The sequence below is a fragment of the Trachypithecus francoisi genome, unplaced genomic scaffold (assembly GCF_009764315.1).
Source record: "Trachypithecus francoisi isolate TF-2019V2 unplaced genomic scaffold, Tfra_2.0 Lachesis_group12, whole genome shotgun sequence".
Classification (NCBI taxonomy): domain Eukaryota; kingdom Metazoa; phylum Chordata; class Mammalia; order Primates; family Cercopithecidae; genus Trachypithecus; species Trachypithecus francoisi.
The window spans coordinates 45,957,487-46,201,279 of NW_022681457.1; the positions used below are offsets into that span (position 1 = coordinate 45,957,487).

General features: G+C 36.2%; 2 protein-coding genes and 1 pseudogene across 9 annotated transcripts; 2 read left to right on the top strand and 1 right to left on the bottom strand.

Annotated features, from left to right (window-relative positions):
* Window positions 1-71,945: 71,945 nt before the first annotated feature.
* PRKACB (protein kinase cAMP-activated catalytic subunit beta) lies at window positions 71,946-242,607 on the top strand. 8 transcript variants are annotated; one of them, XM_033225408.1, is made up of 12 exons: window positions 172,025-172,262; window positions 181,191-181,214; window positions 182,935-182,958; window positions 187,114-187,175; window positions 190,091-190,219; window positions 191,917-192,015; window positions 192,997-193,079; window positions 205,711-205,837; window positions 206,822-206,917; window positions 211,713-211,835; window positions 223,649-223,813; window positions 239,280-242,607. In XM_033225408.1, the coding sequence occupies exons 1-12, from the start codon at window positions 172,253-172,255 to the stop codon at window positions 239,403-239,405; spliced, it is 1,068 nt and encodes a 355-aa protein (XP_033081299.1). In that variant the 5' UTR covers window positions 172,025-172,252; the 3' UTR covers window positions 239,406-242,607. The 8 variants fall into 8 exon arrangements, with proteins under 8 accessions (XP_033081301.1, XP_033081298.1, XP_033081299.1 ...); XM_033225409.1 differs by lacking the exon at window positions 172,025-172,262 and adding an exon at window positions 172,502-172,853; XM_033225411.1 differs by lacking the exon at window positions 181,191-181,214 and having other exon boundaries at window positions 172,150-172,262.
* LOC117092160 (thioredoxin, mitochondrial-like) lies at window positions 77,575-80,632 on the top strand. Its single transcript, XM_033225415.1, has one exon. It carries the CDS (start codon window positions 79,650-79,652, stop codon window positions 80,226-80,228), a length of 579 nt encoding a protein of 192 aa, XP_033081306.1. The 5' UTR covers window positions 77,575-79,649; the 3' UTR covers window positions 80,229-80,632.
* Window positions 140,071-141,586, bottom strand: LOC117091323 (annotated as a pseudogene).
* Window positions 242,608-243,793: the final 1,186 nt, after the last annotated feature.

Consider the following 243,793-nt stretch of genomic DNA (forward strand, 5'->3'; position numbering starts at 1 on the left):
AGTCTCCCTTAGGCCTAACTGTGTTTTTCTATAACTCAAATTAACTTTTGTTTGAATCTCTCCTCCACCAGGCCATGAAGATTTAGTCCCAGTCAATTCAAAATCTTCCCATATTTACCCAGGATGGTGGTTCTATGGTTCTTACACGATAGATGCTGAGATGTAGAGGCAGAAGTAAACATCCAATCTGCATGATCTATTTTACTACCTACATAGAGCCAGGCTGTCTGTATTAGTTATTATTGCATGTTGCATGTTCTAACACCTATTTTCATCTTATAAAAAAGATACATAAAGAATAATGAAGCTAGCATTTACAGAGCTCTAGGTAGTCCATGCTTTGAAGATAAGTTAGGGCTTGTCTGGAAGACTAATGTCTGCCAATAATATATCTGAATAAGGGTCTGAGGAGTTTCCCGGTAAAAAAAAAAAAAAAGAGCTCATTCTAAGGGAGAAAAGGGCAGGCACACTAATCTGTTTCAATAACCATGACTTTGTGCCAGAAGGAAGGGATGATTTGAATAGAGTTGGATATCTATTGCTCACAATGTCCTCCATCCCAGCTTCCAGGTTTAAGTCCTTGGAAGATGTTAGTCCAGCAACACTAAAGAACCCGTTTTATTGGAAACTCAGTAAGACACAGAAAGCACAAAACACCTGGGAACTCCATGACAAAGATGGGTGAGTCTTTTTGTTTAAATTTTGGGTTGTTGCTGTTTATTTGTTCTAATTTCAGCTGTTCCCATTTCTGTGAGCAGTAACTTATCATTGACATTAGGAGTACCAGCAAACTAGGGGAGAAGTGGCACAGGAGGCAGCAGCAGACTCTGATTTCCTGGAATCTCAAGCAGAGGGGAGGCTCATGATCCTCCATGGTGACCGAGCATCCTGAGTTGAGCAACTCCCCACCAGCCCCATTCCTCTCCCTGAAATAACTAGAGAACATGCTAAGTGGAACTCAAGATATCTCAGAAGATACAGAAAGAACCAAGGTTAACAACTGGTAGTTACTGTGTCTCCATTTACCCCCAACAGCTGAAGTTTGAGGAAACACAATTTTATAATCAAAATCCAACCATGAAGGAAACTTGGTCCCATAAGAAATCAATAATTGGACCAAGGATTGAACTAATTCATCTAGCTCATAACCATAATGTGATTTATGGAAGGAAAGACTCAAATTATGAACAAAGCACATGAAAAAGGCAAACCCTTAAATATTTGTTCTACTGATTATGGCTTTATGATTTTTATGGTACATTGTGAGGACTACACACTCGTTAGCCCCTCAGGCAAAGAGTGATCTCTGACCTTCTGCATGGCTCCCATACTCAGCTGATATGATGTGAAGAAGGAACACGGCTCTTCTTATTCACTGCAATCTTCACTTCTTCAGTCTTTCAGGGATGTGGCTTAAGACTTTCTGTTTGTTGCTCCCAGCAATGGATACCTTCTTTTTAAAACTGTAATTTGCAAGTCTGATTATTTTAAGAATGAGACTAAAATTTCTGGTTGATAATTATAGTAAGTCAATGTGTGCTAACAACAAGACTCAGTGTATCAAATTTATCTTCATAAAAAAAATAAGCAATTAAACCTAAATCACCCACAGAAGCTACAGACTTGGTAGATTATTACAGTAAAATAGCTAAGAATGATAGTTATTTTTTACTGAGCTTTCAGTAAGCACAATACTCTGTACAAAATACTTCATTTAATTCTCATTAGAAGGTCATGTTACATCCAACTTACAGATAAGGAAAGTGAAATTTTCAATTTATCAACCTCCTCAGGTTACAAAGCAAAGTGAGATTCAAAACTCAATTTGTCTAAATCCATTTCTTTCTGATTTCTGGCTTATCTTCCTCATTAAGGAAGAGAAACCAGTATAGTTCATCACATTTGGGGACTCAAGTATCCCAGACATACAATATTTCATCCTCAGGCCAATCCTTAGGAAAATCATTCCATTTGCCAAGAGAATAATACAACAGTAAACTTGCTAGCATTTTGGTTCACTCTCAGATTCCAAGATAATTTTCTTAGAAGCACAAGGAATGAAATCCTGACTCACAATAAATAATCCCATCAAATATAATTCTGTACTACCTTTGACCTTGCTCTTTTGCCTTAAGTCACTGCCAAGACTAGTATAGATCTCATAATATTCTCTAGTGTAGAAAACAATCATTGAAATTCATCTAATTATAAAAAGAAAAAGAAGTAATTTTACAATATACAGAGCATTCGTTTTCCAAAATCTAAGCTATCTCTTTTCCTTAAAGTATCATATAATAATCCACATGATGATTTTGCATTTTCAGTGTGTGAAATAGTTACCCTAGTAGTATTCGCTACCTTCCCTTATTACTCACTGCCAAAACAAAAGATAAGCATTTTACACATTCATTATTACCTAAATATTCAAGAATAAAACCAAGAAATAAAGCACAAAATTAGTAATTTAATTAATATATGTTCTTTATTTGGTGTCTGTTTGTGTGTAATTCCAACAATAACGTTGCCTTTCATATAACAAATACCAAATAAATATTTGTTGAGTGAATGAATGAATGAATGAATGAAATCTGGATTACAACTAATTGAAATCTGTAGGCCTACTGCAAAATTATTTTGTCTTGCCTACCCAGAATCCATTCACATTACTCCAGTGATATAACAACTATCTTGGTATGTTACCTATTCTCCATTGTGTCTTCCTGAAACCAACGGATAAGCGTGAGGACTAAGCTGGTTATCAGAAATACTCCCAAGACTTTAAATCTGGAGTACCTGGGAGAGCTGGAGTTCATTCCTTTGAGTCGAGGTACCATAACAAGATAGTTAAGTAATCCTTGTTGACTAGACCCTTGAAAGTATCCTGGTCCTTGTGTAATTTTTAACCTTTTTCTGTTTATTGTTTGTTTCCTTTTTTTTTTTTTTTTTTGAGACGAGTCTCTTTCTGTCGCCCAGGCTGGCTGGAGTGCAGTGGCGCGATCTCGGCTCACTGCAAACTCCGCCTCCCGGGCTCATGCCATTCTCCTGCCTCAGCCTCCCGAGTAGCTGGGACTACAGGCGCCCGCCACTACACCCAGCTAATTTTTTGTATTTTTGGTAGAGACAGGGCTTCACCGTGTTAGCCAGGATGGTCTCAATCTCCTGACCTCGTGATCCGCCCGCCTCAGCCTCCCATAGTGCTGGGATTACAGGCATGAGCCACTGCACCCGGCCGTTTGTTTCTTTTAAGAGACAGGTTCTCACTGTATTGCCCACACTGGAATGCAGTGGCACAATCACAGTTCACTGTAACCTCAAACCCCTAGGCTCAAGTGATCCTCCCACCTCAGCTTCCCAAGTAGCTAAGACTATAGGCACATGCCACCACATCCAGCTAATTGTTTTTTAATGTGTTCACAGAGATGGGATCTTGCTACGTTGACCAGGCTGTTCTCAAACTCCTGGTCTCAAGGAATCCTCCCATCTCACCCTCTTATAATGCAGAGATTACAAGTGTGAGCCACAACCACTGGCCTGAACCTCTTTCTTTCACTTACCTGTGGGTTTGGTTAGTGCTCCAATATCAATATAAGGGTCTTTTTAGCTTAAGTTATCTAGAACTGATTTCTATTACTTAAAACTGAAGAATGAAAAATTTCAGTTTCCTTTTAAGATATTTGATACAAAGTTAGTGTGATAAGGATTATCACACTAAGTCTAAAAACAAGGAAAAATCTGATTAATCTATAAAAGCACAACCTGCCCCAAGCACTTCAGAAAACTGCAATCACTAGGCAGCTGAATTGAGTAACCTGAATTCCAAAGCAAGACAGATTCCTTCAAAAAGAGAAGAGCACATGAACCTTTAGACCTCTGGCAAAGTATGGGAAAAACTGGTGGTCATCATATAAGTGGGTAATCAAAAATGATCTAAAATAAATATAAAATAAAATTAAGCCATATATAGGACAGCATGTGAGTTTGGGATAATTGAGCATCTCAGAAACAAAGAGAGACTTCACTCGCACTTGGACTTTTTTTCACAGCCCACCGCAGGGCACTCACAAAAAGAATGTGGACCTCACTGGCTCTGGTGTGAAGGAAGTGATTGGTGACTGTTAGGGGATGGGCACAAGACCTGACTTGCTTTTGGTTCCTTGTCTTCTATGAAGCAAACACCTTAAATAACTGGGAAAGGAGCAGCAAACCTTCTTTCCTGCAACCAACGGCCCATTTCACGGGGAAAGAGTAGAAAAAAAATGCATCTCCCTCTTGGGGAGAGGCAAGAAACCATCTTAGGCCCTGTGTCTTGCACCCCTACTTATCAGAAGTCTGCTGGCAGTGGGGGAGAGGCAGGATACTCCCGCACAAAACCAATCCCAGAACAAGACAGTTTCACTGCCACTTGGAGGCCGTGCAAGAATAGTGAGAAAGTGCCACCCTGAAGGCCAGCTGCACAAGGCCTGACTAAGAATGAAACTGGAACAGGACAACAGAGAGCCCCTCCCTGGAACAGCATTATACCATTGAAGAAGGGGAAGCAAGAGTGTAGGGAGTAATTCTTTCTGCAGCACAGGTGGACAAAAATGACTGAAAGCTGAAGGAGGAGCAAAAACAATGAAAGAAACCCTTCAACACCCTGTTTTCTATCCCAAGGAGTACAAGGTAGTCGTAGCCCAACTACTTAAGGAATTTGAAGACTGTGGTGCACTGAAAGCAACAAATGAAAGACAATACCCAAATCCAACTCAACACCTAACTAGATTGACCCAACTCCACACTAATGTCCTGACAGAAGAAGAGGCATGAACATATCCAGGAGTTAATACTGTTTACCTTCCTCAGTAAGGTCGGGAGTTCAAGACCAGCCTCACCAACATGGAGAAACTGCGTCTCTACTAAAAATACAAAATTAGTCGGGTGTGGTGGCGCATGCCTGTAATCCCAGCTACTCGGGAGACTGAGGCAGGAGAATCGCTTGAACCCAGGAGGCGGAGGTCGCGGTGAGCCAGGATTGCACCATTGCACTCCAGCCTGGCCAACAAGAGCGAAACTCCATCTCAAAAATAAAACAAACAAACAAAACAACAACAACAACAACAAACCATTTATAAAACCCAAAAATTTAAGCTGCCTATAATCTCATCTCACAAGAGATGAGCTAAGGGCAAAAGCCCTTTACCTGAAGAAAAATTTCATTAATCTCCCCATTAATGACTTCAGTAAAATGATGTTAGAGGATCAATTCAATAATATCTCAACTTGCATTAATTGGAGATATATATATAGGAGGGGTAAAAATAAATTGGCTTCTTAGGATTGTCAGAAAATGAATACTAGAAAATACAGTAGAATTGGAGCAAGATCTGAATCATCTCCAAGATGAATTAAAGGAGACCCATCTGCTATCCCTAGACTAGACACACCTGATTGTAGAGTGGTCGTATAGTCCTGAGAGACTGGCAGCTGTCAGTGAGTCTTATTTGACTGGTCATCTTAAAAACCTGGAAATATAGGCTTTTAAAAATAATGAGCAATCATAATATTGTTTTACTGTACCAGGTTTTTGAGCTGATTTTTTTTTGCCAAACTGAAAATTTAATATGAGAATTATGTCATTTTCTGTTAATAGAGTATTTTTAAATGTATATACTGGTTAGTTTTTAAAATAATTTGCTTTGAGCCAAACATGCCATTATACAAAGTTTTGAATGTAACAAGTGAGATAAAAAGAGTATAAATAACAAGTTTTGCAGTATTTACGCTTGTATAGGAACTACTGCCAAATGGTGTTAAAGAAAATAAATTTGCAGTTATAATCAAACTATAAATTCCGCATACTGATGAGGGCTTTCATGTTTTTCAAAGTTTTGTATATTTTCAATACAAATTATGACTGCATCTTTTCATAAAGTAATTTATGAAGTATGACATGCTTTCATGTAATAATCATGTTCTCTAGTTTTGTATTTGATGTTTTGACATATGGGGCCTTGCTGACCCTAGAAGGGCAGCCCCTCCCAGGGATAGCTAATCCTAGATGACATGCAGCTCACCTGCCTGCACATCTCTCATGTAGGAACCAAACAATCCTCACCTACCTCCTTTGACAGCATCTTACGCCCAGTACCACTATTTACCTACCCTAGTCAACGCAGATCCAAGTACCAGACAACTAAGGACAACGCTATGCCCCAGAGACTGTGGAAATAATTTAAACTAGCCAATCCTAAACTTACTTACCAACCATGGTACTTCCCCATATAGCCCTGCGTGGTAAGACAGCTGTTCCTCCTACGTCTAGGGACCTGTGAGTGTACATTCTTCCTTCATGACCATCATTTCTGTGTCTTTGTATCTTACAATACTTGATTAAAATAAATCCTGGCTACCTGATTTCTGTGTCTATGTGCCTTACCATAACTGATTAAAGTAAATCCTGGGTACCTGATTAAAATACTGTGCATGTCACTTTGCAGTAGGAGGTTTTACTAGAACAATACCAAATTTTTTAAATGTCCAGCTCAGGAAAGGCAAAAATCCCCCAAGTCAAGTTCTTCTTGCTGTCTGTCTGGCTTCTTACTTTAATGAACAAATGATACAGTCGTCTTTGGTTTGCTGTAGGGAGCACTAATTAGGAGAATAAAGCCTTCCATTTTCACCATGTACCATAACAGAAGGCCTAAAGATATAAGGTTTAAGAACACAGATGTTTTTTCCTTTTTCTCTGAACAATTTTTTTTTTAGACGGAATCTTGCTCTGTTGCCCAGGCTGGAGTGCAGGGGTCGATCTTGGCTCACTGAAGCCTCGGCCTCCCAGATTCAAGCGATTCTCCTGCCTCAGTCTCCCGAGTAACTGGGACTACAGGCACCCGCCACCACACCCAGCTCATTTTCGTATTTTCAGTAGAGACGGGGTTTCACTGTGTTGGCCAGGATGGTTTTGATCTCCTGACCTCGTGATCCACCCGCCTCAGTCTCCCAATGTGCTGGGATTACAGGCGTGAGCCACCGCGCCCAGCCTCTGAACAATTTTTTAATTCATCTTGGAGATGATTCAGATCTTGCTCCAGTTCTACTGTATTTTCTAGTATTTCTTTTCTGACAATTCTAAGAAGCCATTTTATTTTTACTTCTCCTATATATATCTCTCAAATTAATGCAAGTTGAGACATTATTGAATTGCTCCTCTGACATCATTTTACTGAAGTCATTAATGGGGAGATTAATGATATTTTCCTTCAGGTAAAGGAGTAGAGAGAGCTTTTACCTTTAGCTCATCTCTTGTGAGATGAGATTATAGGCAGCTTAAATTTTTGGGTTTTATAAATGGTTTTTTGTTGTTGCTGTTGTTTTGTTTGTTTGTTTTATTTTTGAGATGGAGTTTCGCTCTTGTTGGCCAGGCTGGAGTGCAATGGTGCAATCCCGGCTCACCACAGTCTCCGCCTCCTGGGTTCAAGTGATTCTCCTGCCTCAGCCTCCCGAGTAGCTGGGATTACAGGCATGCACCACCACACTCAGCTAATTTTGTATTTTTAGTAGAGACGCAGTTTCCCCATGTTGGTGAGGCTGGTCTTGAACTCCCCACCTCAGGTAATCCACCTGCCTCAGTTTCTGAAAGTGCTGGAATTATAGGTGTGAACCACCACACCCAGCTAATAAGTGTTTTTTGTTTTTTGGTTTTTTTTATGGTGACAGGACATACAGGCAATTCTTTCTTTCATGTGTTTGCATTCTGGCATCACTCACAGGAGCACTTTGCCCCAAGGTTGTAAGAAAATATACTCTAAATCCCCTCAAAGGACAGAGGACCAGTCTGGTATATCCTTCCAGGTCTCTGTCCATACCTTTTCCATTTCAGAGTCACTAAAGACATGCAGTACCTTTCCATAGCTGGGGATTTTCCTGAGTGTTTTTGGGATGCCATTCTGTGAGGAGTCAGAATTATGAAACTGTGTTGTTTTTCAGGGTGGTTTTGATTGAGAGCTTTATAAAGTGATAGCTCATAATTAACATTAATCAATATTAATAATAATGTCAATGTTCATATCATTTAGAAGTTTAAAAAGAGGTTGACTGAAATTAGCCAAGGAGTGTGTGCTATTATTTACACTGGGCTCTCCTATGAAAGCAGAATAAAATTTATCACATTCATTTTTATTTTATTAAGTTGGTGCAAAAGTAATTGCAATTTTTGCATTACTTTTAATGACAAAAACTAAGATTACTTTTGCACCCACCTAATATTTTACTATTATTTTTATAATAAATTCAAATGTATTAATACTGAAAATTTTAAATTGTATGCATTTAATTAAGTGCATTGAAATAAAATGTATTATTTTTAAGAATCCTCTACCACATGGTTGAGGTCTTCTGTGGGAAAGATGCTATCCAATGAATCTTTGGAGCATTGAGAAAATGTATATTACAATTACCTACTTCTTTTTCCAATGAAGAGATTGATTTTGTAGAAATGATAACTGTCATCAGTTTCTAACCAGCTCAGATTCGGGACTTGGAACAGTGGTGGTCTCAACAAGCTTGTCATTTTGAATATTGAGACACTAATTATGGAATGGATCATAGCTCCCCCCTCTGCTGTATGAGTATTATTATCATATGATATCATATTATGCTCTATGAACCAATACTGAAAGACAGAAATTTCAGGTGGCTGAACCAGATTAAGAGTGAGCAAGAAGAGGTTGTCGAGGAGGCACAAACATCATGAAGAAACGATGGAAGCATGGCTGCAGACACTCCAGTCTTACAAACTGGGATATCTGCCTATCGAGGTGTAGAATCAGCTGGGAGAGTAGGCTGAACTGGTTGACTTGGGGGATTAAACCCTTCTTTTCATCTACTTGTTGCTTGGCCCTTGAGGAGTTGTTTTTGTGATTCCTCTATAAGTTTATCGTCTTTCACCAGCTTATGTTTCTATCACTATCTGAAATTAAACATATTATATTAGTGTAAAGGTTATATCTTGCCTACAAAATCTGTCAATGAAGTCCACATTCCGCTGGAATGGTAACTGGGTGGCCATGGGCCCAAGTGCATTCTACTGGGCTCTTGAACATGTGCTACAGCACCCCAGGAGAGGTCACACTCCTTCCACCTTCCCCTTCCTTTCCTGTTTCCCTTCTCCATCTCCCACCTGGTGGAGGGGGCAGGGTGGCACAGAAGCAAGAGCCTAGGGAAGTTTTATGAAGCCCACACAGATAAACTACAGATTGCTTGCTAGTTTGCAAATTTAAATTTTCTGCTGCAAATCAGGACTTTACTACCAATTGTAGCATTCCCGGGGACAGCTGGGAGACTAGGATCATTGCCTGACGAGGTCCAGAGACACATAACACCACTTAGTAATAGCAATAATAATGATAGTTGGTATTATTATTGCTCTAGGCACAGTGCTATCTCATTCAGTTCTCCTAACAACCTTATGAGGTAAGTACTATTATCCTCCCCATTTTACAGATTTAAAAAACTGGTTTAGAGGGATGACCCAAAATGACCCAGTGTATGGCAGGGCTCAGATCCAAACCAAGGTCTATGTAGCCTCTATACTCTACTTCTGCACGAGGAAAATGGTCCTGTATTTCCTAAAAGTCATCCTCAAAATTTACCTCTCCCTCTTTATGCCTACACTCTAGCTTATACCAACTATCCTAAGGGTACACTGCCAGAGCCTTCTGTACTTCTCTCTCAAAACACCCATCACACATATAAATTGCTTTTTTGATATTTGCCTCCCCTCAGCTCTGAGGGAGACAGAACCATGTCTGCCTTGCTCCCCATCCTATTTCTGAGGCCTAGTGGTTAGTAGTCACTTAATAGAAGTTTTTTAAAGTATTTTAAAATTCTCATAAATTCAGAATTTCCACTTTAACATACATGAAAACATTTGATGCTTACACCTTCTGTAACAAATTCTGTATTTTAAAAGGTACACTCTTCATGACTTGAATATGAGAAAACAAGAAATTTGACTCCCTATGCATAAAATCCTTCTTATAACACATACATTTGTAGAGTCACAGAATATGACCATTAAGAAGCTATCCAGCTCAATTCTCTCGTTTTATAGATTAGGACCCAAACAATTATGTAACCAAAACAAAGTCACATAGTTAAGTATAACAGAGCTGGAATCAAAAGCCTGACTTCTAGGTTACTGAACTTTTGAAGTCCACCTGTCGTTTAATTAGTTGACAGCTTTCCATTTCTAGAAATGTAAATTCAACATTTTTGTGGTTGTGGAGGAAAAACTCTGAGCAGTAGAGGTTCAGGAAAACTAACATAGTGTGTACATTTAGAGAACTTAGAAGACTAAAAAATTACCAGAATAATATTGGCTGAGTCATTAGGTGCATCTAATATATTCAATATCAAAGGATAGTGTAGAAAGGACCAGGTGCTTGGTGGGAGTGTTAGAAATAAATCAACAAAGGAAACATGACTTTCTTTGTAAATAGACAATTTCTTTTTCTGCCAATTGTTTTGCATTTACCTTCCCTGTTGCTTTAGCAGTGTGACCATCCTTCCATTATGTTATATGCATTGAAGTCTTTCATACACAACCAGGACACATGATGTGGGAGCAGACTCCCTGGTTTGTCTGGCAACTCAATAGGAGCCCCACTGGTACTTGTACCACACAAACACTCCACTGTCTGTGTTCCAAGGGCAGAGAAAGTCACAACACTCACAGAGAGCGTGCATTTTAAAAAATGTATTTGAGAATCCCCCAGCTTCACTCACAATGTATTCCCTTAAAAAGTGAAAAGTGTCTGAATGTATGAAACTCAAACTAGACATGCATGTTATAGAATTGTAATGGTTTCTGTATCCAGATAATTCAAATTGAATTATAATCACATTTTATAATTGATCTTTAATGACATGTTTTATCATTTTTATGTCTTTTAAATTTTGTTATTTACTCTTGCAGTTATTAAAGTATGCCCCAGGCTAACAGACAAAATGGGCTCCCTGTGGCTAATTTGCTAAAAGTTAAAATAGAATCAGGTGGCCATGGCTGGGTCAAGGAGTGGTCACAAACTCTATGTTCTGGGAAACACATTGTAAAAGTGTCACAGGACCTCTTTTTCTATGATTGAGTCAAACCAGTTCTTGTCACTGCCAAGATAAACTGCCACAGGACCTCTCCTGCCCCCAGCAGTTGAAAGAAACATTTGACAGAGACTCTTGGTTTGGGGCTTGCAAACCGTTCAGTCAGGGCTTGGCTATTTCGATCATATAGAATCAAACAAGTTTGAATCCTTTATTTGTGTAAGTGAACCTGACTGAGAATCCAGACAAGAACTTTCCCTATTTAAGCCAGACCCTCCCTTTGTTCTTCAGAAAGTACACTTTCACTTGTACAGGAGGCTGTGCCTCCCCAATCTGAAGATTGTTTTTAATATATAGGAAATCAAGCTCTCCTTTTTTCCTCTGTAGATATCATAGTCTTTTGTTAACACAGTTGATCGGCATTATACCAGGCATTTTTATTTCATGTATTAGGCTGATCTGCTATAATGAAGAGACTCAAAACTTCAGTGCATTAAAAAAAAAAAAAAAAAGGAATTTGTGCTCTCTCATGTAACTGTCTGGAGTGTAAACCAAAAAGCATCTGAGACAGGTCTCAATCAATTGAAAAGGTTATTTTGTCAAGGTTAAGCATGTGTCTGGGAGATAGGTCTGTGCCTTTCTCCAAAAATGATTTTGAGGGATTCAATATTTAAGGGGAAAGGTGGGCTGGAGGGGAAAGAGGAAGGATATGGAAATCCACATATTGCAAGAGAACAGGAGCAGGTAGGGGAGTAGTCAATCATGTATGCATGCAGTGCTCAGTGAATTGGCACTTTACATAAGATGAACGTACAAGGTGAACATAAGATAGCTACCTGTGGAGACGTTTAACCTCTTATCTGTAGCTATCTGATTAGGAACAAAAAGAAAGCATGACTCAGCTTTTAGCTTAATTTTTTCCTTTTGACATAATGAATTAGAGTCTCAAGTTTTGTTTTCCTTTCACATTTCTTCCCCCTGTTCTTTTAAAAATCTTTTGGAGAAAAAATTTTAGAAGAAAATGACCCTCTGGTCTTGGGTTTTCTCTGATCTCTTGTGGCTAAAACAGTTTATTTCCAGACAGATAAGTCCCACATTGTTAGTAAAGCTCATTTTTAGCAAATAGTGAAGTCTCACATCCCACAAACAAAAAAAAAAAAAAACAGGAAAGGAAAACAGAAAGGAAACAAACAACAACAACAAAATGTCCCGGAAAACAGATATAGGTCATATTACTCTAAAGTCCGTACATCAGTAGGTAGGTATGAAAGTGGCTTACATATATGAATAGGTTACTTTTCTTTTCTTCCGAAGTTTAAGTTGTCTAGCTTATGTGTTTCAGATCAGGAAAAATAGGGGGAAAGGAAAAGAAAGAAAGAAAAAATTGATAACACTATTTTGGAGACTTGTGGCCGGAAAAATTTTAGGATTCGGTCCAAATTATACAAAATAATAAAAATTAAAAAAATTGGACAAGGTTAGAATCTAACAACAGGTTGTACTACTCCATTTTCATGCTACTGATAAAGACATACCCGAGACTGGGAAGAAAAAGAAGTTTAATTGAACTTACAGTTCCACATGGCTGGGGAGGCCTCAGAATCATGGTAGGAGGTGAAAGGCACCTCTTACATGTGGCAGCAGGAGAAAATGATGAAGATGCAAAAGCAGAAACCCCTGATAAAACCGTCAGATCTCGTGAGACTTGTTCACTACCACAAGAACAGTATGGGGGAAACCGCCCCCATCCACATTATTCAAATTATCTCCCACCAGGTGCCTCCCATAACACATGGGAATTATGGGAGTACAATTCAGGATGAAATTTGAGTGGGTACACAGAACCAAACCACATCACAGGTGTACTATGGTTCATTTTGAAACATAAATTTTCTCTCTCCAATTCCCCAATTTTATTAATGACAAAATCATAGTAGGACCAATTCATTTGTAAAATAAATTTTAGTCCTATTATACTTGGTTTATTTGCATAAAATGCAGCAAGAACAACCATTTGCCACATAGTCTCTCTCCCTGTCTTCTCAAATTGGCTTTGCTGGAAACTGTTTCATAAGGAACTTTATATGATATCTTTTTATTTATTTATTTATTTTTATTATTATACTTTAAGTTCTAGGGTACACGTGCATAACGTGCAGGTTTGTTACATATGTATACTTGTGCCATGTTGGTGTGCTGCACCCATCAACTCGTCAGCACCCATCAACTCGTCATTTACATCAGGTATAACTCCCAGTGCAATCCCTCCCCCCTCTCCCTTCCCCATGATAGGCCCCGGTGTGTGATGTTCCCCTTCCCGAGTCCAAGTGATCTCATTGTTCAGTTCCCACCTATGAGTGAGAACATGCCTCAAGCCCAGCCAAGTATTTATCTGTGTCTGCAGATACTTGTGAATTGGGTGAATTCCCTTCTTTTTGAGGTCCCAAGAAAACCTGGAGTTCCTAGGCCTGTCAGAATGTGACATTCTTTACTTAGCATGAATCAGGACCCTGTAAAGAACAAGGTGTGGGGCCAGTTTTTCTAAAGTGTTTTTTATCAGCTCTACAGGTCAGCCTCATTTTCTCAAGACAGTCCGAAAATGTCATTCCAGCCAAAGCTTGGTAAAATAACCAGTGTCTCCAATTTTGCCCTATTTTATATATATATATATATGTGTGTATATATATATTCTTATTGATTTTATGCAAATAAGTATATTGTCATAAATTCCAAGTACTCACAAAACAGTTTCTAAATTTGGGAGGAATTAAATTGAGAGAAAAAATTATATTTCAAATTTTTCTCATAAGAGTAGACTTTACTCAATTGTTAAAAGCTGTAAATAGCTTTAAAAAGAGAAAGTTTTCTTGACTATTGAAAACAAAACAAAAACAATCAGTAAATGTTTTCAACCAAAAAATTATAGAATATTATTTCAACCTTCTGTTAGTTCAGTTCATGAAATTATCTCCTGTTTAGTTCTGTGCTGGATCAATAATCCTGACAAATACATCAGCTCTCCATGAGAGTCCTGGAAGTGTCTGTCTCTATTCCAGTGATGCAATCTCTAAAATTATTGGAAACCTATATTTAAGAGTCCTCAGAATTCTGTAGCTGATTATAAACCACTCTATAAAAGGGTCAAAGTAAAATAACAATTGTGGATGACAAAAGTCTCACAACAGTCATGGCTAAAGACACAATTTACAAGGCAATTTGTTACGTCTGGGGCATACAACAATGTTACATAATAACTATAATTACTATTAATATTATCTTAAGACATATCAGAATCACAGGAATCTCACACAATTTTGGAACACATGCTAGTAATACATTTATATTAATGTATATCTCTCATTTTAGGTATCCAGTGTGAATGGAAACATATTTTCCAGTTTGACTTTTCCCTTTTGATTTTTATACAGTTCAATAGTCTGACAATAATTCAGTTGGTCATCAATCCATAATAATAATAGCAATAACAAAAATAATAGCTACCACTTATTCACTGCTTATAGTTATGTGGGCAATTAGTATTAGGGTGTTGTTAATGGAATTTCTTAAGCGTTCTGTGATTCCCAACTAAAGTATCATATCAGAGCTTATAGGCATAGCCAATCCAAAATTTTAAAATTTACTACCAACTTCTTATGCAATTTTCTTGTCTATTAACAAAACCACTGTTGACGTGTCATCATTCATTCCGAGTGGAGGTGCAAACTCTAGACTAATTCTGAGTACTTGGGCTGCTGAACCTGGAGTTGGATGAAGGCTCAAACTCAAAGATATCTAGCAAGGAACTAAAGACAGAGTAAGAGCCAGCCAATGTTGCAAACCAGAACCGGCACTGTGACAAGATGAAAGAAGAGGTTTTCAACTTTCTTACAGAAGCATTTTTCAGAACATCCATTCTGAAGAAACACTATAGCCATCCATGCTCTTTTCTTCATATGGCCTATCCATCCCAGAAATACAATACTAACAAATTGCAGTGGATAGCATACTGGCCTATCTTAGATATATCCCCAAGTCTCATAAGGACCTTAGAGAGTCTCTAAAATTTGTCCCTGATGACAGTGTGTAACTTCCCCATCAGTTCTATGATGGGAGTATTATCATCAGCTCAATTCTGCAGATATGGAAATAGAGACTCAATAAGATAAAATAACTTGTCTGGGGGCACAAATCTAGGAAGTAGCAACCAGGGCTTAAACTTAAGGCTGCATCTCTAAAACACTAAGCTATACTTGCCCAGCTGCATGAAGCCCAAAATTTGGCAATCATCTGAGTATTTGTCATTCAGCCTTCTTTTCCAGTCAGGCACCAAGTCCTGTCCCCTCTCCCTTCTTCTTCTTCTTCTTTTTTTTTTTTTTTTGAGATGAAGTCTCACTCTATCCCACAGGCTGGAGTGCAGTGGCATGATCTCAGCTCACTGTAACCTCCACCTCCTGGGTTCAAGCGATTCTCCTGCCTCAGCCTCCTGAATAGCTGGGATTACAGGTGTGTGCCACCACGCCAGCTAATTTTTTGTATTTTTAGTGGAGATGGGGTTTCACCACGTTGGTCAGGCTGGTCTTGAACACCTGACTTCGTGATCCGTCTGCCTCAGTGGATATCTTTTTATCTGTATATCCTTTTTATCTTGATAGTAGTTTTCCATTTGTTCTCACTTCTGTATTACTATTGCTCATAAGTTAATTCAAGAGCTTTTCATTTTTTTCCAAGATTACTCTAATTCTAATAATTGCCTAATGTTGCCTTAGATTTGGTCCCATTTCTATTCCATCCTCTATATTACTGTCCAAATGGTTTTGTTTTAATAACACAAATCTGATCTTGCCTCTTTGATGCTTAAAGCCTTCACTGGCTCTCCATGGCCTCTAAATTAAGTTTAGACTCTTTGTTTGATATAGAGACCCTTGAAAATTTGTTCTTGCTTAGCTCCTAGTCTCATCAATCTCACCAACCACTGTACAGCCCCCATATCAAAAAGGGTCACATCTCCCATCACCAAGCAGCTCTGGTCATGGGCTTCCAAATAATACCCTAGCTCTGTGATTAATTATCCAAAAATTTAAAGTACAAAGTCATTATCAGCTATATTTAGGTAGCCACGAATATTTGTGTTTCTGTAAGTTTTTTCACAGGCAATGATGAACTATATGGAGATGCCTTTTTTCTGTCACTCTGCAAATATTCCCTGCTATGAGTGACTGGGAGTTCTATTTTCTCTTTCTGCAGTGAAGTGAGTAGTGGTTTTTTAGATTGCCCTGACTTTTGGTAGGAAGAAGCATTTCCAAAATAAGCGCTATACAAAAAGTTTTTTCTTGCTCCTTAGAAGTCATTTATTTCACTGTGTGGAATTGTCAAATGTCAAACCATGACTGTGTGACTTGATATAATACATTAAAGGTAATCAAAATAGTTGCTGTCCCTCCCTTGTAGGGCCATCCTTTGTGCCCTATTGATGGCAGGCTTAGCTACATGACTTGTTGTGACCAGAAATAGAGTAGAAGTGGTGAAGCCAACTTTCAACAGAAGTTCTATGAGGCCTCATATGATCTCATAATTTCACAGTTGCAGCAATGGCTACATACAGGCTTTCTTTCCAGCCTGACTCCAAGAGAATGAGATGTGATCCAGAATTTTGCTCAATTTGAAACTAACATGGAATGATAGTAAGAAATAAACCTTTGTTTCTTTCTTATTAGGCCACAAAGATTTTGGAATTATTTTTAACTCCAGTATATCTAGCAAAAATAGACATGGAATTGGGGCTTTGCTATTTCCCTCCTCCATATTCCACTATTATTTATTTACACATTCTCATCTATAATCATTTAAGCATCTTTGGTTGGCTTTCATACGCACCATAATGAAGTCTTAGCACATATCTTCAAAATTCAAAGGGGGAACATTGACTCTCCGAAGTCTCAGGTTTGAGAAGGACCTTAATGTCATTTGCCCAGTTCCCTATATAGCACTTGCACATTCTACATGATTTCCATGATTAACTTCTGCTTAAACAACTCTGGTAGTGAGAAACTCACTCCTTTCTCAGGAAAAGTCATATCCTTTGAGGCAGCTTGACTTGTTAGAAAACTCATCCTTAGATTTAGCCCAGAGACGAGCAGACAAAGGGAGAGGGGAGAGAAGCATATGGCCATTGCTGGATATGGATGAGAATACTTGCATGATGCCATCAAATCACTTCAATGGCTTTTGCTAACATTACATAATTATTTCATAATCGCAGCCATTCTTAGGACTTCTCACCTTTTACTTCTCTTTCTAAAGAGGGAAATTTGTTTTTCCCTTAACTTCATATAATCAGTTCTAACTCTATGGCCATATGCTTCTCTCTCCTCTCCCTTTGTCCACTCGCCTCTGGGCTAATCATTTCTGAAGCATTTGAATACTTGTCATACGTCATGATTTAAATTCCTCATCACCATAATGGTTGCTTTCATCCAAAAGCATTTGCAGTTCGCATCGTCCCTCTTAATGTGTGTATTCAGGATCAATCAGAGTAATAGAAGTATGCTTTAATACCTGGTGGAGAGTATAGACAGCCTATCGTTTCCCTTTTTCTGGGCTCTGTATTTCTGTTAATTCAAACTAAAACCATATCAACTTCTTTGACAATTACATCACATTATGGGAGAGAGGGTTTTTTCCTAAAGTAAAATTTAAATTTTAGAAAGGGAAATAGAAACAGAAAAGAGTTGTAAATATTAATAAGACTATAATACTGGATATGGATGAGAATATTTGCATGATGCCATAAAACCACTTCAACGGCTTTTGTTAACATTAAATGATCTTTTCATAATCTCAGCCATTCTTAGTACTTCTTACCTTTTACTTCTTTTTCTAAATAACCTTTATCGACATATTCTCCTTAGAGACGTATACACCTCCTTGCATTCTAACTAAAAAACATCTACTTCCTATGGTATTTCCTAATTTCCCTACGTAATTACTTTTTTCTTTTTTGTTTTCCTATAGCACTTTTAGATACATCTATTAAACTCACTTACCACACTGCATCATAGTTATTTATTTATATATCTATAAATATCACCATTAAGGATAGTGTCAAATTTAAAATTTTATTCCCTGCACTTTAAAAAAGATATGGCTAACACTTATTGAGTTCTTACCACATGCCACTCTACTAATCACTGTACATGCACCATCTAGTTTAATGCTTATCACAACCTGTGAACTAGGTGCCACTAATGTCCTCATTTTTTCTTTTTATGAGACAGGGTCTCACCCTGTCACCCATGCTGGAGTGCAGTGACATGATCATGGCTCACTGCATCCTCAACCTCCCAGGCTTAATTGATTCTCCCACCCTAGCCTGCCAAGTTGCTGGGAGTACAGGCTCACACCACCATGCCTAGCTAATTTTTGTATTTCTTACAGAGACAGGATTTTTCCATGTTTGCCCAGGCTGATCTCAAACTCCTGGGCTCTAGCGATCTGCCCACCTTGGCCTCCCAAAGAGCTAGGATTTACAGGCATGAGACACTGCACCCGACCCCTGTCCTCATTTTGTATATGAGCAAATGGGGCTTACAGGGGTTAAATAACTTTCCCAAGCTGGCGCACACAATAAGAGGAAGAGCTGGAATTCAAACCTAGGTCTCTCAGCTTCCAGTTTGTGTACAGCAAACACTTAGTAAAGATTTATGATTTAGGTCAAAATATCGATTTCTTAAAACTCTGAAGTCATGAATATAACAAAAATAGCTTGCTCACTAGCGTTATCCACTGAAGGATAACATTCTTCAGTGTTTATTGCTCTCAAACAAGCTAAGTCCCTACCCCAAAGTCCTGTGCATCCCTTGTCAGGGTGCTGGTGGTTCCCGTCCCCTGATTTTCCACTGTTGCTGCTGCTGCTGCTGCTGCTGCCAATCTCTGCTCCACCTCTTGGGGGCCTGGATCAGCTGCTTCTGCCTCCAACACTATCATTGTCCTGTTCCCAATTTTGTTGGTTCCTCCTCTTATGGTATAGGCAAGTTGATCTATTCAAAATATTTCTTTTATTTAAGACTCAGTTCTCATATCTGTGATGTTTACCTCAAAGTGAATGCGTGAGTGAGTGAGTGTGTGTATGTATGTGTGTGTAGACAGTGCAGGGAGGATGGGGAGTGTTGGGGATGGGAAAGAAAGGAGGAGTAAGGGCACATAAATTAAAATAAGTAGGACTACCAGTTACTTCCTTATTACTCAGTTTCTGGAGGAAGGTAAAAAGGCTAGACGAGCACCCACCCCTGTTCCCCTAATATTTTGTTACAGTAACTTCGAAAAAAAAATGTGTTTTTAAAATCTATGCTAATGAATTAAATTTTTATTTTATGTCTTTCCACAGAAATATGCCATGTTCTGATAGCAGCTCACAAAATATTAAGTGGAATAAAATAGAACTTACCATTTATTGTTTATTGGGTTAATAGCTTTATATACACTGAAAGGTAGGAAAAGATGGAGAGGAATATTTTGAATGACTTAAATGGTTAGCTTGGAAAAAAGTGGCCATAGCCAAGCAAATTTATTTAGGAACTCCCCAAGGCAAAGGGATTAACCCAAGAGACAATAGAGAAACAGGCAAGGATTAGAACTGTTTCAGAATGAATGTTTGTGTCTCCCCGCAAATTAATATGTTGAAACCCCAATCCTTAGTGTTGTTGTGGGGCCGCTAAGGAAGTAAGTAAGATTAAATGAGGCCACACAGGTAGGGCCCAGATCCGATAGGATTAGTGTCCATATAAGACACACCAGAGGTCTTATGTGCTCTCTCCAGATAGATAGATGGATAGATAGATAGATAGATAGATAGATAGATAGATAGATATCCTATCTGTGTGCACATACTGGAGGAAAGACCATGTGAGGACATAGTGAGAAAGTGACAAGGGAAACCTTCATGCAGGCCAAGAAGAGAACACTTACTAGAAACCAAATTGGTAGATATCCAAGTTCAAGGTTCTGGCTTGAACTTTTATCTCGGACTTCTAGACTCCAGAAATGTGAGAAAATAAATTGCTGTTGCTTCAGCCATGCAGTCTATGGTATTTTGTTATGGCAGCCCAGCTGACTAGTACAAGGACCTAGAGAGTGTCAAGAAGTAGCAGCAAGGACCAAATATGTGCATCCTAAGGCAAGCAATCAGTAACACAAAACTACAGCATCACTGAAAAACTCCAGGGTCAGTAGAGACCACTGGGAAAAAAAACAGAAACCTAAAATTTTGGAATAAGACTCCTTATTCCAAAGGGATGGGGAATCAAAGCAATTTACATACAGGGAGTGGGGGCTTAGGGAACCAAAGCAATTTACATACTGGGAGTAGGGGCTTAGGGAGCCAAAGCAATTTACATACAGGGAGTGGCTTATAGAACCAAGCCTCTTATTCCAAAGGGATAGGGAACCAAACCAATTTACATACAGGGAGTGGGGGCTTAAGGAACCAAAGCAATTTACGTACAGGGAGTGGGGGCTTAACTTAATTGTAAACATTTATAGACTACGTTTTACATGCCAGAGACTTAATGTATAGCAGTCTGAAATGTATAGTCACAATACAGACAAGCAGTAAAGTCATCATTATTTCTATGTAAGTGAACTTAACTTGCTCATCATCTCCCCATTTATGCTCTGCAGAGAACAGAATGTCCAGTATTATAACACATAGGTTCCCTGCCATGTGAAGTGATGGCTATTACAGTGGGAAAGGCCAGATGGAAGCCACTAGAACTGTCTCTACCAGGGGAAATAGTAAACCAAAAGCAACACCATATCCCTGGAGGGATTGCAGAGATTAGTGCCATGATCAAGCACTTGAAGGATGCAGGGGTGGTGATTCCTCCCAAATATTCATTCAACTAACTTATTTGGCCTGTGCAGAAGATAACTGGAACATGGAGAATGAGAGTGAATTGTTGTAAGGCTAAACCGATGATGACTGCAGTTGCAACTGTTATATTAAGTTGGTGCAAAAGTAATTGTGGCTTTTGCCATTAAAAGTAATGGCAGTCAGGAGTGGTGGCTCACACCTGTAATCTCAGCACTTTGGGAGGCTGAGGCGGGCAGATCACCTATGGTCAGGGGTTGGAGACCAGCCTGGCCAACATGGTGAAACCCTGTCTCTACTAAAAATACAAAAATTAGCCGGGCGTGGTGGCAGGCACCTGTAATCCCAGCTACCAGGAGGCTAAGGCAGGAGAGTCACTTGAACCCGGGAGGCAGAGGTTGCAGTGAATAGAGAATGTGCACTCAGCCTGGGTGACAGAACAAGACTCTGTCTCAAAACTAAAATAAAATAAAATAAAAATTTAAAGTAATGGCAAAAACCACCATTAAAAGTAATGGCAAAAACCACAGTTACTTTTGCACCAACTGAATACCAGGTGTGGTTTTACCGCATGAATGAATTAACACATACCCTGGTACCTGGTATGCAGCTATTCATCTAGCAAATGACTTTTTCTCTATTCTTGCCATTAAGACCCACTAGAAGCAGTTTTCTTTCAGCTGGCAAGGCCAGTAACACACCTTCACTGTCCTACCTCAGCGATTTCTCAACTCTCTAGCCCTATGCATAATTTACATTGCAGGGATGTTGATTGTCCTTCCCTTCCACAAGATATCACATTGGTCCCTTATATCGATGGCATTATGTTGATTGGACTTAGTGAGCAAGAAGTAGCAACTCCTCTAGACTTACTGGTAAGATATTTATTTGCTAGCAAGTGGGGAATAATCTGACAAATATTCAGGGACCTTCTAATTGGGGGGGCTCCAGTGGTGTGGGGCATGTCAAGACATCTCTTCTAAGATAAAGAATAAGTTCTTGTATCTAGCCCCTCCTACAACCAAAAAAAGGGGTGCAATGCCTAGTGGGCCTCTTTGGATTTTAGAGACAGCATTGTGATGGTTAATACTGAGTGTCAACGTGATTGGATTGAAGGATACAAAGTATTGATCCTGTGTGCGTCTGTGAAGGTGTTCCCAAAGGAAATTAACATTTGAGTCAGTGGGCTGGGAAAGGCAGACCCACCCTTAATCTCGGTGGGCACAATCTAATCAGCTGCCAGCACAGTTAGAATATAAGCAGGCAGAAAAATGTGAAAAGGGAGACTGGCCTAGCCTCCTAGCCTACATCTTTCTCCTGTGCTGGATGCTTCCTGTCCTCAAACATTGGACTCAAAGTTCTTCAATTTTGGAACTCAGACTGGCTTTCCCTGCTCCTCAGCCTACAGACAGTTTATTGTGGGACCTTGTGATTATGTGAGTTAATACTTAATAAATTCCACTTTATAAATATGTCTGTTCCATTAGTCTGTCCCGCTAGAGAACCCTGACTAAACAAACATGTTCCTCATTTTGATGTGTTACTCTGGCCCATTTACCATGTGACCTGAAAAGCTGCTCATTTTGAGTGGATCCCAACACAGAAGATCAAAATAGGTCCAGGTCACTGTGCAAGCCTCAGGGAAACTTAGGCTATATGATCCAGCAGATCCAATGGTGCTTAAAGTATCAGATAGTGATGCAATTTAGAGCCTTCAGTAGATCACTATAGGCAAATTTCAATGCAGACCCTTAGGATTTTGCAAAAAGTCCTGCCATCCTTCACAAATAACTAATTTACTTTTGAGAAACAGCTCTTGGCCTTTTACTAGGCCTTAGTAGAGATGAAATACTTAACTATGGGTCACCAAATTACTGTGCAATCTGAGTTGTCCACCACGAACTGGGTTATCATCAAGCCATAAAGTTGGGCATACACAGTAGTGCTCCATCATCAAATGGAAGTTGTATATATGTGATGAGGCCCAAGATAGCCTTGAAGACACAATTAAGTTATATGAAGAAGTGTCCTAAATGCCCACGGTCTCCACTCCTGCTACACTGCCTTCTCTCTCCCAACCTGCACTATGACCTCACAGGGAGGTCCTTATGACTACATGACACGGAAAATGTACAAACCTGGTTTAGAGATGGTTCTTCAGGATATGCAAGCACCACTCCAAAGTGGACAGTGACACTACAGCTCCTTTCTGGTACATACCTGAAGGGCAGTGGTGAAAGGAACCCTTCCTGGTGGGCAGAACATCAAGCAGTGTACCTTGTTTTCACTTTGCTTGGAAGGAGAAATGGCCAGACATGTGATTATATATTGATTCATGGACTTTTGCCAATGGTTTGGTTGAATAGGCAGAAACTTTGAAGAAACATAACTGGAAAGTTACTGACAAGAAAACTTGTAAAAGAGGTATATGGGTAGACTTCTCTGAATGGGCAAAAAACCATGAAGATGTTTGTATTAGTCTTTTCTCACGCTGCTAATAAAGACATACTTGAGACTGGGTAATTTATAAATGAAAGAGTTTTAACTTACAGATCCACATGACTGGGAAGGCCTCACAATCATGGCAGAAGACTAATGAAGAGCAAAGTCATGCCTTACACGGCAGCAGACAAGAGAGCATGTGCAGGGGAGCTCCCCTTTATAAAATCATCAGATCTTGTGAAACATATTCACTATTACGAGAACAGCATGGGAAAAACCCACCTCCATGATTCAATTACCTCCCACCAGGTCCTTCCCACGGCAGTTGGGGATTATTACAATTCAAGGTGAGATTTCCGTCAGGACACAAAGCCAAACCATATCATTTGGCCCTTCCCAAATCTCATGTCTCTTTCACATTTCAAAATACAATCATGCCTTCTCAACAGTCCTTCAGAGTCTTAACTCATTTCAATATTAACTCAAAAGTCCACAGTCCAAAGTCTCATCTAGACAAGGCAAGTCCTTTCCGCCTATGAACCTGTAAAATCCAAAGCAAGTTAGTTACTTCCCAGATACAATGGGGATACAGGCATTGGGTAAATATATCTGTCCCAAATGGGAGAAATTGGCCAAAACAAAGGGACTACCGGTCTCATGCAAGTCTATAATCCAATAGGGCAGTCATTAAACCTTGAAGTTCCAAAATTATCTCTTTTGACTCCATGTCTCACATTCAGGTTATGCTGATACAAGAAGTGGGTTCCCATGGCCTTATGCAGCTCTGCCCCTGCAGCTTTGCAAGGTACACCCCCACTTCTGACTGCTTTCACAGACTGGTATTGAGTGCCTGTGACTTTTCCTGGTGCACAGTGCAAGCTGTCAATGGATGTATCACTCTGGGGTCTGAAGGACAGTGACCCTCTTCTCACAGCTCCACTAGGCAGTACAACCCTACATTTCCCTTCTGCATTGCCCTAGCAGAGGTTCTCCACGAGGGCCCTGCCCCTGCAGCAAACTTCTGCCTGGATGGACATCCAGGTATTTCCATACATCCTCTGAAATCTAGGCAGAGGTTACCAAACTTCAATTCTTGACTTCTGTGTACCCACAGGCTCAACACCAGGTGGAAACTGCCAAGGGTTGGGGCTTGCATCCTCTGAAGCCACGGCCTGAGCTGTATCTTGCCCCCTTTTGGCCACTGCTGTAGCTAAAGCAGCTGGGACGCAGGGTACCATGTCCTGAGGCTGCATAGAAAAGGGCAGCCCTGGACTGGGCCCAAAAAACCACATTTTCTTCCTAGGCCTCTGGGCCTGTGATGGGAGGGGCTGCCATGAAGACCTCTGGCATGCCCTGGAGATATCTTCCACATTAACTTGGAAATTAACATGCAAATGTATGCAGTTGGCTTGAATTTCTCCTCAGAAAATGAGTTTTTCCTTTTCTATTGCATCGTTAGGCTGCAAATTTTTCAAACTTTTATGCTCTACTTCCACTTGAATGTTTTGCCGCTTAGAAACTTCTTCCACCAGATACCCTAAATCATGTCTCTCAAGTTCAAAGTTCCACAGATCTCTAGGAAGATCCAAACTTTTCCACATTTTTCTGTCATCTTCTGAGCCCTCCAAACTTTTCCAGCATCTGCGTGTTACCCAGTTCTAAAGTTGCTTCCACATTTTTGGATATCTTCACAGTAGCACCCCACTTTACCAGTACCAACTTACTGTATTGGTCTATTCATATGCTGCTAATAAAGACATACCCAAGACTGGGTAATGTATAAAAGAAAGAGGTTTAATGGGCTCACAGTTCCACAAGGCTGGGGAGGCCTCACAATCATGGTGGAAGGCGAATGAGGAGCAAAGTCACATCTTACATGGCAGCAGGAAAGAGAGCATTTGCAGGGGAACTCCCCTTTATAAAACCACGAGATCTTGTGAAACTTACTTACTATCACAAGAACAGCACAGGAAAAACTTGCTCCCATGATTCAATTACTTCCTATTGGGTTCATCCCATGATGAATGGGGATTACTACAATTCAAGGTGGGATTTCGGTGGGGACTAAAAGCCAAATCATATCAATATTTGTTCCATGTGAATGCTAATCTAAGTGTTACTCAGCAGTGGAGAAGACGACATGTCAGCCTCTTTCTCCAGCCACTACGGTCATTGCCCAAGGGACTCATGAACAAAATAGCTATTGTGGCACAGATGGAGGTCATGCATGGATTAGGCAACATGGGCTTCCACCCACAAAGACTACTTGGCTGCAGCCACTGCTAAGTGCCCAATATGCCAGCATCAGGTACCAACATTGAGTCTCTGATATGGCACAATTCTCCCATGGTAGTCAGTCAGCTACCTGGTGGCAAGTTGATTCCATTGGACTGCTTTCATCACAGAAGAGGCAGTAGTTTGTTCTTACTGAAATAGACAAGAACCCTGGATACAGATTTGCCTTTCCTGATGCAATGCTTCTCTCAAGACTACCATCCATCCATTCATTCACCTATGGACTTATAGAATGACCTATCAACCATCATGGTATTGCACACAGAATTTCTTCTCATCAAAGAACCCTCTTCACAGCAAAAGTAGTGCAATAATGGGTCCGTGCTCGTAGAATTCACTGGTCTTAACCATAATCCCCACCATCCTGAACAGCTGCTTTGATAGAACTGTAAGATGGCCTTTTGAAGACTCAGTTATAGCACCAGCTAGGTGGCAATGACTTGCAGGGATGGATCAAGGTTCTCCAGAAGGTTATATATGCTCTGAGTCAGTGTCCAATATATACTGCTGCTTCTCCTGTAGCCAGGATTTAAGGTCCAGGAATCAAGGAATGGAAATGGAAGCAGCACCACTCTCTATTACTCCTAATGACTCACTAGCAGAATTTTAGCTTTCTGTTCTTGTACTCTTATGCTCTGCTAGCCTGGTGGTCTTAGTTTCAAAGGCAGAAATGCTTTCACCAACAGACAAAACAGTGATTCCACTGAGATGGAAGGTTAAGACTGCCACCTGGATATTTTGGACTCCTCATGCCTCTGAATCAGCAAGCAAAGAAGGGATTATCTCTGCTATTTGGGATGATTGATTCTAACTACCAAGGGGAAATTGTACTGCTAATCCACAAAGAAGGTAAGGAAGAGTATGTCTGGGACACAGGAGACATCTTAGAGCATCTCTTAGTCTTATGTCCTGTGATCCATTTCAATGGAAAATTACCACAGCCAGTTCGGGCAGAACTATGAATGGTCTGGACCCTTCAGGAATGAAGATTTGGATCATTTCAGGTAAAGAACCACAACTGCCTGAGGTGCTGGCAAAGGGAATACAGAATGAGTAGTGGAAGAAGGTAGTTATATATGCCAAAACTATGACCACATCTAATTGTCATGAGTATTCCTCATTTTTGTATGAATATGCATGTGTATCTTTGTTTTCCTCTACTCTTTATTCCTTTCTTATGTAATATAGATGTATTAACTTACTATCTTAATATTTCAGCATTCTTAATTTTACATCATAGTGTTTAAGTTATGGGATACCAAGGAGAAGAGCAAACACCACTCAAGAATTTTACCTCCTCTTCTGGGGAAGGGGTCAGTACATTTTCAGTTGCACTCAGGGTAGTTGCATCATGCTAGGTGGTATTATGACCTTGTTATTGTCTTTATTTGGAGATAAAGTATGATCTAAGGAGATGTGTATTGGTGCCAAATTGACAAGTGATGAATTGCGGTGGTTAATTTTAAAGTCAACTTGACTTGGACTCAGGGTGCCCAGGTATGTGGTTAAATATTGTTTTGAGTGTGTCTGTGAGGGGATGTTTCTGGGTGAGATTAGTGTTTAAATCAATAGACTGAGTAAAGCAGATTGCCCTCCCCAATTTGGGTGGACCTCATCTAATCCATTGGAGGTCTAAATAGAACAAAAGGAGGAGTAAGGGAGAATTTGCTCTCACTGTCTGCCTGCTTGAGTTGGAACACTGGTCTTCTGCCTTTAGACTTGGACTTATACCATTAGCTCTCCTAGTTCTCGGGTCTTCAGACTAGAGCTGTAACTACAGCACTGACTTTCTGGGGTTCCTAACTTGCAAATAGCGGATCATGGGACTTGGCCTCAATAATCACATGAACCCATTATACACACACACACACACACACACACACACGCACACACACAGTTGGTTTTGTTTCTCTGGAGAACTGTGACTAATACAAAAATTGGGGATAATTCCTCATTCACTTCAGGATATGTATTGACTCATTTTCATGTTCAAACCCCCTCAGTCTCTCCAGCCCTCTCAAGGATTTTCTTCTCACTTTTCTCCCTTCAATAGTGTCTGGACACAGCAGAAAAATCCTGAATCTACCAAATTATAGTTATGTGACCCTAAAATTTCTGTGCCTCATTGTCTCTTCTTTAAAATAGAGATAATAATACTACCAACTTTATAGGTTGCTAGGAGAATTAAATGACATAAAGCATGTGAATACTTAGGTCAGGTTCTGGCATATAATAAATGCTCAATATATATTAGCCATCCTCATTATAGTAGAAGAGGGGCTTGCAAACAGTAAGTCATGAGACTTCTTAGCCTCCATAAAGGGAGGAGGCCCAGGGGGCTTCTGGCCTTTAAAAGCAATACTGGTCCTTACTGGCTTCTCCTACTGAGGAGAAGCTTGTTCTTCGGTGTCTGGGAGTAAGTGGAACTGGGTGATTACTCCAGGCATCACTTTGGCTCTCATGGGCTTGCTGATTATTTGAGGCTTAGCTGAATCCTCCATCTGGTTTCCTGTTTCAGGTGTTCTACCTGTAACTTTTATTACAGGGCTTCCTTGCCTCCTCCTATAATGACTCCTTGGTAAATACACTGACTTTTAATTATCATCTATTTTCTGTATTATTTTTCCAGAGGAGCTAATATCACCTTCTTATTCTGCCCTATTCAATATTTATATTTTATACTATCTATGCTCTAAGTCCTAAAGCCTCTGCTTTTAGTGGTCCAAACCAAATCTTTTTAGAAATTAAAACAACTTTTCTCTCAAGCCCTAGGCTTTGCAAATCAAAAACTCTTTAGTTTCATACTGTATGCCTGCTGGCTAGGATTTCCAGTACTATGTTGAATAGAAGTGGTGAGATTAGGTATTCTTGTCTTGTTCCAGTTCTCAGAGGGAGTGCTTTCAACTTTTCCCCATTCATTATTATGTTGGCTGTATGTTTATCATAGATGGCTTTTATTACATTGAGGTATGTTCCTCGTATGTTGATTTTGCTGAGTGTTTTAATCATAAAGGGATGCAGAATTTTTAAAAAATGCTTTTTCTGCATCATGTGATTTTGTTTTTAATTCTGTTTATGTGGTGTATCACATTTATTGACTTGTGGATGTTACACCATCCTTGCATCCTGGTATGAAATCCACTTGATCTTGACAGATTATCTTTTTGTTACACTGTTGGATTCAGTTAGCTAATATTTTGTTGAGGATTTTTGCATCTGTGTTCATCAGAGATATTGGTCGGTAGTCTTCTTTTTTGTTGCTGTTGTTATGTCCTTTCCTGTTTGATATTAGGGTGATACTGCTTTGTAGACTGATTTAGAGGAGGATTCCCTCTTTCTCTGTCATGTGTAATAGTGTCAATAGGATTGGTAGCAATTCTTCTTTGAATGTCTGGTAGAATTCAGCTGTGATTCCATCTGGTCCTGGATTTCTTTTGTTGGTATTATTTTTATTACCATTTTAATTTCTCTGCTTGTTGTTGGTCTGTTCAGGGTTTCTAATTCTTCCTGATTTAAGTTAGGAGGGTTGTATCTTTCCAGGAATTTATCAGTCTCCTCTGGGTTTCTGGGTCATGCATGTAAAGGTGTTCATAGTAGCCCTGAATGATCTTTTGTATTTCTGCGGTGTTAGTTGTAATATCTCCTGTTTTGTTTCTAATTGAGCTTATTTGGATCTTCTTTTCTGGTTAATCTTGCTAATGGTCTATTGATTTTATTTATCTTTTCAAAGAACTAGCATTTTGTTTCATTTATCTTTTCTATTTTTTATTTTAATTTCATTTAGTTCTGCCCTAATCTTATTTCCTTTCTTCTGCTGGGTCTGGGTTTGGTTTGTTCTTGTTTCTCTAGTTGCTTGAGGTGTGACCTTAGATTGTTCATTTGTGCTCTTTCAGACTTTTTGATGTAGGCATTTAAGGCTATGAACTTTCCTCTTAGCACTGCCTTTGCCGTATCCCAGAGGTTTTGATAGGTTGTGTCAATACTATCATTCAGTTGAAAGAATTTTTAAATTTCCCTCTTGATTTCATTGTTAAACCAAAGATCATTCAGTATTAGGTTATTTAATTTCCATGTATTTGCATGGTTTTGAAGGTTTCTTTTGAAGATTCCTATGATTTTTGAAAGAAAATCATGGACAACACAAACAAATGGAAACACATCCCATGCTCATGGATGGGTAGAATTAATATTGTGAAAATGACCATGCTGCCAAAAGCAGTCTACAGACTCAATGCAATTCTCATCAAAATACCACCATCATTTTTCACAGAACTAGAAAAAAACTGTACTAAAATTCATATGGAACCGAAAAAGAGCCTGCATAGCCAAAGTAAGACTAAGCAATCCAATTAAATGGATTTCATTTAATCCCCTGGAATAAAAGTGTATTCCCAGTTTTATTCCACATTGTCTGAGATAGTACTTAATATAATTTTAATTTTTTAAAATTATTTAGACTTGTTTTGTTGCCTATCATATGGTCTATCTTTGTTTTGTCATATTACCAGAATTGTTTTTCTGGTTCCTTCTCATTTGAGTAGGCTATGTCAGAAGGAAGATCTGGAGCTCAAGGCTGCTGTTCAGATTCTTTTGTCCCACACAGTGTTCTCCTGATGTAGCACTCTCCCCCTTTTCCTAGGGATGTGCCTTCCTGAGAACTGAGCTGTAGTGATTGTTATTTCTTTTCTGGATCTAGCCACCCAGCAGGGCTACCAGGCTACAGGCTGGTACTGAGGGTTGTCTGCACCAGTGATGTGATGTGAACTGTCTTCAGGTCTCTCAGCAATGGATACCAGCCCCTGCTCTGGTGGAGGTGGCAGGGGGTGAAATGGACTCTGTGAGCTTCCTTAGTTTTGATTGTTTGATGCACTATTTTTGTGCTGTTTGGCCTCCAGCCAGGAGGTGGCACTTTCAAGGGAGCATTAGCTGTGGCAGTATAGGAAGGATTACGTGGTGGGTGGAGCCCTAGAACTTCCAAGAGAACATGCCCTTTGTCTTCAGCTACCAGGGTGAGTAGAAAAGGGCCATCAGGTGGTGGCAGGGTTAGGCATGTCTGAGCTCAGACTCTCCTTGGGCAGTGCTCACTGTGACTGCTGGTAGGGGGATGAGGATGTGGTTTCCAGGCAATGGAGTTATGTTCCCAGGAGGATTATGGCTGCCTCTACTGTGTCATGCAGGTTATCATAGAAGTGGGGGAAAGGTCTAACCCAGCTCCCACACAACCAGAAAGGCCAGTCTCACTCCCACTGTGCTCCTCAAACAGCACTGAGTCTGTTTCCAGGCAGTGAGTGAGAACTTGCCCCAGGCTACCAGCCTCCCAGCTGAGAAAGTAAGCAGGGCTTTCCCACTTCCTTGCCTATGGAGTCTGCACATCAGATTCACACCCTCCCCCAAATTCTGGCCAGGAAACTTCGCGCTCAGTTGGAATTGTTACAAAGTTCACCTGGAAGTTTCTTTCTCCCTGTGGTCTTTTCCTAGTGCCTCTGGCAGCCCTCCCCAAGGACTCCTGTGAAAAAAGTCAGAAATAGCTTTGCTGGGGACCCAGAGAACCACAGGGCTTTTCCCGCTGCTTCCTGTACCCCTGTGTTCCGCTAGGCTCTCTAAATTGACATAGCTCCAGGTAAGGTCAAATCCTTCTACCATGATCTAGACCTTCAGCTTTTCCAGTGAGGGTGTATGTTCGGGAGTGGACAATTCCTCTTTTCTCATATTCACATCTTGGGCACTCAGAGTATTTGGGCTATCTTCAGGTCCTGCAGGAGCAATCCGCTTCCTTCAGAGGGTCTGTGGATTTTCTCAGTTTTCCTGGTATATTCCTGCAGTAGTTCTGGAGCGAAAGTTCACGATGTGAGTCTCAACACGCTGCTCTGTCTGTCTGAGTTGGAGCTGCAATTTAGTCCTGCCTCCAATTTTCCCCTCAGGTTTTTTAGCCCAGGCCCAAATCTATTCCTCGGGAACTTAGATTGCCTCTGAATTCCGTAGGGCATTACTATGTTCTGTTTCATTGATGACACCATGCTGACTGGCCTAGTAAGCAACAATTTAGAAATTTGTTAAGTAAATGACTGTCAGGTGTTAGGAAATAAATCCATACAAATTCAGAGAGCTGACATTTTAGTGAAATTTCTAATTTTCCAGTAATCTGGAACATGTTAAGCTATTCCTTGCAAGGTTAAGGACAAGTTGTACATGGCCCCTCTCACTACAAAGAAAGAAGCATAAAAATTTGTAGACCTCTTTGGATTTGGGAGGTAATAGACATTCTCATTGGAATGTACTATTGCAGCCCATTTACTGAGTAAATGTAAAAGTTACCAATGTTGAGTAGGGTGCAGATGAAATGGAAACCCTAGAAATGACTAGGTTGCCATGCAAACTGCTCTGCCCCTTAGGTCATGTGACCCAGAAGATACGATGGTGTTCATAGTGCATGTAACAGACAGGGATGCTGTATGGAGCCTTTGGTAGGTGCCTATAAGTGAATGAAAATGCAATAATTAAGATTTTGGAGTATAGCTATGCCACTCTCTGCATATAACTATGCTTCTTCCAAAACACAGCTTCTGGTTTGCTGCTAGGTCGTAGTATAAACTGAACACTGATTTTACATGGGCCATAAAGTAACATTCAACCTGAGTGCCCATCACGAATTGATTGTTTTCTAATCTATAGGTCATAGCACTTGATGTGCACAATATCATCCCATCATAAAACAGAAATGGTATATATGAGACTGGTCTTGAAAAGGTCCTGAAGATACAAGTAAGTTGCAGGAGCAAGTATCCCAGATAACCATGACTCCTATTCTTGCTACAGTTCCTCCTTCCCCTTATGGGGCATTCCCTATAGCCAGTTAACTTAGGAGGAAAAAATTTTGATTTATATATGGTACTCCATGCTGCACATGCTGCACATCCAGAAAAATATTCATTTTGCCTGGAATAAGAGATAGTCAGAGGTATAAATGTATAGTAAGTCATGGGCAGTGACTAATGGTTTAGCCAGATGGTCAGAGAATGGGTAAGAACACAATTGGAAAACTGGTGACAAAGAGGTCTAGAGAAAATGTATACAGATATTTATCTCTAAAAGTGAAGATATTTGTGTCCCAGGTGAATAAGGAACAAACTCAGAAGAAAAAGTTCTTCACAATCAAGTGGACATGATGACCAATTATGTGTCTATCAGTTGCCCTTTCTCCCTAGCTAGCCATCTATCTCATCCTTGCTTAATGCAGTCATGACAAAATGTCCAAGGCAGCAAGAATGGAGGTTATGTATTTATTTGGCCACACAAACTTCTAATCACAAAAACTAAGTGCCCAACCTACCAAAAGCAAAGACTAACACTGAGCCCCCAATATGGTACCATTGCTCACAGGAGTCAAAGAGACTCCTGGTTGATAATATTGCCTACTTCCATTATGGAAGATGGAGCCCTTTGTTCTCACAATAATAGACACTTACTCTAAATGCAGACTTGCCTTCCCTCCTTACAGTGGTTCTGCCAAAGCTACTATCTACGAACTTATAAAGTGTCTTATTCACCATGATCATTTTCCACACAGCATTGCATCTCACCAAAGAGCTCATTTTATAGCAAATGGAGTGAAGTAGATGGAGTACAAGGATTCACTAGTGTTACCATGTACTCCATCACCTGAAGTTATCTGGCCTAATAAAATGATGGATTAGCCTTTTGGAGTTAGCCTTAAAGTTCCAGCTAGATGGCAACATCTTGCCAAGTTGGCGTTATATCCTATAGGATGCAGTGTACATTCTAAACACACAAATGAATGTGATCAATATGTGCTCTTTTTCCCATTTTCAAGAATTTACAGGTCTGGGAATCAATGGATTGAAATGGGAATGTTTATTTTTAATATTACCTCTAATTTGGGCTAGCATTTGGATAAGTGAGGCACTCACCTGGGGTGCAAAATTTAAGAGAGTATGAAAAAACTTAATAATCAAGACAAATTATATTTTAATGGAATATTTTTAAAAATCAAAACTAACACAAAAATCATGATGGAAATACACAGAAATTTTAAATAATGGCAGGCTGTTGTATGTTTGCTTATGACTCTGTTATTTTGCGAGGAAAAAAGTCATTTCCAATCAGCCAGTTTCTAGGCCCATGCAGCCATCACATCTCACTCTAGGCATTTATGAGAGTTGACAATGCCATGCAGACAGATTAGGTAAATCAGGGCTACATATACAGTCATGCTTTTTCATTGTATAGCTTTTGTTAACATTTTACATTTGTTTCAAAATATGGATAATATTTTGACAAGTATATATAATACAGGCGCATGTTTTTCCTTTTTCTGCAGGCACTGTCCTTTGTGATCCTTTATGAAAATTTTTACTTCCTGTCTCCATCTCCATGACTTAGGGCTCTGCTACTTTAGAGTTTTTAGTTCCCAAGTGTGGTATATTTCCATCGGGGACACAGCAGTCGTTCCATTAAACTAGAAATTGAAATTGCTGCATGTCTATTTGGGGCTCCCATGCCTGTGAATCAACAAAGAAAACTGTTAATGTATTCTGAGGTATTGATTCTAACTATGAAGGGGACATGTTGTTGCTCCTGTACAATGGGGTAAGGAGGAGGATGTGTGAAATGCAGGCGATCACTGGAAGCAACTCATAACACTTCCATGTACTGTGATAAAAGTCACAGGAAATCACTATTGTTATGCTACAACTTGCAAGACCCTCAACATTATGCTAATTAAAAGAAGTCAGATGCAAAATATCATATATTGTATAATTTCATTTATATGAAATGTCCAGAGAAGGCAAATCTACAGAGTCAGGAAGTAAATTAATAGCTGCTTAGCTCTAAAGGTAGGAATGGGGATTGTTTCCAAAGGGACATGAAGGAGTCTTTTTTGGGATGATGGAAACTTTCTGTAACTGAATTCCAATGATAGTTAAACAATTATGCACATTTACTAAAAAGTATTGAATTGCACACTTAAAATGAATGAATGTTATGGCACGTGAATTATATCTCAACAAAGCTATTTTAAATAAGCCAATGGAAAACTGCAACAACTTAAACTAAGCAGGGCTGCTACTGTCCAAATTTTGGACAGCAGGATGTTTTTTAAGCTGCCAATTTTGTGTTCTAGAGTTTGAGTGAACCATCAAAGAAGGAACCAGTTGCAGGGTTTGTGGAGGACAAATGTGTAACAAAAGAAGATAATTATAGATAGTGCTACAACTATGTGAGCACTTGTAGAAATGAATACAATAATACTTATGAATATTTCTTCATTATATTGATGTCAATATCTTTGTGTATATATTAACCAATCTTTCCCCTTTCCCATTTCCCTATTGTCTAACATAAGATATATCAATAACAGCTAGGTAGATAGCTCATAATTTAAGTTATAGGATATCAAAAGTGCATGTAATGCACCTAGAAGAGAATAAATATGGTCCAAAATGTGTAAAAGAAATTTGTATCTTTTTAGAGAGAGTAGTTGTGTGGTCTGGACTATGCAAGGGACGCTTATACCATGGCACATGGAAGCTTGATTTTGCAGCTTTCTTTACTTCACCAGTAAGTATTAAGAAGTATATATGGATGCCAAGTTGAAAGGGGATGAGCAGTGGTGGCTTTTTACTGATTCAGCTTAGCTAAACTGGATCTGTGATTCATATAATTCTTTTTCCTATGTTGTCCCAGGTTACGGTTGGCCAGAAGAGAAATTTGTGCAAAATTTGGACAGCACAATTTTTTTTAAGTTGACATTTTTGTGTTTCAAAGTTTGGTGGGCAGAGCAAGATGGCCGAATAGGAACAGCTCCAGTCTCCAACTCCCAGCGCGAGCGACACAGAAGACCAGTGATTTCTGCATTTTCAACTGAGGTACTGGGGTCATCTCACTAGGGAGTGCCGGACAATCGGTGCGGGTCAGCTGCTGCAGCCCAACCAGTGAGAGCTGAAGCAGGGCGAGGCATCGCCTCACCTGGGAAGTGCAAGGGGGAAGGGAATCCCTTTTCCTAGCCAGGGGAACTGAGACACACAACACCTGGAAAATCAGGTAACTCCCACCCCAATACTGCGCTTTAAGCAAACGGGCACACCAGGAGATTATACCCACACCTGGCTGGGAGGGTCCCACGGCCACGGAGACTCCCTCATTGCTAGCACAGCAGTCTGCAATCTAACAGCAAGGCAGCAGTGAGGCTGGGGGAGGGGCGCCCCCCATTGCTGAGGCTTAAGTAGGTAAACAAAGCCACTGGGAAGCCTGAACTGGGTGGAGCTCACAGCAGCTCAAGGAAACCTGCCTGTCTCTGTAGAATCCACCTCTGGGGACAGGGCACAGCTAAACAACAACAACAAAAAAGCAGCAGATACCTGTGCAGACGCAAATGACTCTGTCTGACAGCTTTGAAGAGAGCAGTGGATCTCCCAACACGGAGGTTGAGATCTGAGAATGGACAGACTGCCTGCTCAAGTGGATCCCTGACCCCTGAGTAGCCTAACTGGGAGACATCCCCCACTAGGGGCAGTCTGACACCCCACACCTCACAGGGTGGAGTACACCCCTGAGAGGAAGCTTCCAAAGTAAGAATCAGACAGGTACACTCGCTGTTCAGCAATATTCTATCTTCTGCAACTTCTGCTGCTGATACCCAGGCAAACAGTGTCTGGAGTGGACCTCAAGCAATCTCCAACAGACCTACAGCTGAGGGTCCTGACTATTAGAAGGAAAACTATCAAACAGGAAGAACACCTATACCAAAACCCCATCAGTACGTCACGATCACCAAAGACCAGAGGCAGATAAAACCACAAAGATGGGGAAAAAAGCAGGGCAGAAAAGCTGGAAATTCAAAAAATAAGAGCACATCTCCCCCTGCAAAGGAGCGCAGCCCATCGCCAGCAACGGATCAAAGCTGGTCAGAGAATGACTTTGACAAGATGAGAGAAGAAGGCTTCAGTCCATCAAACTTCTCAGAGCTAAAGGAGGAATTACGTACCCAGTGCAAAGAAACTAAAAATCTTGCAAAAGAGTGGAAGAATTGATAGCTAGAATAATTAATGCAGAGAATGTCATAAACGAAATGACAGAGATGAAAACCATGACACGAGAAATATGTGACAAATGCACAAGCTTCAGTAACCGACTTGATCAACTGGAAGAAAGAGTATCAGCGATTGAGGATCAAATGAATGAAATGAAGCGAGAAGAGAAACCAAAAGAAAAAAGAAGAAAAAGAAATGAACAAAGCCTGCAAGAAGTATGGGATTATGTAAAAAAACCAAATCTACGTCTGATTGAGGTGCCTGAAAGTGAGGGGGAAAATGGAACTAAGTTGGAAAACACTCTTCAGGATATCATTCAGGAGAACTTCCCCAACCTAGTAGGGCAGGCCAACATTCAAATTCAGGAAATACAGAGAACGCCACAAAGATACTCCTCCAGAAGAGCAACTCCAAGACACATAATTGCCAGATTCACCAAAGTTGAAATGAAGGAAAAAATCTTAAGGGCAGCCAGAGAGAAAGGTCGGGTTACCCACAAAGGGAAGCCCATCAGACTAACAGCAGACCTCTTGGCAGAAACTCTCCAAGCCAGAAGAGAGTGGGGGCCAATATTCGACATTCTTAAAGAAAAGAATTTTAAACCCAGAATTTCATATCCAGCCAAACTAAGTTTCATAAGTGAAGGAGAAATAAAATCCTTTACAGATAAGCAAATGCTTAGAGATTTTGTCACCACCAGGCCTGCCTTATAAGAGACCCTGAAGGAAGCCCTAAACATGGAAAGGAACAACCGGTACCAGCCATTGCAAAAACATGCCAAAATGTAAAGACCATCAAGGCTAGGAAGAAACTGCATCAACTAACAAGCAAAATAACCAGTTATTATCATAATGACAGGATCAAGTTCACACATAACAATATTAACCTTAAATGTTAATGGACTAAATGCTCCAATTAAAAGACACAGACTGGCAAACTGGATAAAGAGTCAAGACCCATCAGTTTGCTGTATTCAGGAGACCCATCTCACATGCAGAGACACGCATAGGCTCAAAATAAAGGGATGGAGGAAGATCTACCAAGCAAATGGAGAACAAAAAAAAGCAGGGGTTGCAATACTAGTCTCTGATAAAATAGACTTTAAACCATCAAAGATCAAAAGAGACAAAGAAGGCCATTACATAATGGTAAAGGGATCAATTCAACAGGAAGAGCTAACTATCCTAAATATATATGCACCCAATACAGGAGCACCCAAATTCATAAAGAAAGTCCTTAGAGACTTACAAAGAGACTTAGACTCCCATACAATAATAATGGGAGACTTCAACACTCCATTGTCAACATTAGACAGATCAACGAGACAGAAAGTTAACAAGGATATCCAGGAATTGAACTCATCTCTGCACCAAGCGTACCTAATAGACATCTATAGAACTCTCCACCCCAAATCCACAGAATATACATTCTTCTCAGCACCACATCGCACTTATTCCAAAATTGACCACATAATTGGAAGTAAAGCAGTCCTCAGCAAATGTAAAAGAACAGAAATTATAACAAACTGTCTCTCAGACCACAGTGCAATCAAACTAGAACTCAGGACTAAGAAACTCAATCAAAACCGCTCAACTACATGGAAACTGAACAACCTGCTCCTGAATGACTACTGGGTACATAACGAAATGAAGGCAGAAATAAAGATGTTCTTTGAAACCAATGAGAACAAAGATACAACATACCAGAATCTCTGGGACACATTTAAAGCAGTGTGTAGAGGGAAATTTATAGCACTAAATGCCCACAAGAGAAAGCAGGAAAGATCTAAAATTGACACTCTAACATCACAATTAAAAGAACTGGAGAAGCAAGAGCAAACACATTCAAAAGCTAGCAGAAGGCAAGAAATAACTAAGATCAAAGAAGAACTGAAGGAGATAGAGACACAAAAAACCCTCCAAAAAATCAGTGAATCCAGGAGTTGGTTTTTTGAAAAGATCAACAAAATTGACAGACCGCTAGCAAGACTAATAAAGAAGAAAAGAGAGAGGAATCAAATAGACGCAATAAAAAATGATAAAGGGGATATCACCACCGACCACACAGAAATACAAACTACCATCAGAGAATACTATAAACACCTCTACGGAAATCAACTAGAAAATCTAGAAGAAATGCATAATTTCCTGGACACTTACACTCTTCCAAGACTAAACCAGGAAGAAGTTGAATCCCTGAATAGACCAATAGCAGGCTCTGAAATTGAGGCAATAATTAATAGCCTACCAACCAAAAAAAGTCCAGGACCAGATGGATTCACAGCTGAATTCTACCAGAGGTACAAGGAGGAGCTGGTACCATTCCTTCTGAAACTATTCCAATCAATAGAAAAAGAGGGAATCCTCCCTAACTCATTTTATGAGGCCAACATCATCCTGATACCAAAGCCTGGCAGAGACACAACAAAAAAAGAAAATTTTAGACCAATATCCCTGATGAACATCGATGCAAAAATCCTCAATAAAATAATACCAAACCGGATTCAGCAGCACATCAAAAAGCTTATCCACCATGATCAAGTGGGCTTCATCCCTGGGATGCAAGGCTGGTTCAACATTCGCAAATCAATAAACATAATCCAGCATATAAACAGAAGCAAAGACAAGAACCACATGATTATCTCAATAGATGCAGAAAAGGCTTTTGACAAAATTCCACAGCCCTTCATGCTAAAAACTCTCAATAAATTCGGTATTGATGGAATGTACCTCAAAATAATAAGAGCTATTTATGACAAACCCACAGCCAATATCATATTGAATGGGCAAAAACTGGAAAAATTCCCTTTGAAAACTGGCACAAGACAGGGATGCCCTCTCTCACCACCCCTATTCAACATAGTGTTGGAAGTTCTGGCTAGGGCAATCAGGCAAGAGAAAGAAATCAAGGGTATCCAGTTAGGAAAAGAAGAAGTCAAATTGTCCCTGTTTGCAGATGACATGACTGTATATTTAGAAAACCCCATTGTCTCAGCCCAAAATCTCCTTAAGCTGATAAGCAACTTCAGCAAAGTCTCAGGATACAAAATTAATGTACAAAAATCACAAGCATTCTTATACACCAGTAACAGACAAACAGAGAGCCAAATCATGAATGAACTTCCATTCACAATTGCTTTAAAGAGAATAAAATACCTAGGAATCCAACTTACAAGGGATGTAAAGGACCTCTTCAAGGAGAACTACAAACCACTGCTCAGTGAAATCAAAGAGGACACAAACAAATGGAAGAACATACCATGCTCATGGATAGGAAGAATCAATATCGTGAAAATGGCCATACTGCCCAAGGTGATTTATAGATTCAATGCCATCCCCATCAAGCTACGAATGACTTTCTTCACAGAATTGGAAAAAACTACTTTAAAGTTCATATGGAACCAAAAAAGAGCCTGCATTGCCAAGACAATCCTAAGTCAAAAGAACAAAGCTGGAGGCATCACGCTACCTGACTTCAAACTATACTACAAGGCTACAGTAACCAAAACAGCATGGTACTGGTACCAAAACAGAGATATAGACCAATGGAACAGAACAGAGTCCTCAGAAATAATACCACACATCTACAGCCATTTGATCTTTGACAAACCTGAGAGAAACAAGAAATGGGGAAAGGATTCCCTATTTAATAAATGGTGCTGGGAAAATTGGCTAGCCATAAGTAGAAAGCTGAAACTGGATCCTTTCCTTACTCCTTATACGAAAATTAATTCAAGATGGACTAGAGACTTAAATGTTAGACCTAATACCATAAAAACCCTAGAAGAAAACCTAGGTAGTACCATTCAGGACATAGGCATGGGCAAGGACTTCATGTCTAAAACACCAAAAGCAATGGCAGCAAAAGCCAAAATTGACAAATGGGATCTAACTAAACTAAAGAGCTTCTGCACAGCAAAAGAAACTACCATCAGAGTGAACAGGCAACCTACAGAATGGGAGAAAATTTTTGCAATCTACTCATCTGACAAAGGGCTAATATCCAGAACCTACAAAGAACTCAAACAAATTTACAAGAAAAAAACAAACAACCCCATCAAAAAGTGGGCAAAGGATATGAACAGACATTTCTCAAAAGAAGACATTCATACAGCCAACAGACACATGAAAAAGTGCTCATCATCACTTGCCATCAGAGAAATGCAAATCAAAACCACAATGAGATACCATCTCACACCAGTTAGAATGGCAATCATTAAAAAGTCAGGAAACAACAGGTGCTGGAGAGGATGTGGAGAAATAGGAACACTTTTACACTGTTGGTGGGATTGTAAACTAGTTCAACCATTATGGAAAACAGTATGGCAATTCCTCAAGGATCTAGAACTAGATGTACCATATGACCCAGCCATCCCATTACTGGGTATATACCCAAAGGATTATAAATCATGCTGCTATAAAGACACATGCACATGTATGTTTATTGCGGCACTATTCACAATAGCAAAGACTTGGAATCAACCCAGATGTCCATCTGTGACAGACTGGATTAAGAAAATGTGGCACATATACACCATGGAATACTATGCAGCCATAAAAAAGGATGAGTTCATGTCTTTTGTAGGGACATGGATGCAACTGGAAACCATCATTCTTAGCAAACTATCACAAGAACAGAAAACCAAACACCGCATGTTCTCACTCATAGGTGGGAACTGAACAATGAGATCACTTGGACTAAGGAAAGGGAACATCACACATTGGGGCCTGTCATGGGGAGGGGGGAGAGGGGAGGGATTGCATTGGGAGTTATACCTGATATAAATGATGAATTGATGGGTGCTGACGAGTTGATGGGTGCAGCACACCAACATGGCACAAGTATACATATGTAACAAACCTGCACGTTATGCACATGTACCCTAGAACTTAAAGTATAATAAAAATAAAAATAAATAAAAAAATAAAGTTTGGTGTAGGGTGTAGGGTGTCAGACACTGTGACAGCTCACACTTGTTACTGATCTTCTAGTTTACCTTGGTGTGGAGTGCCACCAGGGCCCGCAGCTTTTCCAGCTCACTCCAGATCTCACTGTCCTAGGCCAGGTATATGTAAAGTTCCATGGCAGTGAGAACTAGATTCTCTAGCAGGTTTGTCACATCATCGAGGTTCCAGTTGTCCTCGTAGGTTCCACTTTATTTTCATGGATTCCATCACTACAGTTTGAGTGTGCCCTTGTTCTCTCTCAGTTCTCATCCAGCACTCTTCACCTGCCAGCCTAGCTAACCTACAGCAATTTTAGGCTCAACTCCAGGTACAAGGCCACACAGACTTTTTGACTAGCTCCCACACTTGTGTAAGGTCTAATCCCTATAATAAACACTTTATTCTGTATAACTCTTAGTAACTTTTATTCTCTGAATGAACATTTGATACAAAAGCTAGGCAACAATGCTGGCAAGAGGTAACCAACATTTTAATCTAGTGTTAATTTTACTTCTTACACTATGCTAAGTATTTTGCATGACTAACCCCATTTTAATCTCTGCAGAAATATCACAAGGTTAGCACTATTTCCCCCCATTTTACTGATAAGGGAAATGAGGGTTAGAAAGTTTTGGAAAAGAAATGCAGAGCATCTTATCCAGCATGAGGACCGACCCTGAAAGCAGTGTCTGTATCTTCGTCTCCAGCACTCCAGCTCTGTATCTGTGCTTCACCCATCTGCGCATTTCTCTCTTCATTTTCTCGTGTTAGTAGATTCCAACTACGTCTGAAATTTACAACTAGACGCAGTCCATGATTATGTGTTTTAGGAGGCTTACTTTGTCATAGAATACTTAACCTAGCTAGCCTTTCAGGTACCATTACTAAGCTTCTTTTGGTCATGATCCATGTGCTACTCCATTGTAATATATCTGTAAGATGTAGACAAAAATCTAGTCTTAGCAAAATATATTTTTAAGAGTATAGGCCAGGACCAGTGGCTCACATCCTGGCACTTTGGGAGGCTGAGGCGGGAGGATCACCTGAGGTTAGGAGTTCGAGCCCAGCCTGATTAACATGATCAAATTTTGTATTTTTGTCCCTACTGAAAATATAAAATCAGCTGTTTATGGTGGCACATGCCTGTAATCCCAGCTACTCGGGAGGCTGAGGCAGGAGAATCACTGGAACCCAGGAGGCGGAGGTTGCGGTGAGCCAGGATCACATCATTGCACTCCAGCCTGGGCAACAAGAGTGAAACTCCATCTCAAAAAAAAGAAAAGGAGTATGTATGAACTAAAATCGCATGAACCAAACCTAACTATCTTTATGTTTTATGCTATCACTGATTCTATACTGAGAACATTATGCATAATCATGTCCTTATTTAATCAGGTCCCCCAAGAGTATCCCCATGCTTTTCCTAAAGGTTCCCTTCCTAAAAACATAACACATCCCTTTTATTGAATTATAACATTTCAGATATGTTGGCATTTCACCCTTTTCTTTGCCTTGATATTTCTAGAGAAAAATGATGAATTTTGAATTTATTCAGATCTTCTTATTTGAAGCTCAGGGATTATTTTTCTGTTTTTTCCTATTTGGGCCACATTTTTATTCTCTAAAAATAAAAATTGAATCTCTTGATATCTTTAGAAGAACAAGACAAACTATATATGTTAGTCACTCACTTCCTCTTTCAGTTTATTTTTCTAAAACTAGAAACAAAAATAGAATTAGAAATCAGAAATCAGACCTAGCATTTCAAAGCAATCACAAAATTTCCCTCCCACCAGATTTTTCTTATAAATATTGAATGTTTTTAATTGAAGGAGACTTTTGACCTTGTTAAGCCCAAGGAATGTAGCAATTTTAGTTCCTTTTAGAAACTTTATTTTTCATGATTATATCAACAATTTTGACGGTATTATGAAAATGCAAGTTGTCATAAATTAGCTAATAAATAATGCAAGTTGTCATAAATTAGCTAATGTGATACTGTAGTGAGAATTTCAAATACATTTGTCCTAGTTGCCTAGTATCTCTCCAGTCTAACTAAAATCAGAAAAATAAAAACTATTTTGACCTTTTAATTATTTTCAAACCTAGTATCAGCCAGGCGCAGTGGCTTACTCCTGTAATCCTAGCACTTTGGGAGGCTGAAGCAGGCGGACCACGAGGTCAAGAGGTTGAGATCATCCTGGCCAACATGGTAAAACCTCGTCTCTACTAGAAATACAAAAATTAGCTGGGCATGGTGGCACGCACCCATAGTCCCAGGTACTCGGGAGGCTGAGGCCGGAGAATTGCTTGAACTTGGGAGGCGGAGGTTGCAGTGAGCCAAGATCTTGCCACGGCACTCCACCCTGGTGACAGAGTGAGACTCCGTCTCAAACAAACAAAACAAACAAACAAACAAAAAAACCTATTGTCATACACACATGCACATATACACACATAAGCAGAGTAAAGAAATCAATATTCATTCTTATTTTTAAGCTTCAAAGAAAATGTTTAAAAATGGCACAAGGGCATGGATCCAGGAAAGGCATTATAATTATATTGATTCTTCACTATCAAATTCTCTGGATTCCCTTGCTGATACCATATATGAGGCTCCTCATTTCATCAGAGCTGCAATATTAATCAAAAGGAATAGACATATGTAATTAAATCAACTACAAACATTTCCTGGTATTTCTGATTTGTTTTTCCTAATCAGAAGACTCACAAAGATAGTACAGTCTCTAAATCAACCTAACATACAAATTACAGTATGAATCATATTCCTAAAGGGGCATTTTCATTCTTACTCCCATTTTTAGATGCCATAAAATAGTCTGCAAATGTCAGCCTGATTCAAATTAAATTCCTAATAAAGTCTTGTAGGCCCTCTAAAACTTAACTTTCTTCTCTACTCTAGCCCATGTTTGTACTTCAGTCTCAGATAGGTTTTCTTGTGAATCTTCATTTAGGTTGTTTCCCCCAACAACCCTCTTTACTCACCTTATCTAATCGTCTCCCAGGCATTTCAGAGCATCTTTTTTTTTTTTTTTTTTTTTTTTGACAGGGCCTCACTCTGTGTTCCAGTCTGGAATGCAGTGGCACAATCATGGCTCACTGCAGCCTCAACTTCCTGAGCTCAAGCAATCCTCCTACCCTAGCCTCTCAAGTAGGTGGGAACACAGGCATGTGCCATGATGCGCAGTTATTTAAAAAATATATTTTTTTTGTAGAGACAGAATCTCCCTGTGTTACCCAGGCCTGTCTCAAGCTTATGGTCTTGGATGATCCTCCTGCCTTTGCCTACCAAAGTGCTGGGATTACAGGTATGAACCACCATGTCCAACCCAGAATATCATTCTTCAATCTTCTTCCCTATGGGGCACCAAAGGCCAAATTCCTGTACAGCTGAAATGAAGGCTGTGGACTTTGAAATTTATTTTACAGTTAGTGAGAAAAAACTAATGAAGTAATGAAGCAAAGGAGTGACATAATATGCTTACACTTTTTTTTATCTTTAAGGAATGTCATACTATTTTCCACATATTTTCCATAATGTTATACTAATTTATATTCCCACCAGTAGTGTCAAAGTGTTCCTTTTTCACCACATCCATGCCAATATCTTTTTTTTTTTTTTTACTTTTTAATTATAACCATTCTTGCAAGAGGTGGTATCTCATTGTGGTTTCAATTTGCATTTCCCTGATGATTAGTGATGTTGAGCAATTTCTCATATGTTTGTTGGTTGTTTGTATGACTTCTTTTGCAAATTGTCTATTCATGTCCTTTGCCCACTTTTTGATGAGATTATTTTTTTCTTGCTGATTATGACAGGTTATTTCTTGATAAAATATCTACCAACATTCTGACAGTATTTATCAAAGCAAAGTGAAGTTTTTGTTTGTTTTTGAGATAGAGTCTCACTCTGGCGCTCAGGCTGGAGTGCAGTGGCATTATCTTGGCTCACTGCAACCTCCCCTTCCAGGGCTCAAGTGATTCTCCTGCCTCAGCCTCCTGAGTAGCTGGGATTACAGGTGCGCACCACCATGCCCGGCTAATTTTTGTATTTTTAGTAGAGATGGGGGTTCACCATGTTGGTCAGGCTGGTTTCGAACTCCTGACCTTGTGATCCACCTGGCTCAGCCTCCCAAAGTGGCAAAGTGAAGTTTTAACAGAATCACAATACAATTAGTGAGAAACGAGTCAGTAGAATACTATAGGCATGAGAATTTAATCTTAATTTTACTGGACAAATAATATATATCAGAGGTTAGGTATAGATAGGTCTTTGGTAGGTTTATGGTCTTCTAAAAAATTACTGTTTACTGTTTCTTGTTTCTGTTCTATTTGTTGGGTGTCATATTAGTTTGGATCCAGTCCCCCGTGAGGAAATATTAGTCAATGGAAAAGACATGACTTCAGTTGTTAGAACTACTGTTGCCTCCTCTTGAGCAATCAGAAAGCAGGGTGAAAACTCTGTATTACCTAAGGAGTGCACCAGATGGGAATGATAGAAAGAGAGAGAGAAAAGGGAGGAAAGGAGGAACAGAGAGAAGGAAGGAGAGAAGAGAGAAGAGAGAGAGAGAGAGAGAGATGAATGTATGTGTGTGTGAAATAGATAGAAAGAGAGGGGAACTTTAGTCTGGGGACAGAGTTTGAGAGTGAGACATTAATTTGAAGTGGAGCATGTACTGAGATATATCTTCAAATTTTTTCCAGACAAGTGTTTCAGGGAACTTGTGCCAGGATTTTGGCCTGTACACTATAGGCAATTATATTTCTAACCTCTCACCTGAGCTCCAGACCCATATATCTAGTTGTCTCCTTGATATCAATACTTGGACCTTTAATAGCCACCTCCAAACTTAATGTGTCCAAAACCAAACTCTTGATTTCCACCCTCCTCAATTCCCACTAAACTTGCTCCCCCATGCATTTCTACCTAAGTAAATGTCAAATTTCCTTCTTTAAGTTGCTCTAGGTAAAAGACTATGTTTTCTTCTGTTCTTCTCTTCCTTTCAGGTTGCACAACCAATTCATGAGCAAATCCTACAAACTCTATTTTCATAAGTTATCTCAAATTCCACCCTTTTTCGCCACTTCCACTCTTACTTCCCTGTTGTAATATACAATTATATCTCCCTGGATGATTACAAAATCTTCTTGATTGTGTTCCGTGCTTCTATTCTTATCTTCCTACAAAATCTTCTACATCTAGTGGCCAGAGATATTTTTTTAAAATATGCAAAAGATCATGTTTATCTTCTGCTAAATCTTATTTCACTGAGAATAAAATTCAAATTCTTGCCATCCTTCACAAGACTACATAATCTGCACTGTCTCCACACAAATACCTTTCTGATTTCATTCAAACCCTCCCTTACCTACTCTTTCACACTGGTATCATTCATTCATTCATTCACTCATTCATTCATTCATTCACTTAGGAATCATCCTTGACTCTTCTGTTACTTTCATCCTTGACTCTTCTGCTGCTTTCCTATCCCACATATGAACCAACAGGAAAATCCTTTCACCTCTGCCATCAAATACAGTCATGCATTGCTTAATGGCAAGATATGTTCTGAGAAGTGTGTGTCTTTAGGTGATTTTTCATTGTGCAAACATCATAGAATATACTTACACAAACCTAGATGGTATAGCCTGCTGCACACCTAGGCTATATGGTATACCCTATTGCTCCTAGGCTCCAAACCCATACAGCAAGTTACTGTACTGAATACTGCACACAATTATAATATACTAGTTAGTATTTGTGTATTTAAACATATGTAAAGGTAGAAAAGCTACAGTCAAAATATATACAGCATAAAATATTTTAAAATGGTACACTTGGCCGGGCGCGGTGGCTCAAGCCTGTAATCCCAGCACTTTGGGAGGCCGAGACGGGCGGATCACGAGGTCAGGAGATCGAGACCATCCTGGCTAGCATGGTGAAACCCCGTCTCTACTAAAAATACAAAAACTAGCCGGGCGAGGTGGCGGGCGCCTGTAGTCCCAGCTACTTGGGAGGCTGAGGCAGGAGAATGGCGTAAACCCGGGAGGTGGAGCTTGCAGTGAGCTGAGATCCGGCCACTGCACTCCAGTCCGGGCGACAAAGCGAGACTCCGCCTGAAAAAAAAAAAAAAAAAAAAAAATGGTACACTTATATAAGGTACTTATGAATAGAGCTTACAGGGCTGTAATTTGCCCTGAGTAAGTCAGCGGGTAAGTGGTAAATGAATGTGAAGGCCTAGACATTGTACACTACTGCAGATTTTATAAACTCTGTACACAGGCTGCACTAAATTTATTGAAAATATTTTTCTTTCTTCAATAATATTTTAACATTCTTACTGTAACTATTTTACATTATAAACTTTTTACTTTATAAACTTTTAAATTTTTTTAACTTTTTGACTCTTCTATAGTAAAGCAGCTTAAAACACAGACACATTGTATAGCTGTACAAAATATTTTCTTTTTTTTTTTTTTTTGAGACGGAGTCTTGCTCTGTCGCCCGGGCTGGAGTGCAGTGGCCGGATCTCAGCTCACTGCAAGCTCCGCCTCCCGGATTTACGCCATTCTCCTGCCTCAGCCTCCCGAGTAGCTGGGACTACAGGCTCCCGCCACCTCGCCCGGCTAGCTTTTTGTATTTTTTTAGTAGAGACGGGGTTTCACCGTGTTATCCAGGATGGTCTCAAACTCCTTGACCTCGTGATCCGCCCGTCTCGGCCTCCCAAAGTGCTGGGATTACAGGCTTGAGCCACCGCGCCCAGCCACAAAATATTTTCTTTACTTCTTATTGTATAAGCTTTTTGTATTTTAAATGTTTTTTATTTTATTTTTTTACTTTTTAAACATTTTTGTTAATAATTGATACACAACACACACATTAGCCTAGACTTACCCAGGGTCAGCATCATCAAGACGTCACTACGTGATAGGAATTTTTTAGCTCCACTATAATCTTATGGGACCACCATCGTGTATATAGTCCATCATTGACCAAAATATCATCATGCAGCATGTAACTGTATGTTTAAAATTTAATGACTCTGAAAAGCAACATTTAAACATGCACTACATTTCTATATATACTTTTTTACTCAATTCCATTGATTTGCTATTTAATTCTTGTTATTTCACTCTGTTATAACAGTTTTGGTTTGAAAATATATTTTAATATCAGATAAAACTAGTGCTCTTTCATTACTTTTTTCTCTTTTAGAATTTCCCTGGTTATTCTCTCTTATCTATGCTGAATTAGGATTGGGGTGGGGTAAAGGTGACAGGTAAATCACTGAACTATATGATGGCTGTGGCATTTGAAAGGTATGGGAACAAGAGTAATTATAAGGATTGTAGAGTTGTTGCAGGTTTTTGCATACCCTTAAAGTGGAAAAAGACAAGCTCAAGTCTTTTAACTACTAACTCCACATTTTTGTGACTCAGCAATAGTGTTATTAAATGATTCTTATCTCCTGTAGGTTATATGAAAATTAGACTCAGAATCTTTTTATAAGAGTTCCCCATGTTATGACAAAGACAGAATTCCCAACGTTTCTAGGTCACCAGTGTCAGAGAAGGTCCTAGTAGAAAAAAGAAGGACTCCTTAGACCTGTAGGAAAGACTGAAACTAATATCACTAGAATACCCTGAACATCAGACCAGATCCCTGCCTCTTATTAGAAGAGAGTAGCCTCCCTTTAGCTAAAAATCTTTGCAAGAGGCTGACATGAGGCACATGCTTCAAAGATATTTGTTGTCTTTAAGACCTACCTTTTTCACTCCAATTACCTTGAATGGGGAAATGTAGTCCCTCCTTTAGGAGGAAATACAACTGCTCTTCATTATTTGTGGACTCTATTTGCAAATCCACCTACTCACTAGAATTTATCGATACCTGCAAAATCAATATTCACAGCACTTTTGTGGTCATTCAAGGTTATACATAGAGCTTCAAAAAACTCAAATCTCCATCATGCACATTCCCAGCTGAGGCTGAACAAGACTACACTCTGCCTACTTGTTTCAACCCTCATGCTGTAAACATGTATTTTTTTCTGGTCAATTTAATGCCATATTTTTCTCATTTTTCTGCCTTTTGTCGGCGATTTTGCTTTTTAAAAAAATAAGTTTTTAAAACTTATTTTTTTTGCCTTTTAAAATCGCCCGCAAACAAACTGATGAAATGTTGTCTAATGCTGCTAAGTACAAGAAGGATGTGATGTGTCTTATGGAGAAAAGCATCATATGTGTTAGGTAAACTTCTTTCAGCGATATGATATAGTACTATTGGCTGTGAATTCAATGTTAATGCATCCATAATATATATTAAATAAAGTGTCTTTAAACAAAAAGATACATAAAACACTGTTATATGTTGATCAGTTGAGAAAAATGTTGTGACCAGAGGCTCACAGAAACCTAACACTGTTATTTACCCTAGGAGCAATGGTCCTAGGGTATAAATAAATACCCTAAATAATAAATAAATGTATTAATTTAATGACTTTATAGAATATAACTACTGCAAATAATAAGTCAAATGCACCTTCTACTTAAAAGGAATTTTAGGAGCTGACTATGAAGTGCTTGTAGGAACTAAGGAACACTTGTGGAAGTAGATTGGTGGTGGAAGTGGGAAGGGGACCAAGAGGGGAAATTTTATTGATGTAGGAATGTCCTCCTATGCCTTATGATTTAATACTCTAGCATTTAATACTGTCAAAGCCAGTCCTACTATATTTTTAAGATAACATCTTGAAGCTTAGACATGATGATGTCTACATAAATGAGATGGGAATACTAGAACTGCTTTGGAATAGTATTAAGGAGTCAGAAGGCTCTGCCTGTGGAAATTTTGCTAGATTTTTAATGTGAGACTGGAGAACCCATCACCTGATTCTATTTCCTGGGAGGGCCAGAAGACATTTTCTTTACTAAGGTAATGAGGAATCTATGAGTGAGGGAACTCAATAGTTTACAGTTGATGGTGGAGATGCTGCCATGGAACTAATTTTACTACTTGTTAGTAGAAGAGTTTCTGAATGCCAGAGGCCAGGTGGTGGCACTTATACATCAGGGACAATGTGGATGTAAATAGTGGATAGCAAGGCCAGAATAACAGTAGGGGTGCTCTAACTCATGGGGACCATTTCTAATGGCTAGTAGATTACTGTGTCCCAAGAAGTGAGGCAGATCGATAATAGCCAACTAAAGTTGTTACTTGACTGGGACTATATCCAACAAATGTTGGCAGTTAATAATTAGTGGCTGCAATGCAAAATAGTAGTCCTTCAGCTATTTTATATCTATGTCAGTTCACACACTGAGTCCATTGATTGAAGAGAAGCTAAGCCCCCTTAAGGAAATATCCTGCAACAAAACCACATGTATGTATAATAAACATTCCCTTGATTGTTCCTCACAGAGTCTGGCCATTTATAAAGGCAACTTTGCAATAAGAAAGAGGTAATACCAAGATTTTTTTTTAGAACCCTTAGATATAGGATATGAATTGATTTCTAGTTCAGAGAACCAGAAATTACAGTATAGTCCTCTTTAGAATGGTGGGCTTATAAAAACTAGGTAATAAATGGAGTTCTGGCCCAAGTCTGGCCTAAATTGTGTTTCACTGGGTCAATGACTTTCCTTGTGGTTAGTTCTCTATTCCTCAAGTATATACTGGGATAGATACACTCAATAGGAGGCAGAAGCTTCACATGGGTTCTCTAATTTGTGCAGTAAAAGCTGTTGTAATAGGAAAGACTAGGCAGAAGCCCTTAAAAATGTCTTTCCTTGCATATCCCCTTCAAGATATTAAATCAGAGCAGCTATATCCCAGGAGGAATTGCAGAGAATAGTACCACCATCAGAGATTTAAAGGATACAGGGCACAGAGGTGGTACTTTTCATTATATCCCCATTCAGTATAATAAAATACTACAGACTGGGTAATTTATAAATAATAGAAATTTAGTTTTTACAATTCCAGAGGGTGGGAAGTCCAAGGTCAAGGTACTGACAGGTTCTGTGGCTGGTGAAAACCACTCTCTGCTTTTAAATGGCATCTTGTTGCTGTGTCCTCACATGATGAAAGGGGGAAGGACAAAAAAGGACCTAGCTAGTTCCCTCCAGCCCTGTTATAAGGCACTAGATCTCCTCCTGAAGGCCCTGTCTCTTAATACTGTTACACTGGGGATTAAATATCAACATGAATTTTTAAAGAAATTCAAATATTCAAACCATAGCAACCCAAAACTATGTGAATTTTTCTATTCTGACAAAATGCAGTTCATTGGGCCTTAACATTTTGACATTTTTAGGGATCTAGTGATAGTTTCATCCTCTTTTGGATCATGACTAGGCTGGTAAGGTCTTTGCCTAAATTATTGTGTATCTCATTTTGAAGCTACAGGGGTTGGATTTGTTTATATATTCAATTTTTCTTCTTATTTGTTTTTCTATGTTATCTTTATTAATTCATAATTTTTGCTTTCCAACTTTTTATAATACATTGATAGAAATTGGTTCTAGGATGCCAAATTGTTCTCCAAGTGAATCATACAAATTAATCCTCTCTTCCATACAATATAAAAATATCTTTTAACACATATATTAACAAATCTTAGATAAAGTGTTATTGTTCTTTATGACAATTATGAATCAGATATGTAGAGAATCTTATCTGATTATTATTTTATTTTGCATCCATAAATCTGAATTTCTTTTCAAGTATTTTTTGGCTGTTTTGGGGTTGACTGCTAATTTTCTTTACCATTCTTCATCTCACTTGTAAATAAGTTTTGTAGGTGTTATTTATATTTAAATAACATTAAATCTTTGACTAATCTTTTGTAATTTTTTTTGCTGGCTTCTCTTTTTTCCTTTCTTTTGTTTTTCTTTTTGCCACATAGGCATATATATGCTTTTTTATTTTATGGTTTCCAGTTTTCTGTTACACTTATAGAAAATTTGTCTCTACTCCACCATTATAAAAATATTTACTTATTTTTTTTTACAATACTTCTAGGATTTTACTTATTGCACGTATATCTGTAATACACTTGGAATTAATTTTGGTACAAGAAATGAAATATTTATCCAGTTTTTTTCTTACTGGTTAGCTAGTATAATATGTATTTCACAGGCCTTATGAATATTAGTAACAAGACTAGTTAAATCTAATAGTCTAATCAACAGGGAGACTATAGCTGCTTTTTTATTCTTTTGGCTGTATAGTGAAGCAGACTTGTTTTGGAAACAAGAAAGCTCTCAGAGATGAACCCTTAATCTCAGAAAAACTGATGATTTACTTAAAAATTAAAGAAAAGAATACCAAATTTTTTGAGTTAGCTGATCTATTTTCAGTTTTTCCTGCTGAATTTTTTTCTTTCAATTTTATCACATACTTATTTTCTTATTTATAGGAAGAAAAAACAATTGCTTTATATAGGTTGCCAAATTGTTATCCAAATGTATTATACAAATAGAGGGGAAAGGAGCAATAGTACAGTTCACATTTAGAGTACCTACTTTGTGTTATAAAACATGTAAGACTCTATGTTGTCCACAAGGAATAGACACTATTGTTAAGGAGACAGGATTGATAAGACAGGATGATGGAAAGAGCAACAGGGGAGAAAATATCTAAGGATATCTAAGGAAGGGTGATTTTCTAAGAAAGGGTATGAGATTCTGCGCTATCATCAATGTAGAAATTTGAAATATGAAAGACAAATGTTTACTGTGTATTATTTAGGATTGTGTTCAGCAGCTGAAAATAACAGGAAACCTTATCAATAGAAACTTAAAAGGGGATTATGTATTTCAGAGATTCAACAATGTCATCAAAAACTAGGCTTCTCTATCTTTCTGATCTCCTATGTGGAGAAAGTCGCTTTTGTCCTTGTATCCAGGCAGACAAAAGGTGGAAAGATAGGTAGGAAGGAGAAGTACCTACATCAGAAAATTGAAAACTTTTAAATAAATCCTTAGCTTACATCTTCTTGCTCAAATTGATCACATGCTCACCCTGAGCTGTAAGGAAGCCACAGACGCAACACTTTTAAAAAACAATATAAACCCAAACGAAATTGTGCTTATGTTGGTAAGGAGGAAGAGACAAAATGGACTTTGGGAAGGCACTGGCAGTGTCTTTAGTCTTGAGCTTTTAAAATTCATTGTTTGCCCTGGTACTGAGTTATTTTTAGAACACAAATCACACATTCCTCTGTACAGTCCTTCAATAGCTCCCTTTCACTGTCAGGATAAAATAAAAACACATTAGGATAGGTTACAAGTCCCCTTTAATCCAGTTATTTTCTACTTCACCATCTATATCTTTTCCCACTTCCCCATAACGATCCTTCCATATTGGAGTATTTACATTTCCCTGATTGATGTGACCACAGTCACATCTCATTGCCTCTGTATAGGCTCAAATGCATGTTCTGCTTCACATGTTTGTCCCCATCTCTCAAGCCCTCTGGCCAACTTCCACTTCCACTTCAATGCTCAAGTGTAACAACCCTTTCTCTGAGTAGTTTTTCCCAAAGTCATAGTTAAATACCCTCTCTCTCAGTGATTTCACAAAAACCATTGTGTACTTATAACACTGTGCATTAGAAACACACACTGCATTAGATAGAGTTTGCTTATCTGCCTCTTCTCTTAGACTGAGCTGATCATACAAGCTCATCATACAAGGCAGATCATACAAGCTCAGGAAATGTTTGCTAAATGAATGAATGAGGTCAAGTCTATCACATGATGCTTCTAATAACATCTTAAAATATGGAAGCAAATATTGGGAAAATTACAAAGAAAAATCAACAAATCCATCATCCTGTAGTGGGAGATTTTATTACCCCCATCAGTATTTGCTAGATTAAATATCCAAAAATCGGTAAGCTTGTACAACACTTGAACATGATTACCCAAGTTAACTTGATAGACATATATGAAACACAATAAAATAACTGCAGAACACACATTCTTTTCATGCTGACTTGTGACAAGTGTAAGATTTGACCATTTAACTGGTCATAGAGCATGTCTAAACAAATTCCAAGAATGAGATAACACAGGAAAGGTACTCTGACAACAATGCAACAATAGTAAAAATTAATAACAAAATCTAAAAAATGTCTTACAGCTGTAGGTTTTCATTTAGGAATACGATACATTTTGAGCTCTTTTGTATCTTGCATGAGGCATGGATCAAAGTTCTTTTTAAAAGATGGATATCCACTGTTACAGTAGTTTGTTTAAAAGATTTTCCTTTCTTTACTCAAAATGTACCTTTGAATGTTTTGCACCTTTGGCAAGAATCAACTGAAAATATATGTATGGGTCTATTTCTGGCTACGTGTCTGTCTTTACACCAAAAGCATACTATCTTAATTAGTGAAGCTTTAACATAAGTCTTTAAATCAGGCAGTGTATATGTTATAACTTGCATTTTCTTTTTCAAAGTTGTGTTAGCTATTCTTTCTAAATCCTTTGCATTTCCATGCGAATTTTAGAATTAGCTTGTCAATGTTAAAAAGAAAAAATGATAATGTAATTTTGCTTGGGAATCCATTGAATCTGTAGAAAAATTTTAGGAAGAAGTGACATCATAACAAAATTGAGTCTTCTGATGCCTCAATATGGCTTATCACTTCATTAACATTAACTTAGCTCTTCCTTAACTTCTATTTTTCTCTCTTTCTTTTCTTTTCTTTTTTTTTTTTTTGAGGTGGAGTCTTACTCTGTCACCAGGCTGGAATGCAATAGCGCAATCTCGGCTCACTGCAACCTCCCCCTCCAGGGTTCAAGCAATTCTCCTGCCTCAGCCTCCCGAGTAGCTGGGATTACAGGCATGCGCCACCATGCTCAACTAATTTTTGTTTTTTTAGTAAAGATGGGGTTTCACCATGTTGGCCAGGCTGGCCTTGAACTCCTGACCTCAGGTGATCCACCCGCCTTGGCCTCCCAAAGTTCTGAGATTACAGGCGTGAGCCACCACGCCACTGTGTTAACTTCTCACAGCAATATTTCATAGTTTTATGTTTATATGTCTTGAACCTCTTTTGTCACATTTATTCCTAAGTATTTAATATACTTGATGCTACTGTAAGTTGTGCTTTAAAAGTTTTAATGCACAGACTAGAACTTTCAGTAAAATATTAAATAGAAGTGGTGAAAGCAATCATTCTTATCATGTTTCTGATCTCAAGAAGAAAGAATTTGATGTTTCTACACTTGTTAGCCTAAGGGTTTAGGTGGATGTCATACATTTGGATGAAGAAGTTCCCTTCTATTCCTAGATGAAAGTTATTTTAAAATCAGAAATGAAATTGGATTTTGCGAAATGATTTTCTGCATCTATTGGGATGGTTATGATTTCAATATTTTACTCTGTTAATATGGTAAATTATAATATACTGATTGCTTTTCAAATGTTAAGATAATCTTGCATTTCTGATATAGCCTCACTTGGCAATGATGTATTATCCCTTTTATATGTTATTGGATTTGATGTGTTACCATTTCATTTAGAATTTTTGCATGTATGCTAGTAATTGATATTGGTTTGTAGATTTCTTTTTTTTTTCTTTTTCTTTTTGCGACTGAGTCTCGCTCTTGTCTCCCAGGCTGGAGTCCAATGGTGTGATCTTAGCTCACTGCAACCTCTGCCTCCCGAGTTCAAGCGATTCTCTTGCCTCAGCCTCCCGAGTAGTTGGGATTATAGGCGCCTGCCACCATGCCTGGCTATTGTGTGTGTGTGTGTGTGTGTGGTGTGTGTGTGTGTGTGTTTGTGTGTGTGTGTTTTAGTAGAGATGGGGTTTCGCCATGTTGGCCAGGCTGATCTTGAACTCCTGACCTCAGGTGATCCACCCAAAGTGCTGGGATTACAGGCGTGAGCCACCATGCCCAGCCTGTATATTTCTTTCTTGTAACATCTTTGTCTGGTATTGGTAACAGAGTAATGCTGGTCCCATAGAGTAAGTTAAGATGTATATCCCCATCTTTAATTTTCGGGAAGATTTTGTATAGAATTGGTATTTTTTTTTCTTAAATATTTGGTAGAATTCACTAGTGAAGCCATCTGTACTTGGAGTTTGTGCCCCAGTGCTAAGCAAAAAATGTGTTAGATACGACAGCAAAATCATGATCCAAAAAAGAAAAAAAATTGATAAATTGAATATTGTTAAAATTAAGAACTTCTGGGCCGGGCGCGGTGGCTCAAGCCTGTAATCCCAGCACTTTGGGAGGCCGAGACGGGCGGATCACGAGGTTAGGAGATCGAGACCATCCTGGCTAACACGGTGAAACCCCGTCTCTACTAAAAAATACAAAAAATTAGCCGGGCGAGGTGGCGGGCGCCTGTAGTCCCAGCTACTCGGGAGGCTGAGGCAGGAGAATGGCGTAAACCCGGGAGGCGGAGCTTGCAGTGAGCTGAGATCCGGCCACTGCACTCCAGCCTGGGCGACAGAGCGAGACTCCGTCTCAAAAAAAAAAAAAAAAAAAAATTAAGAACTTCTGTTCTTTGACACAGTATTAGTAGAATGAAAGACAAACCACAGATTGAAGGAATATATTTGCAAATAACATATCTGATAAAAGAACTGTATTCAGAATAAAGAACTCTCAAAATGCAATAATAAAAATATAGAGAACCCAATACAAGTGGGCAAAATGTTTGAACAGATATTTCACCAAAAAAAGATACATAGATGGCAAGTAGGCACAGAAAAAGATGCTCAATATTACCCATCATTAGCTAAGTGTAAATTATCACCATAATAGAATACTATTATGCATTTGTTAGAATATCTAAAATTAAAAATTAAAAAGATTGATTATATTAACGTGCTGGTGAGAGTGTGGAACAATTGGAACCCTCACACTGTTTGGAATGTAAAATGTTAGAATATCTTAGGAAAACAGCTTGACAATTTCTTTAAAAATTAAACATATATGTCTCACATGATCCAGCCATTCTAATCCTAGGATTCACCCAAATTAAATGAAAGCATAAAATCCTACAAAGACTTGCACATGAATATTCATAGTAACTTTACTGTAATAGCCAAAATTGGAAATATTGTAAATATTGATCAACAGGTGAATGTATACACATAGCCATACAATGAAATTGTACTCAACAATAAAAACCAGTGAACTCTTCATATGTGAAACAACATGGATTAATCTAAAAATAATTATGCAGAGTGAAAGAAGCCATACCAAATAAGAATACGTATTGCTTGTGCCCATCAAATTAAATTCAATGAAATGCAAACTAAACTATAGTGACAGAAAGCAGACACATCATTGACTAGGACTTTGTGGGTAAGGAGGGGCATGAGGAAAAGATTACAAAGGAGCAAGAGGAAACTTTTTAAGGTGATGACTATGTTCATTATTGTAATTGTACTGATGGCTTTCTGTGTACATAAATTTTAAAAATTATTGCACACTTAAATATGTCAGTTGTATTTAATAAAGCTGATAAAATATTAAATGCATCAGAAATACTAAAAGGAAATAAAAAGTCTAACCATGTATGATGGTTAATTTCGGGTGTCAACTGGACTGAATGGAGGGATGCTTCTGGATGTGTCTGTGAGGGTGTTTCCAGAAGAGATTAACCTGTGAGTTAGTGGACTGGGAGAAGAAGACCCACTCCCAACGTGGGCAGGCACCATACAATCAGTTGGGGCCTAGGGATGAGAAAAAACAGGGGAAAAAAGAGGCGATTGGTGATTCTCTCTGTCTCCCTCCCTGTTCTCTCTTTCTTTCCGTCCCTTTCTCCTCCACCGACACTCCTTTCCTGGAGTAGGATACTTGTTCTCCTTCTGCCTTTGGATACAAGACTCCAAGTTTTTCAGCTTTTGGACTCAGCAACTTGCACCAGATGTTTCCAGGGCTCCAGTGCCTGACTGAGAAGCTGTACTGTCAGCTTCTCTGGTTCTGAGGTTCCTGAACATGAACTGAGCCACCACTGGATTCTCTTCACCTTGGTGATACCGTGAGCCAATTTCCCTTAATAAATCTCCTTCCATATATCATACTGGTTCTGTTTCTCTTAGAGAACACTGATTAATACACCATGAATGAGGAGAAGATAATTGCCACATATATAGGCTAGAAAAAGTTAGGATTTAGCAAATATGCAGAGCCCCTAGGAATCAATAAGAAAAATGTTAACAACTCAATACAGAAGTGGATAAAAGTAATGGAAAGAAATGTCACATAAGTGGCTCTCAAACATATGAAATGTTATACAAATTTTTTTTCAGCATGCAAATTAAAACCACTTTTCAGATTGGTTACATTGGAAAAAGTAAACAAGAAGGTATATGTGAGGATGTAGAACAGTAGGAATTTATTATTAGCCATTACTGGTGTGTATATAAATTGATACAACTACTTTTGAAAATAGTTTGCTATTACCTAGGAAAATTAAGCATGCTCAAACTCTACACACTCTCAGTTTCACTATTAGCTGTGTATCTAAATAAATTATTGAGTGTGTAGGCTTATAAGCAAGAATGCTTATGGAAACATTGTTCAAACAAAAAATATTCTAGAAATAGTCTAAATATCCATTAGCAGTCTAATAGATACACAATTTATGGTATAGTCATACAATTGTATATTCATCATATTATAGACATGTAAAAATAAATGAACTACAGTACCACACTCAACATGATTATACCTCAAAAATCTGAGTAAAAGAAGCAAATTACCTAATTCTTACAAATTCTTATAAATTTCAAAAATAGACAAACTGAAGAGTATATTTTTTAGAGCTACATGCTTAGGTAGCAAAACAATAACAATGACAAAAACAACCCAAAAAACAAACCCACAGCAACTATAAATTAAAAGGATGATTAATCAAATCAGGGTATTATTTATCTTTGGATGAAGAAAATGAATCAGGGAGCATCACATATGGTGCATCTGAGGTATGGTAATATTCTATTTCTGGTCTGGATATGGGTACAAGAATTTTATTATTAAATTTGTGCATTTATATTCATTTATATCTATGTACTCTTTTTTAGATATTCTCTACTTCACAATTTAAGAATATTTCCTACAAAGAATGGGAGAAAGATAGGAACTAGGGGATAGAGACTAATTAGAAGGTTAATGCAATTACTCACACAAAAGAAATCTGAAGACCTGGAGCTATATATTATCTGGAAGTGGGATGGGGGTCAGCATGGATCACTATTTTGGTTTAAATGAGTTAATAACAGTGCTCTGCATGGTGTATGACCCAAAGTAAGACTCAATAGTTGTGAGTTTTCCTCCTTCAACCCTTTTCTCACTGAGTCCCATACTGTAAATGTATGGGGAAAATATACCAGATAAATTGTCAATACTAATTCAAGAAGTCTAGTACTATCCTAAGTACTCTTAAGTGATGTCTGACCAACGGTTTGTTGGGACTGTTGATCTAGAGCAGTTGAGACTTTGGATGTAAGAGAATAGTGCAGTGGCTCTTAAACTTAAGTGTGCATAAGGATCACCCTTAAACATATAAGAATTAAACACACACGTACACAGGAACACACTTTGTTAAAAGGCAGATTTTTAATTGATACATAATAATTGTATATGTTTATGGAGCACATGTGATATTTTAATGCATGCTTACAATGTATAATGATCAATTCAGGGTAATTGGGAGAACCATCACCTCAAAAATTTATCATTTCTTTGTGTTGAAAACATTCCAAATCTTATTTTCTAGCTATTTTGAAATATATTAAATTATTAATAACTATAATAAAAAGGCAGATTATTTTGAGTCCACATGAATTATTTTGATTTAATAGGATTGGTTTGAGTCAAGGAAATCTGCATTTTTAAAGTTTGTGGCTTGAAACAACACAAAATTATCTTGGAGTTCAGAAGCTTGGAAGCCTAACACAGGTCACACTGGGCTAAAATCAAGATGTGAGAAGGGTTGTGTTCCTTTCTGGAGACTAGAGGAGAATTGGTTTCCCTGCTCTTTCTAGCTCCTAGAGGCTGCCCATATTCCACAATTCTTGGCCCCCTTCCTCCATCTTCAAAGCCAGCAATAGCACTGAGTCCTTCTTACGTCTCATCACTCTGACCTTCTCTTTAGCCTCTCTCTTCCACTTTTAAGGACCCTTGTGATTACAGTGGGCCCACAGGGATAGTCCGGGATATTCTCCCTATTTTCACATGAACTAATTAGAAAAAAATTTAATTTTCCTTTTTCATGCAAGGTACCATATACACAAACTGTAGGAATTAGGACATGGACATCTTTGGGAGAGGCATTATTTTGCCTACTACATCAGGTTGACAGAATATTTCTAGTATATTTAATCCAAAATGTCTATGACTTTATAATAAAGTTCACCACATTTTTTTTAGGGGGAAAGGGATACTTCCAACAGCTCTACTGACAAGAAATATTTGTCTTTACTAACACTGTTAAATAAATCCCCTGTAGTAGTGGACATTGTTGTGTGTGTTTTTTGTTTATGTTTACGTTTTTTTTCCCTAAGTGTTCAACTTCTATTCCATCCTCTTTGGTAATGGAAAATTTCTGCTTTACCACTGATGAGTCTCATGGGACTGCTAATCATTTGCCTTGCTCTGGGTAAGAAGCAGAAATGTAAACCAAGGTAGGCCAATTGAACCGTTTCCTTAGAAAGTGAATTGTAGGAAAAGAAACAAAACTGAATAGCCTTTGTTTATGTTTTCATTTCATTGGCTGCATTAGGGGAAAATGTCAGGCAGCAACTGCTATTTCAACTCTTTGGAGCTGCCTGGTTCCTGAGTGTGCCAAGCCTGGTTCTTTAGTTTTGCATTCCCTCCTATATGCAGCTACATATTCTTCCAATAAATTTGTTTTGCTTACATTAGTTAGAGTCCATTTCTAGCATGCAGTCAATCAAATTGATATTCCTCTTTCTTTCTTGACTTTTATGACTGCGTTTCCTTGTTCTCTCCAAACTTGTCTGACCACTACAGGCTCCTACTATACCAGACTCCATTTCTTCTCTGTTCTGTAGCTATCTATTGTTAGCTGCCTTTTTTCTCTGTATTTTCTATTTCATTCACAGTTGTGGCTTTGACTCTCATATTTATACTAAATTCACAACTCATATATCTTTTTAATTTATTTTTTATTTCAATAGGTTTGCAGGGAGCAGGTGGTATTTGGTTGCATGAATAAGTTCTTTAGTGGTGATTTCCAAGATTTTGGTGCATCCATCACCCAAACAGTGTACACTGTATGAAATGTGTAGTTTTTTCTTTTTTTTTTTTTTTTTTTTGATATGGAGTCTCACACTGTTGCCAGGCTGGAATGCTGTGGCGTGATCTTGGCTCACTGCAACCTCCGACTCCCTGGTTCAAGCTATTCTCCTGCCTCAGCCTCCTAAGTAGCTGGGATTACAGGCACATGCAACCATGCCCAGCTAATTTTTGTATTTTTAGTAGACGGAGTTTCACTATGTTGGCCAGGACGGTCTTGATCTCCTGACCTTGTGATCCGCCCGCCATGGCCTCTCAAAGTGCTGGGATAACAGGCATGAGCCACTGTGCCCACCCCCCAGTGTGTAGTCTTTTATACCTCACCCCCTCCCAACCTTTCCCCCTACTCCCCAAACTCCAATGTATCATTCTTATGCATTTGTGTCCTCATGGCTTAGCTCCCACTTATGAGTGAGAACAAACGATGTTTGGCTTTCTACTCCTGAGTTACTTCACTTAGAATAATAGTCTCCAATTCCATCCAGGTTGCTGCAAATGCCATTATTTCATTGCATTTTATGGCTGAGTAGTATTCCATGGTGTATATATCCCACATTTTCTTTATCCACTAGTTTATTGATGGGCATCTGGGCTGATTCCATATTTTTGTAATTGTAAATTGTGCTGCTATAAACATGCATGTACAAGTATCTTCTTCATATAATGAGTTCTTTTCCTCTGGGTAGATACCTAATAGTGGAATTGCTGGATCAAATAGTATCTACTTTTAGTTCTTGAAGGAATCTCCACACTGTCTTCCATAGTGGTTGTTTTAGTTTACATTCCCACCAATAATGTAAAAGTGTTCCTTTTTCACCATATCCATGACAACATCTATTATTTTTTGATTTTTTGATTATGGCCATTCTTGCAGGAGGGGTAAGGTGGTATTGCATTGTGGTTTTGATTTGCATTTCCCTGATAATTAGTGATGTTGAGCATTTTTACATATGCTTTTTGGCCATTTGTATCTATTCTTTTGAGAATTGTCTATTCACGTCCTTAGCCCACTTTTTGATGGGGTTGTTTTTTCTTGCTCATTTGAGTTCTTCATAGATTCTGGGTATTAGTCCTTTGTCAGATGTATAGATTGTGAAGACTTTTTCCCACCGTGTGGGTTGTCTGTTTCTTTTGCTGAGCCAACTGAATTATACAACCCCTTTTTAAAAAATCCTTTTTACTAACCTTATTATGACTTACATAGAACATTTAAACATGCTCAGACTTTCTGTTTTGTCCTAAATAATCCCTTTTTCTTGAACAACCCATTTTATCGTAGGACAAAAATTTACCAAACAAGATTCTTCCTTGGATAAAATTACTTTCTGCTTTACTTTTTCTATCAAAAGTACTCTTTATATTTTTAACATTTTTGCATTTCTTATTTTTTGGTTCCTTTTACTTTGTTTTATACATAACCCTTAAATAAGCTTTCAGTTAGACAAATATATTTACCTTTTAATAAGAACATTAAAATTTTTTTCCTATAATTTTTAATTGGAAATTACCCAGATACTTAATATGTATTAATAACATTAGATCCTAAATTATATAATATGTTTGTTTATAGGCATTTATTCCATTACATTTACCTGATTGATTTATTAAATAATTTACCTAGATTATTTACAAAAACTGTGATAGTCATTCTTTATTTCCGTTAACTATTTTTATAGCTGTGAATTGTAGGTGTTTACTTAAGTAAGAAACTTAAGGTTAAATATAAGGGTATTTCTACCGATAACTTGGGATTTAGCTGTTTTCATTAAACGAAGAATATTCCATGTCTTACTTGTCAAAAATTATACAAGCAAAGATCATTTTGTCTTGAGCTGGGTTTTATAGTTTTATAACCCTTATGGCTTATAGTATTCTGCAGAAGTAAGCACAAAACCACTTGATCAAAAATGTTATAGTTTTATAACCCTTATGGCTTATAGTATTCTGCAGGAGTAAGCACAAAACCAGTTGATCAAAAATGCTAACAATTTTTTAGACATCTCTAATATTATTTTACCAATAATTTTAAAGCCAGATTATTTTATAAAGATTTTACTTAAATCACATTAACTTGAAAAAGCATTTGACTAGTCTTTTCTTTTGATTATCTGATTTAAGTGCTCTTATATTTTAGTCAATTAGCTAGAGCACTTTTATATATTTTTAGTACTGAAACACTGTGTACACAACACATAAATACATAGACATATTTGTGCATGCCAAAAGAAATACATCTTATAGATTCATAAGACCTTTTTTCTGCTTGTTTCCTGTCTTAGACTTTTAAATTCTTGATAAACTGTTTCACTATTCAGGCAGTTGTCAGCTAAGTAGCCTTAAATTTGCATATTAGAGGAAACAACTCTTAGGTGAAAATTAGATAGCAAAATTTACATCTCAAGGTACTGAAAGTCTGGTGTGCTAGTGGGAAATTAAAACAGATTTAATTGCCAATTAAACAAAAATCATAGAAATTATAAAGACCTTTTAAATACACGCACACATATGTATATATGTATATATACACACACACACAAAGACCCTATAGCTTTTACTTCAGAACTTTAGCTGTGAGATAAATACAAATTCCCTGGGTTGAAAAAAAAAAAAAAAAAAAAGACACCTGTTAGATCCAAACAGTGGTTTTTATATCAGTGGAAAAGTAACAGCAGATTTAAAGTAGGAAAAAAAGAAAATAGAAAAAAAGAGAACTTAGGGACTCTGTCATTTGCAGGTCGACCTTAGGGCTCTTTTTCCTTAATGTAAATGTGCACAAAGACCATATTACTTCCATTTTACACAAACTCTGGCAAGCAGAGGCACCATAAAACCTAGAGTGCTTGAAGGGGAGTTATTCTCCTTGTTTTCTCCTCATTCTTAGATCATTTGTTTCCCACACCTTTTTTTTTTTTTTTTTTTTTTAAGGAGGAATTGAGCTGTGGCCTAGGGCTTTTGTGGAGTGGTTCAAAGTGTTTGCTGCTTCTGGGCAGGACTCCACAGTGTGTCACCACTGAGTCGTTGCCACTGTCTTATGTGTCTCCGTTTTTCTCTCGGGAGATCTGAGCCCTTCCAGATGGGCTCGAAGTATGGAGAGACCAGCTCCTGTATGCACTTCCTGGACAAGCCTTTTTAAAACTAATTTTGTTAGGGGTTCCCTGTAGGGCTGCCGCACCCCAGACACTCCCATGAGGCCCCTGGCCACCCAAGGGTGCCTTTCAGGTGGGAGGAGCAAATGCCCTTTCTCTTTGGAGCTGAAGAAATGCAGTCTCTCATTTACCTATGAAAACAACAATTCAGTTCCTCACTCAAATGTGCACCAACAAGCCAAATTGAGATTAATTTTGGGAGAAAAGCAGTGGAGAAGACCCTTTGAATGCTAGAATTAAATTAGAATCTGAACTAGAATCCAGATCCTTAAACAACAACTTCCTAAGAGAAAAAAAACCAGCTCAGAATAAACCAAGGACCCTCAACCAAAGGGAGGTGCAGGGCTCAGGAGGACACACGAGTTCCACCAGAGGAGAAGCTCAAAGTCAGGGAGGCTTCAATGGGCCCCTGCTGGTACCTTAGCACTGAGTTTGGGCAACTCCTGTGGGGTCCTGAGTCTTCTCTGAGGCCCAACATGTTTGGGTGCCAAAATATTGTTGACAAAAATAGTCAAACTGTAAAATATTTTGAAGAGATTTATTCTGAGTCAAATATGAGTGACCATGGCCCATGACACAGCCCTTGGGAGGCTCTGAGAACATGTGCCCCACAATTCATGTATTGATCTAACTTTATATTTTCCTGCTGTTCATCATCCCTGTATAGAAGTCCCACTACCAACTCAAACTCAGTATGACCCAAGTTACACGTCTCACTAATTTAAAAACCAGTGTTTCCCCTTTATTCCTGATCTCATTATCCATTCACTCAGGATAGAAAATTGATCGAGAGCTCTAAGTCTTTATTTTCACTATATTGGGCATCTGTTGTTTTTGTCTACTCCATATGATGGTTTCTTCTAGAAAATTATACTTATTTCATGTCAACTATGGGGTCCTCTCTTCGTAGGAATGTGAATGTTACCCATACAGAACCAATATGTATAATATACAGGTTGGATCCCTAATCCAAAAATTAAAAATGCTCCAAAAGTCAAACTTTTTGAGCACCAACGTGATGCCATTAGTGGAAAATCCCATACCTGACCTCATGTGGCAGGTTGAAGTCAAAATGCAGTAAAAACTTTGTTTCATGCACAAAAATTATTTAAAATATTGTGTAAGATTATTTTCAGGCTTTGTATAAGGAATATATGAAATGTAAATGAATTTTGTGTTTGCACTTGGATCCCATCCTCAAGATGTCTCATTATGTATATGCAAATAATCCAGAATCCAAAATCTGAAAACGTTTTTGGTCCTAAGCATTTTGGATAAAGGATATTCACCTAACTTTATACTATATGGCTGCTGGGAAAGAAAAGGCATTATTGTTTAGATTGTTAAGCTGGGAGGATGTAAACTTGTCATGTGGAGAGAGACTGTTTGGCAGAATACAGTCAAATATATGAACAGAATAAGGATTAATATGTAGAGATATCCATCCTTGGATCTATCTAATCCTAAAACCATGTCCAACCTAAATTTTCTAGTTCTGTGACCTAGTCAGTTCCACTTATTTCTTCTTATGCTAGTTTGAATTGGGCTTCTATCACTTGTATTATGCTAAAGAGTCTTAACACTTACCAAATTCTATAGATCTTAACATTCAAGTATCTGACATGCATCCTTTCTTTTTTCTCCCACTGCTGATATACCACCGAATGACTTCCTGTCATTCTTCTACTACAATAGTCATCTTGCTGCCAATCTATTGTTTCTCCAACATATCCATCACATTACTATTAAAATTATCGTATTAATAAAATGTGGGATTATATTACTTTTGTCTTTAAATATCTTCAAGCTCTCTATTGCATAATAAACAAAGCCTATATTTCTTAATTGGCATTTAAGGTTTACCCAAATAAATACAATCTGATCTGAACCTGTTTATTCATTTATTCACTCATTCAGCAAATATTTATTGAGTACTTACTATATATGAGGCATAATGCTGGATATAGTAGATATAGTGATGACAAAATCAAAATTCTTCCACATATAGCTTACATTCCAGTGGGAAAGTTGCAACTCTTACTATATCTTTCCATAACATCTGGTCTAGCATGGCCTGGGGATAATTTCCATGGAAGCCTCTGCTCAAGCTGTTCTTAGTTCTCAATGATCTTCCCCACCTGTTAAATATCAAAATTCAATGCTAAAATATCTATGATTTAATGGCAATTACCTTTATGTTTCCTAATTGTTTACATTTATGCTATAGTACAAATTTATCTTGTACAATCACTGATTTATATATTCATCTTGCTTACACAAAAACTTCCTGAGGACAGGAAACTGATTTTGTTCATTTTTGTCCCTTTCATAATACTTTGCATATAGTACAAACTCCTTATTATTCTATTTGTTGTAATCAAATTTGTTGAATGATTGTCGTTGAAACATAAACATGAGAAAATAGAATGTTATTGAGGATTGGGGGACAGACTTACAGTTACTGAGTGCCTATCATATAACAAAAGTTATTCTAGGTGTTTTTCATAGACTATATGATTTAATACATATAACTTCACACTACAGGGAACTAAGTCAAGGGAAATAAAATAATTTAGATATTTTGTAGATATTTTGTCGTAGATAGTGGCCAAACCAGAACATGAACCCAGGTATTTCTGACTAAAATGCAGAAAGCTTTTCTACCTCACTATGTAACATTCTATTTTGTCACTATCAATCATATAAATGTATTAATAATTTTAATTTTGTCGACCAGATGCTCCCCTTTTCACCTTGATCACAGATAATCTGATTATAAAGGCTGAGACTCCGTGAAAGCTATTGTGCCGTGTTTGATTTCCAGCAAATATTTTGTAAATTTGGGTGTTATTTTTGTCTTACAGGTACATGTCAAAAAATGCAGAACACAACACTGAAATATCAGAGATTTAGGCATAGTTTTGATAAATACACTAGTACAATTAGAATATCCCAAACAAACATAAACTTTTCTGAGAGAGATAATTTCATGTTAAGAAAAAAAGTTGGTTTTGTGGCCCCTCACACTCCTATATATATATATTTTTTTTTCCTTAAAGCTTTCAGTTTGTATCCCAGTCCCTCTGTGAAAGAGAGAAGCTATAATTCCACTTTGGCACTAGGTCATTTTTTGTTAATATTCTGGTTACTCAACGAGAGTCAATTGTTTTAGTTTTCCTATCAGTAAAGGAATATCCAAAAAGATGAATACTGAAACTCAGATAAAAAAAACATCATTGAACAAAAGGATTAGAATTATGCCCAACAAGAAAACTTTGTACTGTATTAGAATGATTTAAAACACTTATCGTACTTGTAATTTATTGGCCATAAAATTACTTCCTCATTTTGGAAATATTACTTTGCCCTTTGCCTGGTATTTCATGTGGTATCTTTTGATTTGGTATATACTATACAATAATAAAATATTAGACAATGTGGATGATGATCATCATTCAAAAAATTGTAATTCTATGGTGGTTAAATTCTCACTTGCATTTATTTCATGTAAAATATTATATAAAAACAAAATTAGCTTACCCCTGCTCTGGTTTAAGGAAGATTATACTTTAAAAGTATGTTTGCTAAATAGTTTTTAATTAGTTAACATCCACAATCATTTATTTGTCATTACAAACAAGTTGTTTTTCATTATTGTTCACTCTTAAGAAAAACAAGTACTTCTGACATACATTGTGTTTGAGGGTGCTTTACTTTAAAAGGACTTGGAAATCAAGTTGGCAATATAAGTAGAAACTACAAAATACATTTGAAAAAATATTTACTAATTTTCTCCCCTTTTCTCACTCAGGAGTTAAGAGGTGGTCTAGAAAGAAGAGCGCCAAGGTTCTTTGTTCATAAACCTTAGTTTTCTCATCTGCAAAATACGGATTTAAAAACCTAATCTTTTTTTTTTTTTTTTTTTTTGAGACGGAGTCTTGCTCTGTCGCCCGGGCTGGAGTGCAGTGGCCGGATCTCAGCTCACTGCAAGCTCCGCCTCCCGGGTTTACGCCATTCTCCTGCCTCAGCCTCCCGAGTAGCTGGGACTACAGGCGCCCGCCACCTCGCCCGGCTAGTTTTTTGTATTTTTTTAGTAGAGACGGGGTTTCACCGTGTTAACCAGGGTGGTCTCAAACTCCTGACCTCGTGATCCGCCCGTCTCGGCCTCCCAAAGTGCTGGGATTACAGGCTTGAGCCACCGCGCCCGGCCTTAAAAACCTAATCTTAATGAGGATTAGATTATGTGTTTCAGAGTGACAGCGTATAATCTAGAGCTCTGCCTCTTACCGTAACTTGAGTGACCTTGGCCAACTTACTTCACTTCTTTGAACTCTTGTTCCACTCATTTGTAAAATGGGGCTAAGATAGTTATCTGGCTTACGTAGGTTTGCAACTACCACTGGTATAATTTTCCCTTTTACACAATGCTGTATGTTCTCAGATTAGCAAAAATATTATATGGAAGGGAACTCAAAAGTATTTTCTCTGAATGAGTCCCTTCTTACTGCATCTGCTTTCCTAGGGAAACAAAATTACATAGTTCCATCTCTTTTTGTCTAGGGTACAGCAGTCATTGGTGGCAAAGGATAGAAATTGCCTCATGGAACCTCCAATTATTCACAAATAACTGGACAGTTGAAATTTCTGCCCCCTCCAGAATGTTAAAAAACCAGTTCATAAAACATACTCTTTTAGATGCTACATAAATAACAAATTTCTATAGAAAACTCTTCTAATAATGAAAAACAACTCGTTTGTAATTACAAATAAATGATTATGGATGTTAACTAATTAAAAAGTATTTACCAAACTATAATTTTAAAGTATTATCTTCCTTAAACCAGAGCAGCAGTAAGCTAAGAAGCAGAAAAAAGTGGTATAAACAAAAAAGAAAAATAGCAAGAAATTTTAAATTGCTGATCACTTTTTCTCTATCATTAACAACTTATTTCCTTAACCAATAATAAAGTTACATTGAGAAAGGAGGGGAGACAATTTGTAAAGCTGAATTTTTTGCTTTACTTATTGATTTTTCAGGTATAGTTATATTGTATCCATTTTTGTAATAGCTCTCAAATGTTTCCTTTGTAAATTAATGATTTACTATGTAGATGGCAGCCCTCTTATTAGAGACCTAGAATTCAAAATTATGTTAAAGTGCCAAATTATGCACACGACCACTCTTTTATCATTAAAGCGGATTTATTTAAAAAGGTATACATTTAAAACTCACCCCAATGACAGTAGTATGAATATTCTATGATACTAGAAAGATTCCCTCTAGAATACAGAATATCAAAAGTTGTCTTTAATTGATATACATGTGGTTCAGTGCTTTTTATTGAACTTTCTATGTACGTAGGGCAAAATAACATCCACAACACAAAACCAAATGGGATTGGAGATGACATTGTTGTGACACTGTTGTATGCCGACACAAAACCTCACATCATCTAGTCCAAATCCTTGCTTCACTATTTTTATTTTATTTGAATTGAAACCCAGAAAACAATATAATACATTTCCTCGAGACGTATACTCACTATGCATCTATCTCTTCAAGTCAATGGGATTTCAAATGGAGAGAAAGCAATTTACCACAACATCCACAAGTTTTTGGTCAACATTAGAGACAAAGGATCAGATTTTGGAACCCAATTGCCTGGGTTCAAATCCTGCTTCCACCAGATAATAGCTGTGTAATCTTGGTAAGTCACTTCTTTGAGCTCGTAACTAAAATGATGACAGTAAAACCACATCTCTCATAGGATTCTTATGAGGAGCAAATGAGTTACTATTCGTATAGAAGTTGTAATGCAGTATACATTAACAGAATTGGCGATAATAGGAAGTTTACTAATAATCTTATCACTCCATTTTTTGTCAGTAATGAAAATTTTTTTAAAAGCCAGAGAAATTTCAAGTCAACAGGTATTCATAAAACACCTACTATGCCTGGTGCCTTGGGAACATAGAATAATTTGGGAAGTTACAGTCTATTTTGACTTTGTAGTAAGTGGAAAACACAGAGCAAAGTTCAATGGAACATGCAACCACAAAAATTAGCTAGAGTGCCACATAATTTACCTAAGTAAAGCTAACAGCAAAATCAAGTATTCTAAGATTTACATTAATAAAAACGCAACTAACAATTGGGAATGTATTTATTTTCAGATCTACACAGAAGTTGCTAAATACAATGCTGTACATCAACAGACGTTGTGCAGAAATAGCAAAATTTTCCTTTATCTCCACCTGGGAAGTCTGAAAACACAGGGCTTGTGACTGGAGCCTACTAACCCCGAGGACAACGTGGTGGGCTCAGCGAATACCTCAATGTGCGAGGGAATGAAAGGCTCGAACTACGACCGTGCCTAGGGACCAGGCTTTTCCTGCTGCCGATGCCGGGCAGATGCAGACCCAGAGACCACTCTTGCGCGCGATCTCCAACCCGACTCTTTTTCGGACCTGGCGCTGTGAGGAAAAGGCAGTCTTTGAGTGAGGAGCCGCTGCGTGGCGGGACACAAGGAAAACCACCCGAGCCGCTGAACAGTATCCCGCGACTCCACTCCAGGGCACCGGGAACGCCAGGCTGAGGAGGGACTCTGCCTTCTGCAAAGCTAGCGGTTCCCACTCCACCTCCCACTATCTCAGCGATGGGCATCCGAGCGCTAGACCGGGATACCGCGGCGGAGGAGGCAGTCAGCGCAATCTCAGGCCCCAATCCTGGGCTCGGCCAGCTAGGGGTCCACCGCCCGCCCCCGGGGTCCCGGGTCTTCACGTCACTTCCGGCGTGCGCGCCCGCCTGCGAAGACACAGTCGGGCCAGGGCCTAGCCCGGGCGCGCGGCTGCCCGGAGGCGCGCAGGGAGGGCGGGCCGCGCGAAGGGGGAGTGTCTGCCCGCTGCCGCTACTGCCGCCGCTACCGCCGCCGCTACCGCCGCCGCCGCCGCCGCCGCTGCTGCTGCCGCTACCGGTGCTGAGGAGTTCGCTGGAACCGTTTCCTCAGACCCGGCTCGGTCTTCCCGCCCTGACTCCGGGCGCCAGCGCTAGGGGCACTCACCGCTTTGACGGGTGCAGAAGCGGGGGTTGCCCCAGACTGTGGAGTGGCGGGCACGGCCCCAGCCCCCCTTCCCCTCCCTGACCCCTTCTTGCCATCGCCCCAGACATGGGGAACGCGGCGACCGCCAAGAAAGGCAGCGAGGTGGAGAGCGGTGAGTTGAAGGCCGGGTCTGGGTATCCGCTGGGCGGGCCGGCGCGGGGCACCGAGGCCCCTCCGGGTCGCAGCTCCTGAGGCCGCGGGCACGGGCCAGGCCTAGCAGCGGCCGCCGGGAGTCGTTCTGGGGGGCCGGGGGACCAGCTGCCTTCCTCCTCCTTTCCGAACCCCCAGCTCCGCGTTGAGGGCTGAGTGCGAAGGGCCGGATGTGGGGATCCTGGGAAGAGCGTTCCCTGGGATTCCCTTTTTCACTCTAGCAAGGAGGACTTGCACACATTCTGGAACACTTCCCCAAATATGGTCCGAGGAAAGAAGTCCCCAGTGCCATCCCACCCCTGCTTTCCCCCCTCGCCGACTCTTTGGGAGCTACAGGTAGTGGTGCTGTGGGTAAGGTTGGCTCTTCTCCCTCCATCACTTGGGTCCAACCCAACCTTATCACGAGGCGGGGGCTGCTAGTCTGGCTCTGCGCAAGTGAGGCTAATCCTGAGTGAACAACCCTGCCTTAGAGATCCTTCATCTCTTCAGATTAGGAGTGGAAAACATAATGAGACCAAACAGCAACTTTATCCATTAGAGAAAAAAGCGAGGCAAGTTTGCCTTTTCTCTAGACGTTCTAGGATCTGCTACAATGCCTACAATGCCTGTAAAACTTAAAGGTCATTCGGAGTGGAAGTGCTTCCAGAACACGGTTAATTTCTTCTGAGAGCTGAAGGTGCGGGTACTCCACACTTTACATCAAGCAGTAAAAAATCATGAAAATGGAATTTCTGTATGGCTGTGAGGTGTGTGTGTGTCTCTGTGTTTGTGTATGCATGTATACACATGCATATATATGTGTGTATATATGTGTCAATCAGAATGGTCGTGAAATAAAACTTGGTTTGCCTTTGTAAAGTTCCTATATTTTTATAATTCAGAATGGCCAAATAACAGATGGTATTTGTTACATCACCAGGAGTGAATGACATGTTAGCACTTAAAGTGGGCCTGATGATTTTAGTTTGTGTGTTACTTGTAATGTTTTCATGGTTGTAACATAAGAATTAGGCTAATTTTATAATTTAGCATGAAGAAAATAGCTTTTTTTCTGTATTAATAAAGTAGAATTCATTTAGAAGGATTTAGTCATTCATTTGGTTTAACATAAATAGATCAGATTATATGGTTTATGTTTCATCAGTAAGGTTTTGGTATCAATTTTCAGGAGCTCCAGAAAAGTTCGATGAGCTATTATATAGACTATTTAAGAACACACAGTATGTCATACAGAGATCTAAAGAAACCAGTGTAGAGGTAGAATGTATGTTATTTTATTTTATTTAATTATTTTTGAGATGGAGTTTCGTTCTTGTCGCCCAGGCTGGAGTGCAATGGTGCAATCTTGGCTCACTGCAACCTCTGCTTCCTGGGTTCAAGTGATTCTCCTGCCTCAGCCTCCTGAGCAGTTGGGATTACAGGCGTCCACCACCACACCCGGCTAATTTTTGTATTTTTGGTAGAGACAGGGTTTCACCATGTTGGCTAGGCTGGTCTCAAACTCCTGACCTCAGGTAATCCGCCCACCTTGGCCTCCCAAAGTGCTGGGATTACAGGCGTGAGCCACCATGCCCGGCCTTTGTTATCATTTTAAAATTGCGGAAATATAGTAACTAACTGTACAGGAAGTATAAAGAATGCAAAAAGCATAAAGAATTATTTGTACCTTATATGTTGTCATTTTTCGTGTTAATTTAAAACTGTATTAACTTCAAACGTGCTAATTGTGTTACAAAAGAGTGTTTGGAGAATGATCCTATTAGTAGTTTTCATTAGCAAGTGCTGACCTGTATGATATTTATATTTTGGATAATGATAGTAGACTCTCCTGTGACCTGTATATTTTTTATTAAGTTACCAAAACAATTCTCCCTTAGACAGTATTAATTTTCAACTCATAGCTGTGAAATAACCTCGGAATATTTACTGAAAACAGAATGGAAACTTCAAATGTTTATCTGAACATATTTAAATTATTTCCATGAATAAATTCTTTCCTATGTTTTAAGTGTTAATGACAGTCTACTACTTAAGTATATTAGTCAGCTTTTTGTGTAACTTTGTTTATGGAAACAAGGTCATTATAATAGTTTAAAAACTGTTGTGAAGTGACCAAAAATAATAGCATGTTATGTGTCATAGGGAAAATTATTTGAAATGTTATGTGTTGATTAATGTTTGTAATTTCATTTGGAGCAATGTTATCAGGTATATGTTGCTGTTCTGTAGTAAACAAAGAAATTGTATTTTAAACTTAATGAAATAACTCTTATCATTACATACCTAACTGTTCTATGTATTTTTTTAAAGAATTATTCTTGAAAATTTGTTTTTCAAAACTTGTAGAAATATATGATGTTACAGATCAGCCTGTACAATCATTCCTTTTCAAAGATCCTGACCTCTGAAGAAGCTGGAGTTGAGATCATACTGTTAGTAATAACCAAGTAAGGAATAGAGTCTGATGCCTGCACTTTATTCAGCATCACTAATCAATTAATACATTTATTTTCAAAATATTCACCAAATGTTTTAGTTTCAATTAGAGACTGTAAGTAAAAGCTAAAACATGTTACTGTCTAATGGGTAACTCATATATATAAGAGTTACCTGAAAGGCAAAAATACAAGTGCTAACATTATGGAAAGTGGAATTAGAACTCTGAAAATTGCTGTATGAAAATGTTTGAGTTGAAAAGTTGATTAAAAATATCAAGTCAGTTAAGATTTCAGGTTCAGTTAGCACTAAGCTTCAGAAAGGGAGGTGATTCCAGAGCTTAGTTCTAAAAATATTCCAGAAGAATGAAGTTAGGCATAAAGATAATTTAGAAGGGTCTTGGTTAGCTTTGATTATCTGGTGCCTGTATTATACTCTACTGAAACTGGTCACTCTATTAGAATTAACATTTTCTGGGGTAAGACCTAAAGGCTAAGTGAGATTCCATCTTCATCTCCACAGGTTTTGGAGATAACATTAACTTAGGTACCTGTTGTTCTGCTGTAGTGAATTAGGAAATTGTATTGATGTATCTCAAAACTTAATGAAAGGATAACTCGTGCTATTATATACATAATAGTATATAATAGTGTGTGTTTTTAAAATTACTCTTGAAGATATATCCCTTTTAAAATGTGGACATAGTTATTTAAACATCAGCTAATACAGAGAAACATAAATTTTAGAAATATGATAAAATTCTCAGAGAAATTTTAAACTCTTGTCAGTTAAGTTTGTTTTACTTATCCAGTCTTTTACCTTTTACACCAGCCCCAGTCACTAACACACCAAAAAAGCACGCTACTTCTTTTAACCTGGGAGGGGTTTTTATCTATTTCATTTAAAAAAAATACTATACCTCCAGGTTGCCTATTGGGCTTTGTGTTATACATTCATTGCAAAAATATTGAGGCCCATGGGTGAAAAGTGTTGGTAGAGATTTGAATGTAGATTCTTTCATGACTGCAAGTCGTTAAGTTACCGTGTGACCTAGTGTTCACATATGATCTTTGAATGTTTTCCAGAGTATCTCTCTGTCCTATGGATTTGAAAGTCAATAGGAATTAATCATAGAAAGCCACCAGTAGACTAGGTTCAACAAAAATTTTTTGAGGACTAATATGTGCCAGGTTATCTAATGCTTTCCATGTATAAACTTTTACTTAATCTTTTTAACTGTAAAGTACTTGAGTTATTCCTTCATTTATGGATGAGGAAACAAAGGCTCCGAAAGCCTAAGTGACTTGCTTAAGGTTGCATAGCTAGTAAGTCAAGAAGCAACATTTAAATTGAGGCAACTGTAACCCCAGAACCTGAAATTCTCACCACTTTGCTGAACAGCCTGTATATCCAGTAGAATAGCCAATGCTAAGACACATAGAATTAGCTTACAATATAGCACGTTTCACTTTTCAAACATGGCTTTTATTTGGTGTATTAAAATCTTAAGTGAAAAAGATTATTTTTTCTTGTACCATCCTCTGGATTCAGTTTTATCATCATCTTTTCAGATTCCATATAGTAGAATTTCAAATTAAACCACATAAAACTAATTTTATTTACTTGAAGGCTTCATTACTGCAGTACCTATATTTATTTTTTTCCCATGTGTAAATGTATACTTTTCCCTTCTTGCCGAATAGTCAATCAAAAAATTATTATTTGAACTTGTATTACCATTTTAAAAGTATTGGCAAATTCTCATTTCAGAGTAGCACTGTCCAGTCAAACTTTCTGTGATAATGGAAGTGATCTCCACCTATGCTGTCCACCATAGTAGCTACTAGCCACATGTCTATTGAGCACTAGAAATATGAATAGTACCACTGAGAAACTGAATCTTTAACTTATATGTGGCTAATTAGTGTTTGGTAAATTGGACAACACTGTTGTTTTTGCAATTGGACATAGCTGTTTTTGCATTTAATAAAAACGCCAACCCATTTTTCTGTCATCTTGGTTATTTGTGGATCCTTGCAAGTGTGTGTAGATGAATGGAATGATGAATTTATTTTTTCTGATTTAAGAATTAACTTATTTCCTTAGCATTTCCTCAGAATAAATATTTATAAACTTAGTGAACGAATTATTATAGTTCAATAATTTGTGTATAATTTATTAACTACAAAGTTAAATTCTTTTTGGGGCTGTATTAGAATTAAAATTTTGTGATTTTTAATACTCAATCTCAGCGAATATTCTTTTATTGAAAAATTTTTGTAGATTTAAATGTTGATGAGCAATGTAGTGATTTCTTATATCTTACTTAGGTCTTTGCACCTTTCAATTATCAAAGGAAAATCAGTAGCAGATATTTGTTCCAATTCAGTAGAATGCAGAGGTACCTGGGAAATCTTTCTTGGGTGTAAGACAAAAAAAGTCAAAACAATGAGTTATGCAATTTTGATGATAAATACATATGATCTCATCTAGTTCCATGATTTTGTGATTCTGTTTGTGTGGATTGTCTACTGTATCAAATTATCTGATGTTCAGGAACCATTTTTCCTATTCTCCTCCTCAGTGTCCTTCACTTAGACTGTAGACAGATTGTTGCTTTTTCATTGCCAGCAGCAGGATAATTAGAGGCATGAAAGCCAGCTTAGAAAAGTAAGCCATGGCTGAGTGACAGAAGCAGCACGTGAGAAGGTGCTAGGTAAGCCAGGATAGCTATTAAGATCCTGTCAGATAATTAATAGTTGACCATAATTCATTTTGACATTCCACTAAATTAATTTTTAAAAATTAGTACAACTTATGAAGTTATATATCTTGGTGATAAATGCTTGTATACATGGGTGATCAAATTCCCTCAGATTAATAAATCCTAAATTTTTAGTGAAAAACATTGTGTTAAATAGAAAAGTGTGAAATTTATAAAAGGTAAATGTACTTAGGTCAGTATCTCATTATTTTGAGTATTTAATCTTACTTTTAAATGTATTCCTTCAAGAGTGTCCTATATAGTTCTTTGTTCATTGCTTCATTCATTCCTTTATTCAGTACACATAATCGAGCTCCTAAAATGTGACAGACTCTACACAAGACTGTGGGAATGAAGATTGAATAGGCCGCAGTACCTGCTTAGGGTGCCCATATTCCAGAGGGGGAAAGATAGACATGTCAACAAACACATGAAACCTGTCACAAATCCTTTCATTAAAATTCAGCTGGGGAACCAAGGAAAAGAAAGGTCATTTCCACTGGGATGGGGAGGAAGAGGTTCAAAAAGGACTTCAAAGAGGAGTTGAGCCCTGAGTTGAGCATTGAAAATGATAAATGTTCATCACATGGATTATAGGAGGAAGGGTGTTCTGAGTAGACAGAGCATTGACAAGTGAAGATGCAGAGAAGTAAAGCCATGTAACGTATTCAGGAGAAGGAAGTAAGTTGCCCATTATGATTAAATGATGGAATGTGGGGTTGGTGACAGGAAGAGGGGACATTGTGTAATGATAGATGAAACTGAAGAAATGGACAGAGGACCACATAATGGACAGAGTTTGAATTTTATCTTTCAGAAAATAGGGAGCCATTGTGCACTTGGAAATAAGAGAGAAACATGATACAATTTGGGTTTAAAATAGGTTACTTTGGTGGTGATGTGAAGATAAATCATTATGGAGCAAGTGGAATAGAGACAAGATCAGTTATAAGACTCCTATGATAATTTGGGTGAGGGCTATTGAGGGTCTGAACCAAGATGGTAAAGGTAGGGATGGAGAAAAGGATCTGAAATGGAAGAAATCTGAAAAACTGAGCAGAATGTATTTTACTGATTGCATGTGGGAAATGAGGAAAAGGAGGATTGGGGATGAAACGTTACGTTTTTAGCTTCACTGTCGTGGTAGATGGGTTGTAACGGCGATAATAGAGTCAGGAAATGAATACAGAGGGCAGGAGTACATTGGGGGTTGGGGTTGGGACATATTGAATTTGGGATACCCATGTCATTTCTGATAAATGATAGCTGATTGGTTATTCTATGTGTGAATTGTCTTTTATCTCCCAGCCATGGGGGAAAATGACCTTGGATGGTCAAGGGACCTTTTTTCCACATTTTATCCTCATTTTACTCTTTTCAAAGACAACTGTTTAGAAACTATAGAAACTATAACATCTGGCATAACTTACATAAATTAAGAATTTTATATACTAAAAGTTTAACCTTTCTGTTTTAAAAAGAGGAAAGCCAAAGTACTGAGAACAGTGTAACTTTTAAAGAAACAAAGTAATTTAAAATCATAAAATATTACTTTTATAATTTAAGTGTGCGTCCTCTAAGCTATTCAGTTTTGTAGTTATACAGGGTAGTGGAAAGAACATGTAAAATATAGCACCAACATCTATTATGTACTAAGTAAATGTCAGTTTTATTCCCCTAGAGTCCTTTAACATAGATGTTTAAAAGTTTAGATGTAATTTAATAGTAAAATCATAAACTTGAGAGTAAGAAAAATCTCATTTTTTTCCCTAATACATTCTAATATCTCACTTTGGACACATGTTTTAATATCTCCAAGTTATGGTATAAAATTGAGAGGGATGGCCTAATGACACTGTGATCTCTTCTTCCGGCTTTATAATCCAATGCTTCTATTATATTTATTTAAAGAAAAAAATATACACTTAGGAAGCAACAAGATTAGGGAATAAATCATAAAAAGTGCTCACAAAATGTGTAGACAGAGAAGTGGCAAATGATCCTCAATTGAGCAAATAAATATATGGTAATGTATTTGCGAAAACTTTTGATCTACATTTAAGGAATGATAGTAATGGACAGGAGTGCCCTTGACAGGCAGGGAGGGCTGGGCTGTGCATCCCTCTGCTTGCATTGCAGGGAAATGTCTCAGCGACTTTTCCTGAGGAGGTTCCTGGTCTCAGTCGTCTCCAGGAAGCCCTCTCAGGATCGGTGGCCACCTCTCACTTACAGAGTCCTGCAGACCCCACAATGCAGTCCTGGTGGCCTGGCTGTAACACCCAACTCAGATCGGACAATATACACCACCAGGATCTCCTTGATGACCGTTAATATCCAGGATGGACATGACTTTCAAGACCAATTGGTCAACAGTGAGACGCCTGTGGTTGTGGATTTCCACACACAGTGGTGTGGACGCTGCAAGATACTGGGGCCGAGGTTAGAGAAGATGGTGGCCAAGCAGCATAGGAAAGTACTTATGGCCAAGGTGGATATTGATGACCACACAGACCTCACCACTGAGTATGAGGTGTTGGCAGTGCCCACTGTGCTGGCCATGAAGAATGGGGATGTGGTGGATAAGTTTGTGGGCATCAAAGATGAGGATCGGCTGGAGGCCTGCCTGAAGAAGCTGATGGGCTGACAAGCAAGGGCGAGGCCTGGTTCCCTTGCCCCCGTGTGACACCAGTAGAACTCTTCCTGCCACCTCTCTCCTGTCTGGCCTCTGGGATCCATGCTTAGAGCCTAGGCTCCAGCCGTGAGTGCTTCTGAGCTGGCGGACTGCCCAAGCTGATGGCAGACAGCATCAGAGGATGGTGCTGCTGCTGATCCAGGGACTGCCTTCTTCCCTCCCACATGCCTTTCATCCCCTCCTTCTAGGGCCTATGGCAGTTCTCTCAGGATGCATAGAGAGAGCCCAGGCCAGCCCACAGCACTTCTGTTCAGGCAGCCACACCTTGGTCCTCATCTCTGGTCCCTTCCGATCTGAAGCCTCGTGCCTGGCTCATCTGCCACCTGCATTTCTCTTTCTTGCTGCTGTTTTGTAAAGAGAAAAAGAAAAAAGAAGCCCAAACTAGTGAGAATAATACATAATTCTCTCATTTTTTGTAGGTCCGTAATAAAGAACTTAGTCATCCCTTCCACCTCCTACTGTGAAGAGCAGACCCTGGGTCCCACACTGAAATCCTGTGTAGTTGCCCATCCCCATCCCCCAGGGAACCCCCTCCCAGCTAGCCTCCCAGTCAGGGGGCCAGAAAATGAGCGATGGGCTGGGGAACCCTGTAGAGCCTTGACTCTGGAAGGCTCGAGGCACCTCCTTCGCTCCTTAGCTGGCCTGTTGGTCCTCTGAGCAGGGGGCTTAACTGTGAACAAATCAGACCAATAAAGCAAGGGTCTGCCCCTAAGAAGACAAATTTATGAATCACTGTACTATCTTTGAAGATATTTTCATGTCCTACTACAAGTAAAGGAACCATCAAAATGTTCACCATCAGGGCAGAGTCTTGGAAATAAAACATGAAACATTTCTACTCTTATGTGAAATCATTAGCGTATTATGTGTAGATGTGGTGTTCTGTGTATAGCAGAACCAGAGAAACTTTAGATCGGGGCAGCTAACAGGAGTAAGAGCATGGGAAGTCTATTGTGTGTGAATAAACTATATATATGTATTTCATTTAATCTGGGAAAATTAGTTACATGATTAAAGTGTGTAAAATCAAGTAGCATAGACAGAAAATCTGAGATTGCTCACCTAAACTTGAAACCCTAGAACCCGTGGACTATTCTTCCAAACTTATAAAAGGTAGTTGTAGAATAAGTACAATGAATTGTTGTGAAACCTTGATATAAACTGGGCTTAGACAATAAGTGTATTTAACTGATTAATCATTTATGTTTAAAGGTGAAACATATGTGTTTACAAATTTAGGTAGTATTTTTAGCAATTTCAAAAGCAAGAAAATTTTAATGCTTTTTTACTCTTTAAAACATTCTTAAATTTTTATTTATTTATTTTGAAACAGAGTTTTACTGTGTTGCCCAGGCTGGACTCAAACTCCTGGGCTCAGGCAGTCCTCCTGCGTAGCTGGGACTGCAGGTGTGTACCACCGAGGCTTGTTTTTTTACTCTTTATAGGTTTTATAATCTCTCCAGCCCTCAGCACTTTCCAAAAGAATCATCAGTTTACTACTATTACGCAGATAAATTGTTTCCCCTGATATGGTGGTATAACTTAAAATGCTTTTAGTGGATTTCTTTATTTTAATCTGCTATAATTAATTTATTCATTAATTTATTTTTATTCCCTAACCAGTGAAATAGGGAGTAAAGAGTTGTCTTCATGTAGCTCATAGTCTGGTAAAAGATTTAGACAAATAAAAGCACAATTATGAGAATGTTGTAGGAAGTGGATTATAGGACGTGTTTTTTTGTAATGTGAATTAGATTCAGTAATGCTATGTATCTATGCAGAAAATTTTCTGAATCAAATTTGAGATTCTTATAAAAGAGAAATGCACTAGTTAAATTGATACACTAGCATAATTGAAATTAGTTCTGCCTTAGAAAATCCAATGTAGATGCCATATTTTTTGATCTGGCCTGGTGTAACAAGGTATAAAGTCCCAGGCTGTCTGGCCATAGTTTAATGTTATATTCACTGTTGTCTTCTATTCATAGGTTAATTTTTCAGGGACATCTGAAACTTGTTTTGTTGTAAGACGGCTGTGCAATCCAAACCTTTAGGTCTGTGACAAGCTTGTTTTCTCAATCTGGACTTGTCCTTAGAAAATTAAAGAGACTGTACTTGTGATCTTATTAGTTTTGAGTCCTGTTTAGTAAAATGAATATTCCATTTCTATACTGTATTCTTAAGTAGATGACCATATAGCATCAGCAGGCCATTGTTGTATGTGAGCCACAAACTTCAGAGAACATGTTGGTATAGATATTAATTACTTCTTTTAAAGGGGCTAGCTGTACTGGTAACTTAGCTCTTTCAATCTTAGCTCAGCTCCCTCTGAGTAGGAGCCATGACAGGTTAAACTGTGGAAGAATATGAGCCTCACTTTAGGCTGTAGTCTTGAGGTCATGAATAAGCCATAGTTCAATTCATAGAATGACAGGCAAAACATTCACTTGTTTGTCTTTCATTCATTCTTAATCAGTACTTACTGAACACCTACTTCAAACCAGGCACTATGCTAGTCTGTAGATGCAAATAAAAATAAGACTTGGTTCCTGCCCTTAAACTGGTAGGCAGATACAGATATTTATAGTAAGGCATACAGTGATACATAGGTACCTGAGATTAATACTAGGGTGAAAATGCAGCATAGGAATTTATATAGGAGTGGTATAGAATTTCTGAGATCATCTTGGGAAATAGACTGAAACTGACTGAAATGGGAACTTGCTTTGAGTCCATTTTGGAGATATTTACATCTGTAATTGTAGCACTTGTACTACATTGCTTTTTCAACTCCTATCCCCACTACAGTGTGATCTGGCAAAGCATGTCTATGTTGTTTAGTTTTTTAATCTCTGAAATGTGGTACAGTTCTTGGCTCATGTCATGGTGGGAGCCAAAATCATGGGTAGTTAAGTGGATCAGAAATTCAAACCTCTTGTAGAAGCGTACATCCTCCTCCCTTTCCTTCATTGGCAGGAACTGTGTCAGTAATGTATTGACTGTTTGGGGATAATAGTTGATTAATGTGGTAAGAGGGTACCTCTTTCCCCCCCTTTTTTAAATTATGTAGTAGCTTCTTTGAATTTATATATCAAAATTATATCACAGTTGGTATGGGGAGATTGGTCTCAGGCAGGTAGGAAGAAGACACTGGACTAGGAAAAACTAGAGTATTATGCTCCCAACCTTTTGAAAAATTTGTTATTCAAGGCATATATCATTCAACTATGCTGATGTGTTTCTCATCCTTGTTGCTGTCATTTACCAGTCTCTTGCTTACTTCTTATTCATCAAATACTTTGGCATCTGGCCCACAGTGTTCCTCTACACTCTCAGCTCTGCATTCATTCTGGATGGTTTCGAATTCTATGTTAATGACTCATTTAACATCACTGCACCTCTGTTCTTTGACGCTGAATAATCACCAATGTAGGTGTGTGATTCTTTGATCACAATTTCCTCTCCTTTTTGCTTGCTTTTTAAATATTCCCATTATGATCATTCTTCATCAGAACTTCTCATCCATTTATCCATCAGTCCTCTCACTTTCATTTTTTCTTCTTAACCATTTTAGATTACTTGGTCCTAAAATTCCTTTGCACGTCTGCCTCTTTATCAAATCTCTCTAACAAAAAAGTAACTCATGATAAACTCAGCTATGTGCTTTCTCAGTGCTTTCAGCCAAGAGCCAAGCACTGCTAGAGAAAGCCACACAGAAGAACACTAGAAATTTACTATCGTCAACCTCAAATGGACTGTCAACATGTTGACAGTTTTATCACATTTCTCTGATCAATTCTGTCTCTCATTCTTCACGAGTTCTATTTCATTTCTCTCTTTATACCGCTGACTTCTCCATTATCTGTTTCTAAGTCATGATATTACATCATATTTTACGAGGAAAAGAAAAGCTATCAGACAGGAACCCCTTTAACTTCTTCCTATTAAATATTCACACCTACTGTATTTTAATTTGACCGTCTTATTCTATTATAATAGAGGAGTTATCTGTTATATTTATCTATTGTTACATCACACAGGACTCCTAAATTTAGCAACTTAAAGAGTGACAACATTTATTTTACTTCTGAAAGTAAGTAATTTGGGCAGAGCTCAGCTATGCGCTCTATCATCAGCTATCTTAGCTCAAAAGCTGGGGACTAGAAACATATAAACCCTTGCTCATTTACATATTTCCCTGTTGATGCTGGCTGTACAGGTAATTTGTACCTTACTTGGGACTGTCAGCTGGAGCACCTACACATGACCTCTACATGTGGCTTGGGCCTTCATATCATGTGGCTAAGTTCCAGGAAGGAGGGAGAGAGCCAGGTATAAGCTGTATCACCTTTTATGACCTAGCCTCCAAAGTCAAGCAGTATCACTTCAGCTGTATTCTGTTCATTAAGTGAGTCACTTTAATGAGTCTGTATCAAGGGAAGTTGAATTAGATTTCGCCCTTTGATGGAAGGAGTTAGAAAAATGTTGGTACATGTTGTAGATACCACATTGTACACCTTTCTCTGCAAGGCCAATCCCTCCTGCTTTCCCAGGAGTCTTTGTATTCTTATCTTTTATATGTATAATAATATGTCTTCTCATTTATTTAAAAAACGTGTACCCCTTTTCCCTTCACTTTCAGTTTTCTCTTTGACCCTACTTTCTCTTTGCCTTTCTCATCGCTCACCTACTAAAGTGAACTGGCCTGTGATTTATAGTATGTGTGGTCAAATCAGTTGACTTTGGTGCCCAGGCAGGTAATTTTAATGTGTCTTGGGTAAAACCTGAGACGAGAAGAAGGAAAAAAGAGAAAATGTTCTTTTTCTGTTCTTACTATATTATAGTTACTTACAATCCAGATACAGAGAACTTAAATTTAATGTAGTTCAGCTTTTAGAATACAACATGTTTGAATGTTATGGTCTGCATATTAATATTTAAGTATTAACATGAAGTTATATGAAGTATGTGACAACATAAAAAATGTCAAACTGGGTTACATGCACAACCCGGTTTAATGTGTAAGAACCTATTCTTTAAATACCTTTAGAATCTTTGACCCAACAATTTCTTGGTTCTTTATAATTAGATTTAACTTTCTTTTTTTTCGGTTTTTGTTGTTGTTGTTTTGAGACAGGGTCTCGCTCTGTTGCCCAGGCTGGGGTGCAGTGGTACGATCATGACTCCCTGCAACTTCTGCCTCCTGGACTCAGGTGATCCTCCCAACTTAGCCTCCTGAGTAGCTGGGACTACAGATGTGTGCCGCCCTGCCTGGCTAATTTTCGTATTTTTGGTAGAGACGGGGTTTTGCCATGTTGCCCGGGCTGGTCTTGAACTCCTGGGTTTAAGCAATCCACCCACCTCAGCCTTCCAAAGTGCTGGTATTACAGGTATAAGCCACCATAACCTTCTTGTTCTATTACTCACACAAGTTTAGCATGAGAAATAAACATGTTAGTGACTTCTTATCTTTAATCTTTATTGTACTCAAAGGCATCAGTGACCCAAAAATCTTCAAATGTTTTTTCCCAGTGATTTCTGTGACAATAACAGTGAGAGCCATAGTGGAGGTAGAGTTGGCAGAAGGAAACTTTTTTGGTTTTGGTTATGATTGTTTTTTTGTTGTAATTTACTTTATAATATTCTGTGCAGAATTGAGAAACTATGTTACAGTAGTACTATTTTCAAGAAAAAATTTAATTGAAGTATACCATACATTTTAAAAGTATTCAAATCCTAATTTATAGGCCAATGAATTTGATAAAGTGAACACTCATGTGAATTTTCACCCATATCAAGAAATAGAATATTATTGAAACCCCAGAAGCTTCCCTCCTGCCTGTACCCAATCATTACTAGATTTAAAATGTGGAATACTACATCATGTTTTCCTTTGTGACTGCCTTCTTTCACTTACATATTTGTGACACTTATCGATGTTTTTGTCATAGCAGTGATTTATTAATTTTCACAATATATATCATTGTATAAGTATAGCAAAACATATTTTTTCTATGGTTGATGTAAATTTGGGTTGTTTCCAGTTTGGAGCTCTTATGAATAATGCTTTGAACACACTTGTACATGACTTTTGGTAAATATATGTATGTTTTGGTGAATATGTATTTGATGAATATGTGTTATGGATACACTCATATACATACAGCATATATACATGCATGTGTGTCTTTGTGTGTGCGTGAGAGAGAATGCTGTTGAATTAATTGCTGGATTTCTGGGTCACAGATCATGTGGTTCTGGTAAATACCACCAAATAAATTTTCAGATTGGTTGAACCTGTTTCTAACCAGCCGTGCTTAGGGTTTTAGTCACTCCACATCCTTCCCAAACTTGATGTTTTTCATATTTCTAATTATACCTACTCTGGTAAACATTTCCTGGTTATAATTTGTACATCCCTTATGACTGATAGTGTTGATTACTTTTTCATGTTGGTATTGGTCATTTGGATATCCTCTTTTTATAAAACATTTTTTTCAGGTATTTCCCCATCCCTTTTTTGCGGCATTCTGTTGTCTTTTTCAAAAAAAATTGATTTGTAGAGTTATTTAACATGGGTACAGGTTCCCCCTCCCCAGACATATGTACTTCAAATATCTTCTTCTGTTCATAGCTTGCCTTTTCACTTTCTTAACAATGTCTCCTTCATACTGTTTAATAATTTTCAAACTTACAAATAATTTACAAATCATTTCCTGTATGATTTGTGTTTTGTTTGGCCTTCTTTGGTCTTTAAGAAGTTCTCACTACCCTAGGGTCGTAGATATTTTCCTATGTTAGGTTTAGAAGTTCTTTTACCTTTCATATTTAGAAATACAGTCTATCTTGAATCAAGTGTATGCATCTCTCTCTCTGTTTCTCCCTGTCTCTCTGTCTCTCTGTCTCTATGTGTGCGCTTGTGTGTGTGTGTGGTAAGGTAGGAGTCATTTTTTAATATCAGTATTTATTTGACACATCATCATTTAAAAGGAAAAAGAAATCGTCCCTTCCCCAAAGCACTCTAATGACATCTTTGTTATCAAAGGCTGAATACATTTGATTCACTTCTTTCCTGTTCCATTGGTTTTGTCTATTTTAGTGTCAGTACAAAACTGCATGAATTCATATAACTTTATAATAAAGTTATAATTAGTAGTATAAATGCTAAAACTTCATCCTTCACAATAATTTTGAGTATTCTTTCTTTTTTATTTTCCTTAAAAAATTTTAAATCAGCTTGTCAATTTTCACATACATAATTATATGCATGAATCTTTTAGGAATATTAATTGAGATTGCATTGAATATATAGTTTGAGAAGAATTTTCATCTTTATGATATTGAATTTTTAAGTCCATGAAAAGTATTTCTCCATTTATTTAGATCTACTTTAACTTCTTTTAGTATCTTTGTAATATTCTGTATCTTCTTTCAGTAGTGCTTTGTAATATGCTGTTTAAATTTTAAATGTAATTTAAAAATTACATTTATTCTTAGTTTTACATGCTTTTTAATGTTACTATAAAGGGTATCAGTGTCAAAGTTTTATCTTCTAATTTTTCATTGAGAGTATATAAGCATAGGGTTAGAAATTCTATGCTGACCTATCTAATGATCTTGCTAATTTTATTAACTGTAAGTTATTTATAGATACATTTAGATTTTATATATACACAAATCACTTTTTTGCTTAATTTTGACAGTGTAAACTTTTCCTTTTAGTTCTTATACTTTTTTTCTTGCCTTATTGCACTGATTAGGACTTGCAATACAATAGTACATAGAAATCATGATAACAGCCACCCTTGTCATTTTCCTGGTGTCACTGAAAAGCTTTCAATATTTTAGAACCAGGCAGAAAAATTTTAAGATAACCTATTATCTTAAGTTTAAGGACAGTTTCTTCTATTCCTGGTTTGCTAATTATTTTTCCTTTGAGAATGGGTATTTAATTTGATCAGATGTTATTTCTGCATCTATGAGTTTTGAATGTTAAATTAAGATTGCATACCTGGAATAAACTCAGTCTGGTTGCAATATATTATCCAATTCATATCCTTTTTTAATGTAATAGTGAATTTGGTTTGCTAAAATGTCTCAGAATGTTTTCTTTTATCATTATTCCATTGTTTTTTCTTTGATTAATGGCTACATTGGTTAGTTTTCAAATATTTGGGGGTTTTGGGCTTAGTTTCACTGTGTTTAGAGAACATGTTTGGACTGATTTCAGTTCTTTGAAGTCTGTTGATACTTGCTTTATGGGTCACCATATAGCCGTATACAGTAGTCATTTGTAAATGTTCCAATGACTTTTGCAGAGACTGTCTATTCTGCTTTTGTTGCCTACATGTACTCTCTCTCTCTGTCTCTCTCTCACACACACACACACACACACACACAAAGACAAGTTTAATTCACACTGAATTCAAGGTATTCTGTTTCATGTTATATTTCTTTAGAGAGGACTTATTTTACTTCTGATGTGATTCAGCATTATTTTTACTAATTACAGTCATGTGATACATAACAACATTCAGTCAAAAACATACTAAATATACAATCATGGTTCCAAAAATTATACTACTTTATTTTAATGTACTTTTTATATGTTTAGATACACAAATACCATTGTATTACAACTGCCTACAGAATTCAGTACAGTAACATGCTGTATAGGGTTGTAGCCTAGGAGCAATAGGCTATCTATATAGCTTAGATATGTAGTAAGCTATACCATCTAGGTTTGTGTAAGTACACTCTTTGATGTTCGTACAATGACAAGATTGCCTAATGACACATTTCTCAGAATGTATCCCTGGCATTAAGTGACACATGACTGTTTTTAACACTCCATCATGCATTATTATTATTGTTCAGGGCCCTCAATATTTATATTTATCCCATCTTTTTTTTTTTTTTTGCACTTATTCCTTCATGCATTCTCTGGTCTAAGTTACTTGTGCCATAAGTAAGTCTTATGTAAAGGTGTCCTAGTGATGAATTATGTCCGTTTTTATTTATCTGGATTTGTGTATTTTTTACCTTCACTTTTTAAGGATATGTTTTATAAGTATAGAATTTTAGATTGAGAATTACTTTCTTTGAACACTTTGAAGATGTTTCATCATGTTTTGTTTTCCATTGTTTTGTTGAGAAATCAACTGTTAGTCTCAGTGTTGCTTTTCAAAGGTAGTATATCTTTTTTTTTCTTTGGTTGCTTTGAGATTTTCCTTTTGCCTTTGGTTTTCAGCAGTTTCACAATATGCCTAAGTGATTTTATTTCCCCTACTTTTGTGTTTGCAACTTTTTAGAACCGTGGCTCAAAATGTTTCATTTATTTAAGACAGTTTTCAATAAGCATATCTTAATATATTGCCTCTATCGCATCTTTTCTTTCCTCTTGTTCTGGGATACCAATTACATGTATATGTAAAATTTCTGATATATAATTTCAATTATTATATTTTTAATCTCTAGACTTTCCAGTTGATTTTTCAGTTCCTACTTATAAAATTGTCTACTCATTTATATTCTTGTACAAATTAATCATACGTATATTAAAGTTCATGTCTGAATTTACAGTTTTTATTACCAATGTGTTTTTCTATAGTATGTTTGTTCTCTTATTTTTGGTTATTTGGTCTTATCTTTTGGCATGCCTGGGAATCTTTAATTGAATGTTGGCAATGTGGAGAATTCAAGGAATTTTGTATCATGTTGTATTTCTTAAGAGAGGACTTATTTTGGCTGATGGTTAGAGTTGGGTCAGATTGTGTTGATCTAGTCAACAATTGAGACTAGATTGTTGGCTGTTCTCGGTCTTTGTGAGGCTTGGTCTATTTCCTATTTATCCTTACTCCTATCGATGGAGCCTTTCAGTGGTTTTGACTGAAAGCCTGGCAGTGTTTATCAAGACCCTACTTCATGCTAGCCCTGAACTTCAATTTTTGTTTCCTCATTGTGAGATTACTGAAATATTTGCTTAGTTTTCTAATCTCCTAAAAAGGTGTTTCTCGGTCTCTGTTCTTTAGTGTCATGTCTTAGGTATCTTAAACATCTGAATGCTTCAAGAAGAAAAAGTAGTACAGAATGTTGGGATTTTTATTTCTGGTTTCTTGGCCCCTAAAGTCTCTGAATTCCATTTTTTCCCCCTTGTCAGCAAAGTGTAATGTTGCATATCTGAGCCTTAGCTTTTTGCATGTCCTTTCTACCGGGAAAATGCCCTGAGGGCAAAAGCAGTATAGATCTCTCTTTAATCATTTTCAGGACCTTGGTGTTCCTCAAAACCTGCTGCCTCCTTGGCTAATACTTTCAAACAACTCTTACCCCCATTCCTGCCAGTATTTATATTACTTTTAGCAAGAGCTTTTTTTTTATATGTCACTTTATTGAAGCAGAAATCCCTTGATAGTATTTTTCTCCTTTTGTAAATCTGTGTAATGAATCATAGTGTAAAGTGTACATATTTTTAAGCTTATGGATTGAAGAGGTTTTGCAAATGAATTCCTCATATAATCGTGACTAGATCAATATATGCAAATTAACAGCATTATAGAAGCTTCCTTTGTCCCTCCACAGTCAATAAGCATCCTTCCCTCAAACATAACCACTATTTTCATTTCTGTCACCATAGATTAGTTTCACTTGTTTTTCAGCTTTACATAAGTAGAATAACAGTTATACTGTTTTGTATCTGGGATTTTAATTACAACATTGTTTGTAAAATTTAGTCCTGTTGCTGAATGTTAGGTTCTTTACTTTTTGTTAATGTACAGTGTTCCATAGTATGAATACACAATTTATTTTTTCTTTCTACATTTGATGGTACTTGGGTTGTTTTCCAGTTTGGGACTATTATGAACAGAACTTCTGTGAACATTGTTGACCATTTTTGTGCCTTTTCATACACATCTATACTCATTTCTGTTAGGTATATACCTATAAATGGAATACTGTCATAAAGTATATGTATCTGTTTTAGTAGATACTATCAAACTGTTTTCCAAAGAGTACCAATTTGCACTCACAGCAGCAGAGTAGGAGAGTTTCCATTGCCCCACATCTTCACCATCCTTGGTATTGACAGGTATTGTTTTGTTTTAGCCATTTTGGTTTGTATATTATTAAGGGTTCTCCAGAGAAACAGAACTAATAGGAGGTGTGTGTGTGGGGGGGAGATTATTTCTATAATAAATATCTTCTTACATACATATATACTTATTATGGCAATTGACTCATGATTATGGAGGCTGATAAGTCATATGATCAAATTGGGGAACCAGGAAACCTGGTGCTGTAACTTAGTCTAGTCCAAAGACCTGAGGAAAGGGAAGAGGAAATGCTGAGTCTGAAGACCCAAGAACTAGGAGCACTGATGTCCAATAGCAGGAGAAGGTAGATATTCCAGTCTTAAAAGAAAAGAAAAAAAAAAAAACGAGCGAATTTGTCCTTTCTCCACCTTTTTGTTCTATTCAGGCCCTCAGCACACTGGATAATGCTCATCCACATTAGTAAGGTCGGTCTTCTTTATTCAGCCCACTGATTCAAATGCTGATCTCTTAGGGAAACATCCTCACAAACATACCCAGAAATAATGATTACCAGCTATCTGGGCATCTCTTAGTCTAGTCAAGTTGACACATAAAATTAACCACCATAGTGGGTGTATATCAGGATATAATTATGCTTTTTATTTTTGTTTCCCTGATGATTAGTCATGTTGAACACCTTTTTATATGCTTATTGGGTTATTCAGATATCCTTTGTTAGATATAATGCCTATTACATTAAATTAAATATTTTGCCTATTTGTCTACTGGGAAAATAAAGTAGGAGTTATTATTTTGCAGAAACGTTATACATTCACATAGCTTGTGAATATAAATAAAAATATTTTCTCCAAGTCTATGGGTTGTATTTTATTCTCTTAATTGTATATCTTGAACACAGCTTTAATCTCAATATACTGACAGTACTATTTGCTTAGCCCATTTTGTTTCCCTTTTAACAAATCTTTGCCTTCTCCAAGTTCATGAAGATAGTTTCTTTTGTTCTTCTAAAAGACTTATCTTTGTCACATTTAGGTCTGCTTGCATGTCTCAGAGCAGTAGAAAGCAATATTATCAGTTGTGAGGAAGAATTATGGGAAAAGTGTTGGAGGTTTGGTAAAGAGGAGAAGGTATAAAAGTCATCTAGAAGAGTGGGAGATTGGATGGACTAGGGAAGTACAATATGATTGCCAGATACCAGTAAATATACTCTTGAGGTTTCTGGTGCTGAACTTCAAATCATAAAACGTTAGAGTAGTTTGTTTTTCTCCAGCCTTACCCAGCTACACAAGCGCAGGCACAGTGTAGATACAGAGATTTCACCAGGGTTATGGTTTTGCCAAGCAAGTATAGACAAAATGAGAGAGGGGAAAGTGGCTGAAAATGTATGCAGGAAGTGATTATTTATGCTTGGCTTTGGAATTTGTGCTTTTTAAGGAGGAAAAAAGATAATATTGGGGTATCAAGGATCCTGAAAAGGATTAGAGATCCTGATAAGGTTTAAAGATTGTTGAAGCTGAGATCTTAAAAGGGAGTGAGCTAAAAAGATAGAACATGGTTAGAAAGAAAGAGTAGAATGAAATGGGCTAAGGGTATGATCTTTGGAGTCAATGGCTAAGATAGGGTAGGGTGGGAATGTACATTTTTTTTTTTTGTATTATACTTTAAGTTCTAGGGTACATGTGCACAATGTGCAGGTTTGTTACATATGTATACTTGTGCCATGTTGGTGTGCTGCACCCATCAACTCGTCAGCACCCATCAACTCATCATTTACATCAGGTATAACTCCCAATGCCATCTCTCCCCCCTCCTCCCTCCCCATAATAGGCCCCAGTGTGTGATGTTCCCCTTCCCGAGTCCAAGTGATCTCATTGTTCAATTCCCACCTATGAGTGAGAACATGTGATGTTTGGTTTTCTGTTCTTGCGATAGTTTGCTGAGAATGATGGTTTCCAGCTACATCCATGTCCCTACAAAGGACGCAAACTCATCCTTTTTTATGGCTGCATAGTATTCCATGGTGTATGTGTGCCACATTTTCTTAATCCAGTCTGTCACTGATGGATATTTGGGTTGATTTCAAGTCTCTGCTATTGTGAATAGTGCTGCAGTAAACATACGTGTGCATGGGTCTTTATAGCAGCATGATTTATAATCCTTTGGGTATATACCCAGTAATGGGATGGCTGGGTCATATGGTACATCTAGTTATAGATCCTTGAGGAATTGCCATACTGTTTTCCACAATGGTTGAACTAGTTTACAATCCCACCAACAGTGTAAAAGTGTTCCTATTTCTCCACATCCTCTCCAGCACCTGTTGTTTCCTGACTTTTTAATGATTGCCATTCTAACTGGTGTGAGATGGTATCTCATTGTGGTTTTGATTTGCATTTCTCTGATGGCAAGTGATGATGAGCATTTTTTCATGTGTCTGTTGGCTGTATGCATGTCTTCTTTTGAGAAATGTCTGTTCATATCCTTTGCCCACTTTTTGATGGGGTTGTTTGTTTTTTTCTTGTAAATTTGTTTGAGTTCTTTGTAGGTTCTGGATATTAGCCCTTTGTCAGATGAGTAGATTGCAAAAATTTTCTCCCATTCTGTAGGTTGCCTGTTCACTCTGATGGTAGTTTCTTTTGCTGTGCAGAAGCTCTTTAGTTTAATTAGATCCCATTTGTCAATTTTGGCTTTTGTTTCCATTGCCATTGGTGTTTTAGACATGAAGTCCTTGCTCATGCCTATGTCCTGAATGGTATTACCTAGGTTTTCTTCTAGGGTTTTTATGGAATTAGGTCTAACATTTAAGTCTGTAATCCATCTTGAATTAATTTTTGTATAAGGAGTAAGAAGGGATCCAGTTTCAGCTTTCTACTTATGGCTAGCCAATTTTCCCAGCACCATTTATTAAATAGGGAATCCTTTCCCCATTTCTTGTTTTTGTCAGGTTTGTCAAAGATCAGATGGCTGTAGATGTGTGGTATTATTTCTGAGGACTCTGTTCTGTTCTATTGGTCTATTTCTCTGTTTTGGTACCAGTACCATGCTGTTTTGGTTACTGTAGCCTTGTAGTATAGTTTGAAGTCAGGTAGCGTGATCCCTCCAGCTTTGTTCTTTTGACTTAGGATTGTCTTGGCAATGCAGGCTCTTTTTTGGTTCCATGTGAACTTTAAAGCAGTTTTTTCCAATTCTGTGAAGAAAGTCATTGGTAGCTTGATGGGGATGGCATTGAATCTGTAAATGACTTTGAGCAGTATGGCCATTTTCACGATATTGATTCTTCCTATCCATGAGCATGGTATGTTCTTCCATTTGTTTGTGTCCTCTTTGATTTCACTGAGCAGTGGTTTGTAGTTCTCCTTGAAGAGGTCCTTTACATTCCTTGTAAGTTGGATTCCTAGGTATTTTATTCTCTTTGAAGCAATTGTGAATGGAAGTTCATTCATGATTTGGCTCTCAATTTGTCTGTTACTGGTGTATAAGAATGCTTGTGATTTTTGCACATTAATTTTGTATCCTGAGACTTTGCTGAAGTTGCTTATCAGCTTAAGGAGATTTTGGGCCGAGATGGTGGGGTTTTCTAAATATACAATCATGTCATCTGCAAACAGGCACAATTTGACTTCTTCTTTTCCTAACTGGATACCCTTTATTTCTTTCTCTTGCCTGATTGCCCTAGCCAGAACTTCCAACACTATGTTGAATAGGGGTGGTGAGAGAGGGCATCCCTGTCTTGTGCCAGTTTTCAAAGGCAATGCTTCCAGTTTTTGCCCATTCAGTATGATATTGGCTGTGGGTTTGTCGTAAATAGCTCTTATTATTTTGAGATACATTCCATCAATACCGAATTTATTGAGAGTTTTTAGCATGAAGGCTGTTGAATTTTGTCAAAGGCCTTTTCTGCATCTGTTGAGATAAAAATGAATTTAGATATTATATTAGAAAGGTTAGAGGATATACATATTCAATGAATATATATATCTTCAATTAACTAAAAATAGTCCAATTTTATTTGTAGTGTTATGTATAGCAAGAAATATAGGTGCAATACCTGTTTAAAAATTCTACAAAATATTTTAGCAAAGTACTTTTTAAAAATTTAATTTTTAACTTAATGTAATTTTCAGGTAAAAGGATAATATATTCAGTGCATTTTAATGGCATGAGTTTTTAATTAATGTTGTATAGTCAAAGACATAGTAGTATCATGTTAGTTCATATATTTTCTAGAATAACATTTCAGTTTAAATATGTGTCTATTTTTCAATTTAAAATATTCATGCTTGAATAGTTAAATGAGAATGTTTTCTTATTTCTGTGGAAATATAGCTTTTATTAACAGCAAGTATAAATGTATCTAATTGAAAAAGTAATTGAATTGTTCCCCACCCCCTGCTTTTTTAATTAAATGAATATCCTTTGAGAATTTAGGAGCTAGCTGCTTAGGGGATCAGAGGCTACTTACTTGGGCACTTAATATTATTAACCTGATATATGGATCACATTGACATCCAGAAAGTAAAAAATATTCTCAAAGAAGCAATAATAGATATCACAGAGGATTTGTATCATAATTCACGCAGTTACTTTCAGATTTTTCTCATTTGCAAAATAGAAATAGTTTCTAGTTGTGAGGTTTAGAAATCTTATGTAATGTGTTACTCTTGGTACCCAGAAGATGCTCAATAAATAGAAACTATTGTTTTTAAGGGAAATTCTTAAGCATGGTCTACATAGATTAGGCTCATTTTAACAAGTTATTTGAATTGTCAGTCTGTAGACAACTAGAAAAAACAAATTCATCCACTGGGAGTAATTTTATATTAGATTGTAGAGAACTTTGTATTTGTCCATTTTCACACTGCTATAAAGATACGAGACTGGGTAAATAATAAGGAAAGAGGTTTAATTGACTCACAGTTCCACATGGCCAGAGAGGCCTCAGGAAACTTACATTCGTAGTGGAAGGGAAAGTAGGCATCTTCTTCACAAGGTGGCAGGAGAGAGTGTAAGCACATGAAAGAGCTGTCAAACACTTACAAAACTGTCGGATCTTGTGAGAACTCAGTCACTGTTACGAGAACAGCATGGGGGAGACCTCTCCCATGATCCAGTCACTTCCCACGGGTCCCTCCCTCAACACGTGGGGATTATGGGAATACAATTCAAGACAAGATTTGAGTGGGGACACAGCCAAGCCATATCAAATATATTTATATTCATCTCCTCAGGATCATCAAGAATAAAAAGATATAAAAGTGAATGGGGACATTTTAGAAAGTTATTCACCAAAACTTTAATAATTACAAAAAGTGACTTATATATCAGAATAACCCTATGTAGTAAGAATACTGAGGCTTAGAGAAGATGAGATCACACATTTAATGGCAGAATTTTGAATGATGCAGACTCCATCAGTCTGATTCCAGGCGCTCTGCTCATAAGCACCGTATTATACCATTTCCCTAACACAGTAATGAAAATTTTCTTTTAAAAATTATGCACTTAAAACTCATCATATCTGAATGACCTTAGAAGATCTATCTACCTACCTATCAAGTTTTTAGAGTATTACATAGCTTTTTCTATGTGTCAGGCACTGTTATCAACCCTGTAACAACTAATTTGATCTTTACAACTCTTTGAAGTGGGAACCATGATTGTTCTTATTTTATACAAGAGGTAATTGGGGCATACATTAAGTAACTTGTCCAAAGCCACACAGTTAAAAAGTAGGCAAGCTAGGACTTGAACCCAAACAGTCTGACTCTAGAGTGTTATTAACTCCCATGCCATATTGACTACCTTTCTAAAAATTTGTAAAGTTTTTACTTCATTTAGTTTTCTCCTTATTATCTTTTATTATCTCCTTATTATCTCTATCTTTTCAATGATAAGAAACTCATTACTCTGTAAGACTGTGTGCCAGTCAGAGTTACACCAGAAAAACAGAACCAGTAGGATATATCTGAAGAGATATATTGCAGGAAACTGACTTATTGATTGTGGTGGCTAGCTAGGTAAGTCTAAAATCTATAGGGCAATCTGCAACAAAGGGCAAGCTGGACCTCTCAATCACAGGCTGAAGCTGTACTTTATAGGCTGAGTTTCTTCTGGGAAACTTCAGTTCTGCTCTTAAGGGCTTTCAACCGATTAAATCAGACCCACCCAAATTATCTATGATAATCTTCTTTACTTGAAGTAAACTGACTGTGGACTTCAGTCGCATCTACAGAAAACCTTCACAGCAACACCTAGATCAGTGTTGAATAACTTACGACTATACCCTAGCCCAGTTGACACATAAAAATGTCCTGTAGGCATATTTTTTCCTTAAACCCTGACAGGTTTGGGTTTAAGGAAAACCCGGGTTGGTGGTTCATTTTCCCAAGCCAGAAATGGAACTTTCTACTTTCTTTGTAACTTATATTTATTACTCATTCTTGTCACCTCCTTACCTCCCATTACCACAGCCAAAAAAGATTTCAGGTGTTTTTCAATAGAAGGCACATATAACCTTTAAAGCAAAATTATAAATACAAGAGCCTCGAAATCAAAGGCAAAAAGATGGTTGAACCAACAAACCTATGTTGAAGTTAGTTACTGTATTTGAGCATAAAATTTAGCACTTTTTACATGGAGAGGGTACAGTATAAAGCTACTTTCCTAGTGCCAAATTGTAACAGGAATTTAATCTATCTAAATACAGGCAGCAGTGATTTACATAATAAGTGAGATAATTACTATTTAATAAAGATTTGGAGAACTCTCTAGATTCCTGTGTTCAAGAAGAAGGACCTCAAAGCTGCCTGTAGTTATATTTTTATGGTAATTATTTATTAATATCTCATGACTTTAGAATTCTCTCTTTTTTTTTTTTTAGACAGAATCTCGCTCTGTTGCCCAGGCTGGAGTGCAGTGGCTGGATCTCAGCTCACACTGCAAGCTCCGCCTCCCGGGTTTACACCATTCTCCTGCCTCAGCCTCCCTAGTAGCTGGGACTACAGGCGCCCGCCACCTCACCCGGCTAGTTTTTGTTTTTGTATTTTTTAGTAGAGACAGGGTTTCACCATATTAGCCAGGATGGTCTCGATCTCCTGACCTCGTGATCCGCCCGTCACGGCCTCCCAAAGTGCTGGGGTTACAGGCTTGAGCCGCCGCGCCCAGCCAAAAATTCTCTTAAATAAAATAACTACCATTTAAAAAATACTGAAAGATCCTTTGCTATTACCTCAGATAATTTAAAGTGATGACAGACCTTTATTTAGACTGAAAGGCTTATAAAAATCTTGTGTTTGCCCGTAATCCCAGCACTTTGGGAGGCCGAGGTGGGCGGATTACAAGGTCAGGAGTTCAAGACCAGCCTGGCCAATGTGGTGAAATCCCGTCTCTACTAAAAAAAAAAAAACAAAAAAAAAAAAAACAAAAATTAGCCAGGCGTGGTGACAGGCACCTGTAGTCCCAGCTACTTGGGAGGCTAAGGCAGGAGAATCACTTGAACCTGGGAGGTGGAGGTTGCAGTGAGCCTAGATTGTGCCACTGCACTCTAGCCTAGGCAACAGAGAAAGACTCCATCTCAAAAAAAAAAAAAAAAAAAAGAGAGAATCTTGTGTGTGGCTCACATAACTCTCAATTAGACAGTTGGGGTTTTTAGAAATCTTAAGGACTTGTCCCATAGCAGTCTTATGTGGGGCCCAAGGTAGAGAAGGGTCTCTCCAAAGGAAATGTGGATGTGGCTTTTATCTATTGGAATATATTAGAATTTGATAACATGAGAAACCCACAGAGTTTTAAAAGAAATTGTATTAATGTTGATTGAGAGGGTCAGAGATAATAAGGAAAAAAAGTGTACGGGCCCTCACCTACTATGGAAAGGAAGCAGGCTGAAAAGCTACTCACCTCTTCACATAGGCCATTTCATGTGTAAGAAGGATGATTCAGAGAAGGCAGCTAAGAAGCCAGAGAGTTCAGCTAAGAGACCAGGAGAACCACTCTCAGGACTAATCAAGGAATTAGTGACATGTGCCCAACTGGACTTTAGAATTGCTATTGATGAGGGAGTGTTTATACCTGTTGTTTTCCGTCTTTTTGAGTGGGAGTATCCATTACAATTTCTATTCCTATCTCACCATCGTATATTGGGTGTGTATTGAGCAGATAACTTGTCTCTTTAGTTCACAAGTCTTCAGATTAAGAGAAATTAAGTATGAGGAGTTGCACTCAGGAAACTGGATCTGAGGGGCCTCATCTATACCTGCATTTGATTTAGATTACATCCTGGTCCTTAGGATAAGGCTTCTGGGGGTCTTGGAAGGAGTTAAGTATATTTTGAAAATGGAGGAATATTCTGTGACAAAGTGAAGATGACTACAAATTCTTAACCACCCTTTTCATCTAGAAGCATAGCTTATTTTTTCATTCCACTGAATCTGGGCTGGCCTTCGCATTGCTTTAACCAGTATAATATGGTGGATGTGATGCTAGATCGGTTACAGGGTTGAGCCTCTGTACTCTTTTAAGCGAACTGCTATGCAAGAAGTCTGACTATTCTGAGACCAACATGCTGTTCAAAACCCAACTAGCCGCTTGGAGAGAAAGAGACAGAGAGATGGAGTGTGGGGGTTGGGGATAGAGAAAGAGAGGGAAAGATTGGTAGCACTAGATAAGGTGAATTATTTCGTGGGCCTTTTAGTCAGCCCAGCCTTTAGCTGAAGACAGATGAGAGAGTGACTCAGCAAACTGTGTGAAATCAGCCAGCAGACCTATGACCTCACTTGGGCTGTTCCAGCTTCTCACAGCTGTTGAGCCACCCAGCCAGACATTGTGATGTAGAGATGAACAATTCCTACCGTGTGTTGCCCAAATTCTTGACCCAGAAAATTGTGAGCAAAATATGGTGATTGTTTTAAAACTAAGTTTGTTACATAACACAGACAACTGAAACACAAATGGGAGAACTTAAATATAGAAAAATTTTATCACCTGCCCAACCTCACAGAGCCGGTAAGAACAAGTGTTCTCCCCTTCCCTTTTATTTTTAGTTGACACATAATAATTGTATATATTTATAGGATACAGAGTGATATTTTGATACATATATAATGTGTAATGATCAAATCAGGGTAATTAGTATATCCTTACTATAAACATGTATTCATTTGCATTAGGAACATTCAAATCCTCTCTTGTAGCCGAAAATGTACAGTAAATTATCCAGTGCTATAGAACACTAGACCTTACTTTTCCTATCTAGCTGTGATTTTTTATCAGTTAACCTCTCTCTAATCTGTAGTAACCCACAATTATCTAATTCTCCCTTCCCAACTTTTAATAACCACAATTCTCCTATCTACTTGTATGAGCTCAACTTTTAAAAGCTCCCTCATATGGGTGAGAGCATATGGTATTTATCTTTCTATACCTGACTTATTTCACTTAACATAACGTCCTCTAGGCTCACTCATGTTGCCACAAATAGACAGGATTTCATTCTTTGTTATGTCTAAATAGTAGGTCATTGTTTATATATACACACTTTCTTTTTCTATTAATCTGTTGATAGACATTGAGGTTGATTCCATATCTTGATTATTATGAATAGTGCTGCAATAAACATGAGGCACAGATATCTCTTCAATATACTGATTTCCTTCCCTTTGCATTAATACCCAGCATTGGGATTGCTGGATGATATGTTCTATTTTTAGTTTTTTGAGGAAACTTCCATACTCTTCCATAATGGCTGTACTAATTTACATTCCCACCAAAAGTATATGAGAGTTCCCTTTCTCTGCATCCAAAAAGACTATTGTCTTTTTAACAATAGTCATTCAAACTGAGGTGAGATGATATTGTGGCTTACATTTGCATTTCCCTCATGATTAGTGATGTTGAGCATTTTTTCATATACCTGTTGGCCATATGTATGTAGAACTAATGCTTTTAATCACATGTCAAACTGCCTATGTCCCAGTCGTTTCCAGAGAGCCCTCTGGAACCCTTTTTCCATTGTAGATAAATGTATTTACAACTACAGGTTTTCCATGGAATGGAAGTTTATTCCTTAGTACCTTGCATCTGCTAGTTGAGCAGTTATGGTGAGCATATCTTTTTGACTTAATTCTAGAGTAATGATATAACCTGAGATACAGCTGGGAACCATTCTTTAGTTAAAAAGTCTCAAGTGGGACTCTCCTTGGTGTGTTCTCTAAAAAAAAAAAAAAAAAAAATCGTTCTCTTAAAGGCATTCAGTTAGCAGAGTACAGCTGACTGAAAATTTCTTAAATAAAATTCAGGATAGTTTGTATAAATACCAAAAGGTAAATAAACAACGTAGTCCTCATGAGACATTAAAGTTTTTTTTCAATTGTCCCTCTGACTGCACTATTAACTGGAAGTCTTCTTTCTTGACCATTCTTTAGAACAGAATACAACTGCGGTCACTCCTGTCTTCTGGATGTTTCTTTCTGGATCATCCAATTCATTTCCACCCCCTTATTATGCAGAGAAGCTTTCCTCTTTCATGGAAAAGTCATTCTAACATCAAGGCAGCACGACCTGCTTTTAACCTAGAGTAAGCATGTCAAACTATTTTTCTCAACAAAATAATTTTCAGAAAAAAATATTAAGAAGGTGAAAATTTCCATTCATCATTATGTACATGTAGGAAAAAAAAAAAAAAACAGAAGAAAAATCTCTACCAGAATCCAGCATTTACAGGTAACCACTGTTAGCATTTTATTTATTTATTTATTTAATTTATTTATTGATTTATTGAGACAGGGTCTCCCTCTGTCGCCCAGGCTGGAGTGCAGTGGCACGATCACTGCAACCTCCACCTCCCAGGTTCAAGTGATTCTCCTGCCTCAGCCTCTTGAGTAGCTGGGATTATAGGTGCAAGCCACCACAGCCCAGCTAATTTTTGTCATTTTTAGTAGAGACGGGATTTTGACATATTGGTCAGGCTGGTCTCGAACTCCTGACCTCAGGAGATCTGCTTGCCTCGGCCTCCCAGAGTGCTGGGATTACAGGCGTAAGCCACCACACCCAGCCTGTTAGCATTTTTTGAATGCTATTGACTTTCTGTATCTACAGATTCAAACAATCAAGGATTCAGCCAGCCATGAATCAAAAATATTGAAGCAACAAAACAATAATAAAACAATACAAAGTAGTAGAAATAATAACAATAACTATTTACATTACAGTATAATTGGTATTATAAGTAAGCTAGAGATTATTTAAAGTATACAGGAAGATGTGCGTAGGCTATATGCAAATACTATGCCATTTGACATAAGGGACTTGAGCATTCATGTATTTTGATATCCACAGGGGCCCTGGAACAAATCTCCCATGGATACCAAGGGATGATTGTATATCCTGTTTAAAAGTATATGGGTGAGTTTCCTCCTAGTCAACATACTATTGGAAGTCCTGGCCAGAACAATCAGGCAAGAGAAAGAAATAAAAGGCATTCAAATAGGAAGACAGGAAGTCACATTATCCCTTTTTGCAGATGACATGATTCTATATCTAGAAAATTCCATAATCTGCCCAGAAGCTCCCTGATCTGATACATAACTTCAATGAAGTTTCAGGATATAAATAAATATACAAAAGTCAGTAGCCTTGCTTTACACTAACAGCACCCAAGCTGAGAGCCAAATCGGAATAGAATCTCATTCCCAGTTCCTACAAAAAGGATAAAATAGCTAGGAATACAGCTAACCAAGGTGAAAGATCTCTACAATGAAAATTACAAAACACTGCTCAAAGAAATCAGAGATGACACAGACAAATGGAAGAGCACTTCATGCTCTTTGATAGGAAGAATCAACATGGTTAAAATGGCCATACTGCCCAAAGCCATTTACAACAAATTCAATGCTATTTCTATCAAACTACCAATTACATTCTTCACAGAACTGGAAAAAAACTATTCTAACATTCATATGGAACCAAAAAAGAGCCCAAATAGCCAAGGGAATCCTAAGCAAAAAGAACAAAGCTGGAGCACTCACATTGCCTGACTTCAAACTGTACTCTAAGGCTATGGTAACCAAAACAGCATGGTACTGGTACAAAAACAGACACATAGACCGATGGAACAGACTAGAGAGTCCAGAAATAAAGCCACACACCCAGGAGGAGGGAGAGGTTCAGAAGAGAAAGAAAAAAAGGAAACAACAACAACAAACCTATTGAGTAGTATGCTTAGTACATGGGTGACAAAATAATCCATACACCAAACCCCCAAGTCACAAGTTTACATATAAAACAAACATACAGATATGCCCCTGAACCTAAAATAAAAGAAAAATATATTTTGAAACATATATAAAATGGATATATGTGTCAGTTTTAACAAACTGATATTTAACCAACCTGATTAGACAAGCAATGGGGAGAGGACTCCGTATTCAATAAATGATTCTGGGATAATTGGCTAGCTATATGCAGAAGACTGAAACGGGACCCCTTCCTTATACCATATACAAAAATCAACTCAAAATGGATTAAAGACCTAAATGTAAAACATAAAACTATAAAACTCCTAGAAGATAACCTAGGAAATACCATTTTGGACATAAGAATGGGCAAAAATTTAATAATGAAAACGGCACAAGCAATTTCAACAATAGCAAAAGTTGACAAATGGGACCTATTTAAAGAGCTTTTGCACAGCAAAAGAAACTATCAACAGAATAAACAAGCAACCTACAAAAATATTTGCAAACTATGCATCTGACTAATGTATAATTAGTCTGGGTCTAATATCCAGAATCTACAGGGAACTTAAACAAATGTACAAACAAAAAGCAAACAACCCTATTAAAATGTGGACAATGGACATGAACAGACACTTTTCAAAAGAAGACATACATGTGGCCAACAAACATGAAAAAATGCTCAATATCACTAATCATTAGAGAAATGCAAATCAAAACCACAAGATACCACCTCATACTAGTCAGAACACCTATTATTAAAAAGTAAAAAACATGCTGACAAGCTTGCAGAGAAAAGGGAACACTTACACAGCTGGTGGAGTGTAAATTAGTTCAACCATTGTGGAAAGCAGCATGAAAATTCCTCAAAGATCTAAAATCAGACCTACCATTGGACCCAGCAATCCCACCAAGTATATATCCTGAGGAATAGAAATCATTCTACCATAAAGACACATGCACTTGTTTATTCATTGCAACACTATTCACAATAGCACAGACATAGTGTCAACCTAAATGTCCATCAGTGGTAGACTGGGTAAAGAAAATGTACATATACACCATGGAATACTATGCAGTCATGAAAAAGAAGGAGTTCCTGTCCTTTGCGGGAACATGGGTGGAACTGGAGGCCGTTATCTTTAGTAAACTAACAAAGGAGCAGAAAACCAAATATCACATGTTCTCACTTATAAGTGGGAGCTAAATAATGAGAACACATGGACAGAAAGATGGGAGCAATAGACACTAGGATATACTTGAGGGTGAATGGCGGGAGGAGGGACAGGTTTAGAAGAAAAAGAAGAAAAGAAAAGCTATACCTGGATAATGAAAAAATCTGTATGCCAAGCTCCTATATAACAAACTTGCACATGTACCCCTGAACCTAAAATTAAAATACTAAAAAAAATGAGTTTTAACAAATTCAGATTATAATGATAATAATACAGTGCTTATTATATACCAGGCACCATTATAAGTGCTTAAATCTGTTTATTTAATCCACCTGAAGACCCTCCCATAAAGAATGTACTTTTATTAACCTCATTTGCAGATGAGAAACTGATGCCCACAGTTGTTAAATAATGTGCCCAAGATCACATAACTGGGATTCACATCCAGATAGTCTTGATTTAAGAACCTGCCCTAGTAACCATTATTCTAATCTACCATCCCTATTATATATTCTGACAATTTGCTTTTTTCATTTTTGATTTTTTTCTTTGCATTTGGATAATCTGCAAGGAATCTGTTGTATAGTCAGTATGTTAAATGTATTAAGAAATAAGTGTATGGAACTAATTTTTTATCCCCCCAATTCAAGGGTAACCATTCTCTCTACCTTGACAGGATTGATTACATTTGCCTCTTTTATAAAGGTAATCACACAGCATGTACTCAGTATGTACTCTTTTGTCACTGGTTTCTTTCTGCCTGACAATTTGTTTGTGGGATTCATTCCTCTTGTTAGGTATAGTTGGAAATTGTTCATTTTCTTTGCTGTATAATGTTCTATTTTGTGAATATGTCACGGTTTAAATGTTCTACTATTGATGGGATGTGATGTTTCCTTTTGGGGCCTACTATAAATGGTGCTACTATAAACTTTCTAGTATATGTATTTTGGCAAACATGTATGCATTTCTATTGGGTATATATATCTAGGAATGGGCATTCAGCTTTAGTAGATACTGTCAAATATGTTTCTAAAATGGTTGTATGAATTTGCACTACTACTAGCATTGCATGAGGGTTCTCATTGTTTCACATTCTCATCGACTTTTGGTTTTTCCTTTCATTTTTGCTTTAGCCATTCTGATGGATGTTACAGTAGCATTTTTATGACTATATAGTGTTCCATTGTATGGATATGTACTTTCTTTTATAGACAGGAGTCCCTATTGTGCATTTAGATTGTTTCCAATCTTTCTTTGAAAAAATACAAACAGTACTTACACTAATACTTTTGTAGACATACTTTAAGTCTTGTGATACATGTTTCTCATACACATGATTGAAAAATAACGAGGGTGTTTCCCTGAAACATTATGAAAATGATTTATAATTTGTACAATTTAATCCAGTTACTAAGCACAAGATCGCCTCTCATATTTTTAATTTAAATTTCTTTTTATTTCCAGAGAAAACTGAGCATTATATTTATTGCTAATTTCTATATTGGTAATTTGTATATACTTAATAAATCACCTAGTCTCATCTTTCTTATGCCTATATTTCTGTTGAAGTATATGTGAATATCTTAAGCCCTTTTATTAACCCTTTTCTGGTTATATATGTTATAAACTTTTCTGATTTATCTTTCACATTTTATAATAAGTTAACTTTTTATATAGTCAAGTGTATGTTTTATGGCTTTTACCTTTGGTATCATGCTTTAAAAGTCCTACTCATACTTTCAGCTTTTTCATTCTGCTCTGTTCTTCCCCAGAGTGCATGTGTGTGTGTACATATATACATGTATGTCTATTCAGATTTTCCCACAAAAACATGATACAGATAGCCCTCCATATCCTTGGATTCAACCAACCAAGATAATTCAACCAGCCATGTATAAAAAATACTAAAACAACAAAACAGTAAAAGATAACGATACAACAATACAAAATAATACAAATAAAAAACAATACTGTGTAACAGCTATTTACATAGCATTTACAGTGTATTAGGTACTATAAATAATCTAGAGATGATTTAAAGTATATGGGAAGATGTGCATAGGCTATATGTGTGAGAGTGTATGTATGTTTACATATATAAGTATATATATATACACACACACACTCACACACATATACACACACTTTAGTTTTTCCCATAATGCTCAATTTCCTCTGGAAAGAAAATGTAAACTTGCTACCTCTATGCTGTATCATCATCTTATTTTCAATTTCCCTTCAAAACCAAACTTTTTAAGTAGGGTAATATACTGGTTCCATTTTCTTACTTTTTTTTTAGTAGGGTAATACACTGGTTCCATTTTCTTTCTTTCTGTTTACGCCTCAAATCCTCTGAGGTTGATATCATTCCTTCATGCCATGGCAAATATCAATAATTTGTTGTGAGTTTTTTCCCTTACTCTATAGTAGAGTTTCCCTAATCTATAGTGTTTCCCTCAAGTGACTTATTCACTAATTACTTCATGTTCTGCCACTTCCAATTACTTTCCATCTTTGTGACAACATATATCTCTTCTGTGCTCTGAGTGTATCTAATTTTTGCTGGATGTGAACCCTGCAAAGTCAAGTTAGGGAAATTATCTTTCCCTGAATATATACTTCCTATTTTGATGAAAATGATGCACCTCTTTAGTCATATAAGCCAGAATTTTGGGTGTCAGATCTTAGATTCTTTAATTTTCCTTGTCCTCTACCTCTCCTTGGTGACTGACTCTTAGAGATTTGTCCCTTTATTTCTAATTTCACTGATTCTAGCTTAGTTCAGTCTTTATCAACCCTTTTGAAGATATCTACAACAGTTTCTTAGCCATTCTCCCTGCCTTCAATTTTCCTAGTCGATCTTCCAAATCTAATCTAGCTCCCTGCTTAAAATTATCTTTATGGTGCTCCATTGAATATAAGACGAAATCTATTCTTAGCCTGACATATAAGAACTGTCATGATTTGGCCCCTTTATCTTGTTTGATTTTTTCCCCTATCACTTCTTAAAGTACTTTTAAGGCACAATAAGACTTTGTTATTACTGTGATAGCACCAGCATTACTACTGACTTTAACACCCAAAATGTATGCAGAAATGTGCCCCAAACACAAAATGAGCCTGTCTGTACTGCTAGCTAATGTTTACTAAGATCTTACAAATTACTTCTTTTATTAGTTTAGAAAAAATACGGGGTTAGTTCAATGCTAAATCAAAATTGTTTTCTCTGTTTTCTGCTTAAGATAATCTATAGTAATATCTTACATTAGTATTGATTATTAAAGATTTACTGTACATAATCCTTCCATTATTTGATTTTATAGAAACATCTCAAAGGAATTAACCCAAGGGTAAAATAGAACCCATATATAATTTCCAACATTTTGATCAGATTCTACTGGGTAAGTGTATATATTTTTTAAACTATAATTTCTATAATCTGTGCAATAAACCCCCATGACACAAGTTTATGTATATTACAAACCTGCACATGTACCCCTGAACTTAAAAGCATATGTCCATGCCATAGAAGACAAAGAAACGCTGTAGAAATTTTCTAGATTAAAGGCAGAGTAAAAGACATAACAACTAAATGCAAGGCCTGATCCTCAAGTGGTTCCTATACTCAAAGGGAAGAAATACTATATAGTATATTATTGGGTCAAATGACTGTTTTGTTTTTTCTAAGACCACCAGATCGGGCGCAAAGGAACCAGCGACTAGGCAAGGGTAGGAGCAAAACTGCAAGTTTATTTTGGTCACCTAGCTTCAGGGGAAGAAGGTGGGTAAGGAGAGGTCTGTTGGCCTCCGGCAAATGAGGCCCACAGAGTTCTCTGTGCTGCCCTCGGACGGAGTTCCGACAGTCCCGACCGCAGTGGGGAAGCTGGGAAGTCCGCGCGTGGCACTCGTCCGGAGCGGCTTTTCTGGGAGTGGGAGGGCGATAGGCGGGGCACGGGCGTGTCCGGGGGCGTTCCGCAGGTGCGACCAGGTAAATCTTGGTCTCTTCAGATTGACGTCACCTGGCGCATGCCCAGTTGGTCTGCACCTTCCCGGGCGTCGGCTGCATTTTCGAGCGCGCGGGAAAAGTTGGGGGGGGATGAAGAACCCGGAAGTGCACCATCTTGCCTCCGTTCGTCCAAACAATGACAAATTGGAATGTGAGTGATTTAAAAAAATACAAATAGGCCGGGCGCTGTCTCACGTCTGTAATCCCAGCACTTTGGGAGACCGAGGCGGGCGGATCACGAGGTCAGGAGAACGAGACCATCCTGGCTAACACGGTGAAACCTCGTGTCTACTAAAAATACAAAAAATTAGCCGGGTGTGGTGGCGGGCGCCTGTAGTCCCAGCTACTTGGGAGACTGAGGCAGGAGAATGGCGTGAACCCGGGAGGCGGAGCTTGCAGTGAGCAGAGACTGCGCCACTGCACTCCAGCGTGGGCGACAGAGTGAGATTCCGTCTCAAAAAAAAAAAAAAAATTTGAAAAAGAATATGAGTGATAGGCTAGATAAAAGTATTGTGCCAACATTAAATTTACCAGTTTATAATTGCACTGTGGTTGTATGAGAAAATATCTTTACTCTTCGAAAAAAATACAAAAATATTTTTAAGAGATCTAAAGCCATGGTGTATGTAACTTACCTCCGTGGTTGAAAAATTGGGGAAAGGGATGACAGAGAAAGAGGGAGGGCAGGAAAGCGAGCAGGCAACTGAAGGATAAAGCACATGGGGTCAAATGTTGATAATAGGTGAATATGGACAAAGGAAAATGGCATTCTTCATATTATTTTTACTTTTGTAACTATTTCTGTAGGTTTGAAATATCTTTCATATAAAAAGTAAAATTTTAAAACTTCAAAATAAAACTATCATTTCCAAAATTTACCCCTGTACTTAGCTTTCTTAAGGCCTTGACCCATAGTCTTTCCTTCCTGGAAGACTCTTACCTCCTTCCTCTTTGCTAGATTAACTGTTCTTCACATTCTTCACATTTTGTTTCAATCATTATGCCTTCTGGAAGGCCTTTTTTGATCTTACCACACTACAGTAGGGTCTCATATGTTTTCATACACTTATACAGTTATATTACTTTTTTACAGTTCATTCTCTCCACTGATCTATGTCTGTTTTTGCTCATCACAGAAATCTAGCATATAGTATGCTGCCTGGTACATGGTAGTCACTCAACAAGTACTTGATGAATAAATGAATACTATTACTTGGAAGGTAAAAGCATAGATCTGAGATTTTTTCAGAGTGATTTGTGTCTTTAGTCATAACAACTTACATACATATATCTAAAAACGACTGCAAAAACATCTCTACTGACCCCAGAGAATGATGTGGCAACTGTTGCTTACAATTTTTATTTAGTGTTTGTTTCTAATATAAGATTGGGAAAATAGCCTCAAAATACAGCTACTTAGTAGTCAAGAAGACTATGTCCCTGGAAATAATTACAACTGTGTACTTCACCTTCAGGCCAGAGTTTACTTGTTACATTAATAAGAAACCAATATTGCAAGTGAGTCTTGTGAGCCTAACTCAAAGACAAAAGATTAAATGATGAGTTTTACAGAATGAGAATATAGTGATGCAGTAATGTATATCCATTGGTGACATTGCCATCAGCATTGGAGGCAGGTGTCCATTTCACAATAGATGGTGTCCTAAGTTGGACAGCTTTTTTTTTTTTTTTTCCTTTTTTTGAGACGGAATCTCACTCTGTCTCTCAGGCCAGAGTGCAGTGGTGCTGACTGCATCCTCTACCTCTCAGGTTCAAGCGATTCTCCTACCTCAGCCTCCCAAGTAGCTAGGATTATAGGCATGGGCCACAATGCCTGGCTGATTTTTGTAATTTTTAAAGTAGAGATGGGATTTCACCATGTTGGCCAGTCTGGTCTCAAATCCTGACCACAAGTGATCCACCTGCCTCGGCCTCCCAAAGTGCTAGGATTACAGGCATGAGCCAACATGCCTGGCCATACTTTTTAACTATGTCTTGCCTCATTTGGTTCCTGGCTAAATCTGATTTTTTAGTCTTCTCATCCATTCCATATGTACTCAATCTAATAAATTCATTTTCTGCTTAAATTGACTAGCGTCAGTTTTTATTTTACATTTTTGCAACTAACGATCCAGACTAGTACAGGTCTTAAAGGGGAGTCTAATTCACATGTCCTACCAAGAAAGGCAAGTAGCAAGGTATCTTATTTGTATGTGCCTGATAGGGCTCCCAAGAAACCAGTGGAAGGTACTCTTAGGATTGACAAAGTCTTAGGCACAGGAATCAAGAAACCTAAGTGACTGAGTGACAGAGGAATGTTTTTACATGGGAGAACTCTGAGATACAGTGTTCGAAATTCCTTAAGGAGGTTAGTAGGAAATATTTTCCAAGAGTAAAACTGACAGAGGATTAATACCCAGAATAAGGAACATTTTATAAGTCAACATAAAGAGACTAAAACTGATATAGAAAAACATAGCAAAGGATATAAATGGATAAATTACTAAATATGAAATTTAGATGATCAATCAACATATGAAAATATTTTATTTCACTAGTGATCAGTGAAATATGATTTAAAATGAGGTACTTTTTTTATTCACCAGATTAGCAAAGATGAACAAGTCACATAGTATCACATATGACAAGTATGTCAAATGTAAATTGGGATAGCCATTCCTGAGACAATTTGGTTATATTAGTTAAAATGAAAATGGATATAAACTGTGACCCAGGAATTCTACTGTTAGGTATCTTCTGAGTAGAAACACTTATACATGTTCAAAATGAAGTATGTATCCAAAAAAGACATATTGGTGAGGATGCAAAGAGATGGGAACCCTCAGACATTGCTGGTGGAAATATAACATGATACAGCTGCTTTGGAAACAGTTTTGCAGTTTCTTAAAATGTTAAGTATCAGATTGCCATACCCAGCAACGTGCACTTCTTGAAAAATAACCAAGAGAACTAAAAACACTCCTCCACACAATAATTTGTACTTGAATATTCATAGCATCATTATTGTTAGTTACCATACAGTGGCAACAATTGGTGAATAAGGAGAATATGGCTTATCCGTGTAATTCAATACTATTCAACAATAAAAAGGAACAAGGAATCAATACATGCTGCAACATGATAAACCTCAAAAACATGCTAATGAAAGAGGTAAGACACAAAATACCACACCTTGTGTGATTTCATTTATATGAAAAGAAAAGACAAATCTGTAGATACAGAAAGTAGACTGGTGCTTGCTCAGGGCTAGGGGTGAGAATGGAAAATTACCACAAATGGGAATGAGGCTCCTTTTCTGGGATGATGAGAAAAATGATGCAGTATTAAATTATGGCAACCATTTCACAACTTATTAAAAATCACCAAATTTTTCATTTAAAACTGGTGAAATTTGTGGTACATAAGTTATCTCAATAAAACTGTTAAAATGATTAATAGCTAGGGACTTTATAAACATTACTGTAACCTGGGATGGTAGACCAACACTTGTAGGAAGGATAGCTGGAAGAAATCAGGCTACAGGTATGTCATGTTAGGAGAAACAAAATGGAAACAGAAAGAAACAGACATGAACACGATGTCCATTATTTAATTACTTGTGATACTGGAAACTAGAAATAATCTAAAAGCCCATCAATAAAGAAGCAGGTAAAATATAGTACATTTGAAAAAAGTAGTTTGCAAAATATGTAGAGCATGATACCATCCAGGCAAATTAGAAAAGTAAAGCAGTATATGTTTTACACGTAAACATGTATATAAAAGTATAAAAAAGACATTTGAAAGTTATAAGCAAATTCAGAATAGTGGTTGTTTCTAAGGGCAGAGAAGGAGGATTAAGATGTGGATAGTAATCAGGAAGGTCTTTAGCGTTATTTGTAGTGTCTTTTTTTTTTTTTTTGCTTTTATGAATTTATGGGGTAACGTGAATTTTGTTACATATATGTAAATTATAGTGATTAAGTCAGGGTATTTAGAGTGTCAATCACCCAAGTACAATGTATTTTTGCTTACTTACCCTATTCTGCTATCAAACAATGAATATATTCCTTCTATCTTACTATACGGTTGTACCCTTTAATTCACTTCTCTTCAGCCTCACTGCTCTCCTCCCCATTCCGTCCTAGTCACCCTTCCCAGTCTCTGCTGTTTCTTTCCATTCTCTTCCTCCATATGATCAAATATTTTAGTTCCCACATGTAAGTGAGAACATGTGATATAAGTCTTTTTGTGCCTGGCTTATTTCACTTTAAATAATGACCTCCAGTTCCAGCCATATTGCTGCAAATGAGAAGATTTCATTTTTTTATGGCCAAGTAATATTGCATTCTGCGTATATACCACATTTTTTTTATCCATTTAGACATTGGTGAACATTTAGGTTGATTCCATAGCTTTGCTATTGTGAATAGTGCTGCAATAAACACACAAGTGCAGATACTCTTTGATACACTGTCTTCTTTTCCTTTGGGTAGATACCCAGTAGTGGGATTACTGGATCATATGATAGTTCTGATTTTAGGCTTTTGAGAAATCTCCACACCATTTTCCATAGTGGCAGTACTAATTTACATTCTTACAAAAATGTGTAAGAATTCCCTTTTCTCCACATCCTTCCAATAGCTGCTTTTTTTTTTTTTTTTTAAATAATAGCCATTCTGATTGGAGTAAAGTGATATCTAGTTAAAGTTTCAATTTGAATGTCTCTGATGATTAGTGATGTTGAGCATTTTTCATAAACCTGTTGGCTGTTTGTCTTCTTTTGCAAAATGTCTACTCATGTCATTTACCTGCTTTTTAATGGGATTATGTTTTTCCTATTAAGTTATTTGAGTTTCACTTATATTCTGGATGTTGGTCCTCTGTTGCATATGAGTAGCATGCAGGTATTTTCTCCCATTCAACAGGTTGTCTCTTCACCCTGCTGATTATTTTTTTTTTCTCTGCAGAAGCTTTTTAGTTTAATTAAGTTTTGTTTGTCTGTTGGTGTTTTTGTTGCCTGTATTTTTGAGGTTTTAGTTGTAAATTCTTTGCCTAGGCTGGGCGCGGTGGCTCACGCCTATAATCTCAGCACTTTGGGAGGCCGAGGCGGGCAGATCACCTGAGTTTGGGAAGTCAAGACCAGCCTGACCAACATGGAGAAACCCCATCTCTACTAAAAATACAAAATTAGCTGGGCGTGGTGGTGCATGTCTGTAATCCCAGCTACTTGGGAAGCTGAGGCAGGACAATCGCTTGAACCCAGGAGGCGGAAGTTGCGGTGAGCGGAGATCATGCCATTGCACTCCAGCCTGAGCAACAAGAGAGAAACTCCGTCTCAAAAATAAAAAACATTAAAAAAAAAAATTCTTTGCCTAGAGCAATGTCCAGGAGAGTTTCTCCTAGGTTTTCTTCTAGTATTTTTGTAATTCGATCTTATGTAGTCTGTAGTCCATTTTGAGTTGATGTTTCTGTGTGGAGAGAAATAGGGTTCTAGTTTCATTCTTCTGCATGTGGCTATTCCGTTTTCCCAGGGCCATTTGTTGAAGAGAGTGTCTTTTCCCCAGTGGAAGCTCTTGTCAGGTTTGTCGAAGATCAATTGACTGTAAATATGTGGCTTTATTTCTGGGTTCTCTATTTAGTTCCATTATGTGTCTTTTTTTATACCAATACTGTGCTGTTTGGGTTACTATAGCCTTCTAATATACTTTGAAATCAGGTAATGTGATGCTCCAGCTTCGTTCTTTTTGCTCAGAGTTGCTTTGGCTATTTTGGCTCCTTTTAGATTGCATATGAATTTTAGAATTATTTTTTCTAATTCTGTGAAAAATGATGTTGGTATTTTGATATGGATTACCTTGAGTCTGTAGATTGCTTTGGGAAGTATGGTCATTTTTAACAGTACTAATTCTTCTAATTCATGAGCATGGATGTTTTTTCATCTTCAATTTCTTTTATTTGTGTTTTACAGTTTTAAATGTAGAGCTCTTTCACCTTCTTGGATAAATTTATTTCTAGGAATTCTTTTTGTAGCTATTGTAAATAGGATTGGTTTTATTTCTTTCTCAGCTAGATCATTATTGGTGTATAGAAATGCTATTGATTTCTGAATGTTGATTTTGTCTCCTGCAACTCTATTGAATTCATCCATCAAATCAGGGAGTTTTTGGTGAAGTCTTTGGTTTTTCTAGGTATAAAATCATATCGTCAGCTAAGAGGGACAATTTGACTTCCTCTTCTCCAATTTGGATGCCTTTTTATTTCTTACTCTTGCCTGTTTCCTCTGGTTAGGACTTCCTGCAGTATGTCGAATAATAGTAGTTAAAGTGGGCATCCTGCTCTTGATCTAGTTCTTAGAGGAAAGATTTTCAGCTTTTCCCCGTATATTATGATGTTAGCTGTGGGTTTGGCATGTATGGCCTTTATTATTTTGAGATATGTTTCTTCTATGCCTAGTTTGTTGAGTTTTATTATGAAGGGATGTTGAGGGTTTTTTTTTTTCAGATGTCTTTTCTGCATCCATTGAGATAATATGATTTTTTCTGATGATGTGGTGCATCCCATTTATTGATTTGCATATGTTGAACCATTCTTGCATTCCCAGAATGAATCCCACTTGATTATAGCGTATTATCTTTTTGATGTGCTATTGGATTTGGTTTAATAGTATTTTGTTGAGGATTTTTGTGTCTGTTCAGCAGAGATGTTGACCTGTAGTTTTCTTTTTTTGTTCTTTGTCAGGTTTTGGTATCAGATTGGTGCTGACCTTGTAGAATGAGTTAGGGAGTGTTTCTTCCTCTTTGATCTTTTGGAATAGCTTCAGGAAGATTGGTATTAGTTATCCTTTGTACATTGGGTAGAATTCAGCTGTAAATCCATCCAGTCTTTGTCGTTTCTTTATTGAGATACTTTTTATTGCTGATTCAATCTCTCTGCTTGTTATTGAACTACTCAGATTTTCTATTTCTTCCTGATTTAATGTTAGTAAGTTGTTTGTTTCCAGGAATTTATTCATTTTCTCTAGGTTTTCCAGTTGTCAGCATTTAGTTGTTCATAATAGTCTCTGATGATCTTTAGTATTTTTGTGGTATCAGTTGTAATGTCTGCTTTTTCATTTCTGATTTTGTTTGTTTGTATCTTCTCTTTTCTTGGTTACTGTGGCTAGCAGTTTATCAATTTTGTTTACCTTTTCAAAGAACTAAACTTTTGTTGATCCTTTATGTTGTTTTTAAAGCCTCTATTTCATTTACTTCTGCTCTGACTTTGTTTCTTTTCTTCAGCTAATTTGGGGTTTAATTTGTTCTTGCTTTTCTGTTTTCTTGGAGTATCTTGTTATATGTTAATTTGTAATCTTTCTACTTTTTTGATAATAGACATTTATTGCTGCAAAACTTCCCGTGAAGGCTGTGCTCTCAAAATGGCACCGTGCTGCAGCTGTTCATGCCTAGGTGGGAGTGAGTGAGCCAGCATGAATTCCTTGTCTGTTGTAATGCCTTCACATAATCTCCAATTCACCAGTCATGCTAGTTTCAGCGTTCCTGTTGGTAGAGGTGTTCTACTGAGGTTTAGTTCACAGCAGTCCGTGGCAGAGATGTGAACTGCTACAGTTCTGTCACTTATGCTGTCCCTGTAATACGGAGCCCTTCTAGGCTCCCAGCCAATCTTGACCAACTTGGCTACTTGCTTCCTTTTCCTTCTGTGCCTCAAATGTTCCCTGTGTGTTCTCCATTGTACTCTAGTGTTCTTTCCTAGATGTTCTATTCATGGTATGATTATCTATTCATAATTGTGGTTCTTCTTTCTGGAGAGAGCAGGTGTCTCACATCTCTACTCAGCCATCTTGTACCAAAATCCCATTATTTGTAATTTTCTAACTTTCAAATAGATAATATATTCAAAATATATACATTTTAATATTACAGACAGAAATATGGACTTGAAGCAAATATTCCAAAATATCAATAATAGTATTTCTGGGTGCTGGGAATAAGAGTGACAAAAGAAAAAAATCTAAGAAACAAATATAAAACAGCCATAATTCTCTTTGGTTACCTGATATAAAGCTTAAAGTGAAGAAGAAGCCTGGGAAATGGCATTGCAAACCTGAGCACAGCAGAAAGAGTGAAACAACAGCTCCTCACCAAGGACACTGACCTTTGAAACACAGCATCAGTGACTGTGGTAGAAAAACCTAGGACTCTGCTTGGTAACAGAGGGAACTTAAGGATCACTTATTATAATATTTACTTCTTCAGTTGAGGAAGGTGGGAAGTCACTTCTGTTGTTACCTAGCAGCTCTTAGAGGTGAGTTTATATACCAAAAGTATATAAAGTTGACATATGTATCAAAAATAGGATAATCTAAGAAATATTCTTATTTTTGGAATATGTATTTAATGAGTTTCTTTCAGTTGCAAGAAGCAGAGACCCTATTCAAACTGATCGAAACAGAAAGGAACATATATAGCATAGCAAGGTGGCATTTCTGGGTAGCTGCTATAGTCCTTGTTCTGTTTAGAAGTTGCTGTAAATTTCCCACTGCCAGCATGTAAGTGTAGAAGGAGTTCTTTTTCAGGGTAGTAGTTTAGACCATCATTCTTGAATAATTGAGACCTTGGTAGTTTTTCCTATATTGGAATAATGAAGTCTTCTCTGTTTTTACACTCAATATGCAAATTACAAGAAGGTACTCCGCCTCTGTCTATAACACAACTTTATGTCTCAGTAATAACCAGGATTAATCACCCAAACAGAAATAACTTTCCTTTCTGGCCTGTATTTTTCAGTGAAATGTGACCAGAATACCCATCTGGCACTCTAAACTTCTGGTTCAAGGGATTAATTGTTACAGGTACTTCCCATACTTGAAGAGTACTTCTAAATTCATATTTCTTGAAGAGTACTTCCAAGGGTATTAAAGTTTCTCAACTGTTAGAGTCCAAAGTTACAGAGACAAGAAGTAGAAAATTTTCAAATGGTTAACTTATGATACTATAGTTCATTACTTTTAACATACATACTTTTGTCTCACATTTTCATGTATTCGAAATTAGGATGCTTTCTAAAATGATGACATCAGTCAGGCGATTCTTGTGATGTGCTTGTTATTGTCTATGCATGCACAAACATGAAAATGAGTATCAGCAGGTTGGAAGGAAATATAGGAGATGGTAGTAGAGTACCTCAAGAAATACTGTACCAATATTTTTGATATCATAAAGAACGATAATTGTGTAAAAACACACAATAATGACTGTGCATCAAAAAATAGTCTGGAAGAGTCAGACTATGAATATGAAAGCATTTGAGGCATTTCTTAACAAATTAAAATTTTTTTCACTTTGTATGTGTATAAGAGTGATATTAAAAAGTTGTATCTAAATAAATCAAAAATAGTTCTCTCTTAATAGGCAAAATTTATAACTGACAAAGTATCTCATAGTTTAATTACTGCATTTTTTTTCTTTTTTTATTAGTGGTACATGATATAATGATGATTTTTATAATTGATAGTCATAGATTCAGTGAAATAGGGTGGTGATATCTACCACTCCCACATCCACCTTCTGGTTCCCAGATACTTGTTTTTTATGGTTGAAGAAACACCATGTAATGGTTCCTGAGAAGTTTCTTTTGTATATGAGCTACAAGATTTCAGGACTTTTCAAATCTTGATCTTAGGTAATTTTTGAAGTAACAATATTCACTAATAGTTTATCTTTAATGTTCTTGTACTAGCTATCATGAATTTTATGTATCTTTGTTATTGTTACTATTTTGTGTCAATTGCCAAGAGACTTAAACATCTTTTCTAACATGCTCATAATATCTTCATTAATTACATTATGAAACAACATGCCTATTCATTATTTCTATTTGTAATTTTTCCTTTTTTCATAATTTAGTGTATTTGTTTTACAAAATAACTTGAATTCACTTTTCTATATAGGAACATTTTTATGTCTCATCTTTATAATCTGTTTCATATTTCATTATGTTTCTTCTAAATTTATCTTGGTTTTTTAATACATAAATTTGAAGATGAAAAAGGAGGTACTCCTCATATACATTCATATATTATACATATATATTCATATACATTATATATGTAACACATTCAAATCATGAGTCTGTCATTTTTTACTTTTTAATTGAAAAATCCCCAAACTTCTTGCCAGTTGTAGCTAAAACTGTACATTACCACCTCAACTTTCCCTTATCCAGATCTCTAAAATGCCTGGCTCCATTCCATTAGCACCTGACATAATGGAAAGTGTGAAGAAGGGGAAGTTGGAGAGAAAAGAGACAGCAATCTCAACCAATTGCTATTAAAATATCTTACTTTTGCAAATCTTACAAAAGCATGTGTTCTTGCGAACACAATGCTAGAATCTCTCCCAGGGTATTAGAAGGGTCGCCTGCACTTGAGAGGTCCTGAAATTTAATCTCTGTTAGCTTCACAGTAAACCTACTGTGGCCCTCATATTTCAGTTCCCTTTGTGAGAGAAGGCCTCTCCTCTGGCTGGCCACTTATGATTCCCTTGCCCACACTGTCTTTTCTGGGGTCTATGGGACATAAATGTATTTTCCCTGCTATTCCAAGTTGAGCCCCCTGACAACACAACTCTTCACTCTGCCACTGTGCAGAGGTGGTTTTTATCTACCATTTAGTATCTTTACATTTTGTACATTTGGTGAGTCCCCCAAAACAGCCCCTAACTCTTATAAACCCTAGTGGATAGGGTACATGTTAAGTCTCTGAGTGGTTCCCTTGAAGCCTCTCAGTTGATTTGAGGTAAGGGTGACCTCCTTCCCTAAATGTGTTGCATACCTCGTAACTCCTCCAAAACAATTCCCTCCAGCACTCTTCAACCTCTCCCTCTGATGTAAATAGGCTAATGTTGGCAGATCTGGCTTTAAAATCTCGTTTCTCTAGGTCGTTTTGTTTTTCATTTGGGAAGGCTGGTCACTTGATGGAAAAATAAAAATAACCATGTTAATACAAGTTGGTGTTTTAGCTGTCTGCTTAATTGCTTTTGGCCTTCAGTTTTCTGTTTGAAATCTTATACTCAATTAAGCAAGTGTCTCTCAATTCAGGGTTTATGTGTTCTAAGTCCTGTGATAGGTACCAGGAATGCAGAGATAAACAGATCCATTGTAAGCAGTCAAATGTAATAGAAGAATAATATGGCTAATCTGCCATATATTAAGTCATAATGTGTAAACTCCATTAAATCCAATATAAGAACAATTGTTTTCTTAAAAGTTACATGAGATGTTATAAAAGATTTTACCTTGCCATTATATAATTATGATTGAACTTACCAAATTAAATATAATGTAATGTAATATTTATTAGTATTTTTCCATTAAATTGTTAGTGAATTAAAAGGACGTTTTGGAATTATATGGGGGAACTTTCGAAGACTTAGTTTTTTCATGGGTCGTATAAATAGATTTATGAGAGAGGGAAAATAGGTATTAGTTTCTGATATGGCAGTTTATGTGAGAATTTTATAGTTTGATTTGTATAAATAAAATGATGTTATTGCATATTTCTAGTACATTACACTTTTATTTGTATAAGAACCTAAAATTGTGTTTATCTTATATTGCCAAAATTTAAGGTAATGACAATAAAAGATTTTTCTGGTATATATGTGAAGCCTAAATGGCCCCATTCTGCCACCTTCTGGCTGACTTCATAGCTTATAATACTGTGAGATAAGTGTCATGTAACTGTTCTGCCATGGTTGGCAGCAGACCATACATTTGGGGCCTGGGTGATTTCAAACAGTGTCAGTTTAAGCTATAATGTAGTTCTAGTGCCTCAGGCTCACATTTATTTCATAGTTCTAAAATGTGTTAGAATTTATTGGAATAGGATACCACATAGTGATGTATGAGATTGTTTCTCCCAGAGGATGGAGTTGTAGTTAATTTTGACTTTTCTGCAATATTAAAGTTTCTTCAGATATTACTTGATATTAAAACTATATCAACTTTGTTAGCTATTTATCAGAATCACCATAAGAAAGTTACTTGAAGAGTGATATAGAAATGAACGTTACTGAAATCAGCACCAGTTCCTTATAGAGAAGCTAATGTTGGGTTCTATAATCACTTACCAGAGTTCTAAAGAAAAAGGAGAAACCATATGTACAACAGCAGAGTACTAACAAAATCTTAGTAATTTTAAACCTCTAGTTTCATGACACTTCTATATATTGCCATTTATTAAAAAAAATTGGGAAGGCTTAAAACTTTTGGGAATGTAATTCATTTAAAATTGGTTTGATAAACTTCTTGGAGAGGGATAGAGAAAATAAAGTAGAACTCTATAGAATGTTGCAATTTGTGACCTTTTGCAACACACTTAACCTCTTTGTCCCTCTGGAAAATGGGATAATAATATCCAATGTAGAGGTAGATAGTTGTGAGGAATAAATGCCTTATTTACTTCATGTAAAACACTTAGAATGATACCTGACATATAATAAGTTAGCATTGTTATAGTCAATCTTACAACATTTAGAATATATTACATAGTCTAATGTAAATGAATTCCAAAATATTCTAGGCAGTAAGCTTTGTATTTTCTTAACATTTTTACACTCAATAATATTAAATTAAAAGAGAGAAATTGACGACTGGAAATGCATAGCTCCCGAAAGTAGTGTAGAAATACATGTGATATACTGGGTCCTAATGAAGGGCCTCTATTTCTGTCTGTGACTCATCTTTTAGATACCTAAAGCTGTCTCATAAAAGAGCTATGGTATCTTGAAGAAATTAATCAATTCAAAAACATGTATTGAATGCATACTGTGTGATCATCATTGTGTTAGATTCTGGTAAGAAATGATTTGAGAAGCTCACAGAGTTGGAAGTATAAACATGCAATTACTACAATGTGGTCAGTACAATAATGTGGGTGTTAATATATTTTAGGAACTAGAAGAGAAGAAATAACATTGAACTAAACTTTGGTTAACAAGTAGGAATTAGCTAGGAGAAAGTCATCTTGTGTAAATGAAACTTCTGTGCGTGATTTTTGACTACTGGTTTACCTGAAGTTTTTTTCATTTTGTATTAGTACAGCTTTACAGCCTTTCATATCCAGAATGCTTTTTTACACATTACCTGAAGAGTGAGGTTGTCAGGTTATTATTTGAATGGTGAAAATTGGGTTTCTATCGTAGTAATTATGGGTGAAGGGGAAATATGTGTTTTTAAAAACTGGACATTTGTAATGTTGCTGTCTATAGCCCCCTACCTTCACCTCCTTATGCTGTGCAGTCAGGGCAACTACACTGGCAGTCCAGTAAATGTCTGAGGTTCGAAGTTTGCCCTTATCAATGCTCTTGAGGTTCTCATGCGAGTGAAAAGAGTGACTATCCCATGCCCTGCACCATTTCTGTGGTGGTAGTGGTGGTTGAGGGGAGAAGTTTCATCTTCACATTTCAGGTATTTAGAAAGCCCATCTGTGGAGATTTAGTTATGGGACTACCTGGCCATAGTCTTGGCTAGGGCGTTAATAGATCAATGAAATTTTCTCATCAACACAAAATGCCCTAAGTGTTAAAGGGAGACAGTGCCCCCATCAACCATGACTAGGAGTTTCACATGTCCATATTTCATACATTTTAGTACTCTGGAAATACAATCCCACTTTCCTCATCCCCATCACCTTATTACATTTAAGTCTTATGTTAATTTTCTATTATTGCTATAACAAAATACTATACATGTAGTGGCTTAAAATAACACCCATTTATTATCTCACTGTTCTGTAGGTCAGAATTCTGGCAGGCTCTTACCTGGAGTTTCTGAGGAAGAATTTACTTCCGAGCTGATCCATATTTCTGGCAGAATCCAGCACCTTATGGTTATAGGACTAAGGTCTCTGTTTCTTTGTTGACTGTCATCTAGGGGGCTCCCTTAGCTCTTAGAGCCCTCTCTCTGGTGCTTCTACTTTATCTCAGAGCCAGTAATGGTGTGTTGATCCTTTTCACACGTGGAATCTCATGACATCTTGCCATGGCTCTCTTCTGCTCCTAACTGGACAAGGTTCTCTGCTTTCAAGAGCAAATGTTTTTAGATTGGGCCCACCTAAGTAATCCAGGAGAATCTATTTAGTCACTAATTAGTAGCCTTAATTACATCCACAAAGTCCAGTTAGGCATATATTGAAACATATCCACAGTTTCTAGGTAGTAGATGGAATTAATAGGGGGAGCATTCTGCTTATCAGAAATCCACTGGGAGTTTAGAAAGAAGAGGAAGGACAGACAGCCTATGACCTTTGGTATGCATTTCAAGACTCAGTCACAATTAAGAGGAGGATCTACTTAATAGTTAAGGAAAATTTAAACCATCTTTCTTCCCTAATACAACCAGAAATATAAACTAGTTGTTAACAGATATGCGTATGATTAAAATAAAATTTAGAAGGCAGTGATGTGTTTCAGGCTCATATTCAGCTATCTTTTTGAAATCTCCATTTGAATGTCTAGTAAGCATCTCAAATTTAATATGTCCAATAGAATGTTTTATTACAACACCCCTCCAGCCACCCCTCCAGCCCCTTCCTTCCAAATGGGATAGTTCCCTTGACCCCTTCACAGGACTCACAAAGGTATTGATTTGTTTACTCAGCTTGCAGCTCTCAACCTCTTATGGGAAGGGGAGCATGCAGGTGAGTGGGTGCAGGGACTGAGACAAGTTCTTCTGGGCATGCGCAGGAGTAGAATCCTGGGCAGTCCCATGGCAGCTTTCCAGCGGGTGGTGGGAAGCAGGGAGGGGCGGGGAACCTGTGACCTCTGGAGTCCTAGAGGGCATGTGTTACAATGTGCTCATTTAGTTTTGCCACCCACAGACAACTTAAGTGTTTAACAGATCAATGGAGGATCAGGGTGACAGCCTTTTGCACCCGCCCTCTTGGTACCTGAGTACTTGTCTGGCATCCAGAAAGAATAAGGTCACATGAATGAATTGAAGGGTGGTGAATGTGGAGGATTTTATTGAGCAGTAGAAGTGGCTCTCAGCAGGATGGGGAACTGGAAAGGGGATGGAGTGGGAAGGTGATCTTCCCCTGGAGTTCTGGCGTCCCCTGATGAACTCTTCTGTGAAGTCCTGCTGTCAAGCTGTTCCTCTGAAGTCAAGCTGCTTCTCTTTTATGTCCTTCTGCTGCTTCTCTTCTCTCCTCTGCCACTCTACCACTCTGCTGGTGGAGCTTGGGGTTTTTATGGGTACAGGATGGGGAGGTGAGGCCAGCCAGCGTGGTTTTGGAAGAGGCAAATTTGGGCAGGAAAACAGGAATACATGTTCTCACTTTGGGCTGCAGGTCCAGGCTTGAGAATGTGGCCCTCTTTGGGGTCTGCCCTCTTCTACCCAGTATTTCCTTGCCTCCTGTCTATATCACTTCCTCACCCTTCCTCAACTTAATAATAACTGGCATCACTACTTACCCACATGCTCAAGCCAAAAAAACACAGGAATTATCTTTGATTACTTTTATTTTTAGGTTCAATGATTCATCAAATCTCCCTGTTTTTCAAAAATATATATGAAATCTGTCTATTTTTCTTTCCCACCACAACCTCAGTTCAGGTGTCCATCATCTCTTGCCTGGGCTTTTACAGTAGTCCTTAACTATTTTTTGTGTTTCCATTCTTACCTTCCACCTACACAGAAAATTTCTGAATCCATTCTCTTTCTAGTAGTCATACTGTTTTTGCCTTATTCCTGTATCTGGGTCTTTAATTCCCAGTTTCATCTGCTTGGTATACTCTTCTTCCATCTTTCTATAAGTTCCTATTTTCTTTATACTTCAGGTCTTGACAGCTGTGTATGTTACCTGAAATACATTATAGAAAATGTACATTTGTACATAAGATGAAGATAAATAGGGAGGAAGACCAAAGAGTAGAATTATCTGCTAAATTGAACAATCACAAGATAGTAATCTATCAAATAAAATCTTAAAATAGCTGTATGTGATTTAAGCTTATCATTAATAAGCATCCTAGTTTCCCCCTGCTCCTTAAAATTACCTATACGACATTAAGCTAAAGCATTTCTTTGTTGGAAAGAAGAGCAAAAATTGAAAACAAAAATGCTTGTATATTCAGCTCTGCAGGAGGGTTGCTCAACTGTATCAGTATTAAAAATCTATCTTTCCAGAAAAGAAGTATGAAGTTAATTTACCTGCTGGTATTACTAATAGTTTAATTAGATAAACAGCATGAGTTCAAAACAATTAATCATCTGCCATAAAAGTCTAATTATTCCTGGCACATTACTGAGCTATTTTACTGTGTCTGTGAGATAAATATGAATTTTGTTGGTTTTTTCTTTTTCTTATATTTGATAGCTATAGACAATACATATAGTTCTTATTTTCTGTTGGACTCTGACTTTTGAAAAGTTATTTTGCTAACACATTCAATTGACTGTATTTACTGTTTTCCTAACTTGATATTTACTACTTTATTTTCTAAGTACTTACAGTGAATGTATTTTGTGTTTTGAAGAAAATATAATATTTCTTATATTTAAATCATAAAATTATTTTAAGGATAAATATGTACTTAGTGGGAATTTTTTATTTAAAGAAAGCCAATTAGCCACATTTTACATTTTGTGAAAAATAAAGAGGCTTTGCTCAGGATTGCTCAGATTCCAGTCTATTCCAGTCTAAAAAAAAATTTTCTTTTTTTTTTTTTTTTTTTTTTTGAGATGGAGTTTCACTGTTGTCACCCAGGCTGGAGTGCAATGGCGCGATCTCGGCTCACTGTAACCTTCACCTCCCAGGTTCAAGTGATTCTCCTGCCTCAGCCTCCTGAGTAGCTGGGATTACAGGCGCCCACCACCACACCCAGCTAATTTTTGTATTTTTAGTAGATACTGGGTTCCACCATGTTGGTTAGAATTATTTCTGTAATGTATGCACCTTAGCTGCAAAAAAGCACAATTTTTAAAAAAAGATGTTTTAGCATACAAGGTTTTTAGACAATATAGGACACATAGAACTGACAGCTTTCATGTTGAAGAATAATATTGTCTTGATTTCACTGGAATTGTTCATTTGGGTCTAGAGCATTCTGTCCAAATTGCAGAAATTGATTGCTATGGCATACCCACCACTTTCATGCTCAAATATTACAACAGAATAGTTTTTTAAAATCTTGTTTGAACAGTTTGGTTGTTTAAATAAATAATAGTCTTTAAATAAATAATAGTCATATAGTTATTAATCAGATGTATTAATGTAATACAGTTTACAAAGCAGTTTCATGTATATTCTCTTAGTTGAGCCACACACAAAACTAGTGATATAGTCAGGGAAGTTATTGATGATCTCGTTCAGCAGAAGAGGAAACCAGAGATTATAGAGGTAACTGATTAGTTTAAAAAGTGGTATATCTGTCAGCATTATGTGTGTTCCTGTTGCCCAGTTTTGCCCATGTAATTTTCTGTGATTATGGAAATGTTTGATGGTGGCACTGTCTAAAAGGTGGCCATTTAGCTACATGTGGCTGTTGAGCACTTGAAATCATGGCTCATGTGACTGAGGAACTAAATTTTTATTTTATTTAGCTTTAATTTGCATAACCATGTGTCACTAGTGACTATAATATTGGACAGTGTACTATAGACTCAAACATATGAATAAAAGCAATTTGAATTCCTGTAAGAAAAATTAGAGAATACTTACCTTTCAAGTACAACATATGTTTTGAGCAACTGAATATTCTTACATTAGAATTGTGAAATTAAATAAATTTCCATTTCTTTTTATATTGAATAATAATATCATTGTTTTCACATATTGTGTTAACTTAATGCTTAATATTCAGCACAATTATAAACTTTTTTAGTTTACTTTGAGATATGTATTACTATTATAATTTTAGGTATTCTGGTGGGTCCAAGGATAAAAAATATGGTGTGATTGTGAAAATTTGTTTATATAATTGAAAATATATCCGTTTGCCAAGTGTGAATCAATTTCATATTAATAATGGCACCATACTTGATAGTAGTAATCATGAAATTTTGTATAAAATTACATTTTTAAAAGAAATGTATGCATGTAACTTTTTGTCTCATAAAGTACTGTGACAAAAGTACTACAACTTTACTGTGGACTTACTTAGAGAAATGTATGTTAAATTTTATACTGAGATTAAGGTGAAGCATGTTGAAAGTCAAACTTTATCTTTTACATTTTTTATTTCTAAATCTACTATTAAATTATTAAAATCAGAAGTGATGAGATTAGATTCTAGTTCCAGTTAAGATGGAGTAAGTAAATGCACATCACTATATTCCTACCACTGATTATACCAAAAAAAAAGATTCTGAACAGAATACATAAAGTAGCTGTGGAAAGACTTTGAAAAGTAAATATAACAGGAAGATTGGAAAGGAAAACCAAAACTTGAAAGGAGACAAATACAGTAGTGAATTTCCTACTTTTAAGAATTTCTTCCTACGTCCTCCAGCTTAGACTCAAGGCAGTCCAGATTCCAGAACTGTACAGTGGATTCAGACAGAAAATGCTCCAAGAGAAACTCTTTCTCTAATGAGAGACCCTGTAAGGAAATCCCCGGTGACAAGGAAAAAAATGAATGAAATTCCGTTTGTTTATTTGTTTTCTGGTCCTGCTTTGAGACAAGATACACTCCTAAAACTGCTCTCCTGTCAGTGGCAATAGCAACAGTGACCAAACGAGTACCTCAAATTATGAGAAAGAATGGAAACGACCCAGAAAAGAGTCAGTGAATTAGAACAGAAGATCAGAAGAAATTGTCTATTGTAAACAACAGGAAAACATTTGTTTAATAAAGAGAAAAGAGCCTTAAGAATCTGTAGAACAATATAAAAATGTCTAACCCTACAGGTCTTTGAAATCAGTAGGAGAGGAAAGAGATTGCTGCAGAAATTTTTAAAAAATTGAATATGTAATGGCTGAAAACTTCTCAAATTTGGCAACTGACATAAATTTACAGATTGAAGAAGCTTAGTGAATGCCACGAAAACCACATCCAAAGATATAACCAAATTACTGGAAACCAAGGAGATAATTCATCAACAGCAGTGCTGCTTTAAAAGAAATACTAAGGAAAGATATTTAAACAGAAAAGAAGTGATACCAAAGAGAAACTTGGAACTTCATGAAGGAAAGAAAAGCAACAAAAATAATACATATCTGGATAAATATAATAGATTGTTTTTTCTCCTCTTAAGTTCATTAAGATATGTATAATGGTAGAAATAAAAAGTTACAATATTGTCTGTTGGGGTTTCCAATGTATGTAGGTTGGAAACAACTAGTAATATGAAGGAGAAAACAACTAATAATATGAAGGAGACAAATTTAAAGAACCAAATGTCTGTAAGGTTTATAAATTACCCTTGAAGTGATAAAATTTTAATTCTAGCCATGTGTGGTGGCTTATGCCTGTAATCCCAGCACTTTTGGAGGCCGAGACAGGCGGATCACCTGAGGTCAGGAGTTTGAGACCAGACTGACCAACATGGAGAAACCCCCTCTTTACTAAAAATACAAAATTAGCTGGGCATCGGTGGTGCATGCCTGAAATCCCAGCTACTCAGGAGCTGAGGCAGGAGAATTGGTTGAACCCGGGAGGCAGAGGTTGCAGTGAGCCAAGATGGCGCCACTGCACTCCAGCCTGGGCAACAAGAGCAAGACTCTATCTCAAAAAAAAATAATAGGCTGGGCACGGTGGCTCAAGCCTGTAATCCCAGCACTTTGGGAGGCCGAGACGGGCGGATCACGAGGTCAGGAGATCGAGACCATCCTGGCGAACACGGTGAAACCCCGTCTCTACTAAAAAATACAAAAAACTAGCCAGGCGAGGTGGCGGGCGCCTGTAGTCCCAGCTACTTGGGAGGCTGAGGCAGGAGAATGGCATAAACCCGGGAGGCAGAGCTTGCAGTGAGCTGAGATCCGGCCACTGCACTCCAGCCTGGGCGACAGAGCAAGACTCCGTCTCAAAAAATAATAATTAATAATAATAATAATAATAATAATTCTAAGTAGACTTTGAAAAATGAAGTACATATATTGAAATCTCTAGAACAACATCAAAAAAAGGGAAAGAAAGCAACTATGCAAATATGCAGATGTTCAAGTAATTCAAAAGAAGGCAGAGAATGAGAAATGGGAATGAAAAACAGAGAGAAGAGACTTCATTTTCAGCACTGACATATAAAGAACCTAGAATTTACCACTAGCATTCTTACAAGATGAAGCTAAAAAACTGAGAATCAGTGTTTTCTTATCCCCCCCCCCCCCCCCCCCATCAGAGAACTGAGATTGCAGGGCAAACACTAGCCTAAAATCTGGAGAGAAAAGCAAATCCAGAGACTCATGGATCTGCTTACCTAGAGCCAAAGCCACTGGAGCCATAAATTGGTGGGAACATTTAAATGATAGTTTCCACAAATTGCTGGAGGCTGAGTGTGGACTAACATGGGAGTGTGACACCTCTGGGAGCAGCAGTCTTAGGGAGGCCCCCACACTTTCATGGATTTTGCTTCCAGGTGTTTTATCAGGTATTGGGGGAACCAGCCCCCGATATTTCAACGTAGGTTCTTTTCTGTTTTCCCTAAGTGTCGGCCGGTCTGAGAAATAAAGGGAAAGAGTACAAAAGAGAGAAATTTTAAAGCTGGGTGTCTGGGGGAGACATCATATGTCAGCAGGTTCCGTGATGCCCCCCAAGCCACAAAACCAGCAAGTTTTTATTATGGATTTCAGAAGGGAGGGAGTGTACAAATAGGGTATGGGTCACAGAGATCACATGCTTCACAGGGCAATAAAATATCACAAGGCAAATGGGGGCAGAGTGAGATCACAGGACCAGGGTGAAATTAGAATTGCTGATGAAGTTTCATGTCCCACTGGGCATGCATTGTCATTGATAACATCTTATCAGGAGACAGGGTTTGAGACCAGACAACTGACTGGTCTGACTGAAATTTACTAGGCAGGAATTTCCTCATCCTAATAGGCCTGGGGGCACTACAGGAGACTGGGGCTTATTTCATCCCTTATCTGCAACCGTGTAAGACAGACATTCCTAGAGTGGCCATTTTAGAGACCTCCCCCTAGGAATGCATTCTCTTTCTCAGGGCTATTCCTTGCTAAGAAAAAGAATTCAGTGATATTTCTCCTATTTGCTTTTGTAAGAAAAGAAATATGACTCTGTTCTGCCCGGCCCCTCAGGCAGTCATGCCCAATGGTTATCTCCCTTGTTCCCTGAACATCGCTGTTATCTTGTTCTTTTTTCAAGGTGCCCAGATTTCATATTGTTTAAACACACATGCTTTACGAACACTTTGTGCAGTTAATGCAATCATCACAGGGTCCTGAGGTGACATCCAGCCTCAGCTTACGAAGATGATGGGATTAAGAAATTAAAGACAGGCATAGGAAATCACAAGAGTATTGATTGGGGAAGTGATAAATGTTCATGAAATTTTCACAATTTACGTTCAGAGATTGTAGTAAAGACAGGGTAAGAAATTATAAAAGTATTAATTTGGGGAACTAATAAATGTCCCTGAAATCTTCACAATTTATATTCTTCTGTCATGGCCTCAGCAGGTCCCTCCATTTGGGGTTCCTGACTTCCCGCAACAATCAGGTACTTCATATTCTCATGAAGATCCTGGAAAAGGTCTCCTTGTAGTTTTTGCAGAGGGAGGAAGGGTAATCATTATGAAATATACCCAGAGTGGTCTCCAACAAAGGTCTACTCTTTAGGGGAAAATATATTATTAGACCCCTGTCCTGGTTTGGGGAGGGTATTTCTCCCACTTCAGCTCCCTCTAGCCTTCTGTGTCACTTTCACTGGGAGAGAATGTATACCACTGGAGAAATGCCCATGAAGGGCACAGCTCAGAGAAAATAGGCAAAGTAAAAAATGAAGGTTTAATCTTAAAATTATAAACTGTTTTTCATTCCCTATACCTTACTACCATACCAACAGAGCTCTGGTATAATAACAATGCATTTCAGCTGGAGAGCTGCAAGGATGGACTCTTCTGAGGACAAGTACTGAGACAAGCTCAAAGTCAATGGATGAGACAAACATAAGGATACTAGAGGAACCTGAAGTTTCTGACATCTATAGCAGACATTAAACACAGCTTACCTCCTGGCCAGATTAATAAATCCACATCATAGGTTTACCTTTGTTCTTATTACTCAGTGCAACAGGGTGAACTTTCAACAACAACAAAAAAAATTAGAAGGCACACCTAAAGGCAAGAAAAAACGGTCTATAGAGATAAAGCAAGAATCAGAACTAGACTCAGATATTACAGATATGCAAATTATCAGCTAAGGAATATAAAATAACCATGATAAATATGTTAATGGCCCTAATGGAAAAAGTAGACATCATGTAAGAGCACATGAGATACATAAAGCAGAGAGACACTAAGAAAAGATCAAAAGGAAATGCTAGGCATAAAAAACACTATAACAGAAATGAATGCCATTGATAGACTTATCAATAGAATGGGCACTGCTGGGGAAAGAATCAGTGAGACTGAAGATAGGTCAGTGGGAACTCTCTAAAGTGAAATATAAAGAGAAAAAATAATGAGAAAACAAAAACAGAGCATCCAAGAATGGTGGGACATTTTTAAAAGGTATATAATTTATCTGTCATTGGAATACCAGAAGAAGAAGAAAGAAGAAATATGTGAAGTAATAATGGCCAAGAATGTTACAAAATCAATGACAGACTTTAAAATATAGATCCAGGAACCTCAAAAAATATCAAGCAGAATGAATGATAAAGTAACTAAACTATGCACATTATATTCAAACTGCAGAAAACCAAAAACTAAGAAAAAATCTTGGAAGAAGCAAGAGCATGGAGGGGAAAATAAAAACTTACCTATAGAAGAACAGAATAATAATTATGCAGACTTCTCATCACCATACAAGCAAGAAGAGAGTGGAGCAAAATTTTTTAGAAGTTGAAAGAAAAAAAATACCCACTCACCTATAATTATGTATCTGTGAAGTTAACCTTCAAAACTGAAGGACAAATAAAATACATACCTTCTCAAACGAATACTGAGGTTGTTCATTGCCAACAGACCTGAAACTCATATCTACTAAAAGAAAAAAAATGAAGGTAAAATAAGGATCTTTTATTTTTCTTATTCCTCATTAATCTAAAAGAAACTGTTTAAAGTAACAGTAGGAACAACGTACTGGGTGATAATGAAAAGGAAGTTTTCCCTGACACCTTCATGGTGGGGGGCGGGGGGAACTGGAGTGCTGGCGCTGGAGCTAGTTGGCTGCTTTGGGCAGCTTCACTTGGCATCACTTGGCTTCACTCGCTCAGATCTGCTGCACTCTACCCCTTGCAGGAGGGGGAGCACAGCTGAGCCAGTGCAGGAGCCAAGACGAGTGCTTCTGGGCACTGGCAGGAGCCAAACTCCATGCGGGCCATGGCAGCATCTAGTGAGGGAGTACCTGCAACCCCTCAAAGCCCCAGTAGTAGTGTTACAGTCAGCACTCTTTTAACTTTGCCGTCCATGGATGGCTTATGTGTTTAACAGGTCAGTGTACCCTCTGCTTTTTCACAAGGTCAGAGAGTGTGATAGCCTTGAAAGATTAGGTTAGATGAATGAATTGAAGGATAGTAAGTGTGGGGAATTTTATTGCTGATGGAAGTGTCTCTCAGCGGGAAAGGGAGCTGGAATGGGAATGGAGTGGAAAGTATTCTCCCCTTGAAGTCTCTCCGACCAGACTCTTCTCTGAAGTCCCACTGTCAAGCCATCCCTCTGAAGTCAAGCTGCTTCTCTCCAATTTTCAGCTGCTGTTTCTCCTCTCCACATTTGGCTGCTTCTCCTCTGCCAGCTGGGTCAGGATATTTTATGGGTACAGGATTTGGTGCAGGGCTGGCCATGGGTGGTTTTGGAAAAGGCAACATTCAAGCGGGAAAACAGGAATGTATGTTCTCACTTTGGGCCATGCTTCCAGGCTTGAAGGTGGGGCCTTAGCCAGGGATCCTGCCCTTTTCTGCCTAGAATTTTTCTGCCTCCTGTTCTTACCAATAATACCATATGGACAAGGGAAATGAATGACTGCAATGTTATAAGAGATAGTAGAAAGTATTTGGGAATACTCTGTTACAAAGTACATGTACTGCAAAGAAAACAGTATAGTGTTCTATTTGAAGGTGGACTTAGATTAGTTAAAAATGAATACTGCAAACTGTGGGACAACCACTAAAAAAACATTCTACAAAGAGGTATAACTGAAATGTTAACAGACAGGATTAAATAGAATCATATGAAATGTTCATTTAAAACCAGAGGAGGAGGACAAATAGGATGGGGAAGAAAGAATAAAGTCAACCGTTAGAAACAGTTACAAACTAGGTGGATATTAATACAACTATGTCAGTAGTCACTTTAAATGTGAATATTGTAAACATCCATTAAAAGACAGTTCAGAGTGGATAAAAAATGAAGCTCATTTTAGAAAAGCAATACTTTGTCCCATCTCTTATGACATGGCAGTTATTCATTTTCCTTGCCCATACTGAAATTTTCACCCAGTATGTTGTTACTATTGTTACTTTAAAAGTTTCTTTTAGATCAGTGGGGAATAAATACTTATTTTACCTTCATTTTTTCTTTTATGATTTTTTAAAGCAAGCTATGCATTATCTGTAAGAAGCTCACTTTAAATATAAAGAATAGGTAAGGTAAAAAGGAGAGAGATGGAGAAAGATATACCATATAATCACTAACCAAAAGGAAGCTAAAGTAGCTATATACATTTCAGAGAAAACAAACTTCAGAGCAATAAAAATCAGGGATTTAAAAAGGTCGAGGGAGCATTGCATACAGTCAATTCTCCAAAAAGACTTATCAATCCTGAACATATGAACTTAACAACAAAGTATCAAAATACATGAAGCAAAAGCTGACAGAAGTGAAAGGAAAAACAGCCAACTGCACTATTATAGTTGAAGACTTCAACACTCCTCTTTCAATTATTGATATAGATTAAGCAGGCAGAATGTCAGTGTAAGTACGTAATTGACCTGAACAGCACTATCAATTTGATGTAATTAGCATTCATTAAATGCTCCATTTAACAATAGCAAAATATACATTTTTTTCTTCAGCTTTTACCAAGATAGACCACATTCTTGGCTGTAAACCACATTTAACAAATCTTTTAAGATAGTAATCATGCAAAGTATGTTCTTAGACCATAGTAGAATTAAACTAGCAATCAGTAACAAGAAGAAAGCTGGAAATTAGTTAAAGAACATATTTCTTTTTTTTTTTTTTTTTTTTTTTTTGAGGCGGAGTCTCGCTCTGTTGCCCGGACTGGAGTGCAGTGGCCGGATCTCAGCTCACTTGCAAGCTCCGCCTCCCGGGTTTACGCCATTCTCCTGCCTCAGCCTCCAGAGTAGCTGGGAAAACGGGCACCCGCCATCTCGCCCGGCTAGTTTTTTTTTGTATTTTTAGTAGAGACGGGGTTTCACCGTGTTAGCCAGGAAGGTCTCGATCTCCTGACCTCGCAATCCGCCCGTCTTGGCCTCCCAAAGTGCTGGGATTACAGGCTTGAGCCACCGCGCCCGGCCAAGAACATATTTCTAAATAACACATGGGTCAAAGAAACCTGCAGAGAAATTTTTAAATATTTTAAGGTAAATGATAATCAGAGTACAATTTATCAAATTTTTTGCAATTTAGTAAAAGCAGTGCTTAGGGGAAAATTTATAGCCTTAAATACAGATTCTAGAAAAGAAGAAAGATCTAAAATCAGTAACAAAAAGTTCTACCTTAGAAAACTAGAGAAAGAAGAGCAACTTAAGCCCAATGCAAGCAAAAGAAAATAAATAATAAAAATTAGAGCAGAAATTATTGAAATGGAAATCAATAAAGTCAACAAAACTAAAAGTTATTTGAAAAAAATCAATAAAATTGATAAAATTCTAGCCAGGGTAAGGAAGAATAAAAGAAGATAGAAATTACCAATATCAGAAATGAAAGCTGGATCTTCACTGAAGCATCCTTGGGCATTAAAAAGATAATAAAGGAATACTATGAAAAACTTTATGCCCCAAAATTTGATAAATGAAATGGACCAATTCCTACAAACTATCAAAACTTACATAAGTGTCAATGTATCTGAATGCTTCTATAGATTTTATAAATTGAATGAATTATTTAAAAACTATAATTAATAATTTAATATAATATAATTAATTAATATAATTAATATAATATAATTAATAATCAGGACCAGATGAAGTCATTGGTGAAATATATGAAATAAATATCAATTCTAAGATAACAAACAACCCAATGAAAAGTAGGCAAAAATCTACACAGCCATCTTATTAAAGATATAGATGTCAAATAAGCATATGAAAATATATTCAATATTATTTGTCAAATTGCAAATTAAAAACAATGAGATACCACTGTACACTTACTAGAATGGCTAAAACCACACACACACACACACACATGCACACTCTCACACTGTGACTGCCAATGTAACAAAATGCAGAGCAACATAAACTCTTTTTCATTGCTGGTGGTAACAAAAATGGCACAACCACTTTGGAAGACAGTTTGGCAATTTGTTGAAAAATCAAGTATAGTTTTACCACACAATCCAGCAATCACACTTGTAGGTATTTAACCAATTTAAAAACAATATCCACACGAAAACCTGCACATGAAAACTGCACATTATGGCTTCATTCATAATTGCCAAAAACTGGGAGCAACCAAAATGTCCTTCAGTAGGTGAATGGATAAACAAACTGTGATACATCCATTGATATGGCTAGGCTTTGTTTCACCATTCAAATCTCATCATGAATTGTAATCCCCATAATCACCATGTGTCAAAGGAGAAACCAGGTGGAGGTAGTTAAATCATGGAGGTGGTTTCCCCCATGCTGTACTCATGATAGTGAGTTCTCACGAAATCTGATCTTTTTATTAGGGGCTCTTCCCCGATTTGCTTGGCACTTCTCCTTCCTGCCGCCTTGTGAAGAAGGTGCCTTGCTTCCTCTTCACCTTCTGCGGTGATTGTAAGTTTCCTGAGGCCTTCCCAGCCATGCTGAACTGAGTCATTCAAACCCGTTTCCTCTATAAATTATGCAGTCTCAAACAGTTCTTTATAGCAGCATGAAAACAGACTAATACATTCATATGATCAAATATTATTGAATTATATCAGAGCTATAAAGCCATGAAAAGACATTGATAAATTTTAAATACATATTACTAAGTGATAAAAACACTGAAAAGTCTGTATACTTTATGATTGCAATTATATGACATTCTGGAAAAGGCAAAACTCAGCAATGGTAAAAAATATCATTGGGTGCCAAGGTTCAGGGAAACACAAGGGATTAATTAGGGTTGTAAAATTATTGGATACATGGCATTATGCATTTGTCCAAACCCACAGCATTTACAACACAAAGAGCAAGTCTTAATGTATACAAACTTTAAAAAAACTCATTTAGAAGGTTGATGGATCTCAGGATGAAATGCAGGAGATGCAAAAATAATTAACTGTAGTGCAAATGTATGAAACAACCTACTGAAGCAAATGGAGATAAAATGTGTTGACTTAAGTTACCTTGAAAATAAGTGGAGTCTATAAGACTGGAGGCAAAAGAGTACTGTACTCTAGTTGATAAAGTTGTTTTCCATGGGAATAAAGTTGTTAACCTACCTACCAGGTTAACAATTCTGATATTTCTATATGTATATACTGAAATTGAACAAGTAAATAAGTTGATGGTGGATGGTGGGAGCCAGATTTCTCTCTATGGGAGTAGGATTTACAGATAAGCAAGGGGAGGCAGCTAGAAGAAATCGTGTAGTAATGCGTTAGAGCTGGAAACCAGAATGAACTTATGCTTTGCTTATAGACACAGTTACATATGGAAATAATTATAGATAAAGGAATATGCAAATGTTAATATACACATATATTTCCTTGCTCACAGAAAAGAGGGCCTAGAAGCAATAACACCCCAGTGGATGAATGTACCCACTTCCCAGATCTTGATTTCTAAGACCATTCTCCAATAAAAGGAACTAAGGCTCCTTGGAGAAATGCCTGATTCTAGGGCTGGGGCAGGAAATACACAAAGTGAGCATGGGGCATCTTGTAGTGCTAGAAAATAAGGAAGTGCTCAAACACATACACATGTATGTATGTATGCATGCACACATACACAATGATGGAGGCATATCAAAGGGACATAGGAGAAAGTTGATGGAACTTCCCATGGTCAAAGTGGAATAATTTGACCAACAAAATAAATAATGTAATGTTGTATAAATGCCACAGGCATTAAAAGAGTACTAAGGGGATATTAGAAACAACTTTATTCACACAAAGTTGACAACTTAGTTGAAATAGACCATTTCTTGAAAGACAAAAACTACCAATATTCATTCGAGATGAAATTGATAACTCAATAATACTATGTCTATTGAAGACATTGTATTAGTATTTGTAATCTTCAAAAAAAAAAACACTGTCCCGGGAAAACTATAAAACATTTAAGGAAGAAATACCAATTCTCACAGTTTCTTCTGGAAAAATGTAAGACAGAATACTTCTCAACTTATTTTATGAAGCCAATCTTAACCTGCTACCAAAATCATGCAAAGATGGCACATGAAAATAAAACTACCAAACAAGATATCTTTATGAACACAAACAGAAAAATCCTCAATAAAATATTAGTAAGTTGAATCCAGCAATATATACAAGGAATATTACACCAAGATCAAAAGGTGTTCATTCTGATAATTCAAAAGTTGGTTCAATATTTGAAAATTAATAGCAACCCACCACATTAGTAGACTAAAAAGGTAAAACCACATGGTTTTATCAACAAATGCTGAAAACGCATTAGGTAAAATTCAGCATCCTTCTAAGATAACTCTCCGCTAACCCAGGAATAAAAAGAAAAATCTCAATAAGGGGCATCTACACAACAGTGTCTACAGCTAACATTGTAGTAGTTAATGATGAAAAACTGAATGCTTTCTTCCTAAGACTTGGAATAAGGCAAGGATGTTCACTCTTACCACTCTTGTTCAACATTGCACTGTAATTCTTGACCAACGCAATAAGACGAGACAAATAAATAAAAGGCATACAGATTAGAAATAAACAGTTTCTGTTGAAAGATGACATGTCTGCCTACATAGAAAATTCCAAGAAATCTACAAAAAGAAAGTCTCCTAAAACTGAGTTTAGCAAAAGTAATATATAAAAATAATATATAGTAGCGGCCGGGTGCGGTGGCTCACGCCTGTAATCCCAGCACTTTGGGAGGCCCAGGCGGGCGGATCACAAGGTCAGGAGATGGATACCACGGTGAAACCCCGTCTCTACTAAAAATACAAAAAATTAGCCGGGCACTGTGGCGGGCGCCTGTAGTCCCAGCTACTCGGGAGGCTGAGGCAGGAGAATGGCGTGAACCCGGGAGGCGGAGCTTGCAGTGAGCCGATATCGCGCCACTGCACTCCAGCCTGGGGGACAGAGCGAGACTCCGTCTCCAAAAACAAACAAACAAACAAAAAAAATATATATATATGTGTGTGTGTGTGTATATATATATATATATACATGTGTATATATATATGTATATATATAGTAGCAATGCACAATATATTTGGTTGGTACAAAAGTAATAGAGGTTTTTGCCATTGAAAGTAATGGTGAAAACTGCAGTTATTTGTGCACCAATCTAATAAAACGTTTTTTAGTGTAATATTGTTTTTTTATAAAATAAATTTGTAAAAGAATCCATCAAGATATTGTATAGACGGTGAAACCCCGTCTCTACTAAAAAAATACAAAAAATTAGCCGGGCGAGATGGCGGGCGCCTGTAGTCCCAGCTACTCGGGAGGCTGAGGCGAGAGAATGGCGTAAACCCGGGAGGCGGAGCTTGCAGTGAGCTGAGATCCGGCCACTGCACTCCAGCCTGGGCGACAGAGCGAGACTCCGTCTCAAAAAAAAAAAAAAAAAAAAGATATTGTATAGAAAATGTACACTAAGGTAATATATATACACTTCATAAAAATAGAATACATCTTGGCAATTGCTTAGTCCATTACCACCATGTACAGTGTATTGACATTTAACATTTATGTTAATTTGAACATACGAGATTTTTAATAAAACAAACCGGTCCCACTGGTATCTTTAAAAATTGTTTTAATTGACAGGAAAATAAAAAAAATTCTGGAATGTGGCCGGGCGCGGTGGCTCAAGCCTGTAATCCCAGCACTTTGGGAGGCCGAGACGGGCGGATCACGAGGTCAGGAGATCGAGACCATCCTGGCTAACACGGTGAAACCCTGTCTCTACTAAAAATACAAAAACTAGCCGGGCGACGTGGCGGGCGCCTGTAGTCCCAGCTACTGGGGAGGCTGAGGCAGGAGAATGGCGTAAACCCGGGAGGCGGAGCTTGCAGTGAGCTGAGAACCGGCCACTGCACTCCAGCCTGGGCCACAGAGCGAGACTCCGCCTCAAAAAAAAAAAAAAAAAAATTCTGGAATGTAAAATTACAAACATAACTGGATGAAAGTTTATATTAAAATGTTGAAGTTCCGTGCCATGAACAACTGTCATGAGGGCAAAGCAATTTTTTAAAATTTTTATCATAAGTAGTTCAGCTGATCTCACAAAATCACTGATCAAACAAGACTTTTAGTAGCTGTACTATATTTTTAAAAATGAGTCGTGTTTTTCTCCTTAAAATGAAAATAGGTAACTCCTATTAAAATGTATCAATACTTACAAAAATCTCCATAAGTTATTTTATAAACTTTGATCAAAATACTTAGTAACTAATTTTATGATTCTAAAAATAGTCAAATGCTCAAAAACTCTATTTGACTTTGAATCAGTTGTTTTTGTTTTTTGTTGTTTGGTTTGGCTTTCAGAAAAATGATCTTAGGTACTACACTACTATAAACCTGATATATACTGTTAGATGTTCAGAATAATCTTTGGGAAGTAACTGCTCCAATGTAATAAATAAAATAATAAGGGACTTTTCTAGACCATACTTCAAGATATGACCATTGTGGGATCATGAAAACACCTCAGAAGTACCAAGGAAGGCACACAAAACAGAGTGTAGCACCATTTTCAAGTTGCCAAGATTGCAACTGTTCAAGAGACGGTAATCTGAAAGGGGGCTTGATTGCCATGATTAATGTGGTTTAAGTATGTGGAATAGGCTTTGGAGAGTTCCTTAGTATGGATAGGCAGACACAGCTGTATAAACTATGAATACTCAGTGGTCCCATTGGCACTGTAGGATGAGGCTCAGACCCTCATGCAGTAGGTCTCTGCTTCTCATAGTGGTCGTGTTGTATACACCACTCCTTTTCATCCCTCAAGGCAAAAGGGATAGTCTGTTCCTCATCTACCATGAGGAAAGTTGTCCTGGGATGCATCACTTCATCCTGCGTGTATGCAACCAGCTGGATTAAATCTTGATTGGTGGCTATTCCAAATGGGAGGGAGATGAGTTTGTATTCCAAAGCATATGGACTCAAGGCACATTCCAAATCATTGGGTGGACAGTTCTTGAGGCAGAACCCTGAAGCAGGATCACGTTGGTAGTTGGGTGGACAGGGTGTATTGATGCACTGGTAACTTCCTCTCATGTTGAAGCACTTGCGATTGGGCCCACAGTGTACATTCTGCTCCAGGTACTCATCGTTATCTTGGCATGTCTTTCCACTGAGTGTGAGTTAATAGCCAGGTGGGCAGATGCATTGATAACTTCTAAAGGTATTCTTACACGCATGCTGGCAGGCATCTGTATTTTCACATTCATCAGTATCCGTGCAGGGTCTTCCAACTCCTTGAGACCGACAACCTCTTGGGCATACACAACAATAGCTGCCTCTTGCATTCTCACATATCTGGTTATATCTGCACTGATGGGTCCCATCTTTACATTCATCAATATCAAGACTTTTCTGCCTTGGTCATTCCATTTGGACAAAGATCAATGCACTTAAAGCCACCATGGGTATTCTTACAGTGCTGATCTGGTCTGCATACATTCTGTCTACACTTGTTCATGTCTATGCATTTTCTGCCTTTGAGCTGATACCCAGGTTCACATCCACAGTGGAAACTTCCTGTGGCATTGAAACAGAGCTGGTGACAGGGGCTGGATTCTTAACATTCATTAGTATCTTGACAACTCAGCTCATCAGAGGTTCTTTGAAAGCCAGTTCCACAATCGGACACACAGCGATAGGATCCAATCGTATTGTCACAGTCCTGACCAACGTGGCAGGTGTGCCTACCCAAAGCACACTCATCAGTATCTTGACAAGTTCTTCCATCTACAGCCATGGTGGGGCCTTTAGGGGAGGAGCAGTAGTAGGTCCCCATGGCATTGAGGCAGGTATGGGAGCAGGGATTCCCTGCTGCACATTCTTCCTCATCAGCACAAAACGTCCAACTGAGTCTAAGGTAAACCCAGAGGGGCACTGATTACTGTGATCTCCTTTGGATATTGAAGCATGAATTTTAAAACCCAGTGTCTCTTCTAACTGGTTATAGTCAGATTCCACAGAGGATGCATGAAGTGTTTCAACCAAGAAAGGCATTCTTCCCCGTGCCTGATCATAGAAAACGGTGTGGTTCCATGTGTATGGGATGCTGATGCAATCAATGGTGAACAGCCGGGTTGAGTAGGCATACAGCTGTCCAGGACCTGTTTGAATGTAGTCCTCTGTGTAATCCATGAGTGAGAACATGAGGTGTTTGGTTTTCTGTCCTTGTGATAGTTTGCTCAGAATGATGGTTTCCAGCTTCATCCATGTCCCTACAAAGGACATGAACTCATCCTTTTTTATGGCTGCATAGTATTCCATGGTGTATATGTGCCACATTTTCTTAATCCAGTCTATCATTGATGGACATTTGGGTTGGTTCCAAGTCTTTGCTATTGTGAATAGTGCTGCAGTAAACATACGTGTGCATGTGTCTTTATAGCAGCATGATTTATAATCCTTTGGGTATATACCCAGTAATGGGATGGCTGCGTTAAATGGTATTTCTAGTTCTAGATCCTTGAGGAATCACCACACTGTCTTCCACAGTGGTCAAACTAGTTTACAGTACCACCAACAGTGTAAAAGTGTTCCTATTTCTCCACATCCTCTCCAGCACCTGTTGTTTCCTGACTTTTTAATGATTGCCATTCTAACTGGTGTGAGATGGTATCTCATTGTGGTTTTGATTTGCATTTCTCTGATGACCAGTGATGATGAGCATTTTTTCATGTGTCTGTTGGCTGAATAAATGTCTTCTTTTGAGAAGTGTCTGTTCATATCCTTTGCCCACTTTTTGATGGGGTTGTTTGTTTTTTTCTTGTAAATTTGTTTGAGTTCTTTGTAGATTCTGGATATTAGCCCTTTGTCAGATGAGTAGATTGCAAAAATTTTCTCCCATTCTGTAGGTTGCCTGTTCACTCTGGTGGTAGTTTCTTTTGCTGTGCAGAAGCTCTTTAGTTTAATTAGATCCCATTTGTCAATTTTGGCTTTCGTTGCCGTTGCTTTTGGTGTTTTAGACATGAAGTCCTTGCCCATGCCTATGTCCTGAATGGTATTGTCTAGGTTTTCTTCTAGGGATTTTATGATTTTATGTCTAACATTTAAGTGTTTAATCCATCTTGAGTTAATTTTTGTATAAGGTGTAAGGAAGGGATCCAGTTTCAGCTTTCTACATAAGGCTAGCCAGTTTTCCCATCACCATATTTAAATAGGGAATCCTTTCCCCATTTCTCATTTTTGTCAGATTTGTCAAAGATCAGATGGTTGTAGATGTGTGGTATTATTTGTGAGGGCTCTGTTCTGTTCCATTGATCTATATCTCTGTTTTGGTACCAGTACTGTGCTGTTTTGATTACAGTAGTCTTGTAGTATAGTTTGAAGTCTGGTAGTGTGATGCCTCCAGCTTTGTTCTTTTGGCTTAGGATTGTCTTCGCAATGCAGGCTCTTTTTTGGTTCCATATGAACTTTAAAGTAGTTTTTTTCCAATTCTGTGAAGAAAGTCATTGGTAGCTTGATGGGGATGGCATTGAATCTATAAATTACCTTGAGCAGTATGGCCATTTTCATGATATTGATTCTTCCAATCCATGAGCATGGAATGTTCTTCCATTTGTTTGTGTCCTCTTATTTTGTTGGGCACTGGTTTGTAGTTCTCCTTGAAGAAGTCCTTCACATCCCTTGTAAGTTGGATTCCTAGGTATTTTATTCTCTTTGAAGCAATTGTGAATGGGAGTTCACTCATGATTTGGCTCTCTGTCTGTTATTGGTGTATAAGAATGCTTGTGATTTTTGCACACTGATTTTGTATCCCAAGACTTTGCTGAAGTTGCTTATCAGCTTAAGGAGATTTTGGGCTGAGACGATGGGGTTTTCTAAATATACAATCATGTCATCTGCAAACAGGGACAATTTGACTTACTCTTTTCCTAATTGAATACCCTTTATTTCTTTCTCCTGCTTGATTGCCCTGGCCAGAACTTCCAACACTGTGTTGAATAGGAGTGGTGAGAGAGGGCGTCCCTGTCTTGTGCCAGTTTTCAAAGGGAATGCTTCCAGTTTTTGCCCATTCAGTGTGATATTGACTGTGGGTTTGTCATAAATAGCTCTTATTATTTTGAGATACATTCCATGAATACCGAATTTAATTGAGAGTTTTTAGCATGAAGGGCTGTTGAATTTTGCAAAGGCCTTTTCTGCATCTATTGAGATAATCATGTGGTTCTTGTCTTTGGTTCTGTTTATATGCTGGATTACGTTTATTGATCTGTGTGTGTTGAACCAGCCTTGCATCCCAGGGATGAAGCCCACTTGTTCATGGTGGATAAGCTTTTTGATGTGCTACTGGATTTGGTTTGCCAGTATTTTACTGAGGATTTTTGCATCGATGTTCATCAGGGATATTGGGCTAAAATTCTCCTTTTTTGTTGTGTCTCTGCCAGGCTTTGGTATCAGGGTGATGTTGGCCTCACAAAATGAGTTAGGGAGGATTCCCTCTTTTTCTATTGATTGGAATAGTTTCAGAAGGAATGGTACCAACTCCTCCTTGTACCTCAGGTAGAATTTGGCTGTGAATCCTTTTTTGGTTGGTAGGCTAATAATTATTGCCTCAATTTCAGAGCCTGTTATTGGTCTATTCAGGGATTCAACTTCTTCCTGGTTTAGTCTTGAGAGAGTGTAAGTGTCCAGGAAATTATGCATATCTTCTAGGTTTTCTAGTTTATTTGCATAGAGGTGTTTATAGTATTCTCTGATGGTAGTTTGTATTTCTGTGGGGTCGGTGGTGATATCCCCTTTATCATTTTTTATTGCATCTATTTGATTCTTCTCTCTTTTCTTCTTTATTAGTCTTGCTAGTGGTCTGTCAATTTTGTTGATCTTTTCAAAAAATCAGCTCCTGGATTCACTGATTTTTTTGAAGGGTTTTTTATGTCTGTATCTCCTTCAGTTCTCCTCTGATCTTAGTTATTTCTTGCCTTCTGCTAGCTTTTGAATGTGTTTGCTCTTGCTTTTCTAGTTCTTTTAATTGTGATGTTAGGGTGTCAATTTTAGATCTTTCCTGCTTTCTCTTGTGGGCATTTAGTGCTGTAAATTTCCCTCTACACACTGCTTTAAATGTGTCCCAGAGATTCTGGTATGTTGTATCTTTGTTCTCACTGGTTTCAAAGAACATCTTTACTTCTGCCTTCATTTCATTAGGTACCCAGTAGTCATTCAGGAGCAGGTTGTTCTGTTTCCATGTATTTGAGTGGTTTTGAGTGAGTTTCTTAATCCTGAGTTTGATTGCACTGTGGTCTGAGAGACAGTTTGTTATAATTTCTGTTCTTTTACATTTGCTGAGGAGTGCTTTGCTTCCAACTGTGTGGTCAATTTTGGAATAAGTGCGATGTGGTGCTAGAAGAATGTATATTCTGTTGACTTGGAGTGGAGAGTTCTGTAGATGTCTATTAGGTCTGCTTGGTGCAGAGCTGAGTTCAATTCCTGGATATCCTTGTTAACTTTCTGTCTCGTTGATCTGTCTGATGTTGACAGTGGGGTGTTAAAGTCACCCATTATTATTATGTGGGAGTCTAAGTCTCTTTGTAAGTCTCTAAGGACTTGCTTTATGAATCTGGGTGCTCCTGTATTGGGTCCATATATATTTAGGATAGTTAGCTCTTCTTGTTGAATTGATCCCTTTACCATTATGTAATAGCCTTCTTTGTCTCTTTTGATCTTTGATGGTTTAAAGTCTGTTTTATCAGAGACTAGGATTGCAACCCCTGCCTTTTTTTTGTTTTCCATTTGCTTGGTAGATCTTCCTCCATCCCCTTATTTTGAGCCTATATGTGTCTCTGCATGTGAGATGGGTCTCCTGAATCCAGCAAACTGGTGGGTCTTGACTCTTTATCAAATTTGCCAGTCTGTGTCTTTTAATTGGAGCATTTAGCCTGTTTACATTTAAGGTTAATATTGTTATATGTGAATTTGATCCTGTCATTATGATGTTAGCTGGTTATTTTGCTCATTAGTTGATGCAATTTCTTCCTAGTATCGATGGTCTTTACAATTTTGCATGTTTTTGCAGTGGCTGGTACCAGTCATTCTTTTCCAGGTTTAGTGCTTCCTTCAGGAGCTCTTGTAGGGCAGGCCTGGTGGTGACAAAATCTCTCAGCATTTGCTTGTCTGTAATGGATTTTATTTCTCCTTCACTTATGAAGCTTAGTTTGGCTGGATTCGAAATTCTGGATTGAAAATTCTTCTCTTTAAGAATGTTGAATATTGGCCCCCACTCTCTCCTGGCCTGTAGAATTTCTGCCGAGAGATCTGCTATTAGTCTGATGGGCTTCCCTTTGTGGGTAACCCGATCTTTCTCTCTGGCTGCCCTTAACATTTTTTCCTTCATTTCAACTTTGGTGAATCTGACAATTACGTGTCTTGGAGTTGCTCTTCTCAAGGAGTATCTTTGTGACATTCTCTGTATTTCCTGAATTTGAATGTTGGCCTGCCTTGCTAGGTTGGGGAAGTTCTCCTGGATAATATCCTGCAGAGTGTTTTCCAACTTGGTTCCATTCTCCTCGTCACTTTCAGGTACACCAATCAGACGTAGATTTGGTCTTTTCACATAGTCTCATATTTCTTGGAGGCTTTGTTCATTTCTTTTTACTCTTTTTTCTCGAAACTTCTTTTCTCACTTCATTTCATTCATTTGATCTTCAATCACTGATACCCTTTCTTCCAGTTGATCGAATCGGTTACTGAAGCTCGTGCATTTGTCACGTAGTTCTTGTGCCATGATTTTCAGCTCCATCAGGTCATTTAAGGACTTCTCTACATTGGTTATTCTAGTTACGCCTTCACGTAATCTTTTTTCAAGATTTTTAGCTTCTTTGCGATGGGTTCGAACTTCCTCCTTTAGCTCAGAGAAGTTTGATCGTCTGAAGCCTTCTTCTCTCAACTATTCAAAGTCATTCACAGTCCAGCTTTGTTCCGTTGCTGGCGAGGAGCTGCGTTCCTTTGAAGGGGGAGAGGCACTCTGATTTTTAGAATTTTCAGCTTTTCTGCTCTGTTTTATCCCCATCTTTGTGGTTTTTATCTACCTTTCCTCTTTGATGATGGTGACGTACAGATGGGGTTTTGGTGTGGATGTCCTTTCTGTTAGTTTTCCTTCTAGCAGTCAGGACCCTCAGCTGCAGGTCTGTTGGGGTTTGCTGGAGGTCCACTTCAGACCCTGTTTGCCCGGGTGTCAGCAGCGTAGGCTACAAAACAGTGAATATTGCTGAACAGCAAATGGTGTTGCCTGATCATTCCTCTGGAAGCTTCGTCTCAGAGGGGTACCAGGCTGTGTGAGGTGTCAGTCTGCCCGTACTAGGGGGTGCCTCCCAGTTAGGCTACTCGGGGGTCAGGGACCCACTTGTGGAGGCAGTCTGTCCATTTTCAGATCTCAAACTCCATGCTGGAGAACCACTACTCTCTTCAAAGCTGTCAGACAGGGACATTTAAATCTGCAGAGGTTTCAGCTGCCTTTTGTTTGGCTATGCCCTGCCCCCAGAGGTGGAGTCTACAGAGGTAGGCAGGCCTCTTTGAGCTGCAGTGGGCTCCACCCAGTTTGAGCTTCCAGGTGCTTTGTTTACCTCAAAACATTTGTAAAGAACTGTTTACAATAGCTCCAATTTTTAAAATACTTAGGTATAAATCTAACAAAATTATGTGCAAGATCTGTATGTTGAAAACTATAAAACACTGATGAAAGAAATCAGAAGACCCAAGTAAATGAAGAGACATGCTATGATTATGGATTGAAAAACTCAATATAGTTAAGACGTCATTTCTTCCAATAAACAGAATCCACATAAAATCCCAGCAAGATTATATTTGTAGACATAGGTAAACTGATTTTAAAATTTATATGGAAAGGTGAAGAAACAGTAATAGCCAAAACAACTTAGAAAAAAAGGAAAAAGGGCCAGGCACTGTGACTCACGCCTGTAATCCCAACACTTTGGGAGGCCGAGGCAGGTGGATCATGAGGTCAGGAGATCGAGACTATCCTGGCTAACACGGTGAAACCTTGTCTCTACTGAAAATACAAAAAATTAGTTGGGCGTGGTGGCCGGTGCCGTAGTAGTCCCAGCTACTCAGGAGGCTGAGGCAGGAGAATGGCATGAACCCAGGAGGCGGAGGTTGCAGTGAGCCGAGATCACACTACTGCACTCCAGCCTGGACGACAGAGTGAGACTCAGTCTCAAGACAAAAAGAAAAAAAAATAGAAGATTTACACTATCAGATTTCAGATTTACTAGAAAGCTATGGTAATCAAGACAGTGTAGTATTGGTGAAAGAATTGACACATATATAGACCAGTGAAAGAGAATAGAGGGTCCAGCAATAGACCCACACAAATATGGTCAATTGATTTTTGACAAAGGTGCAAATGCAATTCAACAGTAAATGGATATATAAATTGTGGTAATTCCATACAGTAGAATTCAGCCATATAAATGAGTGAACTATTAAGATACACAACATAGATAAATCACAATTGCCATACTATACTAAATGAAAGAAGCCAATCTGAAAAGGTTACGTAGTCTATAATCCACTTATATATAACATTCTGGAAAAAGCAACACTATTACCCTAAAACCTTTATTTGAATAGCAGGAGTTATAGTCATGTCATTTGTCCTCTACATGGAGCAAATACATCATTTACATATTAAATATGTTTTCATGTTTTTCTTTTATTTAACCTTTAAACTCTAAAGTACGTAGTTCTGCTTGGCTCCAAGATGATTGTAAGAAACATGGACAATGAAATTGAATGACTATAGGTGACCATCTTAATGAAAACCTTCTCATAGCAGTTGTTCAGACCTGGGGCAATATATCCAAGAACCAGTCTTACCCACCACTATTCTTTCAGCCCCACTTCTTAACCTTATTTGGAAAATAACTGCATTTTAAAAAAGTGTTTACTTCTTGTGGTAATCAGTGTCTTGCAGTACAAGGAACCCTGATCTAGGAGTCTGAAGACCTAGGTGACTTTGGGCAAGTCACTTAATGTTTATAAGTTTATTTTTTATATCTTAAAATAAGGATAATAATACCTGTGCTGCTTACTTTATTTGTAAGGATCTCATGTGCCTTACAATAATTTCACAATGGTTTTACAGAGCAAATCACTTTATATGTTGTGAAGTGCTTGGTAAATGTGTCATCACTATTATTAAATAGAAGAAACCAGTATTTTGTGGCATTTTATGGCAGTTGAAGCCGGTTCAACTCTGAAATTTTCTATAATTTTAAAAATTAATGCAGAATGAATGAGGAATAAAATCAACCTCATGAAGTTGATTACTCTCTAGTTTTAGAATCTTATTTAACTGCAAGATAAGCTATTCTGGTAAATTCTGTGTGCATGGTGAGATATTTAGTGCAAATTAAATTTGTGGAAACACCACCAGGAAGAATAACAAGCAATATACTTCTTAAAATTAATTTCAGTTATGAAGGAATTCAGTTTTAGTTAAAACTGCAGTTGTTTCTTTCTAGCAGTAGATGCCAGTAGAGTTCTTCTTCTTCTTTTTTTTTAGTCAAAAATCAAATATGCGAAGCACTTCCATAGCAGTAGCTTCCTGGTCACATTACCATATATAGAAACACTGCTTTAAACATTAAATATTCTATTTTCTGGAAGGACTTGATAACAAATTGAAACAATTTTATTTTTAAAACAGTGCAGATTTAAAATATAGTGTTTTTGGCCGGGCGCGGTGGCTCAAGCCTGTAATCCCAGCACTTTGGGAGGACGAGACGGGCGGATCACGAGGTCAGGAGATCAAGATCATCCTGGCTAACACGGTGAAACCCCGTCTCTACTAAAAAAATACAAAAAACTAGCCGGGCGAGGTGGCGGCGCCTGTAGTCCCAGCTACTCGGGAGGCTGAGGCAGGAGAATGGAGTAAACCCGGCAGGCGGAGCTTGCAGTGAGCTGAGATTCGGCCACTGCACTCCAGCCTGGGCGACAGAGCGAGACCCCGTCTCAAAAAAAAAAAAAAAAATTGTGTTTTCAAGATACTCATGTAGTGAAGTTTACTCTTTTTGCTTTAGTAATTTTGTTTTAAAACTTATGCATTGTTTTAAATAAAGTAATTTTAGTGTTCTAGTTAGGAATCTGCAATTTCTGTACTTGAGCAACATTGAATATAAATAAAAATCTGGCTAGATATGTGTTAAAAATGAATATGGTTGAGCTGAAATGTTAGGATTAGTTTGTGTATTTGGCAATGGAATACCATGAATGTAATATTTGGGGGAGGTTGATATGTCAGAGAAGTGAATGATTAAAGAGGGTGATTGGAAGCAGGGAAAACAAGTTATTTTAAGAAGTCCACATGGGCACTGAGTAAAAATGTAATTCAAAGAATGAATAAAATTTAGTAACAGTGTAGAGAAAAAAGGAGAAGTTCGATGATAACAGTTCTACTACTGTTGTCTCTCTATATGAGCAACTTGGTGCTTGTTGGATTATCTATAAATATGGTTCCATCATAAATAAAATTCAAACATTTTCAAGTATTCAGTGATTCTACTTAAACCTTTAAATTGTTAAAAATGAGTGAATACTTTTTTCTTTTGACGTATGTTTATTGAGTATGTAATACATGCATTTATGAATTCAAGTAACTCACAATTTAGAATCATATAAATTCATAAACAGTACCTTTTAACATAATATTATGAGATCAGTGAAAACAAAGCAGCAAAGTTTATTTTCCTAGGAAGTATGTGGCAGACTTCACTGAAGAGATGACATTTGAACTGAGCCTTGAAGATGATTAGAATTTCCTTCAGTAGAGCAAATCAAGGGAATTCAGTAATTTTATCCACTTCTTCCCTTACAGAATCAGTCCATGCTTTGTAGATATTTATTGATGGCTACAGACATTTAATCAGTGTCTGTTTTGTGTAAGGCACTACCAGATGTTAAGAAACAAATTATTGTTATGCACACATAATATTTATACATAAAGCTACAAATTTAAGAAGTTTGTCATAGAGATGCTGTTGCATATTTGTTTAGATTGATATAAATTTTATTACACTAAACTAAGTATACACAAATTAGCTATTACATGGCAAAAATCATTGGTCAGTGTTTTGTTAACTGTTATTCACACATAATATTTATACGTAAAGCTACAAATTGAAGTTTATCTTATAGATACTGTTAATATTTGTTTAGATTGATATAAATTCCATTGCACAACACAAAGGAGCTGTTACATGGCAAAATTCATTAGTCAGTGTTTTCTTATTGGCCTTGTATGTAGTCCTAATTTGATTACATTATTGTGCCTATTTATTTTACTTGTCACTATTGTTTCTATTTTTTATGTTTGTCAAACAGTTGGCAGTAAATCTGAACTAAAATTTTTTTAGATAGATTGTTTTGATAGATCTTTTTATTTCTTTTCTTTCCTTCCCTTCCCTCCCCTCCCCTCTGCTTCCAAAGAGAACCACAGAAATTTCTTATCCTTTAGGGTCAAAAAACAAGTACTCAAATTTTTTGTTAAATGCCACAGGTTACTTTCTTTCCTGAAAATCGACAAGGCAAATTTTATTTAATTTTAATCAAAAGAGATGTTTTGTCCAGGCCAGGTGGCTCATGCTTGTAATCACAGCACTTTGGGAGGCCAAAGCGGGCCTATCACAGGCCATACAACTCCTGGCCTGGCCAACATGGAGAAACCCCATCTCTACTGAAAACACAAAAATTAGCTGGGCATGGTGGTGCGCGCCTATAATCCCAGCTACTCGGGTGGCTGAGGGGTGAGAATTGCTTGAACCCAGGAGCGGAGGTCACAGTGAGCAGAGGTCGCATGACTGCACTCCAATCTGGGGGACAGAGTGAAACTCCGTTAAAAAAAAAATAGATGTTTCTAAGTGAGATCACTAAATCAGGGGTTTAGGTAAGTAGTAGTCTTCAGTGGTAAGATTTTAAAATTAACATGTCTCAGCCAACTAGAAGGAACTTTTTTATTTCAATTGAAATTTCTTGCTATGGTGGATTTTATATAATTTAAATCTTGTATTTTGTTCTTTCTTTGCAAATTTTAGAATGTTTTAAAAGACACCCCTGGTAATAGACATATGTCATCAGATTATAAGTTTGATAACCAGTACTGACATACTAAGTGTCTGTAGTTCCTGTATGTATTAGGCCTAAATCAATGAATTAGAAACATTGCATTTTTTTAAAGTGCTATTTCAGATTGTTTTATTTATATGTGTGATAAATTTGTTTTGCAAGAGTTTTGTCATACCCATATCATACTAGTTTTTTTAATGAAAAGTTAGCTGCTTATAAGGATTCATAAAATCTGTATATTAGTTGATTTCCTAGAAAAAATACAACCTGTCTTTAGCATGTTGTATTTGGAGGACGGCTTGGCCTTCAATTGTTTGCATAGATTTGTCATACGTGTTTAACTAGTTTTCTTTTATTTAAAAAATGTTCAGCCTACTATATTTATAAAGCTTTATATTTAATGTTCTCATTAGCCTATATATTAATATTAAAACACCAAACATAAAGCCTTTTAAGGAGGTATTGCAAGTTTTTAAAATCCTCATCTCTAGCTGAAAAGTGTTGCTAAGAAAAGCTCAGTAATGTGCTGTTTTATATTAACAGGAAACAGAACAGCAGTAGTGGTTTGAATACCCTGCAAACAGGAAGTTTGACACATGCATAGCTCTTAGCTTCTGTGTAAGAAGTTGTGAGCTCCTTCTGGAAACATTTGCAGTTACATTAAGTAAAGTGCACATGAATGGCAGCTTATAGAGAACCACCTTGTAACCAGTGTACAGGTACAACTACAGCTCTTCAGAAATTGGAAGGTTTTGCTAACCGGTTATTTCATAGACACTCTAAAGGTACTGCACATGATCAGAAAACAGCTCTGGAAAATGACAGCCTTCATTTCTCTGAACATACTGCCTTATGGGACAGATCAAGTAAGTTTTGTTTTTTAAATGATACATTATAACTAGCAACTAAAATGGTAATTGGAGTTTTACAATCAAATGTAAAGAACCCTCTTTTGTTTGTCGTTTTCTGATTTTCACAAGGACATTTTGCAAGATGAAGTTGAGAGAGTTCCATAAAAACTTGATTATAAGTTGAGCTGAATCATTCGGCTTTCATCATTATGTGGTTTTATTTTTGACTATTTAAGTTCAATATCAGTGACAAAGTTTTCTATAAAATTCTTACATCATTTCTAATGTACTTTTTTTTGTTGTTCTTACATTAAAATGAAATAAGTTTTAGAAACAACCATCTGTTTACTTCTTAAAATGTCTTGTATTTATAAGCTTTAAACTTTGAAAGGGGCAACAAGACTCTTGAATTTATAATTACATTTCTATTGTGTTTGCTATGTTTTTATTTTTAAATGTATGTGTGAAAGTTATTTCAGTTTTACAAACAGGAATTTCTAAAATAAAACTATAATTATTCTATCTAAATTCTTACACTTATAACATTTATGGATATCAAAAACTTTATAATTATATTTTATGCTATTTATACATATGACTCAAATGCAGGGAAAACTTGGTTATGCATGAATCACATTCTTTCTAGGCATGTTAAAATGTTTGGACTTACAACTTTGCTAAAATGGTGCTGTGGAACCATTTCTGGTGCCATACACTGTAAAAGATAAATTGCACATATAAACAATACTAGTGCCGCCATTCTACATCTCACCTTGGACCCTCCTCAAGGTATTTCTGTGACTCCAATTAGAGGAACAATAGAATTACCCTTGAAACTTTTGCCCTCTTTTGTGTGTTTGTTTGATCATCAAATAGCACTAGGATTTGACTCTTTCTGTTTATGTCTTTGGTAGCAGTTAAGGAAGAAAACTCAGTTTAACAACAACAGCAAAATCAAGAATGGCTTACAGAATTTACTCCTAGGTTTATACAGCACCTTGACAGTGTTATAGAAGCTTATTTGAATTAATTTTTTACTGAATCAGAAATTTTTTTACATTCTTCAAACTATTTTTGGGAAATTGAGGAAAACATATATTTCTGCCTTTATTCCACTTAAAAGGTTTTGGGTTATTTATAGTCTTTACTGTATAGCAAGTTGATAGATGAGGAATGTGAATATATATCTTCAAGTTAATGAACTGTTGAATATTGAAATAGTGGTATATTATTAAACTTTACTATGTAACAAAAGCTTGTTAATTGTTGTCCTTTCCCTATTCTTTTAAATTGCACTCTCCTAAATCCTTTTGGAAATTATTTTTATGTGTTTCAAATATCTTTTAATTTAAAGTTAAATGAGGAATGAAGACAATTTAATTAATTTCTGTTTCATTAATACCTGCTCCTCATATACTGGGTGTTTAGTAAAAGTATCTCAAATAAATGAATGTTAGGGGTTTTTAATAATTAAAAGTTATGTTTGAACTGGACTTTCACCACTTTTTAAACGTATGGGGCCTGTGATGCTTTCTAAAACATATTTTAAAATCTAGTTATGAAAAATAGTATCATGAGCCATGATTTCTATGGGATAAACTTCTGTTTTTTTGTTTTTTTTGTGTGAAGTCAAAACAAATAGGATCATTGTACACAAATAAAATTAGGAACAAACCACGTAGTGCTGCACATAATATGCATGATGTAAGAAACCACGTAGTGCTGCAAATAATATGGATGATTCAGTTTAAAGAGTAACTGAATGTTCATTAATTAAGTATTCCTCTACTTGACTTTCCTTTTTATATCCCCAAATACCATAAAGAGATAATAATTTTATATGTAAGGATGAGTATGGTAGCATAAAGCTATAATTTCCTATTATGAAATGTGTTGTCGTAGAGGAGAAAACACTGATAGAGCTGAAATAGAGGAATCCGATCATTTCAGAATTCCAAGGTTTATTTTGGTGGTGAAAACACAATTTTTATTTATTTGATGAATGAGTTATAGAAGGAGTTCTGACTGTACAAAGTTATATATGAACCACATTCTTCAAAGCTACTTAAAGCAGTTTACTTGCATGACTTGTTTGACAAGGGAATGTAATATCTCTTGATGATAAACACTGAATATGTTTGTTCCTAAAGTGTTTTTATAATGAAATAAACTAAGCATAGAAACTACATCAATTTACAAAAAAATGCATAAACCATTATATAAAGATCAGTTACCAACTTAGGAGACATGAAATGCAACAAGCTTTAATCCAAGTTTCTTTCTTGTCCAGTGACATTATTTATAGGAAGAAACACAGAACAAAAGTCACATAGTGGTCTCCAGGTGTTTCATCTTTTGCTATTAAACTAAGTAGCAGAAATTCCTGTTTGATTAAATAAATATATAAGAGCTAATTGCATGCACATATAAATACATGAAGTTCAAAGAAAAGCATGGAGGAATTCTGCTTTTTGTTCCAACTCAGAATGAATGAAAGCATTGACATGCATTAAGTTGTCTTTCTAACAAATTTATTATGGTTAGCTTTTTAATCTTCCTTCGATCATAAATGTGTAGAGTTATACAATGCTGACTTAATGAAGGTGTAACTGCAGTATTATAAGAAGCAAATAGGTCAATACCATCAAATACTTTTCTTTCTCTTTTCCTATGTGAATTGACAGGCTATTTCTCTTGTAAAACAAATCCATATGAGTAAATCTTAGATTTAAATATGATATTAAACACATGAGCAATTTTTATTATGGATGTCCTCAAGCAAAGTTATAAAGTGATTACAGTAGACCACTTTAGTCAGTTTTACCTTTGCAGATTTTATACAGTCTCTCAGTTTACCTCCTATTTGTTAGCCCATTGAATCTGTATCATTTTAACTTCTCAGCTAAAAGACTTTCCACCTTGTCTTTTTATCAGCTTTTTCCACTTGAAACTATTCCATAAGCTTCTTGATAATAGTCAATTTCTACTCATTTGGTAAAACTCTTTTGAGTATTTACTATATCATAGTAAGTAAGCAAGGTTCTAGGAAAAATAAGATCTAGTTCTTACCCTCATAAAGAAGAGTAGGAAAAGCAAACATAATATAATATTCAAGGCATAATGAAATAGTTGCTTTAAAATGTCTAAGCTTACTGTGCAAGCTAAGTGTAAGAAAAAAGTTACTAAAGAGAAAATGGGGGCCTTCAAAAATATTAAAGAAGTAATAGAATTTTGAGACCTAGAGAAGAAGGTTATTTTAAGAAAATAACATACACAAATATGTGAAAATATGAACATTTAGAACTTACTTAAAAGGTTTAGTAAGATATAGTCTAGAAAATTAGTTTCTGGATTTAATCTTTAAAAGTTTTCTATTAGACATCCAGAATGTTGTACTACGCGAAATTAGTGGGCAGCCAATGCAGTTTTTTAAAGCGGAAAATAATATAATGCAACATTTGTTAAAAGAGCCTAAAGATTTTAACTAGCATAATACAGGATAAGTTAACTTACTTTACTACAGGGAAATGTGTATAGCTACTGTACATCTTCCGTTTTTGCTGGGCATTTAATTAGAATTAATGCTTTTAACATGACAGTCAACATGGCAATGAATAGTCAGATAATGGATTCCTTTTACAACAGTGCTTGTTCAAGATGCTGCTTCTGTCTGGAATTCTCTTTCTTCACGTCTACCAGTGGTGAGATTTGCCCATACTTTAGGCGTCCTCTCAGGTATCATCTCTGTAACAAAACCACCAATGCATCCTATTCATCTATCCTTCATCCTTATTAGAGTCTATACTCTTCCTTATGTTCTTATATCATCTTATACTTAACTTTTATTGTAGTTTATTTATAGTATTTAAAATGTATTACTATTAATCCTTATGTATCTATCTCTTATATTTGATTTTGAACTCCTTGAAGGCAAACAACTTGTCAGTTTATTTCAGTATTACTAGCATAATTTTCAATAAATCTTGAATTATTTGTTAAATTAACATTAAACATCACTGCAGTATTACACAAATGAGCTTCTTACTAATTTGTTCTATTGTGATCTTTGCAATTTATTTTAAAAGCCCGTGGCCATTAATCAAAAGCAGTGAAGTGCTGACCTGGCTGTAGTAAATACCAATTTTCAGTGTTACCTGTGTATTTTTATCATAATTTTTAATAAAAATTTAAATAACAAGCAGACTTTATACTAAAACTAAAGTAGTTGGAATATTAAATGATGTTGAAATCAGGAAATGATTCCATGGACCATATAGCAATGCAAGTACTATATCAACTGTACTAACATAATAAGAAGCTTTTACTTGCCTGTGCTTTGCAAAAATAGCCATATGACAGAGTTAGAAGAGAACTTGCTACTCAAAGTGTGGTCCCTGTCCAGCATTATTAGCATCTCCTGGTAGCTTGTTAGGAGGAAGAATCCCAGGTCCCACCTAGACCTACTTAGTCAGAATCAGCATTTTAAAAAGATTTCCGGCTGATTTATATGCACATTAAGGTGTGAGAAGCACTTTTTCCCTAATAACATTTTCATATGATTTCCAAATGTATATCTTCACTGGAGAAAATTTTGAAACTATAGGAAAAAAACAAAGAAAACGGTAAAAAAAAAAAAAAATTCTGCCAAAAGGTGTAATGACTGTTATCATTTTTGTATATATACTCTATTTTGTGTATAGACACACAAATTTCTACCAGCTCCATTTTTTTTTTTTTTTTAAACAGAGTCTTACTGTGTCACCCAGGCTGGAGTGCAATGGTGGGATCTTGACTCACTGCAGCCTCTGCCTTCAGGCTCAAGCGATCCTCCCACCTCAGTCTCTTGAGTAGCTGGGACTACAGGCACATGCCACCATACCTGGCTAACTTTTTGTATTTTTGGTAGAGACGGGGTTTCACCATGTTGCCCAGGCTGATCTTGAACTCCTGAGCTCAAGTGATCTGCCTGCCTTGGCCTCCCAAAGTGCTGGGAATACAGGCCTGAGCCACCGCACCCAACCCAGCTCCAAAATTTGGCTCTTTCAATACATAGTGTTTGGTAACATTTTTCATTTTTCTTTACAAAGAGTTGTTCTACAATACTATTTTATATTAAATCATAAGTATATACCATAATTTATTTAACCAATCATTAGCCATCTAGGCTGTTTTTAATGTTTTGCAATTACATTTAAAAATGCCATGATAAACATCTTTATAACTAAATCTTTGTACATATTTAGGATTATTTTTATATTTTATAGGATTAATTTGAAGAAGTTATGACCATTTTAAGGCTTTTGCATTAAATTAATCCAATTCCAGGTAAACCTGCATATCCTTTTGGAGTTAATTACTATAGTAATTATTTTTTCATAGATTATAGCACTTGAGAATGCATGAAAATAATTATATAGCTACTATCCTTAATTATATTTTTAAAAACAAATTTAAGGCCGGATGTGGTGGCTTATGCCTGTAATCCCAGCACTTTGGGAGGCTGAGGTGGGCAGATCACTTGAGGTCAGGAGATCAGCAACAACCTGGCCAACATGGTGAAACCCTGTCTCTACTAAAAATGCAAAAAAAAGCCAGGGGTGGTGGTGCACACCTGTAATCCCAGCTACTTAGGAGACTGAGGCAGGAGAATCACTAGAACCCAGGAAGCAGAGGTTGCAGTGGAGCAAGATCGCACCACTGCACTCCAGCCTGGGTGACAGAGTGAGACTCCATCTCAAAAATAAAATAAAATAAAATGAAAAAATGAAAACACATTTAACATTGTAAAATTTATTCTCAAAAACAATGTATTGATATTTTAAAAAATTAAAAATATAATGGCCCATTATACTTCCTTCTGTTACAACTACCAGAGTCATGGTAAAAACATTATGTTTGTCCCCTCCAAATCTCATGTTGAAATGTGATCCCCAGTAATGGAGGCAGGGCCTAATGGGAGGTGTTTGGGTCATGGGGGAGGATTCCTCATGAATGGCTTGGTGTCCTCCCAATGGGTAATGAGCTGATTCTTGCTTTATTAATTCATGCAATAACTGGTTGTTTTTTAAAACATACATGGCACCTCCCCCTCTGTCTTGCTCCCTCTCTTGGCCTGTGACACGCCTGCTCCCTCTTTGCCTTCTGCCATCATTGAAAGCTTCCTGAGGCCCTCATCAGAAGCAGATGTTGGCAGTATGCTTCTTCTACAGTCTGCAGAACCATGAGCCAAAATAAATCTCTATAAATTATTCTGCCTCAGGTATTTCTTTATAGTAATGCCAAAATAGACCAGTCCATAACAAAAATCTGAATGTGGAAAATATGAATTTCAGAATTTAGCTCCATTCTTTGTAAGTTGACACTGGAAAGTTTTATTTCTTCCTCCCTCCCCCTCAGCTTTATTAAGGTATACTTGACAAATAAAATTGCTTATATTTATAATGTACAACATGATGATTCAATATAAGTATACATTGTGAAACGACTAAAACAAATGAATATCCGCCTCACATAGTTACTTTTTCATGGCCAAAAATTCAAGATTTAATCTCTTAGCAATTTTCATGTATAGTCATGCCTCAGAGATACTGCAGGTCCAATTCTAGACCACCACAATACAGCTAAAGTCACAGTAAAGCAAGTCACACACACTTTTTGGTTTCCCAGTGCATTTAAATTATGTTTATAGTCTATTCAGTGTGCAATAACATTATATCTTTTTAAAAGTACATATCTTAATTTGAAATTACTTTATTGCTGAAAAAATGCTAAAGATCATCTCAGCTTTCAGCGATTCCTAATTTTTTTGCTGGCAGAAGGTCTTGCCTTGATATTTGGCTGCTGATTGATCAAGGTATTGGTCGCTGAAGGTTGGGATGGCAGTGGCAATTTCTTAAAATAAGACAACAATGAAGTGACACACTTGACTGACTCTTCTTTTCATAAAATATTTCTCTGTAGCATGTGATGTTTTGGGTAGCATTTTGCCCACAGTAGAACTTCTTTTAAAATTGGGGTCAGTTCTCTCAAACTATGTTACTGCTTTACCAATGAAATTGATATAATATTCTAAATTCTCAGGTGTCATTTCAGTAATCTTCACAGCATCTTTACTAGAAATAGATTCCATTTCAATAAACTACTTTTTTTGCTCATCTGCAAGAAGCAACTCCTCACCTGTTATAGTTTTATCATGAGATTGCAGCATTGCAATCACATCTCCAGGCTCCACTTTTAATTCTAGTTATCTTATAATTGTTACCACATCTGCAGTGACTTTCTCCACTGAAATTTTAAACCACTCAAACTCATCTATGAGAGTTGGAAACAACTTCTTCCAAACTCCTGTTAAGGTTGATATTCTCACCTCCTCCCATAAATCACAATGTTCTTAATGGCATCTGGAATGGTGACTCCTTTTCAGGTTTTCAATTTACTTTGCCCAGATCCATCAGAGAAATCACTATCTGTGACACCTATAGCCTTATAAAATATATTTCTTAAATAGTAAGACCTGAAAGTCACAATTACTTCTTGATCCATGGTTGCAGAATGGTGGTTGTGTTATTGGGCATGGAAACAACTTTCATCTCCTTGTACATCTCCATCAGAGCTCTTGGGTGATCAGGTGCATTGTCAGTTAGCACTAATATTTTAAAAGGAATCTTTTTCTGAGTGGTTCCCAATGGTGGGCTTAAAATAGTAAACCATGCTGCAAACAGATATGCTGTCATCTAGCCTTTCACATTCAATTTATAGAGTACAGGTGTAGTAGATTTAGCATAGTTCTTGAGGGCACTAAGAGTTTCTGAATGGTAAATGAATATTGGCTTCAATTTGAAGTCACCAGATGTATTAGCCCCTAGCGAGTGACAGCCTGTCCTTTGAAGCTTTGACGCCAGGCATTGCCTTCTCTCTAGATAGGAAAGTTCTAGATGGCATCTTCTTCCAATAGAACACTGTTAAGTCTGCATTGAAAATCTGTTGTTTAGTCTAGCCACCTTCATCAATTATTTTAACTAGATCTTCTGGATAACCTGGTGCAGCATCTCCATTAACACTTGCTGCTTCACCTTGTACTTTTATGTTATAGAAAGGGCTTCTTTCCTTTAAACCTCATGAAGCAACCTCTGCTAGCTTCAGACTTCTGCAACTTTCTCACCACTCTTAGCCTTTATAGAATTGAAGAGCGTCAAGACCTTGTTCTTAATTAAGCTTTGGCTTAAGGAAATACTGGTTTAATCTTTCCAGACCACACAACTTTCTCTAAATCAACAATAAGGCTGTTTTGCCTTCTTATCATTAGTGTGTTCACTGGAGCAGCACTTTTAGTTTCCTTCAAGAACTTTTTTCTTTTGCATTCTTAGCTTGGCTGTTTGGTGCAAGAGGCCTAGCCTTTGGCCTGTCTCAGCTTTCAACATACCATCCTTACTAAGCTTAATCATTTCTAGCTTTTGATTTGAAGTGAGAGATGTGCAATTCTTCCTTTCATCTGAACACTAAGAGACCATTGTAAGGTTATTAATCGGCGTAATTTCAGTATTGCTGTGTCTCAGGGAATAGGAGGGCCCAAGGAGAGGGAGAGAAATGGGGGACCAGCTGGTGAGTGGAGTGACTTCAGAACACACACAACCCTTTTCAATTAAGTTCACCATTTTATATGGGTGCAGTTTGTGGTGCCCTAAAACAGTTAAAATAGTAACATCTGAACACAGATTACCATAACAGATATAATAATAATGAAAAAGAAAATCTTGTGAGAATTATTAAAATGTGACACACAGACATGAAGTGAGAACATGCTGTAAGAAAAGTGGCACCAATAGATTTGCTTGACACAAGGTTGCCCCAATCCTCAATTTGTAAAAAGTGCAATATCTGCTGAGTGCAATAAAGCAACACGCAATAAAATGAGGGGTGTGCCTGTATTAATGCATTATTATTAACCGCAGTTACCATGCTATATGATGAATCTCCAGGGCTTATTCATTATGTCCAACTGAAATTTTGTACCCTTTAGCCAACATCTCCTAAATCTTCCTTCCCTGAACCCTCCCATCCTTCAGCCCCTGACAACCAGCTTTCTATTCTCCACTTCTGTGATTTTGATGTTTTTAGATTCCACTTGTGTGAGATTACTCAGTATTTGTCTTTCTGTGTCTGCCTTATTTCACTTAATATAATGTCCTCCAGGTTCATTCATGTTATCACAAATGAAAGAATTTCCTTCTTTCTTGAGGTTGATAGTGTATTCCACTGCGTAGAATACCATACGTGGATGCCATATCTTGTGAATAATGCTGTAATGAACATGGGAGTACAGATATCTCTTAGACATGCTGATTTCTTCCTTTTGATAACATACTTAGAAGATTGCTGGATATATGATAGTTCTAAAAATGAAAAATATTTAATAAAAAATTAAAAATATTTTTTGAGGATCATTCATATCATTTTCCATAATGGCTGTACTAATGTATATTCTCACCCACAATGTGCAGGCGTTCTCTTTTCTCCACGTCTTAACCAATGCCTGTTATCTTTTATCTTTTTTATAATAGCCATTCTAACAGATCTGAGGTAATAGCTCATTGTGGTTTTAATTTTCATTACCCTCATGATTAGTGATGTTGAGTATTTTTCATATACCCATTGACCATTTTTATGTCTGCTTTTGAGAAGTGCCTATTCAAGTCACCTGCCCATTTTTTAAATTGGGTATTTGTTTTCTTGCTACTGAATTGTTTGAGTTGCTTACATATTTTGAATATTAACTCCTTATTAGATGTGTGGTTTGCAAGTATTTTCTCTCATTGTATAGGTTGTCTCTTCACTCTGCTGATTGTTTTCTTTTTGCACAAAAGCTTTTAGTTTGATGCAATGAACAAACCAATAAGGAATATGAAGACTTTGAATCAGTAATCAAAAAAAAAAAACCCAACAAAATAAAACCTAGTAGTACTTCATTTCTTCACTGGTGAATTTCTATCATTTAAGAAACAATTAATGCCAGTCCTTCTGAAACTCTCCCAAAATAACTGAAGAAGCTCTGATACCAAAGCCAGACAAGGACACTGCAAAAGAAAATTATAGGCCAATATCCCTGATGAACATAGATGCAAAAATTCTCAACAAAATACTAGCAAATTAAATTCAACATCACATTAAAGGATGATACACCACAATCGAGGATGGTTCAACATATGCAAAATCAACATATGTGATACACTATTAACAGAATGAAGGGTAAAAGTTATATATAATCATATCAGTAGAGTCAGAGAAAGCATTTGAGAAACTTGAACATTCTTTTATGATTGGAAACTTTTTAGTTAAGGAAATTCTGTGCTTCCACATAATAAAGGCTACATAGGATAAGCCCACAGCTACCATCTTAATAGTGGTGAAAAGATGAAAGCTTTTCCTGTAAGATCATGAACAAGGGAAAGGATGCCCACTGTTATAACTTCTACTCAATATAATACTGGAAGTCCTATGCAGAGCATTTAGGCAATAAATAAATAAATAGCATCTAAATTGGAAAGGAAGAAGTAAAATCTTTTATATGTGCACATGATATTATCTTATATATTAAAGACCCTGAAGACTATACCAAAAAAACTGCTAAAACTAACAAATTCAATAAAGATGCAGGATACAAAATTAAAATGCATAAATCGATAGTGTTTCTGCATACTAACAATGAACTTTGGAAAAAGAAATCAAGAAAGCAGTTCTTTTTACAATATCACAAAAAATGCGTAGGAATAAATTTAACCAAAGAAGTGAAAGATTTGTACACTAAAAACTGTAAAACATTTATGAAAAAGTGAAGAAAACACAGTGAATGGAGATATCTAATGTTCATGGATCTGAAGAATTAATATTGTTAAAATGCTCCTAGTATCCAAAGCGATCTATAGATTAACTGCCATCTCTTCCAAAGTTTCAATGACAAGTTTCACAAAAATAGGAAAAACCATCCTAAAACTTGTGTAGAAACACAAAAGACCCTAATAGCCTAAGCAATCTTGAGCAAAAACTTTTTCTACTTTTAAAAATTGGTCACTGAGTAATAACAGATGATCTGAGAGGCAAAGAACTTTGAAAATAAAATGTCATTCAGAAAGAAGTAATAAGTTGAACAGGAAGAATGATATATGTCTGAGAGGTTGAATATCACTTTCATGTCCTGAAACCATAGTTGCTTTCAGCTCTGGTGTTTCATTATTGTTATTTAACAAGTATGGCTCAGTTGAGAGACAAATAAGTTGTCATCTTTTAAATATTCAGTTTAATCACCAACACACTTATCTATTCAAATTAGCAAGAATTCCGAGGAGGTCCTTTCTTAGAGTCTTCATTCAGCTGCTTCAAGTATTGCTATACTCCTAGGAGTTTACTCATTCCAAGGAGACTAATTTGCTGTCCAAAAGTTAGCTGAAGAAAGTGATGGGGATTTTTATTTTTATTATTTGGAGACAGGGCCTTGCTGTGTTGTCCAGGCTGGAGAGTAGTGGTGGTGATCATGGCTCACTGCAGCTTTGTTCTCCTGAGCTCAAGCTATTCTCCCACCTCAGCCTCCCAAATAGCTGGGAATATAAATGCATGCCACTGTGCTAGGCTAATTTTTTTTAAGTGTATTTTTTGTAGAAATGACATCTTGCTGTGTTGTCCAGGCTGTTCTTTTCTCCTGGGGTCAAGCAGTCTCCTGTGTTGGCCTCCTAAAGTGCTGGGATTACAAGCATGAACATATAAACTAGTGATAGCATTTTTAGCAGCTGTTGATTTTACCACTGCTACGTTGTTTCGTGATTTAAAAGTGGCCCCAACAAATTTTATGTACCTTATCTTGTTGATGTGATGCCACTGGTCCTTGCCGAGACCTCAATGGTTCTTAATGACAGGATGATTCATTCTTCAGTATTATGTTCATTCAAAGGTTATGTCAAAGGATTTCATTTCCTTAATTTATACTCATATGCTTAGTCATCTTGGCTTCCTTGCCAAATTGGATGTGTGAGAAGGTACTTTCAGCCCATCCCCACACTGTACCAAAATTAGCCTTTCTTTCTTGAAATCTAGTCCAGGGATAGCAAACCAGTGGTCTGTGAGCCAGATGCAATTTGCGGATATGTTTTGTTTAGTTCTCATGATATTTTTAAAAATAGTTGAATTTTATATCATTATATAAAAATATACCATGATTTTAAATCAAGAGATTCATATAAATATCTGGACTTTCATATGCTTGAACCATTGGAGAAACTGATTTCAGTGGCCTCTTATTCTCTTATGAGAAAAAATGAATTGCACTGAGTAATTTTCCTGTTTAATCAGATAGACTCTATCTGATTTGCTCCAGCATTCACTATTTCTGTTGCTTTACCTGTCTGGCCTCTGTAGCCACTTGCATTTAGCCTACAATGTCTCTACTTTTCAGCCTGAATCACCAACCCAGATTATCCTTTCCTCTTTGATAAAGCCTCCTTAAGCGTATATTCCTACTCGTGAGCCACAGACCTATCACTAAAATCTATGAAAGAGATTTTTGTAATTCTGAACCTCAGAGAGGATGGAGTCTAGGAGTTAATTCCTTTCAGAATTCGTGTTTCGTTTTTTAATGCAGCTCTATTTACCTTCTTTCCTTTAATTATCTCTGTTTACCACAGAGTATTGAGAAGGCATGGCCCTTACGAAGCCTCAAAAGATTTTGTTAAATCATTCCCCCAAGGTAATGGATGCCTACCAGCCTTACATTTGCATAATTAAATTGTCCACTGAAATGATTCTTCCCACAGCAAAGATCTGTTTCAAGCCAATTGTTTTTTCCCTGATAGAGAAGCATTTGACAGCTTTTTTTTTTAATTGAGGTATGTTTTCATAACCATACAAATACCTCATTATGTGTATAATTCAGCATTAATTAGTAAATTTAAGGATTTGCACAACTATCAGCACAAATCAGTTTGAGAACATTTACGTCACCCACAAAGTTCTTTTGTTACCCATATCCAGTCAATCCCCACTCTCACCTCAAGCTCAGATAAACACTGATCTGCTTTCTATCTCTATAGATTTTCATTTCTGGATGTTTTATATAAATGGAATTATGTAATATGTAATCTTTTGCTTTTGGCTTCTTTCACGAGAATAATATTTTTGAGGTTCATCCATGTTATAGAATATATGAATAGTTGGTTCCAATTTATTGTTGAATTATAATATGTTGTATGGATATAATACATTTTGTTTATCCATTCTGCAATTGATGCACATCAGAATTAGTTTGTTTTTGGCTATTTGGATAATGTTGCTATAAATATTTGAAAACAAGTCTGTGTGGACATATTTTTATTGCTCTTGGGTAGATATCTAGAAGTAGAATTTCTAGGTCATATGGTAAATTTATGTTTTAAAGAAATTGCCAAATTGTTTCTCAAAGTGGTGGTACCATTTTATGTTTTCGCCAGTAATGTAAAAGGGTTCCAGTTTTTTCACATGCTCATCAACACTTGGTATCATCAGTCTTTCTTTCTTTCTTTTTTTTTTTTTTAACTGAAAAAAAGTCTCACTCTGTCACCCAGGCTGAAGTGCAGTGGCGATTCTCCTGTCTTAGTCTCCTGAGTAGCTGGCATCACGGGTGTGTGTTTTTGGTAGAGATGGGGTTTTACTATATTGGTCAGGCTGGGCTTGAGCTCCTGACCTCAAGTGATCCGCCCGCCTCAGCCTCCCAAGTGCTGAGATTACAGGCATGAGCCACTCTACCCAGCTCATCAATCATTTTGCTTATGGCCATTACATGGGTGTGAATCCATTGTTCACAATTGTTTCACTTTGTATTTCCCTAATAACTTTATGATGTTGAGAATATTTTCAAGTTTTTATAACCCATTTGTTTATGTACCTTGGAGAAATGTATTTTCAAATCTTTCCACTTTCAAAATTGAGTTGTTTTTCTTCTTATTATGAAGTCTCAAGAATTCTTTGTATATTCTGAACTAAGTTCTTTTCCATAAATATAAATTTCAAATATTTCCTTCTAGTCTATCTTATGGTGTCATTTTAAAAAATTATATATTTGAAGAGCAAAATTTGTAATTTTAGTGAAGTCAAATTTATCATTTTTTCCTTTTGGGATTGTACTTTTGGTACCAGATCGTAAGAAATTTGTATCTAACCCAAAGTAATGAAGATTTTCAATCTGTACTTCCTTCTAAAAGTCTGTTTTTTGAGTTAATTTTTATATATGGTGTGAAGTATGAAGTTCCTTTTTTCAGTATGTATATCCATTTTTACTGCACTACTTGTTAACAAGAATTTCCTTTCTCTATTTAATTATCTTGGCATCTTTCTCAAAAATCAGTTGACCATAAATGAAAGGGTTCATTTCTGAATTCTCAGTTCTGTCCCAGTGAGCTACATGTCTATCCTTATTCCTATACTACACTGTCTTGATTACTGTAACTTTAAGGTAAGTTTTAAAATCAAGTAATGTAGGTCCTCCAACTTTGTTCTTCTTTTATCAAAATTATTTTGTCTATTTTGGGGTCCTTTGCAATTTCATGTAAATTTTTGGATCAATTTGTCAGTTTCTAAAGAAAAGCTTTATTAGATTTTCATAGAGGTTATATATTTAGTCCATGAATTAACTTGTAGAGAATTGTTATTTTAACAACATTGAGTCTTGGAATCCATGAACTTGAAATGTCTCTCCATTTATTTACATATTATTTAATTTCTTTAGTGTTCAAGTCTTGTAAAAATGATTTCTAAGTATTTTATTTCTGTTGATATGTGAATGGAGCTATGTCTTAATTTCACATTTGGATTGTTTGTTGCTAGTATATACAAATGTTATTGATTTTTATATTGATCTTATATCATCCTATGATGTAGCTAAACTCAGTTTTTAGTTCTAGTAGTTTATAGATTTCTTATAATTTTCTACATATAGAATAATTTCATCTGCAAATAAGGACAGTTTTATTTCTTCTTTATCCTTTAATATCTATTTTCTTGCCTCATTGCACTGGCTAAATTTTCCAGTACAAAGATGCATGGAAGTGGTGAATGCCTTATGCCCTATCTTAAGGGGAAAGCATTCCATCTTTCATCATTAAATATGACATAAGTATAGAGTTTCCCCTTCCCCACATGTCCTTTATCAGTTTGAGGAAGTTCCTTTCTCGTCCTGGTTGTTGAGAGGTTTTCTCATGGCTGTTGGATTTTGTGGAATGCTTCTTCTGCATATATTGAGATGATTATTTGGTTTTATACTTTATTAATATAATGTAGTTCATTAATTGATTTTCAATGTTGAACCAACCTTACCTTTCATGGACTAAATCCCACATGATCATTGTGTATGATCCACTATATATACTGCTAGATTAAGTTTGCTAGCATTTTGACAAAGGTTTTTGCATCAATGTTTGCAGTGTACATTGGTCTGTGGTTTTCTTTTGATCTTTGCCTAACTTTGATATTAGGCCTCTTAGAATGAGTTGGAAGTGTTCCCGCCACTTCTGAATTCTGAAAGAGTTTGTGTAGACTTGGTATTATCTTTGAAGGTTTCATATAATTAACCAGTGAAGCCATCTCGACTTGAGCTTTTCTTTGTGGGAAAAAATTTAGTTACTAATTCAGTATTTGTGTTACAGGTTTATTTACATTTTCTATTTCTTCTTTAGTTAGTGTTGGTAATTTGTGCCTAACAGTTTTTCCATTTCACCTGTTGTTTTATATGGTTGGGATAAGGTTGTTTATAGTACTCCTTTATAATCCTTTTAATTTATCTAGCATCAGTGGTGATTTCCTAGTTTCATTACTGATTTCTATAATTAATATCTTCTCTGTTTCCTTTTTATTTACTTTGTTTTGATATTTGGTCAGTCTAGTGAAAGTTTTGTCAATAAGACTTTTGGTTTGATTCATTTTTATCTACTGTTTTTCTATATATTTTGCTGAATATATTATATATAATATGATACTACTATAATGTATAATAATCTCTCTATATATGAAGCTTAAGTTACTGATTTGGAACTTTTATTCTTTTTTACTCTAAATGGTTAAAGCTATGAATTTTTTTCTAAACCCTGCTTTATCTACATCCAATAAATGTAGATATGCTGTAGTTTATTTTCATTTACCTCAAAATATTTTCTAATATCTCTTGGAATGTCTTTGTGATTTAATATCTAAATATTTGGAGATTTCTAAAATTTCTCTCTGTTTTTATTTCTAACTTAATTCTGTTGTGATTATAGAATATATTTTGAAAGAGTTAGCAAACCCTTCAAATTAATTGAGACATTATATTTTCTAGCATTTGCTTAGTGTGTAGAATATCCATGTGTGCTTGAAAAGAATGTGTATTCTGCTGATGTTAAATGATATATTTTATAAATGTCTAGATTTTTTTGATGGTGTTATTTAAGTTGGTTGTCTCTTTTCTAATTTCCTCTCTAGTTTTTCCATCAGTTATTGAGAAAGAAGTATGGAAATCCCCAACTGTTAGTATTAAATTTTTTTCTCCTTCAATTCTGTCCATTTTAATTTTAGTACTGTGGGTGCTCTTCTGTTCAATGCATATGCATTTCTAATTGCCACATTTTTCAGATGTATTGATCTTTTATCATTATGACTGTCCTTTTTGTCTCATAATTTTTCTTAAAGTCTATTTTGTCTAATATTGATATAGGCATTCCAACTGTCTCGTGGTTACTGTTTGCATGATGAATCTTGTTTTTCTCCTTTTACTTTAGCCTATTTATATCTATGAACCTAAAATGTGTCTCTTATAGATGTTATATAGTTTGACCTTGATTTTTATCCAATCTGATTTCTGCCTTTTGATTTGTGTTTCTTCCATTCATAGTTAATGTAATTATTGATATGGTTGGATTTGTATCCTCCATTTTACTGTTTTCTGTCTCATAGTTTTTGTTGTTCCTCTTTTCCCTTTCTACCACCTCTTTTCTATTATATATATGTAGTGTGACATTTTATTATTCTGTTTTGATTTTTAAAAATAAAATTTAAAAGCATTTTCTTAATATCTGCTTTAGGGATTATAATACACATTTTATCTTGTCATAGTCTACTTCAGGATAGTACTGACTTAATTCTAGTGGAATAGAACTGCTTTGATCCAATATAGCTTCATTTCTTTTCCAAATTTATGTTTTTACACATATATTTAGATATTTTATAAACACGGCAATGTAGTGTTGTAATTATTGCCTCATACAACTTTAAGTCTCTTAAAGAAATTAAGAGATAACAGAAAAATTTTGTATTTATATAGCCTTCTATTTATATATTTACCATTTTTAGTGCTCTTCATTTGTTTCTGTCAATTTGAGCTATTATCTAGTGTTATTTTCTCTCAGCTTTAAGGACTTCATTAGATATTTCTGCTTACAACAAATATCCTCAGTTTTTTGTCTGGGAATGTTTCATTTCGCCTTTATTTTTGGAGATAATTTTCCTGGATAGAGAAATGTTGGTGGACGGGTTTGCTTTCTTGTTTCTTTTAGCACTTCATTTGTCTGCCTTCTGGCCCTTCTTATTTCTAATGAGAAGTCATTAATCATATTCTTTTTCCACGGACATGATTTGTCATTTTTCTCTTCCTGCTTTCATGACTTTTCTCCTTATCTTTCAACAATTTGACTATGATGTGTCTAAGTGTGAATCTTTTGGGTTTTATTCTAGTTGGCATTGGCTGAGCTTCTTGGATCCATAAGGTACTGTTTTTCATCAAATTGGGACATTTTCAGCCATTATTCCTTCAAATGTTTTCTCATCACCCTTTGTCTCTCTCCTTTTTTTCTAATTCCCATGAGAAGTATGTTGGTTCCCTTGACATCCCATAAATTTCTCAGGCTCTGTCCACTTTCCTCCTGTCTTTTTCTCTCTGTGTCCTTCCAACTGGATGATTTCTATTGCTCTATCTTCCAGTTCACTGATTTGATCTTTTGCTCTTTTAAATCTACTGTTGTGCTTACTATACTGAGTTTTAAAATTTCAGTTAATTATACTTTTCAAATCTGCACTTTTTATTTTTAAGTAGTTTTTCTTTCTGTATTGAAAGTTTCTATATGTTGTTCATTACTGTCATGTTTTCCTTTAGGTATTTAACACAGTTTTCTTTTAATTATTTTCATATATTTATAATAGCTATTTTAAAGTCTTTAAAGGCTTTGACTGCTAAATTCTACACCTGGACCCATTCAGGGACATTTTTTATTGACTGCTTTTTTTCCTCATTGTGGATCACACAAGTTTTTGTCAAAAATGTGTTTTTTAAAATAACATGTGATAGTAGCTCTGGATTTTAACTATTTTTTTCCCTGAGGGTTGGTTTTATTTTTTATTAATAACTTCCTTTGTCTTAATCTATGGAATCTATATCCCTCATGATATGTGACTGCTGATTTCTCTGCTTATTTTTTTTCTTATTCTAATTTTTATATTGTAACCTGGTTTCCTAGAGATTGTCCTGTGTCTCTGTAGCTTAATTGTTGTTTAATGATTGATCAGAGGTTGCACTCAAACACTGGGCCTAGCCAGTGCTGATGGAACTGCGTGGGAATTGAGGAGCATGTGCAATATTTAGGCAGTTTGGAAGTCTGTACCAGCTTTAACTTTCCACTGGGCCCTCTTTCATCTCCTTTGTGCGTGTCATTACCTCTCAGTCAGATTGTATACAGTAAGGTGGGCACACTGGGTAGCCTGGTGAATGTACATAACCTCTGTCTGCCTGTCTCATCTTAATTTACCCTGTTATGTTTCTTGCTATACCACCAATGTGCTGCTTAGCCCTACTAGGGCCATAGCCTTAGACTTGTAGAGCTGGGCACTTTCCTTATTAATTTCTTTCAGTTTGCATTCTTCGTTGACAGTATCACTAATGGGTTTTTTGGCCTCCACTCCAAATCAAATCAGCCCCCTCTCGTGTCAGCCCCTTCCAGAAGTGAAGCTGCTAGTTTTCATGACCAGCCCTACCCTGGTAGAAGTACTGTCCTGATTGAGCTATAAAGGAGTGGGAGCAGCCCCAGGCAAGAACATCTCTGACTCCCACTGTTTTTAGGCAGAGTTCAGTGGTTCCTCACAAATAAATGTTTCTCAATTTGTTGTTTATGACTGCTCAATTTCCAGAGCCGTGAAATCATTGTTTTTGATAATTCTGTCCAGCTTCATAGTTGTTTCTTGGGGAGATTTCCTGACTTACTTCCACATCACCAAAAGTCCTGCCTCACATGGCAGCTGTTAAAATGGCAAGTTCCCATGCTGAAGTTCTACTTATCAAGGAAGCATTCTATAGATTCTTTGTACCATTTTGGTACAAATTTTGGATCTCTGGTAATCAGAACAATCTGTTCGCCATGCTACCCAGTCAGCCCACCTTGCTATACAATCTGTCATCTGAATCCTATTTGATATGAGGAATTTTACATTTCTGCAATAATTGCCAGTAACTTTTTTGTGTAGTATTTTCTTTTGAATACCACATGGATGGCATCTGACACTGTTTGTAATGCTGAATTTAATGGAAGTTTACAAATAAGTTATTCTATGATTCTCCTTTAAAAATGCAGATATACATATATGTATACAGCATTATATCCTGTCTCTTCCATAACACAGATGTTTAAATGGTTAACATTTGTGCTGCAGTATAGCTTTCTGGCTCATGAAAAATGAAAGCTATCAACGATCTGGGCAATAAGATTCATCGCCAATAGTCACTAGCAACAGCACACAGCATTTTAATATCAGCGAGGTCCACAGCTAGCAGTAAGAGCTGGTGTAATTGAAAGACGTTTAGGTGCAATCATTCTGCTGTTTGCTCCTTGCCAGGTTCAACATGGGATTGTGTGAGTATTTGAAGAAAACAGCAATTTTTTCATATCTTTGAAAGATATAAAAAGCATGGATTAGTGCTTAAATTTAAGGAATATGGTAATTTAAAATCATGTGGCTCTAAAATAAAAAGGTATTTTATTTATCTGGTTGATTAAAGCTTTAGAAAAGCTACGCCTTGGATACAAGTGAACCGATAATTCTGGTCTAATGTTGCCGTGGTAACAACTCATGCTGATATAATTGAGAACATCTTATACATCCTGGTTTGAACATTTTCTCCCTGCCATTTTGAGTTGTTCTAGTGGTATATGAAGGAGGCTGGGATAACTAGCTTGAAAGAAATTCAATCTAGTTATAGACATCTTTGGCATTAATCTGATGTTTACTAGTGATATCTCATGCTAGGCAGTTATGCTTTGTTTCTAGGGGCTTCTCTTTTTAAAACAAAAGAAAGCTCTTTTCATTTTCTGTGTGCTGCGTGCTCCAGTGTGTGTGTTTACACCATCGGTTCTTCTCCCTCTAGAGATTAGCATAACTCCCTTTGCTGGTGGATTGTTGTTTTGAGCAATATGTTTTGGAAAGGTTGGTTTTCATCATGAGTGGTAAGTATGCTCTCTGAGACTCTGCAGCTGTTTATTTAAAAAAAATATTTATAAGAGGAAAAAATATTTTTAAAGGGACAGCTATAAAGCCAGAGCTACTGTGGATTATATTTTGCAGTGATGCTTTTGTACTTAGGCATTTTAGTAAATTGCCTTCAAAAACCAGTAAGAACTGTAAACAATTAATGTCGCTATTAATAATCAATACCAATAACCAGTTTCTGATTTTCTTTATGGTTCGATTTACTGTATTTGTTGGGCACTGTTATTAATTGTGTTATAAATTAGTAAATAGACTAACCATAAGAGAGGATTTTCTTTTAGTATCTGATCCTGAAGATAATTAGTTTAACTCTCCTTTGATTAGCTTTGTCGTCCTAATGCTAATTTTTGTTAGATTGTTTTTATTAGATTTTTAAAATAGTAATCTTGAAAGTAAGATGCTGCCAAAATTTTGTTGATGTCTTGGTTGTTTTTACCTAAAATTTATTGAGAAATAAGGATTTAATGCTGAAATAATTAGAGTATTTGGTTTTGTAGGTTTTGTTAAAATGTTTAATAAACAGTTTTTGGGGGAAATAGTTTTTTAGAATAAGTACACTTGTGACAACTAGTCTCTTTTTTATTGTAATGTGATTTATTTTTTCTAAATATTTCCAAAACTGTTTTTTTGAGAAAATATACTACAGTATGTACTGCAGTTTATCACAGGGTAAAAGCTGTCACTTCAAGCCAAACCTGCAGCTAAAAATAGATATCCTGTTGTTAGAGTGAAAAATATTTGCTTAGAGCATAATTCATTAGCATCTTTTGCTTAACTAAAGAATAAGATGCTTGGAAGTTAACCTTTGATTCAGATATTTTTAGGAGAAGTAGAATATGGTTTCTCTGATAATATAACAGTCTTATAAATTGCATTTAAAAGATTTGGAATTGGAATTTAGAAACTGAAAGGTGGATTTTTGCTGTATAATGATAGAATTCAAGATTGATGAACCTTTTCTTTCGTAACTGGAGATCACCTCATTATAACCAATAAACATTCTTTATCTTGCTGCAGTACAATATATCTTAAATGTTGTTATATATTTGTTTATAGAATAATACTAGGTATTAAAGGGACATTTTAACATACAAAATATTAAGAATTAACTGGATTGTTGTTTTCCTGTTACTGAAATAGATCTTTCTGATCTGCTGTTCTAAATTTGAACTAATATTACAAAATCAACATAGCATTCCTTAGGATTTCTATGGATATCAAACTGAATATACCTGGTTATCATACATATTTTTATTTGAATCAGGCCAATGTATATTTTCTCTTTGAAAATTTGGCATATAATCTAGAATCTTTAGGTAACCACTGTGGTATTCTGGTGGTTTTACAACAGGATGGATTGGATTTAGCTGAAGAAAAATGTTGTTGCTTCACTATTGCTTTATTTTTCTTTAAAAAGCTATGCATTATAGATAGTATTTGATATATTTGATTATATTGGCCTTCTCTTCTAACCATTTTATACCACAGTAATCATAGTAATCACAGCTAGGCATTCTGACTTTGTCGAGATTGCCCAATTTCAACTGATTTTAATCATGTCAGAAATGGTTAAATGCCCTAGCCATTTCAAAATATGGAAAATTAAAAGTGAAGTGTGGTTTTATTTGTAAAAATAAGCAAGTGCTAGGCCTTTTAATCTAAGTCTGTAACTACACATGTGGTATTTTTGTGTACGTGGTACTTTTCTCGTTATAAGGCTATTCCTTTTATCCTTTGCCAATTAAATGTTGGTTTTCTCTGAGAATCCATCTTTGGCCTTCTTTTGATGCTACATTCTCTCCAAAAAATCTCATCCATGCCTACGTTTTCAATCATTACCTGAACATTCAGTTCAAAAGTGGATTTTCTTCTATCATCCCTAAATCTGCTCCATTTTCATTGACTCTGATATCTGTTAATGATCTCACTGCCCATGCAGGAAGTGCAAACAGAAACCTTGGTCATTTCTAGCTTGTTTCTTACTCTCAGACATGAACTCAGTCATTAAGTTCTATTGATTCTACATCAGAAATCACTCAATATTCTCCAGTCTTACTGACTCTGGGAAGGCTTCTAGATCTCTTCTCAATCCTATTACAATAACTGCATCACTGGTCTCCCAGCTTCCAGTTTTATATCTTCCAGGCCGTTTTCCACACTGAAAGTTTTAAAATGGAAGGAAATATGCCCATTTTTTAACCTAACGTGAAAACTTTCAATTATTCCCTATTGCCTTTAAAATAAAAGTTAAACTCCTTATTAGGTCATATGCAATCAATGACTTACCTTTCTGGTTTTATTTGCAAAATCTCTCTCACAAGTTTTGATCTAGCCATACTATATTACATATAATTCCTTGCTACCTTTCCATATTTATAGTCTTTATCATAAAAATTCAGAGAACCAGTTAGTATCTCCGACACTGACCCTGTAGAATTAGGTGATTTCTCTGTACTCCCAAAGCACACTTACAAACTATAACAATTATTGTATTATATTGAAATTATAAATTTGTGTGTCACTTTCTAATCTCTAAATGTTGAACTCAAGTCAAGGATAGTGCCTTATTTATTGTATGTTTCTAGTAGTCACCCCAGTACCCCAAACACAGCAAAGAACCCAATAAATACTTATAGAATTAATGATAAACTAAATATAATTCATTTTTACATACTTGAACACTTTCCTTACATTGCCAATGAAAAATATCAGTGTGGGTTTTGATTTTTTTGGTTCAAAAAATACAGTAACCATAGTATTTACTTGTTCCTTCATCAACTTTGTAGGATAAAGTCATACAAAATGCTTAAGAAACCAAGTTGTACCAGTCAGTACCTTTATCTTTCTAGTATTTAAAAAAATTGGTCATAAGTGTGAAAAGAGCCTTCACTTTCTAAATGTTTTTCTTACTCATAACACTTTTTGTGAAGTTTTTGCTCTTGTTAAGCAAACAAGGTCTATAAAGAAATACTAAAGGAACCTCTCTAGAAATCAGTCAAACTATTGTAAGACCCTTTTGATTAGAGGACGTAGCAACTTACTCAAATAAGCTTAAGCAGAAGAAGATACAGGTATTGGGATGCAGAGTATGTCATGGAGCTCAAAGGCAAAAGTAGAGTTGAGCTGTCCCAAAGAGGAGAATTGATTTGAAAAGCTGACTGGAATCATAATAGTACCTTTCTCAGTTTTTCTCTCTGAGATCACATGATGTCTACTTTTTTCCTTGAATTTGCTTTATTATCCTCACTGTGTAGTGAATAGGTTTCTCTGATGCTTGTGCAAAGTGGAGCTTAGTCATCTGAAAGTTTCAAAGTTTATGTGCTTTCCTGGTTTATGTGCTTTCCTAGTTTATGTGCTTATTGATATAACTAGCATCATTATTTCAAAATCCTGGGTGAGAACCCTGGCCCAGCTGTAGTTGAGGGCAAATCTCTGAAAAAGAAGGCATGAATCTGCTATGAATTACAACACCATACAGACTTGAATACCAACACTTCATTAATTTCCCTTTCTGGATTCTGACTGAAAATCCTGTAAGAAAAAAAAATGGGAAAGCAGTACATCATTTCTGAAATTAAAGATGGTTACTTGCCCAAATATGTACAAGATTTTGATGATCAGACTCCAAAGTCTAATTAACAGTTTTAATTTGAGTAGCTTTTCCTCATGGAAAAGAAATAAACAGTAGTTTCACCCTCACTAACTTGGAGGGATGAGGAAAATAAGTGGAAGATCCAATACTGCTCATTACTTTCATTCTAAAACAGCTATAGTGGGACAACCAAGAATGTATTAGGCCATTTCAAGTTGAAAAGTAGCCTCTCTTTAAATATAGAAGGCTCTTTCCTGATGTAGAAGGCATCACTACCAGCAAGGAATCCTATAGTCCTGGCCACATTCCCATTTATGAAGGTCGCTGGATTAGGATTACTTAACTGATAATGTAAAATATGTATACACTAAATGATGTGAAGATTTAGTCTAGCAGCACCTAAATAGGAAGTGAGAAGGGCCAAAGAAAAAACACTTACCTTATTTGGGGCATTTGTAAAGTTTTGAAAAGTTTATAATTGTTCATGAATGAATAAACAAGAAAAGCAACAATGCAGAACCTATAAAAGAGGTTATACACCATAAAACGATAAAGTCACAGTCTTCAAGAGGTAGAGAATGAACTTATATTTAGAAAATATTTGTGCAGGAGAGTATAACATAAAAAGTTAAAAATTCCATCTATGTTAATTCTTAAAATTTTAAGTGAGTATGGAGTTAGTGAACTAAGACATGAAACAAAGATAAAACAAGAACCTAGAATGAAAAGATTACTGGCTGAGAGGCAGGAATGGAAAAGAAGCATAATGATGTGATAGGGAGAAGTTATAAGAAAATAACCCTGGCATTTTCAGAATATAAAGCTGCATTAGAGGCAGTAAAAAGCAGAATAATCACTGCAGAAAAGTAAATTAATAATATGAAGATCTATCCAGATAGACCCTAATAGAATGTAGAGGAAATGGACAAGATAAAAATTATAAGATGAAAAAGTATGTTAAATAAAAGCAGGACAAAAAATTTAAAAAGAAAATAAAAAGAAATTTTACAAATTGGATGGATAGCATTCCAATAGAACAGAACAGATATGATTTATAGAGTAGAAGCAATAATAAAAAATATGATTCAGGAAAACTTGTTAGTTGAAGAAAAACCTGAATCTGTAAATTGAAAGACCTCATTTTGCTTTGACAAGATTAACAAAGATGCCAGTACCTAAATATATCCTGGTGAGTGTTTGGAATTTCCAGCATAAAAAAAATGAAATCCATAAACATTCTGGTGTCTTTTTATCTTACAATCTTAATATGAAGCTTGTCCTGTAAAGAAAAAAATTCAAAATTGGAGACTAGATAACTTAAAAATCTTTTCAGGCAGAAATTATTGAAGATCAATAGCACCTTGAAATGCTGAATAAACTGTAACAAGTGCCCTTTTAAATGAATACCTGAATTTACCCTTTAAGTGAATTCTAATTTAATTAGAATTAAAATAAATTCCCAAAGTGCAAAAATTGAAGTAGTAAATGAAAACCAGAGCTGTAAGGGGGAGCATACTTCAACTGCCCTGAGGACATTTTTAGACCTTGGTGGGGCTTTCGTTTAAAATGGCCTCACAGAGATGGAAGACAGGTTGTTTAATGTATGCAGTTTAGGATTTCTTAGCACCCTGTATAAAGCCGGGATCCTGCAAGGATCATAACCTCAGTGAAAGCTTAGATTAGAAAGTAAAACCTCTCCACTGACAAAAGGAGAAAATAAGGAAGCTTGTGTTTCTTGGCTTGGGTTCCTGGGAGCAGGGGAGGGATGTGTGTGCATGTGTAGGATGCCTCTCCTGAGAATTTTTAATCAACTGCCTCCTCTCAAGCACGTTTCAGTTTTTAATCTGTATTAATTGTGTGGTCTAGGAACCACCAATAAAATACATTACCAGAAGAGTTGCAGGCTTGTAACATATACTCTGTACCAGGCAGAAGCTAATACAAAACCCTGTGCTGGGACACATCCTTAGACCAAGACCTGCAGGTTTCTTGCAGATAAAGCCCCACTGAACTTTGTGTTCACAATTCAGAAACAAAAATAGACACACACACACACACTTACACACATACTGCAGATGATATTTAGATACAACAGGATTAGAACCTGCTAATAATGTCAGTAGACATAGTAAAATTATCACATATCTCTACTATATTAAATTAGTGACATAAAAATAAATATGAGGGAAAAAATGTATATAATTCTAACAGAGCCTTAAAATATACAAAACAAAATTGACCTATGTAGGAGAAATTTTATAGATATAGATAGAGAATTCTTACCCAGTAATTAAAGAATACACAGGAATATGTAGAATACTTACAAAATTAATCATATGACTAAACGTATTCAACAAGTTTCAAATAATGATATACAGGCTACAGTATATCAATTCTTAATTACTTAATTACCACAAGGTAATTAAGTTCAATCAGCAATAAAAAGCTTTAAAAAATCACACAAATATATACATTTGGAGATTTAAAAATTTTAAATAACTTACAAAGAATTAACTGGTAAATTTAAGGTACAACTATGTATCAGAACTTGTGGGGTGCAGCCAAAGTGGATATAGAGTTAAATTTTAAGTGCTTAAATTAGGAAAAAGAAAGACATTCATGATATAAGAAAACAAGTTTAAAAAGCCACATGGTTAATCAAGAGAAGAAAGAAACTAATAAAGACATGAGCAAAGATCAGTGGGTAGAATAGAAAATAAAGATACATGAGAATCAAAGATTAGTTTATGGAAAAATATTTTAAAGGACTAATTAGAACTATATTTTAAAAATTGAAGCACAGAAACTTTATTCAGAACTTAACAAAATTAGGACTGGAGAGTTTTACATACAAGTTTTAGGAAACATTCAAAGAACAAGAATTTCAATCTTGTATGAAATTTTCCAGTGCATTGAAAAAGAGAAAACACTCTTAAATTCATTTGTTGATTCTAGGATAGTTTTACAAGTCAAGTATAGGAAAAGAAAATTAGTTAGATACATTTTCTCTGAAGTTGGGAATAGGAAAAGGATGCCCACTGCCATTGTTTCTGTACATCATTGCACTGTTAGTCATAACCCGAGCAGTAAAACAAGAAAAACGTGGACAGAGCCAAATTGTCATTATTCACAAATGATTTGTGATTGGTTACATAGAAGACCCCAGTGAATCTACCAATGTGATTTCAGAACTGATAAGAGTCTGGCAAGATTGCCAGACATAAAAAAGAAAATCAATATATAAACACCAACTATGTTCTATACATCAGCAACAAACAAAAAAGGTAATTTTTTAAAGTCTCCCTTTTACAATAGCAACCAAAGTGCTAAATAACCTAGGTATAAATCTAATAAAAGTGTAATAAGACCTTTAAGGGAAAAAGTATAGAATTCTACTGAGGGATATTTACCTCATCTTTAACAATAAGATATGATTTTTTATACTCGTTAGATTAGCAAAAAATGGAAAGTCCAACATTAACAAATTTTGTGTGGATATAGGGCATCAAGGACATGGTGGAACAATAAATTGATGCTACTATTTATTGACCAATTTGTTACTGCCAAAGTTGATACTGTGCATTCCCTATCATCTAGAAATCCATTCTTAATTCTGTATTGTCGGGCAACAAGACAAAATATTTGAATTCAGGCCTTTCTGGAAAATCCTTGACATATGATTGTAGTAGATATAATACTCCTACAGGAAACAGCTTTATTGAACAATTAAGGAAGTAAAATATACTTCAAGGAGCATTTCAGAGGTTACCTGGGTCATTAGTTTTATGACTATAAATTTACTTTGAGTTTTCATTACAGAATTATATAGGAAACATCACTAGTCAAACATGGCATGGATGGCCTACAAAATCCACAACATCCCCAGATGGAGAGCTGTTGGGAGAGAAAGCATGTACATATGATTAGTTGTGAATGAATACACTGTGTGAATTCATAGTGTATCCATCTATCCATGTAGATGCGAGTTAAATAAGTTAATGTATTTCTATTAGAATGATTATTTAAATATATATCTCATTAAAAGTTAATATTTTCCATATAAAACTATAATAAAAATTTTTATTTTTCACAGTTTAGTGAGTCAGTCAATTATGCTGTTCCCTTGTACTAAGACTTCATGAAAAATTAACAAGTAATAAAACACAGAGAGGAAAGAAGAGTAAAATAAATAAGTGTAACTTTCATTGCCTATTAAACTTGCAAATAATCATATATATGTGACTTTAGTCTTTATAGAAAGACTAATTAATCATCTTAGAAATCAAAAGTAGGCATAGTCCAATCCAATAAACTGTACAATTACAACTGAAGTATTAAAGTTGTTTTTTATACCCACTATCATTTTTAAGGTTATAGTGAATTTAGTTTGAATCAGTATGTTTAATATGATGAGGCAAGTGCCCCTTCAGCAAAGTGAACACAATTATTCTTCAGTTGCAAAGGATAGAAGATGATAATGTATTAACACATTTCCAGAGAAAAGTTTTGGTTGGTTTTAAAAAAAGGATATCCAAAGAATTTCTTGTAATCCTTATATAAAACATTTTTGGTATATATATTCAATTGTTATATCATTCTATTTCTATGTGCAGTACAGTAGCGAACATGTATGGATGGGTAATTTCTTGTAGGTATGTTATTTTATATGTTATTTAATCTCTGTTTATTCTTTTTAATCAAGCACGCAAATCATCAGATGCATCTGGTAGGAAAACCTTTTTTTACAGAATAATTCTGTTACTTTGATTATTATCATAAGCTAAATTTTTATGAGATATTTTGTGGCAATTAGAATATTTTGTATGAGTTTTTATAGTTCCGTTTACTGAAAATATTTTTAGTGTGTACGTATGTGGGAAGGGGGAGAGTATTTTTAGAAATACCAAATAGAGCTCTAAAGAGGTAGATGTTTGAATAGGGGTGGAAGAAGACAGACTAATGCATTCCCCTAGATTTACACTTTCCAGAGATTTTGGCAAGATTTTGGAAGAAATTGTTCTTTTCTGTTATTTAATGATAGAACTTGGTATTTGCATAGGTAACTTACCTTAGTTTCCATCCTGTTTTGTTCTTTCTGGCACACACTAAATAATTATTAAATAGAATAATGCTTTTATTATGGTAAAGGATAGAGATGAAAATAATGACAAAGACAGTAGAAGGAACATGAATTATTATCTTCTCAGTAACAAATTTTTAAACTGTTATTACAAAAATGACACTATTAAAAACACATTATTGTTTGTGGTTCCTAATATTTTATCTTTCTCTAATAGAAAATTTTTAATAGCCCTGTTCCTTATTCCCTACAAAAATAGCCATCAAGGTCTAACATATTGAGACCTCTAATTCTCATCATCCCTCATTATTTTATCTGATTCCCCTCTTCCTTAGCAAAAGATCTTGCCTTCTATTTCCAGGGAGAAATAGAATCTAGCAACTGTGAACTAACTCAGTTTACTCCTGGTTTTACCCATGCATTGAAAAGCACATCACTATGCCAAAAAATAGCTCCCTGATTCGGCACCTGCTTGCCTGTGCACTTCATCTCCCACTGATGTTTTACATGTACCCAATGCTACAGTTATTACAAGTCAGTTGCTGTTTCCTGAATAAACCATGCTCTTCTTCCATGCCATTTATATAAGATCACCTCAGCCTAGGAGATCTTTTTCCCCAACTTTATCTCCCAGAGGAGTTCTTTATCTTTCAAGATTCAGCACAAATGCTGTGTCATCTATTATGCCTTACCTTACTGCCCAAGAATTTCCCCCTCCCAGCTCTCACAGCACCTTATAATTGCCTTTGTTGTAGTCTTTGTCACATTCCATTATGATGATTCATGTAAGCTTCTCATTTCCTTAACAGTGGAAATATGTTTATTCTTTGTAGTATTCAGAGTCTAGCTCAGAATCTGACACCACTAAATGGTGCTCAATAAATATTGTTGGAAGGATTGTTAAACCAGCACTGAGGAAGTGGAATGACTGAAAAATACTAAAGTCTTTCAAAAGGAAGAAACCAGGTGTTATAATGCATAATGTCTTTCCTACAGTATATTTTGACTGAATAACAGAACTCCAGAGATGGTATTGCAATAGTTACAGGATATGTATGTCAATACTTGCTTTTTAATATTGTTGTTATGAGGACTATTGTTGTGAGAACTTAAAGTTTTTGTTAGTTGTTTTAAGGAAAATAAGAAGATTATTGATTTTGGCACTAAACAGTAGTTACTTATTTTTATTTCTTTACTCTTTAATTTTAAGATAACTTATTTGAATACAGATAATCAAATAATTGTATTTCTACATTAACATTTTATTTCTGTATATGATATTCTGAAAAAAAGCGTATTGGTGATTTCATGCTAATATGTTATTCATATAATTTAATCATTGTCTAATTTATTTTTTGGACACAAGCTTGCTCCTCTTCAGAAATATCTGGTAGGCAATTACTTTTTAATAAAACAAATATTACCTTTAAAATTTTTTATTTATTGTTTGCAAGTTTTTATTTTCCTTATAAAGTTATACATTTTAAGTATATCAAGTTAATAAAATATTTTCATTGATGAAGGAAATAGTTTGTTTAGTTTTGTTGGGTTTTATCTATATAAATGATTTATATTGCAATTTCTTGTGTGATTATTTTAGAAAGAATAATTATAGCACCATGAAACAGTAAAAGATGTACAAGGTAGTAGAAGAAAGATTAATAAAGAGTAATAAAGTAAAAGAAAGATAAATAGTAGAAGAAAGATTAATAAAGAGTAATAAAGTAAAAGAAAGATAAATAGTAGAAGAAAGATTTATAAACTCTTAATACAAAATATGAATGATACTCAAGAATTGGATAATGGTATACTATGACTAATAACATACTCTTTTTATCATATGCAGTAACCTAGTTTATCTTACACAGCAGCCAAAAAAACTAATAAATACATTTGTTAAATGTTAATAGTGAAACATTCTTATAGTCGAATTATCTGAATTATATGGGATGAAGTTATGCTGTGCGTGAATTTTCAGTCAGTTTTCCTAATGTTTAAAATAAACTTTAAAATCTGATTTTTAAACTGTATTCTATGTCTAAATACATTCAAAAATTTGAGGGGGGATAAGAACTTAGTTGTGGTTTTATGAACTTGTGAAAATGCATAAAAATTGTCTCTCTTTTTTTTTCATCTCTTGAATGTGGGTGAATGTTCCTGCAAACAAATCTTGGGTGAACATATAGATTCCTTTGGTATGCTCATTTCCTTTAGAATGCAATGTGATAGACTCTTTAAATCATACAAACAGAAAAGATATATAATTGAAAATGTATACTTTTGGGAATAAATTTTTTGTGTGTCCTCTTTTTTGTAACATCTAGTTTGTTCAATTATTTACCGATAGAGAATAAAATGTATTTCAGAAAAATCATTCTTCGAAGTATTTTTTTCTTAAGAAGAGTTACTAATCACTGTTAGATGCTTTGGAGATAGGTACCTATGATCACACAGTTAGGAAGTATTAGAGCGAATGTTCTAACTCAGATGTGCCAAGCTCCAAAACCATCATAATAGTTTTAATGGTTAAATGTAGATATGGCTTATATATTAGAACACAATAAATAAACTAAAAAATTGAGAACTTCAAACTATATGCTTGATAGGGAATTCTGAGTTGAATGTAGAGCAGTATTTGAATCTGGCTGTCTCTCTCACATCTTATTTTATTAATTAGCTGCCAACCCTTTATTTCAGTGGGTAGAAATTATTTAAATTACCAGAAAAGAGAAAAGCATTTAGAAGCTACATCCACCAATATCTAAATGTAATAAAATTCAAAGCAAATACATGTGATTTTAGATTGCTTATTGTTTTAGGGTTACACATAACCCAATATATTGTGAAATATTTTATTTTTGGTAGATTTGTTATTAAAAGATATGTATTTTGATTAACTTATATTTTTACAAGATTAACTATGTTCATCTTTACACCTACATAGTACACATAAAAACTAGAGATTTCGTATGTGTAGATATTGTTATATGAGAAAAAATGTTTCAGGAACAGGTTTTCCTCATGGAACTATTTAATAACATCATACTTAGTGCCCATCCTTTAATGTACTCAAAAAGACAATCCCTTTATATGTTGAAATAATTCACAAAATGTAATATATTTGATTAATACTCATTTCTGATAATATTCACATAAGACCTTTATAAAAATGTTTACTTACTCTCTACAGTATTATTTGACAGTAAACTCAGGAACATTGATGAGTACAGAGAATATTTTAAAGAATTTCTTGCATATTCTATTAGTGAATAAAATTAAATAATACCTGAAATTTTTCTTTTAGCTTATCACCAGGCAGGGAAAAGAAATTTTTTTCAACTTACCATCTTTGACAAATACTGTCAGTCCTTCCTTTGATCAGTTACTTTTTTCTTAACTCCAGATCCACTTAGCATAAAGTGACAGGAGAAACTGAAACAGGATGTTAAGGTTGTTTTTTTACCTTCCCTGACTCTTTTCTTTGTCTCTCAATTATTTATACTCATGTAGGCATCTGGAGAGTTTATATTGCAACTTGATGTGCAAGTTCTATAAATAAAAGATAACTAAAAATATTTTTCAGAAGAAACAAGAGGTATATTTTGGGAATCACAAGTTGTTTTTTCTTAAATGCCACAGTGCATGTTGCAATAAATTGTTTTTAATTTAATTTATAGCCATCATGTCCAAGTGAATGCCATGTGCAGATATGTCTGCTCCATGTGAAAAAAAGAAAATCTTACCTATAAAACTACTCTTTTTCTTTTGTAACTAGCACTTTAATTTTTAGAAGCAAGGATGACTTGAACTATCCTAAATTCCAAGAAAAAATAACAATTTGGCCGGGCACAGTGACTCACACCTGTAATCCTAGCACTTTGGGAGACTGAGCCAGAAAGTTCACTTGAGCTCAAAAGTTCAGTACAAGCCTGAGCAGCACAGTGAGACCCTCGTCTCTACAAAAGATAAGAAAATTAACCAGGCATGGTGATGCACATCTGTAGTCCCAGCTTCTCAGGAGGCTGAGGCAGAAGGATTGCTTGAGCCTAGTAGTCTAGGCTCTAGTGGACTGTGATCATGCCACTGTCCTCCAGCCTGAGTGACAGAGCAAGATCCAGTCTTAAGTAATAAAAAGAAAAGAGAAAAATTTGCCACCCTTAATCCACCCCTCAGGAAGAATTACATTATATTTGGATGATTAGGTGAAATTCTTTGATTCATTGTTTAAGTGCATGAGATTTTCCTACAATGGGAAAGTTCTAAGTTTAAAAATTATTTTTCTCAGTTTTTCTAAAATAAGCATTCTGAGAGTATTTTACAGTAAAATACAAAGGATAGTTTATAGAAAGTACTAAAATAATGTCTTCAGAGATCCATACTCTAATGTTACTTAAAAACTAATGTCTGCTCTTGGTGCCTGTCATCATCATTTTGAAATCTCAAAACATTTAAAATGCCAAAAGCCTTTTTGGTTAGTAACGGTGTTTTCCCAAAGGTATGACATTGGTATGACATTTATAAAGGAGGAAAAATAAAGTATGTTTTAAAATAGGTACCTATCTCACTTCAATACTACTGTATCACTGGGAATCTTAAAGTATCTGTGAGCCCTTCACTAGTATAGTCAGGTTTTATTCTTATACCTAAAGATATGAACAACAATACATTTTGTTAATGCTCTTTTATCTCTTTGGAATATTTTTCCTATTTGTTTTTAAACACCTGAAGTTGTTTTCTAAGATAGCTTTTGAAAATGGGGAAACTTTTAACTGGTTCATCCTTTAATTTACAAATTTAAAACTTCAAACCATAGCTCTATAAAATAACGTGGCTGTTTTATACGTACATTATTAATCAATATATAAACATTTGGTTTTGAATTGCTCTACTTTAGTTTACATTTTAAATTGAGTATTCAGACATTTAGTTTATGCTGCAAATTTAGAATAAGATTGTTAAACTGGATTTTTTGTTGTTGATGTTTTGTTCTGTTTTTAAGTCTTTGTTGGTGTCCTTTATGTGCTAGTCTGTGCTTTTATTTTTTCCCTTTGCCATTAGTAAAGAGAATACAAATCTAATACATAACATAAATCCTTACACCTGAAAACAACTCTTTATCAAAATCAACTATTTTTGAAATTCCACAAATCAGTAGATTAATGTTCTCCAGATGTTTTAAATTCTTGTATCTAAAGGCTCTGTTAATATCACTGATGGCCTTTTTACAGTCACTATTTTGTCATAAATTAATTTCTGACATTGTTACATTACTTTCTGCTATGTTTTCAGGAACAGAATTTTTGTTATGACATTTGAAATTATCAAAGTGGTTTCCTTATAGAACAATATTAGAGAATCTTAGAGATTTGAAAAGGTTCTTAGAGATACTAAATAGCTCTTTAATGTATCATGGTGATAAATATACATTTTATCACAATAGATGACATGTCTTTTTTAAGCAAGAAAATATATGCAATATAAATATTCTTATACATAATGTAAATATTCTTACAAGATAAATTTGTTTTTATATGTATATTTTCAGTGAAAGAGTTTCTAGCCAAAGCCAAAGAAGACTTTTTGAAAAAATGGGAGAATCCAACTCAGGTAAGGAATATTTAGATTTTTCTACAATTAAAAACCTTGTGTTAATAAAATCATGATTCTTGCCTAAGAAATGTATTACTTCAGAAATTTTAATTTTCATGTGGTATTAGTAAACAGAAGCTTAAAATGGGAATTTTGCCATAGTTATACTTTGATGTATTAATTAATATCTTAATGTATACCTGAATTACAGAAGGAACTAATTTCCAGTATAATACCTAATTATAAATTTGATACTGATTCCAAGTTGCCAGAAAATCTTAATATTTTCAAATATATTAATTTTGAATTGTGCCTTTGATAGCATACTTACAATTTATTAATTAAAAAAATAAGAGTCCTTATGTACAGTTTAAAATTCTCAATCATAAAGTCTGGCTATCAACAACATCCCTGCATCTTTTTTATCATCTTTTTTATCATCATTTTGATGGGGTATGTTCTATATTATTTAAGCATTTTAGATCTTAACTAGGATCTAAAAACTGTATATAAAAAGCCATCTATACTTTATAAAAATAATATTTTTAGAGTTACAAACAATGAATGAATTTTAATAGTAAATTAAATTTTGTTATACTTCAATTTCTGGGATGCATGTGCAGAACATGCAGGTTTGTTACATAGGTATAAACGTGCCATGGTGGTTGCTGCATCCTTCAACCCATCATCTACATTAGGTATTTCTCCTAATGTTATCCCTCCCCTAACCCCCCACCCCACAACAGGCCCCAGTGTGTGATGTTCCCCTCCATGTCCATGTGTTCTCATTGTTCAACTCCCACTTATGAGTGAGAACATAAAGACCAAAAAAAAAAAAAAAAAGAAGTCATTATTTGAAAAAGATATTTGCACACGCATGCTTATAGTAGCACAATTCACAATTCACAATGCAAAATTGTGGAACCAACCCAAATGCCCATCAATCAACGAATGGATAAAGAAACTATGATGGAATACTATGCAGCCATAAAAAAGAATGAATTAACACATTTGCAGTGACCTAGATGAGATTGGAGACTATTATTCTAAGTGAAGTAACTCAGGAATGGAAAACCAAATATCATATGTTTTTACTGTTATGTGGGAGCTAAGCCATGAGGACACAAAGGCATAAGAATGATATAATGGACTTTTGGCACTTGGTTTGGGGAGAATGGGAGGGAGGTAAGGGATAAAAGACTACAAATATGGTGCAATGTATAATGCTCAAGTGATGGATGCACCAAAATTTCACAAATCATCATTAAAGAACTTACTCATGTAACCAAATACCACCTGTACCCCAATAACTTATGGAAAAACAAAAAATATTATAACCAAAAAAATTAAATTTTGAAAGTCTTTTCTTCCTAGCTCAAAAGTTTTTATTTCAAGTATTTTCTCACTGAAGAATTCTAAGTAAATGTTTCTTAAAGATGCCATTACTACCAAGATTTAGAGTATGACCTATAAGTTAAAACATAGCCACAAAGATTAAACATTGTGATTACAAAATATTAGACATTGTGTAACATGAAACAATAAGAGAGGTAAGGAAGATAACGTATTTTTATAATACAAAGAAAAGCAATGAAAAAAGCATACAGAGAAGAAACACATATTCTGTTGTCTGTTAATAAAATTTGTTTTCATTATTTGGTTGGGACTATGGTGAACATTTTAATCCACCTATGTTGATAAAACCTAAACTTAAATATCAATTCAGTCAGAATTATAAGGGCTTTTTGTGTTGATAAAAAATCTTATAACTTCTTTAAATTATTTTAAATTTTAAGCTGCAAAATCAAAATATGATGAAAACAAGTTATAAGTAAAACAGAATTGCCTGCTCTCTGTAATGATCCAAGAGGAAGCTAAAATGGGTCTCAAAAGGCAAGGTTTGATTTGAAATACAGATAAAATCCAACTACAGTGAACTGTAATACCTATACAGATTCCTCACTGGATAAAGAATCATATTGCATCACATTTTTCTCAAGCTAAACACTATATACTGGGCCTTCAGAATATTTTTCTGATATTTTCATGGAGTTCTTTGCAATGAAACCTATTAAACAAATGGGTCAGCAATTACTACTTGTTGCTGTTTAACACATAATTTGTTCCTAATAATTTTCATTTTGTTGTGGCAGGAACAAATTTAATAGATTGATGCCTCCAATTATTTGCTTCTGTGCTGTAGTCAAAGCCAAACAAAGATGTTTCCTTATAACAAAACATCTATTCAAGAAAAAAAAAAGAGTCTGATTATTGTTCTGGGATGCTGGCTTTTGGTTCTTTGTAGAATGAGGAATTCTTCTTTCCTTATTGTTTTTGTTTTAGATAATACTGTGGTTTTATAACATAAAGAGAGAAAGCCACTAGGCTCTCTCATGCTGCTATTGTCTTGTTCTATAAGCTTATATAAAGACAGAAATGAAGCAAGACTGATTTCTTCACAGGTAACTTTAGTGAAAGAGCTCTGATCCCTCAGTTTATCTATTCATTACAGTTATTTGCAAGTGCATTAAGTCTGTATGGCTTCTATGACTCTTTGTCAGTATGCCTCTGGTCAGTTTGTAATTATTAAAATATGAAACTCATTTATCGGAAGTTCAGTACTAAGATTAAAGTCCAGTGCTAGGAATGCATATTAGAATATAATCTTTAATATTTCAGCTGAGGCTCTTATTTCCTCCTATTACTATTATGCTCTGTTTTCCAATACATTCTATCCTCAGATATTAAATCCCTTCTTATTCAAAGGGAAAAATAGAATCGATAAACTGGAATCTCAACAGCCTTTTTGTATTGCTTTTAAATGGATAGTTATAAATGGGATTATCCATTATGATTATGTATTATTAAAGCATTTATAATTCCCATAGTGTTTTTATGAGAATTTTAAGTTTTATTTATATATTTACATATAGAATAATGCCGGACTTGAAGATTTTGAAAGGAAAAAAACCCTTGGAACAGGTTCATTTGGAAGAGTCATGTTGGTAAAACACAAAGCCACTGAACAGTATTATGCCATGAAGATCTTAGATAAGCAGAAGGTGAGTGTATTTGTTGTTATTTACTTTCAGTGTAAACTTTAGTTTTATCAGCCAGACTATTAAACAGATTCAGTATAATGACTTACCATTGACACCTTCAAATAATTCTATTATTAAACTTAATTTTTGTTCTTATTTTTTGTAACTATATGATGCATAGTTAATATATATTCAGCCTTTCCATATCCATGGGTTCCACATCCATGGATTTAACCAATCACAGATTGAAGATATTTGGGAAAAAAATTACATCTATACCTAACATGTACAGACTTTTGTTTCTTATTATTATTCCCTAAACAATACAGTGTAACAACCCTTTACATAGAATTTAAAATATATCAGGTATTATAAGTAATCTAGAGATGATTTAAAGTATCTGGAGAGTGTGTATAGGTTTTATGCAAAGCCTCTGTCATTTTATATAAGGGACTTGAGCACCTGGGCATTTTGGTTTCTGCTGTAGGTTCTGGAACCAACCCCCAGGGATACTGATGGACAACTGTAATTTATTGTGACAATTATGGACTAATTTGTTTTTTAACTATTACAGAAGTTGAAATGTGTACAGTAGTGACCCAACCACTTCATGTTACAGATTTTGAAAACCTTAGGCCCAAAGATTTGAAAGCATCTCCAGAGTCAGAAAGTTAGTTAAATAGAAGGCCTAGATTAAAACACAGATTGACTCCTACTCAATTTTTTTGCTCAATATTATCAGTATACTCCTAATTTTATATATTAATACCTGGCTGCTATCTTTAATTACTTTTCTTATTTATGTTTAACTTCTTGACTTCTGTGACTGTCCTCACATTGACCATTAGACTGTAGCAAGAAAGTATGCCACCTTCTAATGATTTACACGTATACAAGAAAATTATTTATATGCCTTGCTAAGGTCACCATTTTTAAAATTCAAAATAGAATCACATATGGAATAGAATTACAGTCTTTGTGAAGTCAAGATAAATTACTTTCCCCTTCTATTGGATAAAAAATCTAGAGGAAGCCTAAGTCTGAATGACCTAGGATACGAAGATAGTTTTTGTTAAGAAGGTAGTTTTTTTCCCAATATTTTGTGCATCCTCTTCTATAGTGATATAAAATAAACTTTTAGAATTTATACCTATATTTATTTAGATATTATAAAATGAAAATTGTTCATTTTTACTCACTATTTTTCAATTATGGGCTTTCTCTTCATTCTTAATTTTCTTATTCATCTTCTGAAGTATTTAAAGTCAGTATCTAGTTATTGCAGAGACTTGAGCCAGCTTTTACAGAGGACTTTGAGTGATTAGGACATTGGTATTTTCACATTAATTTTTAAATTACTTTAAGTAATTATATATATATATGTTTATTTAAGTATAATTGACATAACTAATTTTTAAAGTAATTTCTTATGGGTTTGTTTCTTATTCCTACTTAGCTCTCACTTCTTAATTGAAACTGTAGTTGATCTTACTAAAACCAGGTTTTAAATCCTCTATTAGGTTTTTATTTGAATCCTGTTATTAAAAGTAATGGCAAAAACCACAATTACTTAAGCACCAACCTAATAGTTGGTAATTGTTATTCTCTTCCGTATCCAATTCTAACAATTTTGCTTATCTAAGTATATTACATTTTTTAAATGATAACTTTTTAATTTTACTTAAATACATTAAGAAATATTTATCTCTCAATTACAGGTTGTTAAACTGAAGCAAATAGAGCATACTTTGAATGAGAAAAGAATATTACAGGCAGTGAATTTTCCTTTCCTTGTTCGACTGGAGTATGCTTTTAAGGTAAATTTTAGTAATATCTAAATAAGATACTTTCAACCTAATATGCTTTTTTTAAGATGAAACTATAAATAGGATTCTAAACCAGATGATAAGCCTAAAGAATATAAATAAACAAAACAAATACCTCTCGAGTTTGTGTAATTAAATCCTATTGTGCTTATAACTTAGGTAACATTTGAAAAGGTTTTGATTCTCCCTGGAGAAATTGTTCAAAGGTGATACATGCAATTCTTCATGAGATGGTATTACAAAAAGAATTACTCCAATTTATCAAAAACCATAGGGATATCTTATTAAACAATTCTTATGCAAATTCATATACCCAACACATTTTCTACTTTTATTAAGCCCTTTTTGCCACTATCTCATCTTCTTTTACTTAGTAATTTGAGTTCTAGTCTTTTCACTTATACAAAGCTGAATAATTTTTGTTCCATTATTTAAGTGTCTGAAAAATTGTATAAGAGTTATTATTTAAATTGGCCACTTTTCAGCTCTTCGGAATGATACTGGCATCTTTCTGCAATATTTAATCATATGAAACATTTTAATCTTTTTTCTCCTTTATTCTTTAAATTAAATGAAGACCTGTGTATTTAAAATATTAAAACCATTAATCTTTTATACATAGTGTAAATATTCTTATTAACTTTTTCAAATTGTTGTTTAACTTTGTTATTCCTTTGCATATATTATAGCATTATTTATTTGCCTGAGTGTTTAATTGTTCAAGAACTAGATGTTCTCTGCAAGAAAAGGAAGAGCAAAAGTCCCAGACTAATTTGTGGCAAAAATAACTAGGAGGGGAAAAATATCAGTGTCTCTGTATAGAAAAACTAGAGCATGTTCCATTTATTCTTTATTTCTCAAAGTTATTAATCTGTCAGAAAGATTTTAAATTTTTCTAATTCAACATGGTATAATATTGAAATAATTTTGACCTAAGCTGAATAATTGTATTTCCTTTTTATTTGTTCATAGGATAATTCTAATTTATACATGGTTATGGAATATGTCCCTGGGGGTGAAATGTTTTCACATCTAAGAAGAATTGGAAGGTTCAGGTAACAATCCTTTTGTCTTCTTCAATTCTTTATAGACTTGTGTTGCTTAACCAGATTTTTAAGTTGATGCCAATATCAAAAACTTATTTTGTTCGATTAATATTTTGGCCATATGAAGCATTAGGTGGAAACAAAGAGGCCACATCATACACAAGTTTTAAAATTCAAATAAAAGGACTTCAAAGCCAATTTAAATGTTATACTATTGGTAGATATTGTGAGGGTCCACTACTTGAAGAGTTTTCAGAAAATGCAAAAATTAATTGAATTTAAAAATATCAACATTTATTAAACAAATATTAATAATACAACTCCAGGACAGAGGATTGTTTTAAGAATGAAGATGGAAAATAAATATATAGAGAAATAATAATAATGGTATTATGGTAATAAGATTATAAAAGTTTGTTTTTCACAAATTTAATTCTCCTTAAAGTTCTTGCGAAGTTTAGTTTTTAAAATACATACATAATTTAACAGGAGTTTGTACCTCATCAGGTTATGACTAATAAGATCTCACAGTTATTAAAATAGGTTATAGAATCTGATAGTTTTACCTGTATGTAATAGTTTGTAAGCTTCTACTGTTCATTAATAATCACTAATAGAATAAAGCTAAAATAAAAAACAGATACAGCTTCATTCAATATAGTATGTTGAAGTCAAAAATGTAGAGACAAATCTCTAAATTCAACATTTTATTGAGGAAGCAAGAATTGCAGTTTGAGGCATATACACAGACTAGGTGGTCTGATGTGTCTACAAAACAAAGAAAAGGTTGGAGGTTTTATAAAAATAAATTTTATATTTATTTGTTTTGAAACAAAGTTTACTAGCACTAGTTAAGTTTTGGGGAGCTGGCAAGCTCTGATTGGTGAGTGACGGTGGGGGGTCCAACTCGGCTAAGAATTGCAGTAGATTGTCTCAGTAGCTGTTAGAGAAAACTGGTTTCAGGTTACAATGGGCAGTTTCAGCAGCTAGGCTTGTGGAAAATTTAATTCTTTTTTTTTTTTTTTTTTCTGAGACAGTCTCCCTCTGTTGCCCAGGCTGGAGTACAGCCATGCCATTTTGACTTACTGCAACCTCTGCCTCCTGGGTTCCAGTGATTCTCTTGCCGCAGTCACCCGAGTAGCTGGAACTAGAGGTGCCCGCCACCACATCCAGCTAATTTTCGTATTTTTGTTAGAGACAGGGTTTCACCATGTTGGCCAGGCTGGTCTTGAACTCCTGATCTCAAGTGATCCACCCTCCTTGACCTCCCAAAGTGCTGGGATTACAGGTGTGAGCTACCACACCTGGCCTTAATTCTTGGAGCAGGTGCTGTGTGCCCTGAGTGCTTTATTCCCTTGGCCCCTCAACTCTGATTTATTTGGGTATGATGAGAATGACTAATTTGTGTAATCAGCTTTCACATTTTCCCCTTTTGATCAAGATCTTTCTCTGAAAGCATTGCTTATCAACCATCTTGAAGTTAGGCTTAATTATTCCTTGGTGCTGGGATGAACTTGTTCTAGTTGTCTCTGTCACACATACGAGAGAAGGTATTGTGGGGTTCTATGTAGGGACCTGGGCCACATTCAAGTAATCAAGAGGCCAGAAGGAAAATTTTTCTCAAAGTAGATTTTTGTCTGGAGTCCAGCATCGAATTCCTTCTTATCACTTCCATAGGTATTAGCAATCATCTTTAAGTGTTGGGTTAATGTTATTCTGTTGGGACAGCTGCCTTTACAAAGATTAGATAGGCACTAAGAACAAAGCTTACAAATGATAGTACAAAAAAATTAACAGTATAGTAAAATTTATTTGTGCAGTGCTTTTGAACTAAAGCCCGGGCCTAAGGGCAAAAAACTAAACAAATCAAAGGACCAGGGGAAACTGTTAAGATCTACTATAGCCATTGACTAACATTTTATGACTGAGTTGAACTAAAGCGGAGAATGCCAGACTTTGCAAGAGGGACCACCAGCAAAATTAAACAAAAAATTGTGTTAAGGATATTGTCAATGTTGTGGACTAGATGAACTGAAATAATTTCTTAAGTCGGGTTTTGTCAATGGCTATAGCAGGTCTCACCAGTACCTATAACAGTTACTGATTGTGATTTTTAAATTACAATATTATTTGGTTAAGTGTAAAAGACAGGCATTAAGAGGGGTAAGAATTTCACTACAATATGGAGTCTTGGTCCAGTGTCTTGAGAAAAGCTGTTCACACCATGGAAAACATCAATTTTTTTGGCCTTGTTTACAGTTTAAACGTCTCTGGCTATGACTTTGGGCAGTTTGATGAACTTACTTTGTGGCCCATACATCAGGCATGAGACTTGTTTCTTAAAATTTATATAGTTTCAGCTTACAGGGCTTCAGGAACAGAGTGGTTCTCATTTTAACAATTTTATGGAAGAAAGTTCGATTGGAGTAACCTAGAAGAATTGAGGACCTTGTCTAGTCCATAAGTAGATAACAAAACTCAAAAGTAATGTACAGACTTAAAGTCTAATAACGGGTATATTAAGTTATTCTTTAGAAACAACTTTTTTCTCTACATTGATTACATAGGAATCTTGGATTTAAAAACCTCTTGAGGCAAGGAAGCCGAACCAAGGCAGTCTTAGATTTTACTTACAGTCTTAAGGTTCCTGGTCCTGCCAGGAAGTAACAGTTTTTATTTACTTATTGTAATGCTGAGAAATCCTTGAAGTCAGGCCTTTTATGCACTTTTAAAATATGACAGTTCAGTTAGAGCCTTAGTAATATAATCAGTGTTTTCCATTGTATTCTGCTATAAAGAGAGAGCAGATTTTTACAGACTTATGCAAATAGTCATATTCCCATAAAAGTACTTACAACCAATTTTTGAATTAATAAGGAGAAAAAAAAAAACAAATGCTTTTATCTTTTTTTTTACAAAAATATACTTTACCAAATTGCTATAAATTATAAATAGCTTAAGAGATAAATTTTTTTAAACCTGGAAACCAAAATATTTAAGAACTAACAATGTTTTAAATGAAAGTTATGAAAACATTATTTTTCATCAATTATTTAAGTTCATGTAATTTTTGTTCTGCTTGATCTTTATTAGTATTTTCATGTACTCATCTTTTTTTATTAGGGTTCTGGAAATTTTTATTTAGTCTGGTGATCTTAAAGCTATTAAAAACCTGTATTTAAGAGTACTTGTTGGGGTCTTTTCTATGAATCTAATTGTAAATAATTTTGAGAATTCAAAATAATAACTCTGGATGACAACAATCTAGAATAGCCATGGGTAAAATTCTGATGAAAGTTTACAATTAACAAGTAAACTTAGTTATTTCTATTATATCTAGCATTTTAAGGCAATAACCAGAATTATGAATAACATTAATTTCTATGAATTTATATAATTTTTAAAACATTCATATGAACAACATAGCCATAAATGCAACTAAAAGATCTAGTATCACATCATTTATACAATGTCTCTTTTATAATTTAAAAATAAATCTAATTGTTTAATATGTCTGCAAGATGAGCTCTATGTCTTCGAATGTTTTCCAAGGGCCCAGCTGGAAAATCCCAAAGCTAATTCTAGATTAAGAACACTTAATTTAGGATTTGATTTTTGGGAAGTTTGTTAAACGTCTTTAAAGACTCAAAACACTTGGTCAAAACAGAGTAACAGGTCACTGTAAAGTAATAGTCATTTATTTAATTTAATTTAGTCATTCATTTATTTAGAGTGATAATCAAAAGACACCAGATATAGTACAGAAAGTTATATGAACGTAAAAACTTTTATTATTTTAAAATAATAAACTCAGTTTTTCTGAGTAATGAAAAACCTGATAAAGACAACATAGGATATTATCTTGATAAAATATAAAATCTAGTTTTTTAGACAAATTACCAAAATGATAAAGAAAAATCTTCTGCAGTATGCTCATTTTTTCGTATTTCTTTTTCCCATTTAGAGCTTTCCATTAAAGAAATTATCAATCACCTGAAAGTTGATTGAGTACTTGAATTTAATCAGAAACAGGAAGAACGTGTCCAGGGTTAAGAGTGTACATTGTATTATAGAAAAATATGAACAAGAAGAAGACTATCTTGAGCAGGGAAATACATGGTTGTCAGTAACAGCATGAGAAATTTCCTGGTTACATGAAATAATACAAACATATCAAGAAGAGCCAAGAATATAGATTCAAATTATACTGGAAGAAAACATTGCTTTTCCAGGCCTTTCAGATAAACATTTCAGCATCAGGCCATAACAGAGTTCAAACTGAAAAAAAAAAAAAAAAAAAAAGTTCTAGGAGTTAAGGAAAAAGGTTGAAGGAGAGAGTTATCACCCCAGCCAAGCAAAAAGATATACATACCTTTTCAAGAAAAAGAAGGGGATGTATGACCTTCAAATCAATGTAGTGTGATACAGCAAAAGTCGAACTTCTGAAATATAAATTTCAAAAGGAAAACTTTACCTCAAGAAATGGAATTACTATTTTCAATGAAGAGGACAGCATTTCAAACCTAAAACTAGGGAAATTAATTAGATCTCAGGAAGAAATGTGGCAGAAATAGAAACTGCACTTGGGAAGATGGCTGTCAAAGAAACGATTTTATAATTAAAAATCGGCCGGGCGCGGTGGCTCAAGCCTGTAATCCCAGCACTTTGGGAGGCCGAGACGGGCAGATCACAAGGTCAGGAGATCGAGACCATCCTGGCGAACACTGTGAAACCCCGTCTCTACTAAAAAAAATACAAAAAAACTAGCCGGGCGAGGTGGCGGGAGCCTGTAGTCCCAGCTACTGGGGAGGCTGAGGCAGGAGAATGGCATGAACCCGGGAGGCGGAGCTTGCAGTGAGCTGAGATCCGGCCACTGCACTCCAGCCCCGGCGACAGAGCAAGACTCCGTCTCAAAAAAAAATAAAATAAAATAATTAAAAATCACAACCTTTTGCAGTATTATTGAGAGTAGATCAATACTTCAAGAAAGCTTTGTTGTTTTAAATATAGAGAGCCAGACTCTGGTCCTTGACACCAATCATTAATTTTTAGAAAAACATGTAAACAATTTTCCTTTCCAATTTCTTTCCCTAACGATTTACACATAAAATTTCTTTCATATGGCCCATCCTTTCATTTTTCCAATCCCCCAGTATTAATCTTATAATTTTCCTTTTCTTCTTCCTCTGTTTTTGGAACAGACAATCATTTTACTTTAGGAAAAATATTTACCACCTAATATACTTTTCATACAACATGATTTTTTCTTACATTCATATTTTGCCTACTATACCTCAATATACTTAAACTTTTTATAAAATTTAAAAACCCAGCAAGGGGTTTGTATTTATTTAGTAATTTGTTTTAGTTTTTAATCTTATTTTGATATGGCCCAGACATCTAAAAAGTATCTTATTATTTAGTTTAATATAACATAACTGTAAGACTTTAAATTTACATGAATAGTTTATTTATAAATGTTTATTTAATTTACATCTAATTTATTCATTTTTATTAATTATGCCTGGATTACCTATGAAAATTGAGATATTAGGCAGTCATTATTTTAAGTTATTTTTATTAGCCAATTTTATAGCCTGTTAATATCAAATGTTTACCTAAATAAGAACTTTAAGTTAGATACATGACTTTTCTATCAATAACTCAGAATATACAGATGTTTATTAAATCAATAATATTAAATTAATCTTATTTATTATACAAAGATCCTTTTGTTTTAGTCTGGGTTTGTATCTTCATGACCTTAAGAAATTTATCAGAAGCCAATATAAAACTCTCTGACCAGGAAATCTAGGCAAAAAATCTATGTTGACAATTTTGAAGATGTTTCTAATTTTATTTTATTAATAATTTTTTAGTATAGTTAAGTCTTGTTGAATTGAATCCTTGATCTTTATGTAATGTCCTTCTTTGTCTTTCCTGATCATTTAAGTTCCATTTTATTGTATGTAAGAATAGACTCCTGTTCTTTTTTGTTTTCCGTTTCCATGGTAGTTCTTTCTCCATCCCTTTCCTTAGAGCTTGTGAGTGTCTACAGGGGAGATGGGCCTCTTGAAGAGAGCAGACAGTTGGGACTTTTCTTTTTATCCAGCTTGCCTCTCTCTGCCTTTTAAGTGGATCATTTAGACCATTTACATTCAGTGTTAGTAGTGATATGTGAGATTTTGATCCTGTCATTATATTACCAGCTGACTGCTTTGCAGACTTGATTGTGTAGTTGCTTTTTATTATCTGTGGGCTATGAGCTTAAGTGTGTTTTTGTGGTAGCAGGTATTCATCTTTCATTTCCATGTTTAGGACTCCCTTAAGGACCACTTATAAGGCTGATCTGGTGGTAATGAATTCCCTTAGTGTTTGCTTGTCTGAGAAAGATTTTATTTCTCCTTCACTTATGCAGCTTAATTTAGTGGGATATTAGATTCTTAGATGAAATTCTTTTTCTTTGAGGATACTGAAAATAGGCCCCAATCTCTTTTGGATTGTAAGGTATAAGCTGAGAGGTCCACTGCTGATGCACCTGATGGAATTCCCTCTGTAAGTGACCTGACATTTCTCTGCAGCTGCCTTCAAGTTAAATGTGGTATATATACACCATGGAATAGTATGCATCCATAAAAAGAATGAAATCATGTCCTTTGCAGCAACACAGAAGCTGCTAGAGGTCATTATCCTAAGTGAATTAACACAAGAACAAAAATCCAAATACTTCATGTTTTCACTTTTAAGTGGGAGCTAAACATTGAGTGTACATGTACGTAAAGATGGAAACAGTAGACACCAGGGACTGCTAGAGAGGAGATGGAGGGAGGAGAAAGAACATGGGCTGAAAAATTACACAGTGGGTGCTATGCTCACTACCTGGATGATAGAAACATTCATACCCCAAACCTCAGGATCATCCAATATGCCCATGTAACAAACCTGCACATGTACCCTCTGAATCTAAAATATAAACTTTAAAAAATAAATAATTTAAAAACCAATTAATTTATCAAAGGTATACTTAAGTCATGTGAACTAAAATATTGTATATTAGCACCCATTTATCCAAATAGAATTCCTTAAAGGATTTCTAGACAACTATGTCAGATTTTATTATATAGACACAGTATACAATATATATACATATGCATAAAAACATCTAAACACCTATATAAATGTATAAATAAAAATATTACAGCTTTTATTTTAGAACTTTAGTCATGAGATAGTAAAACAATAAACCCATCAGTTTATAAAAAGAGAATTAGATCCAAATTATTTTTCTAACAAAATGGGATGAGGCTAAACATTAAGCTTTTTTTAAATAGGTAATATTATGAAGTCTGTGAACTAAATTATAGGTAGAGTAGTTTGAGTCAATTGGCAATATGCTGGATTAGGCAAAGAATTGTTCACTGAGAAAATGTGAATGAATTATGTGAGGACACCCAAATGATAGTTATTCGAACTAGGTCTGTACAATATTTTCTTGTCTCAATGCTTTGTCCCTGAAGATAAGATTGTTGCCATTTCTTTTAGTATAGAGACAGTGTCCTTTACATTGGAATTTTATCTTAAAACCAAAACAGCATGAAAATCAAGATGATTATCTTTTTTATCTGATGATTTTCAAGTGTTTTTACTTAAATAGTATGCCAAAATAGCTGAGTAGTTTTGGGAAAAAAGAGTTTAGTCTATATTAGGATGAAGAAGAGGAATTGTAAAAGTGGAGGGAAAAGCTCCAGAAAGGAACTTGTCTCCACTAGCTTTGAGACAGTATTTTGTAGCAAGGCAATGTCTGAGTCCTGAAATTTTTATTAGCCTTAAGATATCAGTTGAGATATGAGTCTTATTTGGAGTATATGATTTTATCACCGTGGTCTTTTAGTTTTGTTGTAAGAACAACAGACTGTTTGAATGATTCCTATAATGTTTGAACATGTTACCAGCTCAAGTCTCAGAAAATATCTGGGCATGCCTTTAAACTTTGAGAGCCTATTTTTAACTAAATGTATTTCGGTGATTCCATTTAATGCCAAATACATAAGAGCCAATTAAACACAAGGCCAAATAAACACAAGCACCAACAGAAAATAAAGTATGTCCTTACCAGGAAGAACAATAAGCATTCTCCAAATAAAGGGGAAAGTACCCTTATCCAAACCTCAAAACTGAGGTCTAATCCTTACCGCTGAAGTCAACAGGGGGAAAATAACCTTCCCCAAGAGGACATCAGTCAACCAGGAGGCAAAAGACCCCTCTCAGACAGGAGGGGGAAAGAGAAAGACCCCTTCCCAGCCAAATCCCAAATAAAACAGAACTCAACCAAAATTAAGAGTTTAGTCCAAAAGAGACTCACTAAGGGGAAAAGAGGGGACTCCTCAGAAGCAGCGGGACTGAAAAGGCTCCCATGGGGGTACTTCATTCTGTAGTTCCCAGGGCCAGTGATTCTCCCTGAAGTAAGTCAGCTTTAGGATCCCACTTTTTTTTTTTTTTTTTTTTTTTGAGACGGAGTCTTGCTCTGCCACCCAGGCTGGAGTGCAGTGGCCGGATCTCAGCTCACTGCAAGCTCTGCCTCCCGGGTTTACTCCATTCTCCTGCCTCAGCCTCCCGAGTAGCTGGGACTACAGGCGCCCGCCTCGTCGCCCGGCTAGTTTTTTGTATTTTTAAGTAGAGACAGGGTTTCACCGTATTAGCCAGGATGGTCTCGATCTCCTGACCTCGTGATCCGCCCATCTCGGCCTCCCAAAGTGCTGGAATTACAGGCTTGAGCCACCGCGCCCGGCCTAGGATCCCACTTCTGACACCAAGTATATCAAAGTCAAAATTAAAATATAGAGGTGAATCTCTAGATTTGATATTTTATTGGGAAGCAAGAATTGCAATGCAAGGCATCCACACAGACCAGGTCGTCTTTGGTGTGACTGAAGAACAATAAGAAGGTTGGAAGTTCTAGATCCTTGAGGATCTAGAACTAGATGTACCATATGACCCAGCCATCCCACTACTGGGTATATACCCAAAGGATTATAAATTATTCTACTACAAAGACACATGCACACGTATGTTTATTGCGGCACTATTCACAATAGCAAAGACTTGGAATCAACCCAAATGTCCATCTGTGACAGACTGGATTAAGAAAATGTGGCACATATACACCATGGAATACTATGCAGCCATAAAAAAGGATGAGTTTGCGTCCTTTGTAGGGACATGGATGCAGCTGGAAACCATCATTCTTAGCAAACTATCACAAGAAGAGAAAACCAAACACCGCATGTTCTCACTCATAGGTGGGAACTGAACAATGAGATCACTTGGACTCGGGAAGGGGAACATCACACACTGGGGCCTATCATGGGGAGGGGGGAGGTATTGCATTGGGAGTTATACATGATATAAATGATGAATTGATGGGTGCTGACGAGTTGATCGGTGCAGCACACCAACATGGCACAAGTATACATATGTAACAAACCTGCACGTTATGCACATGTACTCTAGAACTTAAAGTATAATAAAAAAAAAAAAAAAAGAAGAAAAAAAAAAAGGTTGGAAGTTTTATAAAAAGGAGAGATACTACATTTTGGAACAAAGTTCATTGGCACTAGCAAAGTTTTGGGGAGCTGGCAAGCTGTGATTGGTGAGTGATGGTGGTGGGTTCAAACTAGTCTTAGAGTCACAGCAGGTTGTTTCAGTAGCTATTAAATAAAACTGGCTTCAGGTTACAGCAGGAAGCTTTAGCAGCTAGGCATATGGAAAATTTAATTCTTGGAGCAGGTGCTGTGTGCTCTGAGTGCTTTATTGTCCCAGGCCCTCAACTCTGATTTAGTTGGGTATGACAAAAACGACCCAACTTATACAGTTAACTTTCATAATTAAAGATTGGCATAACTAAACCACAAGTATGAACTGAAACAGGACTGATGATGGTAATTTGATTCATAAAATGATGGTGGCAGACTCAGAATATCGCAAGATGATATCAAGTAATGAGCAAACATTGGAGTCATTTTAATTACCTGAGGCCTAAGCCAAGATTCATTTATTGACTTAATATGTACAGGGCAACTAATATAATTAATATAGTGTCAGGCACTGTGCAAAGTAGCTTCTTCTTATCTTTGAGAATTTTCTTTCCTCTTCTATCGTCCTGTCTCTCCTACTGCCCCTTGTTCAAGCAGAATCCTCATATTGCCTTATGGTTATTTAAAGTTTTACACTAAAGTACCACACCTGAACCTGTTCTCAAAAAAGTTTGTGTTAACTTTATATAATTGGTAACTTATTTTCTTTGCAACTCCTCACTGTCTTAGTACTCTGATATTGAGTCTTTAATACTTGGTACTAAAAGAACAGCAAGTTGGTTGAAGGAATTCACACTGAGACACTTGTCTTTTCTCATCTTTCACAAGTACTACATATACACTTGAATGATTGCCAATGTCCATCTTAGAAGTTTTGAGGCAGTAGTTATATAAGTTATTGTTTAGCATGGCTTTAATCAGAATCAAATGAGTCATTTTAATTCTCTACTTAAAGCTGTCTGTACTTAAAACTGCTACAGCATTAGCCCTTACCATTGTCTTCCTACATTCAATATTAAGTAGAAATACCCAATAACACTTTGCACTTGGAATATTTTACTTTCACCTTTCAAGAATGTAATTATAGGCTGAGCACAGTGGCTCATGTAAGCCTGTAATCGCAGCACTTTGGGAGGCTCAGGCAGGTCGATCACTTGAGCTCAGGAGTTCAAAACCAGCCTGGGCAACATGGCATACCACCCCATGCACACACACACACACACAAAATACAAAACATTAGCTGGGTATGGTGGTGTGCAACTGTAGTCCAGCTACTTGGTAGACTGAGGTGAGAAGATTGCATGAGCCCAGGAGTTTGAGGCTGCAGTAATCATGCTACAGCACTCCAGCCTGAAAACAGAGCAAGAAAAAAAAGAATTTTATTATAGATCTATGTAATGTATGTATTCCTCCAATTAAACACCAGCATATGGAAATTAATATTTTATAAGTAAAAAGTAATAATATTAATGACATTTTATGTTTACAGGTGCATGGAGAAAATAAGAGGGGACCTCCCAGGTCAAATGTTTCCCAGTTTAAGCATACATGTTGCAATGACCAGAATGATTATTTTAATCTCTGCTTACAGTGTTCTCCTCATTCCTTGTCATTTGTCATACAGTGTAGATTGACAGTGTTGGGATGAAGCAGAAACTGGAAGGGTATTACAGAATTTTGCTCCCCAAAAGCATTTTTCTTTACATATGCATTCTTTCAACAAATATTTACTGAGCACTTGGGAAATACAGTGACAAGCAAAAAAGGCAGCACATATAATCTTTTGTTGGAATTTGTATTTCTGTTACTACCAGATCAAATTCATACCAACCATCTTGAGGGAAATTCTATTCATAGTTAAGGTTGTTCACTGAGGAAACAAATCTGAAAGGCATTGCAATTTATCAGGCAGATTAGTAGAATTCAAGTAACACGTTAGAAGATAAATTAGAGGAGGGCCGGGCATGGTGGCTCAAGCCTGTAATCCCAGCACTTTGGGAGGCCGAGATGGGCGGATCACGAGGTCAGGAGATCGAGACCATCCTGGCTAACCCGGTGAAACCCCGTCTCTACCAAAAAAATACAAAAAAACTAGCCGGGCGAGGTGGCGGGCGCCTGTAGTCCCAGCTACTGGGGAGGCTGAGGCAGGAGAGTGGCATAAACCCAGGAGGTGGAGCTTGCAGTGAGCCAAGGTCCGGCCACTGCACTCCAGCCTGGGCGACAGAGCAAGACTCTGTCTCAAAAAAAAAAAAAAAAAAAAAGAAGATAAATTAGAAACTCAGAAAATTGGTATATCCTTTTGGATTTTTCAGATTGTGACATCAAAATTACACTGATCTATTAATCTAATATATACATTAAAGAACTGTACACATTTACACTAACATAGAGATTATTCTTATGTCTATCTGTGTAAACAAGCATAGTAGAAGATTTGGAAATCCTGATGCCAAGATCATTTCTATGGTTTCTGAATGGGATTATGAGAATTCATCCTCCTTCATCAATATTTTATGATATTTTTCCATAATGAGCATATATCATTTTTGTAACAGGAACTATTACAAAATGGGTAAAATGGCATTAATCTGCAGATAAATGCAGCTAAAGAACTTCTATGTAGGGAAATTCTATGAACACTTGAAATTTGTGAGAAAAGTAGATGGAGCCTGTTAACTATAGCAGTGGCCCCGATAGACACTTCAATTGGCACATTTGCTTTCCAGTCATTCTCAAGATCAGACATAATTAGAAAGACATCAATATATTCAAATATGGGCTATAATGATTCACAGTGAGATAACTATTTTAGGTTTATATTTTTCCTCAACGTGTGCTTCCCCATAAATTTATCAGAGTGTTATTTGAACACAATATAGAGATTTAATAAATATTTGAAAGGTAACAAGATTCTTTACATACATTTTTTTAAAAATACTTTTTGTTCCCAAAGTACCTCTACTTCATATTAGTTTTTATGTATAATCTACTAATTAGAATGTATTAACTCATTTTTACAGAAAATCAATGTTTTTATTTCTTTGCAGTGAACCCCATGCACGGTTCTATGCAGCTCAGATAGTGCTAACATTCGAGTACCTCCATTCACTAGACCTCATCTACAGAGATCTAAAACCTGAAAATCTCTTAATTGACCATCAAGGCTATATCCAGGTATGACTTTAACACATTATGTATAATGTATTTGAGAAAATACTAGGAAGATATTGTATGTATGTAACCCCAACCTGGATTTTTTTTTGAAGAAGACAATTATTCCTAATAGTTTAAGTAGAGCTCAGAGTTTCGCTGCTATTACAGAGAAGCAAAAATCCTTTTATGAAAGGAACCTGTTTATATCTCCCTTAATCTATAGCTGTGAACTGAGTATAGCCTCTTGCATAAGGAGATATTAATAGCTAAATCTGTGAGCAGTTATTACTGCCAGGCATATTCCAAGTATTTTACATGTATTATTTCTTTAATCCTGATAAACCTATGAAGTGGAAATACCACTGTTATCTTCATTTTAAGATTAACAAAACTAAGGCATGGCAAGGTCATTTAGCCAGTAAATGGTAGTCAGAATTTGAACCTAGGCAGTCTGATCCCAGAGTCCATGCCCTTTATGACTACAATGTAACTGCCAAGGGATACCTGACTACCAATACTGAACTCGTAGCAACATTTTCTTTTCACTTCTACTACTAATAAAATGGGAGCATTTCTTTTTACACAATTATCAATAGATTCTCCCATTGACATTTTTACACTTCTGATGGTGCAATTAATGGCAGAGGACATATTGGGGTAAGGCAGACATTTAGCATTGTTTCATTTTTATTAATGCTATTTATTTTTACCTTTTATTTTCACTTTTTTATTCCTTGGGTCTAGGATCTTATAATAATGACTGAAAAGGGTTTTGTTGTTATTAATTTGTTCCTTTTCTTTGTGTTGAGGAAGGATTTCCAACTTGGAGTGTTTAAACCTTCATTCACTAACTGTTCATTAATGAATTTCAATTACATGGACTTAATTTTTTTTTCCATTTCTTTCATAGTTTTGATTTGAATTTTAAACTTTCAATTTAGGTTCAATAAATACATTTATTGTGAGGTAATACATTTTCACTAATATTCTCTTTTTCTTTTATAGGTCACAGACTTTGGGTTTGCCAAAAGAGTTAAAGGCAGAACTTGGACATTATGTGGAACTCCAGAGTATTTGGCTCCAGAAATAATTCTCAGCAAGGTATATTCATAATATCAATACGTAAGAGGTAGAAATATGAGTCATGCATCCCTATGGACTTTTGTAAAAACGGTTTATTGATCTAATTTTACATTTTTAATTTGATCTGAGTTATGAATTTAAATCTATTTGTGCATGATTACTAAAGAATTACTATTTAGCATCTACCACTAATCCTAAACCTCTGTCAATTTTAACTCTGGGTCTTAGAGAAATAATATGAATAAATATGACCTCTAGATCCATGTTTTGCAACCAAAAACATAGTCTTTTCTTAATTATTCCTGGTAACAGGAGGGTAGAGAAGACTTGCTCTGGATTATACCAAGAGGTAAATCTAGAGATGATATGTACTCATTGTCCATTCTTTCTTTTCAAATTTACCAGTTAAATAAAAGGAATGTGTGAGAAGTGTTTTTAAATTTTAAATAGGACTATTAACAGCAATTGAATAGTTTTAGTTGTATTGAAGGCAGCTCTACTTTTCTAAATAGTGAAATGTGGTGAGAGAAACTATACCTATATCTAAAAGAACGGTTAACTTTTCCTCTGCCATCTCTTGGTGGAGAAGTCTAGAAAGGAGAACCTAACAATAACCAGGCACAAATAGGAGAGAGGAAAAGGAAGGGAATAAGACGCATGCTTCAGTGCTTCCCAAATGGGATCACTGAAATATGGCTAACCTATAGAAGGGTTAAAATAAAAGATTTCTTTCAAGTTTTCTCTCATTATCTTTCGTAATTTAAATAATGTATAACTTCTTGATATTTTATTATCTAAATATCATTGCAGTTAACACATTTCTTTAAATACAGTTAACAAATAATGTGACAACAAAATGAGCACTAAAACTTTTACAAATGTGTATTTATTGTAAAAGTAATACTCATTATACAAAATTTAGAAAATAGAAAAACATAAAGAAACAACCAAAAAAAACCTATATGTAATCCCACCAACCTAGAGGCAGCCTTTTTAAAAACTTTCATATATATATGTACATTTTAGCTTTTATTTTAGGTTTGGAGTTACATGTGAAGGTTTGTTACATAGGTAAACTCATGTCATGGGGGTTTGTTGTACAGATTATTTCATCACTCAGGAATTAAGCCCAATACCCATAGTTACCTTTCTTATCCTCTCCCTCCTCCCTACCTCCACTCTCAAGTAGAATCCCACGTCTGTTTTTTCCTTCTTTGTCTTTATAAATTCTCATCATTTAGCTCCCACTTATAAGTGAAAACATGTGGTATTTAGTTTTCTGTTCCTGCATTAGTTTGCTGAGGATGATAGCCTCCAGCTCCATCCATGTTTATGCAAAAGACATGATCTCATTCCTTTTTATAGCTTTATAGTATTCCATAGTGTATATGTACCACATTTTCTTTATCTAGTCTACAATTGATAGACATGTAGGTTGATTCCATGTCTTTGCTATTGTGAATAGTGCCACAATGCATAAACAAATGCATGTGTCTTTATGATGGAATGATTTATAATCCTCTGGGTATATACCCAGTAGTGGGATTGCTGGGTTGAATGGTAGTTCTGCTTTTAACTCTTTGAGGAATCTCCATACTGCTTTCCACAATGGTTGAACTAATTTACACTCCTACCGACAGTGTCTAAGGGTTCACTTTTCTCTGCAACCTTGCCAGCATCTGTTATGTTTTTACTATTTATTTATTTATTTATTTTGAAGATGGAGTCTCGCTCTGTCGCCCAGGCTATAGTGCAGTGGCATGATCTCAGCTCACTGCAACCTCTGCCTCCTGAGTTCAAGCGATTCTCCTGCCTCAGGCTCCCAAGTAGGTGGGACTACAGGCATGCACCACCACATCCAGCTAATTTTTGTATTTTTTGGTAGACACGGGGTTTCACCATATTGGCCAGGCTGGTCTTGAACTCCCGACCTCAAGTGATCCACCCTCCTCGGCCTCCCATAGTGCTGGGATTACAGGCGTGAGCCACTGCACCCTACCATTTTTTGACTTTTTAGTAATAGCCATTCTGACTGGTGTGGAATGGTATCTCATTATGGTTTTGACTTGCTTGCATTTCTCTAATGATCAGTGATATTGAGCATTTTTTCATATCTTTGTTGGCCACATGTATGTCTTCTTTTGAAAAGTGTCAATTCATGTCCTTTGCCCACCTTTCCTTTTTTTTTTTTTTTTTTTTTTTGAGACGGAGTCTCGCTCTGTCGCCCAGGCTGGAGTGCAATGGCCGAATCTCAGCTCACTGCAAGCTCCGCCTCCCGGGTTTACGCCATCCTCCTGCCTCAGCCTCCCGAGTAGCTGGGACTACTGGCGCCTGCCACCTCGCCCGGCTAGTTTTTTGTATTTTTTAGTAGAGACGGGGTTTCACCGTGTTAGCCAGGATGGTCTCGATCTCCTGACCTCGTGATCCGCCCGTCTCGTCCTCCCAAAGTGCTGGGATTACAGGCTTGAGCCACTGCACCCGGCCTAATGGGGTGGTTTGTTTCTTGTAAATTTGTTTAAGATCCTCATAGATGCTGGATATTAGACCTTTGGCAGGTGCATAGTTTGCAAATATTTTCTCCCATTCTGTAGGTTCTCTGTTTACCGTTGATAGTTTCTTTTGCTCTTCAGAATCTCTTCAATTTAATTAGATCCCAGTTGACAGTGTTTGCTGTTGTTGGAATTGCTTTTGGTGTCTTTGTCATGAAACCTTTGTCCATTCCTATGTCCAGAATGGCATTGCCTAGGTTATCTTCCAAGGTTTTTATACTTTGGGGTTTTGCATTTAAGTCTTTAATCAATCTTGAGCTGATTTTTGTATATGGTATAAGGAAGGGGTCTATCTTCAGTCTTCTGCATATGGCTAGCCACTTATCCCAGCACCATTTATTGAATAGGGAATCTTTTCCCCATTGCTTGGTTTTGTCAGCTTTGTCAAAGATCAGGTGGTCATAGTTGTGTGGCCTTACTTCTGGGTTGTCATAGTTGAAATAATAGTGAATGTATATAGTCTTGTCTCTGACTTTTTTCACTTTTGTTATAACAAGCACACAAACATCATTCTAATGGCTTGTTTGCAAATGTACCATAGAGTATTTAGCCACTCTTCTATTGTTGAGTGTTCAGGTTTTATTTTTGGTTTTTGTTTTTTATTATTATAAATAACTATGATAAACATCCTTATACATAAAGCTTTTTCTGTATTTTACATTATTTCCATAGCATATATTCCCAGAAGTAAAATTACTGGGTCAAGGAGTAGGAACATTTTTAAGGCTTTTGATATATATTGCCAAATTGCTTTCCAAAGTTATTATGCCATTTTACACTTCTACCATTAGTGTATTATAGTGCCTATTTTATAACACTATCACTGGGTATACCCATTTTTAAAATATTTACTAATTTAATAGGTAATAAATTGTATCTCATTGTTTTAATTCTCATGTTTTTGATTTATTTTTCAGATGGTTAATAGCCATTTGGTATTTCTTTGTGTGTCTGTAAATTATTAGTTCATTTCCTTTGCCCATTTGTCTATTGTAATTTAACATTTTTCTTATTGATGTGTTTTGATTTCTATACCTTGGGTATTAACTTGTGTCTGACACATTTACTATAAACATTAGCACACAATTTAAACATATAAATCAAAAAGTTAAAGCGAGTTAATGCCTATTTCTATTAGAAAACAAAGTGCTATTCCTATTATACCACTCCTTCCCTTAAAAAGATATATACAGTATCAGGAAAGAAAAAAGAGATAAAGAAAATCTCTATAGCATTATAGTATTATATTTTTGCTAGAATTTTGAAAACTAAGTAGTTTGTAAAGCTAAAATTTTGACAGAAGTGTGGAATGTGGAGAGTCGTGATGGTAGAGGGTACCTCTGAGGGCGGAACAATAGATCTGGGTAGAATTCAGCTTATTTCTCTTCATGACCAGGTTGTTGGGGTTGTTAAAAAATCTCTTGTGCCAGTTGATACTGATCATAGTTAATAAAGTATATTAGCCTGTTATTCTTATTTATTTTCTTATAAATACTTCCAGATTTTAATTTTAGTAAGCTTAATATGAAAAAAAACACAAACATTACCTTAGATTTTTACATTTGGTTTGCAAAGCACTTTTTATATACATTACTCCCTTTCATTTGATACAGTCCTCACAAAACATACCTTTTAGAGATAGGAAGCAAAACAGTAGATAGCAGAAGTAAAGTATACTTAAATATTTACATTAATTGAATTCTACATTAAACTTTTTGCTTTCACAAAATCCTATGAAGCAGATGGGATTATCCCTAGCACATTCACCCTCCTAACTCCAAAAATACAGAGTATTTTGAAGTCAACTTCACTATTTACTATGTAGTCCAGTTTCCATTATTTTCTTTGAAAACTTTCAATCTTTCTGGGCATGCTGTGGAAAATCTGATTCATAAGATTATGGACCTAGAATGGGCCTTAAGAAGTAATGTGGTCTAACTGCCTTCCTGTTATTGAGCAAGAACTAACTTATACCAGTGAAATAAAGAAAATTTCATTGTCTATAATATTCTTAATCATTTTAGGAAGAAGATTTAATAATCTTTCCTAATATCCAATTTCAATATCTGGAAATCCTCTCCTTTGTTTAATTTAAATCTGACGTGATACATTTGGTTCATTTTTAAATTCTGTCCTGAATAGCTGCTCAGCAATTGCTTTAAAAAATTTTTTATATGCTTCCAGATCATTTTGAAATTATCTTTGATTTCATTCTCTTCTGAGTAACTTAAATAACAGTTGACATTGGTGTTGGTTTATCTCAGGGCTACAATAAGGCAGTGGATTGGTGGGCATTAGGAGTGCTAATCTATGAAATGGCAGCTGGCTATCCCCCATTCTTTGCAGACCAACCAATTCAGATTTATGAAAAGATTGTTTCTGGAAAGGTAAGTAAAATATTTTATTATTCCTCTCTTATTACTGTACATGAATTTTAAGCTTCATGGATTGAAACTATATTGTGTCATAATTATTATTCTACATTGGGAAAAATACAGAAAAATCTACAGTTGCTGCTCTTAATAGCATAAGAAATGAATCATTTCAGTTTCTTAAGAATAAAAGGGCAGTTTTATAAAGAAATTAACAAAACAGTAAAGCAATGTCTGTATTTAGTATTTTTATCACAAAGAACAGGATCATAGCCATAATTCTCAATATTCCTTCAAATAAATAAAAATGGTTTATTATTTCATATGTCTATCTTCATGGAGAAAAGTTTTTGGGGCTGTTTTATATGCCCTTCCATTTTCAGGAGAGACTTCTTGTTTTAATTATGTACAATACTATAAAATTGGAAGTAAAAGTAAATACAAAATGAATAAGCCTTTTTAAGATGGAAATTTATAGAACTGACTTTAACAGAATTGTTCATATAGATTGTGATTATAATTGTCATTGGTTTTTAGCAAACACGGAAATAACATTAATTTTTCATGAACATGAGTAGACTTACTATGTTGTAGTATTTTACATTTTGTAAATTTCTTTCTAAACCTTCCTTCTTTTGCACTTATAACCTCTAATTTTGCTTTCAAGAGTATTTTGTTTAGGGTCAATCATTTGCGCTTGCCTTAACTGAGACCTCAGATCTTTTTTAAAAAAGACCATATTCAATTCAATAGAAATGAGCTTGGATTTCCTATCATGCAGCAAAAGAATAGGCTTTTAAACATTCCCAGAAGGAGACCTTCTATACATTAATGACAAAATATATGGGAAGGGGTATTTTGCTTATTTTCCCTTCTTTCTATTTCTACATGTCGTACTACTTTGTCTTTTCTTTCCCACATAGTCCCGTTTAGAATATGATCAGGAAATAGAGCATCAATCTTGATACCACGTTAGCCTGAGGTGTTATATAGTTGAGGTTTTTTTGTTTTGTTTTTTATTTGTTTGTTTTGTATTTTGTGACCTTCTTAGGCAGAGATAAGCCTAATCAATCTGAAGAATCTGGAAGAGATAGAGGGAAAGATCTTTGTATCTCTAAGTCTTTATTTCTTTGTATCTCAGCCATATTCAAGCTCTACATTTAGTGTGAAAGCTTACCCTTGACATCTATCAACTTACAGTTTCCATTGTTAATTATTCTCAAGGTACCCTGAATGTCAATAATGTGGTAATTTATCTTTTTTGCCAACACTCAAATTTAAATCATAGATGCTGCACAGCTGGGCTGTAGGAACAAGACACTTGCCAATAGAATTAGTCTATCCAATCACCTAGAATATACATTTCAGCACAGTATTGTTCCCTATCTCAGAGTACATATGCAGTCTGCCTGGATCACAAGATTTTCCCTTGTATTTTGCCACGTTTTATGTAGAAAGTTTTATGTATTATCAGTATTCACAAATTAGGTGACTGACTAAAGAATTTATACCCCAACTATGTCAAAGGTAAAAAAATAAATACCTCTTACAGATAAATAAACCAGGCTAGATGTTGAACACTGTGCACTGATAAAGGCAATACAGAAAAGCAGAATGTAGTACTTATTTAAACAAGTATTAATATCACTGCTGTTCTTGTTACATTTGTAGATCTCTGGCTTCAGATTTCTTATCTTTGTAATTGTTTTCCCCCAGCAGAACTTTTGATATGAACAAAACAAAACTTTGAGGAAAATTAACAGACAAGGCAGTGATTTATTTTTGAAGAATTTGAGAAGTGTAGACTCTCAAGAGGACTAAAGGTCATATGAAGAATGATGAGAGAACCAAAATACATTAAAATCACAAATGGAAGAAGAATATTTTACTAATACAAAAACTAAGAATGTAAATATAATAATTGTTTCAAATAATTTAACTGACAGTAATTATAAAGTTCTTGAATCTTTAGTATATTGCTTTTATTTATGCTTAACTTCATGTAAGAAATGCAGTTTTCTAACAAGGATACTGTCATAACTAAATTTACATTTATTAAGAAAAGCTGCTTTAGTTAAAATTAATGTATCTTCATCTTTATGCATTGGCCTCAATTTGCCAATCATTCTCTATTAGTTAAAATTTATATTCAGCTGTTCATGAATATATATTCATTTTATATCAAACTTTAAAATTTTGTATCTAATAATCAGCATATATTCTAAAATCATAACAGTCTAAATCGTAGGCACCTTATAAGAATAACAACATAAAACTGTATTATATCACAATATTCTGTTTTCCCCATCATTTATTTAGAAATGTGACAGGATATTTGGTGTACTTCTGTTTTTTAGCTAAAAGTACCAGATTATCTTTCCCCATATGGGACATAAAATTATCCCTATCTCTTACTCCCTTTACTCATCTAAAGTAGAAGTCATGAAAGCGGAATTTTTGCCATTAAAAGGTGCTGTATTATGTGAAGTTAGATTGTATTAACCATTTCCCAACAAATGATCTGTTTCAACACTCAGATTCAAACTAGAATGTGTCTCTATTCCCATTGCAAAAATATTATTGTCTCTCTGGTTAGTAGCTAAAAGCCAAATTGGAAACTAACTAGTTTTTTAAATTTTGCAAATTATTAAAAATCCAATTTGGTCTTATATTTGTGGATCCTCATATTTATATTTGCATTTGAACTTTTAATGGTTTTAATGTTATATCATTTAAGAATGTGGTTTTCATTCAGAATTGTTTTTGTTGATTTTAGAAGCATATTATTTTATGCAACCACGTCTTATATTGATTATATCCTCCATTCTGAAGTCATGTTATAAAGATTGTAGGTATCAATGACCTATCAAAGTTAAAGTTAAATTTATTAATTAAGTGATAAATTCACTGAAGTACGTATATATGAACATTAGATTGTAAAATACTTTCTCTATTACAATATTTTAACTCAAGCTGGTAATTTTAAATGCACACAAAGATGATCAATCAACTTGTTAGATTCTCTCCTACACATATTTTGCCTTTAAAAAAACAGAGGAGGTGGTATTTAAATGTCAAATTATTCATGCAATGTTAGGGTTTGAGTCTACAAATTCATAGTTGAAAGAAAAGACTTATGATTCCTGCATTAACTATGCCTCATCCTAGCAATACATATGCTGAGTTTCTGTATGTAGTCTTTAAATTTCATGCCTCATTGTCATTTACTCCATGACAAGAGTCAGTTATGGTCTCTATAGCACCTCTATCTGGCTGCATTACCTATGTAAATATAGAAAGTTTATATTGCAGTCAAAAATTATACTTGCATGTAAGGTACTCAAGTAACAGCTACTATGGAAACCATAACTTTAGAGCCCTTGGCTTATGTGATTAAAAAAAAATTCTTAGCTTCAACATATCTAATATAAATATTGTTCCACGCTTAATGAGTAACACTATATAAGGAGACATTATGCAAAATATAGAAGCATAAACATAAGCATATACTGAATGATCAAAGAATCGGTTAATTTTTCCTGAAGGGAAATTCAATATTTACATGAAGAGTAATTGATTATCAGCCCTATTGCTGCTATTCCTTTCTGTCTCAGGGGTCCCTAAGACTATCTCCAGGTTTGGTGATTCACCAGGAGGACTCAACAAGATTCAGCATACAGTGGTACTTGAGGCTAAGATTTATTTCAACAAAAGGGTACAAAGTGAAGATAGCAAAAGTCCAGAAGACACCGGGCACAAGCTTTCAAGAGTCCTCTCCCAGGGCAGTCACAAGAGGTGCACATAATTCCTTCAGCAACAAACTCTGACAAGCATGAAATTTTATCTACCAGCAATACTCATTTAAATACTCAATGCCCAAGATTTTCATTGGGGGTTGGTCACATATGCACCCTCTGCCTAGCACATGCCAAAATCCCAGGCTCCCAGAACAAAAGTAGATGTTCAGAATAAACTATGTTGTTTGTACCAACAGTCTAGGCACAGTGAGCCACTCTAATCCTTTAGGGAAAGTTTCATATTGGTATAAGGGCACTGGTACTATTCCAATTGCCATACATCTCCCAAGGGCCAAACTTGTAAGCGGTTCTTTCTGAGAGTAGCAGTCTCAGGCCTGCTATGTTAGCTGTTTTCTACACACATTCTGTTTCCTAAATAACATACACATAGGCAGATATTCCACTATACTTTTTCTAAGATACTATTGTTAATGCTTTTGGGGAAATTACAATATCATTTACTACTTTGCTATGGCCATAGTTAAAGAGACTTAGAAGTACTCAAAAATCATTTTCATAAAACACAAAAGCAGTTTTACTCTTTTTGTAAAACCCAGGGCCAGTTTTAAACACTTCACTGTGGTTATTAAAATTCTTATTAATACCTTCTTTGGTGACAGCTCTTTTGGTCCTATGAGCAAATAATCGCAAAACTGGCTTCTTATGTGAGAGCAGGGGGAGGGAGAATGGGGTAGATCATAATCCTCTGCAACCTTGTAGACTCATATCTACCACTGTTTCTGCATAGGTAAGGGAACAGATTAGAGAGCCCACAGATGCAATACCAATATTTATAAATATTTTTAATGTCTTAGCTCTTTCTTTTCACATGTAGAATCCAGGCTGATTAAAGATGCCCAGGTCTTATGAGATAGTGTGGAACTCGGCACCATATCTATAACATGCCTAGTATATGAAAAGTTATTATGCCTGTTGAAAAATTGTCTAATGTATATGTTCATTTTTGATCAATCAATTCTTTACTGGGATTGCAGATGTTTTGAGAACTTACTGTGCCTAATTTAGAAATAATTTGTTAAAATTTATCTCAACATGCTCATAGCCAGTAGTTAATAGATTATTGCTTCTTGGCTGTGTAAAAACTCCTTTGAGTCATGTAAGCCTATAATAAATTTTATCCCAATTCATAAAAGATAATGTTACTAGTTAAATGATCCTTTCTCCTGCCAATAACTGCAGAATAGCACTAAGATTTTTCTCTTCTTTCAAAGAACAACTTTGTAATTTCTGTGATTAAGCTTAGTGTAAACCAATTTGATTTGGCCTCCTTTTATTTCTTTTTCTTATTATTATTTTTATTTTTTTACTTTTTTGAAATGGAATCTTGCTCTGTTGCCCAGGCTGAACTGTAGTGGCAAAGTCTTGGCCCCCTGCAGCCTCTGCCTCCTGTGTTCAAGTGATTCTCCTGCCTCAGCCTCCTGAGTAGCTGGGACTACAGGCATGTGCCACCACACCCAGCTAATTTTTGTGTTTTTAGTAGGGACAGGGTTTCACTATGTTGGCCAGACTGGTTTTGAAATCCTGACCTCAAGTGATCCACCTGTCTTGGCCTCTCAGATTACTGGGATTACAGGCATCAGCCATAGAACCCAGTCGGCCTTATTTTATTTCTAAAAGAAAAAAAAGTCAGGAAACCAGATAGTGATTTTAAATCACTCAGTATGTATACCATGAACAACATGAATGGATTCACTTTTTGGTTGTAACTTCCTCTTGAACTTTTAGAAAATAATAGTTATTCCTAAAACTCAAATGTGCAAGACTTTATAATCAGTGCTGAAAGCAGAAAAAATATTCTGTTGAGTTTGCTCAATTCAGAGTGAGTTTTATAGTTCGTTTAACATATTATATAATGTAATTTGATGGTAGTTTAGGATATCAGCCATATTGACAATGGTGTCTTTATATAACAAAGTTATAGTAAGACATTTTCCCCCTCACTTTATCAAACTTAGGACCTTAAGAAAAGATGAAAGTGTTTGTTCTATAAATTAACAGGTGGGGCCTGAGACAAGAAGAAAGGAGGAACTTCCTACACTTTCCCAATGACTTTTCTAGCACAGACTGTCCTTGGCGTGTCTGTAAAAATAATGATAGATATGGCTGTCTTCCAAGTTCTTTCTTTAATTCAAAAATTCAGTTTCAGATCATTAAAGTAGTATTCTAATGGGAAGGCTTAAAAAATGAAAACTGTGCTGAATTAATGTCTGCAAAATACTAGGCATAATACAAGGCAGTTTCATGTAAGTTACATAATTTCTTTTCATACCTGCCAGATGAGATATACTCTCATTGTTTTATAAATGAGGAAACTGAGACTCAGAAAGTTAAGAGTTTTCCCTAGATTGCAGAGCATGTATGTAGTGGAGTTGGAATTGGAACCCAGGAATTCTTTCTACTAAAGAAATAGCTTGGTAGAATTTTTAGATGGCAAAGATGTTCACTTTTATTTCGTTTAACTCTCTAGTCCTGTATGTAGGTAAATCAAAACTCAGAATTACCCGGAGACAAAAGGTAGTTTGTGGCAAAGCAAGAAATAGAAGAATCTAGTTCAGTGATTCATTTGTTATTCCTTCACTTGACTTCAGTGACTTTGTATCACTAATCATTCCCTCTCAATCTCCTTGGCTTGATCCTCTTCTCTTCTTTCTCTGCACTTCCTCAATGGGTGGTTTCATCCAGTCTCATGACTTAAATGCTCAGGACAATTCTCAAACTCATTTTTCCAGTCCATACATGTTTCCCAAATTCCATACTCTTGTATCTAGTTTCTAACTTGAAATCTTCACTTGGATATCTAATAGATACCTCAAATTCAACCTATCTAAAACTGACAAGTTTTTGTCCTCTTTCCTACACTCCACCCACCTCCCTTCACGAAGCCTTCCCCATCTAAACTGATGGCAACTCCACCCTTTCGGTTAGTCAGGCCAAGATACATTGGAGTGCTCACTTCATATCTAATGCACAGGGAAACCATTTTTACTTTGTCTTTAGAATTTACAGAATTCAGCCACTTCTTACCACATCCACTGCTGTTGCTCTTAAGTGAATCACTAGAGTGGTTCCTTAAAAATGTTAAATCATATCCCATTATTCTTTTCAAAACCTTGCAAGGATTCCCCATTTTCTTCAGAGTAAAAGTCAAATACCTTACAATGCAAAGTTTTATGAAGAAGATAGGATAACATTGTTAAAGGATCCCTCGGTTGCTAAGTTTTAATTGTCTTCCTCACTAGAATGTAAACTCCATGAAGGCAGAAATCTTCATTTTATTTTGTTTACTTACATAATCCAAGCACAAATTCCTGAGATATATTAGTAAGCACATAGTACTTGCTTAGTACAAGCATAACACATAGTAGAGGTTCAATGAATATTTGTCAGATTTCAATTCATGCATTCATTAAATATTTATGAAGCTCATAGTATGTGCCAGACCAGTTCTACATGCTGGATACAGCAAGTCAGTTGTGGTCTCTGCCTTCATGAAGCTTTCATGAAATGTACTCTATCTTTGGTGTCTTTCCTGAGAGTTACTGACTCAAGAGGTCTTCTGTGGATTCAAAACATTTTTTTTAAGTATCACAAGTGATTTTGATAAACACCATGTGTTGAGAGCTTGTTTTGTGTGTCTGTACCTCACTGGGGAATTAGATTTATTCTCCAGAAAATTTAATTAGAAAAATCAGAAGTAATATAGTCTCTAATGGTTGGAAAATATTCCTAAACAATAAATAATATTGAAGAAAAAATATTGAAGAAAACACCTTGGGAGGTATACATATCACAAACACCTATTTTATGTTATACAAACACTTCTTCCATGTTAAATGATGCCAGTTTCCCATAACCTTATCTCTCAGACCTAATGGCTAAATGATTTTAGACTGTCTTTCTCTTTTCAACATCTGGCTCTTTACATTTACTTTCACATTATTTGCCCTACCTTGGACTGGCAAAAAGCTCATAGGTATATGACAGGAAGATTAAGTTATTTTCCCAATAATTCCACTAACTGAGTTGGTAGTCTCACTGGAGCTCAGATTCCTTATCTTTAAAATGAGAGTTTAGACTTAAACTAAGCACCCTCTAGCTCCAATATTAGAAGATTCTGATTTCACTTTCTATAGTAGTTATAATTGATAATAATGATAAAAGTAATACCCTTTTGATATAGTTTTAAAGGAAAAATTAGATAGTCACTCTTCCCATCATAGAAATCTTTAGTGTCTCGAGGTTGATGTATTACAAATAAAAGTTGTGCATTTAAAACAATTTTGTTGAAGTTATTTTCTGTTCTTCACTAATTCCAGTTTGATAAATCAACATGGCTCTTTGGAAAGTTCAGTCAACAAGGAAATTACATTTCAGGTTAAATTTCAGAATAATCATGGGAAAAAATACTTTCACAATGACTTTCATTATTTCTCCCCCAAAATACTTTAAATATGTGACAGATTCCCTTTTTTTTTTTTTTTTTTTTTTGAGGCGGAGTCTCGCTCTGTCGCCCGGACTGGAGTGCAGTGGCCAGATCTCAGCTCACTGCAAGCTCCGCCTCCTGGGTTTCCGCCATTCTCCTGCCTCAGCCTCCCAAGTAGCTGGGACTACAGGCGCCCGCCACCTCGCCCGGCTAGTTTTTATATTTTTAGTAGAGACGGGGTTTCACCGTATTAGCCAGGATGGTCTCGATTTCCTGACCTCGTGATCCTCCCGTCTCGGCCTCCCAAAGTGCTGGGATTACAGGCTTGAGCCACCGCGCCCGGCCCAGATTCCCATTATTAACATGGACTACTATGAGAGTGTGGGCCACCTTCTTCTTCTCCAGAGAATCTCTGGAGAAGAGGGTGTGATATGGAGGTGAGGAGGATATGTCTATAATTTGAAAAGGTTTCCAAATCATTCTGATATCTGCGGTCATGACCTCCCATCACTCCCCATTTGAGAATCACTGTTCTGAAGATTAAAGACACACACACACACACACACGCAGAGTCAAGACCATCACTTTATTTGCATTCCAAAATAAAGAACTACATTATTTAGATGCTTTTATTTTTCATGCATTCCATTGCATATTACCTGAATTCCAAAGATAATTTATATGTAGTATATTACTGTCTGCCGTTTGAACATAATGAACCCTTTCATTATGTTCAAACGGTACATTACCATTGAACAGTTCACACAAATTTAATCCTAAACAAATATAGATGTACTTCAAATAAATTATTTCTTTGGAATCTAAATAAAGTTTAGATTTATCACTGGAAAAATCTGAGCTAACATACCCACTGGAAAAATGTCGTGTTATTTTTAAAGTAGACAGTGTGCCTTTTGAATACCCCTTATTCTCTAGTTCTTACTTCATCTAGGTAAATGAGGAAATGTGCGGCAAAATATTTTTAAGATGAAAATTTCAGTCTTTTAGAAGGTTCCTGATAATGACTATTTTTAAGTTATTGAATCATGGAAGGAGAATAGATAATTAAAAATATATACCCTGCAGTCAGTGTACCCAGTTTGGAATTACACCTTTACTATTTATTAGCTCTGTAATCTTAGGCAAAATAATTTCTGTAGGTCTCAATTGCTTCACCCCTACCTATAACATTTGGATAATAATCATACCTATGTTTTGGATTTTATAAGCCAGTACACAAAGTGTTTAGCGTAATGCCTAGCTTCTAGTAAACCATTGTGTCAAGAATAAAACTAGAGAAGGTAGAAGTTCACATACCTTACTGTTTTAGAACATAAAACTGCTCATAATCTAGGATAATAAAGGGCCTTGCAAAAAATGAGATTTTGAGTTGCTAATTTGTATGAGTTGAGCCCAAATCCTGGTCATTTATTAACTATTAACCCTTTAAATAGTCTTGGGTTGCTTGATATAATGTTAGTTTTCCTCTGGTATGATAATGATTTCAATTTACTGTATTGTTATTATTTACATTTATAATGCTATGATCTTTTACTAGCATAGAAAATAAAACCTCTGCATAAAGTAGTGAACAGAGTTGAGAATAGTGCTTTTCAAGCTTTTATGTACATATGAATCCCATGGTGATAAAAGCTCAGATTTTCAGGACCAATGCCCCCATCATCTGAGGCAAGCCACAGGAATCCACATTTTTATCCTTTTGTCTCCCAGTTTATTCTGATGTGCATGGGTCCTAGGACCAGATTTTGAGAGAATTTACTTATAGAATAGCACAAAAGTGGCAGTCAAAAGCTATGGTTTTGAATTTAACTTTACTATAAAACCTATCTTTGCATGCTGATGATTTAACTTCTACTTTAAGAACATGAGAATGTTTGTCAAGTATGTTGAGCTTTTAGAAAGTCAGAATATAAATTAAGGAATGTATATATTTGAAGACAGTGTAATAAAGAGCAAAATTCATGAAGATACAAATCATGACTAGATTTCTAGTCCCAATTGTGCCGCTTTATGGCCTGATGACTGGGGAAGCTATACCCAGTAACACTGCTGAATCTTAGTTTCTCCATCTTTAAAATGGAGTTAATACCGTGTTCACTGAATTTGTCCTATCCAACTAGAATGTAAGTTCCATGAAATCAGAGACTTGCCTGGTTTTGCTCACTGCTATATATCCAGCACCTAGAATAGTGCCTGGTGTATAGTAGGTACTCAATAAATAATTGTAAAATGGATGAACTACAGTATTTGAAATAGTCTAATAAATACTGAGAATAAAAATGGCATAGTACCTTCCCTCAGAAGCTCAGAGCCTGGGGGAGACAGAAATATGCACAAATACTACAGAATAGTTGAATAAGTAAATGTATTATAAAGAGCAACTGAGGTAATGTAATGATGCACTATGTAAATTATGAAGTGGTAGCACTTGTAGTGGTAGCACTTGTAGAGAAACAAAATAAAGAATGCAGAGAGTTCAGGAATGGGTGTCTTAACCCTTTAAAGTGTTTTCTACAAAGATGCTATGATCAATTTGTAGCTGAGGCTGTAATAATCCAGATATGTATACACATACATGTGTGCATACATATGTGTGTATGACAGGGAAAAGGGTGGTGGAAGAGATTGAACACAAGTTGGAAAGGATAGTGGGGAGGTGGTAGTGATGACAAAAAAGAATAAGGAGGCATAGATGCAGCTATTCTCTCATCCTTTGGTAGTACCCATTTAAATTTTTTTAGTACCCATATCAATGAAACAGTAAGAACCAGAAGTTAGGTTGGTATAGAAGAGAAGAATGTGTTTAAACAAAACAAAATGAAAAATAGACTTAGGTTTCCTATAAATGTTACTTTAACCTTATTGATTGCCAAAAATCTTCACTTATTTGGGGGTTTCCAGTTGTTTTTAAGGCTAGAGGTCAGTCTAGTAATTGTAAAGTCTTCACAAGTTAGTAGGTAGAAAAATGCTTTTAAACCAGTCTAAATCATTTTTAAACTGTTGCATAATAGGAGAATTATTTTTAAAAGCCAACCTCTGATAAATGAAAAATTTTTCCTATGCTGTGAAAGGCAGTGTGGGTTTTTACAACCATTTTTAGACTTCCTTTTTGATAGATCTCTTTTCAAAATGTACATACTGATTTCCTTCATATGCTGGTTCTTCTATTTATATTACAAAGTTAAATTTGTATATCTTTGAGACACAGATTTGTAATGTACAATCCAAAGAGATTGCTCTTAAAGATAGGTGAACCTTCTGATATTTTGCAAAAGTTCTGTAGGTATGCACATTTTTCTGGAGACTACTCCATGTTCTTAAAGACATCATGACCAAAGCAAGGCCCTAAGAGAACAGGTTTAGGTTTAGTTCATTCACCCAAGTAATTCTCTCCTTTATGACCACTGTGGGGACTGTAATGTGCAGTTAAAAGTATGTGAAGGTCATCGCTCCATATTTTTGTTTATATAATGCCTTGTTGCCTTAAAAAAAAGACTTTATGAAATCAAAACAGAAATATCATGTGTCTTAGAATGTGTGTTTTACCAAATGGTGTGTTTGTGTAGGTCCGATTCCCATCCCACTTCAGTTCAGATCTCAAGGACCTTCTACGGAACCTGCTGCAGGTGGATTTGACCAAGAGATATGGAAATCTAAAGAATGGTGTCAGTGATATAAAAACTCACAAGTGGTTTGCCACGACAGATTGGATTGCTATTTACCAGAGGAAGGTGAGATTTTCTTTTTTAATTTAAAAGCTTTTTTAAAGTTGGTGTTTAAATTATATGTGGTGGAGATATTTTCAACTTAACACATAGTTTTAATTTTTTTACCTTTTGAATTAATCTTGTGCAGGATCTAAAGTACTTTACAGCCCATAACTTAAAAATGAGTTTCCCTCTAGAATTTTTTTTTTTTTTTTTTTTTTTTTGAGGTGGAATCTCACTCTGTAGTCCACGCTGGAGTGCAGTGGCACAATCTCGGCTCACTGCAACCTCCGCCTCCTGGGTTCAAGTGATTCTCCTGCTTCAGCCTCTCGAGTAGCTGGGACTACGGGTGCATGCCATCACACCTGGCTAATTTTTTTGTATTTTTAGTAGAGACAGGGTTTCACTATGTTGGCCAGGCTGGTCTTGAACTCCTGACCTCAAGTGATCTGCCTGCCTCGGCCTCCCAACGAGCTGGAATTACAGGCATAAGCCACCACGCCTGGCCCTACCTAGCTTTAAAAGAAAGCATATATGCTATTTTGACCATCAACCTGAAATGTTTCCTTTGTTAAATTTTTCCTATCTATGCCTGTTACACTTCACAAAACTGTGGAAATTATATATTAGACAATGTCCTAAGGGTTTTCAAAACTGATGTGAAGCCACATTAGGAAGATATATAATAAATGTAGTTGCCCATCCAGAATTGGCATGTGCCAGATACATAACAACATTTAATTGCTAGTTTCATCCCTTTTTAGTCTTCATTTTGACCTCCCTGTGGCATTTATCAGGATTACACATTTTTTTATCTAGTGTTTCCCAAACAGACCATGCTTTTTTACACTTGTGCCTGTGTAAATTTTTTTTTCATTTACTCAGAATGACTTTTCCCATTTGTGCATCTGCCATACTCTTATTTATCTTTTAAGATTTAGCTTAAATATCACCTCTGATATTTTTCTCTGATGGGTATTCTTTATTAATATCTTACATGGTCACTGTTGTTTTAAAACATTTCATTGAGAACAGGTATCATATCTTACTTTTTTTTCATATTGCTATCATCTGGAAAGAGCTTTATGCTTGGTATATGCTCACTAAATGTTTGCTCACTGACTTAAATGAGCATTGGTCTCCCTTTAGGGATGCAGCTTTCTTTTATCCATTTGAAAGCTAATTTGAATATAATTCATACAAATAGAGGTTTTAATTCATGCTTTTTTGGAAGGTCAAAACAAATTATCCAAAGTTACTACTTTTTTCCTTTTAACAATTATTTATTCACATAAGATTTTTTCCAAATAGTTATCAGGTCCCTGCTTGTGTGTTAGGTATTCTGCAAGGTGCTGAGAATACAATGATGAGTAAAACCAACCTTTATTCCTGCCCATATGAAGCTTAATCCTTCCAGGGGACAGGGAGATTAGTCAGATGGTCATATAAATAAATATAGAGGTACTATACTTTGAGAAATGTGGAAATTCAGGATAACTTTGCACCTGAGTTTTTTGAGATTTGTTTTGTTTGGTCTTTTGTTTGATTCTTTGCTTGCTAAAGGGATTCTTAGTGTTAGAAATTCAGGCAACTTGAAGACTTGAATATAAGTATAGATCAAGTTAATCGCTGACATTATTATACCACCATAATAAAATAGAGAACAAACCCCAGCTAAACAGTAGCATATTTAAAAGAAAGTAGTATTGTTTTTTGTTTTGTTTTGTTTTGTTTTGCTACACAAGTTGCCAGTATAACAGTTGTGGTAACAGTAATATATTAATTGATAGTAGTTATCATTTCACTATTGTAATAATTTGAGACATTTAAGAAAAGATTTTGCTGCACTGAATTACCTTTGTCTCTCATTTTTCTTCTTAAATAATTAAAGATAATTTGCATGAATAAAGTGTTTTCATTTTGAATTATTTAATTTTTTTCTTCTTTTTTTCATAAAACCAAAACTTCTAATAATGTCATCTTTAATAATGCTGTGCATGATTGAGTTTCCTTAAGGAGAAAAAAAAATTAATGCTCTAATTAAGTATTAAAAGCACAGTTTTTCTAAGTTACATATTTTACAAACAATTACAGTAACAAGCTGGGTGCCCTGGCTCACACCTGAAATCCTAACACTTTGGGAGGCCAAGGTGGGTGGGTTGCTTGAGTCTCACTCAAGAGTTTGAGACCAGCCTGGGCAACATGGCAAAACCCCATCTCCACAAAAAATACAAAAAGTAGCTGGGTGTGATGGCTCATCCCTGTAGTCCCAGCTACTTGGGAGACTGAGGCAGGAGGATTGCTTGAGCCTGGGAGATTGGGGCTACAGTGAGCTGTGATTATGCCACTGTACTCCAGCCTGGGCAACAGAACAAGACCCTGTCTCAAATAAATAAATAAAGATTACAAAAACAAAACAATTAAAGAATTTTAAAATGCAGCAAAAAGAAAATATAGCCAGACCAAAACAATGTGAATGCAATACAGCCTATCTCACAAGAGGGATCCAGAAACTCTCTGTTCAAAGTTCATGAATCATGGCTGTTAGCATTATTATCGCAAATAGATGTGTTATATAGTCAATAACAAGATTTATAGCACTTTAAAATAGATTTAGATCTCATAAAAGCTGTTTGTTTTTTATATTTTTTCTAAATTTGCTAGCATCAATGCAATACTATGTAATTAATAAAAGCAACTCCCTATAACTTCTGCTTTCAGTCTTCAAAATAATCCTGTGAAATAAGTGATACCATTTCCCCATTTTACTGATGTGGAAATCAGCTCAGAGAGGTTAATTAATTTAAACATAATCATGCAGCTGCTAAGTAATACCTATATTTGATCCCAGGTTCTTCAGATTCTCAATTCCAGGTCACATTATCCCTTTAAAGTCCTTTTGGTATGATTCTTAAAATCAAACTCCAAACCACTAAACAATACATTGTTTCACAAGATTTTCATGAATTTTACATGTATCATCTTCTTAACTTTTATGCTTTGAGCATTTTGGGAGTAGGAAGACTCTGTCTCAGAAGGCAGCAAAAAAAGAGAAGGAACTGTGGGGTTAGGTAGACGTTGATCTGAATCCCTGATCAACCAATCATTAGCAGTATGATCATGAACAAATGATTTAACCTCTCTAAAGCATCAGTTTTATCACCCTTAAAATTTGAATTTGGATAGAGAATACAAAAGGAAGAGTAGTTTGGTGAGAAAGATTAGATAGATTGGCCCAGGCTCCATTTTCCTTTCTGGTTGAGATATGTTTCATATACTTATAACCAGGTAATTTATTAAGCAAATGAATTTGAAATTATCGTAATTCCACCATCCAAATAGAACCTAGTATTTGGCATATGTCTTTTTACTTTTTTTTCCTATGCTCTTCATCACTGCAGTCCGGTCCTATGAGCTCAGTAGCCAATGAAGATCTACCTCCTCCAACCCTGCACTTTACCCTTTCCTTCAGTCTCTTATATCACAGTTGCTACATACTACATAATTACATCTGAGTGACTTACTGCCATATTTTACAATCGTTTTAAAACAGGCCAGGTGCAGTGGCTCACACCTGTAATCCCATCAGTTTAGGAAGCCACAGTGGGAGGATCACTTGAGCCAGGAGTTCAAGACCAGGTGGGCAACATAGTGAGACGTCATCTCTTCAGAAAATAAAAAAGAATTAGCCAGGTGTGGTGGCACACACTTGGTCCCAGCTACTCTGGAGGCTGAGGCAGGAGGATCACTTAAGCCCAAGAGGTCAAGGCTGCAGTGAGCCATGATCATGCCACTGCACTCCAGACTGGGCTACAGAGCTGAGACCCTGTCTCTAAAAGAAGAAAAAAAGGCCGGGCGCGGTGGCTCAAGCCTGTAATCCCAGCACTTTGGGAGGCCGAGACGGGCGGATCACGAGGTCAGGAGATCGAGACCATCCTGGCTAACACGGTGAAACCCCGTCTCCACTAAAAATACAAAAACTAGCCGGGCGAGGTGGCGGGCGCCTGTAGTCCCAGCTACTCGGTAGGCTGAGGCAGGAGAATGGCGTAAACCCAGGAGGCGGAGCTTGCAGTGAGCTGAGATCTGGCCACTGCACTCCAGTCCGGGCGACAGAGCGAGACTCCGCCTCAAAAAAAAAAAAAAAAAAAAAAGAAGAAAAAAAATCCTACTCCACAATAAGTGTGTCTATTGAACTTGTATTTTCTTTCAGTGCTTTCTGAACTCTAACTTATTTTTTGTTCTTGTATAATAATTAACCAGTTTTCCCCTCCATATTTATTGAATAATTCTTATTTGGCCTCTTATCTGAAATTCTACCTTTACTAATATTAAATTAATATATACATCTGTCTATTTCTGAACTTTTTTATTTTTATTGATGCATACTATTTTTATATATTCATGAAGTACATGTTATATTTTAATAGATGCATAGTATGTGTAGTGACCAAAGCTGGGTATTAGCATATCCAGTACCTTGATTGTTTTTTATTTCTTTTTGTCGGGAATATTTCAAATTTTCTGTTCCAGTTACTTTGAAATATACAATATATTGTTGTGAAATATACAATATAACCACCCTGCTGTGCTATCAAATGCTAGAACTTATTCCTTCTGTCTAACTGTATGTTTGTTCTCAGTACCTTAGTTCTCTTCATCCCTTCCCCCAACACACATCCTTCCCAACCTCTGGTAGCTGTCTTTCTATACTTTGCCTCTAAGAGATCAACTTTTTTAGGTTCCACATATAAGTAAGAACATGTGATATTGTCTTTCCGTGCCTGGCTGATTTCACTTTACAGAATGATCTGTTTCCATCCTTGTTGCTACAAATGACAAGATTTCATTCTTTTTTTACAGCCAAATAGTATTCCTATATATATTACATTTTCTTTACCCATTCATCTGTTGAAGACACTTAGGTTGATTCCATATCTTTGCTGTTATGCATAGTGCTGCAATAAACATGAGGATTCAGGTACTGCTTTGATATACTGATTTCCTTTGGATTAGTGGAATTGCTGAATTGTATGATAGTTCTATTTTTAGGTTTTTGAAAAATCTCTATACTGTCTTCCATAGTGGCTGTACTAACTTACCTTTCTACCAACAGTGTATACGAATTCCCTTTTCTCTACATCCCCTCCAGCACTTGATATTTTTTGTCTTTTTGATAATAGCCATTCCTCCTGGTACGATGATATCTCACTGTGGTTTTGATTTGCATTTCCCTGATGATTAATGGTGTTGAGTGTTTTTTCATGTAGTGGTTAGCCATTGTAAGTCTGGTTTTGAGAAATGTGTACACATATCCTTTACCCATTTTAATTAGATTATTTATTTTTGGCTATTGAATTATTGGAGTTCCTTGTATATTCTGGATATTAGTCCCTTCTTGGATGAATAGTTTGCAAATAGTTTCTCCCATTCAACAGGTTGTCTCTTTACTCTTTTGATTGTCTCCTTTGCTCTGCAAAAACTTTTAATTTAATATAGCCCCATGTGCCTATTTTTGTTTTTGTTGCTTGTGCTTTTCAGGACTTAGCCATAAAATCTTTTTTGTTCATTAGGTTTTTTGTTTTATTTATTTATTTATTTATTTATGAGTTGGAGTTTCGCTCTTGTTGCCCAGGCTAGAGTGCAATGGCACGATCTCGGCTCACTGCACCCTCTACCTCCTGGGTTCAAGTGATTCTCCTGCCTCAGCTTCCCGAGTAGCTGGGATTACAGGTGCCCACAACCATGTCCAGCTAATTTTTGTATTTTTAGTAGAGACAGGGTTTCACCATGTTGGTCAGGCTGGTCTCAAACTCCTGACCTGCCTCAGCTTCCCAAAGTGCTGGGATTACAGGTGTGAGCCACCATGCCCCACCCATAAAATCTTTAACTAGACCAATGTTCTAGAGCATTTCCTCTGTGTTTTCTTCTAGTATTGTTATGGTTTGGGGCTTTATTTTTAGTACTTAATTCATTTTCAGTTGATTTGGGGATATGGTTTCAGTCTTCTGCATATAGATATCCAGTTTTTCCAGCACCATGTATTGAAGAGAGTGTCCTTTCCCCACTGTATGTTCTTGATGCCTTTGTCAAAAATCAGTTAATTGTAATACATGGGTTTATTTCTGGGTTCTCTATTCTGTTCCATGGGTCTCTGTGTCTGTTTTTATATCACTACCATGCTGTTTTAGTTACTGTAGCTTTGTAGTATATTTTGAAGTCAGGTAGTGTGATGCCTCCAGCGTTGCTCTTTTTGCTCTGGATTCCTTTGGCTATTCAGGCTCTTGTGTGGTTCCATACAAATTTTAGGATTTTTTTTTCTATTTCTGTGAAGACTATCATTGGTATTTTGATAGGAATTGCATTGAATCTGTAAATTGCTTTGCATAGTTGACCATTTTAATATATTTATTTTTCTGATTCATGACCATGGAATGTCTTTCCATTTATTTCTGTCCTTTTTAATTTCTTTCATCAGTGTTTTGTAGTTTTTCTTGTAGAGGTCTTTCAACTTCTTGGTTAAATTTATTCCTATCTATTTTATTTTATTTTATTTTGTTTTGTTTTTTTGTAGCTATTATAAATGGAATTATATTCCTGATTTCTTTCTTAGCTAGATCATTATTGGTGTATGGAAATGTCACTGATTTTGTATGTTCATTTTGTATTCTGCACCTTTACTTAATTTATCAGTTCTAAGAATATTCTGGTGGAGTCTTTAGGTTTCTCTGTATGTAAGATTATGTCATCTGGAAGGAGGGGCAGTTTGGCTTTTTCGTTTTCTATTTAGATGCCTTGTATTTCTTTCTCTTCCCTGATTGATCTGGCTAGGACTTCCATTACTATGTTGATTAGGAGTGGTGAAAGTGGACTTCGTTGTCTTGGTCCAATTCTTAGAGGAAAGTCTTTCAACTTTTCCTCATTCAATATGTTAGCTGTGAATTTGTCACATATGATCTTTATTATGTTGAGGAATGCCTCTTCTATGCCTAATTTGTTGAGAGTTTTTGTCAGGAGGGGATGTTGGCTTTCATCTAATGCTTTTTTCTGCATCTATTAAGATAATCATATGATTTTTGTTGTTCATTCTACTAAAGTGATGTATCATGTTAATTGATTTGCGTATATTGATCCGTCCTTGCATCCCTGGGATAAATCCCACTTGATCATGTTATATTATATATTTGTTGTGTTATTGGATTTTTGTTAGCTAGTATTTTGTTAAAAATTTTTGTGTCTATATTTGTCAGAGGTGTTGGTCTGTAGTGTTCTTTTTTTTTGTTGTTCACTTGTCTGGTTTTGTATCACAATACTGTTGGCCTCATAGAATAAGTTAAGAAGAATTCTCTCTTCTTTAATTTTTTGGAATAATTTGAGATGAATTGATGCTAGTTCTTCTTTATAAAGTTGATAAAATTGAACAGTAAAGCCATGCAGCCCTGGGCTTTTCTTTAATATTTGATGGGAATCTTTTTATTACATATTCAATCTGTTCCTCATTATTGGTCTGTTCAGATTTTCTATTTCTTTCTGGTTCATTCTATTTCTATTTCTTGTAGGTTGTATGTGTCCAAGAATGTATCTATTTCCTCTAGGTTTTCCAGTTAGTTAGCATATAGTTGCTCATGATAGTCTCCAATGATCTCCTGTATTTCTGTGGTGTCAGCTGTAACATATTTTTCGTTTTTGATTTTGTTAACTTGGATCTTCTCTCTTTTTTTCTTGGTTAGTCTAGCTAGCAGTTTATCAATTTTGGTTATTTTTTCAAAAAAAAACCCTTTCATTTTGATGATCCTTTGTATGTTTTTTCTATATTTCATTTAATTGTGCTCTGATCTTTATTATTTCTTTCCTTCTACTAATTTTGTTTGGTTTGTTCTTGCTTTTCTAATTCCTTGAGGTACATTATTAGATTGCTTATTTGAAATCTTTATACTTTTTGGCGTTTATTGCTATAAACCTCCCCTTAGCACTGCTTTTGTTATGTTCCATAGGTTTTGGTATATTGTGTTTTCATTTGTCTTTGCTTTAATTTTTTTTTTATTTCTTTCTTAATTTCTTCATTAGCCCAGTAGTCATTCAGGAGCATATTGTTTCATTTCCATTAATTTGTACAGTTTCCAAAGTGCTTCTTGTTACTGATTTCTAGTTTTTTCCATCAGGATCTGAGAAAATACTTGATATGATTTCAAGTTTTTAAAATTTGTTGAGACTTGTTTTGTGTCCTAACATAAATGGTCTATCCTGGGGAATGTTCCATGTGCTTATTAGAAGAATGTGCATTCTGCAACTATTGGATAAAATGTTGTGTAAATGTCTCCTAGGTACATTTTGTTTACAGTGCAGTTTATGTCCATTTTTTTGGTTGATTCTCTGTCTTGATAATCTGTACAATGCTGAGAATGGAGCGTTGAAGTCCTCAACTATTATTGCATTGGAGTCTGTCTCTCTCTTTAGATCTAATAATATTTGCTTTATATATCTGTGTGCTCTAGTATTGGATGCATATATATTTGGAATTGTCATATCCTTTTGCTGAATTGATCCCTTTATCATTATGTAATGACCTTCTTTGTCTCGTTTTACTGTTTTGACTTAAAGTTTCCTTTATCTGATATAAATTTAGATACTCCTGCTTGTTTTTGTTTTCCCATTGTATGAAATCTTTTTCCATCTCTTCACTTTCAATCTATCTGTGTGTTTACAGGTGAAGTGAGTTTTTTTGTAAGCAGCATATAGTTAGATCATGTTATGTTTATATATTCAGACAGTCCATATCTTTTAAGTGGATAATCTGATTTATTTACATTTACAGTTATTATTTATAGGTGAGGACTTATTCCTGTCATTTAAAAAATTGTTTTCTAGTTGCTTTGTATATCTGTCATTCCTTTCTTTCCCTCTTACTGTTTATCATTATAGTTTGGTGATTTTCTGTAATGGTAATATTTGAGTCCTTTCTCTTTCTCGTTTATGTGTCTGCCCTACCAGTGACTTTTATACTTTCTTGTTTTCATGATGGTAAATATCATTGTTTCACTTTCAGATGTAGGACTACCTTAAGCATTTCCTGTAGAGCTTGTATAGTAGGGATAATTCCCTCAGTTTTTGCTTATCTGGGAAAGACTTTTTTTCTCCTTCATTTTTGAAGAAAAGTTTCTTGGTTAGTCTAGCAGTTTACCTTTGGTGGCAGGGTTTGTTTTTTCTTTTAGCACTTTGAATATATCATCCCTTTCTCTCCTGGCCTGCAGGGTTTCCCCTGAGAAATCCACATTAGTCTGATGGAGATTCCCTTATATGTGACTTGATGTTTTCCTCTTGCTGTTTTTAGATTTCTGTCTTGTCTTTGACTTTTGACAGTTTCAGTACAGTGTGTCTTGGAAAAGACCTTGTTGGATTCTATCTATTTGATCTTTGAGTTTCCTGTATCTGGCTTTCTAAATCTCTTAAAAGAACTGGGAAGTTTTCAGCTATTATTAAATTAAATGAGTTTTTCTGTCTTTACCCATCACTTTACCTTCTGGAAAACCCCAAATTTGAATATTTCGTTCCTTTAAGGTGTCCCCTATATCATGTATTCTTTGTTCATTCATTTTTATTTTTTATTCTTTTTTGGCGGGTCTGTCTGAATTATTTCAAAATACCTGTCCTCAGTTCTTCTCCTTGATCTAGTCTGTTGTCAAAGCTCTCAGTTGTATTTTTTATTTCATTCATTGAATTCTTCAGTTCTGGGATGGATCTGTTTGGTTCTTTTTTTGTTTTGTTTTGTTTTGTTTTGTTTGAAATGGAGTCTCGCTCTGTCACCCAGGCTGGAGTGCAGTGGCGTGATCTCGACTCACTGCAAACTCCGCCTCCCGGGTTCACACCATTCTCCTGCCTCAGCCTCCCACGTAGCTGGGACTACAGGTGCCCGCCACCATGCCTGGCTAATTTTTTGTATTTTTAGTAGAGACGGGGTTTCACCGTGTCAGCCAGGATGGTCCCCATCTCCTGACCTCGTGATCCACCCGCTTTGGCCTCCCAAAGTGCTGGGATTACAAGCATGAGCCACTGCGCCTGGCCTGTTTGGTTCTTTTTTATGCTATCTATCTCTTTGTTGAATTTCTCACTCATATCCTGAATTGTTTTCCTGATTTCTTTGTATTGTTTGTCTGTGTTCTCTTATATCTCACTGAGCTTCTTTAATACCATTATTTTGAATTCTTTTTCAGACATTTCATCATTTTGTGTTTAGTTGGAATCTGTTGCTGGAGAATTATGTTCTTTTGGAGGTGTCATGTTTCTTGCTTTTTCATGTTTCTTGTATACTTACATTGACATCTCCACATCTGGCGTAATAGTCATTTCCTCCAGTTTTTAGGATTGCCTTTAATAGGGTAAGACTTTTTTCTGTAGATGTGTCATCATGTTGGTTTGTTGGGCAGTTTAGCTTTTATTCTGGGTGCATGCAGTAGTGTAGTCTCTATGATTTCTTCAGCTGTAATTAGCATCAGTGGGTGTCTGTGATTTCCTCAGTGGCTTAGGCAGCATTGTTAGTGGAGCCCGTGGTGAGGCTTTGCTGGGGACAGGGACACCAGACATCCTGGTCCTCAGGCCCCAGTGGTGGTAGCAGCAGGCCAAGCATATCCACCTTTGGTCCCCTGGTGGCCATAGACTGGCATCAATTTTAGCAGGTCCACAAGGGCCAATTCTTAGGCCTCCATGTGGCTTGCTCAGGTACCAGTAGTGGCAGTGGTAGGCTGGGCAGATGGATGAGACCTTAGTCTCCCGTGCAGCATGTGTGGCATAAGCAGTCATAGCAGTGATGACAGGCCAACACTCAGGTTCCCAGGCAGTCCACACTGCTGCTAGTGATGGTAGCAACAGACTGGGCAAGCCAGGCCCTAAACCCTCAGGTGACATATGTGGGTAAGTGCCAGCAGTGGTAGTGGTGGCAGACTGGGCAGGCCCAGCCTCAGGCCAGTAGTGGGTGGGGCAGGGCAATCCCCAGGCCCTCAGATGGCATACTTGAGTGCTGGGGTTGCAGTGCCAGGCAGTGCAGGCATATACTCAGGCCCCTCAGTGGTGCATATGGGCACAGGCTGTGTTGGACCAAGTGAGGCAATCCCCAGGCCCTCAAACAATGTGTTTGAGTGCAGGCAGTTGGTGGTTTGATTCTGTTGTTAGACCCCCTGATGGTGCATGTGCATGCCAGAAGCAGCAAGCAGGGTGGATGGATCCCCAAGCCTCCAGACAGTGCATTCAGTCACTGTGGGAGGTGCCATCAGGCAGGGAAGGCCTGTCCCCAGGCTCCTCTCTTGTACCTGTGGGTGCAGGCTGTGGTGAACAGGTCTGTCTTTGGGCCACTGGACAGCATGTTTTGATGCCAGTGGCTGATGACCTGAGTCTTTTGTCATGCTTCCTGATCATATGTATGTGTACCCAGAGTGATAGACAGAAGGGGCCACTTCCCAGGCCCCTCAGGTGGTGTGCTTGGGCACTGGGAGGGGTGGCACTTAAAGGGACAGGCCTGTCCTCAGACTCCCATTGGTGTACACAGATACAGACTCTGGTACGCAGGGAAGGACTATTCCTAGGCCCCTGGATAAAATACTTGAGAGGTGGTAGGCAGAGTGAGTCTGTCCTCATGCCCCCAAATAGAATACAGATGGGCCAGTTCCCAGGTCCACTGAAGGTGCTGCAAGTACATGGCAGCCCTGTTACGGGGGCTGGGCATTGCTATCAGTGGCAGTGGCCCCAGGCGGGTGGCTCTCAGGCTCTGGGGAGTGTATGCTTTGGCTTCCTTTACCCCAGAAACAGCCTTCCCTAGTGTGCTGCCCTGCCTGTTCTTTGGAGTATAGGACACTGTGTGAGCTAGAGTGCTGGGGACCCAGCCGCACCATTGGGTCCAGCCAGCACTGTACCACTGGAGCCCCCTTGGTGGACATGGGGTGCTGTCAGTTGGGCTCCAGGTTGTATAGAGATGCATACCATCTAATGGTAATTGGCTTCTCAAAGTGGCACTGTGCTTCAGCTTCTTGGGTCCTGGGAATGGGTGTGGGACCTGGAACAAACTCCCTCTCTGGAACAAGGCTGTTGTGTGAACTCCAGGCAGGTCCCTATACTTGTCTCAGAATTCACAAGGGTTGTGGGGATCTTACATGGCTAGGATTGCAAGTCTGTGGTGGAAACGTGGACCACTGGGGATCTCTCAGTTACCCTTTCCCCACACTGGAGAACCTCTTCTGGCTCCCAGCTCGTCCCAGCCAGGCCAGCTGCTTCACCTCCTTTTGCTTCCCTGCTCCAGATGTTCCCTGTCACTTCCCTGCTAAATTTCAGTGTTCTCTCTTAGAGGCTTTATTCAACATGTCCTTCTTTGTGGAGGAGAGTTCTGCGTCAGCCGTCTTGAAGCCCTGACCTTTATTTTTTAGTTCTTTTTGTCTGTTTTTGTACTGTATATGTCTCTGGGTCCAGTTTCTTCACCTTTGTTTACCCTTTCCAAATTTTCTGTTCTCTTGCCCCATATGCATTATTTTAGAGTCAAGTTAGGTAATTTATATTTCCTAGAAAATCATCCTTATCTCCTGTATGTTTTCTCTTTCTTTTTTGATTAGACTTGCCAATGGTTTATGGGATTTTGTTTGTTTGTTTGTTTGGTCTCTCTAAAGATTGATTGAATTTGGGAATTAACAGTAAAGTTGCATATTAATTAGGAGAGAACCTGAATCTTGAGAAGTTGCCATTATGAACATGTTGCTTCTGCATTTACTCAAACATCTTTTGTCATTTAGTAAAGTTTTAGAGACCCCCCCTTCCTCCATGTACGAAGGAATTTATGTCTTAAAGTTATTGCTTAAATTTTTATTTTGGTTGCTATTATTAATGTGTTTGCTTTCCCATTATAGTAGGATATGGGCAAAACATATTGTTTCTATGTTTATATTATAATTGACCATGTTACTAAATTCTGTTATTGATTTCCACATTTTTCAGTGATTCCTTTGGATTTTTATTGACAATCACAGGAGATTGGTATATCATTTTGTCTGTTCCTTTTCAGTATTTACATCTCATTTCCATTTTTGTTTTGTTATATATATTAGAATGTCTAAAACAATATTTTAATGCAGTAGGGCTCTTAAGCTTTCTTGTCTTGTCCCTGCTTTGAATGGAAATGCCCAAGAATATACTTTCAGGAATCATGTCTATAGTTTGTTGCCTTTCGTGTTTTGCCACCAAATATAAAGTTGGCCATTTGGCTGAGATAGGTATTCTTTATCAGATTAACAAAATATTATTGATTTCTAATACACTGCATTTTGTCTTTTTTGACATGTTAGTGTGATGAATTATATCAGGGAGACATCCTCACTTTCGTGGAATGAATATCATTTAATCATGGGGTATTAACATTTTAATATTTGCCTGAAATCTATTTGCCAAAATCTTATTAAGTGTTTTTACTTCCATAGTCATAAGTTTTATTAATCTATAGTTTCTGTTTTTCTGAAGTTGGGATTATATGGGATTCGTAAAATGAGTTTAGAAAGTTTCCATCCTTTTATTCTGCAGAAAATTTAGGAACATAGAGTTATCTTATATCTATTCCTTATAAATTTTAACAAACTAATTCTTGGATATTGGTCTCTTTGAGTTTTTACTTTTTGAGTCAATTTAAGAAATTTATATTTCCAATAAAATCATCCATTTCCCTTTCTAATTATCATTGCTTATATTATCTTTGTTGTTGTATTTATTGTTAATTAATGCTATTTCGAGGTATATTTTTTAGATTGCCTTGAGGCTTGTCAGCTTTATTAGTATCCTAAAGATTTATGATGTATTTGCATCTTTTCATATTTATATTTACAAATAAAATCTTCTGCCAAATAGCAATCATTTACTAATCTATTCATATTATGTATTTAATTTTTAATAATTGTTCCTAAAATGGAGTAGAACTGGACTGCCACTACTCATTTAGAGTTTATGTGCTTTTCAAAGGGCTTGATTTATCCCAGGTAATAAATAGCTAACCTACCAACAAGTGGCACACTGTAACGTACAGGTTGTAGTAATGGACAAATTGATTGACAGCCAAATCTTGATTATCAATGAAACAGATGTAAGGATCCCTGGATAATTTACAAATAAAAATAATAGAGTACTTTAACCATTTGTTATATTATCTTCTCAACTATTATAACTATGCACAGTAGTGCAAAAATCATAGTAAATATGAATAATTTTCATTGTCTTCTTTATTCTCTGATGCATCTGCAAATGCATCAAGGAAGAAAAAAGGCAGAAGAAAGAAGTAGCCTGAACAACTCAAACTGTACAATCATTTTCTACATGTGATTGCCCCAATAGGTTTGTTACTCTAAATTGCTGGCTGGCTAGACATGAAGCAACTGTCTGCTTAGCTCATTCTTCTGGATAGTGCAAAACAGCAATCCCCAAAGCAGGGCATGCAAGGCAACCAGCTCTCAAACAAAAAGATAATTTTAGAAGTCCCATTCCTGCTTATTTTTACCTTATTCTTTTTCAATACCTTATTTGTAAGTATATCTTAGTGTAGTCATGCATCTAAATAATTTGTAAGTAAATAACTATATATATTGATTATGTATACTAGAAAATGTTTTACTGAAAGGGATATAAATTAAAAACCCTTGGAGAGCTCTGGGCCAGAAGTGGAGAATCATGAATTTGAAAGCTGCTTTAGCCGCTTATCCATCATGTGAATTTGGTCGACTCTTTTATAATCTGTAAAATGGGAGTAAGAACACCTGTCCTTCCTTCCTCACAGTGTTGTATTGAGAACAAAATAAAGCGACTGTAATTGTTTGTAAATTCTATAAAGGCTGTGCAGATTATGATTTTTTTTAACTTTTAAAATCTTTTCCTCAAACATATTCAGTACCCACATTTAATCTTTATAGAAGACCATATTCGAAGTAGTGGGAAGACATTTTACTTTTAGGATCAAAGGAGAAAAATGTTTAAGGTTTAACAATTCTCTAATTCTAAAAGAGATACGTTTCTTCCCAACCTCTCAGAAAGTTTTGATGGCCAGATATTTTAAACAAAACAAACTTGGGAATTAAAAAAGGAAAGCAATTAAAAGTAAGTCTGAGATTTATCTGTAACTTCAGGAGAAAAGAATTTTTACAAAAGGAATAGGAAAAGATAAGGTCTTAAAAACAAGGAACTAAAAATTAAGACTTAAGTTTTGTAACCTTAGGAGCCAGGATTTTGATGCCAACAGTTAATTATCCCAGAAATTTCTTAAGTATTTTGTTGACCTGCATACTTCCTTGAATCAAAATGTTGAGGTTAATAGCTAACCTACTGTTTGCTGCTGCTTCTAGCCCTATTACATTTTAGGAACCTAATGGCATCTAAGGATTCCACCATGTAATAACAGTGGGAATTTATTTTTCTTGGTGTTTGGAATCTCTCCGGAATTTTTTTTTCCTTTTTCTTATTTTTCTCTCTCTCTCAATTATAGGTTGAAGCTCCATTCATACCAAAGTTTAGAGGCTCTGGAGATACCAGCAACTTTGATGACTATGAAGAAGAAGATATCCGTGTCTCTATAACAGAAAAATGTGCAAAAGAATTTGGTGAATTTTAAAGAGGAACAAGATGACATCCGAGCTCACACTCAGTGTTTGCACTCTGTTGAGAGATAAGGTAGAGCTGAGACCGTCCTTGTTGAAGCAGTTACCTAGTTCCTTCATTCCAACGACTGAGTGAGGTCTTTATTGCCATCATCCCGTGTGTGCACTCTGCATCCACCTATGTAACAAGGCACCGCTAAGCAAGCATTGTCTGTGCCATAACACAGTACTAGACCACTTTCTTACTTCTCTTTGGGTTGTCTTTCTCCTCTCCTACATCCATTTCTTCCTTTTCCAGTTTCATTGGTTTTCTCTAAACAGTGCTCCATTTTATTTTGTTGGTGTTTCAGATGGGCAGTGTTATGGCTACGTGATATTTGAAGGGAAGGATAAGTGTTGCTTTTAGTAGTTCTTGCCAATATTGTTGTTGGTCAATGGCTTGAAGATAAACTTTCTAATAATTATTTTTACTTTGAGTAACTCAGACTCGGTTTTGCCAAAACTCTTGGTAATTTTTGAAGATAGACTGTCTTAACATCAAGGAAATTTATACAAATTGAGACTAACTTTCTTGGAATTCACTATTCCAGCAGTAAATTTTGGTAGACTAATACAGTACAGCTAGACCCAGAAATTTGGATGGCTGTAGATCAGAGGTTCTAGTTCCCTTTCCCTCCTTTCATATCCTCCTCCCCTTGAGTAATGAAGTGACCAGCCTGTGTAGTGTGACAAATGTGTCACTTTCAGCAGGAAAAACTAATGATATGGATCATCACCCACATTCTCTCACTTGGTACCAGCATTTCTGTAGGTATTAGAGAAGAGTTCTAAGTTTTCTAAACCTTAACTGTTCCTTAAGGATTTTAGCCAGTATTTTAATAGAACATGGTTAATGAAAGTGACAAATTTTACAGTTTCTCTAATAGTTCTCATCATAAACTTTTTAAATGAAAATAAGCAAACTAAAAAGAACATTGGTTTGGATAAATACTTACACTTTGCAAAGTCAAAAAATGACTTGGTTATTGAAAACGTTATAGAGGTATTCATATTTAAATGAGGGTTTACATTTGTTTTGTTTTGTAACCCTTAAAAAGAAGTTGTTTCCAGCTAATTATTCTGGTATACTATATTTGTGAGCCTAGGGTGGGAGCACTGCTGCAACTTCTGCTTTCATCCCATGCCTCATCAATGAGGAAAGGGAACAAAGTGTGTAAAACTGCCACAATTGTATTTTAATTTTCAGGTATGATATTTTCAGATATTTCATAATTTCTAACCTCTTTTCTGTCAGTAAACAGAATGTCTGATCAATCATGCAGATACAATTTTGGTATTTGAGAGGTTAGTTTTTTTTCTACACTTTTTTTTTGCCAACTGACTTAACAACATTGCTGTCAGGTGGAAATTTCAAGCACTTTTGCACATTTAGTTCAGTGTTTGTTGAGAATCCATGGCTTAACCCAGTTGTTTTTCTGTTTTTTTCTTTACTTTTAATTTTCCCCATCTGATTTTATCTCTGTGTTTCAGTGACCTACCTTAAAACAACACATGAGAAGAGTTAAACTGGGTTCATTTTAGTGATCAATTTACATGCATATAAAATTTGTTGTTTTTAATCAAGCTGATCTTAATGTATATAATCATTCTGTTTGCTTTATTATCGGTGCAGGTAGGTCACTCACACCACTTCTTTTCATCTGTACCACACCCTTGTAAAACCTTTGAAGACATAAAAAAATCCTGTCTGAGATGTTCTTTCTACCAATCTATATGTCTTTCGGTTATCAAGTGTTCCTGCATGGTAATGTCACGTAAATGCTGATATTGATTTCACTGGTCCATCTATATTTAAAACGTGCAAGAAAAAAATTAAAATACTCTGCTCTAGCAAGTTTTATGTGACAAAAGCATATCGTCATGTTAATAAATTTAAAACATCATTTGTATAAAATATTTTAATTTTCTTGTATTTCATGTAGACCCAAGAACATGCTGACCAATGTATTCTATATGTAAACTACAAATTCTATGGTAGCTTTGTTGTATATTATTGTAAAATTATTTTAATAAGTCATGGGGATGACAATTTGATTATTACAATTTAGTTTTCAGTAATCAAAAAGATTTCTATGAATTCTAAAAAAAATATTTTTTTCTATGAAATTACTAGTGCCCAGCTGTAGAATCTACCTTAGGTAGATCACCCCTAGACATACACTGGTTTTGAGGGCTATTCAGCCATTCCATTTTACTCTCTATTTAAAGGCCGTGAGCAAGCTTGTCATGAGTGAATACATCAAGGGAGTCAATTTCTGACCAATCAAGTACACTAAATTAGAATATTTTTAAGGTATGTAAAATTCCCAGTTTCAGCCACAATTTAGCCAAGAACAAGATATAAACTTGAATAAGAAGTAAGTAGCATAAATCAGTATTTAACCTCAAATTACGTTATTTGAAACAGAAGATACTATGTTATGCTCAGTAAATAATTAAGAGATAGCATTGTATAAGAAGGAGCCCTAGACTGAAAGTCAAGACATTTGAATTTCAGGCTGGAAAACTGTCAGTATGATCTCAGCCTCAGTTCTCTTGTCTGTAAAATGGAAGAACTGGATTAGGCAGTTTGTAAAATTCCTCCTAACTTTCACAGTTGATGACAAGATTGTCTTTTCATCTGAAATTTTGAAGGGTATGTTGCTTTGAAGTAAGTCTTAGTAAGGCAATATATTTTAGGGCATCTTTCTTCTTATCTCTGACAGTGTTCTTAAGATTATTTGAATATCATAAGAACTTGGTGTCTGTCCTAATGCCTTTCTCACTCACTGATGCTGAACACCCAGTTGAATCAAACTGTCAACCTACCAAAAAAGATACTGTGGCTTATGGGTATTGCTGTCTCATTCTTGGTATATTCTTGTGTTAACTGCCCATTGGCCTGAAAATACTCATTGTAAGCCTGAAAAAAAAATTTCTTTCCCATTGTTTTTTCTGCTTGTCGTAAGAATCAAATGAAATAATGTATGTGAAAGCACCTTGTAAACTGTAACCTATCAATGTAAAATGTTAAGGTGTGTTGTTATTTCATTAATTACTTCTTTGTTTAGAATGGAATTTCCTATGCACTACTGTAGCTAGGAAATGCTGACAACAACTGTGTTTTTTAATTAATCAATAACTGCAAAATTAAAGTACCTTCAATGGATAAGACGATTGATTGAGTCTTGAATTCCACTTGGTGCCCTCATCTCCTGATTTATTTTCTGCTGATACAAGACATGCTTATAGATTCCTAGTTTTTATGTGTTTGGGTTGGTTTCTGGGTGGTGGGAGCAGAGCAAATTGGGGAGGAATATATCCACCAGTCTACTCACACTGGATGTTTACTAAGAAACTGCTAGATTCATTTAATACTATCTCAAAAGTGTTTCTACTTCCTTCTCATTTCTCATATTGGTTCAGATTATCCCTAACATAATGTTCTAAATATTCATATTTAAAGGATTTGATATTTCAAGAGTGCTCATCCTTCTATTGTAACAATGAACTATTAATTTCTAATTTTTTCTTCAGGAGTGTTTTTGAGCTTCACATTACCTCTTTTCATTTTAGACAGGTTAATTAGTGTGTATTTCCATAGTTGTCTTTTACCTCAAGAAATAATCATTTCTTTAGATAATTATTTTAATGGCTTGCCATTTTGTATGATTGTTCTTGCAAACATTTCTATTTATGCATTTCATAACATGGAGCTTACTATTTTTATGCCAGTGCTTGCTTCATTTTATCATTATCAGGGCTTAATATAAATGCAGTTTTCTCATTTCCTTGTAAAACTAATTACAAAAATCTAGGTATGTCCTTACTGGAGAACTACCATCATTTGAAATCTATTTAGCTGTAAATTTTCTCTTGTGCACAAATACTGGATATGAAGTTAAGTACTTATTTTCATTTAAGCTTTTCTGAAGATTTTCCATATGCTTATTTAACAGCCTTTATGCCTGGTGTAATGGCCTGGATTGTGAACTGTGAACAAAATTCATATTGAAATTCTAACCACTAGTACCTCCACATGTGATTTTTTTAGGAGGTAAGGCCTTTAAAGAGGTAATTAAAGTAAAATGAGGTCATATGGGTGGGACTTCATCCAAGATGATTGATGTCCTCATAAGAAGCACACAGACAAAGGGAGGACCACATAAAGACATAGGAAGAAGATGACCATCTGTAGGACAAGGACAGAGGCCTCAGAAGCTGACTCTACCAACATCTTGACTTGGGATTTCTAAACTCCAGAATTGTGAAAAATAAATTTCAGTTGTTTAAGCTGCCCAGTCTGTGATACTTCATCATGGCAGCCATAACAAACTGTTAATAATACACCCACGGAGCTAAG

Bases quoted from the DNA above. Each gene is read 5' to 3' on its own strand.
- LOC117092160 (XM_033225415.1), top strand. From the start codon at position 79,650: ATGATAGTAATGGACAGGAGTGCCCTTGACAGGCAGGGAGGGCTGGGC.
- PRKACB (XM_033225407.1), top strand. From the start codon at position 152,205: ATGGCAGCTTATAGAGAACCACCTTGTAACCAGTGTACAGGTACAACT. The intron at 190,220-191,916 runs GTGAGTGTATTT...TCTCAATTACAG, and splicing joins AGATCTTAGATAAGCAGAAG to GTTGTTAAACTGAAGCAAAT. The intron at 211,836-223,648 runs GTAAGTAAAATA...GTGTTTGTGTAG, and splicing joins AAAAGATTGTTTCTGGAAAG to GTCCGATTCCCATCCCACTT.